Source organism: Dendropsophus ebraccatus, chromosome 9 (assembly GCF_027789765.1).
Source record: "Dendropsophus ebraccatus isolate aDenEbr1 chromosome 9, aDenEbr1.pat, whole genome shotgun sequence".
NCBI lineage: Eukaryota > Metazoa > Chordata > Amphibia > Anura > Hylidae > Dendropsophus > Dendropsophus ebraccatus.
In genome coordinates, this window is record NC_091462.1 from 48,868,308 (window position 1) to 49,112,100 (window position 243,793).

General features: G+C 43.3%; 4 protein-coding genes across 15 annotated transcripts in view; 2 read left to right on the forward strand and 2 right to left on the reverse strand.

Annotated features, from left to right (window-relative positions):
• The window catches only part of ACADL (acyl-CoA dehydrogenase long chain), a 22,948-nt gene extending 6,027 nt beyond the window's left edge, over positions 1-16,921 (forward strand). The window contains exons 6-11 of the mRNA XM_069983225.1: positions 4,497-4,661; positions 10,492-10,593; positions 11,880-11,993; positions 14,894-15,021; positions 15,890-15,976; positions 16,432-16,921. Coding sequence (XP_069839326.1) covers positions 4,497-4,661; positions 10,492-10,593; positions 11,880-11,993; positions 14,894-15,021; positions 15,890-15,976; positions 16,432-16,525 — 690 coding nt within the window. The 3' untranslated portion in view covers positions 16,526-16,921. The remainder of the gene's footprint in view (positions 1-4,496; positions 4,662-10,491; positions 10,594-11,879; positions 11,994-14,893; positions 15,022-15,889; positions 15,977-16,431) is intronic.
• Positions 16,922-21,871: 4,950 nt separating this feature from the next.
• Positions 21,872-82,856, forward strand: KANSL1L (KAT8 regulatory NSL complex subunit 1 like). Of its 2 annotated transcripts, none has more exons than XM_069983222.1 (16): positions 21,872-22,000; positions 37,148-38,160; positions 56,919-57,054; positions 57,553-57,744; positions 60,754-60,866; positions 61,161-61,356; positions 63,802-63,949; positions 64,210-64,320; positions 65,352-65,444; positions 66,781-66,854; positions 67,723-67,871; positions 68,800-68,848; positions 75,097-75,218; positions 77,986-78,148; positions 79,592-79,825; positions 80,983-82,856. In XM_069983222.1, the coding sequence occupies exons 2-15, from the start codon at positions 37,181-37,183 to the stop codon at positions 79,766-79,768; spliced, it is 2,703 nt and encodes a 900-aa protein (XP_069839323.1). In that variant the 5' UTR covers positions 21,872-22,000; positions 37,148-37,180; the 3' UTR covers positions 79,769-79,825; positions 80,983-82,856. The 2 variants fall into 2 exon arrangements, with proteins under 2 accessions (XP_069839323.1, XP_069839324.1); XM_069983223.1 differs by having other exon boundaries at positions 65,355-65,444.
• A 1,399-nt stretch (positions 82,857-84,255) lies between these two features.
• Positions 84,256-98,785, reverse strand: RPE (ribulose-5-phosphate-3-epimerase). The gene is made up of 6 exons (XM_069985224.1): positions 98,618-98,785; positions 96,447-96,526; positions 87,156-87,295; positions 86,240-86,374; positions 85,693-85,779; positions 84,256-84,858 (listed from the first exon to the last, which is right to left on the reverse strand). Exons 1-6 carry the CDS (start codon positions 98,737-98,739, stop codon positions 84,736-84,738), a joined length of 687 nt encoding a protein of 228 aa, XP_069841325.1. The 5' UTR covers positions 98,740-98,785; the 3' UTR covers positions 84,256-84,735.
• An 11,294-nt stretch (positions 98,786-110,079) lies between these two features.
• UNC80 (unc-80 homolog, NALCN channel complex subunit) lies at positions 110,080-237,177 on the reverse strand. Of its 11 annotated transcripts, XM_069983237.1 has the most exons (64): positions 237,056-237,177; positions 235,384-235,432; positions 230,442-230,598; positions 230,040-230,335; positions 229,727-229,850; positions 224,497-224,570; positions 222,410-222,552; positions 222,056-222,317; positions 220,931-221,062; positions 220,627-220,843; positions 218,911-219,051; positions 218,556-218,824; positions 216,692-217,042; positions 214,117-214,248; positions 212,236-212,383; positions 211,877-212,025; positions 210,829-210,995; positions 201,687-201,785; positions 194,953-195,203; positions 194,536-194,642; positions 191,483-191,639; positions 186,673-186,845; positions 183,925-184,137; positions 183,506-183,677; positions 174,640-174,773; positions 174,210-174,375; positions 166,185-166,388; positions 165,479-165,576; positions 164,720-164,920; positions 163,545-163,652; positions 159,050-159,188; positions 158,225-158,406; positions 157,997-158,128; positions 157,498-157,684; positions 156,219-156,350; positions 155,688-155,831; positions 152,584-152,684; positions 152,391-152,477; positions 152,117-152,300; positions 151,942-152,036; positions 151,111-151,200; positions 150,750-150,851; positions 149,359-149,539; positions 148,958-149,226; positions 147,156-147,290; positions 144,636-144,777; positions 144,137-144,233; positions 142,965-143,135; positions 141,975-142,067; positions 141,496-141,714; positions 140,849-141,049; positions 136,236-136,359; positions 135,926-136,051; positions 135,448-135,571; positions 135,086-135,292; positions 133,607-133,791; positions 132,308-132,473; positions 131,699-131,878; positions 130,103-130,241; positions 128,291-128,347; positions 123,254-123,335; positions 118,388-118,550; positions 115,434-115,621; positions 110,080-110,995 (listed from the first exon to the last, which is right to left on the reverse strand). In XM_069983237.1, exons 1-64 carry the CDS (start codon positions 237,145-237,147, stop codon positions 110,729-110,731), a joined length of 10,077 nt encoding a protein of 3,358 aa, XP_069839338.1. In that variant the 5' UTR covers positions 237,148-237,177; the 3' UTR covers positions 110,080-110,728. The 11 variants fall into 11 exon arrangements, with proteins under 11 accessions (XP_069839338.1, XP_069839329.1, XP_069839330.1 ...); XM_069983228.1 differs by lacking the exons at positions 128,291-128,347; positions 201,687-201,785 and adding an exon at positions 193,320-193,379 and having other exon boundaries at positions 118,388-118,520; positions 191,543-191,666; XM_069983229.1 differs by lacking the exons at positions 128,291-128,347; positions 201,687-201,785 and adding an exon at positions 193,320-193,379 and having other exon boundaries at positions 118,388-118,520; positions 191,543-191,639; positions 212,230-212,383.
• Between the last annotated feature and the right edge of the window lie 6,616 nt (positions 237,178-243,793).

The window sequence follows — 243,793 nt, forward strand, 5'->3', positions numbered from 1 at the left end:
ACATGGCATTGTGAGACGCGTCATTGTAGGCATCCCATGGGGCCCATATATTGTGGAACTTATCCTGTAAGGCTGTCATAGACTCCATCCTCCTAACTTCTTGGATCCTATTCAGCAGCTCTATTGCTGAGGGGATCAGATTTTATTTCCAATACATAGCTAATAAGCATTTTGCAGCGGCTAACATGTAGAGAAGCAGCCTGGCTGAAAGTTTGGGCATTGTTTTAGGCGGCACATTCAGGATGTAGACCATGGGGTCTATAGGCAGAAGCCGATCCAACACAGGGGCTAAAAAAATTTTTTAACACATATTTTATGGAAAGATTATTAGTGTCATTAAATATTCATTAAATAGTAGTGCACGCTTTACTAATGTACTTTAAACTGGCCCTGTAAGCAGCTGTTGCTGACGTAAATGCAGTATACAATACTTCTTACCATCAATCATGAGATGTAACTCTTATTTTAATCCATTACTCCAGAAGTTGTGGATTATTTCAAAACAACGGCCATTGTTTTAAAATAACGGCAGTTATTTGCCATTAAATGACGGCCATCCACTAAATTTTCACAGTGTGTGAACAGAGCCCTTCTGTGTTTTCAATCCGCTCCTGGCTTTGGTTGCAAAATACTGAGCAAAAATACTGTGTGTGAACATAGCCTTAATGTGAAAATCTCCTTCAAGGAATATAGAAAATATATACAAATTCTTTATTAAGCCAATAATTTTAATACATGATACAATCATGGGATAAAACACACAGAAGTGAGCGAAATATACGTCGGGCTGTCTGTGCTGGAGAGGGGTAAGATATCAGAGTGGTAGTTGGCGTTCACCGTTTTTTCTTTTTGTCTAGTGTTTGGCTCTTTGTTCCTCCCTTTACTTTGTTTCTGGGTTTTGCAGGGCATTGGAGTGGATAGCTATCACTTCCACCACATACAGTATATACTTGTTACAATTGCCCACTAAATTGGCTTAGTTTATATAGAAGGTTATTAGCTGTAATTTATGAATTACGTGCCATACACCGGGTGACCACTTGAGGGCACTAGTAACATTGTAATAATAATAATAATTTTTAATAATTTTTTATTTATATAGCGCCAACAGATTCCGCAGCACTTTACAATTCTGGGGTTACATACATAGACAGAAATCAGACATTACAGAGATATACATATAGTTATCCATACAAGAGGAGTGAGGTCCCTGCTCGCATGCATGAGCTTACACACTATCAGGAGGGGGTGCGAGACAGTATGGCAAAGTGCATCATTGTTCTTATGGTCCGGCCATCTTTATAAATAAGGCAGTGCAAGTAAGGGTGGGTGAACCTGTCACCAGCCAATGCCTGCATGCAAAGGTCTAAGTGCTTAAATGCCTGGTGTGTGTGTGGGGGGGGGGGGGAGGGGGGGGTTAGGGTAGCAGTCAAAATTAGGGAACCTGGTAAGCCTGCTTGAACAGATGTGTTTTGAGGGCACGTTTGAAGCTTTGTGTATTGGAGGTAAGCCTGACAGTCTTGGGTAATACATTCCATAGAACTGGTGCAGCTCAGGTGAATTCCTGGAGACGGAAGTGAGAGGTGCGGATTAAGATGGATGTTAGCCTTAGGTCGTTAGAGGAGCGTAAGGCACGGGTAGAGCGGTAGACAGAGATGAGGGAGGAGATATAGGGAGGTGCAGCAGTGTGGAGGGCTTTATGGGTGAGCAGGAGGACTTTGTATTGTATCCTGTGTTTAATAGGAAGCCAGTGTAGTGACTGGCACAGGGGGGAGGCATCTGTATAGCGGCTGAACATGGAGATGAGCCTGGCCGCTGCATTGAGAATGGACTGGAGAGAGGAGAGTTTAGAGGAAGGAAGGCCGATTAGTAAGGAATTGCAGTAGTCTAGACGGGAATGAATCAGAGCGACAATGAGAGTTGTAGCGGATTCGACAGTAAGGAAGGGACAGATTTTAGAGATGTTTTTTAGATGCAGATTACAGGAACGTGAAAGAGATTTAATATGAGGAGTGAAGGACAGATCCGAGTCAAATATAACCCCAAGGCAGCGGGCTTGTTGTGTAGGGGTTATGGTGGCACCACAGACAGAGATGGAGATGTCAGGTAGGGGGTGGTTAGCAGAGGGAGGGAAGACAAGAAGCTCAGTCTTAGCAAGGTTGAGTTTTAGGAATAGGGAGGACATAGCGTTAGAGACGGCAGACAGACTGTTACCGGTGTTCTGTAGAAGAGCGGGGGTGATATCACGGGAGGAGGTATATAGATGGGTATCATCAGCATAGAGATGGTACTGAAAACCAAACTTGCTGATGATTTGTCCGATGGGTAAAGTGTAAAGTGAGAAAAGGAGAGGGCCCAGGACTGATCCCGGAGGAACCCTGACTGTAAGGGGAAGAGAAGATGAGGAGGAACCAGCAAATGATATGCTAAAGAAGTGGTCAGAGAGATAGGAGGAAAACCAGGAAAGAGCAGAGTCCTTGAGGCCAATAGAGCGGAGCGTGGAAAGGAAGAGCTGGTGGTCTACAGTGTCAAAAGCTGCAGATAGATCCAGGAGAATGAGCAGAGAATGGTCACCTTTAGATTTGGCGGAGAGGAGATCATTAGAGACTTTAGTAAGGGCAGTTTCTGTAGAGTGGTGAGGACGGAAACCGGACTGAAGGGGGTCAAGTAGAGAGTTGTCAGAGAGGTAACGGGTTAGGCGGGAATAGGCCAAACGTTCCAAGAGTTTAGAGATAAAAGGAAGATTAGAGACAGGTCGATAGTTGGCAGCACAGGATGGGTCTAGGGAGGGTTTTTTTCAGTAATGGAGTGATGGTGGAGTGTTTGAAAGTCGAGGGGAAGATGCCAGAGGAGAGGGAGAGGTTGAAGATTTTAGTAAGGTAAGTAGTGACAACAGGAGAGAGAGACTGGACAAGGTGTGAGGGAATAGGGTCACTAGGGCAGGTGGTGGGGCGAGAGGAGGAGAGGAGACTGGAGACTTCCTCCTCTGTCACTGGCTCAAAGGCTGAGAGGGAAGAGGAGGAACAGTAAGAGGGAAAAGGAATAATATTACCTGTGGAATGGGAGATGATCTCCTGGCGGATTGTGTCTATTTTGTCCTTGAAGTAGTTGGCTAAGTCTTCAGCACAGAGGTTAGTTATGGGTGTCTGAGGTTTGGGTTTGAGGAGAGAGTTCAGGGTATCAAAGAGACGTTTTGGGTTATGGGAAAGAGAAGAGATCAGAGTGGTAAAGTAGGATTGCTTAGCAGAGTGAAGAGCTGAGTAGTAGCTTCTAAGCATAAACTTGAAGTGTAGAAGGTTGGCTGTTGTCTTGGATTTCCTCCACAGATGTTCAGCACAGCTAGAACACCGTCTAAGAAAACGAGTTCTGGATGTGTGCCAGGGTTGTGGCCGTCTGTTTTGGGCTGTTTGGGGTGTAGGCGGTGCAAGTTTGTCCAGGGTGGTTTTGAGGGTGTCGTGGTATTGTTTGGCGGCCAAATTAGGACAGGAGAGGGAAGAGGTGGGGGGCAATGATGACTGTACGGTATCTAGCAGTTGTTGGGTGTCTATAGCACGTAAGTTCCTATATGTGAGTAAGGTCAAGAGGAGGACGAGAATTTGTTATGATAAAGGAGAGGAAGTTGTGGTCTGAGAGGTCAGTGGCCAAGGGAGGAAGTTAGAGAGAGAAACTGAGCGGCTGATGGGGAGATTGGGTTGTTAATTGGGATGTTAAAATCGCCCATGATTAGAACAGGAATATCAGAAGATAGAAAGTAATGAAGCCAGGTAGAGAAGTGATCAAGAAACTTAGTAGGTGAACCAGGAGGGCGGTAGAAGACTGCGACTCTCAGGGAAAATGGACGGAAAAGTCGTACAGTGAACTTCAAAAGAGGAGAATGAGAGGGAGGGCTCAGGGGGAATGACCTGGTAAGTGCAGTCTGGGGAGAGAAGTACACCCACTCCTCCGCCATGTCTGTTATCAGGTCTAGGGGTATGGGAAAGGTGTAAGCCACCATGGGTCAGAGCGGCGGGTGAGGCCGTGTAGGCACCCATATATATATATTTACCTACTACTCATTTATTTTCCATCTAATTTTTTTTAATATTATGAATTGTTATATACCTCACTGATATCTCTCCCTCTCTCTAGCTTTATCCCATGATTCTATCATGTATTAAATTTATTGGCTTGATAGGGAATTTGTATATATTTTCTCTATTTGCACATGGTTTTTGCAATATTTTTGTCTTTTTGAGTGCAAACTAATAATTTTGTGGCAGACTTTTTGGGTTCCTTCAAGGAATATCCAAATATTTGGCACTTGGGCCTCTTCTATGTGGCACAAATCACTGTAAAAGAATTTCAGTCTTTAGCCAAATCAATTTCCAGTGTGTCCTCCCACACAACACATGTTACAGTAGCGGAGCCTGCAAACAGTACTCTAGCTGACAAAGCCCTGTCCCCTGTGCAACCTGTTTTAGAATTGTATAGTTATTGTATAACATTCTAATTTGCAGGTATTTATTACAAATGGATGGCTGAGTGATGTGGTTATTGTGGTGGCAGTGACTAACCGGGAGGCTCGCACTCCAGCTCATGGTATTAGCCTCTTCCTTGTGGACAATGGCACTAAAGGTTTTGTCAAGGGAAGGAAGCTAGAGAAAATCGGTCTGAAGGCACAGGTAAATGGCGTGACACAAAGGTGCTGTCATATAAGCATTTGGACTAGAGGGTATTTCTTATCCTTAAAGAGAATCTGTCAACTGCAATTCACATTCCACACTAGGAAAAGAAGACACAGGGTACCTTGCATATATCTGTCTGTACTTCCAGAATGTAGAAAAATGCTTTATATATATATATATATATATATATATATATATTTAGGTTTTCTTGAGCTGTTGAAGTGTAGCAAGCTATAACACCTCCTCTCTCCCCCATACCTGGCCCTGCTGGGGACTCCGGCTTGTTGCAGATCAGGAACGTGGAAAATCCTTTTTTCTAAATCCTGGAAGCACAGACAATCAAACAATGTCAGCAGTTTGGGCAGCAGTTATAATAAAACATGTAAAGATATGATCAGTCCCTGACCTTCCTGTCTTCTGATTATTCATTTGGATATCATCTAGTTGCACTCTTTGGAAAGCTCAATATACCCTCTTAGAAAGCTGCGGATTCAACTTCATGTTTTGTTTGATTGGCAGTCACAGTGGGTAGACCCCCCACCAGTTACTAGATACAACTGAGAGATACATTCAGCTGAGCACTTCTCATTGCAAGAGAAGGGCTTCATAAACCTAATATAGTGTCCATCTCCCGGAACAAGACAATAGAATACACCGGCCAAGAAAAACTCTTGTCTGTCATGTCTGTGACATGCGCAAAAGTTTTTTGTTTAAATGACAGTAATACTTTAAAGACATATATAATAAACATCAAGTAGTACAGTCTAAACAGTCCCCCCAGAGCATAATGCAGTATATGTAGACGAATATTTTTGTTCCCACAACCACTTCTATGCAGAATTGTGAATATTCCCTGGTTCCCCACTTATGCCAAGCCTATTGTACTTAACCCCAAATATGTTTTCTTTATTATATATAATAATCAAACTAGCAAAAACCCTATATACCTTCTATAACCATACAGCATATAACACATATATACACAATACTTCTCCATACCACTACCTAACACCCTGACATAACAGTAACACATAAACCTACACCATACCACTATATACATACTACGGCTATGTGCAGACTTAGTAAGAGACCGGCTGTTCTGTGACCCGGCCAGTCTCAGAAAAGATCATCCCGGCCGGTACTGCAGTACTGACCGGATGATCTTAGGGCCACAGGGTTCTGATGCGGGCACATACGCAGGGCCGATTCTAGCTCTTCTGCTGCCTGAGGCGAGAACTGAAATAGTGCCCCCCCCAACTGAGATCAACATCATATAAACACCAAATAATCCCACCACATAATGACTGCATATCACCACTCCATAGTGACTAAATACTATCACCAATATTACCACTACAAGGGAAAAATTCCGCCACATCCTGAATTCACTACCCCTGCTTAATGACTGATCAATACCACCAGTACTGCTACTGAATAAAAAACACTGTATAGAGTCCAGCATTCCCCCCACACAGTGACAGTATAGTGATCAGGGTACAGTTACATCCAGTGACTCACAGGTGACGTCTTCTCTCATCAGAGTTGTTCACTTTCTCTTTTCTTCTCCATTCGGATCAGACTCCATCATGAAGACTTCTGTTAGCCATGACTTGTCCTCGCAGAATCTATTGGACAGACATTTTAGGTTCCACAATTTAGAAGATCCCTTCTGCATCTCCACACTATTATAATCCCCATTCTCCTCATGTAGTCATAATCCCCCCAGGCAGTTATAATCCCCCCATCTCTTCCTGTAGTCATAATCCCCCGTGTCCCCCATCTCCTCATAATCCTCCAATCTCATCATAATCCCCCCCCCCCACACCTGTGTCTCACCATCTCCTCATATTCCTCTTGTGCCCCCCTTAATCACCCCCTGTATCATCCATCTCCTGTGTCCCCCCCATCTCCCCACAATCACCCCCTGTATCGTCCATCTCCTGTGTCTCCCCACAATTACCCCCTGTATCATCCATCTCCTGTGTCCCCCATCTCCCCACAATCACCCCCTGTATCATCCATCTCCTGTGTCCCCCCCATCTCCCCACAATCACCCCCTGTATCATCCATCTCCTGTGTCCCCCCATGTCCCCACAATCACCCCCTGTATAATCCATCTCCTGTGTCTCCCCATCTCCCCACAATCACCCCCTGTATCATCCATCTCCTGTGTCTCCCCACAATTACCCCCTGTATCATCCATCTTCTGTGTCCCCCCATGTCCCCACAATCACCCCCTGTGTCATCCATCTCCTGTGTCCCCCCAATCACCCCCTGTATCATCCATCTCCTGTGTCTCCCCACAATTACCCCCTGTATCATCCATCTCCTGTGTCCCCCCATCTCCCCACAAAAACCCCCTGTATCATCCATCTCCTCATATTCCCCCTGTGCCCCTCATAATCCTCCCATCTCCTCATATTCCTCCTGTGTCTCCCCATAATCACCCCCTGTATCATCCATCTCCTCATATTCCTCCTGTGTCCCCCCACAATCACCCCTGTATCATCCTTCTCTTGTGTCTCCCCATAATCACCCCCTGTATCATCCTTCTCCTGTGTCTCCCCATCTCCCCACAATCACCCCCTGTATCATCCATCTCCTGTGTTCCCCCATCTTCTGTGTCCCCCCATCTCCCCACAATCACCCCCTGTATCATCCATCTCCTGTGTCCCCCCATCTCCTGTGTCCCCCCATAATCACCCCCTGTATCATCCATCTCCTGTGTCCCCCCATCTCCCCACAATCACCCCCTGTATCACCCATCTCCTGTGTCCCCCCATCTCCTGTGTCTCCCCACAATCACCCTCTGTATCATCCATCTCCTGTGTCCCCCCATCTCCCCACAATCACCCTATGTATCATCCATCTCCTGTGTCCCCCCATCTCCCCACAATCACCCCCTGAATCATCCATCTCCTGTGTCCCCCCATCTCCCCACAATTACCCCCTGTATCATCCATCTCCTGTGTCCCCCCATCTCCCTACAATCACCCCCTGTATCATCCATCTCCTGTGTCCCCCATCTCCTCACAATCACCCCCTGAATCATCCATCTCCTGTGTCCCCCCATCTCCCCACAATTACCCCCTGTATCATCCATCTCCTGTGTCCCCCATCTCCCCACAATTACCCCCTGTATCATCCATCTCCTGTGTCTCCCCACAATTACCCCCTGTATCATCCATCTCCTGTGTCCCCCCATCTCCCCACAATCACCCCCTGTATCATCCATCTCCTGTGTCCCCCCATCTCCCCACAATCACCCCCTGTATCATCCATCTCCTGTGTCCCCCCCATCTCCCCACAATCACCCCCTGTATCATCCATCTCCTGTGTCTCCCCACAATCACCCCCTGTATCTTCCATCTCCTGTGTCCCCCCATCTCCCCACAATTACCCCCTGTATCATCCATCTCATGTGTCCCCTCATCTCCCCACAATCTCCCCCTGTATCATCCATCTCCTGTGTCCCCCATCTCCCCACAATCACCCCCTGTATCATCCATCTCCTGTGTCTCCCCACAATTACCCCCTGTATCATCCATCTCCTGTGTCCCCCCATCTCCCCACAATCTCCCCCTGTATCATCCATCTCCTGTGTCCCCCCCCCATCTCCCCACAATCACCCCCTGTATCATCCATCTCCTGTGTCCCCCCCATCTCCCCACAATCACCCCCTGTATCATCCATCTCCTGTGTCTCCCCACAATTACCCCCTGTATCATCCATCTCCTGTGTCCCCCCATCTCCTGTGTCTCCCCACAATCACCCTCTGTATCATCCATCTCCTGTGTCCCCCCATCTCCCCACAATTACCCCCTGTATCATCCATCTCCTGTGTCCCCCCATCTCCCCACAATCACCCCCTGTATCATCCATCTCCTGTGTCCCCCCATCTCCCCACAATCTCCCCCTGTATCATCCATCTCCTGTGTCCCCCCATCTCCCCACAATTACCCCCTGTATCATCCATCTCATGTGTCCCCTCATCTCCCCACAATCTCCCCCTGTATCATCCATCTCCTGTGTCCCCCATCTCCCCACAATCACCCCTTGTATCATCCATCTCCTGTGTCCCCCCATCTCCCCACAATCTCCCCCTGTATCATCCATCTCCTGTGTCCCCCCCCCCATCTCCCCACAATCACCCCCTGTATCATCCATCTCCTGTGTCCCCCCCCATCTCCCCACAATCACCCCCTGTATCATCCATCTCCTGTGTCTCCCCACAATTACCCCCTGTATCACCCATCTCCTGTGTCCCCCCATCTCCTGTGTCTCCCCACAATCACCCTCTGTATCATCCATCTCCTGTGTCCCCCCATCTCCCCACAATTACCCCCTGTATCATCCATCTCCTGTGTCCCCCATCTCCCCACAATTACCCCCTGTATCATCCATCTCCTGTGTCCCCCCCATCTCCCCACAATCACCCCCTGTATCATCCATCTCCTGTGTCCCCCCCCATCTCAGCAAAGTAAAACAAAAAACAGGCCAGCAGCTACTCACCTCACCACTGGTTCCCCCGCTGTCCCTGTGGCCTCCTGGTCGCTTCCTGGTCGCTTCCTGGTCAGGCTGATCACAGATCTCATAGAGTAGCCTGACCAGGAAGACATCACTGGCTGCTCCAGATCACTTCTAGATCCCAGCACTAACACAGCCTGCCATCTAGAAGTGAATGGCACAGAGCAGAGAACTCATAGTTCCCTGCTCTGAGCCTCCTGTCAGCTGTGTGTGCCTCCTAATGGGGACACAGCTGACAGCAGAGGGTCTGTACAGTGCAGGAGCAGGGAGTCCGGCATCACACTGGAGTCCCTGCTTCTGCACGTATATTCCGTGGGTGGTACGCTATTAGCGTAGCACGCCCCGGAATACGCATACAGGCGCAGAGACATCAGTCTATGGCTGATCTCTCTGCTCCTGTAGTCAGTGAGCGATCAGGCATATAATATATAGAGCTCCATAGTGTGCACTGACAGGGTTTTCTGAGGTCGCTATTCACTGACATGTCAGTTCTTTGCAGCGGCGCTAGGGATCCTGGCCGGAGCGTATACTATGTGTATACGCTCCGGCCAGGATTCCATAGGCAGCAGTGGCACGTATATTTTTGTATAAATCATGGGCGTTGTACAACGGCCGTAGTTTTACTAAAATATACGTTGTGTAAACATAGCCTTCTACTGTATACCACTAACACCCTATGTTCTTAGGTGACTGCATTCCTATTTCATTTATTCATTGCTTTAATAAACACAATTCAGAGTAAAAAAAAAGTAAAGAGCAGGAAAAGATGAAGGCACTAAGGTGCCCTAAAGAAGCTCCTTTACCCCATCCTCATCCTAACAAGGTCCCCATTTTCCTTAGCCTATAGAGAATGTTCCCCATTACATTAGGCACAGAGTATTTTTGCAGTGTGGAGACTCAGTTCCATGGTATCTAACCACTATGTCTAGGAAGATCTGTTATATCTAGATATCAATTATTGGTTATATATGGCTTATAGACAGGATGCAGATGTTACCTACACCCTATCATTTGCCACAAGCAGCATGTGCACAATTTTATCCTTCTTATCCTATCCCATGTATTATACATTTATACTATGTAAGCTGTAATAGTACATCTAAGTAGCTATAAAACATACATAAACCAAATGTGTTTTTCTCTCGATATCCTTAACATGTTCATCTCCAGCAATTTGTACGGTGTTTTGTACAACGCAGAGCTGACTCTTCTTCTGACTACGAACCTTCTTTTGATGTTAGATTGTTTAATGTAATTCTCTTTGTTGTCATACACATAAAGGTCTCCGCTTTAATTCTAGGACACCGCAGAATTGTTCTTTGAAGATGTCAGGCTCCCTGCCGATGCGTTATTGGGAGAGGAAAATAAAGGCTTCTATTACTTGATGCAAGAACTTCCCCAGGTGGGTCTGTGTAATACATGTTCTGCTGTCAGAAGCACCAATATATAGGATCATGTGTTACAATACAGAAGGAAAGATAAATTATATGTATATACAGTGGTGCCTTGGATTACGAGCATAATTTGTTCTGGGACCGTGTTTGTAATCCAAATCCACTCTTAAACCAAAGCAACTTTTCCAATAAGAAATCATAGAAATGCAGACAATTGGTTCCACGCCCCAAAATAATTATTTATTATTCTGAATAACATTTAAAACAGATGAAACAAACATTCAGAAAATGCAGAATATGTGATATTATAAGTTACTGTACAGTAATAGAGAGGATGGGAAACACAAGGGCTGACAGAGACTGCAGGGAGCATGAAGAAATGAGCAGGGCAGATGTGGGCACATACATGCAGCACTCTCAGTCCAAGGAGAGATTACAGCTATGAAGAGATTACCTCCACAGTCCTGTCCCCTGATGCAAGCCCCAGCCTGAAGTGGATCTGCTATGATTTGGAAGGTGAGGGAGAGACTTCCTGGGTCAGAGTACAGGGCTGTAGACCCTGCAGGGCTGTATTAACAGCTGCTGCTGCCCTAGGTACTAAACCTGAAGACGCCCCATCTTCACTCCCCATCACATTGACATCTGATCAGTCTTAGGCTGCGTTCCCACATTTACTGTATGTCACCACATGCAGCAGATACCAGACACTCATGTGGTAACCAATAGGTGTATGGTCAACAATCCTGGTAACAGCACATGACTATTGGGGAAGAAATAGGAACGTGGTTTACGCCACATGTATACCCCCAACACCAAATACACCAGATTTACTGGCAAGTCTGAAGGGAAGGTGGGAGAGTAAAAAAATAAAACCCAAAAAAATTGGTAAATACGGTCCTGAGACCCTGCTAGGCAGACCATGCCCCTCCTCCCCTCGCCCTTCCACCCAGTACAGGGAGCTCTTAAACCAAAGCAATGCTCTTAAACCAAGTCACAATTTTGAAAAACTGTTAGCTCTAAAACCAAAAGCTCTTAAACCAAGGTACCACTATATACTGTATATATATATATATATATTTTAGATATAATAGAAGTAAACACGGGCAGCACATAAATCAATGGCCCTATTCACACCGGTGCACAACATTGCAGCAAGATGCCCCGCTGCCTGACAAGGGCATAATAAAATATTGACATATTGAACGACGTAGCCGTTCATCTCTATTCTCTGAAAGTGTTTACTGGCTGAATGAGAAGCCATAATATTTTTTTAAATTGTTTTGTCCCATTATAGGAGAGGCTGCTGATAGCAGACATGGCACTTGCTGGCTGTGAATTTATGTTTGAAGAAACCAGGAATTATGTCAAGCAGAGGAAAGCCTTTGGAAAAACTGTTGCACACTTACAGGTAATATGAAATCACTGCCATTGCTTCAGATTTATAACCTTCATCATTGTGTACTTTAACTTTAGCTAAGGACAATTAAAGGGGTTGTTCTCCATTTTTTTTCTTTTAGATCAACTGCTACCATAAAGAGCCAGAGATTTGTAATTGACTTCTATTAAAAAATCTCAAGTCTTTCAGTACTTATCAGCTGCTGTATGTCCCTGCAGGAAGTGATGTATTCTGTCCAGTCTGACATAGTGCTCTCTCTGCTGCCATTTCTGTCTATGTCAGGAACTGTCCAGAGCAGTAGCAAATCTCCATAAAAAAACATCTGCTGTTTTCCACACTGGAAAGAATATAACTTTCTGCAGGACATACAGCGCTTTCTGGCACCAGTTGATTTGAAATAATTTTTTTGTGAACTACCCCTTTAAAGGGGATCTGGAAATGGTGCACAAAGAGGTTGGATTGTAATACCTAGGTACAAACGTCATGTTAAAGGGGTTGTCCAGCGGAAAAACATTTTCTTTCAAATCAACTGATATCAGAAAGTTATATAGATTTGTAATTTACTTTTATTAAAAATCTCAAGTCTTCCCATACTTATAAGCTGCTAAATGTCATGCAGGAAATGTTGTTTTATTTTCAGTCTGACACAGTGCTCTCTGCTGACATCTCTATGAATCACCATAGAAAACCTCTCTGGACAATTCCTGTCTCGGTCAGAGATGTCAGCAGAGAGCACTGTGTCAGACTGAAAATAAAACAACATTTCCTGCAGGACATACTGTACAGCAGCTAATAAGTATGGGAAGACTTGAGATTTTTAATAGAAGTAAATTACAAATCTATATAACTTTCAGACACCAGTTGATTTAAAAGAAAAAGATTTTCGCTGGACAATTCCTTTAAGGAATTCTGGTTATTAGAGGGTAGTTCTCCTTTATGCTGTTATTCTGAAGCAGTGTTCCCCAACCTGTGGTCCACCAGTTGTTGCCGAACTAGAGCTCCCAGCAGCCCCAGACAGCCCAATGCCATCCCGTCATGCTTAAGAGTTGCAGTTTTGCAACAGATTGGGGAACACTGCTTTGAAGGGTCAGACTAATGCCCCTATTCCACTGGTCGTCAGAGGAGCAAACGAGCGCTCTCAGCGGTGGGGAGCTGCGGGGGGGGGGGGGGGTTGGGGGCTGCGCGGGTGATCGCTAGATCGTCCGGGCAGCCCATAGGATACAGAAGCATCTGCTGCCGACACTCCTATTCAATGGAGCGACGGCAGCAGATCGCTGCTATATCAGTCGCTTGTTTTTCAACATGTTGAAAAACAAGCGACTGCAACGATCAGCCGACATGAACGATGTCGGCTGATCGTTGCACTCTATTCCACAGGACGATTATCGTTCGTAGCGGCCGATATCGGCCGAATACGGACGATAATCGTTCCGTGGAATAGGGCCTTTATTTATGCATTTCACCAACAATGTATTGGTCTAGTGGGAACTGTGTCCTTTCCCCTGATTTGGCACTGCAAGAAAATGAGGCATTTGGCTCTGGGATTCCGCCTTCATTGTTAGAAAAACAAACAGACAGACGCCATATTATCCAATTATTGTCAGAGGACCCTTGTAACAAAAGGAATAGGCCAAATTAGAAACCCCTTTAAGGTATACATGTACAGGTTTGTAGGAACACAGGTAGGTCTATTGTGGTATCACAGGGGTCAGAGCTCAGTTCTGTTTTACATTCTTACATTGTTAGGCTATGTTCACACAATTAATTTTTTTAAATTAATCAAGGCTACAGAGCAAATTGCAACATCGGCCGTGATTAATTAAAAAAAAAATAAAACATTGAATTGAAAGTCATTGGAATCACGGCCGGAGTGTATACACATAGGGGGAGATTTTAAAACATGGTGTAAAATGAAACTGACTCAGTTGCCCCTAGCAACCAATCAGATCCCACCTTTAATTCCTCATAGACTCTTTGGAAAATGAAAGGTGGAATCTAATTGGTTGCTAGGGGCAACTGAGCCAGTTCCACTTTACACCATGTTTAATAAATCTCCCCCATAGAATACACTCCGGCCGGGATTCCACGCTGCCACAGGAAAAATTGACATGTCAGTTTTTTGTGGTGACTATTCATTAAATAGCGGCCACACAGCACTAACAGCTCACACAATAGCTGCACTTTCCATTGTGTGCTATGGTGAATTGGGATGCGGGCACACACGGATGTGCCCGCATCCCAGTTCAACAGAAATGAAGTTAATCCAGCCTGCAGTAGCGTCCGGGATGAACTTCTCTGACACCGGCTGTTCTGTGACATGGCCGGGTCACAGAGCGGCCGGTGTCTTACTGTGTGTGAACCCGGCCTTAGGGCTCATTCACACGATCCGTGCCGCGATCCTTCTCCGGCCGGACATTCCCCCCACAGGCCCGGCAACATAGCTAAATCATAGCAAATACTGTTCGAATTAGACCACAAAACCAACATTAGAAACACTGCAGTATATGCAAGTTTCCAATATGCTCTTTATTGCAAAATTGTGTATTCTGTAAGTGGAGTCTAAACAGAAAGTAGGGCGGCTGCGTGTAATACAGACTCCCCTGCAGTTTGTTAATGACTACTGTAGATTGCTGTCCTCCTATGGTTTGTTTAGTGACTTTCTTCCACTCTATAACACATCTGGCCTGTTCTCTGTTCAGTCATACTTCTACATGGAGTACTTTTAGAAACCTTTGGGAAAGGCTTTCTGCGATCGTCAGATCTGATCCCTTTCTTGGCACTGGATAGAAGACTCAGTAATACAATCTAATAATAAAGGGTATTCCCGAGTTACTGAAAACTATAATGGTGATGCCTTTGTGCACAGTAGTAGGCTGTTTCTTTCATGATGTTGTACTTTTATATTTTTTAAGACTGTGCAGCACAAGTTGGCAGAAATGAAAACCCAGATCTGTGTGGGTCGAACCTTCTTGGACAACTGCCTTCAGCTTCATGCAGACAGACGTTTGGACTCTGCAACTGCTTCCATGGCAAAATATTGGTACGCATGAGAAAGACGCTTTCCACAGAATAAAAATAGGCCCACGTGTCTAGCTTGCACTAATACACACTTGTGTTTTATTACTTGTTAGTCTTGCAGTGTACTGTGCAATGTCAACTGGTACCAGGACTCCATAAGCCGTGTTTGAAATTTTATATTCTCTTTTTTTACTTGTTGAATCTGGTTTCCCTTTATTTCTAAAGGTCTGCCCAACTCTTCTAATGCCGACTGGGTTAAACTTGTTGACTGCGGTCCCGGTCTCCATGGAGCTGTCCTTTCAGCTCTTTCACCAGTTTGGCATTTGTTTTCACTTGATCTTTTCACAGTATTGTCTGCTTAAAGGAAAGTAGGCATTAAATTGCCCTTTTACAAGCACATAAAGTACAAGGCTTTTTACACTAGAGGTATGGCAGCTGACAAATTGGTCTGCATACTGTTTCATGGGAGACACTTGATTTTTATAGCCCTCTCTTTTGACTACTTGTCTACACTCATGGTATTCACTGCCTATATACTTTTCTGACGTACGAATCGCATTGTTTTTCATGTGATAACAATAGGCCGCCTTTGCAGCCTTTTCTTCTTTATTGGATAGTTTGTTTAATGAGTTGTTTTATCGGAAGCTCTGAACATATTGTGCAGTTTTAATGGAGCTTAGACAGTCATGGGGTAACGTCTCTAAAGTATACAATGCATATGTAAAGTGAGTACGTATTGCATGGCATTATCTTACAGCAGTGGTGCAATATGCAAGAAACCTGAATGCCAATTGTGGAAAGAACTATGCATGTTCTGCTCATCTACATTCAGATAAGGCCAAAAGGTTTAAAAAATTAAGTGTTTTATAAGGATTGGTGTTGTTTTGCAGGGCATCTGACCTCCAGAATACAGTGGCTACTCAAGGTGTGCAACTCCATGGAGGATGGGGCTACATGTGGGAATACCCCATTGCAAAGTAAGTAGCTTCTTAAAATGTACCTTGTGTATCAGATATAAATTATAATCAGTGAGGACATGGTTAAAGCAGGTAATCCTCTACCAGCTTCATAAAACATACAGGGGGCATTTATCACCCTGCACAGATGTATGTAAATAGTGCCTGACGTCCACGCCCCTGAAGTATAAGCTGCTTTGCTGCTTCTATTCTGGAGATCCAGGTGGGGCACAGAGGCATAACGTTAAGCTGTTGAACCCCAAAGTAAGATCCATAACAAGCCCCCCTCCCACCTACGATGTGTCCTGTATAACTATTGGTCATCTTCTACGCTGATGACAAATCTCCTCCAGACTGAAAGCCAGGAAATAGTTTGATTGTTAGGTGACCTCATGCATAGAGGCAAACAAAGTCTAAAAAGGTACAACAAGGGTGATAACATGGACATCATTTTGCTTCTCCTCTTTTCTTTCTAGGGCCTACGTAGATTCTCGTGTTCAGCCCATCTATGGTGGCACAAATGAGATTATGAAAGAACTAATTGCAAGAGATATTGTGAAAGACAAGTGACGTTCTTCTCTAAATGACACCAAGTGCCTGTAATTGATCATATTTATTACTTAAAGACTAATATTTCATATAACACTTGGAAAAAGGAAAAAGAAAACATATTGTGAAGCATTGACCGTCTGGTTTTTAGGCAACTTTGTGAAATAAAAAGTTTAATATAAGCTCTCTGAAGACGTACACATGTGACCACATCTTTTACTGATCAGATCTTCCTTTTAAGATGAATGTACCTGCTCAGATGATCACATTAAATATTACAGATATACTGTATACAGGTTCTTTCCTCAAATGAGGTCAGGAGGAGGCCAGGGAAGTATGACGAGAGAACAATATGGCCTCGACAACGCTGTTTTTCTTTCAATGGTTTCTGATCATTAAAATAATGAGCAAATGGTTTTCCTGCAGCATATAATTATTTTTTACACATTATAGGAGTAATTATCTAATTCTAATAATTCATTGTTACATTTATTACAAGTTATGTTTGTGATATGAAAAAAAAAATAGTATAACGCATAACACACATTTGGTGAATATCAACCCAGTGTGGTCAAATCATGGTTTATTGCAACGATTTTGTTAAAGATGCAGCACTTTGCTATCATTTTGTGGTAATGACAGTGCTAAAACACAGTCTGATGGTACCATGCGACTATATCCATACACTTGAATCGGGAGCTTTTACTGATGATAGAAGTGTGAATGCATGCATTGCGCCTTATGGCTTTCACATATCCAACTGCACTGTTCACATTTTGTATAATTGTCTCTAAAATACTTTGATGTTTGAAACTGAATGCAAGACATCTATAAAAGCTGGCAATAAGCGTACACAGGCTGCCCACACCCAGGAATCTTATGCCCTTCAGTCATAGATGTGTATGCACAAGTATTTTCTGTTGAATAATGTCATGTGTAAATCTCCTATTACAGCTGCTATATTTGTTAAGAGAGTCAGTCTGCAAAATTCATCACAAAGGGATATTACATGTACATTTATACATTATATTACAGACACTGGTGCAGACCTGACTGCGGCTCTGGTGACCTGACTGCGGCTGTGATGACCTGACTGCGGCTGTAATGACCTGACTGTGGCTCTGGTGACCTGACTGCGGCTCTGGTGACCTGACTGCGGCTCTGGTGACCTGACTGCAGCTCTGGTGACCTGACTGCGGCTGTGATGACCTGACTGCGGCTGTGATGACCTGACTGTGGCTGTGATGATCTGACTGCGGCTGTGGTGACCTGACTGCGGCTCTGATGACCTGACTGCGGCTCTGATGACCTGACTGCGGCTGTGATGACCTGACTGCGGCTGTGATGACCTGACTGCGGCTGTATTTACCTGACTGCGGCTGTGGTGACCTGACTGCGGCTCTGATGACCTGACTGCGGCTCTGATGACCTGTAGATGCATAAGAATAGGGCTAGTCTTTATGAGATACTTCTTTTAATGGGACACTTATGAGAGACATTGTGGATTCAAAAAATCTGTCATGTGGCCAAACGATTTGTAATGCCATGATAAGAGTTTTTTTTTTTTATAAGACCTAATATCCGCCAAAACGTGATTTTAGGCTGAATTGAATTGACTGCAACCTTACCAGGGAAACAATGGGCACTGAGCTAGTCACTGGCTGGGCAGTCGTTTCACTCAACGTCGACATGTCTGAGGAAACAGCAGCGGGGAACAGGTACGATCATAACTGCAGTGGCAAGGGATTAAATGGGGCCAGAAAGTATACTATAACCCTTTAAAATATTGAGGTAAAATAATGATATGGTTGATAAATCTGGCATAAAAGCCTATGGTTAAATATGAAAGTAACCAAGAAGAAAAATATGACAGATGTATACTGCATATTTATTCTGCCACAAATCTCTGTGTGAAATATATATGGTTTGTTCACTCATACTGAATAAACTGTGGATACACTGGGGTTTTATACCCTTGCATTAGAGAGCCTGATGGCAACACATTTAAAAGCCATATTGGCACCCAGCTTTCCCAATCTAGATTCACAGACTATGTTTGTCTCCTTATGTCCATGGCAGGGCTTATTTCCATGCCTGACAGCCATCGGCTCTATTTCAAATGCAGATGTTTTTAAGCTCCTGAGTCTCTTTCACCTAAATTTATGTTTATAGTAATAATAATAGATGTAGACTTGAACTTGAAAATTTAATGTGAATTAATAGATGTTTTAACAAACAGTAAATAAATATTTGGGGTTTTCGAATTTCTTTTTAGATGTAAATTGGCCATCTTTGATCTGTTTCATGTTTTACAAATATAGCCCAGGAACCTGTATGTGCACATAGCCTTATGGTGAAGGAGGTGTAGCATCCACCCAGCTCATCATTTATGGGCTATGGGTGGGTTCACACTACAGAATCCTCGCTGATAAGTTCTGGCGGATTCCGTCACTCGTACCCGCTCACGGCCATGTGCATCTCCGCCCGTGCCATAGACACCATTCTATAGCCGGGCAGATTCCGCATTCTCCCAAAAGAACTGACGTGACGTGGAATCGGCCAAGCCATAGAATGGTGTCTATGGCACGGGCAGATATGCTCGCTGCTGCGAACGGGTATGAGTGACGGAATCCGCCGGAACTTATTGGCACGGATTCCATAGTGTGAACCCACCCTCAGGCTGGGTTCACACATAGTATATTTCAGTCAGTATTTTGCAACCCCAACCAGGAGTGTATTGAAAACACAGAAAGGATCTGTTCACACAATGTTGAAATTGAGTGGATGGCCGCCATATAACGGTAAATAACAGCCATTATTTCAATATAACAGCTGTTGTTTATAAATAACAGCAAATATTTGCCATTAAATGGCGGCCATCCACTCAATTTCAACATTGTGTAAACAGATCCTTTCTGTGTTTTCAATCCACTCCTGGTTTTGGTTGTAATACAAGGACCAAAATAGTGAGCAAAAATACTGTGTGTGAACCCAGCCTCATACTGTATAATCCAGGGTGACGCATGTTCTAAAGGTTGGGTTCTTCTTTGTAAGAGGAAGAAAAAACACATGCATATACCACACATAAACCAGAAGAGTTTTATGCCCAATATATACAATTCAGCAGTAAAATGTGACAAGGACTTAATGTGCTCAATGATGCAGAGTAGATGATGAAGCATAAATTGGTCCATAGAAACAGAAGGATTATTTGCATTTTTCCTCTTCATTACCGCCCCGGAGTGTTCTTGTGACTGTGCATTCAGCATGCCCATTACCGCCCAGTACTGTACATTTACTAAGCCGTCATACCGCTGTGCTTCATTAGAAACTAAATTTACAGACTTGTTCCCGACGTCAGATCCTAACCAAACAGTATATATTAAAAATGATTCCTCTATGTAAACTACCCCAGAAGCCAGATGATATTTATTTCACTCCCATTCGTATTGTGCAGTTAAACACATTTTCAGGGTACGCTATTACTTATTATTTCACGGGTGATATTATATTGATTGATATGATGCATCACAGGACAATATCTGTGCAGAAACTTTCTACACCGTGTAGATGAGATCTGTACAATCATATTCTCCCCCGGTCTGGTACTGAATTCAACTATGGAGGTTACAAATCTGCAGGGGAATTTACTCACTGCAAAATGTGGGCGCATTGTGGAGGACTGAGTGGGCGATCATGTACACTATTATATAAGTTACCGCTGATGGGATCCAACCAAATGTAATAATGCACGGATATGCACTGTTTTATTCAGCAAACACCACTGACACATATGTCCCAAATGGAAGCCAAAATTACACAATTTTTGCCTCCATCAGGTAAATTGGGGGGGGGGGGGGGGGGGGGGGGGGTATCTATGGATCTATTGAAAGCATTTGCATTAACCTCTGTTATAGGACCCTATGTATGATGGATGCGACTAAGTGTCGTCCTGCATAGATGTAAGTAAAACTTATGCATCACAAATTCCCTCTAGCTCGGACACAGTGTGAACCCAGCCTAAGGCCTAATTTACATGTCCCGCAAAGTTGCTCATAATTACAGATCACAAGCACTTTAAGGGCCCATTGATTTCTATTGTGCTATTCACATGATCTGAGTTTTCACAGATCCACAATACGTTCCATTTAAGAACAGGACACGCTCTAGAGCGGGGCCTGATCAAGGCTCAGATTCCCCATAGAAGTGTATGGGATCTGCATTTTTGACGGGTTCCACGGATGCAACGTATGTAAATACATGAGAAATGGATGTGATGTGGACTTTCAATTTTTGTGCAACTGATTTTAAATAATTTTATTTGGGTGGGTACAGATACACTGAACATTTTCTGCCACACATCATACCCTAAGGCAGGGACGGGGAACCTTTGGCCCTCCAGCTGCTGCAAAACTACAATTCCCATCATGCCTGGCCTGGACAGCCATTTACATGGGCTGATTATATACGAGTGTTCCGAGAAAGCAGTTCATGACCCACTCATCTGCTGATCACATCTTTGGTGTGGCAGTAAAATCCATTGTTATCGCCCACACATATCTCATAATCACATAGATCGGAGATGTGCGGCCAGTAACAGTGAATGTTAATGGCCCCACTAATGATACAGCCATCGTTGGTGCAGCCCGGCCTTGTAAAGGCAAACCAGCACCAATCTGGCTTTGATAGTCCAGGCATGATGGGAATCAACAGCTGGCGGGCCCACGGTTCCCAATTCCGCCCTGACACTATACATGCCTCTGCTACACCACACACCTGTGGATTCTGACTTGGGAAAATCTGCATGAAATCCGCACGGTATCTGCAATGTGTGACTATGCCCTCCCCTTCATCTGATGGGTTTGCATTAATATAATCTAAACAGATGAAATATCAATCTCTACTTAGTGCAATGGCAGATCATGTGTGACGGATAACTGAGATCAGAGACGCTTCATCTGGATGACAGGTGATCGACCAGATCCCCTGAGATGACCTATACGATCACTTTATTTCCGTGATCACTGATTACCCGTCCGCCCCATCCCTGGTACACACCGGAGCCGGGTGCTGTAAGCGCCACATGTCTCATTCATAATATTTACATCCCTGACTCCTCCGCTGTCCGCTCCCGCCCGCACCGCAGCCTCCCGTCACTTCTCCCGCCCATGCCACTTACACAGACGGAGTAACCCGCCACGTAAACACGCCCATCTCTGCCTCTATTGGATGAATGAGAATCCTCGCCTCCTTCCATTGGATCACCACTGACGTTTCTAAAGGGTTCTTTTGCATACTGCTTCCTCATTGGTCAGATATCTGGACGGTTGGCGACTGATTGGCTAAGCTGCTTATGTAGCTCGTGTTACTTTACTAGTAAGCCCGGGGCGGCAGTTTGGCACGCTCTTCTGTGAGGAGTAGAAGGTCCGGGCACAGACTGAGCGGTCAGCGCGGCACCCCGCTGCTCATCCGGCAATCACCGCGACCACGGGGCAGGTAGGGGGCGACATAAGGGGCAAACATACTCCCCGTCACATAGCAAGGGGATGGGGGATCGGTATGTAGGCGATCGGGCGAACGAGACTACGGAGCCATATGATATATGATTGGAGGAAAATTGTGCGCGGGGGCGGGGCTTAGTTGTAGCGTGATCTTGATCCGCGATGTGGCGCAGAACGTTATAGATGGTGTCTGGTGCGGTCCGCGGGGGAGAGAAGAACCGCACGCTCTGCACGGGGGCAGGCTCTGTAGTATACCGGAATATAGGAGTGATGGGCAGGCTCTGTAGTATACCGGAATATAGGAGTGATGGGCAGGCTCTGTAGTATACCGGAATATAGGAGTGATGGGCAGGCTCTGTAGTGTACCGGAATATAGGAGTGATGGGCAGGCTCTGTAGTATACCGGAATATAGGAGTGATGGGCAGGCTCTGTAGTATACCGGAATATAGGAGTGATGGGCAGGCTCTGTAGTATACCGGAATATAGGAGTGATGGGCAGGCTCTACAGTGTACCGGAATATAGGAGTGATGGGCAGGCTATGTACTGTACAGGAATATAGGAGTGATGGGCAGGCTCTGTAGTATACCGGAATATAGGAGTGATGAGCAGGCTCTGTAGTATACCGGAATATAGCAGTGATGGGCAGGCTCTGTAGTGTACCGGAATATAGGAGTGATGGGCAGGCTCTGTAGTATACCGGAATATAGGAGTGATGGGCAGGCTCTGTAGTGTGCGGGAATATAGGAGTGATGGGCAGGCTCTGTAGTGTGCGGGAATATAGGAGTGATGGGCAGGCTCTGTAGTGTGCGGGAATATAGGAGTGATGGGCAGGCTCTGTAGTATACCGGAATATAGCAGTGATGGGCAGGCTCTGTAGTGTACCGGAATATAGGAGTGATGGGCAGGCTCTGTAGTATACCGGAATATAGGAGTGATGGGCAGGCTCTGTAGTGTACCGGAATATAGCAGTGATGGGCAGGCTATGTAGTGTGCGGGAATATAGGAGTGATGGGCAGGCTCTGTAGTGTGCGGGAATATAGGAGTGATGGGCAGGCTCTGTAGTGTACCGGAATATAGGAGTGATGGGCAGGCTCTGTAGTATACCGGAATATAGGAGTGATGGGCAGGCTCTGTAGTATACCGGAATATAGGAGTGATGGGCAGGCTCTGTAGTATACCGGAATATAGGAGTGATGGGCAGGCTCTGTAGTGTACCGGAATATAGGAGTGATGGGCAGGCTCTGTAGTGTGCAGGAATATAGGAGTGATGGGCAGGCTCTGTAGTGTGGCGGGAATATAGGAGTGATGGGCAGGCTCTGTAGTGTGCGGGAATATAGGAGTGATGGGCAGGCTCTGTAGTATACCGGAATATAGGAGTGATGGGCAGGCTCTGTAGTGTGCGGGAATATAGGAGTGATGGGCAGGCTCTGTAGTATACCGGAATATAGGAGTGATGGGCAGGCTCTGTAGTATACCGGAATATAGGAGTGATGGGCAGGCTCTGTAGTGTGCGGGAATATAGGAGTGATGGGCAGGCTCTGTAGTGTACCGGAATATAGGAGTGATGGGCAGGCTCTGTAGTGTGCGGGAATATAGGAGTGATGGGCAGGCTCTGTAGTATACCGGAATATAGGAGTGATGGGCAGGCTCTGTAGTGTGCGGGAATATAGGAGTGATGGGCAGGCTCTGTAGTGTGGCAGGAATATAGGAGTGATGGGCAGGCTCTGTAGTGTACCGGAATATAGGAGTGATGGGCAGGCTCTGTAGTGTGCAGGAATATAGGAGTGATGGGCAGGCTCTGTAGTGTGGCAGGAATATAGGAGTGATGGGCAGGCTCTATAGTATACTAGAATATAGGAGTGATGGGCAGGCTCTGTAGTGTGCAGGAATATAGGAGTGATGGGCAGGCTCTGTAGTGTGCAGGAATATAGGAGTGATGGGCAGGCTCTATAGTGTACAGAAATATAGGAGTGATGGGCATGCTCTGTAGTGTACCGGAATATAGGAGTGATGGGCAGGCTCTGTAGTATACCGGAATATAGGAGTGATGGGCAGGCTCTGTAGTATACCGGAATATAGGAGTGATGGGCAGGCTCTGTAGTATACCGGAATATAGGAGTGATGGGCAGGCTCTGTAGTGTGCGGGAATATAGGAGTGATGGGCAGGCTCTGTAGTGTACCGGAATATAGGAGTGATGGCCAGGCTCTGTAGTATACCGGAATATAGGAGTGATGGGCAGGCTCTGTAGTGTGCAGGAATATAGGAGTGATGGGCAGGCTCTGTAGTGTGCAGGAATATAGGAGTGATGGGTAGGCTCTGTAGTGTACCGGAATATAGGAGTGATGGGCAGGCTCTGTAGTGTGCAGGAATATAGGAGTGATGGGCAGGCTCTGTAGTATACCGGAATATAGGAGTGATGGGCAGGCTCTGTAGTGTGCAGGAATATAGGAGTGATGGGCAGGCTCTGTAGTATACCGGAATATAGGAGTGATGGGCAGGCTCTGTAGTGCAGGAATATAGGAGTGATGGGCAGGCTCTGTAGTGTACCGGAATATAGGAGTGATGGGCAGGCTCTGTAGTATACCGGAATATAGGAGTGATGGGCAGGCTCTGTAGTATACCGGAATATAGGAGTGATGGGCAGGCTCTGTAGTATACCGGAATATAGGAGTGATGGGCAGGCTTTGTAGTGTGCAGGAATATAGCAGTGATGGGCAGGCTCTGTAGTGTGCGGGAATATAGGAGTGATGGGCAGGCTCTGTAGTGTGCGGGAATATAGGAGTGATGGGCAGGCTCTGTAGTGTGCGGGAATATAGGAGTGATGGGCAGGCTCTGTAGTGTGCGGGAATATAGGAGTGATGGGCAGGCTCTGTAGTGTGCGGGAATATAGGAGTGATGGGCAGGCTCTGTAGTGTGCGGGAATATAGGAGTGATGGGCAGGCTCTGTAGTGTGCAGGAATATAGGAGTGATGGGCAGGCTCTGTAGTGTGCGGGAATATAGGAGTGATGGGCAGGCTCTGTAGTGTACCGGAATATAGGAGTGATGGGCAGGCTCTGTAGTGTGCGGGAATATAGGAGTGATGGGCAGGCTCTGTAGTGTGGCAGGAATATAGGAGTGATGGGCAGGCTCTATAGTATACTAGAATATAGGAGTGATGGGCAGGCTCTGTAGTGTGCAGGAATATAGGAGTGATGGGCAGGCTCTGTAGTGTGGCAGGAATATAGGAGTGATGGGCAGGCTCTGTAGTGTGCGGGAATATAGAAGTGATGGGCAGGCTCTGTAGTATACCGGAATATAGGAGTGATGGGCAGGCTCTGTAGTATACCGGAATATAGGAGTGATGGGCAGGCTCTGTAGTGTACCGGAATATAGGAGTGATGGGCAGGCTCTGTAGTATACTGGAATATAGGAGTGATGGGCAGGCTCTGTAGTGTGCGGGAATATAGGAGTGATGGGCAGGCTCTGTAGTATACCGGAATATAGGAGTGATGGGCAGGCTCTGTAGTGTGCGGGAATATAGGAGTGATGGGCAGGCTCTGTAGTATACAGGAATATAGGAGTGATGGGCAGGCTCTGTAGTGTGCAGGAATATAGGAGTGATGGGCAGGCTCTGTAGTGTGCGGGAATATAGGAGTGATGGGCAGGCTCTGTAGTGTGCGGGAATATAGGAGTGATGGGCAGGCTCTGTAGTGTGCGGGAATATAGGAGTGATGGGCAGGCTCTGTAGTGTGCGGGAATATAGGAGTGATGGGCAGGCTCTGTAGTATGCGGGAATATAGGAGTGATGGGCAGGCTCTGTAGTATACCGGAATATAGGAGTGATGGGCAGGCTCTATAGTGTACAGGAATATAGGAGTGATGGGCAGGCTCTGTAGTATACCGGAATATATAGGAGTGATGGGCAGGCTCTGTAGTGTACCGGAATATAGGAGTGATGGGCAGGCTCTGTAGTATACCGGAATATAGGAGTGATGGGCAGGCTCTGTAGTGTGCGGGAATATAGGAGTGATGGGCAGGCTCTGTAGTGTACCGGAATATAGGAGTGATGGCCAGGCTCTGTAGTGTGCAGGAATATAGGAGTGATGGGCAGGCTCTGTAGTATACCGGAATATAGGAGTGATGGGCAGGCTCTGTAGTGTGCAGGAATATAGGAGTGATGGGCAGGCTCTGTAGTGTACCGGAATATAGGAGTGATGGGCAGGCTCTATAGTATACTAGAATATAGGAGTGATGGGCAGGCTCTGTAGTGTACAGGAATATAGGAGTGATGGGCAGGCTCTGTAGTGTGGCAGGAATATAGGAGTGATGGGCAGGCTCTGTAGTGTGGCAGGAATATAGGAGTGATGGGCAGGCTCTGTAGTATACCGGAATATAGGAGTGATGGGCAGGCTCTGTAGTATACCGGAATATAGGAGTGATGGGCAGGCTCTATAGTATACCGGAATATAGGAGTGATGGGCAGGCTCTGTAGTATACCGGAATATAGGAGTGATGGGCAGGCTCTGTAGTGTACCGGAATATAGGAGTGATGGGCAGGCTCTGTAGTGTGCAGGAATATAGGAGTGATGGGCAGGCTCTGTAGTGTACCGGAATATAGGAGTGATGGGCAGGCTCTGTAGTGTGCAGGAATATAGGAGTGATGGGCAGGCTCTGTAGTATACCGGAATATAGGAGTGATGGGCAGGCTCTGTAGTGTGCAGGAATATAGGAGTGATGGGCAGGCTCTATAGTATACTAGAATATAGGAGTGATGGGCAGGCTCTGTAGTGTGCAGGATTGTAGGAGTAATGGGCAGGCTCTGTAGTGTGCAGGAATATAGGAGTGATGGGCAGGCTCTGTAGTATACCGGAATATAGGAGTGATGGGCAGGCTCTGTAGTATACTAGAATATAGGAGTGATGGGCAGGCTCTATAGTATACTAGAATATAGGAGTAATGGGCAGGCTCTGTAGTGTGCAGGATTGTAGGAGTAATGGGCAGGCTCTGTATTATGTAATGCCAGGACCCACCATACCTCTCACTGACCTCAGGGCCGGGCAGTTCCTTGCCCATCCATGGCCTCTTCTCAGTACAGACAAGTGTGTGGTGTCATAGAGAGCAGTGTTCCCTAACATGTGGCTTCTTGCTGTCAGGACATGATGGGAGTTGTAGTGTTGTCTAAGGTTGGAGAGCACTGGAGGGTTTACTGCTGCTTTTTATTCACTTCAGACTTATAACTGTGAGAGTTCTTTTTGAGCCATAGTGTTATAATTTGCCACATGTATCCTCCTTCCTATATAGTGGTACCTTGGTTTAATAGTAACTTGGATTAAGAGTGTTTTGCAAGAAGAGCTCACAGTTTTTCAAAATTGTTACTTGAATTAGCATTGCTTTGGCTTAAGAGCTCCCTGTACTGTGTGGAAGGTGGAGTGGGGGAGGGGCATGGTCTGCATAGCGGGGTCTACAGCACTGTACTCTGACCCAGGAAGTCTCCCTCACCTTCCAAATCATAGCAGATCCACTTCAGGCTGGGGCTTATATCAGGGGACAGGACTGTGGAGGTAATCTCTCCATAGCTGTAACCCCTCTCTCCCCGGACAGAGAGTGCTGCTATACTGTGCCCACATCTGCCCTGTTCATTCCTTCATGCTCCATGCAGTCTCTGTCAGCCCTTGTGTTTCACATCCTCTCCATTCCTGCTATAATGTTCCTGCACTCACGCTCAGCTATACACACTGCTGCTATAATGTGCCTGCACTCACACTCAGCTATACACACTGCTGTATAGAAAAGTTTCTGTTACTGTCCTCCTGCACAGTTCTGTGATTCTCACTTCCGGATCTGCAGTTCCATCCTGTACCTACAAACTGCTGATGTGTTATCAGGTTTTTGCAGTTACCATACCATGCTGATTGCTATACTGTACAGTAACTTATAATATCACATATCCAGCTGTTTCTCATTGTTTGTTGCATCTCTTCTACAGTACATGTTATTCAGAATAAAAAAATTATTTTTGGTTTGTGGAATCAATTGTCTGCATTTCTTATGGAAAAATTTGCTTTGGTTTAAAAGTGGATTTGGATTACAAGCACAGTCCCGGAACGAATTATGCTCGTAATCCAAGGTACCACTGTATGTCCATATGTGCATCCTCCTTATATGTCCATATGCGTATCCTCCTCCCTATATGTCCATATGCGTATCCTCCTCCTTGTATGTCCATATATGCATCCTCTTCCCTATATGTCCATATGCGTATCCTCCTCCTTGTATGTCCATATGTGTATCCTCCTCCTTGTATGTCCATATGCGTATCCTCCTCCTTGTATGTCCATATATGCATCCTCCTCCCTGTATGTCCATATGCGTATCCTCCTCCCTATATGTCCATATGTGTATCCTCCTCCCTATATGTCCATATGCGTATCCTCCTCCTTGTATGTCCATATATGCATCCTCCTCCCTATATGTCCATATGCGTATCCTCCTCCTTGTATGTCCATATGTGTATCCTCCTCCTTGTATGTCCATATGCGTATCCTCCTCCTTGTATGTCCATATATGCATCCTCCTCCCTGTATGTCCATATGCGTATCCTCCTCCCTATATGTCCATATGTGTATCCTCCTCCCTATATGTCCATATGCGTATCCTCCTCCTTGTATGTCCATATATGCATCCTCCTCCCTATATGTCCATATGCGTATCCTCCTCCTTGTATGTCCATATGTGTATCCTCCTCCTTGTATGTCCATATGCGTATCCTCCTCCTTGTATGTCCATATATGCATCCTCCTCCCTGTATGTCCATATGCGTATCCTCCTCCCTATATGTCCATATGCGTATCCTCCTCCCTATATGTCCATATGCGTATCCTCCTCCCTATATGTCCATATATGCATCCTCCTCCCTATATGTCCATATGCGTATCCTCCTCATTGTATGTCCATATATGCATCCTCCTCCCTGTATGTCCATATGCGTATCCTCCTCCCTATATGTCCATATGCGTATCCTCCTCCCTATATGTCCATATGCGTATCCTCCTCCCTATATGTCCATATGCGTATCCTCCTCCCTATATGTCCATATGCGTATCCTCCTCCTTGTATGTCCATATGTCCATATGCGTATCCTCCTCCTTGTATGTCCATATATGCATCCTCCTCCCTGTATGTCCATATGCGTATCCTCCTCCCTATATGTCCATATGCGTATCCTCCTCCCTATATGTCCATATGCGTATCCTCCTCCCTATATGTCCATATGCGTATCCTCCTCCTTGTATGTCCATATATGCATCCTCCTCCCTATATGTCCATATGCGTATCCTCCTCCTTGTATGTCCATATCAGGGCTCCAGACTAAAAAATTTACCTAGGAGCCATTGGCTCCTAACCTGAAAAATTTAGGCGCCAAATAGAATATTTGGTCGCCAACATTTTAAAACATGTAAAATTAATGTTATGTTAAATGGGACTTACTGTGTGCAGAGGCCACGGCAGCCTCCTCCTCCTTTAGATTCTTTCTTTTCTTAGTTTGAAAACATTCAACATGGAAACTTGCAACTTGACAACCATATACCCCCCTGCTGCCGGTGTGTTCCCTCAGCCAGCTGCCATCTTACCGGCAATGATCTACTATATATATATATATATATATAGCCCCCGGCAGCCTATGACATATAGCCCCTGTGGCAATGTATATGGGAAGTGGTACTGTGCAGTGTATATACATACACACACTGAGGGAAGTGGTACTGTGCAGTGTATATACATACAGACACTAAAGGGAAGTGGTACTGTGCAGTGTATATACATACAGACACTGAGGGAAGTGGTACTGTGCAGTGTATATACATACAGACACTAAAGGGAAGTGGTACTGTGCAGTGTATATACATACAGACACTGAGGGAAGTGGTAGTGTGCAGTGTATATACATACAGACACTGAGGGAAGTGGTACTGTGCAGTCTATATATACAGACACTGAGGGAAGTGGTACTGTGCAGTCTATACATACAGACACTGAGGGAAGTGGTACTGTGCAGTCTATACATACACACTGAGGGAAGTGGTACCGTGCAGTCTATATATACAGACACTGAGGGAAGTGGTACTGTGCAGTCTATACATACACACTGAGGGAAGTGGTACCGTGCAGTCTATATATACAGACACTGAGGGAAGTGGTACTGTGCAGTCTATACATACACACTGAGGGAAGTGGTACTGTGCAGTCTATATATACAGACACTGAGGGAAGTGGTACTGTGCAGTCTATATATACAGACACTGAGGGAAGTAGTACTGTGCAGTCTATATATACAGACACTGAGGAAAGTGGTACTGTGCAGTCTATACATACACACTGAGGGAAGTGGTACTGTGCAGTCTATACATACAGACACTGAGGGAAGTGGTACTGTGCAGTCTATACATACACACTGAGGGAAGTGGTACTGTGCAGTCTATATATACAGACACTGAGGGAAGTGGTACTGTGCAGTCTATACATACACACTGAGGGAAGTGGTACTGTGCAGTCTATATATACACAGACACTGAGGGAAGTGGTACTGTGCAGTCTATATATACAGACACTGAGGGAAGTGGTACTGTGCAGTCTATATATACATACACTGAGGGAAGTGGTACTGTGCAGTCTATACATACACACTGAGGGAAGTGGTACTGTGCAGTCTATATATACAGACACTGAGGGAAGTGGTACTGTGCAGTCTATACATACACACTGAGGGAAGTGGTACTGTGCAGTCTATATATACAGACACTGAGGGAAGTGGTACTGTGCAGTCTATACATACACACTGAGGGAAGTGGTACTGTGCAGTCTATACATACACACTGAGGGAAGTGGTACTGTGCAGTCTATATATACAGACACTGAGGGAAGTGGTACTGTGCAGTCTATACATACACACTGAGGGAAGTGGTACTGTGCAGTCTATATATACAGACACTGAGGGAAGTGGTACTGTGCAGTCTATATATACAGACACTGAGGGAAGTGGTACTGTGCAGTCTATACATACACACTGAGGGAAGTGGTACTGTGCAGTCTATATATACAGACACTGAGGGAAGTGGTACTGTGCAGTCTATATATACAGACACTGAGGGAAGTGGTACTGTGCAGTCTATACATACACACTGAGGGAAGTGGTACTGTGCAGTCTATATATACAGACACTGAGGGAAGTGGTACTGTGCAGTCTATACATACACACTGAGGGAAGTGGTACTGTGCAGTCTATATATACAGACACTGAGGGAAGTGGTACTGTGCAGTCTATATATACAGACACTGAGGGAAGTGGTACTGTGCAGTCTATATATACAGACACTGAGGGAAGTGGTACTGTGCAGTCTATATATACAGACACTGAGGGAAGTGGTACTGTGCAGTCTATACATACACACTGAGGGAAGTGGTACTGTGCAGCCTATATATACAGACACTGAGGGAAGTGGTACTGTGCAGTCTATACATACACACTGAGGGAAGTGGTACTGTGCAGTCTATACATACAGACACTGAGGGAAGTGGTACTGTGCAGTCTATACATACACACTGAGGGAAGTGGTACTGTGCAGTCTATATATACAGACACTGAGGGAAGTGGTACTGTGCAGTCTATACATACACACTGAGGGAAGTGGTACTGTGCAGTCTATATATACAGACACTGAGGGAAGTGGTACTGTGCAGTCTATACATACACACTGAGGGAAGTGGTACTGTGCAGTCTATATATACAGACACTGAGGGAAGTGGTACTGTGCAGTCTATATATACAGACACTGAGGGAAGTGGTACTGTGCAGTCTATATATACAGACACTGAGGGAAGTGGTACTGTGCAGTCTATATATACAGACACTGAGGGAAGTGGTACTGTGCAGTCTATACATACACACTGAGGGAAGTGGTACTGTGCAGCCTATATATACAGACACTGAGGGAAGTGGTACTGTGCAGTCTATATATACAGACACTGAGGGAAGTGGTACTGTGCAGTCTATACATACCCCCCCCCCCTCGCACCCCACACGCACTGACTACCGCACCTGGCCGCCATCACAACAGACACACTACCAATCCACCGCCCAGGCCGCGGTCCCCACACACACATTACTGGCCGGCCGCCACCCCTGCCGTCCCTCCGGTTGTACTCACCCACTCACCCACAATCTAAGCTTGGTGCCGCTGGGGTGAACTTGAAGAACCCCCGGGTGAGGAGAGGAGGAAGAGAGGCGCTGGAGGAGTATGGCGCCTCTGCGGCCGTCCGTCCAATGAATGACGGATGTGCTGGATGACGTCATTGGAGAAGCGTGTCCCCAGTGTGCGGGGACACGCTTCGGTGCGGAAGGTGGTCATTGTCCTTAAAGAGACAGCGCGCCGCCGCCGGGGCCAGTCGCAAATGGCGCCCAGATTAATAAATGTCAGTCGCATTGGCGACCATTTTGGTCATCTGGAGCCCTGCATATATGCATCCTCCTCCCTATATGTCCATATGCGTAACCTCCTCCTTGTATGTCCATATGTGTATCCTCCTCCTTGTATGTCCATATGCGTATCCTCCTCCCTATATGTCCATATGCGTATCCTCCTCCCTATATGTCCATATGTGTATCCTCCTCCTTGTATGTCCATATGCGTATCCTCCTCCCTATATGTCCATATGCGCATCCTCCTCCCTGTATGTCCATATGCGTATCCTCCTCCCTATATGTCCATATGCGCATCCTCCTCCCTATATGTCCATATGCGTATCCTCCTCCCTATATTTCCATATGCGTATCCTCCTCCTTGTATGTCCATATATGCATCCTCCTCCCTATATGTCCATATGCGTATCCTCCTCCTTGTATGTCCATATGTGTATCCTCCTTCTTGTATGTCCATATGCGTATCCTCCTCCCTATATATCCATATGCGCATCCTCCTCCCTATATGTCCATATGCGCATCCTCCTCCCTGTATGTCTATATGTGCATCCTCCTCCCTATATGTCCATATGCGTATCCTCCTCCTTGTATGTCCATATATGCATCCTCCTCCCTATATGTCCATATGCTTATCCTCCTCCTTGTATGTCCATATGTGTATTCTCCTCCTTGTATGTCCATATGTGTATCCTCCTCCTTGTATGTCCATATGTGTATCCTCCTCCTTGTATGTCCATATGTGTATTATCCTCATCCTGGTCACAGCTATAACCATGGGGATGTGCACTAATCCTTCTTATAGTGCTGGTGATAAAACCTACAGTTTTGTACTTTATTTAATGCATTCCTTATGAATATGTAGCACTGTTCCCCCATGATACCCTGTACACCCGTGCTACCAGACATCTCCAATGTCCACAAGATGGCTAACCAAGCAGTCTCATATTGAAGACCCTTTAAATAGCTAAAAAAAATGCAAAATAAAAGTTCTGACCACCCTTCTTTTCCAGTTTTTTTTTAAATAAAAAATCTACTGCAATGTGTGAACACAACATTAAAGGCACTAATAGAAGCTACAGCTCACTGCACTAACAAGCCCTTGGAGAGCTCCATAGACCCGGAAACAGTTGCACGTCCTCGTATATACGGCAATGCAAAGCATAATATGTGTCCAGAGCTTAAAGGGGTTTTCCCACCTGCTGAACCTTCAGTTTGGCACCACTGTGTCCCCCCTTATTTCCTGGTTTGGCACAGAGGAGGAACCAGGACAAGGATGGAGCGAGGACGCTGAGCTGAACCACAGGCTTGCTATAAAATGAAACACATATTGAAGGAGTAATTATTTATAATCAAAGGTTTTCTTCTTTACACTTACTGAAAGATGACACAAATATTGATATCAGAATATTATAAATATTTATCGTTTTTTAAAGTCAGAGCAAAGAGAACCACAAAGAGCACAGCACTACCCAGCAGAGGCCCAGTACCTGAATCATTGTCACCAGAAGAGACCACAGGAAGGAGGGACTCACACTGTTGGGCAAAGAGTCTGATGGTAACCTCGGGCTGCCATGACAGTGGATCAGCTGTGACGCTTATACCATCCACAATGTGCCAACAAAACTGTATAAATGCCCCTGTCAGCATTCTGAAGTGCAGGGAGCCTACGAAAAGGTCAGCACGGTGGCTCAGTGGTTAGCACTGTAGTCTTGCAGCGCTGGGGTTCTGGGTTCATATCCCACCAAGGACAACATCTGCAAAGAGTTTGTATGTTCTCTCTGTGTTTGCGTTGGTTTCCTCCCAAAACATACAGATAGGTGAATTTAGATTGTGAGCCCTAATGGGGACAGCGAACAATAATTGGCAAAAACTTTGTAAAGTGCTGCGGAATCTGTGTGCGCTATACAAATAAAAGCATTATTATTATTATAAAATAGAGATCAGGGCTGGGTTATTAAAGTGACACTGTCGCCCCCTTTGTGCATTCTGACATCTCTACACAGGTGTGAAGGGTAAATTTAGCGATTTTCATACCTTATTTTATATCATACGTCATGGTGCTTGTTCAAGAAAAAAGTCATCTTTTATCAAATGCAGATTATGTTAAGTGGGCGGGGCCTCACGGCATTAGTGCCACTTAGCCCCGCCCACAACACCACCATAGGCCCCGCCCCCTCGTCAGCCATTGGAACAGGCTGGCCTAAAGGTCTAGGCCCCACCCCCCTCTAGGGCGGGGCCAATGGTGGCGTTGTGGGCGGGGCTAAGTGGCACTAATGCGAGGCCCCGCCCACTTAACATATTCTGCAGTTGATAAAAGATCACTTTTTACTTGAACAAGCACCATGGCGTATGATATAAAATAAGGTATGAAAACCTCTAAATTTTCCCTTTGCACCTGTGTTGAGATGTCAGAATGCACAAAAGGGGGTGACAATGTCACTTTAAGGGAAAATCCCAAACTTACATACTGTAGAAAATCATTTAAAGGAAAAGTCCAGCGAAAATTTTATTAAAGTATTGTATTGCCCCCCAAAAGCTATAGAAATCACCAATATGCACTTATTACGGGAAATGCGTATAAAGTGCTTTTTTCCCTGCACTTACTGCTGCATCAAGGCTTCACTTCCTGGATAACATGGTGATGTCACGACCCGACTCCCAGAGCTGTGCGGGCTGTGGCTGCTGGAGAGGATGATGGCAGGGGGATGCTCAGAGTCCCCCCAGTGCCCTGTGTCCCTCAGTGTCCCCCTGCCATCATCCTCTCCAGCAGCCACAGCCTGCACAGCTCTGGGCGTTGGGTCGTGACATCACCATTTTATCCAGGAAGTGAAGCCTTGATGCAGTAGTAAGTGTAGGGGAAAAAGTTCAATACCTAAGAATGGCACGAAGGAATTGGAGCAGTTTTGCTAGGAAAAGGGGCAGTTTTGCTAGGAAAAGGGGCAAAAATCCCAGTGTCTAGATGTGCTAAGCTAACAGAGACAGGGGCCTGTTTACATTACGTTTATGCATCCTGTTGAAACCTCTTTTGGGTGGTGGGGGCAGTTTGCTTTGGTTACCATGTAACTGCCGTTTTTAAAAACTTGACATGTCAGAAGTGCGTATCGGTCAGGGTCTGGCTGCTAAGAACCCCGGTGATCGCGCGCTGTGGTCCTTCATTTCCGCTTCAGGGAGGGGAATTCCGTAGACTGTTCGTATTAGTAGTCTATGAAATTCAGCTCCCTGTTGCTGAGATGACGGAGCACAGCGTGCGCCAGCCCCTTTGTTCTAGCAATCAGTGGGGTTCTCTCCAGCCGGACCCCGACCGATACGCTTAACATGTCAGAGGTTTTTAAAAACAGTAGTTACACTTTAAGTAGAAGTAAGTGGCAAGAGGCAATAATTGACAATGAGACTGACTTTTTTTATAACCTTGGAAGACTGACTGGACATTTCTACAGGATGCAGAAATGTCATTGAAACAAACCCAAGTGCGGGTCATGTGGTACATTGAAGGGACAGTAATAGTAAACTTTTATGGGATGTCTTCTTTTCGGAGTAATTTAGTTCAGTGTCCAGAATTTCAGGATTGTAGTACAACCATATAGTTGTATGGACTATCAATGCTCTGCATGAACTATATAGGCGTATAGACTACCAGCACTCTGCACAGACCATATAGTTGTATAGACTATCAATGCTCTGCACAGACCATATAGTTGTATAGACTATCAATGCTCTGCACAGACCATATAGTTGTATAGACTATCAATGCTCTGCACAGACCATATAGTTGTATAGACTATCAATGCTCTGCACAGACCATATAGTTGTATAGACTATCAATGCTCTGCACGGACCATATAGTTGTATAGACTATCAATGCTCTGCACAGACCATATAGTTGTATAGACTATCAATGCTCTGCACAGACCATACAGTTGTATAGACTATCAATGCTCTGCACGGACCATATAGTTGCATAGACTATCAATGCTCTGCACGGACCATATAGTTGTATAGACTATCAATGCTCTGCACGGACCATATAGTTGTATAGACTATCAATGCTCTGCACAGACCATATAGTTGTATAGACTATCAATGCTCTGCACGGACCATATAGTTGTATAGACTATCAATTCTCTGCACAGACCATATAGTTGTATAGACTATCAATGCTCTGCACGGACCATATAGTTGTATAGACTATCAATTCTCTGCACGGACCATATAGTTGTATAGACTATCAATGCTCTGCACGGACCATATAGTTGTATAGACTATCAATTCTCTGCACAGACCATATAGTTGTATAGACTATCAATGCTCTGCACGGACCATATAGTTGTATAGACTATCAATGCTCTGCATGGACCATATAGTTGCAGCTCCTGAGACCACAGCTATTTTACAGATGGACATGTTAGGACATCCAGTGCTAACGTTATTTATTAATCCTGGAGATTCCCTTTAACAATGATCTTCTGTTTCCCAGCTGTGTCTTTGGTCAGTAAATCCCTGACCTTACTCTATCGGTTGTCACACTCTTGTTACCCCAGTGATTTTGAAGGAAACATTTCAGCGATCTTTGTCTGACCATGCGGTTAATAATAAACCCTGTGGGTTACGCTGGTAAATGACTGATGATGGCTTCGGAGCATTGGCTTCTTCTGTAAATCGTTCTTGTTCTTTTTATTTCATAGAGTCACTAAAATATACTCCATCCAGACGTAAAGATGACCCCGGCTCTTACAGATACAGTACCACAAGAACCCGGAGTTCATTTCTCGCCTTGCCTTGGTATAAAGAGCCTGAGCGCAGATCTTGGTGTATGTGTGGATAATACCAAGACTGGATCCAAAGCCAGCAGCTCAAGTGTAGCCTATTGTGATCATTCTCTGTGTCTTCAAGAAGACTTCTCAAGCTTGCCGCAGAATGAATCCCTTTCTTCATCCCAGTACCAAACCCTCTTTGTATTGACGACCAGTTCTGTTATGGACGTGCAGGATAATGGTAGCTTTACATTGATGACAGAGCAGGATTCACACAGACAGAGGTTTCTTGCACAGCATGACGCCCGGCCATTGCTTCCGGAGAAAAAAGTTAAGAGAGAACTTTTTCCAGGAACCATCAGCAAAGTCCTAGCAGATGTAAACAAACTTTGGGATATATCCGTGACTGAGGATGAAGGGGTACATAGGCTGAATGGACGAATAGATGGAGAAAGCCTAGCTATTGCATTTCCTAGTATTTGTTCACTGCCTGACTTAAAGTCAATATCACCAATGAAAGATAAACTACAATCGGCGGCCAATAGGGAATCTGAGGCAAAGCTGTTACACCTAAGATGTCTAAATCGGCAACGAGTACTCCTTAGTCGTGCGCAAAGAGTCAGGAAGCGTTTGCAGTTGCTCTTGGCAAAATACGCTGCGAATCATTGTAGCCAACAGATAGGCGGCTTAGTGAAATACAAGAACTCTGCTAGCCGATCAAGTACAGGAGTACATACACATCCAGATGTGGCAGTACGGCCAACCAAAAGTGCACACATTGACTATAAAGAGGGGGCTACCCAGGCTACACCCGCAGCTATCAGGAAGTTTTCGGTCCCAGCAGCAAGAATTCTAGGTTGTATTCAGCAGGAGCTGGACTCAGATGTAACAGAAAGCAGCTCTGAGGAGGAAGGGGAGGAAAGGCCAAAAATGACTCAGGACTGGTAAGCGACAAGCACAAGCATGGTAGAAGTTATATTACTGTAAGTCTGCAATGATTGTCACACTTTTTCTGGAGTATTTGTGTCCAGTCCTTTAATTGTGAGCTCCAGACTCCTACTTCCTGTCAGCCATATTAAAGGGGTTGGCCACTTTATAGTAAAATTGCTCAGTGTACAGTATTAGTAAGTGTACTCACTGTATATACTGACAGCAGCTCCCTGTGTACCTCATTGAGCTAAAATCAGACTCCCCTCCTCCAGGCTGTGCTGTCCTGCTCTGTGGTGTTTCTGTCCATAAGATGGCTGACATGGAAGAGCATGTGACCATGCCCCGCCCCCCAGTGTCCACCACTGAGCCTGTATATGTCTATAGAGGACAAAGGGGGTGGGGCATGGTCACTCCATTTCGGCCATCTTATGGACAGAAACAAAACAGTGCAGGACAGCACAGCCCGGAGGAGGGGAGACTGATATTAGCTCCTGAGGTACACAGGGAGCTGCTGTCAGTATATACAGTGAGTACACTGAGAAATATTACTATAAAGTTGTAAAGTATAAAGGTGTAAATATACACCTGGTGTAAACTGCCCACAGCAACCAATCACAGCTCCTCTTATATTTTACCAGATCTGAAAGCTGAGCTGATATTGGTTGCTGTGGGCAGTTTACACCCTTTCATAAATCTTCCCCATAGTGTACACTCCGTCCGGGATCGCTAGCGACCACGCAAAAAACTGACATGTCAGTTTTTTTTGCAGCCGCTGTTCACTGAATAGCTGCTGCAGAGAACCTGTCAGTTCACACTCCGGCCGCACGCTCCATTTTGTGCAGCTGTGAATTCGGATGCGGGAGCACACTGATGCGCCCACATCTGAATTCAGCAAAAGTGAAGATCAGCCAGCCTGTACTGCAGTACCGCCCATGATGATCTTCAGTAACACCGGCCATTTTGTGACCCGGCCGGGTCACAGAACGACCGGTGTTATACATAGTGTGAACATGGCCTTAGGGTGCGTTCACACATACAGGATCTGCAGCAGATTTGATGGCCCAGATTAGATTCAAAGCAAATCTGCAACTTCAAATCTGCTGACAGATCTGCTGCTGTATGGGTACTATTACACCAACAGATCTGACGACAGATTATCTGCCAAAGATTTGAAGCCAAACCCAGGAGTTGATTTAAAAAGAGGAGAAATCCAGTCTTTCCTTTATGACCTGTTCTCTGTTTATAGTCCGTTGTATGTGTGTATGTTGTAGTATGTGAGAACGTACCCTTAAAGAATATATTCCATTTGAACACCACTTACAGCTAATAGATTTCAGCTCTGAAGCCAAAAGAACTGTGAATACATTATGGGAGGCATTTATTAAGTCCGGCGTTTTTTACGCCGGACGTAAAAATGCCCCCGCAGCTCCGGTGCTACGGAGATTTATGTAGAGGCGGACTGCCTCTACATAAATCCCGTGCGCGCCGTTGCGCACCGCCGAAAACCTACGCCAGCTGAGGACTGGAGTAGGTTTTCGGCGTACATTTTGGCGGAACGGATGATAAATCGCGCGGACTCTGAGTCCATGCCCTCCGTTCCGCCCACTTTCCGCCCCTTTTCCGCCCCCTGGCGTACTCGGCGGAAAGTGCCGATTTGCGAATATTTTATTCGCAAATCGGCCATTTGCGTATAAAAAAATACGCAAATCGGCACTTTCCGCCGAAAATCATCCGTTCGCCGGATGATACATGTGGCCCTATGGATATTTCTTGGATTCCCTATGTAAAGCATAAAAAAAGCATAAACATATCTGTGAATAGGGAACATTCTGCAGATGAATTCACACAGATATCATTGAATTCAGCTCATGATACTGCCTCAAGTGGTGGCCACAATCTTGGCATATAAAGAGGTTGTGCAGGTGCACCAGGAAATTTGGATAAATGTTAGACTTTTTTGTGTTCCTCTATGGGTGGTCAGGCTGAATAGCGGCGGTATACTCTGTAAATATTTAGTGTGCCTCTTCCCATGGAGAGAGCAACCATGGAAATTCTAAGGTTTATGCAGAAAGAGGAGAAAAACATCTGTGCCCTAGCTGAAAATATAGCAGATTTCCGACATACGCTGTACGCTGCATTGCTTCTGTTCACATTTTAACACGTGAAGCAAGCATTTTCATTTTCTATACTATTATTTTTATTTTATTGTTTATTGCAAGAAAGTAATGTATTTTCATGTGCCTTATGATTGTAACGCTGTCAATGTCTCCTGGAAGGTGCACAGCAATTTCTCTTTCTTTCCAAATCCGAGGGTGGGACCAGAGCTGGGCTGTTTGCTGGTAGTACACAACCAGGTTCTTTTTTCCCTGACTTCTCTAGCCAATCACAGCACAACACATTACCTTCTCTTTTATGAAAATGTACTGAACAGGCTAGTTCTGGGCTAGTCTGTCATATATACACTACTATAGACGGCATGTGGGGGCGGAAGGGGCTACTGATCTGCTGGGTTTGCAAGGTGCTATGTAAGTAAGAAGGTAGTAAACAACAGCAAACAAGCAAAAGGTACAGTTACTGCTGCTGGTATGAGAGGGAAGCATGTACACACAGTGCAGGTCCGCTGGAAGCTCACATTTGCTTCCCCGCTTTTGCACAAACACATGGTATGCCCCTTCCCTACCTGTAATTTGTCTTGTTCAGGTGGTTACTAGAGGCAGATTTCCACTAACAACAAGCAGTGGACAGCAAATTACAGGGAAGGGAGACACCTAGTGGCCAAGATTTTAGAACTGTTTTTCTGTGGGTTAGAAGTCATTTTTGGTAAATGAAATGATTTACAGAAATAGTAATAAGTAATCACATTGGCTATAACATGTTGGGAAGTTGTTTGAGATGACAGTGATCATTTCATGTTATTATTCCCTTTCCATACATTATGCAGGGACAATATAATCAAACAAAATATATACGGTATTTCTCTGTGGTCATTCCTGAAATGTATATTATGATTGAATAGAATTTCCTGATATGTGCACTTTATGCAAGGTCTGATGCTGTTAAGCAAACACATTCTGCTTGTGCCCCTGTGTCATGCAGGCCATGGTGGATCAATGACTTCATTTTGTGGGTTGCTAAGGCAGGGAAAAACATAGAAAGTGTAAGGCTAGATTCACACTGCCTTTTTGTGTATATTTACCATGTAAAATCGTATATATTAAGCGGGTGCTGTTCTGTGCCGTAAAGTAGCATCTGTTTCTCCTATAGGTTTGCAATGTTGTAAAGATATCAGTCAGTCTCTGTCTCCATCATTACATCTCCCCCATTATGAACACGTAGGGCCAATTTTTCATATAGAAAGTCAGTTACATTATGAATTTGTTATGGGAAAAGGAAAACATACACACTCCATGCAGATTTTGCCCTTGGTCAGATCTAAGAAGGATATAACCAAGTGGCATGCAAGCTGAGTTTCTTCCAATAAGATTTATTAAAACCTCATGGTCCCAATACAGCAGAATAGGACTGAATTCTGAAGGCTTCTACAAGACAACAATGCTAACCAGTTATCCGCCATGCTGCCCGAATACACAAATCCATCAGGACTAACCCTTGGGTCAAAAACAGAACTTGCAATTTGTTAATAACTTTAAAATCACTGAATGGTGAATAACAATGTCATTACTGGTTAGGGGAATGGCGTGTTATAGGCAGTAAGTGAACTGTCAGTACTTGTAGCTGATGTGTTGAAAGCAGAAAAAAAAGGATTTTGAGTATCTAAAGAGACATTTATAAAGGTCGCATTGTTATCTGTGGACGGCTGGAGTGCCCGTATAAAAGGGCAGGTTTTGTGGAGTATTCCTGGTATGTAGGATTCATTGCCTTAGAACCATGACTGGCACACAGCTGTCCTGCAGTGCAGAGTGAAAATCTAGGTGTTCTCTACTGATGCTAAATAGGATTATAAAGTGTGAATACATAGACTGCTAACAGGTTGTAATGCACAGTCTTAACAAGTTGACGGCATGTGTGAGGAGGGATGAGGTGGAGAAGGAATGAGGTATGATAAGGGGTGAGGTAGAGGAGGGATAAGGTGGAGAAGCAAAGAGGTGTAAGGAGGGATGAGGTGGAGAAGGAATGAGGTATGATAAGGGGTGAGGTAGAGGAGGGATAAGGTGGAGAAGCAAAGAGGTGTAAGGAGGGATGAGGTGGAGAAGGAATGAGGTATGATAAGGGGTGAGGTAGAGGAGGGATAAGGTGGAGAAGCAAAGAGGTGTGAGAAGGGATGAGGTGGAGAAGGAATGAGGTGTGATAAGGGGTAAGGTAGAGGAGGGATAAGGTGGAGAAGCAAAGAGGTGTGAGAAGGGATGAGGTGGAGAAGGAATGAGGTATGATAAGGGGTGAGGTAGAGGAGGGATAAGGTGGAGAAGCAAAGAGGTGTAAGGAGGGATGAGGTGGAGAAGGAATGAGGTATGATAAGGGGTGAGGTAGAGGAGGGATAAGGTGGAGAAGCAAAGAGGTGTAAGGAGGGATGAGGTGGAGAAGGAATGAGGTATGATAAGGGGTGAGGTAGAGGAGGGATAAGGTGGAGAAGCAAAGAGGTGTGAGAAGGGATGAGGTGGAGAAGGAATGAGGTGTGAGAAGGGATGAAGTGGAGAAGCAGTGAGATGTGAGGAGGGATGAGGTGGAGAAGGAATGAGGTGTGAGGAGGGGTGAGCAGGGATGAAGTGGAGAAGGGATGACGTGGAAGGAGGGGTGAGGTGGAAAAGAGATGAGGTGAAGGAGAGATGAGGAGGGTTGAAGTTGAGGAGAAATGACGTCATGAGGTGTAAGCAGGGATGAAGTAGAGGAGGGATGAGGTGTGAGCAGGGATAAGGTGTGAGCAGGGATGAAGTGGAGAAGGAATGAGGTGTGAGCAGGGATGAAGTGGAGGAGGGATGAGGTGTGAGCAGGGATGAAGTGGAGAAGGAATGAGGTGTGAGCAGGGATGAAGTGGAGGAGGGATGAGGTGTGAGCAGGGATAAGGTGTGAGCAGGGATGAAGTGGAGAAGGAATGAGGTGTGAGCAGGGATGAAGTGGAGGAGGGATGAGGTGTGAGCAGGGATGAAGTGGAGAAGGAATGAGGTGTGAGCAGGGATGAAGTGGAGGAGGGATGAGGTGTGAGCAGGGATGAAGTGGAGGAGGGATGAGGTGTGAGCAGGGATAAGGTGTGAGCAGGGATGAAGTGGAGGAGGGATGAGGTGTGAGCAGGGATGAAGTGGAGAAGGAATGAGGTGTGAGCAGGGATGAAGTGGAGGAGGGATGAGGTGTGAGCAGGGATAAGGTGTGAGCAGGGATGAAGTGGAGGAGGGATGAGGTGTGAGCAGGGATAAGGTGTGAGCAGGGATGAAGTGGAGGAGGGATGAGGTGTGAGCAGGGATGAAGTGGAGAAGGAATGAGGTGTGAGCAGGGATGAAGTGGAGGAGGGATGAGGTGTGAGCAGGGATAAGGTGTGAGCAGGGATGAAGTGGGGAAGGAATGAGGTGTGAGCAGGGATGAAGTGGAGGAGGGATGAGGTGTGAGCAGGGATAAGGTGTGAGCAGGGATGAAGTGAAGGAGGGATGAGGTGTGAGCAGGGATGAAGTGGAGGAGGGATGAGGTGTGAGCAGGGATAAGGTGTGAGCAGGGATGAAGTGGGGAAGGAATGAGGTGTGAGCAGGGATGAAGTGGAGGAGGGATGAGGTGTGAGCAGGGATGAAGTGGAGAAGGAATGAGGTGTGAGCAGGGATGAAGTGGAGGAGGGATGAGGTGTGAGCAGGGATAAGGTGTGAGCAGGGATGAAGTGGAGGAGGGATGAGGTGTGAGCAGGGATAAGGTGTGAGCAGGGATGAAGTGGAGGAGGGATGAGGTGTGAGCAGGGATAAGGTGTGAGCAGGGATGAAGTGGAGGAGGGATGAAGTGGAGAAGGAATGAGGTGTGAGCAGGGATGAAGTGGAGAAGGAATGAGGTGTGAGCAGGGATGAAGTGGAGGAGGGATGAGGTGTGAGCAGGGATAAGGTGTGAGCAGGGATGAAGTGGAGAAGGAATGAGGTGTGAGCAGGGATGAAGTGGAGGAGGGATGAGGTGTGAGCAGGGATGAAGTGGAGGAGGGATGAAGTGGAGAAGGAATGAGGTGTGAGCAGGGATGAAGTGGAGGAGAGATGAGGAGGGATGAGGTTGAGGAGGAATGAGGTGTGAGGTGGAATGAAGTGGAGGAGGGATAAGGTGTGAGCAGGGATGAAGTGGAGGAGAGATGAGGTGAAGGAGAGATGAGGAGGGATGAAGTTGAGGAGGAATGAGATGTGAGGTGGAATGAAGTGGAGGAGGGATGAAGTGGAGGAGGGATGAGGTGAAAGAGAGATGAGGTGGAGGAGGGATGAGGGGTGAGCAGGGATGGTGTGGAAGGAGAGATGAGGTGTGAGGAGAGATGAGGGATGAAGTTGAGGAGAAATAAGATGTGAGGTGGAATGAAGTGGGGGAGGGATGAGGTGTGAGCAGGGTTAAAGTGGAGGAGGGATGAGGTGTAAGTGTGGTTAGGTAGAGGTATAGGTGTTGCTGTGACAGCTCAGCCAAAGATGGAATTGTTGTGACGCCAGTGCTTGTCCTGCACACAGGTGTGATGTTGGTACCTGCTTTGTTTATATGGCTGACTATGTTCCCCAATGGTCGGTGACCTGCCGGGTTGTGATGGGTCCCTTGGGCTCTCGTCACGGTAGTCCTGAGTGGCAATTGACACACACAGTCCAGGGAAAAATAAACCAAGGTGTGCGGTTAGTGTGTATGGGTGCTGGTGTGGATGAAGGGTGACAAAGTCCTAGTGATAAAAAAAATAGAACAAGTTTACTGTATAGTCTCTCAATAGAACAATACACTTTAGCAGAATAAATAAATCTTCACAGACTTTAGTGTTGAGCTAGTTTGTGCTTGATGAGGTGCTGGAGAAGTTGAGTAGCAGACAGGTAGTTGTAGCGGTGCCTGGAGAGTTGAGAGTAGTAGTCCGAAGAGTTTGTAGAGGGAGTCCTAATCCAATGTAGCAATGTACTCAGAACTTTGCCAGAACTTTAAGAGAATACTTTGCAGAGTGAAAAGTTATTTGTACCTGTGTCTAAGTTACTTAGACCGTGTCTGACCACCTTCTGCCCAACAGTGTCTCGTCATAATAGGGTGATACAAGCCCCAGTCGTGCTTATCTGGGTGTAGCTAAGCTTCCGAGCTTTCCTGCTTACCTGCACTGTGAGATAGGATACGTAGACCTTCCTTGGTAGCTTTGTTCTATCCAGGCTAGTTCCTCTTGTGTTTCAGGATACTGCCCTGCACCTTTAAGACTGGTTCACGGTGTGGGTTAGGGTGGTCCTGGACTCTTCTCCCTTTTTATTGTTTAGCACTGCATAGTAGATATTGTAGAAGTACTGAAAGAATTGGTTGTCTCTGGCCGCATCTGAACACTTGGGTGTCTAGACTAGACTGAGCTCTTGGCCCTTGCTTGGCTACAGCAGGGACACTGTGTGTCCTCCCGCGAGAATCTGGATAAGACTGAACTGTACTTCCTCCACCAAGTAACCAACTTCCTACAGGGGCTAAGTAATCTACCCTGAGAATGGTGGGGATGAGTGTGTGCAAAAGAAAGAAAGTGATTGGTTAGAAGTAGAAAGTACCTCCTATAGGTCAGTAAGAGCACATGGTACATATAACACAGTAACCCATTACCTTCCTCAGCTTTGCAATACATAGAAATAAAAAATACCTGTAGTGGGACACCACTTAATTGGATGAGGGATGAGGTGTTGGTGAGGTCTGTTCAGTGTGAGCAGTTTTGTCCATCTGCTGCACTATGCCTTCCCCATTGCTGACCTCACTGTGAGTTTGACACCCCTGGTCTATAGAGGCTGCTGAAAAGAGACAATTGACAGTGAAAAAGTGAAGTACACTACCATGCGCTTCTTCCTGCCCCTTCTTCTGATTGGTGCAGGTCCTAGCTGGACTTGTCACAGCCTTGTTTAATGGCAGGTACGCAACAGGAACTAGAAACTGCTAGGAGTAGGACTAAATCTCAGTAACCTGCACTGATATATTTGGGCTGTTTGCCACCCCTTGTCAGGCAGGACTTGCATCACGTGGTTTGGATTTGCAGGAATGAATGATTAGTTAGTGATGAATTGATAGGGGTCGCCTTTACTGCAGAAAACAAGGGGTTACTCTTTGTGACCTGAGAACCAGGTGAAGTTTAGTGTGCAAGGACCATGTGAGTAGTAGTGACCAGTAAAATGTGCTCCGTATGCATCCCTCCCTGTCATCTGCTCCTGTATGCTAATCCTGGTGCTGTGCATACATCTCACCACCTGTTTACTCTCTCCTGGCATAATCCTGCTGGATAGAGCAGCCGAGGACAACCCGCCAGCAATGTTCTGGCTTCCAGAGTTCTGCCTTCCAGATATAAGTCTTTTGATCAGTATTTTAATGGGGTTTTCAGGGTTACTATTACAACAGTATATGTTTAATATATTGTTTAAAGAGAACTCTGGGCTAGATTGATTTTTGGCAGAGTGCTGGGGAGGATGAAAGAAGTAACATGTTCTCACCTCCCCGCTCCAGTGCTGGTGCGGTATGCCGCACCTCCTGCAGGATAATTTTCTGGGCCAGTTTGTGGAGGAGCCAACTAGAAGTGATGCCTTGTTGGATCTGGTTATTTCTAACAACGCTGAGCTGGTTGGGGATGTCACTGTCCATGAACACCTGGGTAATAGTGACCACAATATAGTGACTTTTAGCTTAAAGTGTAGAAAAGAAAAACATGTTGGGAGGGCAAAAACTCTTAATTTTAAAAGGTCCAATTTTCCTGGGTTAAGGGCAGAACTTCAGGGCATAGACTGGGAGCGGCTGCTGTCACATACGGATACAGCTAATAAATGGGAAATCTTCAAATCCACATTAAATAACTGTACTGCCAAATATATTCCTATGGGTAACAAATATAAACGGTTAAAATCCAATCCCACATGGCTTACAACCGAGGTTAGAAGGGCTATAAATGAGAAAAAAGGGGCATTCAAAAAATATAAATCAGAGGGGTCAGCTGTAGCATTTATGTAGAACAAATCAGTGTTGCACACCTCTCGCTGATAGGTGCTCAGTGGGTTATGGTTCTTCAACCATGTATCCAACAAGTAGTAAAATCCACGGCACTCAATGTTATGCAGAAGTGAAAAAGTTTATTGTACAGTGAAGAAATTATCAGTGTATACTCCGACCAATAAGAGATATTATGCAATAGAGATCATAATAGTAAGGCAAGCTTTCGGCCCTTCCCGGGCCTTCTTCAGGCTAGTGGATCTCGTATGCGATGTGCGGCTCGACTCCACCAGACCTCAGCCGCACATCGCATACGAGATCCACTAGCCTGAAGAAGGCCCGGGAAGGGCCGAAAGCTTGCCTTACTATTATGATCTCTATTGCATAATATCTCTTATTGGTCGGAGTATACACTGATAATTTCTTCACTGTACAATAAACTTTTTCACTTCTGCATAACATTGAGAGCTGTAGCATTTAAACATTACAAAGAAGTCAACAAAACCTGTAAAAATGTAATAAAAGCAGCAAAAATTCACAATGAAAGGCAGGTAGCTATAGAAAGCAAAAGAAACCCCAAAAAATTCTTCAAATATATTAATGCAAAAAAACCAAGGTCAGAGCATGTAGGACCCCTAAATAATGGCGACGGGGAATTAATAACTGGGGATCAGGAGAAAGCTGAGTTACTTAATGGGTTCTTCAGTTCTGTATATACAAAAGAGGATGGAGCTGTGGTGGGTGGGGCCAGTACTGAGGTGGGTGGGGCCAGTGCTGCTAACACATGTAATGTACTGAACTGGTTTACTATAGATATGGTCCAAGATAAATTAAACAAACTCAATGTAACCAAAGCTCCAGGGCCTGATGGATTACACCCCAGAGTTCTTAGGGAACTCAGTTCTGTAATTTCTCTACCCTTGTATGAAATATTCCGTGATTCTTTGCTTACTGGTATTGTGCCGAGGGACTGGCGTAAGGCAAATGTAATGCCGATCTTCAAAAAGGGCTCTTGAACTTCCCCAGGTAACTATAGACCCGTAAGCTTAACGTCCATTGTGGGGAAACTATTTGAGGGGCTTATAAGGGACTACATCCAGGAGTATGTAGTGGCTAATAGTATTATAAGTGATAACCAGCATGGTTTTACTAAGGACAGAAGCTGTCAAACCAACCTAATATGTTTCTATGAAGAGGTAAGTAGAAGCCTGGATGGCGGCGCGGCTGTGGATATAGTGTACCTGGACTTTGCAAAAGCGTTTGACACAGTTCCTCATGGACGTCTGATGGGTAAGTTAAAGTCTATTGGTTTGGAAAATTTAATGTGTAACTGGATTGAAAACTGGCTTAATAATCGTACCCAGAGAGTGGTGGTCAATGATTCCTACTCCGAATGGTCCCCGGTAATAAGTGGTGTACCCCAAGGGTCAGTACTGGGCCCTCTTCTGTTTAACTTGTTTATTAATGATATTGAGAATGGAATTAACAGCAATGTTTCTATCTTTGCAGATGACACCAAGCTTTGTAGTACAGTACAGTCTATGGAGGATGTGCAGATGTTACAGGATGACTTAGACACTCTGAGTGTTTGGGCGTCCACTTGGCAAATGAGGTTCAATGTGGATAAATGTAAAGTTATGCACCTGGGTACTAATAACCCGCATGCATCATATGTCCTGGGGGGAGTTAGAGTCGCTGATGGAGAAGGATCTGGGTGTACTTGTAGATAATAGACTACAGAACAGTACACAATGTCAGTCAGCTGCTTCTAAAGCCAGCAGGATATTGTCATGCATTAAAACAGGCATGGACTCTCGGGACAGGGATATAATATTACCGCTTTATAAAGCTTTGGTGCGGCCCCATCTGGAGTATGCCGTCCAGTTTTGGAACCCGATTCATAAAAAGGATGTTCTAGAGCTGGAGAGGGTACAAAGACGGGCAACTAAACTAATAAGGGGAATAGAGCATCATAGTTATGAGGAGAGATTAAAAGAATTACATTTGTTTAGTCTGGAGAAGAGACGTTTAAGGGGAGATATGATTAACTTATTTAAATATATAAATGGCCCCTACAAGAGATATGGGGAAAAGATGTTCCAGGTAAAACCCCCTCAAAGGACAAGAGGGCACTGCCTCCGCCTGGAGAAAAAAAGGTTCAATCTCCGGAGGCGACAAGCCTTCTTTACCATGAGAACTGTGAATCTGTGGAACAGTCTACCACAGGATCTGGTCACAGCAAAAACAGTAGAGGGCTTCAAAACAGGGCTAGACAAGTTCTTAGACCAAAATAATATAGATGCATATGTATAGAACATATCACCCCTCCCCCTTCCCTGTATCTATCCCCTCCTTGGTTGAACTTGATGGACATGTGTCTTTTTTCAACCGTATTAACTATGTAACTATGTAACTCTGGGCCTCCGGTCCTCTTCTGGGTCTGAATGGGGATGTGACATGCCAGGCCCACTCAGCCAGTTAGTGGTCATAGTGGGGTCCTGCCTTGGCCACTGATTGGCTGAGTAGGCCTAACATGCCGCATGCCAGGTCTCCAATTAGACCCAGAATCGCCCGGGACCGGAGCTGCGGGATACCGGCACAAGCACTGGAGCATGTTACTTCTTTCATCCTGCTCACCACTCTGCCAAAAATCAACCTAGCCCAGAGTTCTCTTTAACTGCACAATTTTTAAATGTTGCTAGTTCTGGACATTGTTCCATAAGTCACATGACTGCACCCAGCCATGACTTTTGTTTTTTTGTCACTGCTATCGGAGTTTCGTCCGCATGATAAATTACGTCAGTACATTCATCCAACCAAACTTCATCCAGACAGAATCGAGGAGTGCAGTGTAACCATTACATGTCTGCACTACTCATGCCGAAACAGGGTCCTCTACTGCGCCTGCATCCCAGCTCTGGTGACAACCAAAGCTAGATGTGCTCACAGAATTCACAAGCAGGACTTGCAGGCTGGCTGCAGGCAGGCTGTATGCCACCAGATTTTTTTTTTTAATAAATCAACAGGGGTTGCAATTACGAGCAGTTTTCTATGTTTAAATCATTGTTATGCATATTGCCAAACTATGGCCCATGCTTCCTCTGTGCTGATATATGGTCTTTTCTCTGTTCAAAATAAGGGCCAGTTGACACTGAGTAAATTTGGTGGAGTTCTGCGGCAAAGCTTTCCGGTGCATAATCCCACCTGCCTCAGTGTCAAATGGAGACTCTACGGGAGGGCTCGCGCCCTAAGAGGCCAAACACAGGAAGTCTCAGTCCTTTGTGCTCTCACACAAGGAAAGACACCTGTTCATCATGCAAGTTGTATATCAACTGAAGGCAATTATCTTAAGCTCATTATTTTATTACCTTTTTCTTATTATCAGCTATGCATGCTTACCTGGAGACAATGCTCTTTGTTATGCAACAATTCAGTCAGTATAATGTCATTGTGTGGTTACAGAGGTTTTGGTGCTGTGTGACAGGAGAGTTGACCAGACAATGCGAGCACCCCAGGATTCTCTGCTACTGAATGTGGCACATGTGCAGTGAATGTGCGCTCAGGAAGGGCTGTCTATCAAGACCAAGCCATGTCTATGAACACGCAAAGGACTGGGACATCCTGTTTGGTCTCTTTTTTTGAACAGAAAAAACCCCCAAATATCAGCACAGAGGGAGCATGGACTATAGTTTGACAGAAAGCCACCTATTGGCTATATGTATAACAATGATAAAGAGAGTATATTGCAAAACTACTTGTGGTCACAACATGACATGACCTCTTTAAATTAGTAGGGTCGGAAAACCCCTTTAGGCCAAAAATCAGGAGTGGAAGCAACATGGAGAAAAACTATAATACATTTTTTTTACCTTTTTCTGTGTTTTGGAGCCACTCCTGGTTTAGCCTAAAAATACCAGCCAGAATGTGTAACAGATACTGACCAATATACTACACATGACCCCAGGATTCTCACAGTAACCGACCTGCTCTGCAGATTTGTCACTTCAGGTTTACCTATGGAAATCCTATGGGATTTTGGCACCATGAGAACGAACCCTTAGGGAGGTTTCACAGGGGTGTTTTTCGGGGGAAAACACTGGAGAAAACACGATAGAGAACACATAGCTTCCACATGCAGATGTAAGCGGAGAGTCAGTAGTGAAGTGCAGTGTGGTTCCCATGGTGGCAGATTTTCCTTGGCACAGTAGTCGACTTGTGGAGAAGTTACCATTATATTACACTATGAGAGAATGACTTCTCCCAGCACCTACTCTTGTGTGAGTCTCTCTCACCCTCTCCTAGGTGGCCTGCACTGTGTAGAATTACCTGCTGGCAGGTCGCAGCCTGTATATAGTCACGGCTTATTAAACACAGTTCACTCAGCAAAGCTGAATCTACAAAGCAGACAGCCTCCTGCATGCCTGAGCCGCCTCCCAGGCCCAGCACTCAGATAAAGCATCTCCTATGTAATCATCTACCCGGCCACTCAGTAGGAGGCCCTGAGACCAGGAGCCAGACATCACAAATAAAACAACTGCATAGAAATTCTGAGATTATTTCTAGACCAAAACTAAGTAGAGAGAGGTTGCCTGGATGGTGCCCCGGGCACTACCCACGGTGGGTGCCCACTTATTGTAATGCACCATATAATGAAGTCATACAGTGTACAAACTAAATAACACAGCAATCAATAAGTTGGAATATGTAGCTGCGTCCTGAATATATACCCCACTTTAGGTTTGGGCATCAAGTATGGGAACAGGGATGCACTATAAGGCTATGTACAGACTGCGTAAGAGACCGGCCGTTCCCTAAAAAGATCATCCCGGCCGGATGATCTTTGCAGCCGCAGAGTTCTGATGTGCGCCCGCATCAGAACTCTCCACTGCTTACTATGGAGCGTATTGGTTGGAGTCGCTCGCTCCACAATGTGCATTGACCGGGTTTTATTCGGCCGCTATTCACTGAATAGCTGCCGCAGAAAACTAACATGTCAGTTTTCTACGGCGCCACGAGAGAAGACAAAGCAACATATCTTTTCGTTAAAAAGTACGGCCGCTGTTAGCGATTGCAACAACGGGCGTACTTTTACGAAAAGATACATTGTGTGAACATAGCCTAAAAGAGCTTGATCAGCAGCTGCAGTGTATAGCATACAGCTCACCAGATGCAGACCATTACAATGCTGCCAGCCATTTATATCAATCAGTGATGGACATATAGCTCCCTCTTATCCGCAGCAGCCTTGTGTAGTGATAGAAGGCCTACCCTTATTATATACAGTAGGGAGGACATTACCTTACTGTTATCTGTTGTATTGATCACTGACCTAAACAGGTGTAAAAAGAACAACTTTATATTGCAGATCTGAGATTCAGCCTAGATGCATGTAGACCTTAGGGGTAACATAATTGGCCTCAGAGGTCGTATTAGGTGTCTTATTCCCAGCAGTAGGTTGGCACAGTGAAGTGTTGTGCCATGGAAACATGGTGATGTCTTTCAGTGCTCGTCTAATGGTTTACTGATCCTGAGGCTTTATTAGGTTCTCCCTGCAGGTTATAGGATCTAATGGCCCAGATTGGGACCACTATATCCCTATGTCCCTAGTTTTAGAGTTCACATTATCTGTGTCAGGTCAGCACGTCCGTCTACTCCTACTCCGCCATTCAGCTCTGTGGTCTTGTAGAATGACTGTGCCATATAATAGTGATCTAAGATTTACTGTATATTGTGGGTAGAGATGTGAAGATATGATGTGATCGGTTAAAGGGGTATTCCCCCCAAAATTATTTTTGCATTAATACGCTGCCCACCCGTAGCTTTCCATCTTTCCAATATAAAGTTATTATGGATTCTGCACAGTTTTGCTGTTATCCAGCTGCATTCACCTCCACGGATTGCATAGAATCATCAGACCTCAGTCCACACTGACACGCTCCCTGTTCCTGGCCCCCACCCTCCGTGTCGGCATCACGTGTCCTCAGTCCCAGCACAGTGAAGTGACTGAGAACACTGATGCGGTGGCTGCTGTCACAGAGGGAGACAGTGATCAGCGCAGCTGTGACTGCATCCCTCTCTAACAGCAGCCACCCGGTCACCCCCAGCCCAGAGCTCACCCCTGTGTCCAGAGCCTCCCGGCAGCACTCACCCCCTGTGTCCAGAGCCTCCCGGCAGCACTCACCCGCAGCACACAGCCCCCTGGCCCACAACCAACCGCCCCCCCATCACCCGTGGCATCCCTCACTCACCCGCGGCATAGCCTCCGCACTCACCCGCGGCATAGCCTCCTCCACACTAGTGATGGGTAGTTCGTGAGTGATTAGTTCAAAATGAACTAATCTTCAGAGTGAACTAGTTCACCATCCTGACAGAGATTAGTTCATTATGAACTAAACAGAAAGTGGGAGGAGCCAGTGATCCCTCATCCAGCTCCAGGAAACAAGCTCCCTGCTCTCACACTTGCTCTATAGCTCCTGATGCTGTAAAATAAGGTAGTAAAACACTATACCGCACACATCACATACAAATATAATAGTAATAATATTAATAACATTGAAATTGCACAGTAGACAGACACAGCCCATATGCGTGTATGAGAGAGAGAGTTTCTATGTGTGGTTCATGTCCCTCACCTGTCTTTGGGATTAGATCAGCCTCCTGGAGCCTAGAAGATCAGTCTTGCTAAAATCTTTACCCCCTGGCTCCTGTTCTGTACTCAAAATGGTGGCTGCTGATCTGCTTCTCAGCTCCCTCATACACATTCATTATGAGTCAGTACTCTACACTACCACAGGGGGCAGTGCTGGGCTCAGTCATATGCATCACATTGAACTAGACTCTCCTGATTCACTCTCAAACCATTTCGTTCAGCAGTTCATCTAGTTCATTTAGTTCACAGGTCACATGATGCCTCTCTCTATCAGCTCCTCATAGGATATGGGTGGAGAATCAGCAGGCTGTTTTAGAGGAAGATTTTCTTTGCCCCCATAGCAACCAATCACAGCTCAGCTTTCTGATATTGCTCTGGCAAGTGAGAGAACTGGAGAAGGATGAAAGTTAAACATTTTTAAAAAAAAAGTAAGCTTTCCAGTACTTATCAGTTGCTGTATGCCCCACATGAAGTCATGTAATCTTCCCAGTCTGACACAGAGCTCCTTGCAACATGACATTCTGTGGGACATACAGCAGCTGATAAGTACTGGGAGGCTTGAATATTTAAAAAAGAAAAAAAAGGAAATTACTAACTTGAATAAATAACTTTTGAATTTATTTTCTCCAGAGTACCCCTTTAACAAAAGTTTGTTATATAATGATCAGATGTATTAACTATATCTGATCATTTTAACAAGACTATAACTCATCCTAGGAGCCACAGCTTCTGTGTAATGAACTAGAACTGTTCAATATCTTCTCAGCAGAATCCAGAGAAATACTGAACTAAATGAACTAATCTTTTGAACTAATCTTTTCAGTGAACTAGTTCATAGTGAACTAATCACCAAAACGAACTAGATTTCCCATCACTACTCCACACTCACCCGCGGCACCCCCCCCCCCGCGGCAAGCTCCGCCCCCGCAATCGCCGTTACAAGCCCCGCCCCCCGCAATCGCCCGCTGCAAGCTCCGCCCCTTGCAATCGCCCGCGTCACCGCCAACTCAGCTCTGCTACACCGGCATCCCCAACTCAGCTCTGCTACACCTTCCCCCCAACTCAGCTCTGCTAGACCGTCACCGCCGACTCAGCTCTGCTACACCGTCCCCCCAACTCAGCTCTGCTACACCGTCCCCCCAACTCAGCTCTGCTACACCGTCCCACCAACTTAGCTCTGCTACACAGTCCCCGCCAACTCAGCTCTGCTACACAGTCACCACCATCTCAGCTCTGCTACACCGCCCCCCCAACTCAGCTCTGATACACCGTCCCCCCAACTCAGCTCTGCTACACCGTCCCACCAACTCAGCTCTGCTACACCGTCCCCCCAACTCAGCTCTGCTACACAGTCACCCCCAACTCAGCTCTGCTACACAGTCACCACCATCTCAGCTCTGCTACACCGTCCCCCCAACTCAGCTTTGCTACACCGTCACGCCAACTCACCTCTGCTACACCGTCCCGCCAACTCAGCTCTGCTACACAGTCACCACCATCTCAGCTCTGCTACACCGTCCCCCCAACTCAGCTCTGCTACACAGTCACCCCCAACTCAGCTCTGCTACACAGTCACCGCCATCTCAGCTCCGCTACACCGTCCCCCCAACTCAGCTCTGCTACACCTTTCCCCCAACTCAGCTCTGCTACACAGTCAGCGCCAACTCAGCTCTGCTACACCTCACCCCCAACTCAGCTCTGCTACACCTTTCCCCCCATCTCAGCTCTGCTACACCGTCATCATCTCCTTCATTGTCTCAGCTCTGCTACTTCACCATCATCAGGCAGAAGCATTGCATGATGGGAAATGTAGTTTCCTATCTTGGATATAGATCGGCTTTTAGAAAAACTTGTAACTCAGGAACGGCAGCAGCTGGAAAGATGGGAGACTGCTCAAAATACTCAGGGGGACTTGGTGAGTAAGACCAGCTAGGTTTGGGAGCATTTCATTTTTTTAGCTCTTGGGGGGAATACCCCTTTAATGTTAGGGACAATCTAATGGACAATTTGAATTTATGTTACTGTAAGAAAGGAGAGAGGAGAAGGCTTATGGCAGTGTATACACTACTGCCGTGTTTCTCTGCGGCCGCAAAAAATAATTGTCATGTCTATTTTGTGCGGCTGCTATTTAGTGAACAGTGGCCTGTGCTTACGGTGTAAAGTACAGCCGCACTTTACATTGTGCTCCATGGTTAATTGGAGTGTGAGCACACCCAAATCTGCCCGCTTTCCAATTCAAATAAGGTGCCTATCGCTCATTCACTACCCATGTGTGTTGCCTGATGATGGAATAAAAGAGAAATGTATACTTTGCTACAATCGGTGAGTGCCTCCGCTATTTTCTACTAAGTGAAGATGCTGACGACACTGCCTGACTGTGTGGGGGAGCACTTCCGGTGGCAACAGGTCACAAGAGACGGAGCAGGATACACCTGTATAGGGTCAAGATTAGACCGCTGGAATTGCAGAGGTCTTTACTTTGGTACTATTCAAATAAAGTGATGTTCATCCGGCCGATACTGTAGTAATGGCCAGGTGAACATCACACACATCGGCTGTTTGACCAGGCCGGGTCAAACAACGGTTGATGTTCATACATAATGTGGACATGGCCCCAAGCTATGTTCCCACACAATTTTTTTTCTCAGTATTTTGCAACCAAAACCAGGAGTGGATTAAAAACACAGAAAGGCTATGTTCACACACTGTTGAAATTGAGTGCATGGCCGTCATTTAATGGCAAATTATTACCATTACCAATGGCCATTATTTGCCATTAAATGGAGGCCATCAAGTAAATTTCAACAGTGTGTGAACATAGCCTTTACGTGATTTCAATTGTATTGTTTTTACTGTATTTTTTATTCTTTTTATGTTCTTTACAGAATGTAGTGATCATTACGATTAATATGTTAATGATGCTGTGCAAAAGTGCTTATCTATATTTGTAATTAACCTTAAAATCAATTTAAAAAAAAGTTGTCAAAAAAAGTAACATCAGACTTTGGAAACTTTCCTCTTTTCTGTTCTTTTTCGCAGTGCGGCTGAAATAAAGTGGCTTTCAGAAAGAGCAAATGGCGGCAGTCGCTGGACCTGGCTTCAGGCTCAGATTGCAGAGCTGGAATACAAAATCCATCAGCTGGTGGATCTACATAGTCAGCTACGCATCAAGAAGGTATCCACTCTTTACTGCTGAAAATGAATCTACCTTCCTAGTATCATAGGAGATTGATGGCAGAAAAACACTGTAAGGCCTATCTAGTCTGCCTCTGTATTATCTCCTTTTTTTTTTACCGTGCAAGTAGAGTGTGAACTGATCGGAAGGTTCTTACCCGCCATTTTCTGGGTAAAAATAAGTTTGCATAGAATAATTTTTGTACTTCCAAAATAGTATAAATTTAGTTCTATCAACAATATGGTAATAAGTTCCAGTGTTTAGCTGTGACCTGTATCCCTTATCTATATAGTTATCGTCATATTTCTAGTATTGTTATGGCTTACCTAATTTGCAGCTTGCAGACATTCTGGGCCTGTGAATAATTATATTACACACTAAATTATAGCCTATCACTCCACATCCAAAAATGCCTCCGACCGTGGGTGGCCTCTTTAGGAACAATCAAGCTAAATGTTCCCCTTGCTTATCCGGGCAGGTTTTATTTCTGTATCCTAGGGAACACTGGTGTTTAAGGAATGTTCAAATTGCATTCCCGGGGAAGAGACACATCTGCCATATCCAGGCACTTCATTACAGCCTGCAGAGACGCTAGCAACACCCCCAGAGGAAACAAATCCGCCACCAGCAATGGATTTAGAAATGTCTCCAAGCAGCCCGACCTTGCTCCTGAGAAACATAGAGAAACAGGTAATAAAGTGGAGAAGCCATGGTGCTTCATTGTGCCGCATAATTGTAATGCACAGAACCGTGAAGGTATTTCATCTCACTGGAAAGCATGGAAAACTGCATTAACCTGATGAGAAATCTGTGATCTGGATTTGGAATTAACTTGATGTTGCCGCACCCACTCTAGCATCAGGTTATTTTCTGGCCTGACCACAGGTTTACAGTATGTTCTATAGTAATATATGCGCCGCGCAATACTGTTTATCCTTGTAAATGATCTGTGCTGAAGGCTTCACTTCAGTGATCCCAGAGACTGCCAGCCAGAAACTGGTGGGATCAGTTCTCAGCCACTGGCCTATCATGACATTACTGTGTCATCTTACTGGTTTTATAAGTTACTTTCTTCACCCTTATAAAATTATTTCCTTTTTAATTTAAAAAGAAAAATTCACAATTATTTATTATCAAAATGTACATAAAAAAGTTATTTATTAAAAGTTCCATAAAGTTTGTACACAGGGTTACCATGTATACATTATCTTTTACTTGTATTTCCCCATTCACCCTTAGGCTATGTTCACACCACATACCTCTTATGAAAAGAACGGCCATGGTTTTCAATTAAAACAACTGTCGTTCTTTGCATAATGCAATTATTTACATTGAAGTCAATGCAAACAATGTATTGGAACTGAGTGTCTATCTGAGTGTGTACCTGTCACACGTATAAATAGATATATAATGACACTTAAGATTGCCAAATGGATAGAATGTAATATTAGTATGTTTTAATTCAAATTAATAAAAAGCATATAGCATAATATAAAACTACGTTGCAGGGCCATTCCAAACAGTATTATTGTGCTTTTATCTGTGTACTGTAGCTTCAAGGGCTCTGGAGTGTAGATTTATATTATCCTAACTATTTTTATTAGTTTGAATGAAAAACATAGTATTATTCATCATTTTATCCATTTGGTAAACTTGAGAGTCATTCTATTGTCTTAAAGGGGTTATCCAGCGAAAACCTTTTTCTTTCAAATCAACTGGTTTCAGAAAGTTGGATAGATTTGTAGTGTACTTCTATTTAAAAATCTCAAGTCTTCCCATAGTTATCAGAGAAATAGTAGAGAAGATAGCTGATAAGTACTCAAATTACTCTTGTAATACATCTCCACAACACCTCTTTTAAAGGGCCTCACTTTTAGGTATGTCTTAGCATTCATACAACATTTACAAGTTGACTCCAGCCATGACCATACATTACAAGCAAATATATCTGCATCTAAAGCAATGACCGTGTACATTATATGATCAGCTCAGATTTAAATACTTTGGGAGAGATTTATCAAACATCATATAAAGTGAAACTGCCTCTGCCTTAGCAACCAATCAGATTCCACCTTTCATTTTCCAAAGAGTCTCTGAGAAATGAAAGACAACAGCTGTACTTTGTACGAGTGAACACACCGCATGTTCTTTTATGGGATCCCGTCCGGAGCGCATACACATTGTATACGCTCCGGCCGGGATCCCTCGCGGCGCCTCAAAGAACTGACATGTCAGTTTTTTTTTATCAGCAATAGTCTGTACAGGGTCAGTACCAGCTCCCCCCAGTCTGCTGGCTGGGAGCACAGGGTGAGCTCGTCCATCTGGCTCCTTGTGGTGTGGTGCTGTGAAGCAGCCATTATTGCTGCAGTGCGGTGTCTGTGGGGTGGTGGGGCCCAGAGCCAGGAGGCTTGGTCTCATGGCTGTGGTGTTGCTGGACCATTAGGTCGCTCCCTCCTTAGGTGCTGTTTTTGTGGCGGTGGTGGCTGCCGTGCATGTAGGTTAGGGACCCCAACAAATCAGGGACCGTGCAGTGGTGTGTAGGCTTATGCTCTTTGATCAACCTGTATACTTATTCCTAATATTCGTCTTTATTTTGCTGAGATCAGTGTATAACATATGGACTTGCAGCCATGTCTGTTTTTCTCCTCTTAAAAATAAGAGTCATATCTCCTGATTCAGGGTAAGAAGCCCTATTGTACACTGCATTTACTATAGTCAGCACAAAGCTGCTGGCAGGTCCACATTAACCCCCTCCCGCCACTGGGCAGTAAATTAACGTTGCTGCAGCCTGTGCCTGATGCTGCAGCAACGTTATTTCACGCCATAGGATGACACAGGTGCAGGAGATGCGCCTGTGTCATCCGCGGCGGGTCCCAGCTATCAGTGATAGCCGGGGACCTGCCGCAACTCTCAACACTGGAGCCGCGCTCCGTTGCTGAGAGTTAACCCTATAGATACTGTGGTCAGCACGACCGCAGCATCTATAGGGCTTCTGACAGAGAATTCTCCCTCTACAGAGGGAGAATTCTCTGTCCGCTGCCCATCGGGGTTCTGCGAAGTGATGGTAGCCTTAGGCTTCCGGTTTCCTGGCTACGGAAGCCGGCGGGGGAAGGGAGGGAAGGCCGGGTGCGTGGGGCACGCGGCCCCTCCCCTCTCTCCCCTGATGCTGTCACAAGATTGTAACAGTTGCAGGGGACAGAGGAGAGGGGGCAGACATAGGGACATCAGCTTATAGGATCATTATGATCCTATAAGCTGATGTCCTAAAACGACCTGTAATGTAAATAACTGTAATCTTACTACCCACTTCTAAGTAAAGTTCTAAAAATGGGAAGACGTTATTTCCTTTATTATAACTGTATATTATCTGTATCTAGTATACAGTCTTTATTTTACAATATCCCTAATGTTTCCCTTTTTAAAATATCCCTGTTACGGTTATTAAACCGCCTTTGTAAATATCTATCCTGTCTGCTGACATATAGGATATGTTCACACAATGTGTGTTTTTTAGCCATATCTTTGGACGGCTGTCATTTTGAGGCGAAAAATGTATTTTAAAAATACGGCTGTAATTAACAAAATATGGACATGTTTCTACCTCAGAATGACTCAGCTCAGTGATAAGTAGCTGTGGATGTTGTGCTTCATTGCAGTAACATAGGGAAGTAGATCACATTCATTTGTATTGTTTTTCAGAGCGCTCAACTGACTGAGATGGTAAGCAGCCTTATTACTGCGATCCCTATAGGTCTGTCACCTACTGATCCTGTTAAACCCTTTGGGAAGATGGCGGCAAGAGTTCCTCAAGGGTAAGGCTTAGTGATTGCAAAGATAAGGGGGGAGATTTATCAAACTGGCTCAGTTGCCCCTAGCAACCAATTAGATTCCACCTTTCATTCCTCACAGGCTCTTTGGAAAATGAAGGTAGAATCTGATTGGTTGCTAGGGGCAACTGAGCCAGTTTCACTTTACACCATGTTTGATAAATCTCTCCCAAGGTGTCCACTAAAACAAACCATATATATTGCACACATGGTCACAGGGGCAATAAGACGCCTAAGCTCTTGTTTTCAGTCATGGCTCACAGATATGCTTCCTTTTAGACCATCAAAGCTTCAAAAGGCAGGAGCTCCCACCATGAATGGATTCTGCAAAAAGCAGCCAGTAAAAAAAAGAAACCGGATCCGCGCCAAAGCCTCCACCACTTCCGCAAGCAGCTCGGCCCGCACCAGACCTCTGCTGTTGTTTCACAAGAGGAACCTCTATAGAATGTTTCCAGGCCACAAGCTGTTCCACTTGGTGAGGCTTACGCAGTTAATCTGTACACCCATAAAATAGATTCCTGATTTCATGCTATAGGTCTAAATGGTTCTTATAAAGACGTGAAAAGGAGAAGTGATTCATCCTCCGCTGGGAATTCTGGGAAGAAACATATGCAAAGTAGCTCTCTAGTGCCACCTTTTGGCACTTGCATCTCTTCATGCCAATGCTTAACTCCTTTAAAAAAAACGTACAGCATGACTGGGAATTTAGCAGTGGTTTGGCTTCTTATATTCTTAGTCTTGTTTCAGGACCTTTTCAAGGAGCAAGTGTTGACCTCCAAATGGTGACACCAGAGAGCTATTTTGCACAGCTCTCTTTCTAGTATAGGTACAAGACATTATTTGCATATTTTATTTACAGTGACTTCCTTGCTTTGGTTCATAGAAGGGGTCCCCCGTGGGATATCCCTGTCTGTGATGTGCATATACCTTAATAGGTCATATAGACTGTAGTTGTCTGGAACTGCCTGCTCAGTGACTTCTAGGAATGCACTCTCTGTGCCAGCAGTCTTGTGCTCCCTTTATTCAGTTAGACTGTGAGGCTTCTACCATTTTCCAAGCACAGTCACTAATATGAGGATTTGTAAACTTGTTCTGTGTTGTAAAATAAACTTGTTCCATGTTGTTTTTCCCCAGATGAATATTATTACCTGTATTTTCCGGCGTATAAGATGACCTTTTAACCCGAAAAATTGGGGTTAAAGTCTTTTTTCCCTGCACTTACTACTGCATCAAGGCTTCACTTCCTGGATAAAATGGTGTCACGACCCGACTCCCAGTGTTGTGCGGGCTGTGGCTGCTGGAGAGGATGATGGCAGAGGGACACTGAGGGACACAGAGCACTGGAGGGACACTGAGCATCCCCCTGCCATCATCCTTTCCAGCAGCCACAGCCCGCACAGCTCTGGGAGTCAGGTCGTGACATCACCATTTTATCCAGGAAGTGAAGGCATGATGCCGTAAGTGCAGGAAAAAAGCACTTTATAAGCATTTCCCATAATGTAAGCCCCTTTTTGGGGGCAATACAATACTTTAAGAAAAATTTTTTCTGGACTTCTCCTTTAAATTTTTTTTTCTTTTTTAATTTAGCTGCAGTTAACCCCTACCTGACTGCAGCAGGGTTGCTGTCAGGCAGGGGTTAACATTTTCTGGCGTAAAAGGCGAACCCCTGACAATCTGCTTAAGTCAGGGGTCGTCTTATACGCCCAGTCGACTTATACGCCGGAAAATACTGTATACTTAAAACTGCTTATGGTGAGGGAAAAATTAAACACTGGTACTTACTTGTTACTGATCTTCCGCCACTTACTGCTGCTGAGTTCTTCTTGCTTGTGTCTCGACGCATAAGCAATGCCTACTCATTTGGTCACTTGCGGAGGTAGGCCACTGCTTTGGCCAGGGATTGGCTGAATAGGCCTTACTTATGCATCAAGGTGCAAGCAGGAAGCACCATCAGAGTGGTGGGGATCAGCAGCAGGTGAGTACTAGTGTTTCCCCCCCACCCCACCATAACCACTTTTAAATATAAAAATATAAATCCCTTAAACTTTTATGATTTTATATCCCTAAGATATGGCGGACAGGTGTGTGGATTTATCATTTACTTCACCTGCAAAGAGTGGCAAAATTGTTTTATACAAGCCCTATTTTGCGCACAAAAATATGCAAATTCATACAAGGAATTTTGCTCAAGTTTGCCACTGTGCTCTGCAGCAGGGAATGATAAAATTCTCTCCTTAAAGAGGTTTTCCACCTTAAACTCACATGTCCTCTATCCCCTGTCCCCTACGGCAAGTGACCCACGGCTTTATTTGTTCTCTTTGGAGCCGCCGGAAAGAGCCAAGTGCTGTACTCAGCTAGGGGACAAGTTAGTTTAAGGTGGAAAAACACTTAGGGGGACATTTATCATTTGCACCTTTTTTTGTGAATATTTTTAGCACTGTGCACTGGCTTATATGTTTGCAGCCTAGTAAGGTATTTATGAACATTCACATGTTGGTTCATAAATCACCTGCTATAGCTTCCCTGGCGCTGTGCATTTTACTGCAGGTATTCATGAATTGACCCTGGTTAAAAAAGTTCCGCTACCCTGGGACTGGAGTACAGATGCGAACGAAAATGCGAAAATTTCAAAATTCTCACATGATAAATCCCGGCTGAGAATATTCTTACGGATAACCACGCCCACAAATGTCAAGAAGGCAAAAAACTGGAGTAAGCTGTCATATTCACACATACACCGAGCTACACTGTTTAGTAAATCTGACGAAGGGCTGTGCACATCACACATACGCCAAAAAATACTAAGGAGCACAAGGTACACTGCTTGATACATGTCCCCCTTAAAGTTTTCATTAATTTTTAAAATTCCGTTTTTTAGGCCTTTTAATTTTTTTTTATGCTTGTATTCTATTTCTTGCAGTCTTTGCACTCTGCTGAACCATTACATAAAAGTCATGAGTCGTGGCAAACTTTGCTCCGCTGTGACAAGCCTCAGCAGCCTGTGTTAGTAAAACGAAACGTCTGTCAACTAGACCCATGCTTCCACCCTGTCTTGTCTCTGCCTTCTGGTAAGCTTCAGTACTGATTTAGGTTATGTTCACACATAATGTTTACATCAGTTTTTTTTTTTTTAAGCCAAAACCAAGAGTGGAATCACAGGGCAAAATTATAATGGATAGATTTCCCCAGTTTCTGTGTTATCAACCCACTCCTGGTTTTGACAGAAAAAAGACTGACGGAAATAATATGTGTGAACATAGGCTTAGGTTCCAGTTACATAGACGTGATTATTTTTTCCTCTTTTTGACATTACTGATTTGTAATCTAGACCTTCAGTTACATCTGCATCTTGAGGGTTTGCTGAAGTGCAAGAGTGACAGTACAGATGCTTTGAGTAGCAGCTTTTTCCACACTAACTACGATGAAGATTTCTCTTATGGTATGTCTATACATTAGTGTTCACCTTTACAGTGTTAATGAACAAAACACTTAAATATCTCCTACTGTGATCCACATGTCTTAAAGGGATTATCCAGCACTACAAAAACATGGCCACTTTCTTCCGGAGACAGCACCACTCTTGTCTCTAGTTTGGGTGTAGGTTTGGTAACTCAGTTCCATTGAAATTAATGGAGCTTAATTGCAAACCATACCTGAACTGGAGACAAGAGTGGGGCTGTCTCTGAAAGAAAGTTGCCGTGTTTTTGTATCGCCGGATAACCCCTTTAAGTGCAGATCCCTCAAATTATCATCCACTTTCAGCATCCAGATTTAGAGGTGAACAAGAGGGAGTATACATTGTTGGTGGCATCCAGCTGGAAAAGACAGTGAGGAGGAGCAGCGTGAGCTGTTGTTTTCAGTAAAATAAACTGAGCCGATCAGCATCACAGTTGTTTCTCCCAAGTCTCTTTACCTTTAGACCCAGTGTAATACCTAAAGAGTCTGGGGGCTGTAGCCACTCACAACTTTTGCATGACAGAAGTATTTTAAGACTTTTGATGGCTTTTATACTGATAAAGTCCTAAAAATATTACGGAGATTATAAAGAACATGTTTGTGTAAAAGCAGTGTGGCATGTACTGTAAATTCTATGGGGTTATTATGTTTCCGCAACATTAGGGTATGTTTTATTGGGCTTTTTCTTCACTTATAAGTCACTGTGCTGTCACTTGGGGGTTGGGGCTTTCTCAGAGCCATGGACAGTGTGGAGGGTAAAGGACCACCAGCCCTGAAGCTCCCATTAATGTCGTTGGGATCTTCAGAGCATAAGCGTACAGAAAAGATGTGACATAGTCCATCTTTTCCATGTGGTTCCCTGTCTTTTTACTTCAAGTCAGCAGGAGAAGGGTTAAAGAATGTTAGCTGAAAGTAATTGAACCTTTCATTTAAACTTCTTGTTGGTGCAGATCATTTGATTCATTGTTAGGTCACATTGATTATATTTTCCTAATTGTTTGGTTCTGGTTTTAGTAGCTGCCAGGAGTGATACGTCCCCTGCCAGGCCACAAGTAGTACATGAAACGCCCAACCAAGAAAGAAGATACGGGAATGCAACTGAAGCTGGTAAAACTAAAATATGATTAGAGATAAGATCATCAAAACTATCACTTTAAAAAAAATTGTGACAGCTCCATAAAAGGCTGCCATAAAGGTGCATGTGGCAGCTTTATACAGAGGCATATGGAGATTTTTGGGATTCTGGATGAATATAATCATTACAGGCAGGGGTAGGGTAAATTTTTGACCCCCACTGGACTTCTACTTTAAGCATGATACATGATATATTTCTGTTGTTGGCCTTGTACTTATTGTTACTTATATCAGAACCTTAAGATATCAGAACCTCAAGATTCAGTGCCACAGAATGAAAATAAACCAACTGGCTCATGTCATCGTAGCAAAGGAAAAATGGGTCATATGCAAAAAAAGTTTTAGGCCATGCTCACATTTAGTAAAACAGCCGGGTTCTGTGAGCCAGCCGGGTCACAGAACGGCCGGTGTTACTGATGATCATCTTGGCCGGTACTGCAGTACCAGCCAGATGATCTTAACTGCTGCTGAATTCATCAGTGTGCACCCGCATCCGAATTCTCCGCTGCACACAATGGAGCGTATGGCCGGAGCCGCACGCTCCATTGTGTGCACTGAGGTTCTCTGCAGACAATATTCAATGAAGCGATCCCGGCCGGAGTGTATACTATGCGTATACACTCCAGCCGGGATTCCTGTAGCCTCCAGCACAATGTAGGTTCAGTAGTAATCATGGCCGTTGTTGAAAATCGGCAACAATGGCCGTGATTACTACTCAATTTACGTTATGTAAACATAGCCTTAGGGTAGGTTCACATGTAACTGATCCACAGTGGATTTTACACAGCAAGTTTGCAGCGAAAACCACTGCAGATCACTTAACAGTCATTCTGAATAGGATTACATCCTCGCAGTGTAATTTTCATCTCGCTGCGAGTATGTAAACCCTGCCCCCCTTAACGGCCCGGTCCACACTCTAGCTTGCTTCGGGGGCTCCCGGCATCCTGGCGTTGCGCTCATTGAATGAGCAGGACGTCAGGATGCTGGGAGCCCCCGAAGCAAGTAATGTATGCACCAGGCCGCCGTGGGTTAAGGTATACTCGCAGCGGGATGGAAATTCAGCTGTGAGTATGTAATCCTATTCATAATAACAGTTAAGGGATCTATAGCTGATTTTGCTGCGATCTCGCAGCCTGAAATCCGCTGCGGATCAGTTAGGTGCGAACCCACCCTAAATGTTCACACAACCGTATTTATTCTACAATTAAAAACATTTTAAAACATGTAATGTAATAGAAGAGAGGTGCTAACACCAGTATAACTACGAGTTACCATCCATGAAACTGACTTTCTTTCTTTTCAATTTTAGATACTCATCTGAGCCTTGTCGCCACAGCTGATGATCTCTGTGTGACCCCCACTGCTCAGAAAACCCCTGTACAGGTATTTTAAAACATATTGTCATTTCTCAGGTATGAATGTATATATTGTTGGTTCTGTATTTTTGAAATTTAGACAGGTCACTAGACGGCAGAGCTAGGCTACACCTTTCCCAGGTCATAGCAATGCCTTCCGCTTCTTAAAATACCCCAGGATAGAAGACTGCGACTCAGAGCAGAGGACCACATATAACAAGACAACATAGTCTAACAGAAGTAATCCAAGGGGAGCAGCGTCAGAATACACATTACCCAAGATGTATTAATGTATCTGCACCAGAATTCTGTCCAAAATGCGGCACACGGGACCACATTCACCACATTCATTATGCATTTAGATACTTTAGCATTGTCCGGTATAAAATATGAGCATGAAGTAAATGAGGAGTGAGGCTGTGCACCAAAAAATGTACAAAAACTGAACACAAAAGTCTGCTAAATTTCTACACACAGCAAGGGCTGCATATGTATGGTTTAGTGATGTTTGTGCAGGCCTTGATCATTACCTATTCTCCCCTGGTGTCCTGCAGCCTTCTGCCAGTGCTATTTCCTTGCCGCTGACGCTTTTGGCCCCATCTCTTTAGTTACAGGCTGCTCAGCCAATCACTGATTTACATGGGACAGTGTGGCCAGTGATTGGCTGAGTGGCCTGTCATTAAAGAGGCGGGGCCAGAAGCATCAGTGGTGGGGAGAGAACACTGGCAGAAGGCTAAAGGACATCGAAGTAGTATAGGTAAGTATAAACTATTACTTTCACATCGTCACAAGTCATCAGCATGTAAATGTATAGAATATAATATTTAGAAGGTTTATATACTGAAGGGTAAAACATGTTAATAACTTTAAAAAAAAATTGTTTGTTTAATGTACAGGTACGGGATCCTAGTATCGTGCTGAGTGCGGCAAGAAAAAGGTTGAGGAGTGAAAGCTCCAATGACATTGACAACATTGTTATTCCCATGAACCTGATTGCACCATCTAAATTAGAGAAATTACAGTACAAAGAAATTCTCACCCCAAGGTATTTGCCAGCAGACTATTTTGCTTACATTATAGCTAGTCTTGTCAAGCCGCATGTAGACCACTGAATTTGGGATCTGTGCGAATAGTGACTGATCCGGTGGCTGCCACCCAGGTATTAACTCACAGCCTCCTAAATCATGGCCACTAGATCAACTATTCTAGGGGAGAATGAGGCATGCTACATCTTATAGAATCTCATAGATTTTCTTTATCAAATCAGATTCATAGGGAGGTAGGGTAGAGGTCATGTAGACCACTGTGAAAGGCCTGATACAACTCCTAACTATTTGACCATATGCATGAGCCCTTGAAGGGGTTGATTGAGGTTAAAATATCAACTATTTCCTTTTTTTCCTTAAAGTGACTGTACCACCAGGCCCAGGCTGAAGCACTGGAGGCAGGCCGACCCACCCTTAGTGGGAGGAAACCCTAGACCCTCTATGATAGGATTCCATTGATTCTAATGGAGTCACGTCATGGAGGGGCTAGGGTTTCCTCCCACTAAGGGTGGGTCGGCCCGCCTCCAGTGCTTCAGCCTGGGCCTGGTGGTACAGTCACTTTAAAAAAAAAAGAAAAAAATATAAAAATCCTGACATTACAACATCAATAGTTATCTCTTGCTTAGTACTAAGGCTCAGCTCACATCTGTAGCGGAAGCTCCATCCTAGGCCTCAAAAAAAACAACATAGCAAGCAGTATTTTTTGTCCTGTTATGATGATGGACAGAAGTCAGAAATCTGAGGAACCCCATTCAAGTCTCTGTGCTCTCATACCTATCATGCAGTGGACAGTCCAGTTATGACTCTTGAATGCGACATACAATGGAGGCCTTGAATGGAAAAACACAGATGTGGACCTAGCCTAATAACAGAGGTAAATCTGTTTCTTATACACGGTTAATTATAAGTATTCTGATTCACTTGCAGTTGGAAAGAAGTTGCACTTGAACCACTGACGTCTCCTCAATGCGAAAAGGTTAGTTTTATCTTTTATTGTTTGACTTTTCTACAATACAGGTCATCAACACAGAGCACAAGCTTTACCTTCAAGTGTAGCTGTCGTTTATTTTTTTTGTAACTGGGTTTATTAGCTGAAAAATGCATTTTTCCCTTACGTCCCATTGGCATCACAACATATGGGGTAAATTCGCCCCTGCGAGCCCCTGGGACGAAGGAATATTTAATGAAAAAATAACAATTAAATTTTAATCCCCTCCTCCATGAGGTATAAATAGGCTCCACCTCCCCCTAGACCTCAGTCTTTTTTTACTTCGTTGCTGTTAGCCCTAGGGGACTTTGTCCCTCCTCCGTTTTTATGCTTTGTTAACCTGTTGCATTCAGGTTTTCTCTCCAGGTAATGATTGCTGGGATGCCGCTGGAGCCGGTGTCCAGGTAGTATCCTGATATTTGCTTCTGCAGGTCTTAGCTTTTAAGTTTTTCTTACCTGGTGCGTCTTGGAACGCACTCTGCGTGTCACCGAGCCGCTGGCTTTTCTTCCATTTGCGTTCGACTGTGGAACGCATCGGCGCTGCGTGCGTCTCAGCACTGCGGCATCAGCGCCATGTCACTTCCAGGGGCCGGCAGCGGCGCGCGCTCTCTGCATGCTGGATTAGCTGTGTGTTCAAGGCAGAAGGTAAGCTGTTGCTACCTCTAGGTCTGGCTGTCTTCCTCTGGAAGGATTTTCTGTGGCTCATTTGGATCTAATAGAAAACATCTGAGTGCAAAGTGCTGTGATCTCTCTTCTATATACTTAAAAGTAAGTGTTGCTGCCACCTAGTGTCTCTTTCCGATATCACTCTAGCCAGGCTAGTGGTTTATATGTATTGTAATACATTGATTATTTGCAGATGTCTGAAATGGAGACCAATCCTGCTGCTCGCAAAAGACCTTCTAAGGAAGCACTTAATGTGCCGAGTGTGAGACTTCACTACCTGACGGCTATGGATACCGTAGGAGGATCATTTTTTCCAGATAAGATTCATCCTTTCTTTCATAAAAATATTTATGAATGCCTAAAAATATTTATAATGCCTAAGTACGCTGTCCTTCATGCAGACCTAAACCTATGAGGAGCCTGATGTTCAGGAGGTAGTTGTATGGGTCAAGGACTATGTGCAAAAGACTTTAGCGGCTAATGAGATTCGCCGCCCGTGTCCTAAGTTAAAGACCAAATGGAGCATTTCTCTCTCTACTCCCAGCCTTTGAGTATATTACTTTATGGCTGTAGGATTATGGTCATTTTCAGTTTTACTGTGATTGATGAAGTTAGGTCATCATCTTCTTCTGAAACCTCTTCTACTTCTGAAGATGAGAAAGAATTATTCAGGGGGTATTTCACAGCTGATAGAATTCACAAGCTCTGCTAAGCTGTGCAAGCTGAAATACACCCTGAGGAAATAGAAGAGGATAGGATTGGTCCTCCTCAAAAAAGCCTAGGGCTTTTTCTGTGGGAGAGACTTCATTGTCTATGTTACAGGCGGAATGGAAGGAACCGGAAGAGGCTCCGGGTTTGAGCAAGAGGTTTAAGACCTTATATGTTCTCAAGGAAGAACAATGTAAGGACTGGATTGAGCCTCCAAAGGTGGACCCGGCCATAGCCAAACTGTCAAAATGTACTGTGCTGCCTGCGGAGGACGGATCCAATCTTAAGGATCCGATGGATAGAAGGGTGGAGGTAGCCCTCAAGAGATCATATACGGCAGCGGCAGCCCAAGGGGCAGTCTCCATTTCTTCTTTGAGGTTTCTAGAAGCCTAAGAAGATGGCTGACCAAGGTCCAGGAAAATTTGGAAGGTAGAGCTAGCAGGGACAAGGTCCTTCGCTCCTTAAAAAAGGTCATTATGGCCATTGACTTCCTCTGCGATGATGCATCTCAGGGAACCAGGTTAGCGTAAAAAAACTAGTACGCTCTCAACCGCTGCCTAAGGGCGCTATGGTTAAAACCCTGGGTTGGAGATGCTAACTCCAAAATTCAGCTCTGTAATATGGAGTTCCAGCCAGGTAGGCTGTTTGGCTGTAAGCTGGATAAATTAATGGAGGAATTGTCTGACAAGGAGGGGAAGTCCCTACCATTGTCCTATAAGAGCGGTGATTCCTTACGCAGAGCAAAATCTCCTCAGCGAGGCAAAGGGAGATACCAGTACAGAGGTCGAGGAAGAAACTATTCCAGAAGAGGTTCCGGGAAGCAGCAGAATAAGGACACCAACAAGAAACCAGACTTCTGACGCAGAAGCTGTCCAGTGGGAACACGTCTGAGTTTGTTTCTCCCTGCCTGGGAAGAATTAAGAAAAGATCACTGGGTGTTAAATATTATTCAAAATGGTTATGTCCTTCATTTATCATCTCTTCCTTCTCCAAGATTTCTTCTGTCAAGAAATCTTAAGCCAGAAAGACACTTAGTCCTAGAGACGGAAATTCTTTACCTCCTTTCCATTGAGGCTTTAGAGGATGTTCCTCTATCCGAGATCGGTCAGGGAGTTTACTCCCCAGTGTTACTAGTGCTGAAGCCATCCGGAAATTGGAGGCTTATTATAGATTTGCGATATCTCAACAGGTGCATCGTAAAGAAGACGTTCCACATGGAGAACATAAGATCGGTAAAATCTATCCTCCAGGAGGGAGATTTTATGGTCACCATAGATCTACCGGATGCATATCTTCATGTACCGATTCTGAAGGCTCACAGGAGAGCCTTCGCCATCCAAATCCAGGGGAAGGTAAGACACTTACAATTCAAAGTCCTTCCATCCGGAATACCTCCGCACCCTTTGTTTTCACTAAGGTAGTGTCACCATGATGGTTCGCTTCCGTTTACAGGGGATAAAGTTATCCCTTACCTGGACGATTGGTTGATTATGACTCAGACTCAGGATCTTCTGAGAGTTCAGTTGAACTATGTCCAGGACATACTTCAACAATTAGGTTGGCTTATCAACATGGAGAAATCAGACTTAATTCCTAATTCCTCCTCGTCAGGTATCCATAAGAACATAAATGCGCTTTCTAGGGCTCCTTGCCTCAGCTGCGGACGCGGTGCCATGGGCGTTATGGCACATGAGATTTCTTCAGAGAGAAGCACTAACAGTATGGAACCGAGGACTGAAGGACTTGGATGCGATGATGTTCTATCGACTCAAACAAGACATTCTCTAATGTGGTGGAGACAAGTCAAACATGGAGTTTTATTTTCAGAACCACACTGGATAACCATCACGACAGATGCTTCAGGAACAGGTTGGGGAGCTCATCTGACAGTCATCACGACTGCAGGATCTTGGAGTCAACAGGAATCCGCTCTGCCCTCCAACGTGAGGGAGCTTAGAGCGATTTACCTAGCTCTTCTTCATTTTTCTCCTCCTATTTTACAGAGAGCAGTCAGAATCCGGATGAACGACATGACCTGTGTGGCGTACCTAAACAGGGAGGTACCAGATCCCCTTCTCTCCTCAGGGAAGTAGAGAAGATTTTTCTGTTAGGCAGAAACCAGAATAACCAGACTCTCTGCGATTCATATCAGGGGTGTCGACAATATATTGGCGGATTGAGTCGAGGCCTGACATTACCGGGGAATGGTCTCTCTCAAGGAGAGTGTTCATTCAGTTAACCCAGAGGTGGGGGCTTCCTCAGAGAGACCTCATGGCATCAGCAAGCAATGCCAAACTGAGGAATTTCTGTTCCCTTTACAGGGCAGACAATCCCACGGTATTGGACTCAATGACAATACCATGGACATACCAGCTGGCGTATATCTTTCCTCCCATAGCCATGATTCCCAGAGTTTGACTAAGATCAGTCTAGATCAGTCGTCAGTAATAATAATAACTCCCTTCTGGCCGAAGGGGTCATGGTTCACCCTGCCCATGAATATGAGCAGAGGGGAATTTTGGAGATTACCTCTGCATCCGGATCTAATATTCCAGGGTCAACATCTGTGCAGAAATTTTTCCAGCCTCAGCTTGACAGCTTGGAGACTGAGAGGACCGTATTGGACTCTAGTTTTTCTGAGAAGGTATAGTATACTCTTTCTCACGCTCGTAGTAGCACTACAAATAAATCTTATGCACGTATTTGGAAGATTTTCAAGATTGGTGTGCGAGCAGGAGTATTGATGGACCTAAACCTTCTACTCCACAGTCATTGGAGTTTTTACAGGAAGGCTTCTATAAAGGATTAAAACCTAGTTCCATCAAGGTGCAGATAGCAGCCCTCTCTGCACACCTAAACTCACGTTTCTTTCAGATCTTGGAGGTAAAGAATTTTGTTAAGGCTAGACTAGGCCTAACCTGGTAAAGCAGGTAGACCCATGGGACTTATCCTTTGTGTTGAGACGCCTGTGTCTTCCTCCCTTTAAGCCTTGGGAGGAAGTAAACTTCAAGTTAACATTGAAAGTTTCTCTTTTACTAGCCATTACCTCTGCTAAGAGAGTTGGAGAACTTCAAGCCCTTGGCTCCGCACCTCCATACATGATTTTTTCCCAAGACAAAGTTATCCTTAGGTTCCTTCCAGGATTCCTGCCTATGGTGGCTTCATTTGCCAACATCAACCAGCCAATAGTATTGCCTGTATTTTCACCTACTGGATCATCTAAAGAAGACTTGGATCTTTCTTTATTAGACATATCCAGAGCTATCAAGATCTATCTACATAGAGTAGGTGATTTTCGTAAAGACAAGAATTTCTTTATCCCTTTCGCAGGAAAGAACAAGGGGAGAAAGGCTTCAAAACCTTCAATATTCAGATGGATCTGTGACTCCATTGCCTTATGTTACTCCTCTGCTGATCTGGATCCACCAGAATTTGCCAGGGCTCACTCTACTAGAGCTGTGGCCTCCACTTGGGCAGAGCGTGCCGCTGTGCCACTTGAGGACATATGCCAGGCAGCTACCTGGTCGTCTTTGACTACCTTTGTGAGATATTTCAGGCTGGATACTTCTTTTCTTGTCAAGAACAACCTTTTCAAGATCTGTTCTTAATGCGGACGTAATAAATAACCCGCCCATTGGGGATAATGCTTGCTAATTCCCCATATGTTGTGATGCCAATGGGACGTAAGGGAAGCTAAAATTATTATGTTAATTTGTTTTCCCTAAGACCCATTGGCATCACAAGACTCCCTCCCTGTGTTTTATGTTTCTTTATAATTAGACTGAGGTCTAGGGGGAGGTGGAGCCTATTTATACCTCATGGAGGAGGGGATTAAAATTTAATTGTTATTTTTTCATTAAATATTCCTTCGTCCCAGGGGCTCGCAGGGGCGAATTTACCCCATATGTTGTGATGCCAATGGGTCTTAGGGAAAACAAATTAACATAATAATTTTAGCTTATCATGAGAAAGCAGTTTGAAGCTCCCCCCGTCTTCATTGTTCTCTATGGAGAGGGGAGGGGTGGAGAGAGATAAGGCACCAAAACAGGACAACAAAGAGTTAATTTACAGCTACATCACTGGGCTATCTCCTCTTCAATCAACACTGACCTCTGAATAGAGGCTTTCAGATAGCTCCCGCTGTGTAATCCTTTGTTCTCTGCTGACGACTAATCTCCCTCCTTTCTCCGTCTCCTCCCCTCTCCATAGAACAGACAGGGGCATGTCTGATGCAACAAGACATAATTTCCTGATAATGAGCAGTGAATGGAAAAGAGGAGGGAGGGGGGGGGAGTCTTTTTGAATGCAGATAATGGCATATTTGCCTAATAAACCCAAATACAAAGTTTCTTAAAATCGCCTGCACTACATGTTTCCTACTCCTATTCTCTGTTGCTTGTTAGAAATAGGAATACTGTATATTGATGGGGCCTTCTGGGAAATTGTAATCCTTTCCATACTGCCTCCCTATGCCATAAACCATACTTACTGACCTGCTAATCATTTTCTCGCTTTATCAGCTGTGCAGTCTTCAGGTCCCAGCTGTGTTCCCATTCTGCTGGTTTCTAGTACCATTGTGCACTGTTAAGCTCTATCAGTAGCAGCGGTGTAGTATAGGCTCATTTATTATTTTATGGCACAGGAAGTCAGTAGGGAAAGTATTTTCCAAAAAACCCTGTTAACAGTGACCTCAGCACCATTTTCTAGTACTTGCGAGTTGCTTTAATAAGGCCTATATACCATTTTTTTTTTTTATAACGTTTTGCACATGTTCTATCTCACACACCCTTTTTACACACACTATAATAAAATGCCGCCCCTACAGTATGCTTTGTTTCTCACAACATTCATTGCTGTTCTAGGAAGTTTTTCAGCTCGAGGATCTATCAGACGAGGCTTTTTTAATCCGTCATCAGAAGTATGAGCAGGAAGAAAAGTCTCTCTGGTCATTTTGGGAATATCGCAAATGTCCGAAAAGGAGCAGGTTAGTGTTTAAAACCAGTGATAAAGAAAACTACACACATACTGGGAAATAATCAAACTAAACAATCATATGCTATCTTGGTTATAAATTCTAAAAAGTTCTCAAAAAGAGAGTCTTAGAAATGATCACACAACATGAGAAAATGGGTTATCATAAGGCTTGACTGGTTAATAATCAAGAAACATGACTCTGCCGATACAGTATAATGTATAAGAACATCAACATCAGTTGTATCTGACCCACCATATAAATAGTACAACGAAGAATCTCAGGATCTGATCTCTCGAAGGTTCCACAACTTTTTTTTTTTTTTTAATAATGTAGCTGTGCTTATACAATCCACTAAAACCTTTTGAGGGTACATTCACACATATTAAAGGGGGTCATCCAGGATTAGAAAAATATGTCTGCTTTCTTCCAAAAACAGCACCACCCTTCTCAGGTTAAGTGTGGTATTACAACTTGTTTCCCTTCACACTAATGGAACCGAGCTGCAGTACCAGACACAAACTGAGGACAAGGGTGGTGCTGTTCCCAGAGTAAAGCAGCTATGGTTTTCTAATCCTGGGCAACTACTATAATCTGCTGCAGATTTCATGCTGCGATTACATCAATATTTAAAACCTTCAGCATGAAACCCGCAACAGATTTAAAGCAAATGTACCATCAGGTACATTGCTGCTATTTTTTTTACCTTAATGGATTGGCCCCAAAGCAGAGATGCCGGTGGCACAGTCCCTTTTTTGAGTTGCCGCCTGGTTCCTGCACTTGGCACTGGTCTTTTCCCATGCACCGGCTCGCCCTGGAGCACTGGGGGCAGGCCCGCCGGCCCCCAGTGTGACAAAACCCCCTCCCCTCTGTGACACGTTTCTATTAGAATCAGTGGAGCCACGTCACAGAGGGGAGAGGGATATCGCCACGCTGGGGGGTGGGGGGGTGGCGGGCCTAGTGTCAGGGTGAAAACTGGTGCTGAGTGGCAATTCAAAAAAGGAACGCGCCACCAGCATCCCTGTGCGAGCGCCGGTCCATTTAAGTAAAAAAATAGCAGCAATGTACCTGATGGTACATTCGCTTTAAGGGTGCCTTCACACCTACCGACTCGCAGCGTTAATAACGCTGTGAGTCGGCTAGGTCCTGGCAGATCACTGTCCGTACATACACGCAGAGGTCTGAACAACCGCTGCGTGTATGTAAATCTGCCGGCCACTTAACCCCTTCTGATGCCGGCCGCCTCCCGCTCCGCTCTGTATACATTACCTATCCGCGCTGCATGGGGTCCCGGCGTCCTGCTCTCCCGCCCGGCCAATCAGTGGCTGCGGCAGGGCAAAACACTGATTGGCCGGGCGCGAGAGCAGGACGCTGGGACCCCGTGGAGCGAAGACAGGTAATGTATACAGAGCGGGAGGCGGCCGGCAGATTTACATACACGCAGCGGTCGTTCAGATCTCTGCGTGTATGTACTGACAGTGATCTGCCAGGACCTAGCCGACACAGCGTTATTAACGCTGCGAGTCGGTAGGTGTGAAGGCACCTTTAAGAGTATTCCTATCACCTAAACTTTCATTAGGCGATTAGAAATGCAAGAAAGCAATTTGGTAAATGCTTTGCATTAGCAAAATTGCTTTTTTTAAAGTTTGGCCCCTTTCTCTTGCTGTCATGTTGACAGTGGTTGCCTAGGTTCCCGACCACCACTCACAGCTACTGAGCTTCCTGGAACAAATGCCTTGAAATGAACCTCCACTGTGTTTCTACTAGGCCGGTGTAGCTAGTGAGCAACGCATTTAGGGACTCGAGCACTGTTCCTGCTAAACCAGGCAGGCTAGATCAGCAGTAAATAAATATTGCTGTACCTGCTGCCAAATACTTACTTAGGGTGATAATTGTGTTTGTGATCATTGGGAATTAGGACAGAAGAGGAAATACTGGCTGCAACCTTAATAGTCCAGGGCAGAAAAGTGATTCCTGTCCATATCCCTAGTGGTCTACAACAGTAAAGAGGGTAATGTCACTATTACTAGTGGTTTAGGGCAATAGAAGGGTTAATATCGGATATCCGGGGGTCCAGTGGGTTACCCACCTCTGCAGGCTCAAGAAAAAAGGACAAGGTTACAAAAACAATGCTGAGAAACAAAATGGGGTTGTGTAGGGGGTTGGGAGATTACACTGCAGCGGTATGGACATACAACAGTAGGTGAGCGGTATTTGCACAAGGGACAGCTGCCCAGAGCTTATGGAGATGAGAAGCTTTGATTTACCTTTGAGGGAAAGTGTTGAGCAGGCAGATTGGCTTAGCTTGCAGGTACCTGGTCTCTCCCTCCTGCAAACAACATGTTTTAAACCCATCCCCACTTCCTGTAATTTGTCCTACTCTGTTAAGTGAGACAGATTTCCCCTGACAACTAGCAGTAAACAGCAAATTGCAGAGAACTGAGACACCTAGTGGCCAAAACCCTTACAGTTTTCTGTAAATGAATTGGTTTGCAAATATGTCAAGAATCAAATTAGAATCAGTGTCCTTTTAAAGGGAGAGGTCATGCAGCCTGTGTAGGAGTAGACTGTGTGGCCATGCTGCAAAAAGTGAAGAGTAACTGCATCCCTCTGCCAACTGAACATGGTGGTGGGAGTTGCAACTACAAGAATCTTAATTGAGCCACTTTAATAGTCACAATAACCACTATTCTTGCAAAGAATAATTCACTGTTTTGCCATTGTGTACAGTCACCTTCTTGCTTTATAACAATTTGTAAAATGTTTTTTTCCTCTTCAGGACTTCCAGCCATAGCTCAGGTCATTATCCAGGAAATATGTTTTTATGCAATGAAGACAACTGTAGTCCAAATTCTATGTCACCGATTTCTTGGGACACACCACCCCCTAGTGGTTATGCTTCACAAAGCCTTCAGTTTACAGCTGACCACCAGCAAGGGAAGGTAAAGGTTTACATTTCAAATAGTATGACTGACTTGGTTGGTTAAATAGGCACTGTCCCTTTAAAAAAATGAAAATTTTTAACATGTCACACAGACCTTTTTACAGCAAAAGCACTTTATTAAGTCACATCTGTGACCCAGCTTGGTCTTCATCAAGTAGGAGATCTGGATGATTTTATAAAGTTTTGGAGATTTTGTGCTCTGGATGTCCTTGGATTCTCATTCTCCTTCAGCCCCACTAATCGTGCTATAGAGCTGGAAGAAAAGCTAGGCTAAGCACTGTACTCCGCTACTGTAAGTCTATGTAGCTTATCTCCTGCAGCGAGCAAGGTAGAGGAGCGCTCAGGTCTCCTAGCTGCTTCTCAAGATTAGTGGGCAGTCTGGACACCCAGACCGCCACCATTGAGAACTTTTGCCTTTTGACGTGTCTCTGGGAGATGTCAAAACTTTTTCATAGTGCCAAGGAAACCTTAAAGGGGTTATCCAGCACTACAAAAACATGGCCACTTTCCCCCCCTAATGTTGTCTCCAGGTCAGGTGCGGTTTGCAATTAAGCTCCATTTACTTCAATGAAACTGAGTTTCAAAACCCCACCCAAACTGGAGACAACAGTAGGGGGAAAGTGGCCATGTTTTTGTAGCGCTGGATAACCCCTTTAAGTATATCTATACAAGCTGTTACACACAGCTCAACTAGGATTTAGATTTTTTAAGAAAAGTATCCTTATCCTAGATAATCTATTTAAGGGTAGCTTTACACGTACTGGATTCGCAGCGGATTTCACGCTGCGAATCCATGTAGTGTGAAGTCCTATGGGGTTACATATCTGCAGCAGGATTTTCATTCCGCTGCGGATATGTAACCCGGCCCCTTTAACCCCTGCCACCCGCAGCCTCACATGCAGCTGCGGCGCCAAGCAGGTAACGTATGCTCCGGGCGCAAGCTGCAGGGGGTTAAAGGGGCCAGGTCACATACTGGCAACGGAATGAAAATTCCGCTGCGGGTATGTGACCCATTCAACTTCTCAGCGGATTTTGCGACAAACTCGCAGCATGAAATCCGTGCTGAATCTAATACATGTGAAGCTACCCTAAAGGTGGAGAAGTTCGGCTGAGCTGCAGTACTCCACTCGACTCAAATGACCAGCTGATATTTCCTAAACCTTAAAAGAAAAATCCTCTTCCTGCCTGTGCTTCTTATTTAAAGTTAAGGCGTACCATAAAGTTTTACTTCTTGGTTCTGTGTATCTAAGGTAGGGTAACAATAGTAGATTGGCAGAGATCTGAGGGGCAGGGGAGCATCTGTGAGCACTCCAGCATTGTCTGCTTCATAGCAGCCCATTTAGTTCTGCTATTTATTTACCTTGAGGATGTGAGGATATGTAAAAGGGGTTTTCTATATGTAGCAAAATGCTGACTGTCATGTCATGTTTTTGTCTTGCAGGCAGAACAATGGGAGCGAAGAGTGTTTCCTCTAACAGATGAAGCTGCCATGGCTATAATGGATACAGATAAAGTAACTCAACAGCCATCTTGCCCCTCCACAATACAGTCCACCCCAACCCATGTGGACAAAGGAGCGGAATGCCTTCATTCCAGCTGTGACAAAGAGTATAGGTGATGGAGCACTCTCCATTAACACTTAAGGGCTAGCCTGGTGCTTTGGAAGATAAACCAGGTAGATAAAACACAGATATTCTGACACCTAAAACCTTATCTTTCTTTCTCAGTGAAAACTTGTATTTCTGAAATTATTACTGATTGAAATTAGATAAAATTAGATGACAAAAGCTTCACTGTGTCTTAAGAATACACCCCAAGCTATATTAGTCAATATATTCTATGTTAAAGAATGGTGACACTTACTCCAGTACTGATAATTAAGCGTACCTTTTAATTTTCCAAATTTCTGACATGTCATAGTGACATTGGCAGAGGTCTGAGCGCCAAGACCCCAACCAATTACTAAAATGAAGGGGCTTGCTGCATGCACTGTGTCCTGGGTAATATGGCCAAAAAAACAAAATATATATATTTTTTTATTATTCTTAAATTAGGAGTAGTAGTAGTGGGAGTGGTAGTAGTAGATGAGGGGTGTAATAGCAGCAGTAGCAGTACTGGGAGTATTGGTTGTAGTCATTGGTAGGAGTTGTGGTGGAGGTGCGGGGCTAGGTACTAGGTACTCACCCACTATCTGGTGCCCTGGGTCTCTCCTGCCCCAGTGGCTCCTCAGTGCCCTACTGTTGCTCCTGGAGCTTGTTCTGGGTGCGCGGGATCCAGCAGGGGGTGCTCTGACCTGCAGGAGGAGCAGCTGCAGACCAGTCAGACTCCTTGTTTAAGTTTGAGGCCACCATCAAGCACACCACTTTAGCCTTAAGGGCCATAGCTCCCCCTGCAGGTCAGAGCACACTTTTTTCATTATTTTTTTTTTTTTTTTTTAAATCAACTTCAAAATTAAGGGGAGAATTGATTTATTAATTCGATTACTCGCCCAGCCCAAATATGTGTGAATGTATGTATGTGTGTATATATATACATACATATACACACACACACTGCAAGTCTGTATACTGTTTGCTTTGGCATCCTGAGGTGCACAGAGTCACGAAGAAGGGACACAGTGCATACAGCCAAGTGGTTCTCTCCTTTTTGTGATCCAATGACGGCTCTGAATCTCGGCAATACAAATTTCTGGCATCTCTGTGGCATGTCTGAGGTTTGATGATATGATAGGTACACTTCAATACCTTCTTAACACACCTATTCACACTGACAGTACCAGGAATCAGTGATTCTAGTTGCTGTAACTCACTGCCCTTTTCTTCTCTTTTATAGGTGCCGTTGAGGATACTGAAATCCTGCAGATGATTTGGCCAGTCAGCATTAGATTATTGCTATGGGCCCTGCTCCGGCAATGTTCAGGTTTTTTGTTCCCTCCTCAGTTAGCTGCACTCACACCACCTGAAGAGAACCCTAGCACTTGCTCAGTGTTATTGAACTGTATGATAAAAGCCAGATAAATGCTGGCAATAAAGCCAATTAAGGGGTGTTGTCACAGTTCTTAAAAACCGGCCAATGACCAGCAGACAACACAACATGAGCCTTATATGCGGTGATACCGAGCGGTTTTCATGTACTTTATAGCAGTTGTTTGATGCTATACCAATTTACTCAGTTCTTGGCCTTTGTTATACTTTGTTTACATTACATTGCCACCATTTGCTTTATCATTAATGGTTCATTAGATGTGGCTGTGATGGAGAGTGCTGGAGGCATTACATTAGACAACATAACAGCCTGTTTACCTGCATATAACTCCGTAAGGTTCTTGTCCTAAAAAACCTTTAAAGAGGATCTGTCAGCTCGCTACTCGTTTTTCTTCTATGTATTCCCTATACTAATCTCAAGCATCTTTTCTTAGGGCTCTGTATTTTGCCATTCCTATTATTCCACCTGCTAATCTATTAAAAGGGTATTCAGATTTTAAATAATATATCAATAAATGTCAGATCAAAGAGCATTCGCTGGGGCCCTGCCCTCCCCTAATCTCTAGAACAGGCTCCAAGTCTTTGTTATAAATGGAGAGAGACAAACATAGAAACTGCTGCTCCATTCGTTCTCAGTGAGAGCTCCCGCAGGTGACTGAACAATGTATGCCGCTGTCTTTGGCAGCTCCCAACAGGATTAATGGAACAGCAGTGGACATGCACCATTCACCATTGCATTTGTAACAGACTCGGGCCCTGTTCTTAAAAGGTACTCCGGAGGGAAAAAAAATTTTTTGTTGCTTATACAGTGCTTTAATAAAGTTACATTACTTTGTAATATAACTTTATTCAAAAATGTCTTTTGACTGGCAATAGTAAAGCGCAACATGACGCCCTCTACTGCCACCTACTCTGATCAAGTGCTGCTGCATAGTGCTATATAGGGCATGTACTCGCCCATGTACTGTATATTCTCTCACGTTCACCATGTCCGGCAGCCTCTGCCCAGTGACCTGTGGGTGCTATCACTGCTTATTCTGTTAGTGGTTCTAGCACAGTGGTGCCAGGGCAGCCTTTCCTCAGTTTAGATAAACAAGACACTACTCTGTATAGTGCTGTGCAGCGGCACTAGATTAGAGTAGGGGGATCAGGAACTGTAGGGCTTAGATAGCCCTGCATTTTGTGTCAGAAATATTGGTGACAGCAGAGGAGGCCATGTCCCTCCTTACTACTGCCGATCAACATAAGTGTAAATTAACAAAAACTACAACTTTATTAAAGCACTGTATTGGCAAACAAAATATTTTTTCCAAGAGTACCACTTTAGGATTGTGGGTGGTGGCAGTGGGAATGGTCAGACCACTACACTCTCTCTCCCTCTTATCATCCCCCCCCCATCCTGTAGACGGGATAGGTTATTTCAGCTCAGAATACCTCAATGTGGGTATCTGGGATTAGATAAAGCACAGCAAAAACACCACCCCTGTCCCCAGGGTGTGTATGGTAAAACAATTTTGCATCATTCACTTGGCTGCAACTGAGCTGCCAAACCATACCCAAGCTGAGGACAGGAGATGTGCCCTTTCATAACCCCAGGCCTAAATTACTATATTGAAAACTGACCAATGCTTTGCCCTTTGTTAATGGGTGGCTTTCTTACACAATATGACCCTGCCCATCAAAGGGGTACTCCGGGCCGGGGGTATTTTTAAGGATCGCCGGGGAGGGGGTGGAAATTGAAGCCGGAGGTCACTTACCTCCCCTGTTCCAGCACTGGTGCCCAGATCGCGCCGCCCAGTACTCCTGTCCCACAGGCGCTTGCTGGTCAGAGCTGCTGCATGAGACATGATGTCTTAAGGCAGCTCTGCCATTCAGCGGCCAAGGCAGGACTCCGCTACGGCCGCTGATTGGCAGAGCTGCCTTGAGACACCACGTCTTATGCAGCAGCTCTCATCAAGAAGCGTCCGCAAGACGGAAGTTCCGGGCAGCGCGATCCGGGCACCAGTGCTGGAACAGGGGAGGTAAGTGACCTCCGGCTTCAATTTCCACCCCCTTTCTGGCAATCCTCAAAAATACCTCCCAGCCCGGAGTACCCCATTAAAAGGTGTTGTCTAAGATAAACACATAATCAAAGATGCTGCCAGGGTTATGGGGAACGTGACTTACCTGTCCTGCTCTGACACAGCTGTCGGTCCCAGGCCCAACCACTCTCTGTGTTTTGACAATTTCCGCGGAGGTGCCATTTCCACCGGAAATGACCACTCAGCATAGATAGTATAGAATTTATGCTGAACTGCCATTTCTTTTAGGAGTAGGACGTCCACAGATATTGTGGAACCACTGACAGCGGCACAAAGCGGGCAGCCCAGAACAAGTAAGTATACATCATTGTTATGTCCCTGGTAGCATCCCCGATTATGGCCCAAATTTATTAAAGGGTGTAAAATATAGACTGGTGTAAACTGCCCACAGCAACCAATTACAGATCGATCCTCTTTCATTTTACCAGATCTAAAAGCAGAGCTGTGATTGGTTGCACCAGTTTACACCAGTCTATATTTTTCACCCTTTGATAAATCTTAAATCTAAACACACTTTATCCCGAACCACCCCTTCAAGTACTGACATTGTCAGCCTGCGTACGCACATCTCATTGATAAAGGCAAAGGTTTTACACCCTATGTCAATGTATTCATAGGGGAAGTTATAGAGGAACAATACAATGTGCAGTACTGGAGAAAAGATGCATCAGAATTAGTTGGAATAGATATTGGCATTCTGCATACATGGACATAGCACAAGAATTGACAGGTCCACTTTCCTATTAGTTTCTGTTCGGACACTACTGTACTTTTTTTAAAAATAAAGTTATTGCAGTAATTGGCTCAGTTGACTCTCTTCCCGGTGTTTCGTATAATGTTGGAAACAAAGGTTCTGTAATATGTTTTTTTTTCTTTTTGCTTAGATGGGAATGATGTTATCCAGAAGGGGAACTCTGGCAGCCAATATGCAGTAATCAGGGGTTACACATAGTTAAACCTCTGACATTTCGCTAAGACATGTCAGAAGTTTGTTTAAATGATAGGTACCCTTTAAAATCATATTAGCACTACACCAACTATTATTGTGCATTTTTTTTATATATTTCTTTTAAAACATCATAGTAAAAGGGAACGGAACTTCCCCCAAGTGACAATGCTGCAGGACTGATATTTATACAGTATGATGACTATGAAGAGAAGCTAGTAAAAAAAAAAAAAAAAAAGTGACCGATTCCCATAGATTGGTCATGTGGCACATACCCTGAAGAACCCAAGCCTAGTATATCTCAAGCTTTTGTTTACAGGATTAGCTCTACATTATGTTTCAGGAGGGAAGAACAGGTCTTCCAACAGAAAAAAAAAATCTTTTGCAAACTAGTCGTGATGAGTATGGAAAAGAAGGAAAAAGTGGTTTTGTTTTATATCTTGGAAAAGAAAATTGCTTCAGGGGGGCAATACTGCACCACCCCTAGTCTATGTCCCAGGCCTGCTTTCTGCATCTGGAAAGGCTTCATAATGGTCTGGTCCAAACCAGTGGATGCTTCCAGGCTTAAATAGGTTCACCGGTCCAAGGAGCGCTTTTGAGCAGCTTCACAGCAGGCGTTGCGGAGAAGATTGATTACAGAGCGGGGGTCATCACTCTTCATAATGGCACTTCCAGACACGATCATGTTAGCACCAGCCTGTAAAATCATTATAATCTACTGTTATCTAACAAAATATAGTTTACTAAAATGAATGACTAGGAGATAAGAGCAACTCAAGCATGCCTGAGCCCAGTAGTTCAGCATTTGAATACCGGTGGCTGAAGAAGTTGTTGCATGCAACACACACAGCAAGAACCTAGACCTGTAGCATACAGGCATTAGTCGGTGGCTAGTTCACCCACCTTTACCTGCACTCTCTTCTTTACAAAGATGGCTGGACCATTGTAGCAATAAAGCACTTTTGCCCCTCTGCCTTTTGTCTCCAACCGTATAGTCTGTGCGAGCATGGCCCTCACTCCTCATGTCTGACTTGATGGTTACATGTGTATCTCTGTAATGTCTGGTTTTGTCTATGTATATACCCCCAGAATCGTCAAGTGCTGCAAAATCTGTTGGCGCTATATAAATAAAAAAGACTATTATATGGCTAATCATCTAGTTACCTTAGGCTGTGACTCCCTAGTTTAAAAAGTCCCTGTCATTTGCAAAAATCTTTGAATGGTCAGTGTGTGGGTGTTAAGACTCTCTAGAAGGCCCAGGAGATGTGTACGGCTGAACACTTCTCTCTTTGCAGGAAATAAGTTCCATTGTAAGTCTACCGGGCCTGTCTCCTACAGCGAGCCAGGAAAAGAAGCAGTAGCTGCATATTCCTCCAGAGAGTGTGCGGGTCTGAAAACCCAGATGCCAAATGACAAAAACTTGACATTTCTAAAAAAAGAAAACCCCTTTAGGCACCTACCGCTAGCTCTTATGAGTACTGATCTTTCTGCTAATTCCTATATAATAAAATATTAAAAGAATAAGTCTCACCTCTGCACAACGATGAATATTATCTGGTCCAACACCCCCATCCACTTCAATGTCCAGTGATGGAAACTGTGATCTTAACCACTGTACCTACAAGTGAAGAACATACCTGTTACAGCAGGACTCAAGGGCAGCTACAAAACCCGGTATATCAGGATGTGCATGGTGCTGAGGGTTTCGTATGTTTGGATGTATGTGAAATCTCCTAATGCATGTAAGTGGTAGAAATTACAGACATGTACAGACACAAAAATCTGCCGTGGCTGTGATAGGCACCAGCACAGAGGGAGAGAAAACACATCCAAGACCTGGCTGGGCCTCCAAACAATGTAACATACTGCTTAAAACTGCACAACATAATAGGTCCTACACCGGTGCCCTGCAGTCTGTATAAACTATTACAGCACAGATCCATCTACAAGCAGCATCATCTTTGACCAAAGTTGTTCTCGTCTTTGTTATCCCTTCCAGAACTCCACGAGGACATCTTCCAGCTTAACCACAAGCTCCTCACCTATCCAGCCCCCTCCAGCACTACGCAATCATTTACCTTTGGCATCATATCTTCCATGAACTTCTGCCCTCCAAAGCCAGGCTCCACAGTCATAACCAGAGCCATATCAATTTGACTTGCCCACGGTGCTAGATACTCCACAGTAGTGTTTGGTTTAATGCCCAGACCCACCTAGAAAAAGAGGAGTATGCTAAGGACTGAAGCTGCATGCATTATATATACAGTAATACCTCGCTTTAAGAGTAACTTGGATTGAGAGCGCTTTGCAGGCCTTTTATCTTCTTAACCGACAATGACATGAACTGCCCATGAAACAGCCGATGAGTCTATTGTCTAATAACTTTGGGTCCCTTAAAAAACAGGGTATCACATGTTAAAGAGGACCTGTCACCCCCCCCCCCCCCCTCCGTGCCGGGGTGACAGGCTCCCGACCCCGTTAGATCCCCCTATACTCACGTGATCCCGCCAGGTCCCGCTTCCTGAGCCGGTCGGGTCACGGAGATATCAGCGCCCGAAGCCCGGCGCGCGCCCATAGAGAATGACGGAGAATCGGACTCCCCATTCATTCTCTATGGGCATCTGACTCTGCTGTCAGCGCGTGCGCCGGGCTTCAGGCGCTGATATCTCCGTGACCCGACCGGCTCAGGAAGCGGGACCCGGCGGGATCACGTGAGTATAGGGGGATCTAACAGGGGTCGGGAGCCTGTCACCCCGGCACGGGGGGTAACAGGTGTCCTTTAAGCAGCTGAAACTCGTAAAGCATTGATTGAATTTTAATGTAGATACCCTCAAATTAAAGTTTTTTTTTCCCCTTACATGCAGCATTCCCCAAGCATGATCAACTAGTGATAAAACTTACAGCAGCTGCAAACAATATAGTGAAGACACCCGGGGACAGATCTCCAGCACTACATCAGGTAAGTATGAGAAAACAGCTGCCTCAGGCACTCACCTTCATGCCACTTTCCCGGATCTCCTTAATCAAGGCTCCAGGGTTCTCTGTGGCTTCTAGATGGAATGTGTACTGGTTGGCACCAGCAGCTGCCATAGGTTTAACCCACTGTTCTGGTTTAGACACCATCATGTGCATATCTGTAAGGAGGGGGAAACACATATAATAAAGAAAACAAAACAGGCTATACGTTCACATAATAAAATCCAGCTTTGACTAATAGATGTCTCCAAAAAAACAAAAAGAGCTCTCTTTAAAGCAAGGTACCAGACCATAAAAGCTCCATGTGAGTTTGAAATGCAGCAGACACTGAACTCATTTGTATTGTTGGATTTTGTATTAAAGAAACTTTCAAGCTTTTAAGAAAATGGATGCTGGACCTTCTGCCTATCTTCTGAATCATTATTAGGCTACGTTCACACAGAGCAAAAGGAGCGGATTACGCAAGGAAATATTTCCGCCTGAAATCAACTGACGCTGAATTCCGAGCAGAATATAAGCAGAATCCCTGCGTATTCTGCTAGGAAAGTGTTCAGCTCGTAATCAGCTCTTGACAAATTGAGCGCGGAATACTCGAGGAATCCGCGCTGAATCCGCATGCATTCAGCGCTGAAATTCAGCGAGTATTTGGTGAGTAAACTAGACTATACCAGAACATATACTAGAATCCTCCTCCCCCCCCCCTTTTCCCCATTTCCGCGCTGATTCAGCGAGTAATTTCCGCTTGTATTCCGCGCTGAAACAGAAAATCAGAGCCCCATTGACTTGTATAGGCTTCCGCTAGCGGAAGAATGAACATGTTCATTCTTCTGGCGGAAAGCGGATTAGTTCAGTGCGGAAATTCCACTGTGTGAACTGCAGAGAAGAATTTCCATTCAACACAATGGAAATTAGCTCTGCACCTATTTTAACGGCTGAAATTTCAGCGCAGAAATTCAGCTGCTTTTGCTCAGTGGGAACGAGCCCTTAATGTGCCCCCCCACCACTGTCCATTCAAGGGAGTCACCTGTAAACCAAGCCCAACAGCACAGGGAATAGCCAGTGGCAGGGCCGGGCTGGGACTAAAATGAGCTATCCAAAAGTTTTACAAATTACCAATATACACTTATTATGGGAAATCCTTATAAACTGCTTTTACCCTGCACATACTACTGTATCAAGGCTTCACTTCCTGGATAAAATGGTGATGTCACGACCAGACTCCCAGAACTGTGCGGGCTGTGGCTGCTGGAGAGGATGATGGCAAAGGGATGCTCAGTGTCCCTCCAGTGCCCTGTGTCTCCCAGTGCCCCTCCAGTGCCCTGTGTCCCTCTGCCATCATTTCCAGCAGCCACAGCCCACACATCTCTGGGAGTATATATATTGTGTTAAATGGTGGAGTATTTAAAATCTGCTGCATAACCAACAGTAACAGCAATGTGTACAGTCCAGTCCTCTGCATAGTGTAATTCTGGGGCAGCAGTGCCAGCACAGCTCCCCAACCTGTGAATCTGGGAGTGGCAGGAGACTGGACTGAAGAGCTAGCTGCTCCTGCTTCAGGCCCTTGTACCACCCCTTCCCAGTCTCTGGTATCTGCTGCCTCAGGCGGAATACAGCACTGACCAGGAGGCAGACAAGATCAGCCCACAGAGGTGACCGGCCCTTCTGGCATTTGCCCGAAAGGCCAAATTACCAATCCAGCCCTGGCCAGGCAGTCCATTGCCGCTCCCAGCTCGTCTTTAACCCCTTAAGGACCGGGCCTGAAATGGCCTTAAGGACCGGAGCAAATTTTATGAATATGACCAGTGTCACTTTATTCATTAATAACTTCGGGATGCTTTTACCTATCTGGCTGATTCTGAGATTGTTTTCTCGTGACATATTGTACTTCACATTTCTTGTACATTGAAGTCGATACTTTTAACGAATCTTTATGAAAAAAACCAAAATAACGTGAAAAATTTTGAAAAAATGCTTTTTTCCAACTTTAAAACTTTTCTGCTTATACAGAAAATGGTTATACCACATAAATTATATATTAAATAGCATTAGCAACATGTCTACTTTATGTTGGCGGCATTTATTAAACTATATTTCATTTTTTTTAGACAATAGAAAGCGTAAAACATAAGCAGCAAATTTCCAAATTTTCAGTAAAATTTCAAAATCAGATATTTTTAGGGACCTGTTCAGGTTTAAAGTGTATTTGAGGGGCCTGTATGTTAGAAAGCCCCACAAAGCACCCCATTTCAGAAACTGCACCCCCCAAACTCTGCAAAAGCACATCCAGAAAGTTTTTTAACCCTTTAGGGGAGTCACAGAAATAAAAGCTAAGTGTGTAAGAAATTTGAAAATTTTAATTTTCTGTGCAGAGATTTTCTTGTGATCCAATATCTTTCATAATTGTAAACCTATTACCAGAGAAATGCACCCCAATATTGATTGCCCCGTTTCTGCAGTTTATAGAAATACCCCATATGTGGCCCTATTGCGCTATTTGACGCAACCACAAGCCTCAGATATAAGGGTGCGCCTAGTGAATTTGAACACCTCAGTTATATTTGGTCATTTCTGACTGTACCACTTCAGGTTGGCAGAGGCTCTGGGGTACCAAAACCTAAAAAACACCCCTAAAGGGACACCATTTAGAAAACTACACCCCTCAAGGAATGTAACAAGGGGTGCGGTGAGCATCTGGACCCCACAGGTGCTTCACAGATTTTCTGAACAATATGGCGTAAAAAAATAAAAATTATTTCTTTATACTGAAATGTTGTTCTAGCCTTCAATTTTTCATTTCCACAAAGGGATAAAAGGAAAAAAAATGCATAAAACATGTAGCGCAGTTTCTCCCGAGTACAGAAATACCCCACATGTGGCCATAAAGTGCCAAGGGGGCGCAGGACGAGCCTCCAAAGGGAAGGAGCGCCAATTGGCTTTTGGAAGCTGAATTTCACTGGAATGGATTTCAAGGGTCATGTCGCATTTACAGAGCCCTCGTGCTGCCAAAACACTGGAAACCCCCCACACGTGACCCCATTCTGGAAACTACACCCCTCAAGGAATCTAATAAGGCATGCAGTGAGCATATGGACCCCACTGGTGATGGGCACAAATGTGGAATAATGTGACGTGAAAGTGAAAAATTTCGTTTTTTCACTTTCAAGGCACAAATGTGGCCGTCATAAAGGGGTCCATATCCTCACTGCACCCCTTGTTAGATTCCTTGAGGGGTGTAGTTTCCAGAATGGGGTCACTTGTGGGGGGTTTCCACTGTTTTGGCAGCACGATGGCTCTGTAAATGCAACATGGTGTTCATCATCCATTCTGGCCAAATCCAGCCTCCAAAATCCAAATGGCGCTCCTTCCCTTCGGAGTCTTGCCCTGCACCCACATGGCGCTTTATGTCCACATGTGGGGTATTTACGGACTCGGGGGAAATTGCTCTACACATTTTGTGTGTTTTTTTCTCTTTTAACCCCTTGTGAAAATGAAAAATTCAAGGCTAGACCAACATTATAGTGTAAAAAAAAGTAATATTTCATTTTCACGCCACATTGTTCCACATTTGTGCCAGTCACCAGTGGGGTCCATATGCTCACTACACCCCTTGTTACATTCCCTGAGGGGTGCAGTTTCCATAACGGGGCCACTTGTGGGGGGTTTTACTGCCTTGGCAGCACAGGGAGTTTTTAAATGCAACATGGCCCTCGAAATCCATTCTACCCAAATCCAGCCCCAAAAAGCTAAATGGCGCTCCTTCCCTTCGGAGGCTCGTCTTGCGGCTACATAGCGCCTTAAGTCCACATGTGGGCTATTTCCATACTCGGGGGAAATTTCTCTACGTGTTTTGTTTTGTTTCTTCTCTTTTAACCCCTTGTGCAAATGAGAAACCTGAAAACTAGATCAATGATGTTGTGTAAAAATTTTATTTTTTACACTTAAACATTGGCCTAGCCGTGAATTTTTCATTTTCACAAGGGTTTAAAAGAGAAAAAAACACAAAACGTGTAGAGCAGTTTGTCCCGGGTACGGAAATACCCCACATGTGCACATAAAGCGCGATGCGGCCGCAAGACGGGCCTCCGAAGGGAAGGAGCGCTATTTTGCTTTTGGAGGCTGGATTTGGCTGGAATAGATTTCAAGGGCAATGTCGCATTTACAAAGACCCTATGCTGCCAAGACAGTGGTAAACCCCCACAAGTGACCCCATTCTGGAAACTACACCCCTCAAGGAATCTAATAAGGGGTGCAAAGAGCATATGGACCCCACTGGTGACGGGCACAAATGTGGAACAATGTGACGTGAAAGTGAAAAACTTCGTTTTTTCATTTTCACAGCACAAATGTGCCAGTCATTGAGGGGTCCATATTCTCACTGCACCCCTTATTAGATTCCTTGAGGGGTGTAGTTTCCATAATGGGGTCACTTCTGGGGGGTTTTCAATGTCTTGGCAACACAGGGCCTTTGTAAATGCGACATGGCATTCACCATCCATTCTAGCCAAATGGCGCACCTTCCCTTTGGAGGCTTACCCTGCACCCACATGGCGCTTTATGTCCACATGTGGGATATTTCCGTACTCAGGGAAAATTGTTCTACACATTTCATGTTTTTTTATCTTTTATCCCCTTGTGAAAATGAAAAAATAAAGACTAGATCAATGATTTAGTGTAAAAATTTAATTTTTTTTTACACTAAATGTTGGTCTAGCCTTGATTTTTTCATTTCCACAAGGGGTTAAAAGAGAAAATTAACACAAAACGTGTAGGGTAATTTCCCCTGAGTACGAAAATACCCCACATGTGGATATAATGTGCCATATGGGCACAGGGCAAGCCACCAAAGGGACAGAGCGGCATTTAGAGGCTGGAATGGAGGACGAAGGCCATGTCGGGTTCGCAGAGTGCCCGTGCTGCCAAAACATTGGAAACCCCCCACAAGTGACCCCATTATGGAAACTACACCCCTCAAGGAATGTAACAAGGGGTATAGTGAGCATATGGACCCCACTGGTGACAGGCACAAATGTGGAACAATGTGCTGTTAAAATGAAAAATTAAATTTTTTACACTAAAACGTTGGTGTAACTTTGAATTTTTCATGTTCACAAGGGGTTAAAAGAAAAAATAAACGCCTAATCACGTAGCGCAATTTCCCCTGATTACAAGAGTACCTTACATGGGGGCACAAAGTGCAAAGTAACCGCACGGAAAGCCTCCAAAGGGAAGGAGCGCAATTTGGATTTTGGAAGCTGGATTTGGCCAGAATGGAGGACGAAGGGCTCTCAGAGCCCCTGTGCTGCCAAAACAGAGGAAACCCCCCCCAAGTGACCCCAACGAACTCAGGAATCTGTGGTTCGTACGGGGTAGGGTCACTTGGGGGGGCTTGTGGGGCTTCCTGGGGCCTAGTCCTGGGGCAGCGCCTTGGGGGCTTGTCATCACTAAATGGTGATGACGATGAGGAAGAAGAGGAAGGAAGAGGGAACAAGGGATCTTCCTCTTCTCCCTCACTGGTTGTCTCAGTATCGGAGGCAATCCAGGCAAATGCCTCCTCTGCCGAGAACAACCTGTGGGCCATTTTGTTTTTTTTCTTTAGGATGCCTTCACACACACCGGATACGCACACTGCAGATCCAGCGTCAGTGCATCCCTATGATTGACATCCCTCTGCCTATATGTAAGTTAACGCCCGCTGGCCGGAGCATACTTTGCCTCCTCCCCGCTCCGGCTTGCTTCGGGGCTCCCGGCGTCTGCTCATCCCGCGCAGCCAATCAGTGAGCTCCGCCGCACCCACTGATTGGCTGAGCGGGATGTCCTGCTGAGAACCCCCGAAGCAAACCAGAGTGGGGAGGAGGTGATGTATGCTCCGGCCATTGGGGGGTTAACTTACATACACGCAGCGGGATGTCATTCCTGCTGCGTGTATGTATTCTCATAGTGATGCACTGGCGCTGGATCCGCAGCGGATTTTGCTGCGAATCTGCAGCGTGAAATCCCCTGCGGATCCGGTGTGTGTGAAGGCGTCCTTAGAGGGGTGTGTAAGTGTTATGCTTTTACACGTGTAAGTGTTAGCGTTTTATGTACTGTTTTTACATTTTATTCATGTGATTTTTAAGAGGGGAGGGTGGCAGCGAAAAGGGTAAGAGGAGAGGGTGGCAGGGGAGGGGAGAGGGGCGGCAGGACGGAGGGGAAAGCAGAGAGGGTAGGAGGAGAGGGTGGCAGGGGAGAGAGGGTAAGAGGGGAGAGTGGCAGCGGAGAGGGTAAGAGGAGAGAGTGGCAGGGGAGGGGAGAGGGTAGGAGGAGAGGGTGGCAGGGGAGGGGCGGCAGGACAGAGGGGAGAGGGTAAGAGTAGAGGTGCGGCAGGACAGAGGGGAGAGGGTAAGAGTAGAGGGGCAGCAGGGGAGAGAGGGTAAGAGGGGAGGGTGGCAGCAGAGAGAGTAAGAAGACAGGGTGGCAGGGGAGGGGAGAGGGGCGGCAGGACGGAGGGGAGAGCAGAGAGGGTAGGAGGAGAGGGTGGCAGGGGAGAGAGGGTAAGACAGGAGGGTGGCAGCGGAGAGGGTAAAAGGGGCAGCAGGACGGAGGAGAGAGGGTAAGAGGAAAGGGTGGCAGGGGAGAGAGGGTAAGAGGGGAGGGTGGCAGGACGGAGGGGAGAGGGTAAGAGGAGAGGGTGGGAGGAGAGTGGGGGTGGCAGAACGGAGGGGGGGTGGGCTGGCAGGACAGAGGGGGGGCTGGCAGGACGGAGGGGGGTGGCAGGACGGAAGGGGGGCTAACAGTACGGATGGGGCTGGAAGGACTGAGGGGGGCTGGCAGGACTGAGGGGGGCTGGCAGGACTGAGGGGGGCTGGCAGGATGGAGGGGGGGCTGGAAGGATGGAGGGGGGTTGCAGGATGGAGGGGGGGCTGACAGGATGGAAGGGGGTGGCAGGACTGAGGGGGGCTGGAAGGATGGAGGGGGCTGGAAGGATGGAGGGGGCTGGAAGGATGGAGGAGGCTGGAAGGATGGAGGGGGCTGGAAGGATGGAGGGGGCTGGCAGGACTGAGGGGGGGCTGGCAGGACTGAGGGAGGGCTGACAGTACGGCGGGGGTGGCAGGACTAAGGGGGGCTGGCAGGACATAGGAGGGGGTGCTGGCAGGACAGAGGAGGGGGTGCTGGCAGGACAGGGGGGGCTGGCAGGACAGGGGGGGCTGGCAGGACAGGGGGGGCTTGCAAGACAGGGGGGTGCTGGCAGGACAGGGGGGGTGCTTGCAGGACAGGGGGGTGCTGGCAGGACAGGGGGGGCTTGCAAGACAGGGGGGTGCTGGCAGGACAGGGGGGGCTTGCAGGACAGGGGGGTGCTGGCAGGACAGGGGGGGCTTGCAGGACAGGGGGGGTGCTGGCAGGACAGGGGGGGTGCTGGCAGGACAGGGGGGGCTGGCAGGACAGGGGGGGCTGGCAGGACAGGGGGGGGGGGCTGGCAGGATAGGGGGGGCTGGCTGGACAGGGGAGGGGGGGCTGGCTGGACAGGGGAGGGGGGGCTGGCAGGACAGGGGGGGGGCTGGCAGGACAGGGGTGGGGGGGGAGTCTGGAGCTGGACAGGGGGGGGGGGGGGGGAGTCTGGAGCTGGACAGGGGGGGGGGGGGGGGAGTCTGGAGCTGGACAGGGGGGGGGGGGGGGGGGGGAGTCTGGAGCTGGACAGGGGGGGGGGGGGGGGAGTCTGGAGCTGGACAGGGGGGAGCTGGCAGAGGACACTGGAGGAGGAGGTATGGGGGGGGGGGGGTTGCGGAGGGGGATTGGGGGAGGCATGCAGCACAGGGGAAGGAGGAAGCACCCGATGCGGTCCTGGAGTGTGCCGGGTGCCTCCTCCCCCCAAGCTGCCTCCTCCTCCGGTAACAGGGAGATAGATGATCATCTCCCTGTTACCGGAGGAGGAGGCAGCACGGGGGGAGGAGGCGCCCGGCACACTCCAGGACCGCATCGGGCGCCGGGCACAGGACTCACCACCCCCATCATCACCTTCTCTGCTGCACATTCTTAGCAAGCAGAGAAGGTGATGATGGGGGTAGTAGTGTGGATCGCCCGTAATTGGCCGGCTGGCGGCAGCCGGCCAATCACGGGCGATCGGGGGGCCGGATCTAAGGGCAGGTGATGCCCAGGCACTGCTGTGGTTGGTGCTGTCTCGGACAGCACCAATCACAGCTCTGTGCCGGGGTCCGGTCCCGGAAATACAGCAAATCGCTGTGATTGGCAGATGACAAGTCATCTGCCAATCACAGCGATCGTCGTCACGGGGGGCAGGGAAATTGTCCCCTATGTGACACATGAAGATGGCTGCTGATAGAATCAGCAGCCATCTTTACCGGAGCGCCCCGCGATTTCGCGCGGCGCCCGTTTAAAGGGCTGACGTACCGGTACGTCATGGGTCCTTAAGTGACAGTGATCCATGACGTGCCGGTACGTCATGGGTCCTTAAGAGGTTAAGCTATGGATTTCTGTAAAATGCCACAGCCTCTCAGCTAACTTTCATATCTCTATGTATAGTAGGTATCTGTACCAGTCCCTTTAAAAGAGAAGTCCGGCCTAACAAAAAATACACTGCAGGTAGGGTGGTGAGGAGAATATAATAAAGAATCAATACTTACCTGCCCCCGCCACAGTGCCACATCACCAGCTCCCTGTCTGCCGCTGGGCTCTAGTTTCACAAGGTTCTGATGTTGTCATGACCCAGCGGGAAGAGCCCACTTAGCCAGTCAGTGACTGCAAAGGTGTCATGTCCCAGTCATGTCATGGTCCTTCCTGAAAGGGATATCTGGCTAGTCCTGTGTTTCGAGATTCTTAAATGAGGCTCCACTGACTTTTTTTTGCATATTCATGTTTGCCAGGGGGCAATGCACCTAGGATTTCACTGCATTGAGCGCTTTAACCTGCAGCTGGCAGTGTTATCTTTGGCTGGTCTCCTTGAGATCAGCGATCTGTTCCTCTTATGTCCCAATCACTGACTGGCTGAGCGAGAATTCCTGAGCCGGGTCAGGATGAATGTTAACCAAGCATAGTGATCTAGGCTGTTATCGATATTACAGATGTGTGAATACATCCTAAGGATATGTTTATTAGCACTTGGACATTGTCGGATCCATTACTGTCTCTGGGTAGCACATTTCTCAGAAACATAGGAAGAGCACCGGGTGCAGGGATACTAGAAGTGCGATACAAGATGACTGCACATATGGAAGGCACTGCCACAGCTTACATGTAGTGCAGTCTTATTAGACCTGGAACCTACAGGAGATCTTATTACTATTATATACTATTGCTTATGATTCTACACATTACCAAAGAACGGGTCATTTCCAAGATGCTTTCTGAGGCACTCCACCACAGGATGTCCAAATGTGATATTGGGAACAAAATGCCTGTAAGGAGAAGAAGATACAAATCAGCTGACATCTATAGGGAAGCACGGCTATAAAACCACTAGGAGCAAGGCACAGGGTAGACGAGAGGCGGCCATACATAATCAACAGACTTAGTGATGCTAATAACATGTAACCAGAGGCCATACCCAGCTCTACAGCCACAGACTGCCGGAAATAAGCAGCTCAATGTGCCCAGTACTTATGTGAGGGAAACACGCTTCCTTACCAGCAATAATGGATAAGATAGGCTTATAGGAATGGTTACCATTAGAGTCACGTGTGCATTGTACTACTGATATAGGGCATGTTCACACTAAGGAATCCGTGCGGATAACCTCCGGCATATTCCGTGTGCTCCCCCCCTCCCTGCTTGAACATCTGGCCTTCCCAAAGGCTCCATAAAATGGTGCGGTGGATTCTACCGTCTGCCCAAGGAATTGATATGTCTGAATAGAATGGAGCCCATGAGACAGCCATATCTTCAAGCAAGAGTGTGGAGAGAATAGCGCACAGAATCCGCCACAGGTTATCCACTCGGATTTCGTAGTGTGAACCATAGGAGGAGGCCAGGAGTTACCAAAGCGCTGTGCTCCAATGTATTTGTACAATGTGTTTTGATGCTGGACAATACAAGGCTGCATTCACATTACATATTTGGGCAACTTGTCAAAGCAGCATGCTAACATAGGGTTCCATGGACCCATTGACTTTACTAGGCTTAAAGTTTTCTGTGACTATACAGTACATTTCCTGAATGGATGCACTGTAGGTAAAGGATGCTAAAATTAGTCGGCAATGAGTCCCACAAAGACAGTGGCTAGGTAAAGTCACAATTAGACTATATTCAGCCCATTGAAGTCTACAGGCAACATGGCAGCATTCCTTTTTACGTTTTCCCAATGTGCAGTGACAGTCCAACAGAAACAAAGAAAGTTGATGTGAATGACGCCTTGTATACAGTGAGAACACACTAAATGGTGTATGAATGATTGCACACATCTTGGCCCATACAGAACACATTGCCAGCACTAAACTAATGTAATGACCTCAGAGAAAAGGTCACAGCGCCACCTAGTGTACACCAAGAGAGCTGCATCCCCCTGACCCATGGGATTACACGGAGCCAGAGAATCACATGGAAACTAGTGAGGGCTCTATAAGGAATTATTAGGGGGAATAATAAATGTAGTTCTGGAAAACCACAACATAAAGGGCACTGCTGCAGGTGGTTATCTGCATGGAAAGTCACTGCTGCAGGTGGTTATCTGCATGGAAAGTCACTGCTGCAGGTGGTTATCTGCATGGAAAGTCACTGCTGCAGGTGGTTATCTGCATGGAAAGTCACTGCTGCAGGTGGTTATCTGCATGGAAAGTCACTGCTGCAGGTGGTTATCTGCATGGAAAGTCACTGCTGCAGGTGGTTATCTGCATGGAAAGTCACTGCTGCAGGTGGTTATCTGCATGGAAAGTCACTGCTGCAGGTGGTTATCTGCATGGAAAGTCACTGCTGCAGGTGGTTATCTGCATGGAAAGTCACTGCTGCAGGTGGTTATCTGCATGGAAAGTCACTGCTGCAGGTGGTTATCTGCATGGAAAGTCACTGCTGCAGCCGGTTATCTGCATGGAAAGTCACTGCTGCAGCCGGTTATCTGCATGGAAAGTCACTGCTGCAGGTGGTTATCTGCATGGAAAGTCAGTGCTGCAGCCGGTTATCTGCATGGAAAGTCACTGCTGCAGGTGGTTATCTGCATGGAAAGTCACTGCTGCAGGTGGTTATCTGCATGGAAAGTCACTGCTGCAGCCGGTTATCTGCATGGAAAGTCACTGCTGCAGCCGGTTATCTGCATGGAAAGTCACTGCTGCAGCCGGTTATCTGCATGGAAAGTCACTGGTTACTATGACTGCTCCAGATTATAGGATAGAATGTTACTATAGATCCTATGTCCTGAGCTCACTGACAACTAGCAGAAGGCAAGGCTCTAGTCAGACCTCTGGAGTCAGAGATTTTTAGCAGGCTTGCCAATGTCGCATGTAAAGTCGCACGTCCTCCGTTATCCCCCCCCCGACCACCCTCCGGCGCCCCCTCACCCGTCCATGACATCCAAGTGCAGGTAGTCAGCCCCGGATTGCAGCATGCGCTCGCATTCTGCAGCCAGACGCGACAAGTCGCTGTTCAGAATGGACGGACCGATCTTGCAGCCAGACGACATGATGAGAATGTGGCCACTACCGCAAGAACACGACCCCACGTGTTCCCGGTGGCCGCAAAGGATTGCGGGAGTTGTAGTTTGTTGCGTCCTGCGTCGCGTTTTCCGAGCGTGGGACCGAGAACTACATTTCCCATGATGCCAAGCTCTGCTTACGTCACTTGTAGGACATGTGTCAGAGACGAGGCGTACATTCATAAAAATGCGCGTGCTGCTGGCTGCTGCGTCTTCTCTGGTGTGAATGAATGGGGGAATGTCCCCAGTAGGCAGCAGCCTGTAATAAAGCTGTGTTATAGCATACATACATACATACTATATAAATATATATATGGAGAGTAGCTGCTGTGACTGGTCCTGATTTCCTCACCAGACTTCTTACTGCGTTTATGAGGTTGTCTATGGAGGATTCATGTCTAGTCAGTCATGGGAGCCTTGGCTTGGTAAGGGAGGGCACTAATGCAGAAAGGGTAAAGATTATGCAATGGTGCTGTGTCTCCCCCCCCCCCCCCCTTTTTAAAGGCGGTATCCTATACTAAACAGCGCCTCTACAGACCATACAAATGATGACAGTGACTAATCCAGAGAGTCACAGGAGAGGGCTTCTTTGTCATCTCCCCCAGCCTCAACTCTTATCTGCAGAATCTGCCAGAATTTATGTTCCTTGCTCTAACACCAAGTATTAGGTCCCTCTGTGCCCCCTTAGAATAGTTAGGCCTCCTCTGTGTATGCATATAGTAGTTAGGCCCCTTGGTTAGAGATCAGCCAACCTCGAGCATGGTCAAGTCCATCCAAACCCGATAGTTCAGCATTTGATTAGCAGTGGCTAGTGAAAGTTGGATAAAGCCCTAAGGCTATGTGGAAAACATGCATATAGTCATTGGCCGTATCCATGTTTTCCAGACAACCTTAGAGCTTTATCCAACTTCAGCAGCCCCTGCTAATCAAATGCTGAACGCTCGGGTTTGGATGGACTCGAGCATGCTTGAGGTTGGCTCATCTCTACCCAGGGTACATCCAAATAGTAGTTAGGCCTCCTCTGTATATCCATATGGTAGTTAGGCCCCCTTGGTACATCCAAAGAGTAGTTAGGCCTCATAAGCAAGGAAAAAATATTCAGCACAAAATAGGCTGCCCAGTTCTCTGTGGCAGTGATTTTCAACCAGTGTGGCGCGGCACATGGTCGGGTGTGCCGCGGCGAAAGTCCCCCAAACTATGGTGCCCCTGTGTTTTGTTCCCCGGCAATGCGCAGCGATCAGTGGCGGATTATAAGTATGGTGGAGAGAAGCACAGGAGAGAAGCAGGGGGGAGAAGTATGGTGGAGAGAAGCACAGGAGAAAAGCAGGGGGAGAAGTATGGTGGAGAAAAGCACAGGAGAGAAGCATGGGGGAGAGAAGCACAGGAGAGAAGCATGGGGGAGAGAAGCAGGGGGGAGAAGTATGGTGGAGAGAAGTACAGGAGAGAAGCAGGGGGGAGAAGTATGGTGGAGAGAAGTACAGGAGAGAAGCATGGGGGAGAAGTATAGTGGAGAGAAGCATGGGGGAGAGAAGCAGGGGGGAGAAGTATGGTGGAGAGAAGCACAGGAGAGAAGCATGGGGGAGAGAAGCAGGGGGGAGAAGTATGGTAGAGAGAAGCAGGGGGGAGAAGTATGGTGGAGAGAAGCACAGGAGAGAAGCATGGGGGAGAGAAGCAGGGGGGAGAAGTATGGTGAGAAAGGCATAGGAGAGAAGCATAGGGGAGAGAAGCAGGGGGAGAAGTATAGTGGAGAGAAGCACAGGAGAGAAGCATGGGGGAGAGAAGCACAGGAGAGAAGCAGGGGGGAGAAGTATGGTGGAGAGAAGCACAGGAGAAAAGCAGGGGGGAGAAGTATGGTGGAGAAAAGTACAGGAGAGAAGCATGGGGGAGAGAAGCACAGGAGAGAAGCAGGGGGGAGAAGTATGGTGGAGAGAAGTACAGGAGAGAAGCATGGGGGAGAGAAGCACAGGAGAGAAGCAGGGGGAGAAGTATAGTGGAGAGAAGCGCAGGAGAGAAGCATGGGGGAGAGAAGCATGGGGGAGAAGTATGGTGGAGAGAAGCAGGGGGGAGAAGTATGGTGGAGGGAAGCACAGGAGAGAGGCATGGGGGAGAGAAGCATAGGAGAGAAGCAGGGGGGAGAAGTATGGTGAGAAAGGCATAGGAGAGAAGCATGGGGGAGAGAAGCACAGGAGAGAAGCAGGGGAGAGAAGTATAGTGGAGAGAAGCACAGGAGAGAAGCATGGGGGAGAGAAGCACAGGAGAGAAGCATGGGGGAGAGAAGCACAGGAGAGAAGCAGGGGGAGAAGTATGGTGGAGAGAAGCACAGGAGAGAAGCATGGGGGAGAGAAGCATGGGGGAGAACTATGGTGGAGAGAAGCATGGGGGAGAGAAGCACAGGAGACAAGCATGGGGGAGAGAAGCACAGGAGAGAAGCAGGGGGGAGAAATATGGTGGAGAGAAGCACAGGGAGAAGCAGGGGGGAGAAGTATGGTGGAGAGAAGCAGGGGGGAGAAGTATGGTGGAGAGAAGCACAGGAGAGAAGCAGGGGGGAGAAGTATGGTGGAGAGAAGCACAGGAGAGAAGTAGGGGGGGGGGAGTATGGTGGAGAGAAGCACGGGAGAGAAGCACAGGGGGAAAAGAAAACAGGCCCAGCTTTCACACTGAGTGAGTATAAATACATTTAGAATCTATATTATTAATTATATGTATAATATGTACTGTTTTAGTGTCATTTTGTGCCATTTTGGTTGGTGGTGTGCCCCGGGATTTTTTAAGTATAAAAAGTGTGCTGCGGCTCAAAAAAGGTTGAAAATCACTGCTCTATGGTTATTGAATAGTCAGCCAGATGTCTAGGTATCTGTTGCTAATGGTAAGAATACCTGGTTTAATCTCCTGCTCCAATCCATCTATGTGCTGATGTCTGTACAGGAGGCTTCTTGACTGAAGGTGGATACGTTCAGATTCTCAGTGTGTCCGTCTGTGTGCCGATGTCTGTGAAGGAGATTTCTTTGCCGAAGTTGGATACGTTTAGATTCTCAGTGTTTGTCCACCATTTAATGATGCCGCATAATCCGCTCTGGAGGTGCCCCGGCCAGCGGCACTGCTCCACAGTGAACTAACCCGATAGGCCAATTCAAACTTCCTGGGAGATTCGGTGACATCACTCTCTGTAGGGTCCTCTGAGAGAGTGACGTCACTGAATCTCTCGGGAAGATTCGGCACACAGACGGTTCCGAGCAGGAGATTAAACCAGGTATCCTCACCATTAGCAACAGATAGCCATATGGCTGACTATTCACTAGCTATAGAGAACTGGGCAACCTATTTTGCGCTGAATGTTTTTTCCTTGCTTACAGTGTTTACCTAACTTTAGTGAACATACGGGTGTTCACTTTTACATTTGGCAGCAGCAACAGTGCAGTGCTGGTGAGGGGGTTGTTTAATGTTTTAGTGCAACCTCTCCACACTTTTCTAGTAGGCACTGTTCACACAATGTTGAAATTGAGTGGATGGCCGCCATTTAATGGCAAATATTTGCTGTTATTTTAAAACAACTGCTGTTGTATTGAAATAATGGCAGTTATTTAATGTTATATGGCGGCCACACAACATTGTGTGAACAGATCCTTTCTGTGTTTTTAATCCACTCCTGGTTTTGGTTGCAATATGAGGACCACAATACTGACTGAAATATACGTAGTGTGAACCCAGCCATAAACTGCATAGATGCAGCTGAGCTGGGATGAAATAGATGGCACAGCAGGAACACTGGTGAGGAGTTAGCATTATGTGGCCATTTTTAGTTTCTGTATGGTTGAAAAATAGTAAATGTAGTAATAGTAAAGGTCCATTACCAAAGGGTTACCCAAAGCTTTGTTAAAGTGTCAATGTCGTTATAACTTTCAAAGTCTAAATCATCAGATGTTACATAAAGCAAGTTTGTAATTTACATTCATTATTTATTTTTTAGTTATCATGGAAAACACGGCACTTCCTATTTTCTGACCCTTTTTTTTCTCAAAAAACAGGAAGTCCTGTGTATCCCAGGCCATCTGAGCGCTCACAGAGAGAAGTCAGTCATGTGACACATTGAGCTGTGACTCTCTGTACTGGCTGGAATTCCTGTGTTTAGTCTGTATTTCAACCAGCACGTCCGAAAATCTGTCTTCAGGAGACTGGACCTGGATTTCTGGTTAGTTCAGCTTTGTTTTACAGCATGTTAACAACAACAACAAAAAAAATAGCAAACTTGCTTTATATCACTATCTACTGTTATAACAACAGTGGCACTTTAAATAAAACTTTGAAATAAAGCAAGGGTAAGTAGCTGCATCCTTAAATAAAAAACATGGCAGTGACAGGAATGAAGTCATATCTGCATTTGTACATTTATAATGCTGCCTAGACCTGTAGCTGTATTCCTGCTTATATTTGTAATGAACATACCTTAGCCGTGCCCATAAGGAGTGGCATAGGTAAACACAGAGCCGAGGCCAAGCAGAGGTACTCCTGCAATGTGACCCATCACTCTGTATTGTGCTACTTATTTGTGAATAGAGTATGGCCATCCTCTGCTATTACTGCGGCTTGATAGAAAGTGCCCTGGTACTGTACAGCATCAGCACGTACCCACAGTATAGGTGATAAATGTATGATCGCTGGAGGTCCAACACAGGTTCCTTAGTGCCCCTTGTAAATGGAGCTAGTGTGTGTTCGAGTGACTGTCACTGCTATGGGACTTACAGAGATAGTGTTTGCATACCTCCCAACTTTTGCAAAAAGCAAAGAGGGACATGTGCGCCGCGGTCCCCATAGCCACGCCCCCATAGCAACCCTCCATAGCCATGCCTCCATAGCAACCCTCCATAGCCACTCCCCTACAGTCACCACATGCTGCTGACTGAATAGTGCCCTATACAGTATCCAATCCTCCCAAAAATGCCCTATATAGTATCCAATCCCCCATTATAGTGCCCCACATAGTAGCCTATGCCCCCATATAGTGCCCCACATAGTAGCCTATGCCCCCATATAGTGCCCCACATAGTAGCCAATCCCCATATAGTGCCCCACATAGTAGCCAATGCCCCCATATAGTGCCCCACATAGTAGCCTATGCCCCCATATAGTGCCCCACATAGTAGCCTATGCCCCCATATAGTGCCCCACATAGTAGCCAATCCCCATATAGTGCCCCACATAGTAGCCAATCCCCATATAGTGCCCCACATAGTAGCCAATCCCCATATAGTGCCCCACATAGTAGCCAATCCCCATATAGTAGCCAATCCCCCCATATAGTGCCCCACATAGTAGCCAATCCCCATATAGTGCCCCACATAGTAGTCAATCCCCATATAGTGCCCCACATAGCAGCCAATCCCCCCATATAGTGCCCCACATAGTAGCCAATGCCCCATATAGTGCCCACATAGTAGCCAATGCCCCCATATATGCCCCACAAAGTAGCCAATCCCCCATATAGTTCCCACATAGTAGCCAATGCCCCACATAGTAGCCAATGCCCCCATATAGTGACCCACGTAGTAGCCAAAGCCCCCAAATATGCCCCACATAGTAGCCAATGCCCCTCATAGTAGCCAATCCCCCATATAGTGCCCACATAGTAGCCAATGCCCCCATATATGCCCCACATAGTAGCCAATGCCCCCATATAGCGTCCCACAGAGTAGCCAATCCCCCATATAGTGCCCTACATAGTAGCCAATCCCCCATATATGCCCCACAGAGTAGCCAATCCCCCATATATGCCCCACAGAGTAGCCAATGCCCCCATATAGCGCCTCCCATAGTAGCCAATGCCCCCATATAGCGCCCCACAGAGTAGCCAATCCCCCATATATGCCCCACAGAGTAGCCAATCCCCCATATAGTGCCCCACATAGTAGCCAATCCCCCATATATGCCCTACAGAGTAGCCAATCCCCCATATATGCCCCACAGAGTAGCCAATGCCCCCATATAGCGCCTCCCATAGTAGCCAATGCCCCCATATAGCGCCCCACAGAGTAGCCAATCCCCCATATATGCCCCACATAGTAGCCAATCCCCCATATAGTGTGGCCCCAGCTAAAAAAACAATAAACCAGTAACTCACCTGTCCGCCGGCCCCAGCAGCTCCTCTCCCGGCAGAGCGCGCACTCCCGTCATCCTCCGGGGCGGGCAGCGGGGGTACAGGGACACTGACTGTGCCAGAAGTGAGTCATGACAGAGGCTGCAGGTCACTTCCGGTACAGTCAGCGTCTGTATACCCAGCTGCCCGCCCCGAAAACGGGACTGTCCCGCGGAATCCGGGACAGTTGGGAGGTATGGACTGTTTGGCTATCACTTATTCCCAAGGATTTATGAATGCCAGTGTATTATGCCTGTGCGTAAAAGCCAGCAGTTGCTGTTCCAAGTAGTTGTGGAGCCAGTGCCGCTGAGTATTACAGTGGTACTTCTCCCAGTGATTGCATAGACATATTATTAAGGCAAAGATGACCCCTGCCAGTCGGCTTGCGGCTGCCAGAGCTTGATGGGAAGCCCAAAACAGCCAGTTGAAATTTTGTAAACAATATAGCAATGGGAGCTACGCTGTTTACTCATCTCCCGTTAAAGTGGATGTTCCAGCAGCTTTTTGCTGACTAAGTTCCCTTCATACATCCATGGGTGCTTTTATGGTTAGAAAGCACTGATCAGCAAGCCTTTCAGGAGACTTCAGGAAACCATCAGTGATTTTGAGCGTAAAAACAGGGGACAGGAAAAAGAAATATACCTGCTACAGCGGTGCCCTCCCCCGGCTTCTCCCTCTTTCTTCTGGCTTTGCAAGCGCACAACTGAAATCACTCACGCACAGCAACACTGGGGGAAGAGAGCGGCCTCGTCGCTGAAGGCATAATGGCGGCTTTTTAACTGCTTGAGCGTGTACAGATGAAGGGCCAGTGTCAGCACCAGGGCTGCCAGGCAGTGCATCCAGAATTCCAGACAGTTTCCAGATGCACATATGGCATTGCCCCCATAGGGTAGCACAACAATTATAGCATTATATTTAAGGAAAAATACTGAAGGGTGTTGATGCCCCATGGAACTGGGTCAGGAACTCTTTCTGGATTTCCTGATAAGAAATACAGATAGATTTTCCTGATGTGTGCAGAGGTCTAAAGTGAACGCAGTGTCCAATAGGGAAGATATAACTCGTATTTTAGTCACATGTGGACCCCAGTGTTGGAACTTGCATCTAAGGGACATTGATGACATCCTATGGATAAGCCAGGAATGTCCCAGATGGGAATACTGCTTTAATAGTATGTGACGTTATGAGCCATGACATGGAATGACATTCCTTTTTCTTTTTGGATTACACATAAAACTACTAGTAAAGGCTTCTACAGTATATATTTTCTGACACATACAAAGGCATAGACATCTATGGGAGGCAAAGCACCGCTTCCTAGACCTCAGCGCCTGGAGTTGTAGTATGGCCATGTGCATGATCTGTAACTTTGACCAGGATTGATTCTCATAACACCAATGTTTTAAAATAAATACTTATAATTTATTCATCACATAGAACATCTTTATCTCTCCACAACATCAAGATATGATCTCAGAAATAGAATTTCATACATAATCTTCCATTCATATATCATTTTACTTCTATTGCTGCAACAGCAGACCAATACATAATATTTTATATGTTTTTATATTTCTAACATATAATAGACATCTGGTTCTCTGTATGTATTAGCAACCAAAATAATTCAAGTGATTTATATGTGCTAGTGCTCATTTACATGAAGTGATTCTTCATACCAAATGCTAAGCAAACATTTTACCAGTACTTCCAAACCAGCTAATGCAATGGTCTTCCCAGTACCCTTTCAAGTATGTAATGTATTGCACATAAACTAGAATATATAACAGACATTGTTAGGGTTGGACATGGGTCCTGTGAAATTGTAAAATGTAGAATATTCATCTTCTAGATGTACTGAATGACTACATGTCTGCTATTAGGCTATGTTCACACGGCGGAAGAGACCCGCCATTCCGTGACCTGGCCAGGCCACAAACGTCCGGTCCCTGCAAAGATCATCCCGATGATCTTTCTGGCTGCAGTGTTCTGATTTGGGCACATCAGCGCGCGCCCGCATCAGAGCTCCTCACAGCACACAATGAAGAAAGGGGCCGGAGCCGATCGCTTCATTGTGTGAACTGACATGGGTTTCTACAGCCGCAATTCAGTAAATTGACAATTGAAAAAATGACATGTCAGTTGTTTGCGGCGCCACAAGGGATCCCGGCCGGAGCGGAGCATAAAAGAAATGCGGTGCTTTCACCCGTACAAATGACGTACTTTTACGTAGTGTGAACATAGCCTTAAAGTGAAGTTCAGTTTTTGCTCACATTAACACTAGAGCAATCGGATGTAGAAAGTAACCTCTCTCTTTCATATCTACATCACCTTTTTTGTTGTTTTTACTTATATTACAGCTAATACTTATATACAACGGGGGAGATTTGGAGATTTATCAAACATGGTGTACAGTGAAACTGTCTCAGTTGACCCTAGCAACCAATCAGATTCCACCTTTCATTTTCCAGAGTCTGTGAGGAATGAAAAGTGGAATCTGATTGGCTGCTAGGGGCAACTGAGCCAGTTTCACTGTACACCATGTTTGATAAATGTCCCCCAATGTTGCTATGTGGAAACCATAAACAAGCAGGCAGTCTGCAAATGAGGAGCCTTGTTATGGTTTTATGTGTTTTGTAGCTTTAGCTGACACATGAACTTAGCCGGAAGCGGCTGGGAACCGGGCACCGGAGCGCCGCTATGCGGGACCCGCCGCTGGAACCTCCTCCTCCCCGGTCCCAGCAAAAAAGTGCCCCCCCCCCCGCTGGAGTACCCCTTTAAGCTGACAAAACAGATGAAAATTACAGGTGATGAAGATATATCAAGTGTATGATAGATCTGACATTTTAGGGATAGAGTTAAATCAATTTAAAATGGATCAGTTTATCCTGGATTTCCCAATAACCTGAATATGTTCAAATCTAAAACTTTTGGCATTCATCTTGGGTAAATTTCTCAGATGACTTTGACACCCTGCATAAATAACATAGAGCACCACAGGAAGCACTTACCCAAAGAGTACCCGCTCCTGTAGACTGAGCAGTTAGTAGGTAAGTAGACATGCTGTATGCATCACTGGCCAAACAAATGTATGCAGCCACTCAGGAAGGAAGTAGGGGTCCATGCCCTTGATAGAAGCCCCTGCTCCTGTATTGGCACTTTCCAAAATGATTTAGTTTGCCCATCTTTATGTAGGACTTTAGAGAAGTAAAGCTTTAGGGACATCTTTATATACTAAGAATTTGCACTAGACAAATCAACAATGTATCTTGTAATGTAATATGAGGATCTGCAACAATAATGCAGCACAATCATTAAAGGAGAAGTCCAGACTTTTTTTTTTTTTTTTCAAAACAGCGGGAAGGAGGTGGGTGAATATAACAACATGCCCTTACCTCCCCGGCTCCAGTGCTGTGGTCCGCTGCCATCCTCTCTGGTTCCTGTTCCCAGCCGCTTCTACGTCTGACGTGATGTGTCAGGCCAGCTCGGCCAGTCAGCGTCACATCCCAGGTCCCTACTAAGACCTAGAAGTGGCCAAGGACCGGGAACATAAAGTGGACCCCAGCTTGTAAGGTAAGTAAAAGGAAGGTAAGTGCGTGTTGTTATGTTCAGCCACCTCCTCCTCGGCTGTTTTGAAAAACAAAGTCTGAGCCCGGACTTCTCCTTTAATCAGCACGGAGCACATACATGTAGCAAAATGCCCCATTCATAGCCACTGCTGACATATTGGTTGTAAATTCTAAACAGATTTAGGTGTAATATTTCAGGTGTAATATCAGGTGTAAGGCGCTGTTAACTTCTGACAGAATCCGCAGTGTATCAACACGCTCTTATTGTTAGCATACAGTATAAATAGTTTGATAGGCGTAGAGATGGGGGGGGGAGTTCTGTAAAGTGATGTTAATGATAGGCAACTTTCCACCTTTGCACCTAAATTTGTTCCCTAATGGCGTGTACCGTATTTTTCGGACTATAAGGCGCACTTAAAATACTATGATTTTCTAAGAAATTGTAAGTGCGCCTTATAGTCCAGTGCGCCTTATATATGGACCGGGATAGCTCCGGCCTCCATGGCGCAGATAGGCTGCCGAGCTCACATCTCCCCGCCACACAGAACAGCGCAGCGCTCCCTCACCTGGACTTCCGGCCCATGGCTCCGCAGGCCTGTCCTGCTGTCCCGCTCTCCCGCTCTCAAGGTGTCCCTCTCTCTCCAGCAGTAGTAAGCTGAGTGTCAGGGATGCTCTACAGGCAAGGACTTAACAGGAGCGGAGGCAGGCAGAAATGGATGCAGAAGAGGGCCTGAGCACTGCTGTGCTGAGGAGCTGTCTGCATTCCAAAGGGGAGGGGGAGGCCGAGTGGAGGCAGAGGGGAACTGATGCTGCGGCTCTGCGGCTAAGCCCGGCAAGGGTCCGGGGGAGCCGGTATTTGCAGGCAGGCTGTTCCGATTGTTACCTCTGTCAGATGAGGGAAGAGTACGGGCTGCCATGGGCTCCCTGTGTGTCCCCGCTGATGCTGTGTGTGACGGAGCAGTCTGCCACACCGCTCCGCCGCCGGCATATGAGCAGGAGGGAGGGGGAGCTGCAGGGACTCCGGCGCCATGTTGCTTTGACCGGGCAAAGGGGAGAGAGGCTTCCAGTTTCCTCCGTGCTTCCTCCGCCAAACTTATACACTATAATGCGGTGCGCCTTATAGTCCGGTGCGCCTTATAGTCCGGTGCGCCTTATATATGAACCTAGATGGCTTAGCAGGCTAAAATTGGAGGTGCGCCTTATAGTCCGGTGCGCCTTATAGTCCGAAAAATACGGTATTTTCTTGTAGACAGTCAGTGGGGCATTTGCAGATATTTGGTATCACTTTTACATGTTAAAATTCAATGGGCCCAGTTATCTCTACCATAGTCCTGAGGCTCATCTGTGATTGCTACCTCTGCAATCACTCTAGCTACATCACTGTTAATATATAAGGCTATATAATATACTTGTATTAGGGATTTGGGCAGTCAGCCCTTACAAAAGTATCACAGTGTAAAACAGGGGTAGGGAACCTTGCCTCTCAAGCTGTTGCAAAACTACAACTCCCATCATTCCTGGGCATCTAAAGCTTTAGCTATCCAGGCATGATAGGAGTTGTAGTTTCGCAACAGCTGGAGAGCCGAGGTTCCCTACACCTGGTGTAAAATATGGCAGGAAACACTTCAGTTATCTGAAGTCTCAGCAGATTTTTTTTTAACTCCATCAAACCATGCCCTTCTCTCTCTTACCACCCCCATGGTTATATTATATAATATTGCCACTCTATAACAATTCAGTTTCTATAAAGTTAATACAACTGGAACAAAGATAAGAAAGCAGCGATAGGTTATATATGACTATGTAACATTCTATTCAGTAAGTTGCATGTAAGGCCTCTCTATCACTGTATAAGCAGCACTGGCATGGAATCTGTGGCACATACATTGGTCGAGTGTGTGCTCTGGCATTGATGGCTCACAGGTAAATCACATACAGGTGGGATAAGTGTTATTCTGCTGTATGCTTTTAGGAAAATAGAGAAACGAATACATTGACAATCCAGAGAGAGCACATAGATGCTGAGTGACTAGGGTTGCGAGTTCCTTTGCATTCTTTGGTCCTATGTGAGGCAGACCCGTCCACAGAATATTTAACTATGTTCACCCAAAAGCAAAGCAGCAAGGTCAGATAAGCAGCATATTCACATACACCCTCCAAAGCAAACACAACAGGATTACAAGGGAGGGCAAGCTTTGCACTTTGTCTACAACCATGAGTGAGAAAAAAAACACACCATAGTCAACAGGAGAAAAACGGAGCCGATAAAATCTCAAGGCTAAACATGAGACTCATCCAAATCAATGTCCGTCTCTCCAAGTTCTATATGGGTGAAATTAAAATGTCCTGAGACAAGGGGATTCTCCATCCCATTGTCCTCGGTGATGTGGAGGACAGTGTCAGTGTACTGAAGCAGGCTGCTAGTTTCTAGACCACCATAGTCTTCTGGATCAGAGAGATGAGAGGACGGGGAGCTGTGGAGAAGTGGGACTGCTGCCCCCCGACTGGACTCTGAGTCTTCCCTCCCCAGGTAGTGGGCCCTTCTCTGTAATAAGAAACAAACACATTAGCTATCAAGATACAAATGCATTCTTGTGAAAACAATATGCTATACACTAGAATTTCATTTTTAAGCTGCTGCATATAACATGCAAAATACAGCATGTGCTACATTGCTGAATATTGTGTGTATATATATATATATATATATATATATATATATATATATATATATTTGTTGATGCACCAGTTCTAAAGACTAGGCAAAAAGTATAAGCTCAAAATTCTTTATTTAGAGAAACGATAACCTGGGATTTTCAGTTTCCTTTCATCTTAAAGTTGATGCAAGGTTTGTTTGCTTGCACAGAACCACGTGCTATAGATGGCTAAGGGTCACATAACAGAGTACTGCTAATTTAGGAAACAGAGTTAATTTACTGACGCATCACAAAGAATAGATAGAAATATTTGTAGTTTTGTGCCAGAAAATAAAGAAAACCCGGAAAGTGAATCTGTTTCATTTTGTATAAAGTATGTGGGAGTCACCTGCATATCTTAAATGGGTCATTCAATATGGACAATCACACGTTAAGTGTCACGTTAAGTCTCATGGTTGAAGTCCACTTCCATTTTCCAATGGAAAAATCTTTTTGAATAAAGCACTTGGCTGCATTCACACGTTCAGTAATTTTCAAGGTCCGTGGATGAAGTACACTATCTACCTCCCTGATCCAGGAAAAAACATCTACAATTGCCTCTATTTTGCATCCGTGTCCTTGTTTTTCAAGGATCTGTTTAAGGGTATATTCACACGAACGGTCTCGCAGCGAGATTCTCGCTGTGAGCCCGGCAGGTCCTGGCAGTTCCCACAAACTATATACTCGCTGCGGTCTGAACGACCGCAGCAAGTATGTAATTCTGCCGCCCTTAACCCCTTCTGCTCCCGGCCGGGTCCGGCGTCCTGCTCTCCCGTCCGGCCAATCAGTGGCTGCGGCTGGGCAACACACTGATTGGCCGGGCGGAAGAGCAGGACGCCGGACCCGTGCAGCAAGGACAGGTAATGTATGCTTACAGCGGGGGAGCCGGCTGGGAGCAGGAGGGGTTAAGGGCGGCAGAATTACATACTTACTGCGGTCATTCAGACCGCAGCGAGTATATAGTTTGTGGGAACTGCCAGGACCTGCCGGTCTCGCAGCGAGACCGTTCGTGTGAATATACCCTAAAGCTTTTTGAATTACACTGATTACATCACATCCATGATTTAACAGACTACACAAATGTCACGGATCTCATAGACTTCTATGGGGGAATCTGTGCCGTGATCTCGTCCCAGTTATGACATGTCCTATTTTTTAACCGAAGGGATTACAGATCCATGAAAAAAAACGGAACATGTGAATAGCCCAATAGAAAGAAATGGACTATAACATTGTCCATGATCACGAATGTGCGATCACAGACAACTTCACGGAACGTGTGAATGGCGCCTTATTACTTTGGAGTGTTCGTGTTACAATACATTATATGTTCATCCTATTATGTCAATCAGTATGGTGCAATTGTTTCATTACAGGAAGACCATGATATCAGGCTTTTAATTTTTGCAAGTAAAGTTTTCTGTGCACTCTGAATAGCTGTCAGCCGACTGACTTTCCTTCTGACACCACTGGGCCCTTCTTTGTAATAAGAAACAAACACACTCAGCCTGGTTTTTATGAATGAGGGAGGAAAAAATCTTTCAGGGCCAGCTTATCTCCCACCACAGGACATGAGTGACAGTCCCAGCAGGCAGCAGCTGTAGCATCATATTTCTGTCTAAAATATGGCAAAGACCCAAGAATAGACTTGAACTTGGCTATAGAATAACTACAGTTATTTCCATCTATCACCATCTATACAGACTGCAATAAATCTTAAGCTGAGTGTTACCTTCAATAAACATACATAGTTAAAACATACCTCCCAACCATTCCATTTTTGCTGGTAATGTCCCTCAAAATAAACATCAAACTTTGTGGGCTTAATAAAATTTGCCAATGGGATGGATGAATTAGTTCTGTAGCTTCAATTCCCAGTTAGCCCTGGGGAATATTAAGTTGTAAATTGAAAATAAGGAAAATATGAAAAAAGGGCCACGTAATGCGCTGCTCCACATTAAAAAAAACATTAAGAATTTATTTAAAAAGCACAACACAACAACCTACCTACCCACCTACCTGAAGAAGGAGTCGTTCTGGCTCCGAAACAAATCTTTTTATTTGTTGTGTTGTGCTTTTTAAGTAAGTTCTTAATGGTTTTTTTTAATGTGGAGCAGCGCCTTACGCGGTCCTTTTTTTCATATTTTTCTCGTTTTCATATCGTTATCGGAGGAGTTTTCCACACCGAATCCTGACCGACGGCAGCAGCTCCCATATGGTCTTTATGCTCTGTTTCGGTGTTGTGCTCGTACACAACCCGATCAGGTGAGCACCTTTTCACCTGGTGTGCCCATCATTCACACTCGAAATGACTGCACATAGCGATTTCCCTATTGTATTTTCTAAGTTGTAAATTAACATATCCCCTTTTCACAGGTAAGGGGATATGTGTGAGATTTATGGAAGCAAACTCACATATCCCATGTTCTGTGGATAAGGGATAAGTCGGAATACCTTTTAATAGGTCTTTTATAATGATAATGGTTCCCTGTAAAAAATATCCTGCTCTAACATAAAAAATAGTATAAATATTTGAAAAACACATGCAAATTATTCTATTGGTATGTTCAATCAAATACATGAAGTCACAAAACCACAGTATAATTTCCGTGTACATGTCAAATGCTTCTTAGTGCCAAAGAGACCTGCCTCAGATGTTGCAATCGGGAGATATATTATAAAGGACCCACATCTATAGCAAAAAAAAAAGTATATATATATATATATATATATATATATATATAGTTATATTTCTGTAAAATGGCTGGGTTCAATGGGTTCAGAGGTATCACTGCCCTATAATAGCCTTCCTTTTTATGTACATGCTGTATCCCGAGCAGTCAGGCTGTACAGTCATTCCTGCACCAAGGTCAGTTCTGAGAAAAGGTTTTGCATATAAAAGTTTAGTCTTTATTAACGGCTAAACAAAAAAGTCATGTCAGTGTCACATCTATGGACCGCTTTAAACCCTGCTTAGGGTCAAACTATGTAACTTATGCAAAGTGTATGATCAGCTAAAATTAGCTACACATTATGACACTTGCTGGAGAGTGGGCCTTCCGACAATTTTTTTAAATATTTTTGGGCCATTGCCCTTCTTTGTCTGGTTGTGGAGAAGGTAACACAACGTTTTTTCAGCTCCGTTTAAATTGACGCCTGTTATTTTGAGTCTAAAATAACAGACGTCATTTAGCTGTCTGGCCTCCCCTTAGTGCAATGACTGGTGTTTGTACATTAGGGTATTTTCACACAAGATTCTCGCTGCGAGCCCGGCAGTTCCCATACACTACATACTTGCTGCGGTCTAAACGACTGCAGCGAGTATGTAATTCTGCCGCCCTTAACCCCTTCTGCTCCCACCCGGCTCCCCCGCTGTAAGCATACATTACCTGTCCTCGCTGCACGGGTCCAGCGTCCTGCTCTCCCGTCCGGCCAATTAGTGTGTTGCCCAGCCGCAGCCACTGATTGGCCGGACGGGAGAGCAGGACGCCGGACCCGTGCAGCAAGGACAGGTAAAGTATGCTTACAGCGGGGGAGCCGGCCGGGAGCAGAAGGGGTTAAGGGCGGCAGAATTACATACTCGCTGCGGTCGTTTAGACCGCAGCAAGTATGTAGTGTATGGGAACTGCCAGGACCTGCCAGGCTCGCAACGAGAATCTTGCTGCAAACCCGTTCGTGTGAATATACCCTTATTCTAGTTTGGGTTACTAATTGGACTTTGGGTGCAGCTTAATTAAAAAGTCTATTGAATTTAATAGTGAAAACGGAGAAAGAACAATGAAAAAAGAAATTCTGTGTGTGGACAACTAATGAAAAACGCCCACTGTTTGCAAAAGACGTCTGAAAATTAAGATCATGTTCATTATTTTGACGTTCGAGGCAAAAACGTCCGTTATTCAATACATTGTGTGCACTGGACGTCCGTCTTTCCATTGACTTACATGCATTGCCATTGCAGTCAATTAAATCACGGCAAACCAGACATTTTTTTTAATTTCTAAATCGGTCGCCTTTTCTCTATTTTTGACATTGTGTGAACATAGCCATAGACAGTTTTTTTGGTTATATGATACTGCTTAGAGTTGCACATTTTCACATTTATAGTATTCAGCTTGGGCAATCGTTTACTTCTCCACCAAATTCTTCAATACTTTTTTATGTTCCACATAATCCACATAAATTGGCCCAGGATCCAATTCCCAATTACAGCACCTGGCAGGCCTTTCTAGCACACTGGCCATTAGAAGGAGGTGAGATACGCATGCTCTAACCTGCTTGTGGTGTTACCTGGCTGTCAGTCTGACCATGAAGATCAGCCACAGTGATCGATGGGGACGACCTGAGAACAGGGCTCTCTTGTTTGACAGATGGTGCAGGGCTGCAGCCGGAACGTGAGGGTAAGGGAGGAACCTCAGCATGCGATGTGGAAGGCTGAGGCTGGTTCTCAGTAAAGGTTACAGATCTTTTCTGATCCGCTACATGGAGAAATGTATAGAAGAGAGAGAAGAGAGTACACATTAATGAAGGTACATGAAGGTATGTTAATCTCATTCATAGATTATTGATTCCTATTCTAATGTTGGTAGTGAAGCCCAGCTCACATTTGGTATTCCATCTCCTCCTAAAATGTGTTTGGGTACATCACTATGTGATTGGCAGGGGCGTAGCTAGGATTCATGGGGCCCCATAGCAAAAAACTGTAAGGGGGCCCCCTTTCCCTTTGCACAACACAAAGCACTATATATATATATATATATATATATATATATATATATCTCCTCGGTAATGTGGCCAGAAAATTAAATCTCTTGTGACCAGAGACAGAATCCTGCCTGCAGCTACAAGTTGCTGGCAGAGCAGAGAGCCAATGGCTGCTTGTTCTGTCAGTCCACTGTATTTAAACTATAAGAGCCTATTAGGAGCCCTTATGGTTAAATACATACTGCAGGAGCAGACTACCTTCTGCTTAACGCCTCATGTACTGCAGTGTGTGAGTGACCCAATGTTCTCTTACGTGCTGCTACACAAAAAAAAAAGATTAAAAAGGAAGACAAGGAGATCTCTGTTTCACTGCTCCTGCACTGATAACCCCTGACCTTTGGATAGAGCTCTGCACATTTTCCTACTTGATTGCAGCAACCGCAGAAAAGAGATCAGGGGTTATCAAAGCAGTGAAGCAGAGATCTCCTTGTCCTCTGCCAAGTAAGCCTTTTTTGTTTTGCACGGGTAAGTGAACACTGGGTCATCTATACACTGTAGTACATAAGGGGTTAAGCAGAAAGACACAGGACAGCTCTTATTTTCCATGTGCATCCCTGGGCCCTCCTCCCCCATGAGCCCCATAGCAGCGGCCTACCTTGCCTCTATGGTAGAAATTCAGAATGAATGCAGCACTCATGTAGCAATAGATGTGGTGCCAGGCGGTATATACCAGCGACCACCCGGTATAGGTAATATAAATCAGAAGAATACCGCAGCACTCGTGGGATAGAATTCAACCCAACATGTTTATTTCCCCAAACCGCAGCGTTTTGCTCTCCACACTGAGCGCTTTTTCATGACCACTGCTTGAAAAAGCTCTCAGTGTGGAGAGCGAAACGTCGCGGTTTGGGGAAATAAACACGCTGTGTTGAATTCTATCCCACGAGTGCTGCGGTATTCTTCTGATTTATATTGCCTCTATGGTAGCTACGCCACTGGTGATTGGTCTTTAGAGAATACTTCAACCATGTCCACTTAGTTATTCCTATTTAGACACTTTTAACATATCCATGGGGTATATTACATAACTAACCGATACATGCAGATCCAATGTTTGGGACTCTTAAGATCGAGGGCTCCCTGATGTCCTGCTAGCTTTGGCCCACCACCGGCAGTGTCTGAAGTTATAGGCCAACCAGCCGATCACCGTGACAGTGCCTCAGCTGGTCACTGACTAAGCAGCCTGCCACATCAGGAGCTGTCGAAAGCAGGACGAAACTAGCAGGATATCAGGGAGCGCGGTGAGGGATGTAGAAGTTTATTGTTTTTTTTTTTTGTTTTTTTTTAACAGATTCATCACCTGTCAGCAGCACATTGCTTTTACACATAGCAATCGTTGTTTTTATTACATGGAGCGAGGATCTGCTGAATCGCTCTTAGGTGCTGGTCCCAGGAAAGGATGCACATCCATCAAACATATATGCCATATCCAGATAGGAATACCCCTTTAATAAAATAACAGCACTCACTGATGACCAAGACAATTCTATAATGCCAGAATATGATCATCTCACTTGCTGGTAAGACATTATCCAGTGATAATGTCACAAAATAAGAGCTATCACTAAGGGGGAGATAATAACATGCCATTCTTGCCTTCTACCTGTGTGCACCTGCCCTAACCCCTGCTCGCTTTATGGGCAGCCGGGGTGTGGCAAGGCAGAGAGGAGACGTGGCCTTCTTCCACGCCTAATTTATTAAAGTTTACTCCTGTAATCCAGGCAAAAATCTACACCTGCTCCAGAGGCCTCAAATATTAAGACCAGCAATTCCCTGTATCTGTCTTGGGGGTTTGTTTTAGACCATAAATTGCTAATACATAGGGATGAGCGAATTTACAGTAGGAAGAAAGCGAAGCACTGGCATTCTGCTCATCAGGTTTCGGGGCTTTCAAGTGTGCTCCACTCCTCCCCAGGTGCTGGGAAAAGATGGATCCCATCCTCAGAAACTTCTCCCAGTTTCCCAGGACTGGATCCATATTTTTTCCAGCACCTGGGGAGGAGTGGCACAAAGCGAAGCACACTTCAAAGCCTGCAGCCTGATGAGCAGAATGCTGGTAGGGACAAAGTGCTTTGCTTCCTTCCTACCGTAAATTCACTCATCTCTACTAATACATCTCGGGGGAGATTTATCAAACATGGTGTAAAGTGAAACTGGCTCAGTTGCCCCTAGCAACCAATCAGATTCCATCTTTCATTTTTCAAAGAGTCTGTGAAGAATGAAAGGTGGAATCTGATTGGTTGCTAGGGGCAACTGAGACAGTTTCACTTTACACCATGTTTGATAAATCTCCCCCCTCAGGTATATGTCTGCATCCTGTCAAAATGGTATGCTGACTTATACAAGCACATATAGGAACTGGCCCCTTTGACTTTAATGGCCCAAACATATGTGCTTGGGCTTGGACCTAGAAGCGCACAGTTTTAACCAAAACAAAACCAAAACCAAAACACAATGTAAATGCATAAACTTATTGTTACCAGTTTTTTGATCTTCCTCACGTATTTGCCTGGCTCGGGGCTGTATACTTCTACGAGTGGTTGACAGTCTTGCCCCATGCCGACTCCTTGGTTCAGTTTGAGTTTTCTGGCGTGAAAGTAAAGGCCTTCGTAGCTGAACCAGGTGAGAAGGAGAGAAAGCCCCCTGTTACACCATAATACAGGGGAGATATTACCACTCAGGAAGATTCAGGTTCATCAGTACCATTGGGCAGAGGTGGTTCAGATAACCTTGCCGATAATGATAAGCTCCTTGCATATCTGTGTTTTTTCTCCAGGTTACAGAACTTTTGCAGCCAAATCGAGAACTATCAGATGTATGCAGGTTGACAATGAGATTAAGACAATTTTTGGGAACTCTCATTTAACCAGTCAAGAAACATCAAATATCCAAGGAACTATAGGGGCAAATTCACATGCAAGAGTTTTGTTGGAGAGATAGCATTGACAAAACTGACGCATGTGAATTCACCTAATAGAAAACTATAGTGACCACAAAATTGCCCTCTATAACCGCTACTGCCAATGACATTCACTAAAACACCGGTCAAATGGCCTATATTTAATAGAACATTGAAAAAGCCAATAACAGCCAATCAGATTTCAGCTTTCAGAACTAATATGTGGGTTCCTGGTTGCTACCCATCTGCTTATTCATTTTGCCCATTTTTAAACATAAACAGTTTTGCAAGTATTGAGGAATTATATGCATATGCACTTATCCAGGAAAGCATTAAAGGGAAACTCCTGCAAAAATCTTTTTACTTTCAAATCAGTTGGTGTTAGAAAGGTATATAGATTTGTAATTTACTTCTATTTAAAAATATCAAGTCTTCCCATACTTATCTGCTGCTGTACGTACTGCAGGAAGTGGTGTTTTCTTTTCAGTCTGACACAGTGCTCTCTGCTGCCATCTTTGTCCAAGACAGGAACTGTCCAGAGCAGGAGCAAATTCCCATTGAAACTTCTATTGATAGTTCCTGTCTTGGACAGAGATATCAGCAGAGAGCACTGTGTCAGACTGACAAGAAAACATTTCCTGCAGGACATACAGCAGCTGGTAAGGATGGGAAGACTTGAGATTTTGAAATAGAAATACATTACAAATCTATATAACTTTCTGAAACAAGTTGATTTGAAAAAAAAAAGAGTACCCCTTTAAAGCACATAGCATGACTGATCAGTGTGTTAAAAGGATTATATCATAAGGATAGTTGGGCAGTACGGTGAGCCACTCTAGCTGACCCAGCCTGCACTATCATTACCCAGCCTGCACTATCATTACATGTGATAGATAGAGTGTCCATGTGTCATGTCCAAGAGGACAGGAGACAGTTGCCATTGTAAATCTTTGGAGAATCATAGCAAGTTGGGGAGTGACAAGTAACAAGGACACTTTAAAAGGAATCAGTCAGCTGCAAATCAAGTTCCAAACTGCTGACTCTGTTAGATGCTATTAGTGCATAGAAACACATGGGATGTTTTCTTTTATATGTCTAATTTCCAGAACATAGAAAAATACTTTTATTCTCTTTTGCAAAGTATCCAAAAAGTTTTCCCAAGCCCCTGAAGTGCCAAAGGCTGTAACCCCCATACCTGCGTGATTAACAGTCAGCTGGGAGCTGAAAACTATATCTCACAAACAAAAACAATAGCTTAAATAGCATAGTATTCGATCAAATACTATTCGCTCATCACTAGTAAACATGGCTCAGTTTTATCTGTCAATCAAAGGTGGGGGATGAGGAGGTAGTCCAGCAATTCATGTGCTTGGAAACACCTGTTTGACTCTATAGACCAGAGAATAAATACATTTTAAAAGCACAGACAGATATATGTAAGGTGCCATGTGTAAGGCACCCTCCTTGCCCTAACAGTGTCAGCTTTTCGGAATTGCAGTTGACAGATTCCCTTTAAGCCTCTCTGGGGTGCTTTTAAGCCAGTAGTAGCTTTTTTTTTTGGGGGGGGGGGGCATAAGGATAGGTTGATAGACATAACTAGGAGGTCATCTATTGCTGTAAGACAGAACTATTAATCTGGATTCAGTTTGGACAGAGCACATACAAGCTGTAAAATAAAATCATGTTAGTACAGAAAAAAATTACTGATAAACTGGAATTGTAAGATTGTAACATGTGAGTATAACTGTACATAAGGTTAGAGGATAAAACATGCAAAGAATAGTTTAGTAGAGAAGCTATACCGCAAACTGGTATATGAAATTATTATTAAGTATCATTCATGATTTGCCCAGTGCAAATGAACAGTACAAAGGCCAAGACGCGTTAATGGAAATCGGTAACAAATCCATACAACTTGTATACTCTATGCCGCTTGGTTACATTTATTCGGTTGTGAATAAAATACAAATCATTCTTTTTAACTGCGAATGATACATATAATTCTTTCATATTCTGTATGAATGTAAAGGTATCTTTAGGAAGCTTTTCTATGACTGTTTGGGAGGTGTCAGTCATGTTGTTAATCACAGACAATGTGTGTGGTGAATAATCCAGATGACAGCCCTCCTGGTGTTGTACACTGTTCTCACCCAAGATCAGCATTTGTGTGGGAGATGTGTAGTATTACCAATCGGTGGAGAAAACCAACACAGCAGGAAAAGAGCCATGGGAAGGGCAATATACAGTACCATGGGCAGGAACAGGGTTGGTAAACAGAGAAGGCACTGGCTTGAAAATTGCAGGGAAGGGGCTGGCTGAAAGCAGATCTATGCAACCCTGAGTAAGTGCAGAATAGTATGGAGACAGATCCTCTCTGCTAGTAGCCAAAACAGCATGTAAAATATGATGCCACTTGGCTAATAAAAGCGATCAAACAATAGCTATATATTCATTATGAGGGATAAGCTTTCCTCATCTCTCTTCACCTTTCTTAAGGCCATATTGCACAAAGCGATTATCCCTGCTCTTACCCGCTCGCTGTCGCCGCATGTAATGTCGGGGAATGAGGAGTGAGTGAGCACTGACCTGACAAGTTACTCAACAACTACTCAATTTTTTTTTTTTTAATCCTGTTAGCCAAATGGCCCCTTTTTTGGAGAGAAGACCTGTGTCCACACTATGCAGTCCTTACATGATGACAGATCCTCTTTTATCAGGGCAGGGACATTGAGGCTTCCTCCAATGGCCCCATGTGGTAGATGCCAGTGTTAGCAATTGGGTGGGATCCGTAATAAAGATGGGGCAAGCACAAGCAGCTCAAAATTGATATCATCACAAATTCTAAGTACATTGTGATATAAGGAGATGGCATGATGTTACATTGTTAGCTATTTTATCCAACAACTATCTCATGATCAACTCTCATGAATAAAGCAAGCTAACCGAAGATTCATTATTTGTCCCATACAGTAAACTCCTAAAGATACCTTCACATCTATAGTCTTAATAGGAGATGGAAATGTTGCGCAAGCATTAAGTGCCCTGTGCTGTCCAACCACATGTGTTATCTCAATTCCCCCGTATCTTCTACCCATGTAAGACTCTGGAAAAGAACAAGACCCTGTACATGTCGTATATAATTACAGCATTAGATGTAAGTAAGAAATTGTATAGTAATGAGATAATGACAATGCTTTGTTCATTATTACCTGGATGGCAGTAGTATACTAATATATAGTATAATATAATAAAAAAAGCAACAACAAAGCATATGCTAGTAATATCTCATACTTAAGTCTCAGCTATATATTACTTCTTCACCCATGTAATGACGGGAGTCACTCAATGCTTCATCTTGATTTTGAAAGTTCATTTGTTGTGCAAATATTGGGCACATCAATGAACACTATGACATAAGGAAGTAATGATGGTCAATGTGTTACTGACACAATATACACCTAGGGGGAGATTTATCAAACATGGTGTAAAGTGAAACTGGCTCAGTTGCCCCTAGCAAACAATCAGATTCCACATTTCATTTTCCAAAGAGTCTGTGAGGAATGGAAAGTGGAATCTCCCTCAAAGTCTGTGTGTCCTATTCTTGATATACTGTTATTGCTTGTTTTATCTCTGATTGTCATGTATGTGTGCTTTATTATGGATCTACTGAAGTTGTATACACAAGACTGGCAGACCTGAAGAGAAGAGGGGGGTAAAGGACAGGAAAGCATCTACATACTTCTTTGCACCTTCTATGACTGAATGCCAAGTTACCAGGCTGCATCTTCCTGTTACCGGTAACAGTAGGAAGGACAGCTCTGGGGCACAATCTTCTGCTTCTCTATATGTATATGTTCATGAGTACATATGAGGATGGATATTCAAACTATTATTAACATCAAATCATTATAAAGATTCTAACAAAATAGATATATATGAAGCTGTGTCAGGAAAATTGGTGACGCTGCCCATGTCATTACATGTTTTCTTACATGTTGCACAATAGCCAGAATCTGATTCTGTTCATGGCGAAACAACCTACACACTGCCTTATATAAGCACCCCTCAAATAGCACAGCACATGCAGTATGTATATAGCATAAGCAAAGGAAAAGCATAGCATAGAAAGGTATAGCACTGTAGTCATCAGAGATAAGGGTATAGTAGCTGGAATTACACATTGAATTATTCTTATTATGTATCTGGAGATTTACACAATGATAGACTGAGAGAACAAATGACAGATAAGCAGATGAAATGCCAGATGGGATGCACTTGGACAGATAGGAAATGGAGTGATGCAAGAACACAGAGGTTGAAGGAGACACATCAAGCTGAACATGTTGTACAGTTTTAGCACATTGCTCCATTTACTCCACCACGGAAATGAAATCATCCAGTGAACTCCTCTTGGATGACATCATTCTCTGTGTCATGTAACACTTACCTGCCTCAGACCTCTCTTCCTTCCCAATGGTGGTTGAATGAGAAGGTTCTGGTGACCAGGTTCACTCTGCACACTGGCTACCCTGTTGAGTGTTAACAGCATTAACATATGGAATGCACACACATGAGACGGAAGTATGGTGGATGTTGACAATGAAGACAAAAAGGAATCCGAAGGGTGTAAGTAGTACAAGTCATGTACTATAGGTATAACGGTAGAGTCAGATACCCAAAAAGACAACTATAAATAAAATGTCCATGTACTTAACTACTACTAAAGATAATTATAAGGCAGTGGAGCAATTTATGTTACAAAAACATTTTTTTTTTTAAATGCTTGTATTCCACTGTCACCACCAGTGAGGGTAATTCAAGTTGCCATCAAAGTCTATAGGGAAACATTTTATTTTAATTTATTTGAATACACACATACCTTAAAAAATAGCTAGATCTACAACACCAAGGGGTCCAAATGTAACACGTAGTAAATGTTTCTACACACAACAGAATCTCTGCTTTGCCTTTAAGAAGCATTCCCAGGGTTTGGGTTTGACTGCAGTGTCATCTGTTTCATGCCAGCCCTGCAGCATCTATACATTTCATTACTGTAGCAGGGTCCCATGACAACTGATCAGCCACCATTTTGACTTTCATATTTCAAATTGCATCCTCTCAAATCTGCTATCAATCTCATGTTGTATCAGCAAAGCATCACATGGAAAGCTACAGCCAGTACCATCTGTACTTGGTGGAAGGATGGTCTAATAATCCTGATCTCTATTTATCCCTAAATAAAAATTCATGAATACTAAACTTCTATAGAATTCATTATGTGATAGAAGATGTATAATAATCATCAGTAACTCCAAGGGGAGTTTCTGTCTTCCCCACTGAGGAAGGCTTGTGTGGAACAGTCCATGTAGCTTTATCATACAAGTTCTTCCTGCTAAGATGGTGGCAGCAACACGATAGCTTCCCCCCCCTCAAGCTCTCATATATATATAGGGGGATCAGAAGAGGATTAGAGATGAGCGAACCTGGAGCATGCTCGAGTCCATCCGAATCCGATCGTTCGGCATTTGATTAGCGGTGGCTGCTGAACTTGGATAAAGCCCTAAGGCTATGTGGAAAACATGGATATAGTCATTGACTGTATCCATGTTTTCCAGACAACCTTAGAGCTTTATCCAAGTTCAGCAGCCCCAGCTAATCAAATACCTAACGTTCGGGTTCGGATGGACTCGAACCTCAACCCGGTTCGCTCATCTCTAAAGAGGATCTATTGAAGTTAATAAAGAGGATCTGAAACTAAAATTCTACAACATATTCTATAAGTAAATCAGTAAATAAACAATCTTCTTCTGGAGGATACAGCAGCTGGTACAATACAATTTTCTTTTTTTTGTAAATACCCCTTTAAATTACTGATGGGAACTGAATTTTAAATTTCCCTCATTTTGAAGCTCCGATGCTTCCCTACTAACAAGAGTTTTTAATTTTACATTACAAACCTATTTTGTTTATAATGCCCTTATATGACATGAAACATACCTCAGATCTTACATATCTCCAAACTCTATGACATCTGTCATTTCACAATGATCAAATGACCTCGAAGATTTCCTATAAGATGGTGGAATGATAATCTATACCTTTCTGCAGCAGATCGATAGTTTTTATATACCAGTTTTTAAACTTTAATCAATTGTATAGACAATGTTTAAAAATAAAATCCTAAAACCAACCAAGTGAGGGGACATCTGTACCTTGAATTGTTTTTAGTTTTAGGCATACGCTCTGTGCGGATTATAGATATTACATGCTAGAGCCCTACTCAGTGTGTAGGAAACAGTGGGATTCTTATAGTGACGTAGATAATGTTTATCAAATTAATATTGACAATTATTTTTAATTTTATAATTTCATATCTAGTTATAGACAATTCACACAATGGACCTCATATACCAAAGAGGCTTTCCCAGTAACTACAACAATACTCTATTTATTAGATATACCAATCAATTTGCTTCGGCAACCTAATCCATATGGTGAAGAAAGAATACAACACCACTCCTAACCATGTGATGTTTCAGGAAGAATCCAAAGCAAACAAGCAATATTAGGGGATATAAGGGCAACAGCTGTGTAAACAGAGGACTAGGCCAGGATTTGGCTTCTTCCTTCCTAATAACCAGATAATGGCAAGGACTAAAGTATACAGTAGAAGATATAACTGATCTGTAGAAGTATAAGAAGATATAACTGATCTGTAGAAGTATAAGAAGATATAACTGATCTGATCAACTATAAGGTGCAGGGTACTCAGATTCCTGGTTACAAGTACAACAACAACAACAACAACAACAACAGAATAATAGTGACAATAATTGAATGCAGAAGCTCACAGTGATGAAAACCATTAGCTCAAAGCCTAGCTATGATTTTACAAACCTATAGCACGGGAACTAAGCAAAGCTTTCTCCATATCCTTTACACAACAGCAGTAGAGGAAATGCTGTCTTAACAGCTCTCATAGCAACAATAAATTCTGATAATTTTGCTTTTCATGCAATAAAGGGAGAGAAAATATGGAAGCAATCAAACATATAAACAGACTTAAAATACCACTGTGTCCTATACTCTGTACTGTTGCACTAGCTGTTAATACTTGTTGTCATCTAGTGGGAAAATACTGATGACAATGTATACTCCCTTGTCTACCTTGGTATCCACTGCATGCAAAAATGATATCTTTGCTTGTGTGCATGATTTAATGTTTCGGAACTAACCAGTAATATAATTATGGCATTATGTTACTAGTGTCGCATAAATCCAGGATACAACAGTCCAAAATGTACCTCTGTCTGTGCACAGAGACACAATGAGTTATTATGGAGGTCTTTCTATTGTTTCATAAAACTCATAGGGCTCCTTCTTTACTGATATGCACTGGTACGTTACATTGAATAACTGTGTTCATGAGCCTTAAATGGACATTGTAAGTCTTTGGAGCCCATTTCCTGCAGCAAGCCAGGGAGTGAAGTGCTCGGCCAAGCACTTCTCTCTCTAATGATGGGTGGGGGTCTGAATACCAAGACCCAATCTATCAAAACGTTTGACATGTCGCTAGGACATGTCAAAATATTAGCACTTTAAGCTACATTCTGAACATATAGTTTTTGCTGTATTATGAAGGTATTCTCTTCTGCTGCAGTACATTTGGAGAAGAATATGGTGCTTAATGCTGGTTCAGCCTTCGAAATCTTATATAGGTAACACGTACATTAAGAAAGATCTTGCTGTATGTCTTCTAAACAGTGTAATTGCACATTAGTAACACTGACAATGAAGTGATGACAATGAGATACAGATTATATCCTAAGAATGATTGTGCACCAGAAGACTCAATAGCTCTATAAACAATGACTACTATCCATTATACTACCACATCTCTCTCAGCTTCTCCTTTGCATCAGGGGGAGCGGCATCTATAGTGCTGCTTGCCAATTATTCATGTTTTAATCCAAAACCTTTTAAAATTCATAACATTTTCAAGTTCTTTGTTCACGCTAGAACTTTAGTCTTTGTCCTATAAGAAAACGTTTCTGCCGGTTCTAATCGTATCTTTTTGAGGATATGTTATTTTAGCCCATGTTCATTGACCCCTGGTAAGGAACAGGTGAGAGATGAAACACTTCTATACACACAGTCACAGCTGTACTGGCTCACAATTGGGTAACGTGAAGTCTGCAGGGTTTCTCTGTGCTTTTTTTTAATTCCATGTCATATCAAGAGTAATCATCTATCTGATTATCTATAATTTTCCTTAGATGTTGAGAGTATGCTGTTTGTACAGTCTTCCTGTTTATGTGCTCTACAGAAATCTATCCTGGTGCCTCCATGCACACCCTGAGAACCATCAAGCAGCTGAACCTGCCAATTGTCTAAAGTGTATGACAGCAAGGATCAGCAATATTAGATTTTAAACTTAGGATTATTTGCCTAACCCCTATGTTTGACGAGGGACAAGCCACCTCCAGAGCTGTCTGGCGACAGCTTATACCTCTGCTTTCCCAAACATTCATGTGTATAGTGAGAGATAGCTGTCAGACAATGCAGTAAGGCCAACAGCTATTGAAAGTGTATGGCCACCCTTAGTCTGACCCCTGCTGCCAAGGAAGTGTTGGGAGGCACATACACATTAGATGGTTGGCTGATCCTGCTGAAAACAGCTGGTTTAGCCAATACATGTGTAATGTATATGGCCAGCTATAGGCTATATGTTTATACAAGCCAGGGGTGCACATTCACTGTATGTGGCGGCAGACACATGAATGGTGCATGCACTGAACAGGACCAAAACCCAACTGAGACCAAACCAGTCAGTATACCTTTCTTTCCCTGTATGGTATTATAGAATTGGCTGCATTTCTGATACCACTGACCACATCAGCCACATGCTTTTAGGGCCCATGGTGGAATACAGTAGCATATGTTGGGGCCTTATGTCTGGTGCATACATTGGCGCCTTAGATTCTCATGGGATTATTTATGTTTATATATGCTGCTATCAGCACTGAAGCCTTGGTAGTCATGAGAATTCTAGTGACCTATAAAGCTGAAAACTGGCTGTAATGCACCACAACAGTGTAATAAATACAGACCCTTTTATTAACAATACTACTGCAGTTATATATCATCAATAAATCACTTTTAGTGTCCAATAAAATCTTATAGTACTTCAATAGACTTATAAACAAATATAGTGAACCCTGCCTATAGCACAACGGCACACCATTTGGAGGTAAATCTTATCAGACAGGTATTGATTACTCATTGAGCATGGAACACCTAAATATAAGAGACTTTTACGATGACAACACAGAGAATTGCACCTTTCACGCCCAGCCAAAATGGGGCATGGAGAGAATAATGAAGAAACAGATTGAGAGGGAGGGGATGGCGTCTAGCATTTAAAGCAGACCTCCATCCTCTCTCTCCCTCCTACATCACAGAGACAGACAGGAAGCATTCATACCTAGACAGGCTGATCTCGCCATCACGCCCATGGGAGTCGTCAAGAACATTAGGTTCGCTGCAGGAGGGGGAGGGAGATGAAGCATTGAAGGGAAAGAAAAAGCAAACAAAAAACAAAAACAGAAAATCTGCATGCAAAAGTATAAAAAGTAACTAAAATATGTATACAAATGAACCAAAAAAAAGTACAAAACAACGGCAAATCGTCTACGGTTCTTGGCATTCTGGACTTTAAAAAATTACAAGAGTAGGGGCAGAGAGAGCTCAATGGGGGAAGGGAAAATGCACTGCCAAAAAATGAAATTGAGGAGAAACGGGACATACGGAAAACGAGCAGGAACTTATGGTTCATGATCTGTGGATTAAAGCAGCAGTACTAGGGGAACATTGCAGGATTTTCTGTATAAAATATAATACATAGGTGGCTAATGAAGGCTTAATCTCATTGTCAGACAGATCTTTGGGGCAAACCTGGGCACTTTGTTGTAATCAATGCACACAGAGCTAATAATCATTAACGTCTAATAAGTATAGAGTTATCTAGTTTGCAAACCCTTTTCCCAGGGAGCATTGCTTGGCAGTTTCCACATGGAAAACCACTGTTCCCCTTAGACTAAAATCTACTAGATAATATGTGACACAACCCAAAAAAATAAACCCTAGTGTTAAGTCAGCTCCAAATATGATTGTCTCTTGTTAATTGGAGGATCCTCTCCATAATAAAGAGAGAAGACATTTTGGGGGGGATTTATCAAGGCCGGTGTACTCAAACACCAGTCTTAAATTAGACCCTGCTTCGAATTACCCAGACGGATTCACTAAGAGGTACATGCCTTAGTTAATCTAGACCGATCTTCGCCTGTCCTGCGGCCGGCATGGAAATCTACACCCATTGGGCAAGCGGGGGATACGGCAGGCATATGCCAGGAAGAAGGGCCTTGTCCCTGGCATACGCCCCAGTCACAGCAATGATAAATGCCCCTTTTATATTTAGATCACTAGAGCTGACGCTTACAATCAATCATTCATTCATGAATATAATTGAAGTACTCCTAGGACTGTTAAGCACTAAGAGAAAAAGGAACGGAAAGTTTAGAAAGCTCCTGCCTAAAAATCATTCATCCATGTCTGGTGTAGGGTGTGGGTGCACTTATCTGTATTTCTGAGATGTGCCTTGTAGGATATAGGACAAAAAAGCTCTAGTTCTGCTGCTTTAATCTTATACCAGTGGAAGGTCTTAGAAATCATGACCATGTTTCGTGTAAATTCAATAGAAAGCACTAAAACAGTGTACAGTAGATCAGATCAGACACAGCCAACCATTTAAGTGCTCCCTTTGTTCCATTATACAAAAATAGTGTCGCTTTATCACATCCAAAGTGTGGTCACATTGTGACATCTGTGTTGGTGGCGTCACTTCACCTAAATATGTCATGTTTCACAATCAGCCAATTTAACAACATCTAACATTCATAGACAAAGTTAATGGAATACAGAAACAAATCTAATCAGTAGAGCAGTGATATATGTTAAGATCAGTATACAATTGTATGTAGACCATTACTGATAGTAATATCATGTATCTTTAGGATTAACCATTTATTCAAGTCCAATAAACAGAACTATCAAGAACAAAACAAAAAACCTAACCGAATGGCGATGGCCTTCTAGTGTCTCACGCTGCTACCTGTCAGCATACACTGTGATTCCTAGAACTTATAAACAGTTATTTTGTGTCTCTAAGGCATGATATGGCTAGGCTAACTTTTATGGGTTCTTGATCACCATGTGATGGATGGACAGCACAGTTTACCTTTGGCTGGGAAGCATGCCACCCTCAGCCTGGGGGACAGACATGCTGGATGTGTGACTCGAGAAACGTCTTCTACCAATGGCACTCAATAGGTACGCATCCTGTTCACTTACCACACTGGGCATGCTCACAGAGTCATCTACAATCAAACAAGTATCGTTTTAGTAGGACAGTTAGAGATAATGGCTTCACTCTCATGCCCTCACACTTAAAGGGGAAGTTCAGGCAAAATTATTTTAAGAAATGTTTTTGCCCAACAAAAGTTATGAAAATTACTAATAGACACTTATTATGGGAAATGCACCTATAGTGTATTTTTCCTGCACTTACTACAGCATGGCGTGTTCAGGTCTCTGTAAAGTTGGTGACATCACGTCACATAAACTGCCGACACCTGCTGCTCCAGTCTGTTCCACTGCTGCAGCAGGTGTCGGCAGTTGATGTGACGTGACATCACCAATTTTACAGAGACCTGAACTTGCCATGCTCTAGTATTTGCAGAGAAAATGTAATATAAGTGCATTTCCCATAATAAGTGTCTATTAGTAATTTTCATAACTTTTGTTGAGCAATAACATATCTTAAAATTAATTTACCCCAGAGTTCCCCTTTAGGTATTGTGAAACATTCACAATAGCTCCATTAAAAGATGCATAAGCTATATACTGCAATCTATGATCCAGTGTATATCCTACCTTCCACTTTCTGCCAGTCAGAATCTATGGGAAATCAGCAGCAGATGACAGTATCATATGTGGGGGATAGTTAACTGAACTCTTCCATGATGAGAAATTTTTCACACTGAGATTTACCTGCTTTGTGCATCTTTTTAATCCACATTTTGCTCATTTCCAACTCTGTCTCTCTCCCACAAGACAATTTTGACTATAACCTCCTCTACTATATGCAAAGGAGCATCCCACAAAGTGAAAGAGAGATTAAGTTGGCTAAATTCCCAGCAAAAGTGTACAGCAGGCACTGGAAGTCTGTTACAGCATGTATAGTACACTAGACAGGAAGTAGGGCAAGTTAAACGAGAGCATAAAACATAGGCAGGTAATAAACTTTCTTGTTTTTACTATTATTACTATGTTCAATTATTAGTTGAAAAAGGGTTCATCATTGGAAAACCCCTTTTATGTTGTTTTTTAATGATTTTGTGTGATTTTACTACTGTATATTTATGCAGAACTGCTGCAGTAATTCTTTCTGTGTGCATTTATCTTCCCAGTATTTAGAATTGTGGAAAACATATTTAGACTTGTTAGTTTACTTTTGCAGGATCATCCTCATTTGGAGAAGGGGAATCGCTGATACAGCAAATATATTAAGATAGCTTCCTGGTACGTAAACAAGTGATAAAGTAGTTGTGGATTTCTGAGATTTAAAAATAGTTTAAAGTGTTACTAAAGTTTTAGTCAGTTGGGGGTATGAGTACATTTTTATGGTCTGTTTTTTTTTTTGTTTGTTTTTTTTTACTTGTACACTAATGTCATATAGTATATAGGGTCCTATACAACAACTATAGTTTGGAAACACCAGGGATAACTTTTATTGCAGATGTATGTATGCATTTCACACTTATACTGTACTTACTTTCTTCTTCTTCCTCATCCGTACGACTTAATGTATCCTGAGAGGCTTGCTGCGAGTGCTCACTGTCCTGTTCCCATACAGTTCCTGTCCCTGTATTGGAGCGAGACATTGTGGCCAAACTCAAACGGTAAGCGGAGGTGGAGGTACCAACGGTGCTGATAGACGTCTTCCCTTGGTAAGCTGTAACACGCAGATACAAGTGTATTGGAAAAACAAAAACAAATTAAGCTCTGTTCCCACTACTGCTGGAGACCTGAAAAAAATTAGCAAAGCCTAATTCTTATCTGATCTGGTTACCATCTGCATGGAATTTGTATGTTCTCCCTATATTTATTGGGGTTTTCTCCTGCCGAAAAATACTGATAGGAAAAACTGAGACATGAAAAGTTAGATGGTGAGACCCTTCGGGGACAGGAAGTGATGTCAGTCAATATGATCTTTGTACCAAGCTGCAGAATATGTTTGTGCTATACAACAGCAACTAAATAGAATTATGTTTATGGGTGTATTAACAGTCTGTATTAGTTTGAGCTATCATGGACAATGCACCAAAAAATTGTCTATAGTTTACTATATGTAATATTATGAGCTGCGATTTCCATACCATACCTGATCCGCTATGTACAGCCTCCTTCAGGATCTTTAGTTCACTATTGAATTCATTGATGAGAGAGCTTTTGCACAGTGGTCGGGGAATAAAGCGTCGCTCTAGCTGGTCCGCTATGTGTTGACGCGCACTTAGCTCATCCTGATTCTCTGCTGGCTGTGCCAATAACTGTAGAGTAGGAGGTAAAAAGTACAATGGCAACAGTTTACCATTATATGAAAAACATGCCACATCAGGTACAGATTTCAATGGATTTCATTACTCGAGTCGAGGACTTGAGCATTGAAAAATTCTCCACTTGAGGAACGAGCCCTCAAGCATTTTAGTGCTAACTCAACACTACTTGGAATGCCAAAACAGGTTCCTTAGGTGTGCAATAATTATGGAGACATTTTTTAGAATCGTGGCTGCGAACTTTTACTGTATGTGGACATGAATAACAGTGGACATTTTACATGAAAGGATAAAAACTAGAATTGCATATATAGCTGGAGCTAAAGGGCTCTTCCAAAAAAATATAAAATTGTCTACTGCCTCACCATGCAGTAAAACATTGAACACATTTACCCCCTCACTCCTCAGCTACCCCTGCTGTATGATCTTCAAGACTAGGGATGGTCCGAACCCTCCGAGGTTCGGGTTGGTATGAACCCGAACGCTCGGCATCAGATTCCCGCTGTCTGCCCGCTCCACGGAGTGGGAGGACCGCCTGGAAAACTGGGATACAGCCTATGGCTGTGGCTGTATCCTAGTTTTCCAGGCGGTCCTCTCGCTGGATCCCGAACCGAATTCGGTTCGGACCATCCCTATTCAAGACCTAACTGTGCTCCGATTCTGCCAACTTCCAATGACATCCTACTCCTCACTCACAGAGATAAACAAGGGAGCGCATCCTACTCCTCACTCACGGAGTTAACCAAGGGAGCGCAATGTAAGCTGCCAGAATGGAAACACAGCCACAGACAATTGGATGCCGTCCTAAGGCTGCCCGGAAAAAATGGATACAGCCCACAGCCATGGATACCCTAGGATGGCATCCGACTTGTCCAGATGCTGGGAAATGAATGCTGAGCATTTAGGTTCAGCCATGTGGACTGAATTAAACATTACTCTTAGGTAAATCAGTCTGGACCTGCACCTACCATACGGGCGGGGGGTGCAAAAATCTACCATGATTTGTTCTGCCTTCTCCATGGCGTACACCCGGGGGCGCATTAATGATACATCTGGTTATCTTTAATGATAAATCTGGTTATCTTTATCATAAATACCATCCTTTTGTAATTGAGAAAGGAGCTAACCTTGCACTGGATAAAGGGTCTCAAGAGTACAAATATTGGGATCCTTGTTCGAACAATGAAATCCAGGAAGTCCCATAGAGCTAAACCACCAACTTTCCTGAGGGCCATCTCTTTCACCTGCAGGCTAAGCTGATACCATTCACTGCCCAGTTGCCTTTCAAAGCAGACTAGAATAACCTTCAGAGCTGGAAAGTAATGACAGAACATGAAGAGCAAATGAAATCATACAATTACACAATTCATTTTCATAGAGGACCCAGTATGGGAAAATAGGCATGAAAATAAAGTGTGTCATATTTTGTGTTCCCCAGTCACTATATACCTGACTACACCTGGACAATATATATGTGTGTATAACATTGTACTTATATGGATAGAACTATTTAGCCCCAAATTTCCTTTTAAATTATTACTTAAATGCTGTAATTTCAACAACAGTACAAGCAAATTAAAGAAATGTGATTATATATCATCAGAAAAAACCCTCATTCTCCCCTTATCAGAGTAACACCTTCTACCCCTGTCTATCAGTGTTCTTCTCATCATGGTACAGTAGGTGCTGACTTCCAGAGCTGTTTATCATTTTCAGACTATATACATCTACTGCCAGACCAAGATCTCGGCCTACCTATTCTCTTGGTGCCTTGCACCAGTGTCTTTTGGCCTGCTGGGCCAGATGCCACACAGTTCAGGACCAATGCCAGGGGAAGCAATTTAGATGCCTCCTGCAGCAATGACCTTATACTCATAAGGTCATTGCTGGAGGCCATTTGAACAATTCCTTCTGGAGGGTCCCAAAGTCAAACCGGATAGGTGGCAAAGTGGGCCCACATTCATTGTCACCAGCTGCCCATAAGTGACTAAAGAGAAGGGAGGAGGAAGGGGAAGGGGAGTGGCTGGAGAGAGGTCAAGGCAGACAGAAAGAGTACTGGAACTTATGGTGAATATTTGATTTCCCTACTTGATTCACAATTTATACTGCTCTATAGTGCTCTATAATGTCTGATAAGCTGCTACTTCTGAGGGTTTGCTATAGAGATATAGGGGAGCTGGATCTCTTCTTCTGTGTGTATCCTTTGTATGAAAGACATCATCCATAAGTTCAGCGACAGGGAAAACTGGTAAAAAAATTAAATTTTATCCTATAAAGCTACCTTTTAGATTTTATTCTGTAAAGCCAAGGGCCAAGCTTGTTCACTGCCAGTCAGCAATAAATGAGAAGTCAAACAGGTTTTGCTGAGCCATATTTAGGCATAAGATGATAAGACATCTAAGACATTGACACGTAATATTGGTTATACACCAGTAATAATTGTCAGAGATCTAGTTTTCATCTAAGTACCTAGTTCTGGCCTGTAAAGACCTCCCAGTGCTATAAGTGCACATTAGTATTGGGAACAGCTGGGGCATCAGATGCAGGAAGCCACAGTCTCCCGGGCCAGTGGTTGGGGAACACAACACTAGACACTAGAATCTCACCAAGATAAGCTGCTTGACTTGTGGAGTCGGCAAGTCCTTCTCTGCGCAGATCTTTCCCAGCATCCCCTGGGGTGGAGCAGTGAGCAGGGGAACTTTCCAACATAAAGTTCTTACTGCGGGATGTACTGATAATACGTGGCGGAAGGAGAATATTTATCACTGTCTGCAACAGCAAGAACACCTCAGGCTGCTCCAACCAAGGACTATCTGTTGGGAAACAAGTAAAGGGGAAAGAGCTGAGATGTGTAGGTGACGATGTGGACTACAGCCTGAACATATAGCATTGCATGCTACATGAGACTCATCATGCTAGAACTGATTATGCTTTGTGCTTTCTTTGCTGTATTCAATAGGGTTCAAACCTTTGCTTCCAGATCCCACTGTTAGCACAAAGGGAATGAGCAGGTTGAGTAACATCCCCTCTCTCCTCTCCAGGTTAGTGAAAGGTGAGATCACATGGCTCAGTGGGAAATCATCTTTCAATGCCTATAGGACAAGGAAAACCATTTACATAAACCAAATTATTGTGAACTGTCTGACTTTTTATGCATGCTTAAAGGGGTTATCCAGCACTACAAAAACATGGCCATTTTCTTCCAGAGACAGCCCCACTCTTGTCTCCAGCTTGGGCGGGGTTTTGCTACTCAGTTCCATTGAAGTGAATGGAGCTTAATTGCAAACCACAACTGAACTGGAGACAAGAGTGGTGTGGTCTCTGAAAGAAAGTGGCCATGTATTTGTAGCACTGGATAACCCCTTTAAATGGTTAAAAACAAGGTTCACTTTTAGGACAGGACAGACAATGTGCATATAACAATAGAAAATAAATGCTTGTCCAACCTGTATCTGCAGTGCCACCAGCCTGACAACAGCTGTGCTAAAGGGCAGAGGAGGGGAAAGATATGGGCTGAGATGGAGTAGGGGCAATCCATCTGCAACACTAGAGGGCCCCACCACACCCATAACCTGCAATGTAAACAAGTGAAGCCAGGTAAGTAATAAGATAACCTTACACAGAAGACAGCAACGGAAATACGAGACAGCACATATCTGGTAACTTCCTCACACGTGGCTCCATGTAGCATGCAGGATTGAAGCACAGACATGGAAGTCAAACAGCTACATGGCCAGAAGACCCCATCTTACTCACCAAATTGACACAAACATTGATCAGAGACCTAAGATGAGGCAGGAAGGATATGATTGGCTGCCTCTGAAGTGTCAAACAAACCCCTTCTATCAAATTGCTGGCAGGTTCCCACTCAACCTGTCGCCTGCAATACAACAGGAAGTAAGGTTAGACAAAAAAGTTACAATGAAATTATTGATTTTATTTGGTGATCCATTTCATCAGTACGTCTTCTATTTCCATGATGTATGAAAAAGCCAATGGTCTTTCCAGAAATGAAAACATCACACTTTATTCTCTTTATTAAACGTATAAAATCAGGAAAAAAAATTGCCAGTGTCAGATGACTCTTAAAGTAATTGCCATGCAGTCTGCTTAAATCATGTCTTTCAGGTTGTATGTATTCCACAACATGTACTGTATGATGATTTTTTTTCATGATTTTTTACTTTTAATGAAAGCCAATAAAATGGGATGTGAGGGGGATCAACTCAACAGAGACACCAGGAGAGGATCCAATAGCTTGTAGTAAGTGTTATACCTCTCTCCAGTGCTTCATTCATGGCTTACACTGCTCAGTACGACTCTATAATGTCCTCAATGCTGTTGTGTCAAAGGGTTTGCTTTATAAAAGCTAACAAGATCCTCTCTTCTTTGTGTACAATGTATGGGAAGATCATAGCAGCTAGTCTACAACCACTAGCTCAGGGGCAATTGAGAATTAGAAATGAAGCCTGCAGAGGGGAAAACTGGTAAAATATGCTATATACAGGATATATATCTTGTCCAGAATAGCTTATCCTATAAAAGTTACCTGAAAGTGCAAGATGGCTTTAAAACCTGTGTGTATCAAATGAATTTCAAAATTATAATAAAAATGTTAATACAACCAAGACTTAGGCTGGGCTCACACTCCGTTTTTTAACTCCGTTTTCTTAGGCTATGTTCACACTACATAAAACTATGGCCGTAGTTCTCGCCGCAGAACTACGGCCGTAGTTTTGCGGGGTGGACAATGCCTGTTGATGAATGGGATCCTGGCCGGAGCGTACATCGTATACGCTCCGGACGGGATCTGTGCGGCGCCAGAAAAAACTGACAGGTTAGTGAATTCCGGACGCAGAAAGACCTGTCAGTTCACACAGTGAAGCGAGCGGCTCCGGACGCTTGCTTCACTGTGTGCTATGGGAAGCTCTGATGCTCCGCGGCCGCGGCCGAAAGATCATCCGGCCAGTACTTAAGTACCGGCCGAGATGATCCGGCCAGAGACCGGCCGTTCCGTGACCCTTCCGGGGTCACGGAACGGCCGGTCTCATACGTAGTGTGAACATAGCCTTAATCCGTTTTTTGCAAAAAATGGATGAAAAACAGATGAAAAAAACTGAGGCATTTGTGTGCATCCGTTTTGATTCGTTTTTCCACTGACTTCCATTATAAAAAAAAGTATCAAAACTGATCCGTTGTTTTTTTTTTGACAGACACAAAAATTAGGTTGACTGTTTTTGTGTATGTTAAAAAAACATCCGTTTTTTTTTATAATGGAGGGCAATGGAAAAATGGATCAAAATGGATGCACACAAATGTATTCGTTTTTTTTTCCATCTGTTTTCCATGCATTTTTTGCAAAAAAAATGTATTGCAAAAACCTTGTGTGAACCCAGCCTTAGTGACTTCATTTGCTGCAGCTGTAACTTGTTTTGCGGAGAGCTGAGGAGAACAACATTCAAATGCTTAAAGGTGCCTTCACATGTACCGTATTACTATTACATGCTGCAAGTACTCTGTACTGTTACAGCCAATGGGCTCTACATTCTCACAGCAGATTTTCATTCCGCTATGAGAATGTAGCCACGGCCTACTTAACGCACCAGCTGTCGGGCTAACAAGTGAAAACAGGTGAATGGTCACTGCCATTCCGCTCAGCCAATCAGTGCACTATTCTGGTGCAGTCACTGATTGGCTGAGCAGAACGGCGGTAACCCAGGAGCCGGAGAAGTAAGATAGTGCATGGACAGGTGATGTCCTTGTACTTGTGTACTTGTTAGCCTGGCAGTTGCTGAGTTAAGTAGGCCGTGGCTAACAGTACAGAGTATTGCAGTGGATTTTGCTGCGGAACTCACAGCGGGAAGTCTGCTGCCATACGGCATGTGTGAAGACACCCTAAGTCTTGATCTTCCAGGTTCTCAGATCAGTGTGTGAGGCCCCAAGGACCTGACAGGTTAGATATAAGATGTGGCCGCTTGGGTGAACAGCTGATTTTGCTGGAAGAAGCCATAGACAATGGCATTGTCAGCAGGGAAAACACAGAATTATTTGGCAACCATTCAAATAAATAGGTCCTTTAGGACAGCTTTTGTTTCTGGCTTAAAGAGGGATCCTGTTTGGGGAACAATACACTGCGATGTTAAAAAGTCATAATAGTGTATACAGACAGGGGCAACTGTATCCTTTTGACAGCAATTATACAGCTGAAGACTACGCTACTCCTCCTACCATAAAATAAACAAAAACAAAATAACAAAACAAAAGGACAAACCACATAGAAGTTTGAATTAAGTTTACAGTTTTTGACAAAAGGACCAAGGACTGGGAGCATCAGCTTTGGGGGATTGGGGTTGATGAGTAGAGGTTCTTTTTTTATTTTTATCCCACCTCAATCTAATTATATATTTTATCCCTGGATAGCCCCTTTAAAGTATTTTCCAATAATACAGTAAATAATAACCACATCATGATCTAAGGCTACGTTCACATCAGCGTTTGACCATCCGGCACCATTCCGTCTACCTTTTCCGTTTTAGAGTAAGCAAAACGGAAACTGTCGGATCCGTTAAAATCCCCATAGATTCCCATGCTATTTTAGTGTGCTCCGTTTGCCCTAATTGTGCTCCGTTTGCATGCAATCCGTTCAAAATCCGTTTTTTTGAACAGAAGAAAAAATAGTGTTTGCAGTATTTTTCTTTCCGCTTAAAAAACGGATCACGAACGGAAAGTGCACTTCCGTTTTTTTTTTTACATTGTAGTCAATGAGGACGGATCTAAAACGGAAGGTATTTCCGTTCACATCCGTTTTTTTCATCCGTTTTTGCACTGAGCATGCGCAGAAGCAGCAAGAAACCAAAGAAGAAAAATAAACAGATAGAAAAACGGATGCTGACTGATGCAAACGGATGCAAACTGATGTACAAAAGTCAGTTTTTTTAAGCCAAAATACAAACGGACCATTAAAAAAGATGAACATTTTGCAATCAGTTTACATCAGTCTGCTCATCAGTTTATGCTCATCCGTTTAATTAATATGGACGGATCCGTTAGAAACAAAGAAAAACGCTAGTGTGGCCGAGCCCTAAGTGGTTGTTTCTAAATATGCACCCTGCTCCACCCACACAGGATACAGTCTATTGATCAACAAACATAATAAATAAAAGCAGATGTACTTGCTGTATAGGAGGTTTTGTTAAACATTAGTTTTCTTTTTTGGAGACTACTGCTAAATTTTTTAAAGGGAAAAAATGAGTCAAAGGTACAAGGGCAAAGATACTGGTGGCGACTGTGATCATGGACCACCACTGATGCCTAGTATTCATGACTAATACCAATGTTGATATCTTATTGCTACTACTGATTGATACTACTGATATGGGTCCTATTACTGCTTCCACCTCCTATGACTCGTGAAGGTTGTTGTGTTGAGTTTTTCAGTTGCTTTAACTTTAAGCTCCTGTGTCCCAATACAAAATCTGTAGCTGGGCCATCAATCTACCATGTGCCACTTATAAAATTAGTATTTTTCTATACAGAAGAGCTAAATAAAATGCCTCAGTGATTCCATTGTGCACTAGGAATTAAGTGGCTAGGTGAAGTCATAAAGGGGAGCTGAAGCAGGACAGAGGCTGCCGTACACCTGTGCAGCTATCTCCATTGCAGTCCATGTTGGTCAATGAAGAAGCTAAGCATGTTGGCTCTCACCTACTTCTCCTTCTCCTTGGGGCCTCCATCACCTATAGTCCAATACACAATGGTGTTCTTCTGAAAGCCCATTGTTTCTTATGTTCTATCAGACATTTATGTAATTTGTTATGTACAGACCATACATTTTCATCATCAAAATATCCTATGTAGGTCACAGTGACTTTCCCTCAAAGGTTGACGTTGGCCCTGCCATAGATTACATTGTTGGCCATTTACTTGATTAGATGCCATGGAGCACAACATTACTGACTGCAACTTCTCTGCAGCAATACCAGCTGTTCACTTTGTGTCTTAGAAGCTGGAGAGGTAGCAGTCATCTGATTTGCTGAGCCAACTTTGGAAAAGGGGTTGTTGGAGGCCTTTGTGGCTTACATCTATTCCTTGAGTAATATAGTCATACATCAAACTAACATATATCTAATAGAATAACAAAAAAATGTAAATAGTCAGTAATATAAATGTTACATTACCCTGGTGCATGTGGTTCTTTTTTACCTACCTGATTTTTATATTTTTAAACTAATTTCCTCTGCTATTGCCCAAAGAAACCACCACAACTTGGCTGCGGCCAGTAGCAGAGGAAAGTAACTTGCATTTCATGCCCTTACTTCAAGGTTTGCAACATCAGAAACTCAAGCTATGTTTCTGTCGCATCTGCTCACCTTAAAGTTGGCATTTTGTGTATTTTATTAAACATACGATCCAGTCGTTTTAGGATGAGTATAAGGGCCGGCCGCACCGCCTCCGCCGACCAGTCTGTGATGGGAAGCATCTCCATGATGTAACGCTTCAGACCTCTACTCTCCATTGTCTGTGTGTCGTAAGGCGCCAGCTTCAAGAGCGAATGGGCTATCTCGGCCAACCTATGAAAAATAAATGAGAAATATGATCATAAATTCATTGTGTAAGGCTGGGTTAAAACTATATTTTTGCTGTCCATTTAACATATCCGTTTAATGGGGAAAAAAACTGAAGATAAAACGGAGGCATTTGTGTGCATCCGTTTTTCCATTGACTTTTAATATAAAAAAATAATTTAAAAAAACTGATCAAAGCACATCTGTTTTTTTAGCGTACACAAAAAAAGTGGTCGAGTGTGTACACAAAAAAGGTTGCATTTTGATCTGTTTTTTTGATTTTTTTTTATAATGGAAATCAATGGAAAAACTGATAAGTGGATGCACACAGATGTATTAGTTTTTTTCTGCTGTTTCTTTTTTTTATCCGTTAAAAACGGACAGCTAAAAAGCAGTGTCAACCCAGCCTAGGGGGACAAACTATAGATATTTCATCCTTCAGTAACAAATACCTCATGTGTGACTTGACATCTAGGAGCTCCAGGGAGGTAACCCGGGGTTCTCCTGCCAGGTTTTGGAGAATTTTTAACCTAGGGCCACAATGTTTGTAAAACTCTGTGCAGATATTAAGCAGAGACTCCCTTGGTCTTCGGAACTCTTCCCGTGCAATTCTTTCATCCAGTTCTTCCCTTGGTAGTCCCTGACCTTCTTCCAGCAAATGAAGGTTATCTCTGTAGAATAGTAAGTTATTGAATCATTCTTTTACATAATATAAGTAAATAATATTGAGGCACTTCCCCTCTAGTGTCTTTTGCATGGAAGATGTAGTATTATATGACAGTAGTCACCCTTGTAATACACAGATAGCTTGAGTCTGCCAGAATGGGAGCCATTCATGCAAAGCAATTCTCACTAGAAAGAGATCCCAAAGTTGGGGGCCTCTCTCTGAGCAATACCCTTCATGAGACAACCCTTCTAACTATGCTCTTACCTCAAGTTAACCCCAGCAGACATTGTGTGATTGGCCGTTGTTGCACCTTTGTGCCCCTGGTCACCTCGGCTCATCTGAGGAGCAGTCATGGGCCTACAAATAAAGCAATGTAACATTTCAGTTAAGTTTCTAAACTACAAACCAATGTTTTACATCCATAATGTAATTATTTTACAGTATATAACTATTATGCACATTTTTGGTTTTTATTGGTACATTGATTGCGTGTAGATGTCTAAAAGTGCTTGAAAGTGGAAGCAAAGTTCTGATTTGCATGAAATGCTTGGAACACAAGCATATTTCTGAATCTCAGAATACACTGTGTGATCACAGTCAAAGGGTTAAAGGGAAAGTCTGGCAGAAAGTTTTATTAAAGTATTGTATTGCCCCCCCCCAAAGTTATACAAATCCCCAATATACACTTATTACGGGAAATGCACATAAAGTGCTTTTTTCCTTGCACTTACTGTTGCATCAAGGCTTCACTTCCTGGATAAAATAGTGATGTCACAACCTGACTCCTAGAGCTGTGCGGGCTGTGGCTGCTGGAGAGGATGATGGCAGGGGGACACTGAGGGACAGAGGGCACTGAGGGGACACTGAGCATCCCTCTGCCATTATCCTCTCCAGCAGCCACAGCACGCACAACCCTGGGAGTTGGGTCGTGACATCACCATTTTATCCAGGAAGTGAAGCATTTGTAAGCATTTCCCATAATAAGTGTATATTGGTAATTTGTTTAGCTTTTAAGGGGCAATACAATACTTTAATAAAAAAATTTTTTGCTAGACTTTTCCTTTAAGTGGACTCTGCTACTCAACTAGGAGAAACAAAAATGTACTTGTGGGATCACCCAAATTGGTAAGCCACAAAGTACCCCATTGTGTGGCTCCTTTTCTTTGAGTGAATTAGGAGTATACTTAACAAAGACCAAAGGAAGTGTTTGACATGTTGATACAGTCTACCAATCTAAGTAGTTCTCTATTTCACCTGGTCAGTGCCTCTACGCTGTACAAGAGGGCCTGGAGAGATGTGGCCAGAGCTGCAGTGGCAGCGATTTCCTCCCGAGCAGCTGAAACAGTTTCCAACTGGGATGTCTGACGTTTTAGCTTCTGAAGATAGCAGGGAACCAGAGCTTCCAACACCATCAACATCTGGAGGCTGAGCAATAGACATGTCAAAAACAACTGACTTTAGTTTTAGGTAAATACAAAGGTAGCATTGCTGCAAGCAGCTCTAAGGGGGCATTCACACGTTCCCTGCATGAACAATGTGCTACGGACCAGAATTCGGAACTCACTGAATTAAGCGCCAAAACAGTTTAAATCTTCGCGCTAAATGATGGTGTCGGAAGTTCCAAAGTTTGTTCCGTAGCACATTGTCTGTAATTGCAGACCATGCACAGAACACGTAAATGATCCTTAAAAGATAGTATCAGCCACTGCAGCAGATAGAGAGGTTGACAAAATAAGCAATAGGACAAGAAGCCATTGTTGCAGGTTTCTACATCTTAAGGTCCCCATACACTTAAAGGGGTTATCCAGCGCTACTTTTCCCCCTCTCTTGTCTTCGGATTGGGTGGGGTTTTAAACTAAGTTCCATTGAAGTAAATGGAGCTTAATTGCAAACCGCACCTGACCTGGAGACAAGAGAGGGGGAACAGTGGCCATGTTTTTGTAGCTCTGGATAACCCCTTTAAATCAGAAGTCAGCTGAACCTGAAAGCTTTAGCTCACTGTGTAAAGTATATGGGTCCTGACTCTTCTTCGAAAAACTATATCAGGGGAGAGAAGGATTGGACATGCTGGATTTTAACTGCCTGACCCCTTTGTTCCCTGAGGGATAAACCACTGCTGGCAGTTGACCCTTTAGAAACAGACTGTACACTAATAGACTATATTTGGTTCATTAAAGTGAATAGGCCCACTGAAGTTTTGCTCATAGAAATCTATTAACTATAAAAACCAGGTTACTCATAAAAGTTAATATTCATAATAAGAAAAAGCTGCCATAGAAGCAAAAGATTCATATGGTGAGAAAAACCGGACATGGCAAACAATTCTATTGCTATCTATCTGTTCCTTTTTATTTCTATTATCATTTATCGGTTTGACAATATTTATTGCTATTGCTAAGTAAAACCTCAAGAAAAGAAGCAGTTACCTGCGGAATGACTCTGGGGCATATGCCACCACTGTCACACATAGCTTAATGCATTCACTAATGGAGAAAGCCATATCTTCATTGCCATAGCAAAAATCTGCATGAGAAATATTATTAGGATTCTTATTAGTAACAACAACAACCAAATAATACATACAATCGCTAAGATTACCTGTCAATGTCAAAAGTTTATATCGGTGGGGTCCGAATGCTCAGACTGCAACAGGTCAGGAAAATGAGCCAGGAGAAATTGGTGTGCTGCACATTCTCTCTCCTCGCTCTGTGTCCATCCGTTCTGGATATGTATATTTACATTATGCGGCTGTCCAGGTCTCATAACACAGAGACGGGAGTGCGGATTCTCCCATCTCCTTCTCCTGATCTGTCGCGGTCTGAACACTCAGACCCCGACTGATCAAAAGTTTGTCTCTGTGGCATCTCAAAATTTTTTATTTTATTCTTATAATGACATGTATGCTTCAAGTCTAATATTACTTACCTAATGATTTAAGGGGTCGTTCAGCTTTAACCAATTCCAATATATCAAGGATGTCAGGAGTTTCACCCTCCAAGGACTGTAGAAGGTCAAACAGGCACTGGGCTGACACTCCTTTACTGGATGAGCTACTGTTTACTCCATCCTGGGGATTACAAAAAAATAATGTCACAAAAAATCACCATTGATGTATTATTGTTAGACTGGCAGCAAGCTGTGTGTTACAGGCTTATTTATTAGCTTATGTGTTGAAATTTAATCCTTCAATGAAAAACATTCATACTATATTGTCAAAGGAATGTTAGGGATGGTAGTTATTACACCATGTTCATTGGTTCACAGAAAAAAAAGACAAATTTGGTCAGCTCTCCTAGAACACCGTTCACACTAGGCAGGAGCACGTTGCTATAGCTGAAATTGTAAACACAAAAACACAGAAAAATGCAACAGCTCACCACAATGGCGAGATACAGACCCACTACAGACATGAAAATAGTTAAAAGCAGCCCCCCCCCCCAACTGCTAAAAAAATTCCCACAAAAATAATGAGGCTCTTGGTTACCATTTGCAAACAGTGTAAACCACTCCACCACCATAAGGTAGCCTCATATCTGGGCAGACCCTACACTGTACTATGGCCTCTCCATGGTGTATAATACGAATATGCTCTGGGCATGCAAGATCCGTCTTATACCTGCAAACATAATTGCACCACCTGGGTGGGATGGGTGGAGTGCACGACCAAGTAGAGGCAGCCACTCCCCCCATCTGGAACACAGGAAAAAAAGAGCTGACCAAATTTGTCTTTTTTTCTGTGTTCCAGATGGGGGAGTGGCTGCCTCTATTTGGTCGTGCACTCCACCCATCCCACCCAGGTGGTGCAATTATGTTTGCAGGTATAAAACTGATCTTGCATGCCCAGAACATCGGCGTATTATACGCTATGAAGAGGCCATAGTACAGTGTAGGGTCTGCCCCAATATGAGGCTACTAGAGACGAGCGAACCGGGTTCGGGTTCGAGTCGATCCGAACCTGAACTTTCAGTATTTGATTAGCTGGGGCTACTGAACTTGGATAAAGCTCTAAGGTTGTCTGGAAAACATGAATGCAGCCAATGACTATATCCATGTTTTCCACATAGCCTTAGGGCTTTATCCAAGTTCAGCAGCCACCGCTAATCAAATGCCGAAAGTTCGGGTTCGGATCGACTTGAGCATGATCGAGGTTCACTCATCTCTAGAGGCTACCTTATCGTTGGTGGGGTGGTTTACACTGTTTGCAAATGGTAACCAAGAGCCTCATTATTTTTGTGGGAACTTTTTTTAGCAGTTGGGGGGGCTGCTTTTAACTATTTTCATGTCTGTAGTGGGTCTGTATCTTGCCATTGCGGTGACCTATTTTCTGTTCACTGGTTGCTGTGTCAAAAATGTGAAAAAAGTGAGAAAAGACTAGGGTTTAAGTAACCTAATCGAAAGTTGAAATTCAAAGCAAACAAAGAAGCACCCCAGCAGTGTCACTGTTTCATTTCACAGCTCCCGTGCTGACAGTTAACTCTATAAATGCTGTGGTCAGCACTACCACAGCATCTATAGGGCTGCAGAGAGAGAATTCTCCTTGTACAGAGGGAAAATTCTCCCTCTGTTCACCAACAGGGCTCTGCAATGTGATCGCAGAGTGCCGATGGTAGCCATGGACACTGGGGGTCTCAGGCTGCTTACCAAGGCCAACAGGGAGAGAGGGGAAAGAGGGAAGGGGTCTCCTGGCTGCTTACAGAGGCCACAGGGAGAGAGAGGAGGGTGGGGAGAAAGGGGATTGGTGTCCTGTCTGTTTTGTCCTTTGACAAGACCGCCTACATAAAATATAAATTTTTTGTGCAAAATCAAGTGGTTGGCTTATAGAGGTTTCACTGTATACTGTATAACCTCCCTTGAGGTTGTGTTTACGCTTTGTTTTTTTGCAGCTTTTTTCTGTGTTTTAGCTGTGACTTTCCTAAAAATGTAGTAAAATGGAACTTTGGCACAGCCAGAGCACAGTAACAACTCAATGTTAGAACACAGTCTAAGTATTCAAATCTTCAGTTCAAACAGCTCAATTGTGATTATAAGTCAAATCACTTTGTCAATATGGCAATATTTCTCTAAAAAATGCAGCAGAACCACATAAAATGAGTCTCATCTGGCATAGCGCTACGAGATTAGGTCACCAGGAGATATTATTAGGGGGACTGTAGTAATGAGACTCCACCCCAACTCTCTGCAAATCCAGAGGCTTTATGGGAAATGCAGGCACTCTCAGAAAATCATTTCAGTGGGTAGATATTAATTAATATGGCTAAAAACTGTATGCTACATCAGCTAAAACAGGTAAGCACAAGGACCTTTCCATTGTTCTCTAATGATAGCCCATGCAGGACTAAATAAGCAAAAATAAATTTCAGTGAGGGCTTTATTAAGTTCATGACTATACAGTGACATTTCTGATGATATTGTCAAGTTACACAATGTCTTGAAATGAAGCCTTACAGGAAGGTCAAGCAGAGGAGCAACGCTGGCAAACAACTGGAGGACAAAGGGTTTACGGTGCAATACGTAAAATTGTCGGCAGGCAAACTCAATGGCTTGTCGAAGCTGTGGGTTGCTTTCATAGTCGGCATACACCTGAGAAAAAAAAATTAAATGAGGTTAGGTTTACATCAATCTATGTAGAAGGACAAATTAAACAGTGATGGCTCTTTGAATTGCTGCATCCTTAAGGCTGGGATCTTTGAAAAAAAAAAACGGATGAAAAACAGATTGCAAAAACGGATGCATTTGATCCATTTTTTTTTATAATGGAAGTCAATGGCAAAACGGATCCGTTTCTTTTTACGGACACAAAAACATTGCTGACACTATTTTTTTTGTCCATTAAAAAAAACGGATCCGTTAAACGTATGCTAAAAACGCAGTGTGAACCCAGCCTTATACTCAAAATTGCTTGTCCTTCTAAGATGAAGGGATTTGGGCTGCATTGCTCCATCTGACACCTGCAGAAACTGTCTAAAAACACTACATTAAATACTACACGCTATCTTAAACATACTTGTCAACTCAGTAGTAAAATATTCATTTTGTTTGACCGTATATTTAAAAATGTATTATTTTTATTTAAGCAAATTTTATTGTAAGAAAGAACATGGCTGAAAAAACTGGTAACGAGTATACATGGAGAAGACTCCACACAGGGCGCATTATAGATAGCAAGTCATGTATATGTACATATAGTATAAAAAAATAAATGGATATATAACAGAAGTTCCTTCTGGAAAGAATATGAAAAGCAGCTCTTACACCACCTTACAAGATAACTTTCTCTAAAAGTCGGTATCTCACTCCAACCAGGCCTCTTACAACACGACTGTGAAGGTATGCCAAGCCAGAGGTCTCTCCAGAATGAAATATTGCAGCTATAGACAGCTGTTTCAGGGTTTTTGCCCCTCATCAGTACAGAGCAGGATCTGGCCTATCGTTGTGGGACCAAAGGGGTTAGGTTTCTCCTGTTTTGGGCAGAAATAATATGCAAAGAAACCATCTTACCATCTTTTATGATGCTCTCAAAGCACTGGTTTGCATATCCTTTCTTCTCAGGATTTTCAGGGAAGCACGAATGACCAGTTAGTCTTCACATGTCTTTATGACACTCTGTTCAAGGAGAAATTTAACCCTTTTTGGTCCCATAAGATCACTTTAGTAGAGGAAGTTGGCACAGACACTATGGGGGAGGTTTAATAAAAGGCTAAAATGCCTTTTTTAGGAGGAGATGGGCCCGATTGGCATAAAAATATTTGCAAATGGTCTATTTGCGAATATTTCATTTGCATTGGGCCCATATCTGCCTCCTACACCAGTGGGTCAGGGAGGGGGCATTATGGCTGGTGCGGAAGCACGCAAAGGGGGGGTGTCCTCTGCGTGCGCCGCATTTATCATTTATCACTGTAGGTTTTAATTTATTTGCATACATGGGCTCCATACGCACAGGATTTATGTAGATGCAGTGCACCTCTACATAAATCCTCTGAGCTCCGGAGCTTCGGGAACATTTGTAAGCCCGGCATAAAAAACGCCCAACTTAATAAATGTCCCCCTATAAGTTAGAGGACTTTGGAGACTTGGATCAGCAGTATAAATGTATTGTTTTAAAGAAAAACATAATCGCAGGGGAAACCAGAATCACACTTTTTTAGTTCTTTTTTGCTATAAAATAAAGTCTGGTAAATAGCAATGAACTCAAATAATGTACAATATACAGTATATATATATAATATAACCACTAAATTATTCCTTACCTGCAGCATAGTTGGGAGAATCCACTGGTATCCACTGAGTGAGAAGAGATGGTTGAAATGTACAGCTGTGTTGATGACAGTAGCAGCATATTGTCTGAGGAGGGCGCTGTCCTCTGGATGAAGAATCAGAGCTCCATTAAAGACATTAAGGAAGAGCATTATTTCATCTCCCCAGGGATATTCACTCGGCATCCCCAAGAACATCTCTTCGAGAAGCTTTATCCACAGGCTCTTGTGTAGTGTATCCAAACCAAACAGCTCCTTCCCACCTAGAGGAAAGTAGACATAGTAAAAATCTGAACTTCTCGAGAATACAACATTTTTATGTTCTAAAACTCATGATGGTTTTATGGTTATTAAGTGCTGGCCTTCTTGAGGTATATAATATGCTATACACTTACCTTGAGGGTCATTAAAAAGTGAGAATTCAGCATCAATGGCACTACGCGGAAAAGATGGCAGGCGTAAGAGATCTTCTTGTAACATGGAAACATGAGACTGCTTATGTGCACTGGGAATCTTCTGAGTCAATGAGATCAGAAATAGAACTCTTCCGACTTCCTCCAGTTTTCGGGTAAACACCTTTGAAAATGGTAAATGTTCCACGTTGGTGAATATAAATAACTATTTGTGCCCTACAGGAAATCTGCACAATTCATGTCAGGTATCGAATTGTGGTATTTCGGAGACTGACACATATTCTTAATTCTTCCCTATGGGGGAAAGTTACATGACATTTGCAAGAATAAGCCATAGCCTAAAACAACAGAATTATTGTTCCTAAGTTGTTTTGTTTGATTCTTTCTGTTTGTGATTGATAACAATAAAAGAAACTGAAAAGAAAGGTTAAGTCTGATAAACATCAGAGTTTCTTTTTAACTCCCATATGTATATTTTTCAACTGTGCTGTTTGATAAGGATTGTTTATAGCGGTGAATCAGGATTCATAAATATGCTTATCACACTTTAATGTGATTGAGAAGAGGGAAGATAGGAGAAGTGACAGGGGAAAATTACTGCAGGGAACAATGACTGGAGGGGACAATGACTGCAGGGGTGTATGACTGCAGGGAACAATGACTGGAGGGGGACAGTGACTACAGGGAACAATGACTGACAGGGGACAATGACTGACAGGATGATGACTGACAGGGGACAATGACTGACAGGACTATGGCTGATGGGACAGTGATTGTACAGGATTATGACTGACAGGGGACAATGATTGCACAGTACAATGACTGACAGGGGACAACAACTGCAGGGGACGACGATAATAATAATAATAATAATAATAATTTTTATTTATATAGCGCCAACAGATTCCGCAGCACTTGCAATAACTGCAGGGGTGTATGACTGACAAGGGTCATTGTCTTGTGCAGTCACTATTGGCTGTCAGAATAGCAACTGCACAAGGCAATGACTGCAGAGGCAATGACATACAGAGTCAACGACTCATAGGGTACTATGACTGACAGAGATGATGGTTGACTGCATAATAACAGACAGGAATCTATGTTTGACAGAGCAAGATGGCTGACAGGGGTTCAAGACTAAAATTAGACTTTGATCGACTGGGAGATGACTGACAGGGGAGATGACTGATGTTGTGATGATTGACAGGATTATTTTTTTTTCCCTTCAGATCCCAAATCTTTTTTCTTAATTCAGTATCTCTGATTTTTTTCTTCCTCTGACAGTCACAATCCTGACCATCTCTGTAAGGATTGTAACAATCTATAATTTTTTAATCAAACAGAAAATAGATATGTATATATATGTAGCCTACCTGTTTCTGGATAAGCTCCTGGCCTTTCTCAGGGGACATGTGCACCAGATTAAGCTGTGGTGAAACTGATCTCCGGAATGGGTAGATGTCACGTACATAGGTCTGTAAACAGATAAAAGCCAGTTACTACACACTACAGTATAGATTATAGTACATTGTACTGCACCTTTTCATAGCACGGCCATACTGAATGATTTCTTCATTTGTTAGGAATGGAGCTCCTTGTGCAGATTTCTCATTTTATGTAGTAATGTAAAATAATTTTCAACAAAGTAATACAGAAAATTTAGTCTGATTTTCATTACTAAAATCTAACACAAAGTCATGCCAGATATAAGTTGTGTCTGAGTTTTTATCTCACCTTATTATAATGAGTCAGATTCCATCTCTTATCCATCAGAAAATAATTTGCAGCCTGTGAATCAGCTATATTGAAGAATTCCAGACATTCCTGGAAACACAGAGAACTGCAGAGTAAACTGATTTCATACAAGTTAATCTAAATTATTCCTATGCGTTAGAGTAAAGTCACACTGTGTTCAGGCTTTACGTTTGTCAGGACAGCTTCTAGCAGCTCAGCTGAATGTACTGTACAGTATAGCAGCAGTACTCCAATGGATGCCCATACAATATGTATAATGCTATAATAAAAAGCATTGTCAGGTGTGCTTTTCAGTTCAGTTGGGACTGTCTGTTTCCTGATGTATTCTGGACAAACAATAAACACCCACTTTGCATATATTTTGCCATTAAAATCTATGGGTATTTTGATGTATATATCAGGGGATCTTCCTCTATCATGCATTCAGATACAGCTCCATTGAATGCCACTGGGAACTCCATTGAATTTATGAATAAGGCGTAGTACGGAATATCGCGTGGCAGGTGAAAAGTGGCAAAAAATATTGGTCCTGCCTTGTCGCTGAAGGTGCCAGAAGTGTCATGATTGAAATGCAGTGATAAATCAGCATTTTCATTATTAGATCAAATCAAACTCTTTACAACTCTTTAAACTGAAGTCAACAGTTCCTTCGAATTGCAGTCCCCCAGAAAGGGACTTCTACTCCTATGTCCAATAAGTCAAGGATCATATGGATGCACACTTAGCAATGTGTCTTGCAATATACCTGGCATACCAATAGATATAGCAAATCAAGTGACAGTGATAATATTGTTGTTAAAGCCCACTCACCTTCAGCAGTGCTTCAAACTGAGTGTCTTCATGGACTGGCAACTGAGTAGGGATGTCACATTCATTCTGCCCGTGAACCACCAGGGTCTTTGTACCTACCAGAATTATACTATTAACATATATTGCATACGCATTATTTTAAAGTTGGCATCAATGATCTGTGAGGACTGCTCACCTGGCATGGACGCTGTCACCAATAGCTTAACCTCACATTGTTCTTTTTTCATTGTTTGCTTCAGATCTTTGAAGAATAAACCTTCCACATACCCAACCACTTCCCACAGGAAGGTTAAGGTTGCTGAAATGGCATCCATTCCCCATTCACATGGTGTACGCACAAAATACATGATCAGGCCGACCTAGAATAAAATAACACAAAACACCATAGCTCAGTAAACGCTCCAGCTACATAAGCTACAACCACAACAATGGGATCTATAACAACTCACCAGGTAGTTAAACAGAATGTGTGATGTTTGAGCAGGGAAATCTCCAATGTTTAACAGCAGCTTTCTTAACATATAGATGAGCTCATCCTAAAACATTTATCAGGACATAAGACAGGTCAGTCATATAAGGATAGCACAATATCATATGTAAACATAAGGAATTTATTCAAAGAGATGTGAAAAGTCCTGTTACCTGTCGATTACTAATAGTCAGTTTTTCCAGGAAATGTCTCAGGACTGTGGATGGATCTTCAATCAAACAATTCCAAAGCACTTGCTGAGCTACAGCACTTACTGTGGGAACAATAAAAGTCTGTGCTATTTAATAGAGGTATTCTTTAGTCACTTTATATACTATCTTACATTGTCCTTGCAGTAAAATGTATGGTTTAAGTGAAAACAATAAAGAAAAAAAAATTAGTGCTATAATACAATGGATGAATCATCTAGCACTTCCGGCTCTTGGAGAATTGCTCAGTGGTTACACCAACAGTTAATGGATCATCAACCATGTAATATCAACTTGGACAGATTAACCCCTTAAGGTCAATGGCAATTTTCGTTTTTGCGCTTTCGCTTTTTCCGCTTTATGTTTAAAAGACCATAGCGCTTGCAATTTTTCACCTAGAGACCCATATGAGCCCTTTTTTTTTGCAATACCAATTGTACTTTACAATGACAGGCTTTATTTTCCTATAAAATATGCTGCGAAACCGGAAAAAAATCATTTGCGCTGTCAAATTGAAAAGGAATTTGTTTTCATTTCAGGGATTTCGTATTTACGCCATTCGCCCTAAGGTAAAACTGACATGTTATCTATGTTCCTCAAGTTGTTACGATTACAACGATATGTAACTTGCATAACTTTTATATTATTTGATGGCTTTTAAAAAATGAAAACCTTTTTATATAAACTAAATGTGTTTAAAATCGCTCTATTCCCAGCTTATAGCGCTTTTATCCTTTGGTCTATGGGGCTTTGTGAGGTGTCATTTTTTGCGCCATGATCTGTACTTTCTATCGGTACCTTGTTTGCACATATGCGACTTTTTGATCGCTTTTTATTACATTTTTTTCTGGATTTGATGCGACCAAAAATTCGCAATTTTGCACTTTGGAATTTTTTTGCTCTTATTCCATTTACCATGTGAGATGATAATTTAATTTAATAGTTCGGGCGATTACGCACATGCTGATACCAAATATGTTTGTATATTTGTTTATTTATTTACATTTATAAAATGGGAAAAGGGAGGTGATTTGGACTTTTTATTAGGGGAGGGGATTTTTTTTTTTTTATTAATAAAAACACTTTTTTTTTTTTTACATTAACAAGAAGTCCCCCTGGGGGACTTGTATATACATAGCACTGATCTCTCATAGAGATCAATGCTGTGTATATACACAGTAATGATCATTGTAATTGGTGATACATTGCTCCGGCCTGCTGCAGGCCATAGCAATGTATTGCCGAGCCAGGATCAGCGTCATTGCGACGCTGAGGCCCGACCCGGCCAGAAGCACGGATCTCCCCCCCCGCGTTCGCATCGTGGGGGGGGGGAGATCCGTCCCACTAGACACCAGGGACATGAAGTATAAAGCATTTTAGTGCAGCTGTCAGGTTTGGAAATAATAAAAAAATGTCAGCAGGTGCTCTGCACTCGAAAACGAAAATTTGAAGTATTTGGCTGTAACAGAAGGTTTCTTGCTAATTTGGGACTGCATTTCTATAATGGAGTTGGGGGTCATTAGGGAAACATCTGTCTGGGTCCAAATTTATTCTGCAGCAGAGTAACAACCCCAAACATTCAGTCAATATCATGAAGAACAATCTACAGCATAAGCAAGAACAAGCCGTCCTGGAGGTGATAATATGACGGTCTGGAGTTAATTTTCCAAGATGTCTGGAACAACCTCCCTGTGGGGTTCCTTCGAAAACTGTCTAGAAAGGTTACCTAGAAGAACTGACCACTATTTCAACCACACCAAATATTAAAAGGGGTCAAGGTTTCTCTTCTATTCATTCAATTAGAATTTTGTTTATTAATATAAATAAACTATTAACACTTTTAAATTATTAGTATTTTTTTTACTTTGAAGCTTTTTTTCCACATCTGCCTAAACGTTTTCCACAGTACTGTACATGTCTATGGTTTTGTACCATAGTAATGCATAAATTAAGAAACATCTTGGTTTAAGATTATGTCTAATGTTATTAAAAAAATATATGTAGATTAGGTGGCCATATCTCCAATTGAAACCATTTGGGAAATAAGTATTCTGGAATACAATCCATACTTCTTTTCTATTCAGAAGCTGTTGATTCCAATCACTCCTCTGGCTGATCTGTGCACTTTCTTTATAGCTTTAAATTGGAAACCTTCTATGTTCCTGCCAGGAACTTTAATAAAGTGCTTCTGCAGCTCATACATGCTTTTCTCTATCTGAAATATGTTCTGTAAGTTTTAATCCCGCAGCCTGCTTATAATAGCTTGCATAGTAAACACGTAATGAAATATACGACATGATTCAAACCACAACTCACAAATGAATTGACATATACATTGTATTGTATTCATCCCCAAAAAGACATCACATGCATTTTAAATGAAATATCGAAACCAAGCTTAAGAAGACCTACGAAGGACTGTTGGCGCTATGTATGGGTTATTCTACCAATTCTTTGAGGATCAGTATTATAGTAAATCTTTACTGGATCAGAACTCTGTTGTTCTGTTACAAGACTCAAAATCCTCTGTTTACCTTCACACAACCATAGACGTAGATGATAAACTTCTGTTTATTTGCAGCCACCACTAGATGGAGCTAAATAGAAACCTCAATTGGAGCTCTATACCTTTGTCTACAGTAAGCATTATGTATAGTTACCCATGCTGCAGTCTCTCTCAGTCATGGATTAATGATTCATTAAAATGACTGTCCTATTATTATACTCAGTATATCAGTGAATAAAGGGTATAGTCATGCCAGACTGCTACTGTGTTCATATGGGCAACCCTCATTCTTGAGATTGTTGGGGGTCTCAGTGTTAAAGCTCTTAGCTATAAAGCATTACCCCCCCCCCCCCCCCCATTTTGTGGCTAGCAGCTAAGTAGCAAATAAATGTTGTTGGTGAGAAAGCCCCTTTAAGTTATAAGGTTTTACTATAAACAAGGAGGCTGCATATGTAAGTGTTTGTAAGTGAAATTATTTTCTTCATACTTGTTTTCCCTCAATCTTATAGGAGCTTTTGAACCTCCAGGAACTTTACACTTGCGTATTGTTTTAAAACCTGACCTGCCACCCCATCTTCCCGGACATCTCCATCTTCCATCAGATGAACAATTGGCAGCACGGCAGCACAGATGCATGCTGGAAATACAGGCTGGGGTGGTTGGGACACATGATGATTTGCAGTATGTTCTGTTGCATGCTCCTCATCTGTAAAAAATAATAATACAGAAGTTGTGCCACTAACAATATGTTCATGTACCAAAATGTAGGCTGTACTCACACCCACCCCTCAAAGTCTGTATACATTGGACCATATCAGTATGGCTGTGTTTGTTTGTTTTTTGTTCCCACTGTTGCATTTGGTATACATACGTTAAGTATACGTAAATGCAAACTTCATTATTGTGATTTGGTTTGGATACATAAATGCAATGCATCAACCTTGCTCCCTGCTTGACTGTATCTATCATTTCAAAATGCATACAATAAAGAGAAGATAGTGCGGAGTCGTTGTGTTAGACATGCCTTTCATTGTTGACTACCGATATGTAAACAGAAAGATTTAACATCGAGGCTTTATCAGACGAGGCTCACCTTCAGCGCTCACGGCAGAGCGAATTGACCACACAGACCCACGCCGGAATGAGTAATTACGGTGAGAAGTACTTGAAGTGCAGGATGGGCTCACTGACAGACGACGGGAATTCAGATTGGTGGCTTCTTCTACTAGCAAATAAGAATAGAGAGGTTAAAACCTACACTGAAAACTGGCTACTATGCAAAAGATATTTGTCCGCTGGGCATACCCATGTGCAGTTTTACCATTATGAATGACCTGTTAGATACAAGAGGCCAAGCTAAAAATATTATTGTTCTTAAGCTAATTCATAAGACTAATTTTAGTACTCTGCAACTATGGGGGACATTTATTAAGACCTTAAATTAGACCCCTGCCCCAATTACCCTACTGGATTCACTGGAGGTGCACTTTTCTTAGTGAATCCAGCAGGACCTGGGCTTGGCACAGGAACTGTGCAAAAGTTTACACTTTCTCCAGAGTAGGTGTACATTTTTGCCTGATTTACGCTTGTTTTCTGGCATAACCCTTGATATATAAGGTGCAGTAGAAGGCCACGCCTCCTCCCTGCCTTGCCATGCCACTCCTTCCCGCCCATCAGGTGAACTGGGGATACGGTTGGCATATGCTATGGAGAAGGGGCATATCTGTCCCTTTTTTGTCGCGTACACCAGGGGTCCATTTTGATAACTATCCCCCTATGTGCACAACAGGGGCTATGGAAGTTCCCAAGGGAAACAAAATCAAGACAAACAACAGACAAACAATTGGACAGCCCAAAAAAACAGACAAACAATTGGACAGCCCTATAATTTGTCAGGTTCAATTTGATGCCTATGGTATAGTTGGTTGGCTGAGGATCCTTATCATTTATTCTATATATTGAGAATATGAAAACGAAGCTGAAATTAAAGGAGTATTCCCATTTTAGCTTGTTTAGTAGGAAAAGGAAAAAACAGACCAATAAGTGGGGGTCCCAGTGGTTGCAGAGGTCCTGACCTCACAAGGAATAAAGCCCTCAGTGTGCCTGAAGGCCACCATGGCCTGTGCTCTATTAATTTTTTTTATGGGGTCCCATAAAGAAGGAATAAAGCGCAGGTTGCAGTGCCGTGCTTGGATCTCCATTCATTGCTGAGTGATTTGTTGGATTGGTGGGGTTCCCAGCAGTTAGACCCCCGCTAATCATCTTGTTATTCCCTATACTATGGATAGGGGCTAACAAGCTGAGATGAAAATACCCCGTTAATAATAATCTAAACATTTCCCAAGATTAAGACATCTGACCCCATAGCACACCTTCTTCCTCCTGTTCAGAGTTGGGGGAGCAGGTTGGCTCATAGCATGCTTCCTGAGTCACCGGTATGGCTGTGATAAGACTGGCCTCTCTGCCTAGACGCTTCTTCTCTTCTTCTTGTTGGAGATTCTTGAGAATATGCTCAGCCCGCTGGTGGGATCGTGACACAGCACGAGCAGAGAAAGATTTCTGTAGTTTGTTGTTAAAAAGAGTAAGCACAATAAAAGGCATTCCCATCTGATACCAATACTAATCATGTGTGAAAGTATGTTATGAAGATGGGTTCTCTGGTCCTAGGAATCTACACTGAGACTAGGCATTGCTTCCATTCTGTAATGGATCAAGCATTTCATTTTGTTTACAACATTTGAACACCTCGTCCAGTACAAACTGGGAGCAGCATTGGCTCTTATAGATTTACCCATAGACCCTAGCATTATATTAGACCTTTAAGTGAAAAAAAGAGAATGGTTCAGATTAGATGTCAAATCAGCTACTCACAGATTGGTCCTCACTTATCGGGTCTTGAACACTTCCACTGCTCTGAGGAACCCAAGGGGGATCAAACATTGGAACTGAAGGCATGCCCAGGATGGGAGAGGGTAATGTGAAGTTAATGCTGGGGGGAGGAATCTGAAACATTGAAATTGTCACTTTCAAAATTGGTACAGATGTGTTTTACCAACACTTACTAAATAACCTTTGGACAATCATTCTGACATATCAAACCTTATAGATTTGTTGTGCTCCTTCCTCCATTCTTGGCCAAACCTGATATCTGAACCTCCAGAGCGTGTGGAACTTCAGAATAGCATTGAGCCTCTGTCCTGCCTCTGGATGCTGGAACTCAGAGGTTAGCATCTCAGAGACTGCATCTGGTACCTTCACGGCACAAAGCAGGAACATGGCGGCTGCAAGAGTATTTGTTGATATACATCATATGAAGCTTTGATCTAACTGCACATGACATTGGTAGAAAATCACTGTCATTTCAATGGACTTTTCAGGATTTACTGTCCTGTATATGAAGAGCAGAAGTATATCTGCCCATTCTATCACTAGTTTATGCCATTTATTTCCCTTCTTACCACCCTGCTTTCACTATGCTCGGCTACAGTATGGATGCAGACCAGCCTCTGTGCTGCCACCATTTAAAACAACATCCTGCAATCCTACCTCACTGTACAAAACCTTCAGAAGTTCCCAGACCAGCTTGGAGCATTCTAACATGTGAATCTATTGTTTTCCCTGGTTAGAAAGTCTGCACATTGCACAGGCTGTCTGTCTCCTCTCCCTGCTCACTTACCCCCCCCCCCCCGGCCCCTTCCCCCATAAACTATAATAGGAGGTGCTAACCCGTCTTCACTCTGCATGGCTTTTTCTTGATAATAAACAGACAAGAAGAGGGGAGGTGGGAAAACAGCCTTGTGAGTAGAGAAGGGATCTCTATTACCTAATACAGAGTTTCTTATATTTGCTTGAGCTATTGATTTCTGCAAAGATGTTTTAAATGACAGTTACACTTTAAGATACTTAGTTTTGCAGATCTCTCACCTGCAGCACCTGCCATGTGCTCATCCACACTCAACAGGAGCTCCCATGCAGCTGGCTGTATGTCCCCATACATTTCTTCTGTCAAGATGGGGGCTGCCTTGATCAACAAAGACAGTGGGGCAGGAGACATGCTCATAACCTTAAAAAAAAAAGTTTTAAAAGAGTATGAAAAAGAACAAGGAACACAGGATACGGATATACTAAGCTAATGTGATTTTCCCATCTCACTCCGATCTCCTATGTCTTCTGTAGCCTTGTACTTTGTCTAATATGCATTTTTAGGCCTTATTCACACGTCCCATAATCTACGGATTCATATTTCCGTATTTGAGTTAGTGCATTGATGTCTACTGGGCTATTCACACAATCAGTAGATTGGACACAAAGCAATGCTGAAAAAAAGTCCTAGTGCGGACCTAGATTTTTTCTATGGATTCTCTCATAGAAATCAATGAGATCCGCTATTTATTACGGATTGTAACCTGTTTGGCATCCGTATTTCTGTAAAAAAAATATGGATGAGCTATAATTGACGTGCTGGAAGAAAAAAAAAAAAGGATTTACAGGAATACAGATGCACTACATATGCACAATCCGTAATTTTTAGCGGATTGTACAGGTGGATAGCGGGAGGAATCTACGGACTTGAAAAAAATACTGAACGTGTGCGTAAGGCCTTATCAAGAAGAAAGCCTTAGGGTCTATTTACACGTCTGTATATTTTTCCCTCCGCAAATTTGAGTCCGCAATTTTTTATCAGCAATCTCCAAATTTCTATTCTTATTGAATCCGTACTGCATCCGTATTGCATTCATCTTTTTGCAGATCCGCAAAAATGATAAAGTGTGGTTAATAATAATCTAGTCACTATTTGCAGATTGCAGATCCCTTAAGATTTTATTGGTGTGTCCGTGGAAGAATTTCAGTCTGCACTAGGGCCTGTCCTTTTTTTTTGCGGTGCGGATCACAGCCCTGTACACAACTAAGGATGTGTGAATGGGGCCATTGAAATACATTGATCCTATTTTCTGTCCGTAATCGCTGATCGGAAATTGCGGCCAGAATTACGGACGTGTGAATGAGGCCTTACTGTCATGTCTAAGATTAGATCAACCATTAGTTTATCTCACACCAAACTATGGTACCAAAGGTTTGCTGCAAGTTTTGTATCTCATTAACATGATTTTGTAAAAATGTAGTCTTCTCTTTAAATCATGGTAGGGAACCAATCAGCCCAATCGGGCTGATATGGTTCTCTAAACCAGCGTTTCCCAACCGGGGTGCCGTGGCACACTGGTGTGCCGGGAGAACCCGCCAGGGGTGCCGCGGGATCCCGGTGGGAAATGTGCGCTGTCTCTTTAAGCATCCCGAGAAGCTGCGGCCGCGCAGCTTCTCGGGATGCACGGATCACTTTGATGTTCCACCCGCACTATGAGCGGGCGAAACATTAAAGTAAGCAGAATATAGGAGCAGGAAGTGTCAGCGTCCTGCTCCTATATTCACTCCCATAGGCCGCCGGCACTTCATGCCAGCAGCCTATGGGAGGCCGGGACGTGACCTCTCCGGCAGGCGTGATGATGTGACGTCATCACGCCTGCCGGAAGTCCCGTCCCCGCGGCAAGATGGAGCCCGAAGAGGAGGAGAGCTGCTGCCTGCAGCCACAGCGCGGATTAGGTGAGTAGGATGTTTGTTTTTTTAAGGGGCAGAGCAGGGGGCATTATTAGTTCATGGGGGGCACCTCTGGGGGCATTATTAGTATATGGGGGGCACCTCTGGGGGCATTATTAGTTCATGGGGGCACCTCTGGGGGCATTATTAGTTCATGGGGGCACCTCTGGGGGCATTATTAGTATATGGGGGCACCTCAGGGGGCATTATTAGTTATGGGGGCACCTCTGGGGGCATTATTAGTTCATGGGGGCAACTCTGGGGGCATTATTAGTACATGGGGGCCACCTCTGGGGGCATTATTAGTATATGGGGGCACCTCTGGGGGCATTATTAGCTCATGGGGGCACCTCTGGGGGCATTATTAGTATATGAGGGGACCTATGGGGGCATTATTAGTTCATGGGGGCACCTCTGGGGGCATTATTAGTATATGGGGGCACCTCTGGGGGCATTATTAGTTATGGGGGCACCTCTGGGGGCATTATTAGTTATGGGGGCACCTCTGGGGGCATTATTAGTATATGGGGGCACCTCTGGGGGCATTATTAGTATATGGGGCCACCTCTGGGGGCATTATTAGTATATGGGGGCACCTCTGGGGCATTATTAGCTCATGGGGCATCTCTGGGGGCATTATTAGTATATGGGGCACCACTGGGGGCATTATTAGTATATGGGGGCACCTCTGGGGGCATTATTAGTTCATGGGGGCACTTCTGGGGGCATTATTAGTATATGGGGGCACATATGGGGGCATTATTACTTCATGGGGGCACCTCTGGGGGCATTATTAGTATATGGGGGCCACCTCTGGGGGCATTATTAGTTCATGGGGGCACCTCTGGGGGCATTATTAGTTCATGGGGGCACCTCTGGGGGCATTATTAGTTCATGGGGGCACCTCTGGGGGCATTATTAGTTCATCAGAGCAGTGGATCCTACATACAGGGGGCACACCAGGGGATCCTACATACAGGGGGCACAGCAGAGGATCCTACATACAGGGGACATCCCACATTCCTACTCGTTTTACTGCACATAACACCAAACAGCGCAGTTACTTTGGGAGCCGACAGGAGGGAGAAAGGGAAGGAAGTTGCTAGAAATGTGCGGAGCCTAAATTGTTTGTCTTGCAGGTTCTGAAGAGATGAAAAGTAGCTGAAAGAAATCATCATGGCGGATGGAGAGGAAAAGGGAAAGTGACTCCTCAGATCAAAGAAGACGTCACCTGTGAGTCACTGTATGACGGTTTTCTTATTTTGTAGAACATTATTTAGTAGGGGTGCCCCGAGGAAATTTTTTTTTCCAAGGTGTTCCCCGAGGTGGAAAAGGTTGGGAAGCACTGCTCTAAACCGCTGTATAGAGCTTCTGAGCAGCCTGCGGCACGTACCAGCCACGGCTGCAGCAGAAGCTGTATACCCAACAAAAATCACTAAAATCACCCGGGCAGCGGCGGGGAGGTAGTCATCTGGGTGGCTCCCCGCCCGTATTTAGTCACCGCGTTCTGCCTGTCAGCATGCTCTGAGGGGATGATTGACAGACAGAGAGGCCAGTAACGGACCCAAGGCCAGGTATCCATCCACAGCTGTTTTGGGGCTTTACTAGGCATTGCTCCCACCTAACCAGACTCCTGCTCCACACTGATTAGGGACAAACTTGCTTTTTCCCTTGTCATTAACTTATAGGGCCACTTAATATGGTGGTTTTGGTGGTTTCCCTACAGGAGCCAACCCTTGGCTGGGTCCTTCCCGGAGGGATATCTGGCTATTCCTGTGTTTTAAGACTCTTAAAGGAGAAGTCCAGCGAAATTTTTTATTAAAGTATTGTAGTACCCCCCAAAAGTTACACAAATCACCAATATACACTTATTATGGGAAATGCACATAAAGTGCTTTTTTCCCTGCACATACTACTGCATCAAGGCTTCACTTCCTGGATAAAATGGTGATGTCACGACCCGACTCCCAGAGCTGTGCGGGCTCTGGCTGCTGGAGAGGATGATGGCAGAGGGATGCTCAGTGTCCCTCCAGTGCCCTGTGTCCCTCAGTGTCCCCCTGCCATCATCCTCTCTAGCAGCCACAGCCCACATAGCTCTGGGAGTCGGGTCGTGACATCACCATGTTATCCAGGAAGTGAAGCCTTGATGCAGTAGTAGGTGCAGGGAAAAAAGCATTTTATGTGCATTTCCCGTAATACGTGTATATTGGTGATTTGTATAGCTTTTGGGGGGCAATACAATACTTTAATAAAAATTTTCGCTGGACTTCTCCTTTTTGCATATCAATATTTTAAGGCAGGATAGCCCCTTTATATCTTGAATTCTTCTAGGACAATATGGTGCTGCACTTCAAGTATTACATGTGCATTCTAAAGGTTGTGCTGTCTTTCTCCATTTTTATCCCACTGTGAGTCAACTATCCCCTGAGCTTTGGGGTCCAGATTATTCATCTAGACTTCTAGGTCTTGAATCTCCAGTTAGATCCACAATGTACTTTCTATGTTTAGCTTTTGTTATCCAACTTAGATGCTCATGTATTTTTTGTAATGTAGTGTATCTAACAGGTGCACTATTAATAGTTTGGTTTCTGCTATAAAAGATCGTGAAATGGTAAGAATACCATTCACATTGGTGCATGAATGGAGATGACACGTGCTTTGCCTTTGTTCCCCAGTAATAGTAAAGTCTCCTTATTTCAGTAGTTAGGTTTTCAATAACTTTGTCCACTGCACAGGAAACTGCTGAAACGTAGCACTTAATGTTGTGAATATTCACTTTATTACTAACAAGTATATAGGATACATAAGTATTAAAAGTCCAATATACCTGGTGCCTTATATACTTCAGCATCCCACTGTCCTTCTTCCCCTCCAAGTTTGCTTCTGTAACCCGCTTCTTCAGAGATGGTGTTCGAAGGCAAGATTTATCTGAGCACTAAATAAAATATATACAAAAAGCTTTGATTCATATTTCTTGAGCTTTTTTAGAGCTTCTTCCCTAGTGCATTTTAAGTTAGTACAGATAAGCAAAAAGCCTGGTTGGAAAGTTCAGGCGGGGAGGGGGTATGGGCACTGCTAGTTTGAGAGTCTTCATACAACTTTATCCTTCCTTTCTTAAAGGGAAACTATCAGCAGGATAGAAGCATCTAACCTGCTCATCTGTCCCTATAGCGTATTGTGTGCTGAGGATGAATGTAAGTTTCAATACCAAAACGCCGCATTAGCATATTAAACTGTTAATATCCTGAAAACTACCTTCATCCTCATCACCCCATGCCCTATAGGGTCATATCAGCAGGCTAGATGCTTCTAACCTGCTGACAGTTTCCTTTAACTACTGGAGATTTTGAATGTATATCTATATAAAGCAAATATAGGTGGACTATAACTTAGATGCCTTAAATTCTATCTATATCTTTAAAAAAAATCTTATCATGTCATAGAGACAAGAGGTTTTGGTCTCTGGGGATCCGAGTGCTGAGATTCAGTGCTCATTCATTTCTGATTGTCATTTCCCAGCTCTGTTCACAGAGCAGAAAAATTGGTGTACGGATTCACCAAAAGTCTGTAGACTTAGACCTTTTATGAATTTGTATACCTCTCACAATACTCTTCAAATAGAACCAAGTGAACTAAGCAAATTTGTTTTAGGGCAGTACACGGACCCCCACCAATCAAAACTTTTAACATATTCCTATGACACTTATGGTTTTTTTTTTAAAACCGTTCACACACAGTATTGAAAACAAACAATCTGTGCAAATCTTTCCATTATTATACCACTCCAGATTTTAGCGGCAAATTCTGACCAAAATACTGTTTATGAACATCTGTTTTACATATACCTGTCAACAACACTTAAAAAAATTTAGCTATTCATTGGGCTTTATCATTAAAAAAAACTAACATTTTTGGATGTTACTGGATTCTCTATTTCAAACCAAATAATATACATTCTTACTCAAACCTAAATACTGTAATAAATTGTAAAAAAAACCAAACCTCTTTCACTTTTTTGCCTCTAAGACCAGAGCCAATGCCCAAGTTGTCCTCCTTGAGTGATTCCACGGTATCTCCATAAAGCAATTTAATGGCTCTTACTAACCGAGCACATGAACGGCTGTGGTGTAGATAGCAGTGTGGATGGCAATAGTCCACATGGGTACAAATAAAGCTCTGCTGGTTGCATAAGAGGATCATAACCTGGTAATATTAAATAATAAGTACATTACATATTGGTGTAAAAATGCTGAAAAGAGCCCATATAGGGTCATGATCATTTTTAGTTCTTTGCTAAGAACCATATAAAAAAACAGTGGAGATGCTGGGAACTGTCGAGAATTAGAAAACATTTAAATTCCAAGAGGATAGTCTTAAAAACTTCCTCCTAACTGTATTATTTTGCAGATATTCATACCTACATACATAAAGCATTACTATCATTTGCAGAAAAAATTACTGATCGCACCTGGTCTCACTCCTGAGACCCACTGCGATCCAGAGAAACAGTACGCTCTACTTTCTGGCTTGAAGAACATCTGACTTGTTTACTTAATAGAATATGATGAAGTGAACAAGTTGGATTTGATTGCCTGCTGGCATTCCCCCTGGCTGTATCACAGCAGGTGTAAGGAGTGAGATCTGGTGCAATCAGTAACTTTTGATTTGTCTGAGGACAGGTCAAAAGTTACTGCAAATGACAGTAACACTTTAATATAGACTTTTTACAAACCTCATCAATACGTGTTACAGACTACTTACATGCAACCAAGACATATTACGGTGGTAGCTTTCTTCCGTGCCAATGTTGCTTCCATCTGGCTCAATACTTGGCTCACTAGTGCTCCAAGGACTCCCTTCTTCTCAAAAACAAACATTAAATATGCCATAAGCTGTTACACAACCAAAACATTTCATAAGTCTCCAGTTTTTACCTAAAGGCCCAGCCATGCACAGATGGTTTCACGACAGAGCAACACAACACATCAACCCAACTCCCACCCCCTCTGATTACTAGCTGGGGTGGCGAAGACAAGCACATCTATTGGCACATGTCCCCTTTATTCAGGGGGGTGGGACAAAAAAAATGGAGAACGAATTCCCTGCATCTCAAAGATGCTGCAAACCATACAATTGATCTGCAATAATCTATAAAGAATTGTTCTGTGTACTTAAAAAAAATCATGTAAATTTGTAGGCACTTGTTTATCTATTACTGTGTATGATTTTGGTGTAGAGAGCTCTCTCCATTTGGAAGCAAGAAAAAGTGCTTTTATCTTGTATATGTATAAGTGATTTTAATAACTGAAAATGTAGGACTTGTGTTGGCCTATGGGTCAACGATACAAAAAGGGAAATAGTAAGATGCTACTCAAAAATATCTATTCCAGTCAGTGAGGATGGGTGCTAAAACTTGCTTTGTCTCCTCTCTGAGATGTCTCCCCTTAAAATTTCTTCTCTGAGTTACCTATGTCAGTAACAGTGTCCCTGCTCTGTGACAGCTGGATGTCCTCATTCTCGGACCCTGAGTCCTGCCGTGTTAGTTTGGTGCTCTTTAGGCTGCCGGCCCGGCGAATGCTGGACAGGGAGCCCCCTTTCTTCACCCGGAAACTGCGGGTTCCTTTAATCTGGAGCAGGCGGGAGCCTCCTATCCTGATCTTCCTGCTGGGAACTGCATTGAAAGAACACAGGAGGAATTTTTTCCCTCTTCTCTGATTTGATACATCTTTTTAGATATTTTGTACTTCTTGCACACATCTATAATCTAATCTGTCTTCACTCAGATATTAGGAGAAAATGAATGGCATGGAGCAAAGAAAGTTGTGCAGAGTAATAACCACAATATGTTTTTAGGAGAGAAAAAAAATTATACCAGTACAGACATGTAGTAAATAAAGGTGAATTGTGTAATCGTGTGATGAAAGGGATGATCTACGGCCATTTGCCTCTCACTTGGGTTACTCAATGCTATGTTGAAACTCATGGATTTCTACGAAACTTTGGTTTTTTTTCCCCACATAGGATTGCTATGTAAGATTTACACTGGAATCATTGTTCCATTAGTTCCTGTTACCTCTACTAGGCAGAAGAGCCTGTGTCTTAGGAAATAAATGGGATAACTGATGGACCAATTAGAACATTGCAAATCAATCGGATTTGCCCGATTCCAAAATTGATCCACCATATCCACCATGTAAAAATGCCTGACACCCTTGTGAACAGAGCTATGTAGGACATTTTGTTCATTATATGTGTTGGCGGATATATTTAATCTGTTGGCATACAGAAATGTACAGTTCTAGGCTATGTTCACACATAGGGGGAGATTTATCAAACTGGTGTAAAGTAGAATTGTCTTAGTTGTCCCTAGCAACCAATCAGATGTTAAACGTAGTGTGAACATAACCATACTATGCAAATCTTTCCATTATAATTTTGCCCTGTCAGTTCCATTCCCGTTTTTTGTTGAAAAAAAGATGGACCAAAGGACTGATGGAAATACTATGTGTGAACATGGCCTATAATATAATAATACTATATGCTTTTGCCAGTGAGGCTATCATAGACATTGTGTAAAGCGTAGAGTTCCAGTTTAAAGGCTATTGACACCTCTTAAGGCCTTTTTTTATTCTTGCTTTCTACTTATTATGGTACAATAAAATGTTACTCTATAAAACTAATAAAATGTTGCTTCAGAAGTTTCACTTCTACAGTCTTTGCAGCTTGCTCCATAAGCTCTATTTTCCCTCTACACAGCCTCTATGATTTTCACCTGCAGATTGCCCTATATCTACTCTCCTCTCTTTCATCATCCTATGTTAGTTGTCCTCCAGGATTCTCACCTTCCTGTCAATTCCTTGCACTGGTGTGTAACTCACTCCCCATCCTATCTAATGGCAAAAGCTATTGTAAGGTTCAGTCTATGGACTGGCCAACTATCAGGAACAAGCAGTCCTAGATACGCTCATTCAGCCGATTATCAGCCCGGGTAAAAGTGGCAGGGATCAGCCAAAGAGCGGGAAAACGCTCAAACCTTGGCTGATCATAGGTTTTAGAGCTTACTATAAAATTTATCGTTATTGACTCGTTAACCAATAGCAAAAGGGAAACTGACAGCACAGATATGCATACATCTGTGCTACCAGTTTGCAGATGCCATCACATCAGCAGTGCATACTTAACATCAGCGCTGCTGTGATCCGGAATCTTCACCACCTTCCTGACAGTGTCACATGTGTCCTCCTTCCACCTTGCTCTGTGGCCGTATTTTCAGGATGCCTCCACTTCTCCAGAGTGATTGGTAGCCAGAGGAGCTGGGGCGGGTGATACAACGGCCAGAGAGAAGGACAGGAGCAGGATGCATGTATAACACTGCCAGTAAGGTGGTAAAGATGCAAGATCATAGCAATGCTGATGGTAAATATACTTTACTGATGTGACAGCATCTGGAATCTGACAACATGGATATACGTACGCATATCCATGCTGTCAGTTTCCCTTTTTTAAATGGTCGCATGAACAATACAGGCATCTGCTCGATAAATGGCTGCTCAATAATTTGTGCCTTGTAAAGACACTGCAAATGAGTGCTAATCTCATTGATCGGCGCTCGTTTGCATCCCTGCACGGTCCCATGTCGGGCTATGCATAAGGACCCTTACTCTGAGTGGTAGCTAAATTATAGGAAATTTCTAAAGAAGACTATTTAGAAAGTTGCTACATATTGGATTTAAGAAACATATCAAAAATAACAAAGCATTGCAAAGGTGTCCAAAGCCTTTAAATCCGAAAAGGTCAGTGTAATTCAAGACATGGATGTTGCTCTTTACATGTAGAGCCATGTTAACTAACATGGGTGGTGTAAATGGCCCTCACACCACTCTTCCTAGCTAAAATGATGGAGAGGTAATTGAACTGATGCCCTACCATCATGTATCTGTATAGATGGACTTTTTAGTGTATAGCTGCACTGTCTTTATTTTTACTATTGTGTACTTCCTCTTCCTGTGTGCCCTTGGGTGTTGGGAGTGGTTAGAATGGAAATGGCAGGATTAACCTTATTAATCTCCATACAACAGCTATGATGCTAAATTTTCAGGTCATAGATGGATGTGGGTGCATTCTAAAACTCCTGGCTTGGGAACAAAGATCTTGAGATACCCATGTATGTATTTTTATATTACGGTATATACTGTTTTTAGGCCTATACAAAAAAGTGAACCTAAACGTTAATGATATCACTGAAGTCATACAGTTTTGCACTATATGTACATTGGCTTTAAAGTGATTCACACATTGGTTTATGTATAAACATCATATTCCAAATTACATAGTTATATACTAAAAACTCATATGTATCAATGCTACTATTTCTTTTTCTATCATTAACTAGTAATTTCTGTTAATTTTAGTAGAGCACTTAAGCTTATAAAGTCTTATATTCTAATTCTGTAGGTCTGCATCAGATATAGCATTTGAATTGGTTCTCCTTCTTTATAAAGTATACACGCACATGTACAGTATATCACATTGCTGTTTATACCATTAATATCCTTCCACCAAACTCAGATGTAACAATATACAAGAAAATCAGTTTGTAGGAAACAAATATTTGCATGATCATAATAATTAAAGAGCATTTGTCATCAAAATGCTGTTTATGGCCACTAATTTTATGATTAAAAAAGAGGACCTGTAGCCAATCCAAAAAATAGTAAATAATTACCATTAAATAGTTCAAGGTGTCCTGGATACACAACTTTTTACAGTTTCTCGATACTCCCTCCTCATCCTGAGATATGTTGGTTTGGTTATTTATTTGTCTTAAAATTCCTTTAAAGAGAAACTGTCAGAATATAACCTGCTGATATTTCTCTCTAGCACATGGGGAGCTGAGGATGAAGGTGCCCTCCGTACCAATGTACCACAGCCGGCTCATGAATATTGGGATGGTGCTCTGCCGTGTAGTATTTTTGGCACTCCTCACTGCAGATCGTTGGATGAATATTCATTAAAAAGGATGAGCCAGTCGGGTGGATCGGTGGACTGAGGCTGGAAATCCCACCCCCCAGTGCACCTTTATCCTCAGGACCTTATAGGCCATAGGGACATATCAGCAGGTTCCCTTCAATAGCCAGATGGGTGATAAACTTAATTTTAACAACAAGAGTAATTATACAGTAAAGGGGTGTGAATGTTTTACATTCACACCCCTTTAAGTCTACACCCAACTGACTTTTAACCAGATATCAAACTATAAGCCCATATATATTGGGAACAGGAGGGCATATAAATAAACTGGTGTGTAAACAGGACACTCTAAGCTATTTAGTGGGGCTTGGCTACAGATCCTCTTTAATAAATGTTGCACTAATGCAGGGCTATATTCTTCAAAAAACTGACACTGTAATCCTCATAAATGTTAAGCTATATTTCCAAAATGGCTAAATATTTATTAAAGTTCCTTTATTATTAAATTTCTGTTATGCAGAATACATGCATGAGATACATACTAGCCCATCATAGAGATCATAGCATTAGTAGATTCCTCCAAAACTTTCTTTACCCGGTAACATACAGTAGATCTCATATCTCGTGGCTATGGAGCACATGTAACAAGTAACTATATTGCAAGTGTTAGACTTGGGTGATGGTTTTCATTTCTCTCTTGTTATAGCCCAGTAGATACAGAATCATTGTTAGGGCCCTATTACACGGAGCGATAATCGGCGGAATCAGACAATTATCACTCTGTGTAATAGAGAGAATGATCAGACGATAAAAAATCATTGGCTGATCTTTTCTTTAGGCCCTGACCTAAAATCATTGTCCACCGACTGCACATAACTACGTTTCATAGTGATGCACGGCCGACGGCTTACAATTCAAGAAACAGTTTACATTACCTGTCCACTTTCCTGGTCTCCTCCTGTGATCTGCTTCCTTCCTGGTCCTGCGCGCTGCAGCTTTAAAACGGCCTGCCCGAGCTGACAGGCTGCTCAGCCAATCACTGACCACAGTGGTTCCGGCCAGACCAGCTTTGAGCTGACAAGCCGTCCAGCCAATCACTGGCCGTGGTGGTCCCGGTCAGTGATTGGCTGAGCGGCCTGTAAGCTCAGACAGGCCTCTTTGAAGCTGCAACATGTGGGACCGGAGAGGAAGCAGAGCGCAGAAGGCGACCGGGGACGTGGAAAAGTAATGTAAACTGTTTGGGTAAAGTCTGCACAGACATCATTAATAATTCCCGTGCAGCCCTTGCTAAACGATTATCAGGCCATGTAATAGGCCCAATAAATAAGTGCCGATCTAGCAGATTGGCGCTCGTTTACAGTTTTGATCGGACCATCGGTCATTGGCCCCTGTATTTAATTCCTATATGTAATTTCCTGATCACTGAATATAATACATGGTGGCAAATGCTCTTTAATGTTTTTTTTTTTTATACAAGATTTTTTTATGGAAGAAGAATTTGGTGATATACAGAAAAAAGGGCAAACATATCAACCCTGTGGGGGATTTATAAACTCTCAATACAAGTTTCTGTGTTTCTGTCGATATATAAGGATTTTTTTGGACTGTATATTTATATATCGTACCGGTATATTTATATACCGTACTTCTAATGTATTAGCTTATATTGGGCGTATCCAATAAAACAAGTACATTGATGCAGTAGTTACAGATTGAAGGAGTTTGATGAAAGGACATGTTTCTGTGCTGTATAAACTTTACATGTAATTGTCAGCGGTTCAGTAAACTTTTTGAACCTTTTTTTTTTTTTTTTTACAAAAATTATATAAGGTTTAAAAAATTTACAGAAACAGCCTCTATCACACGTATTGCAATAAGATATACAAACATTAAAAAAAATTCCATAACAAAAAATTAGGCCTGTTGAAGACAGCACCACATAATAAAATGAAATAAAAGACACCACTCACCTAAAAATGGACAAAAAGGGGCACAATACAGATTTATATGTACTGGACGTACTCTGACCTCCGCTCACATCTCATTTATTAGCAATTGATGGTAAACACAGATTGTTTATAATGATTGACAAAACAAAACTTTAGACAATTCACTTGAAATACATTGTATTTGGAGGCCAGAGAGGTTGGCAATGATGTTAACCAATTTGACAAGCGATGGAATCTGTGAGAAGCTGTTTTTTCATAAGCTTTACACCACTCAAATAAACAGTAAAGTGAATGTGTACAACTACAGCAAAAATTTAACATAGCTAAAATACTAGTATTTTCCCTAAAAGGGTATTCCCAAAATCAAACGTTATCCCCTATCCACAGGGTAGGTGATAAAAAGCTAATCGGTGGGGGTTCAACTGCTGGGATCCCCACCAATTACAGAATGGAAGAAAATTGTATCCCGAATGAATGGAGCTCATTATGTGCACAGCCAGTACTCCATTCATTCTCTATGGGGCCTAATGGTGTTGCAGAGCTCTGCGTTCAATGTTGGGAGAAGCCTTTTAACCATTATTTTTAATACTAAAGTAGTAGAAGGAGAATCCCCAATAGGTAAACATGCTCTGAAAAAGCATTTAAAAAAAAAAAGTTGACTGACACCAGATAACCCCTCTGTGAGGGTTTAATAGTCATTGTAATTGATGTCCTGTCCTTTGTTAAGGGTCTATTCCCTGGGATAGGTCAACAGTTGAAAATATTGTAAAAATCTTTTTTTTCAATTGAATGCAGCTACAGTGAAAAGATGTGTCTGGCTTCTATGAGAAACCTTTAAAGTGACACTGTCCCCTCCTTTTTGCATTCTGTCATCTCTACACAGGTGTAAAGGGTAAATTTAGCGGTTTTCATACCTTATTTTATATCATACGTCATGGTGCTTGTTCAAGTAAAAAGTGTCCTTTTTATCAACTGCAGATTGTGTTAAGTGGGCAGGGCCTTGCGGCATTAGCGCCATTAGCCCCGCCCACAATGCCACAGTTGGCCCGCCCCCTCGTCGGGCATTGGAACAGGCTGACCGAAAGGTCTAGACCCCACCCCTTTACGTCGGCCAACCAATGGGTGTCAAGGGGGTGGGGCCAATGGTGGTGTTGTGGGCGGAGCTAAGTGGCACCAAATCCGCGAGGTCACGTCCACTTAATACAATCTGCCATTGATAAAAGGACACTTTTTACTTGAACAAGCACCATGACGTATAAAATGAAATAAGGTATGAAAAACGCTAAATTTACCCTTTACACCTGTGTAGAGATGTCAGAATGCACAAAGGGGGTGACAGTGTCACTTTAATACCTTCAGTCCATCTCCACCTCTTCACTACCTAGATTTACCCTTAATGAAAAGTTTATAAAGTATATCATTTCTAAATACCTTTCTTATTATAATGTTTTAGAGATTGTACACACTAGAAAACTAGAGTACAAGAAGTGCATATCTACACTGGTGGATATTACACTAGGATATATAGGATACACATTTTTACCTTATTTTTAGTAGATCCATTGACCTACCAGATTGTGTGCTCTACTCCTGTTTACTCTAGTATTTTACCTGGTTAGGTAAAATATTAGATGACTCATCTACCCTCCTGGAGACTAACAATTCATTCCATATATACCATTACCTTTTCTGTCTCCTTCCCTCAGCTTTGAGCTGCTGCTTTCTGCTGAAGATTTAAAAACTGTATCTGAGCTGTTCAGTCCATCTCTGCTTTCAACTCTCTCTAAGGACTTGTTAACTTTAGCCGTCTCAGAAGGGAGGGGGAAGAAGGGGGGTGACAAAGAGAACAGCTCACATGCAGATTTCTGTGCCTTTAGCAGAAAGCAGCAGCTCAAAATGTGGTAAGGAGACTGAATAGATAATGACATGTATGGAATGAATTGTAAGTGCTTTTTATATATTTATTTTTACTATAACTACCTAAAGATCTGTTCATTAAAGATTCTTTCAATGATGGAACTACAATGGTTTTACTTTACAATAATAAAAGTGTTGAAAATGATGTATTTGCCTACACTTTAGATTAGTTATCTAAGACCCGTGAGCATCTTTAGAGTCTTTTTCAAGCTTGAAAAAGACAAGGTAAAATATTGCTTGCATTTGGCGACTAAAAGTTTTTGATTCCCACTTAAGGAATGCTGATTTTGTCATTTTGGGATCTGGATATTCTGGGGGCATTGATTAGACCCCTTCAGCGTGCACTGAAACTTCATCTACACTTTGCCAGTGCTGCCCTGATCACATTTCTCAGTGTGAGCAGTAGTCAGACACATTAGCAGTCGTTATTTTTGGAAAAATATATTTGATTTACAACATGTCAGTACAAGAGTTAACAATGTAATAAACAATGACCTACTGTATGATATCACATCCTATCACATGTTACATTATATTGGTCTTCTGATCATTTTTGTTTTAAACTTAATAAAAACTTTCTCTGTCTTCAAAAATGTACCTTGACATACAAGAAGACAACACTGTACACTCAGTCATTTGGTCTTATAATTTCATACCTTTTTTCTCCTCATATCCTGTGTCTGATTTCAAGGTATGGCTGCTGCTGTGTAGGGAATCCTTAGAGTCTTCATTCTCATCCAAGATTCCAGCAAAGCTGATCTTCCTTTCGTATCGGTGACGATCCATCTCTGGATCCAGGCGTAACCGGCAGGTCTCCAGATCCTTAATGTAGCAGACAGGAAATTGTAAGTTTCCCATTCAATTATTTTCAATAGTTCTCTGTAATAATGCCTCTCATTGGATACTGTTGGGTGAGCCTTTTTTTTCTATCCATGTGTTATATCACCTATTGTAAAGGCTTATATATTGTAAAAAAAAAAACAAAAAAAAAAACGGCCAACTTGTAGCACAAAAGTATGCAACATATAACATCACATAAAATTATAATAGCAGAAGCATTATGCTAGATTTTTACATTTTACATACCACAAGAGGTTCAGCCCTAGGCCTTGGCAGACATGGAAAGGTTTCCCTTAAGAAAGTGGTGATTTCCAGAAGTAGTTGACATGCAGACATCTTCAGGGCAAAGGGACAGCCACATTTTGTTGGATTTACAGAACCTACAAATTAACATTTTTGGTAAAGTGAGCAGAGGATGCTCAGAAGTGTTACGAACCAGCTGGTGACTGACCTAACCAGACAGCCAACACCAGAGACCAGCCATCATGGGTCAAAGATGGGTCTGAGTTACAGAAATAGAGATTGTGCTCAAAAATTACTATCCAAAAAGAAAAAAAAGAAAAGAAAAAAATGATCTGTTTACAAGCTCCATATACAGTGAAACATCTCCGAGATGACCAAACAACATTGAATGAATGTAAATGGTTTACCAAGGAGTAGATTTCTTTAAGAAAAGAAACAACATACATGTAACATATGGAAACTGAAAAATGTGATTTATTAAAGGAGAGGTTTCACTATAATGTCATATAGAATGTAAACATTCATATTGGGTACCCTCTGCAGTCAAATGTAATGAGAATGTACCTATTTTCTAAAAGGTACAGTGCCTTGAAAAAGTATTTATTCCCATTGAACTTCTCCAGATTATTTTCATGTCAGAAAAATAAGTGTATTTTATTAGAATTTTATGTAATAGACCAACACAAAGGTGGCAAGTAATTGTGAAGTGTAAAGAAAATACATGGATTTAAAAAATTAAAAACAAAAATCTCATGAGGGGCATTTGGATTCAGCCCCTAGTACTCTGATCCCCTTAAATAAAATCCATCCATCAAACATTAGAAGACACCTAAATAAAGAATAGTCAGCTGTTTTTAGAGAAGTGTATGGCAGGTTATTGAAAATAAATAAATAAATCTGAACATCTTACAAAGCACTGTTAAATCCAACATCCAAAAATGAAATAAGTATGGTACAACTGCATAAGACTTAACATGCCCAGATAAGGAAATCACTAAGTAGAGAAGCAGCCAAGAGGCCCATGGTACGTCTGGAGAAGCTGCAGAGATCCACAGCTCAGGTGGGAGAATTTGTCCACAGGACAACTATAAGGTGTGTTACATACAATTGTGGCCTTTATGGAGTGAAAGAAGAAAGCCATTTCTGAAAGCAAGCCATAAGCATGCTTTGCAGTTTGCCACAAGTCATGTAGGGGACACAGCAAATATGTGAAAGAATAGGCTGTGGTCAGATGAGACAAAGTTGAACTTTATGGTCTTCACGTAAAATACTATGTGTGGCAGAAAAATAACACTGCACACCCACACTGAACACACCATCCCCACCGGGAAACATATTGGTGGCAGCATCATGCCATGGGGGCCTTTGCTTTATCAGTGACAGGAAAGCTGGTCAGAGTTGATGGAAAGATGGATCTTAAAGGACAAGTGCCATGAAAAACTTTTTCCCAGTAATTGAAGCACATTACAAAGTTATATAGCTCTGTAATATGCTTCAAACACCTATCTGCCTCCCTTCCCTGTCTTTTCCCCCCTCCACCCCCCACCAGGAAGTGTCCTGACTCACAAAGACCTAATGACTGCCGTCACCGTCACCAGGCAGCTCCTTCTTGTGAGGATGAGTCATCAGCAGGAGGGCTGCTCTAGGTCCTGTTACAGCAGCCCCCCCCTCCCCATTCCAAGTGATGGCTTGCAGTTGTTCAGCCAATGGGAGCTGAGCAAGCTGAGTCACCTGACAAGGCAGGGGAGGGGGGGGCTGCTGTAACAGGAGAGGGAGCTGAGAGAAGAGCTTGGTGACGGTGACGACAGTAATTAGGTCTGTGTGAGTTAGGACACTTCCTGGTGGGGGGTGGAGGGGGGGGGGAAAGACAGGGAAGGGAGGCAGATAGGTGATTGAAGCACATTACAGAGTTATATAACTCTGTAATGTGCTTCAATTACTGGGAAAAAAAATTTCATGGCACTTGTCCTTTAATACAGGGCAATCCTTAAGGAAAACCTGTTAGAGCTGCAAAACAGTTGAGACTGTGGTCGAGAATTACCTTCTAGTAATGACCCTAAACATACAGTCCAGCCAGAGCAACAATGACAAGGTTTACATCTAAGCACATTCATGTGTTAGAATGGCCCAGAAGTCCAGACCTAAATCTTATTGAGTATCTGTGGCAAGATTTGGAAATTGTTTTTCACAGACCCTCTCTATCCAATCTTAGCTTTAGGTATTTTGCAAAGATATCATCAGGAGTGGATTAAGGATACAATGGGCCCTGGGCTATTCAAAAATTGTGGGCCCCCTGCTAACCATGCCCCCTGTAGCCCTGGCATTTTCCCTATGTTATCCCCAGACTGTATCCTGGCATTTTCCCCATGTTGCCCTCCTGACTGAACACTGGTCGGTAGGTAGTCTCCCCCTTCCCGACATGCAGGCATCCATTTCACTGTTGTGAATAAAAAACTATTCAAATTACAACCTGGCAGCTTGCTCGTGCCCTGGCTCCTCCTCTCTGCAACAGGTGATTCCCCTGACAGAGCCCTGGCATTTTTCACATGTTGCCCCCCTGACTGACCCACCCCCTGGTCGGTAAGTAGTTAGCCACCCCCTTCCTGACGTGTAGCAATGATCTGTTCCACTGCTGTGAACAACTATTCAAATTACCATATGGCAGCTTGCTGGCTCCCCGGCCCCTCAGCTCTCAATCAAGCGATCAAGTGATGTCGGGGGGGGGGGGGGAGAGCGCATGATGTTGATGGACAAGGCACGGAGCCAATTGGTGCTGGCCATTGGATTCAGGTTGGCGTTGCATAAGCCGGCAGAGGAGTTTTTCATATGCTAGGGCCACCAGGAGTCTTTATTGCCTTGAAATAACGTTGGAAGAAATGGGTGCGCCATTAATGGGTGAGTCCAATGGCGATCCCCTTGGCAGTCTGGTGGGCAGCAGTGGCGGCATTATTATAATGGGAGCAATCTTACTGGGTCCTCTAGAGCCCTGGGCCCTGGGCGGTAGCCCAGATTGCCCTTATTTTAATCCACGTAGGGACACCATGTATCATTTTCTTTATACTTCACAACTACTTGTTACTTTTTCTTAGTCTATCACATAAAATACATTTATGTTTGTCAGAATAACATGAAAATCTTTTGAAAAGTTCAAGGGGAATAAATACTTTTTCAAAATACTGTATATTGTAATGTGGGAAATAAAGTATCTAAGCACCTGCTTCCTATTTGTTCATAATTTAAAATGCTCGGACCAATATTCCTTAAAGTTTTCTACGATACAGACCCTGCACAGCTCTATAAAACCAATGATAATTGATCGCTGGTGCGTTTTAGCCATCTGCACCGTCAGCAGTTCCTGCCCGTCTTATGAGAAGTCAATTCATAAATAAAAAGGACTTGATTTAATGCCTCCATTCATGGGCTCCGTTACATGGAGCATTAAATCAGCATCTGCTTTCGTTGATTGGGATTCACAGGGGTCTCAAACTGAAGCAACACTATGCTTTAGCTACAGACCAGACTCATGTCTGATTACACATCTTAGTAAGTTCAATATGTAGAGGATGCAGACATGAGAAAGGAAATAGAGAAACAAAAGCCAACCCAAAAGAAGAAAAGAAAGCAGGGGAATTTGGAGTGAAATTAACATTTAAAAACAAAATCATGGGCCAGTGGGAGCAAAAAGAAATGGTTTGGCAAACATTGAACAGTTACTTTATATATATTTGCTGTATATTATTTATTAGGCTTCAGGACATTTGCTGTACAATTATGGTGAGTCTTTTCATGTGGGGTTACATGGATTCATTCTTCTTTTTATTGGTGCCATAATTGAACAGTGCTTTAGTTATGTCCTGAAACTTAGCACAACACATGTTGAGAAGCTGCTTAAATGACTGTATTTGATAAGGTATAGGGCTTTTTATGGGCCCACGCAAAGAGAAATAGCCAAATGGCAATCAGGCCTACTTTGCAGGCCATACATCTTAAGCAAAGGCAAGTTTGCACTGCAATGTAATGTCATGTCATGCAATGTAGAAAATGAGTGAGTGATGCTCAACCTTACTGTCATAAGAAACCCAGGAAGATTTATGGAACTCCTGAAAAAGTCCTACTTTTATTCCTGCCTTAGGCTGGGTTCACACTACATATATTTCAGTCAGTATTGTGGTCCTCATATTGCATCCAAAACCAGGAGTGGATTAAAAAAACAGAAAGGCTCTGTTCACACAATGTTGAAATTGAGTGGATGGCCGCCATTTAATGGCAAATATTTGCTGTTATTGTAAAACAACGGCTGTTATATTGAAATAATGGCCGTTATTTACTGTTATATGGCGGCCATCCACTCAATTTCACCACTGTGTGAACAGATCCTTTCTGTGTTTTTAATCCACTCCTGGTTTTGGTTGCAATATGAGGACCACAATACTGACTGAAATATACGTAGTGTGAACCCAGCTTTAAAGTGAATCTGTTGTCTGTAATTTATGTTCTAAACTGCTGACACTGTTAGATAGCTGTTAGGTCAAGGAGACACATGGTACCTATCATATATCCATCTGGGCTTTCATAACAGAAAAATGCTTTTGTTCTTCAGTGAAAAGTGTCAGAAAGGCTTTCCCTCTGCTGATTATCTGAGGGCTATTACACTGCCTCCCCTCCCATCCCTTATCCTGCTTGGAGCTCAGCATGCGGCTGTCAATCAAACAGGGTCGGGTATAGGAAGGGAAGTTAGGAGATATTCCAGCTTGCAGCAGATCAGGAGAGGGAAAGCCTCTCTGACACTTTTCACTGGAAAATACCAACATTTTTCTGTTATGTAAGCACTGCTGGATGTATGAAAGGTATTATGTGTCTCCTTGAGCTATCCACAACCTTACAATGTCAGCCGTTTGTAACTGACAGATTCACTTTAAGATTGATGTAGGACAGCATTATATATGTATCCTGACCCAGATGTTTACTGTCAAGCATCTTTCAGCAGAATAAAATTAGTTTACATTTACTGTAAAAGTTACAGTGTGCCCTACTGATGTGTTTTGGGAAATCACTGGCCAGGTTTAGATGGTACACTTAGTTAAAGGCCCCCAAACACATCAATTAAAAGTCAGGGGAATCCATCGCTTTTTTTTGCGGTCAACAATATATTGAGGCCTCCTACAGATAAGGTTCAGATTTGTTGGATTTCAACTTTTCAACCCTTTTGTTTTTGGAAAGATAAACTGCTGCCAAAGTTTTTTGCAAATCAGTGTCACTTATCAGTTTTCATTTATGGTACACATCACTTAAGCACATTCTGGCTCATACACCTGCTAACTAAAAATTTTAAGGGAAGCAGGTCTTCTAGGAAAGTATAGTGTTTTATGGAAGATTAAAGGAGGCCTTAGGGAGTGTATAACAGGAAGTCATCATTCTGTGAGTTCTCTGAAACATGATGGACCTATACAGATTTCCAAATGAGAAACTACTCTCTGTTCATGGCTCTGTTCATTGTGTAGTGGCTGTTCCAGATTACTGCTTTTAACCTCCCATTCACTACAATGGGAGTTACCTGTTGCCACTATTAGGCCCCGTTTCCGCAAAACTAGCGGAATTCCATGGCGGAATTGTCCGCCGCGGAATGCCGTTAGCCTCCCGCTCATAATGGGAGTCTATGAGAGGTGCGCGCTCCTGCTCTGTCCGCTCTGAAGAATGAACATGTTCATTCTTCAGCACGGAAAGGGCAGGAGCGTGCGCCTCCCATAGACTCCCATTATGAGTGGGAGGCTAACGGCATTCCGTGGCGGACAATTCCGCCACGGAATTCCGCTAGTTTTGCTCAGTGGGAACGGGGCCTTACGGGATAACTGCAGATATCTGCTTGTGGCCATTAATTGCATATAAGCTGTAGCCATAGCTCTGCCAAACAGTTACTTGGTGGTGCTGAGTGTTGGGACCCTGACAATCAGACACTGATAGCCTATCCTGAGAAGAGACCATTGATTTAAGATACCTAGAAAACCCATTTAAGGTCACACATGAAGGGTGCTGCCGAGATCCTTATATAAGGATATAAGGATAATAAATCATAATGAATCCTCTTTGTAAGGGCTTTTCAACATGTTGCAGCCACCACATAGTGGTATCTCTAAGTGGGTTTTTTTTTTTGGTTTTTTTTCTCTATAACTATTCATATAAAACATTTTTTTTCCCAAATATTTGATCAGCCAGCTTCTCAACATGTTGCAAAAAAAGAACATGCACATATGAAATCATAACATGTAAATTGCATGCAGTATTCTACAGAATATATTCTGAAGAAGAAAAGCAGAGTTAATCATTCAGAAAAATGCAACCAGAATGTATACATAGAGGCTTTTGACATTCTAGGTTTGCTCTATGCATAGTTGTCTTTCTTTGTGATTTTCAAAAAATAAATTTTCAGTCTAGGTTATAGATTCTTAAATACAAGACAACAAAACATCAAACATTTCTGATGCTTCAACCTAGACAAAAAGACATAATGTATATTACAGGACTGATCTGGTTGCACATCTGACATATATTGTCACATAAACATAATAAAAACATAAAAAGCCATTACATGGACAACATAATGAGCATATATTGGTCACTTTAACTACAACAAAATGTATAGATTTGTCATGTTCTATATATATGTTTTTATTGACAGTTTTGAGGTATTTATGCAGGATCCAGATGTTTGGCTGTTTTTGTTCTACTCTAGCTTTTTATGAGTTATACTATTATATTTCTCTTTTATTATGCTAAAAATGCATCTGATATTCGTTGAATACAGGAGTGACTTGGGGGTCCTAAAAGGATTGAATAGAAGACAGCCCCATTTAGAGATGACCAAAATCTTCTGTTACTTGTGAGTAATTCACAATAACTATTAGGCTATGTTCACACAACGTATATTTTCGTAAAAGTACGGCCGTTGTTGCAATGCAGCACCAGCCGGAATGATCTTTTTAGAGACCCGGCCGGGTCACGAAATGGCCGGTCTCTTACTGTGTGTAAACATAGCCTTAGTCTTTGATGCTTTGTACCAACACACAGGTGTCAATGTCATGGCCCTCTAGCTGTTGCAAAGCTATAATATTCAGCATGCCTGGACAGCCAAAGCTAAAGCCTTAGCTGCCCAGGCATGATGGGAATTGTAGTTCTGCAACAGCTGGGGGACGCTAGTTTGACACCCCTGGTCCAACACAACCAGTAAGTGCACCACAGAGCAGCACACAACAGTACCCCTTCTACCTGCAGCCATAGTACTTAAGAATGCACGCAAACCCAGAACTCTGAAATTGAGCTAGATTTGTGTATTGCAGGATAACCCATACACAGTAAATATACCCATTTTCTGGATAGTTTTGTGTTTTTCAAAATTTTTCTGGGTATTGATAATTTTCTAGATTGGGTATATAAGATGCATTTCTACCTTTTATATCAAATGGTCATAGTCACTTAAAAAAAAAAAAAATTTTGACATGTCCTAGGGACATAGCAAAAGTTTTGATGGGTCAGGGTCTAGATGTCAAGCTCCCCAAAAAATGATTAGATAAAGCAGGGAGAAGCACCCGGCTAAGCGCTTCACTCCCTGCCATGCTGTCTGTTCTGTATCACTGCAGGAGACATAACGGGGACACTTTAAACCTATAGCACTGCCTTCATGATATAATTTGTTCGGTATAACTACATGAATGGTAAAGAATGGCTAAAACATCTGGTTCATGCATATTTGTTTTAGGATTGTGTTTTTTTGCCTTTTAAAGCCAATAAAGAATTGATTTTGTGAGTTAAAGTAAGCATACCTTGTGTTGTAACATTGCATAAGCTTTTTATTACATTCATCTAGAAATCAATGCTAACTAGAAAATGCTGACATTCAAGGCATTTTCTAGTCAGATACGTTGAACTGTTAGCACACATATGGCCAAGGCATTATGTACATTAGTTATGTTACTTTTGCTTTTTTATCATTTGGATTTTTATAATTTAGTTTGTTCATGATTTAAGTTTTGGTCAATGAGTAAAACAATTAAAAACATAATGCTTTGGAAATATATGGAGACAGACTGCACAGAAAAAAGAGCCTTAAAGACGTATAACAAAGTATTTTCCACAGAGCAATAAGGCACACAGTATAGACCCATCTGGACACAAACAGATGCTGCTCTTCAGGTTAGGGGAATGCAGAAGATATGGATAATTTACATTGCAATCTTTATTACTTTTCACATGAGAAATAAAGATCACATAAACATCGTAGAGCAATGTTATATGGCTCTCGGATAGAATTTTTGGCCATACGATCCTTTAAAGTCATCCATTGTTTTTTGCCTAGAGATTGTTGGGTGAAAAAAAAAACAATGGGGGGGAGGTGTTGTTGCTCAAAATGACGGTTCAGGACTTTGGTGTTGATGGTTATTTATAGTGGGAACTTTTTTCAGAAAACCCAACAATTTCTAGTTGCTTTTCCTAGATTATACATTAGCATAGATAAAAGAGTTTAGAAAACTTTACCTCAGTATGGTATCCAAGAATAAACTTTGGGGCCGCCTCTATTACTCTGTCTACCAAAGGCACGTGCAAAGAGTTCTGTGCATACAGCCTGTGTGTAGGATTGCCACCTGCATCTTGGTCACTCATTACAATCTAGCCACACCAGGGCCCTTATACCGGGTCAGGACTTCTTGGCTTCTAATTGCCTTTTCTTTCGTACTTCCTGACCCGGCATAAAAACGTGGCTGACTGATCGGACGTGAAATACAAGGAACAGGTGATCCACCTATCTAAAATATCCAAGCAAGAATTATCAAGTGAAATAAAGAAAATAGAGTGCTCCTAAAGCAGAGTTCCTTACAAGCAGGGTTTCTTGTAGTAAAGGGATTCTCCTTACTGTCATCTAAAAAGTCTTCTTCCTCATCCTCTTTCCTCAGTCTTCTCTTGGTTTCTTCATCATAGATAAGTCCCAGCAGATTGGCTGGACTTTCACTCTCACTGTGACATATCTCATTAAGGCGGGCGCCTATTACCTGCAAGACGATACGTGACATATATCTAAAATCTATAAAACTAGTAGCCCTAATCGTAGAACAACCAAACTGATGTTACACAGTAACTTATACATCATGGCAACTCAAACACTACCTGCATCTAAGTATTATTTTAGCCTTTGTCCGCATAGATTTTTTGGTGAACCTATCCCCAGTTATATAGTAAAGCACGTTTAAACTTACCAGAACTGGAAATAAAAAGCAGCAACTAAAAATACCAACTTACATCTCCCCATTGATAGAAGAGCTTGGCTGCATTCCATTGCAGCTTCTGGTTTCTTTTATTGCCCACAATAGGGGAACGACCTCGTGAAAGACCTTTTTTGGCAATGTTGACATGATGTCCTTTCATCCATTCTGGCCAATTTCCCCGATTACATCGGTGCACAAAGCGGGCACACTCCAGGAAGAGAGCTGCCCTGGCCACCACAGGAGCTTCCTAGCATTGGCAGAAGAACACTGAAAGATTATTAAAGCTGTAAAAACAAGCAAACATTGTAAAATGTACAGATATGTAAGTAGTTGTTTGCATTTTTTTTTCTTTTTACAGCCTATATGCTGCTGAATAACTGCTGTGCCAACTGCAGTGTTAGCAACTTTAAAGGAGAATCTAACCTGCTGGTATCTCCCAATTGTGCAAGGGGCACTGAGGATGAAGTAAAGTTTCTTACCTTCATCCTCTGCATTTCATATTTATGGAAGAGTTAAATTTTTATGCTAATTAGGTGCTTTGGTACACTGGGGTGGGACTACCGACCCCCAGTGAACCGATCTGCACCGGCCAGCCCGCATTGCTGATATTCCTTAGAAGGAGCGGGCAAGCAGGGGAGTGAATCAGTGTCCTGTCCCCACTGCACCAAAACGCCTAATTAGCATGGAGATTAAACTCCTAATAGCACAGAAATAGTAAAGAGGATGAGGGTAAATTGCCTTCATCCTCAGCCCCTTGTCCGCAATAGGGAGATATTATCAAGTCATCAGGGCAGTCACCGGTGGCTTCTGTCTGATCTGCTGGCCTTGATTAACATATATATATATATATATATATATTAGGGTGAGTATAAGATTACCCTATTACTCTTTTTCGGGTAGCATGCAAGTGATGCCAGGTTCACTTTTAGTTCTTGTCCAGTAATCCATCATGCAGTTTTGTGGATAGTAAACATTTAGGGGATATCCTTAAAGCAGAAATCCGTTTTTAAAATCTGGCAGCCGGCAGGGGCAGGGGAGAGTCTGATCAGAAGTATTAACCTCTCTTTGTGCCCGGGGTGACTGGCGGGACCGGCCTCGAGACCCACGCCAGGCTCTGGGATCTCCAACACTGACACGTCATGACCCAGGTGATGGACTGGACGCTCAGTGCTGTGACAGGCCTTTTCCCCGAGTCGTGACGTCATCACAATTTGGGGGAAAATGCCTTCCGGCAGGGGTCTCACAGCTGGTCCTGCCACTCACAGCGGGCATGGGAAGATGTAAGTTCATAGTCCTGATGAAATTTCCTTCCAGTCCTTCAGAGATGGTGGTTGTACACTGTGTAGTCTGATGTCATAGATAGGTATAAATGTATTCATATTGGTACACACACGTAAAAAAAAAGTTCGGGATCTTGCTTCCTTGTAATAACCCAATCTTACCTGATGTTTGAAGAAGAGGCAAAGAAAGATGAAGATATGAGATTATGGATAGAGATGAAATCACAGGACACAGACACAAATCACAAATGGAGAAGAATGAACCAGACGATTGAAAGCTGAAAATAACCACAAATTACTACTGTCAATGATGAACACAGGTCGAGAAATATCTGCAGTCAAAGTGGAGGGGTGTATGGGTTTAGACCTAATATTTAAGGAAGGTTAAGAAGGCAAAGATACATTTAATCTACATTCTGTTTTGCCTAGGACCTACAGTATAAAATGTTAAGGCTGGGTTCACACTACGTATATTTTAGTCAGTATTGTGGTCCTCAGATTGCAACCAAAACCAGGAGTGGATTAAAAACACAGAAAGGCTCTGTTCACACAATGTTGAAATTGAGTGGATGGCCGCCATATAACAGTAAATAACTTCTATTATTTCAATATAACAGCCGTTGTTTTAAAATAACAGCAAATATTTGCCATTAAATGGCGGCCATCCACTCAATTTCAACATTGTGTGAACAGATCCTTTCTGTGTTTTCAATCCACTCCTGGTTTTGGTTGCAATATGAGGACCACAATACTGACTGAAATATACGTAGTGTGAACCCAGCCTCAAGCGTATCTGTCACTTTTTTTAAATGTAAGCTGCTGTGTAACTTGAGGAACAACAATATATCTAGCTATTATATACCTTATAATACACATTTCCCTGTAATTCTGCTTTATAAGCTAAAGCTGTCCTTTTTAGTTCTCCTAGCGCTGGCCTGAGTTTAATGTCTATAATGTCTGTACACACAGAGAAGGAGATCCTGCACTGTCTTTGTGCCTCCCTCCTCCCTGACCCCTCCATAGAAGTGCCTTGTCTGTGTACCCAGGCTTTACCCCTCCCATCAACCTCTTGCCCCCCTCCATAGAGTTGCCTTGCATGTAACTTCCTAAGCAGGATGGTATGAAGATGATTTTTCAGAGTGGAAGACTAGTTTAGCAGGGAGGTAAGGAGAGGGAAAATGCTTGATAACAGGAGAAGGAAGCATTTTTACCTGATAAGATACATAACAATGTTTCATGGACACAGAAATAAATTCATTATTGTTTGTATGCATCAGCATACGTGTACAAGTGCAACCAACCATTAGATGGTCAAAGAGTTCACATCTGGGTATACAGGCTGTATTGCATTTTGCATATTTGAAGACTCTGACACATGTACAGACAACTGAAATACATGCAAGTACATTGAGAAGAAAAAAAAAGATTGTATGTAAAGCCTATAGATAAATAACAATTAACCACGGATCCTGGAGGTTTAGAGACTCGGAATTTTTGCTTACCAAATCTAAAGCTGCAGCCAAAATTGAGGCATCAGGTATTGTCCCAGGTTCACAACAGTTAAGTAGGAACTGAAAGCGTTTCATCCCTTGTCTTATTGCTCCCAGGTTGACTACATTTTTGCCTTTTCCAGATTCCTGGTTGGTGGCACCATGGTCATCAAAGCTGTGACATCCTGAAGAAGGCAAATGTAGGAGGAAAGAGGGGGAAGAGCACAAGATCTCACAAATAAAAGAGCCATTTGAGAACCCCATTACATTGGATTACCCCAGCGCTCTAATCTAATGTGTGGTCTGAAGCTAAGCAAACATGGTGGTATCACCCACAACACCCAGCATATTATGGGGGACATGTACAGACAATGATCTTTCAAGGTATTCCACACACCATTGCATTAGACTCATGGGTTTTGCATATTAATGGACACATGGAAGTGAATTAGATAATCATAAGTTAAGCATGTATCCGCTCAGATGATATTACAATAAAATCATTGCTAATAGCAGAAGATAATAGTCATCATTTCTTTTATATCCAGATCAGGGTGTGGAATATCTTAAGTCAATTAATACATTATTCTTACATCAGTTTGGCTTAAAATGAAGCACAGTAATATTAAACTCTCTGACGAACGTTCCCTAAAGGAAGAAACAGTGCTGGGTTTAAGTAATCTGCTCATCAACAAGACTATTGTAGAATATTTATCTTGACTAATTGACGACTTTCATGTACAAGTCTTCAATTTGCTAATTATATCTTTATGGGAAAGTAGCAGATGGTAGACTCCCGGGATACAATATGTCAAGCTAAATTGTTTTTCAGAAATCATAAATTTCAGTGTAACTAATCTTATTAACTACAATCATTGCATTATTACAATGTAAAAAAAAATTGCAACAATGGTTGGACCTGCAGCAATCAGCCAGCTACTATTTTATAGACCCTCTCTTCCCACTCTGTGTCTATGTGATCGAGACTTACATTATGCGGCCATCTACTTTTTTTTATCTCTTCATAAGAATTCTAATTAAACGCTTATGACATGTTGCCCAAGTGATCAGAGGAACCCAGTAGCAACTTTTTAATTGTCCTGCAGCACCACCTCAGGTGAAATAACACATTACATGGTGCACATTGTAATCGACAGGTCATGAATGTAATGCATGGACTTGCTAGATCCTCTAGAGAGAGGTAGACACTGTAGCTGTTCTCTTGTCCTTTTGATAGATAGAGGTCCTTAACTAGGGCCTCTAATAATACTTGGTTTTCTAAATTAACCAGCCCCTTTAAAGTTTAACAAACTAACAGTACATAATGGAAGGGGCAAAGTCTAAAGGATTTATATATTGGCGTCTTGCCATATGCTGTGTTTTGTTTTAACACTTATGGAATAAACACACCAGTTTTTTTGCACTTTACTCTGTGTGCTGCGGATATATTCTATTGAACTAGCTGCCTGTATCCTTGGTCGGGATCATCCGCTGGCACCATCTACCTTATCAAGTGTGCTGCTCAGTATTGCATTGTATATTGATAATTAGTGATAAAAAACATGGCCACTTTCTTACAGAGACAGCCCCACTCTTGTCTCCAGCTTGGGCAGGGTTTTGCTGCTCAGTTTCATTGAAGTGAATGGAGCTTAATTGCAAACCGCACCTGAACGGGAGACAAGAGTTGCATTGTCTCTGAAAGAAAGTAGCCGTGTTTTTGTAGAAATCGATAACCCCTTTAATAGCTACAATAATTTTTAATTGACTCAAGGAAAATGAGTTCAAGGATCTTAGCAATTCCAGCTTAAAAAAAAACCTCAATGCCGTTATAACTTTTAAAATCTAAATCAGCAGTAGATATGATAAAAAGCAAGTTTGCAATTTACATTCAATTTGAGCGCTCACAGAGAAGGCAGTCATGTGATTGATGGACACATTGAGCCGTGACTCTCTGTACTGGCCAGGACTTAATGAGTTTAGTCTGTTTTTTCAACCAGCAAGACTAAAAAGCCACCTTCAGAAGGCTGGAACTGGATGTCTGGTAAGTATAGCTTTGTTTTATAGCATGATTGGAAAAAAAAATAATAATAATGAATGTAAATTGCCAACTTGCTTTATATCAAATCTACTGTTAATTTAGACTTTAAAAGTTGTAATGACAGTGATACTTTAAGGCTATGTTCCCACTACAGGATTGCATTGGGAAAAGGTAATATGGACATTCCTTATCAATAGACGGACACCTTTTGCTGTTAAATTACAGCTTGTTCCCATAGTGAGAACATAGTCTTAAACTAACCTGTTTTATCGCCTCAAAACCCCAGTGAGTACAATAGTTCAAAAAACAACATGTACTTAATTAACTTTTTGTACGTTCTGAACAAATAAAAATCTACCTTCATGTACCCTAGTATGGGAAAAGTTATATGAACACTGTAAATTTAAAAACACATATCATAGAGACACTTTTGATCGGCCATTGTCTGGGTGTTTAGTGACTGATAACTAGAATAAGCCAGGACAAATGTGTGTTCTCTCCCAGCCCTGTGCCACATGGAGTCAGACTCTAAATATAAGTCTATGGGACCTCACAGAGCAGGGAAAGAACCTGAACTAACTACAGTATGTACATACTGGTCTAGGATTATTGGAAAAGGACAATATGGAGATATCATATATTCGTATTGCATAACTTACAACTCGGCTTAACACTGCATTGGAATGAGTCATCTTAAGGTTTATCTCCTTTGCACAAACATTATAGGCATGATATAGATAGAAACGGCTAATAGAACGAATGTCCAGCAGATTACGACACTTCACAAAGCACAGCACCACAAGAGCAGAGAGACAGAGATGGAATGCAGCCAAAGGCATTGTCCTGAGGTCAGCTCCATCACAACCGTCATCTGCCGAGCTCCCAGTGTCAACTACTGCTAACTGTGAATCTGTATAGCTTATGACTGTACCACCAAGAGCATGTCACTGGCAATGTACCCAGAGCTGAAGCCACAATCTATGACTGCAGACATTTTTTTTTTTTTTTATCTTGGTGTGTTCCATGATTAAACAGGGTGCACAGCAGAATGCTGAGTTCTCATCCTTTAAGCAAACTATATTTTTCTGTGTTATAGGTAAATATGTATTAAGCTACTGTCACCCAACACCACTAGTTGGTATTGAAAACATTCATCATAGAGTGATATAGGCTTTGGCGAGCCCTGTAAACCCATACAGTTCAATTAGACCTTAATAGTGCTGATGCAGAAAGGACAGTGTCTTATTTGGAAATGGTTATGCGAATGCTGATCATGCAAACACAGAAGAAAATAGATAATTGAAACAAGGTATCTGGGTGGGATTTTCATCTCATTCAATGTCTTGAAGTATTAACAAAAATATACTTCTAAAAAGATACAACTAAAAAAGAATAGTATGGATTGTGAGTCCATAATGCATGGGATTGGTTTAATAATGTCCTATTGGGAACGTGGACTCCCAAGTTTTTAAGGAAAAAAGTGCAGTTGGTACAAAGGAAGCATGCTGTGAGATGGGAAGGGGTTATGGGATGGACGTTCATAGTAACATGCTCTTTGGTAAAAATCCAATTTTTTTGATTGTTATTTCTTCCTGAAGCACGGTGGAGGCAGTCATTTTGGGGGAATGATAAATATGTATATGAATATTGGAGGATGCAATGGGGTCTTTGCACTGAATACCAGGCTGTGTTTGCCTGAACCCTGACATGAGTGCACTGTTCCCATGACAGTATTACAGCTCTGGTAGCTAATTTAACAGGCAATCTCTTCTATAGTCGCTTATTTAGACATATATAGAAATGAGGATTATTACGCTGTCCTCTCAACAAGCAGAGATGGTACTAATTGTAGTTGCCCATGTGATGTTGTGCTGATAAATTATGGGATTAGCAGTAGATTTGAAAGGGAGAATGCAATCTGTAAGTAAAAAAGGTTGATCTGAGGTCACATGACCTAGATGCAGTAAGAAAATGTGTGGATACAGCAGAGCTGGAAAGTAACAGATGACACAGCAGGAAAAGTGGTGGTTGGTGGTGTGCATTATTTGGACAAAAAAATGTGGGAGTTGTTATTAAGGTAATATATATATAGCACATATATGTAGCTGGCATTATACTGTATATAGGCAATGGAGTTATTGTATAAAGGGTGCATAGATCTGGGACTGGTATGGGGCATTTGACTGACATAGTAATAAGGTTGGCGTTGATAAGTAGGCATGCGGATGATACTATTAGAGTGCATGTGGTTGATACTATTATGGAATCTGTACTGTTAGAGATGTATGTGTCAGTACCAATGTGATTGATAATTGCTATGGCTTCAATATGAGTGTGTCCCTCTGTATAAGCATGCATGCATCTGTGTCTACTGCTTTCCTGAAAAAAGTGTTCATATGCCTTGGTCCATCGGTGTACTTATGGGTAATTTCTCATCACTTGATAAACCAGGTGACAAAATGACCACCTACACCATATGGAGGTAAATAGGGATGCTTCTCAAACAAAGCATCTAGGTTATCTTTAACTTTTATTAACAGATGAAGAATTAAAAAAAGAAGGAAAAAAGGAGAGATGAATGGAATGGATAAGTCACTGTTGAATTAGATAGGAATAATATGAAAAATAGGAATTGTTATGGGTTAAGTTTTGCTAAGTAAGGAGGTTGCAGGGAACTGTTCATGAATCCATTGCAAGTCGCCTTAGCAGCAAAAGTGTTAAAAATCAATGAAAGAAGGTAAAATAATTGCAAAGGAACAGAAAAAGAGAACCCTGATATCTAACCATCTTTTTCTTCTGTGTGATGAAGCCTGGATGTATTCCTTCTGCTTGAGCGCCATTTACCAAGACGCTTGAAAAAATTCTCTTCTTCATCTCTGCCGCCATCCATCCCTGATCCTGGGCCGGCTTCTGACAACTTTACAGCACTCGTAAATTTCACCTTCATCAATGAGAAATATGAGAATTTCTGTGTGATCATGTGAACAGAGAAATAACAGTTAAAGTGCTTAAATTTATGTGCGTTCTACAAGAGCAAATATGAGACATGCAAACACAGACAAAATACAATATAAACATAATAGTACAAGTCTGTTAATTTGGTCATATTCAATGTATTCTTGAAGGTATCTGGATCACGAGATATGTTTTCCATTCACAACCAAAAATGATCCCAAAACAACATAAATCAAGAAAGTGTTAAGCAGCCCAGGTGAAGTGTACATATAAGGGATTTATCATCCCCGTTCCCAGCCGACGTCGGCAAAAAGTTCCAGATTCTTGTCAAACCACTTAGAGGAGGGTGTGGCAAGGTGTGAAAGGGGCGCAAAGCAGGAGGAAATCATGGCGAAAATCTACAGTATGGGGGAACCACCCGGGTGTGTGTGTGTGTGTGTGTATGTATATTATATATATATATATATATATATATATATATATATATATATAGTTTTGCACATATGGGGTGTTTTTACAGTGGAGTGTTTGGTGACAGTGAGACTGGACCAGCTAATACCTTTATGCACTCATATACATTGTACAGTTAAATTTTATGTATATTGTTGTTGTTATGTTATTGTTTATTATTGTTGTAATGTTTTATATTTTTTAATAAAAGATCTACATTTTAGGAGCTTAACATACAGTATGGCAGCTAACCATCATATTGAGTGGGGCTACATTATAGGAGCTTAACATACAGTTTGGCAGCTAACTACCATATAGAGTGGGGCTACAGTAAAAGAGCCTGAGATACATATATAGGGGGAGATTTATCAAACATGATGTAAAGTGAAACTGGCCCAGTTGCCCTTAGCAACCAATCAGATTCCACCTTTAATTCCTCACAGACTCTTTGGGAAATGAAAGGTGGAATCTGATTGGTTGCTAGGGGCAACTGAGCCAGTTACACTTTACACCATGTTTGATAAATCTCCCCCATAGTAGCTAACTACCATATAGAGTGGGGCTACAGTGTACGGGCATGTCTAGTTTCAATGAAAATAAGCACTAGACCTTTTTTAGTGAAAAAATAATATAAGATCATGTAATATTTTGGAGTAACACCGTAGTGACTACATTTGGGTCATTTTCTGCATACCAGTTTTTATTCAAAAACTCAAAAATACAGCAAATCTGTAAAAAATCATATATGTGTGGGAAATGCCCCAAACAGCTATGTGTCAGAATCATTGCTATGGAGAATACCTCCAGTTTTTGTCTGTACTAATTTCTATACTCTATGCCTAGAGTATGCCTAGGTTGCTATTTTCATAAAAAAAAAAAACGCATGTTGCACGTGCCTTGACCTTGCCAATGTTTAGAAAGTGTCATGATACTCAAAAAATTATATTTACAAAACACAAAATCCACTGTAATCACTTTATAGTTAACATTAAATGTCACCACTTTGCTGCTTACAGCCCGTTTAGATATATTACACAACTCAACATGCAATAAATATAACATAACAATGACACATGTACAAATTCTTTACAATCATGACAGTCTAAGACATTGCATTGTTTAGCTTTGTACATCAATTTAGTAAATCTCTAGAAATACTGTGTATATATGATATATGCTGGGATGCTAGCTAATTTTTTTGAATGAAGCTATTTACCTTTTTATCTGTCTCCCCCATCTCCTGTGCTGGCAAGCTCTTCCTAAAGCCAGCGGCATTCTATGCAAATGAGAAGGAGGAGACAGGTTCAGAAGGCATTCTAGTTATTTTATGAAAAACGACAAATCATGTCAGTCCCCCCACCCAAAAATCTACAATACTTTCAACACGGTAAAGTTCTTAGTGATACACATAAATTGTATGGTATGGCTGAATTAATGAGTGCATAGCTGTCCAGCTGTCCTAAATTCAACTAAATCCGGATTAAACACTCAATGAACACCTAACAGGGTGAGAATAAAAGTGCAGTTCTACACTGGTATACAGTGATTGGATCAATTTAAGTGTCCTCTCTAAGTTGAGTTACAGTATTAGGCTGGGTTCACACTGCGTTTTTGCAATCCGTCTTTTTTTATCCGTTTTTTGCAAAAAACGGATGAAAAAAACGGATGCATTTGTGTGCATCCGTTTTGATCCGTTTTTCCATTGACTTCCATTGTAAAAAAACGAATCAAAAAGGATCCGTTTTTTACGGACACAAAAGTAGTGTCAGCTACGTTTTTGTGTCCGTCAAAAAAATCGGATCCGTTTTTACAATGGCAGTCAATGGAAGAACGGATCAAAACGGATGCACACAAATAAATCGGTTTTTTTCATCCATTTTTTGCAAAAAACGGATTGCAAAAACGCAGTGTGAACCCAGCCTTAGTGAACTGAACATAGTACCCAATTTATGGGCATAAAATGCCAAGAGGTTTATAAAAGATTCTGATTGGAGTTTTCTTAAGAAATGGTCTTGTCTATTAGACTTCTTAAAAGATTAAAGACTGCTGGTAGTAGAAGCTATGGCTGGATCTAACTAGACCTAGTACAGTAACTAACATAATTGTGACTGAAACTGTGCAGCCAACAAATAATAATCTCCCAATGGTCTTTTCTAACCGTTCAAGGAACATAACATAATACTTAATGAAACAAATAAATACATAAATAAACAAACAAACAATACACATAAATTATCCCAGAGACGAGATTTATCCCCCATTTGGTGTATTCTCAACCTGTTAACCTATGTAATTGAAAAACACAAATACACTACATCGGCAACCTAAAAAAAATGATGACAACAAATTATAAATAGTTGAAAGTCAGAATATACAGCCAATAAACAGTATCACACAATGAATTGCTTAGTTACTAGCACAAAAAAAATTACCTTAGAGCTCTGTCTGATAAATGACAAGCGGTCCACAGAGCTGATGTCCAGAAGATCCTCTACGCCATCCGTGAGCCCAGAGAGGGACGAGCGTTTCAACCAATTACCTGTAACAGCGATTGAGAAAGATTGGTACAGTGGTAGTATGCTCAATTGTTTGGCATTTGAATACTGGTGGTTGAAGAGTCCTGGAAAACATGGATATGGCCATAGGCTGTATCCATGTTTTCTTGGACTTCCATAGGCTGTATCCATGTTTTCCCAGACGTCTTAGGGCTGCATCCAACTTCCTCAGCCACTGGTAATCAGATGCCGAGCTATTAGACTAAAGCATGCTTGAGTTACGCTCATCTCTAATAATTTCCATTACTGTTTTACATTTTGGCAACAATATAAACGTGCATTATTATCACCCACCTAGAGGAAGTTTTAGCTTTTTGCGTAGAGATATGCGCCGGGATCTGGATCTTGAACGCTTCTCATTGGTGTTACCGGAATGAGCCGTGGTGCATTCTGAGGTGTCTGGCTCTGACTGACTACTAGTGTCGCTTGCAGCGCTCTGTGATTTGAATACCTTACGCCAGAAATCTTTACGGCCTAATCCTGCACCTTGCATTTGCTCATCACTGCGAGACAGATCAGGATGAACATTTAAATTATCGGCATTGCTGTGGGATAGAAAGACAAAGCAGATGAAGAATTATTTTGTGGACGAGCTACACTGATGGTCCAGTTATATTACATAAAACTGTTATATCAACAGAAATGAGTCAATTTTATCAGGTACAGTACGGAGAAAGTAGCACAAGGCTGCTGTGTTTAGTTAGATTAAATACTGCAGTATGAAGGTTATGGGTGGCAATGTGCAAAATGCTCAAATCAGTAACATGAAGAAGGGTCAAATAAAGAAGTCAGCATTTTCAGCTGTTAGCAAGACGAATCTGCTGTGGCCACTATGACTGACATTTTTGAGAGAACCCTAGTTATGCCCCATGCACATATCCGTGACTATTTTTACAGTTAGCAAATACAAATCAGAAGGTCTTTTAGGTAGTTTCAGGAAACCATCAGTATTACCTGACCATAAACACTAAAGAGAAAAATAAAGCAATACTCACCAGCTGCACAGCTGCAGCGCTGCTCGCACTGGGAGCACATGAGTGATGATACAATACTGGCAGTGGGGTCTTGTAGCCGGAGGCATAACGATCTTTCCATCCAGAAGATTGATTGACAGGGCAGGGAGCCAATGGCTCACTGCCCTGTCAAACACAGCATGGCATTTAACAGTGTTTGGGCTTCTGATTAGTTAGACAGTTAAACCTGAACAGTAAAAGTGCCTAGCGCTGCACTTGCTTGGACCGGGCTGGCTAGAAGCACAAACAGAATTCCTGCTAGTTTCCTGATGGGCATCTGGCGCTGTCTGGAATTCTTTATGTCTCCATAGGGTTCTATGGGGCATTCATGTCAGAATTCTGGAAAATAGGAAAGGATCTATAATTTCCTGATCTATCTTTTGGCATGGACACCCTTCAGGAAAAATCCTGATTGGATTTCTGTGCCTAATACGACTGTATGGATCCAAAAATCTTCCTGATAGGAAATCCGGATAGAATTTCCTGGCATATGCATGGGGCCTTAAAGTGTACCTGTCATAAGGGGCTGCTGTAGGATCAGTGGTGAATTCCACCCTGAGAGCAGAACTTTGGGTCTCCATGATGACAAGCATGCATAAGACCATAATATGTGCAACCTATATTCTGAACCAATGATGGTCGCACACATTATGGCCTTATGCATGTTTGTCTTCACAAAGACCTGAACTTCATATCTTTTGGCATGGACACCCTTTAGGCAAAATCCTGATGCGTTTCTGTGCCTAATAGGACTCTATGGGTCCAGAAATCTTCTGGACAGAATTTCCTGGAGTGTGCATGGGGCAGGATCAGTGGTGAATTCCACACTGAACTTTGGGTCTCCATGATGACAAACATATCTGAGACCATAATATGTGCAACCTATATTATGAACTAATGGGGGTCGCACACATTATGGGCTTAGGCTATGTTCACACTACATGAGGGACCGGCTGTTCCGTGACCTGGCAGGGTAACGGAATGGCCGGTCTCTGCAAAGATCATCCCGGTCTGTACTGCAGTTCCGGACGATGTTTCCGGCTTCAGTGTTCTAATGGGGGCGCATCAGTGCGCGCCCGCATCAGAACTTCACACAGCACACAATGAAGTTTGCAGTCGGAGCCGCTCGATTCATTGTGTGAACTGACAGGTCTTTCTGTGGCCGCAATTCACTGAATTGCGGTTGCAGAAAACTGACATGTCAGTTCTTTGCGGCACCGTATGGGATCCCGGCTGGAGCGTATACGATGTGTATATGCTCCGGCCGGGATCCCATAGCAGATAAGGCAGTGTTCCACACTGTACAAAGTACGGCCGTTGTTGCCGATGTTGCCGATGTTGCCGATGTTGTTGTGGTGATCCGGCAGCAGCCCCTCATGACAGATTCCCTTAACATTGTATGGGCACTAAGACTTGTATTACATTTTCACAAGACCTGATTTATAGTTATATATTTCAAACAGTAATTTCCAATTTCCCTAGGACTTTCTTGTATTAGCTATTATTCCCATTTACGGTATATTTTTTTTAAATATATTAAAACCTTAAATAGCACAAAAATTTCTACAAAAGATAGGTTATTCCAATTATTACCCAGAAAATAATTGAATGCACTGCTGTCCTTCTCAGTTGTGTTAGCATACTTCACCTGTTGGACAGCCTATTTGTTTTAGAGGTCACCAAAAAGGAAGGTGTTCCATGTTATTGCAGTATCCCTTATTTGGAAGGACTAACTGCTAGTATGTCTCATCCTAAGGTAATGCTAAATTACAAGACTTGGCCTGAAGACTTGAGGGAACATTTCAATTAATTATGTGCCAAGAATGTTGAAAAGAACCAGTTAGGGAATAGATACAAGATCATTTGTAAGTCACTTTGAGTGCATTTAAGTCAATCTTTATAACATGTTTGGAATGGCTCAGAAGTAAATCTGATATAACGAGGGTAGCAGTAGTAAAGAAGGCCACATAGAACAAATTGCATGAAGCCTTAGTGGCTGGGGTGGTGTGTGCATTCAACCAAAGGTGTACTGAATGGAAAAGCCTAATGAGTCTAAAATTCAATCTGCACCCACAGAGGTCCAGAAGACATTACATGGTTATATCATAACCATGGTTCAAGTGATGTGGCTACTTACAACACTCTCTTTTGCCCCTTAATGATTGTGTAGAGTGTTGACGATTTGGCTGAAAACAGGAAAAACTATGCAGCTTCAGGCTATGTTCACACTTCGTAAAAGTACGGCTGTTGTTGCCATTGGCACGTGTATGCACATTGCCTTTCCTTCTATGGGATCCCGGCCTGAGCAGATACACATCGTATACGCTGCGGCCGGGATCCCATGCGGTGCTGCAAAGAACTGACCTGTCGGCTCTGGCCGCTTGCTTCATTGTGTGCTATGAGAGTTCTGATGAGGGCGCGCATGTGCTTACAGCATGTGAACATAGCCTTACACTTACACCTGTAAAGTCCACTCAACCACTCCATGCTGGATCATTAGTGTTTATTTTCCTACTATGGTCCATGAAAGATCAGAGAAACATCGGAGAGATAACATCAGAGAAAGTTTCACTCTACATTCCCCTCAAGTCTGTTCAGTGCCCTTCCACACTCTCCACCATCACTGAAGAATGCCTCTCCAAACTACTCTCCATATCACAACACACCACTTGCGCACTTGACCCAATCCAATCCCACCTCATCCTCACCCTTAACTCAGCATTTGTCCCAGAACTAACTCATCTCTATAATCTATGGCTAACTAATGGTATCTTTCCCTCGCCATATAAACATGCAACCATAACACCCATCCTTAAAAAGCTATCCTCGACCTTGCCTCCTTGTCCAGCTACTGCCCCATCTCACTTCTACCCTTTGCCTCAAAACTCCTTAAATGACATATCTACCTTGGACTGTCCTCCCACTTCTTATCCAACCCTCTCTTTGACCTCCATTAATCTGTCTCCCTCTCTCACCACTCCACAAAAACTGTCCTCACCAAAGTGGTTAATGACCTGCTAACTTCCAAAGCCCCACACCAATACTCTTTGTTCCTTTTGCTTGACCTATCTTCTGCCTTTGACACAGTTGGCAATTCTCTCCTCCTACAAACTCTTTCATCCCTTGGTGTCACCAGATTGGCTCTCCTGGATCTCCGCTTCACTCTCTTTTAGTCTCCCACTCCCACACCACCTCCTCTTCTCTCCCTCTTTATGTCTCCCAAGGTTCTATCAGGATCGCAGAGTATTTATCAGCTTTATCTTCCTTCTTCTACTCCTGCTTTCTAAAACTCAACATGGACGAAACCGGACCTCATCTTTCCCCCATCTCACTCCACTCCTCCATCTAATCTGTCCCTGGACCCTGTCCACTTCCTGCCACCTTCACCTCAAAAACAATTCCTGAATCGGCTCTTTTCTCAACCTTGACTCAACGAAACTGCTAGTACATGCTTTCATTATCTCCAGCTTAGACTACTAAAACATCCTCCTCTCTGACTTTCCATCTAACACCCTTCAGTCTATTCTTAATGCTGCAGCCCGACTAATCCACCTCTCCCCTCGACCAGTCTCTTCACTGGCTCCACATTGCCCAACAACTTTATTTTAAATTGTTGACCATGACATACAAGGCCATCCACAATTCTTTGGGTGGAAAGCACATCCGTGGCAGAAAAAAATTCTGCTCAAAAATTCTGCCGTGTGAACAACAGAGCGGAAATTCCATTGAACACAATGGGACATTGCTCTGTATATATTTTACAGGGGGAATTTCTGCTTTAAATTCCTCGCTTGTTCCTCAGTTTGCACATACCCTGTACACATGGCAGAAATACTGTAGATTTGCCACTAAAAATCTGTAGCTTTAGTAAAAGTAATGTAGAGGAATACTAGAGAAAAATCCACTGCTGTCTGCAGGGTTGTGCAGGCTGTACAGGTGATCAGTCAGTGAACAGATGGAAGAGTAAAGCCGATTACTATAGTGCCGCATAAAGATAAATTTGAAAAGTCCTTCACTGAGACTGAACCAGAACCAGGACCGGTCTGCAGTTGCTGACACAAACATTGGCAGCAACAGAAGGTAACCCTTAAGGACTCAGGATGTATAAAAGTAGGCAACTCCTGTGGCACCATAATTTGCAATGTGGCAAGAAAATATGTATGTAAATTTTTTTAAATATTATACTCTGTTTCAGTGCTTCGAATGCTTGCCTTATATATGACATTTCAAACAATATAAGAAATTAAGTAGTAAGAAATCAAGTATAAGTTGAAGAGTATGTTCACACTGAGGAAAAGATGTGGAAATTCCGAGCGGAATCCCCGCCATGGATTCCCCTTGGAATCCCGCCTGCCTCACTGTCTTAATGTTATGTATAGGGTGCCTATGCTCAATTCTTTGAGCGGAGAGCCGCGGAGAACTGAGGCCCCCAATACATAACATTGAGACAGTGAGGCAGGGGAGATCCCAAGTAGAGTCCACAGCGGGGATTCCACTTAGAATTTCTGTAGTGACCCGGTACGGGCCCCTAAGCTTTGTTGCACCTGAGTAAGGTAACTCTCTCAGGCTCACACAAGTTGGATGAGGTGTCTGTTGTACTTAGCGTATTTTCTCACTAGGCGTCACTATTGTGTTTTATGTAACCTGTCTTTGGTACAGGTGAAGTCTTGCAGGGGTTAACTACTGTATGTCACATGTTGCCTTTTATCAACTCACATGTGCTCCCCCTCCTTTCTTCAACTTATCTCTTTCTCTCTCTTACCTGCACACACGCAACCCACCAATCACAGCCAGGCTTAGTTAGTTCCCGGAGGTTAAGACCTAGTTCCTGGTGGGTGGAGTGCAGTTTAGTTCAGTTTAGTTAGTGTGTTGGAGAAGGAGCTAGACAGACAAGTCTCTGGAGAAGCTAAGCCAGGGCCTGGCTTCGGCCAGGTCCTCTGACAGGGACAAAGCTATCAAGTTACAAATTTTCTTCTTATGAATACCAGAACCGCCATGCAGTGCTAAGCTTTCACAAGGGGAGAGAAGCCCAACAGGGAACACCTTGCCCACGCTTTGAACCTCTCTAAACTGTGCAGGGCGGTTAACGCGAAAGTGATAGGAACTGATCCCAGTGGAAAAGAAGTACGGAATGCTATGTATTCCACTGTGCAGCGTAGGACAACAGATAACAAAGCCTGGGACTGATATTACCCACCAAGGATGGGTAGCTCGCAACTAGGGGGCATAAGGCGAGAAAAGTCATCCATGAGTACGAGTATTCTTTGTTCTCTTCTACTACACACCTCTACTGTTCTGGCAGAGTACATTTCTACATTCGTCAGGGCCCTGGCAACTCCTGTCCTCTACTCTCTCTACTGCAAAGCACCTTCTTACTTCAAGCACCTGACCTCTACCTCAGCTGTAAGCACCTGAGTTATTGCAGGACTGTAATAATTGTATTGCACTGGACTTGTTGCCATCAGTATTCTTTTGTTTGCACTATGGTTACTTCCAGTAAACTGTTCTATTTTTCAGACGCACCAGACTCTGGCTTGTCTCTTATGCACCCACACACACATCACTACACTTAGGTTAATTCTCCTTTGAGTGCTGGTGAGGTGCCATGACTGGGGTGGGTCCTAAACCACTCCAGGCTACCATGGCAAGTGCCTAAGTGACCCTAGACCCACTCAGCTACCACACCACATACAAGCTAACCTGGCAGGATTTTACCCCAAACACTCCCTGTGCCTCACCGCATTACCACCTCTCTTCCTCACTGTGAACATACCCGTAGTCGAGAATTCTCTCAGTTGGTCACCTTTTCTACCTTCTAAGAAATATAATCACTATTTCTAATTTTTGAGAGAAAAAACAAAAGCTAATTTAGCATAGTTGGTGGTCCTATTATAGGTTTCAGTGGGGCCCAGGAGCTTTAGGTTACCTAACAATTAACCAGAAAATGAGAATACAGTATCTAGTAAAAGAACACACATAGAGCATGGAAAGTCATAGCAATAGTTGCCTACTTACTGCTCTGGAGTCTGTGGGGGGTGGCTAGAGATGTAACTTCGGCACTCCTCGGGCGCATAGGACACCCGGCCCTTTTCAGGAGCGCTCGCTTCTTCTGGTCTGGGGGTAAAATAGCACCAACCAGAGGGATAAAAAGTCAACCAGTGCCCCACTCCCTTTTAGCTAGCTAGAATGATCTTGGAACTGTTGTTTATACAAAATACTACAAAAGAATCTTGTGTAACCCATATACTGTATAAATGATATATATAAGCCAGGGCAAGCAGTGAAATGGAAGAGCGTGGGAGCAAAAAATCAGCCACATAGCTTTGCAATTAATAAGCGTAAACCTTGCTGTAGCACAAGCACTCAGAGAAAACATACAGTGCATTAAAGCGCCCCATTCTAATGCTGAAAGCTTAATAACCAAATAGAAAACAAATCAAAAACTGTTATAATATGAAAGGCTCAAAGCCCAGTAAAAAAACAATACAGGTCATGTTTACATATTTAGCATCTGGACCAGTCAGTAGACCACACTGACGCATCAGAAGCCTTAAATTATCTCATTAAGAACAATAGAATCAGTATTAGCATCAGATTCCCTCTAGCGTTTTACAACCTTTCCAACCCCAGAACTCCAGGCACCTCTTTTTAGAAATGCAGGGCTAAACCATATGACAAACGTTTACAACAATACCTGATAAACTCCATTACACGTTCTAAGGCTTGGTTTTGGCTGTCCATGCATGATGAAAATTGTAGTTTTGCAACAGCTGGAGAGCTCATCCTAGCGCATCCTAGCTACCACAGAGGCAGGATGGGCAGTTGCTATGGGGCACGTGCAGGAGGGGGGCCCTGGGGAGAAGGTAAGAGCGTGTGTCCTTCTGCTTAACCCCTTATGTACTGCAGTGTGTAAGTGACCCAATGTTTACTTAAATGCTGCAACACAAAAAAGGGTTAACAAGCAGAGGACAGAGATCTCTGCTTCACTGTACTGATAACCTCTGACCTCTGCTTGCCAGCGCAATCAAGTAGAAAAGGAAAATGTGCAAAGCTGTGTGCAGAGGTCAGGGGTTATCAGTGCACCAGAAGTAAAAAAAAAATAAAAAAAATTATATATATACTGCCTACAGACTGGATTGGATTTTTTTTAATTCACTTTTTTATAGACTGGATTGGATTTTTAATGTGAAAAGCTTTAGTTACAAAAAAAGTAAGAAAAACAGGCAAACGTGGTGTGAAGGGCTCACTATGATTTGGGAAGTGGGACAGAACTACTGCCAGAATGCTCCCTTCATAAATTCAGAATGCACCTAATCCAGATGTTTACTATGGTTATACAGTAGAGGCAATAAAGCTTCCTGTAATTTCTCCAATTATTTACACATTTCTGCACACAGAAACAGTACTATCAATCCCGATAGTATATATCACACTTTGACTCTTGTGAAAATGACCATTATTGCTGACATGCAAGCTAAACTGAGACTACATTGTAGAGGAAAATGGTGCTGATAATGATATCCCCTGATAGCCACTTGCTATTTTCTCAGATATTAGAAGCAGCTATTCTGCAGCGTCAGCCATCTAGGAATGGAAGCAGCAGAGATAGTCTCTCTGTTACACAGAGTAGAGAGCAGCCATTGCATCACACAGGGGAAGGTCTGTACAAAGATGAACACTGGGATGTCACCTATAAACCTTTTCAGTGCAAATGTAATTTCATTATAAACCCTTCTGGTGCTGTATCAAGAAACTAGCATTATTCACTAGATGACATACCGTATGTATCTTTTATAATATGCTAGCATGATCTATGGTCCCCAATGAATTAGGACTAGCTGAAGCTAACTGTTGCCACAGACTTTATTACATAACATATAGTCTACTAGTTACTATGTTTGTTCTGTTTTATGCTGTTTTCCTGCAAATAAAATATTTATCAATGTAAAGCAGACCAACTTAGTCAGTGGTAGACTATATGTAATCTGATATAGAAACGTAGAAGAGTGTCGGCAGAAAAAGACCACTGGGTCCATCTAGTCTGCCATTTTAGTATTTCCTTTCTTATTATCTTGGGATAGATATATATTTATCCCAGGCAGGTTTACATTCTGCTATTGTAGATTCATCTGAAAGTTAGTTCCAAGCAACTACTACTACTTTCTCATGTTGCTTCTGATCTTTTCCAAATAACTAAATATGGTGTCCCCTTGTTCTCTAGTTTAGTTTTTTTCTTTTAATTTTAAAGACTTCCCTCTTGAATCATATTTAGTGCTTTAACGTATTTAGGCTATGCTCACACTACTTAAATCTACGGCTGTAGTTCTCGCCGCAGAACTACAGCCGTAGATTTGCGGGGTGGAACATAGCATTGTTTGCTATGGGATCCCGGCCGGAGCGTTCACACATCGTATACGCTCCGGCTGGTTCCCATGTGGCGCCGCAAACAACTGACAGGTCCATTATTTGCGAACGGAATTCAATGAATTCCGTCCGCAGAAGGACCTGGCAGTTCACACAGTGAAGCGAGCGGCTCCGGCCGCTTGCTTCACTCTGTGCTATGGGAAGCTCTGATGCGGGTGTGTGCTGATGCGCCCGCATCAGAGCTCCACGGAGGAAAGATCATCCGGCCGGTACTTAAGTACCGGCCGTGATGATCCGGGCTGAGACCGTCCGTTCCGTGACCCGGCCGGAGTCACGGAACGGTCGGTCTCATCCGTAGTGTGAACATAGCCTTAAAGAGGAAGGTTAGACAACTCTAACCTGCTATTTCCCGATTGAGCAGGAGATAGGAAGGAGAGAAGGGGCGCCTTGTAGTCCAGTAATCCACGTAAAACAAAAGGAGTGAGGATAAGGAGAACAAGTGTATGCTCACCTGGATAAGTTGTGCAAACCATAGGCACAACTCTATCAATCGCTCCAATAGCACCGCTGCCAGCTCAGGGTCATTCACCGCCAAACAGAGAAATGAGGCAATTAGGAAACACAGAGAGACCCAGCAGAGGCCACCTGGGATAGGGATACCCTTCAAGTGAGCCAGGCACCGGTGTAGACATCAGGTGTAGCAATGCATAGGAGTGAACGCATTGTTGCCAATCACCTACACACTAAGCAATCACTCCTATGAATTGCTACACCTGATGTCTACACCGGTGTGTGGCTCACTTGAAGGGTATCCCTGTCCCAGAAGGCCTCTGCTGGGTCTCTCTGTGTTTCCTCTTTGTGTTTCCTCTTGTGCAGGAGGCACCAAGGATGAAGGTAAGTCTCTTACCTTCATCCTCGGCACTGTTCCCGTGCACTTAGTCGTTCAGTCCTAGGTATTGTAAGACCGTTTGGAGCACTGAGTTGCCATTAGGAGCACTGCCCTGCCCCCACAGTGCTGATCCTCCCCCAGCCGCCCCACCCCTTCTAATGATTATCAATGGAGCAGACGGGCCAGATCGTCACTAGGGGTGCATGGAAGTAACCCTAACTGTCTTACCAGACTGAGAGGTAAACGACTAAGTGCGCAAGAACAGCGCAGATCATGGTAAGAGACATACCGTCATCCTTGGTGCTTCCTGGGCAATTGGGACATATAAACAGGTTACATTTTTTTTAACCTGTTGATAGTTCCCCTTTAAAGGTTTTGATCATGTCAAAATCTATAAGCCTTGCTTCAGACGCCATTTTTGTAGCCTGTGTTTGGGCCCATTCTAATTTATCAATATCATTTTGTAGGTGAGGTCTCCAGAACTGGACACAGTTCCAGATATATTGTCACTAGAGCTCTATACAATGGAATCACAATCTCCCTCTTCCTACTGGTTATACCTCTAGCTATGGTACACAGCCCAGCACATGATTTGCTTTTTCTACTGCCTGGCTGCACTGGTGACTCATTTTAAATCTGTCAGAAATCACTACCCCTAAATACTTCTCTTCTGAAGTCTTTGCTAAAACAGGACTGCCGATATGATACTCGAGTAGAGAATGCACTATTTTACATGTGGAAAATTTTAACTGTTGGTTTCATTGTTTGGACCACTTATCTAGAGAAGCGAAATCATTTTTCATATTACTGACACCTCAATCCTATTGTACACTTTTGTGTCATCAGCAAACAGGCAAACCTTTCCTACCAAACCTTCTCCTATGTCACTTACAAACATATTAAAAAGAAAAAGGACCAAATAGCCTATGGCTATACCTTTTAATCATGTTTTAATGTATAACCATGGTGTACAGACAGAGCATGCTGTAAATGCCCCCCTGGAGGTTATGCTGGGTTTAAATCCTCTTCTCAAGGTTTCTAACCACAAATCAGAAGAGTTATATTAATACCCAGTATTATCTAGTATATCTTTCACATGTCATACACAGACAATCAAATTCATTTTAATGCACAAAAGTTCAGGTTTCCCTTTCTATGTGAGACACCAACAATAATTCAATTTCAGTCCTGTTATAACAGGCTTTGTGTCTGGGAATATTATTAGCTTTTCTAACGTTGCATTCAAAGGGTCCACAGGTCAGGTGGTATGGACGTGAGATGGACAATAGTTTGGCACCAAACTTGTTTTTCAATTAATTTTTTTTATCATACGTTATACATTTGTACTTACATCATCACTACTTAATCTATGGTACATGTACTGTATAACACAGTCTTCCATGGGCTTTGACACCTAGTGCTAGACACCTAGGTGCCACTTCTGCACAATAGCATCTGCAGCTGCAACAGCTGGTGAACATGCAGAATATCCAAAAGCCACAGGAGTTTCCAGTCCACTGGTCGAAGAACAAAGCTGAAATCTCTCGATAAACCAACACGGCAAAAAGCACCAAAATGTAATTGTGTTATTTACATTTCATTGGTCTTATTTTTCATTGCTAACCGAAGCGGAAAGCCAGCTTTGCTGAAAGGCACTTCTCTTTCTTTTATGTTTTACAAATGTTTATAGATGGTGCATAAGCAAACTTGCATAGGGTAATCTGTAAGTGAACAGGCAGTGTAGGATGCTCAGCTGAGTGGGTGGATGCAGTCAGTTAAAACTTGAGCTGATTCTATGGTATACGGTATAACAACATAGCTCCCAACCGTCCCGGATTCCGCGGGACAGTCCGGTTTTCGGGGTGCTGTCCCGCGGTCCCGGAACGGCACCCAGTGTCCCGCATTATGTGTGGTCCAACCAAAAAAACAATAAACCAGTAACTCACCTGTCCGCCGGTCCCAGCAGCTCCTCTCCCGGCAGAGCGCGCACTCCCGTCATCCTCCGGGGCGGGCAGCGGGGTATACAGACACTGACTGTGCCGGAAGTGACCTGCAGCCTCTGTCATTAATTACTTCCAGTACAGTCAGTGACTATGTACCCCGCTGCTCGCCCCGAAGGATGACGGGAGTGCGCGCTCTGCTAGGAGAGGAACTGCTGGGACCGGCAGACAGGTGAGTTACTGGTTTATTGTTTTTCTGGTCGGGCCACACAAATGGCTACTATGGCTACTATGTGGGGCGCTATATGGGGGGATTGGCTACTATATAGGGGGATTGGCTACTATGTGGGGCGCTATATGGGGGATTGGATAATATGTGGGGAACTATATGGGGGCATTGGCTACTATGTGGGGCACTATATGGGGGATTGGATAATATGTGGGGCACTATATGGGGGCATTGGCTACTATGTGGGGCACTATATGGGGGAATTGGCTACTATGTGGGGAGCTATATGGGGGATTGGCTACTATGTGGGGCAAATAAGGGGGCATTGGCTATTATGTGGAGCGCTATATGGGGGATTGGATGCTATGTGGAGAGCTATATGGGGTATTGGCTACTATGTGGGGCACTATATGGGGGATTGGCTACTATGTGGGGCGCTATATGGGGGATTGGCTACTATGTGGGGCACTATATGGGGGGATTGGATACTATGTGGGGCACTATATGGGGGATTGGATACTATGTGGGGCACTATGTGGGGGGATTGGCTACTATGTGTGGCACTATATAGGGGATTGGCTACTATGTGGGGCACTATATGGGGGATTAGCTACTATGTGGGGTATATATGGGTGCATTGGCTACTATGTGGGGCACTATATGGGGATTGGCTACTACGTGGGGCACTATATGGGGGGATTGGCTACTATGTGGGGCACTATATGGGGGCATTGGCTACTATGTGGGGCACTATATGGGGGATTGGCTACTACGTGGGGCACTATATGGGGGGATTAGCTACTATGTGTGGCACTATATGGGGGATTTGCTACTATGTGGGGCACTATATGGGGCATTGGCTACTATGTGGGACACTATATGGTGATTGGCTACTATGTGGGGCACTATATGGGGATTGGCTACTATGTGGGGCACTTTATGGGGGCATCGGCTACTATGTGGGGCACTATATGGGGGATTGGCTATTATGTGGGGCACTATATGGGGGATTGGATACTATGTGGGGCACTATATGGGGGGAGTGGATACTATGTGGGGCACTATATGGGGGCATTGGCTACTATGTGGGGCACTATATGGGGGGAGTGGATACTATGTGGGGCATATATGGGGGCATTGGCTACTATGTGGGGCACTATATGGGGGGATTGGCTACTATGTGGGGCACTATATGGGGGGATTGGCTACTATGTGGGGCACTATATGGGGATTGGCTACTATGTGGGGCACTATATGGGGGCATTGGCTACTATGTGGGGCACTATATGGGGGATTGGCTACTACGTGGGGCACTATATGGGGGATTAGCTACTATGTGTGGCACTATATGGGGGATTTGCTACTATGTGGGGCACTATATGGGGCATTGGCTACTATGTGGGGCACTATATGGTGATTGGCTACTATGTGGGGCACTATATGGGGATTGGCTACTATGTGGGGCACTTTATGGGGGCATCGGCTACTATGTGGGGCACTATATGGGGGATTGGCTATTATGTGGGGCACTATATGGGGGATTGGATACTATGTGGGGCACTATATGGGGGGAGTGGATACTATGTGGGGCACTATATGGGGGCATTGGCTACTATGTGGGGCACTATATGGGGGGATTGGCTACTATGTGGGGCATATATGGGGGCATTGGCTACTATGTGGGGCACTATATGGGGGGATTGGCTACTATGTGGGGCACTATATGGGGGGATTGGCTACTATGTGGGGCACTATATGGGGATTGGCTACTATGTGGGGCACTATATGGGGGCATTGGCTACTATGTGGGGCACTATATGGGGGATTGGCTACTACGTGGGGCACTATATGGGGGGATTAGCTACTATGTGTGGCACTATATGGGGGATTTGCTACTATGTGGGGCACTATATGGGGCATTGGCTACTATGTGGGGCACTATATGGTGATTGGCTACTATGTGGGGCACTATATGGGGATTGGCTACTATGTGGGGCACTTTATGGGGGCATCGGCTACTATGTGGGGCACTATATGGGGGATTGGCTATTATGTGGGGCACTATATGGGGGATTGGATACTATGTGGGGCACTATATGGGGGGAGTGGATACTATGTGGGGCACTATATGGGGGCATTGGCTACTATGTGGGGCACTATATGGGGGGATTGGCTACTATGTGGGGCATATATGGGGGCATTGGCTACTATGTGGGGCACTATATGGGGGGATTGGCTACTATGTGGGGCACTATATGGGGGGATTGGCTACTATGTGGGGCACTATATGGGGATTGGCTACTATGTGGGGCACTATATGGGGATTGGCTACTATGTGGGGCACTATATGGGGGCATTGGCTACTATGTGGGGCACTATATGGGGGCATTGGCTACTATGTGGGGCACTATATGGGGGCATCGGCTACTATGTGGGGCACTATATGGGGGATTGGCTATTATGTGGGGCACTATATGGGGGATTGGCTATTATGTGGGGCACTATATGGGGGGATTGGATACTATGTGTGGCACTATATGGGGGGATTGGATACTATGTGGGCCACTATATGGGGGGATTGGATACTATGTGTGGCACTATATAGGGGGTTGGATACTATGTGGGCACTATTGGGGGGATTGGATACTATGTGGGGCACTATAATGGGGGATTGGATACTATATCGGGCATTTTTGGGGGGATTGGATACTATATCGGGCACTATTCAGTCAGCAGCATGTGGTGACTGTAGGGGAGTGGCTATGGAGGGTTGCTATGGGGGTGTAGCTATGGAGGGTTGCTATGGGGGTGTAGCTATGGGGGTGTGGCTATGGAGGATCGCTATGGAGGGTAGCTATGTGGGCGTAGCTATGGGGACTGTGTCGCACATGTCCCTCTTTGTTTTTTGCAAAAGTTGGGAGGTATGCATAACAATATCATTTATATGTGTCATGGCAAACATTTAAAATGGGGCCCCCTTTAACACCGGTAAACAGCCACAATACTAGCCCTAAAGGCTTATTTGCCCATGCCCTCGTCTTCTCTCTGGGATCCAGGATTAGGAAAACATAGTTGCTTTGTTCAAAAACAGCACCCTACCTATCCTCAAAGTCTCTCCAAGAAGCAACAAGAAAAGCTTAAGAATTTAAGGCTTATTGTGCTTGTTATACAAGCAAAATACACAGTGTGAACACAGCTACAGGAGGTGAGCACAGCTGGGTGATGGTTTGTATGTGATGGTCCCTAGCCCTATATGTCAGCTCCTATGCTCCCATTGAATTGGAGGTCAAATACTTTTTTATAATTATGGACACTGTGGGGGAGATTTATTAAACATGGTGTAAAGTGAAACTGGCTCAATTGCCCCTAGCAACCAATCAGATTCCACCTTTCATTTTCTAAAGAGTCTGTGAGGAATGAAAAGTGGAATCTGATTGGTTGCTAGGGACAACTGAGCCAGTTTCACTTAAATCTCCCCTGTATCTCCAAAAAAATGTTTCATTGTGTAACTTCTAGGGAGATTCTGTAATTCAGTTACTCAGCATATGCCAAAAACTCGCTGAAGAAATGCACTGATGTTTCCGCTAGACAAGTCTGGCCCCACAACTGATGTACAAATTCCAGTATTAAGAAAAACAAACCAACCAAATAAAGCAAATTAAGCTGTCAAGCATCAAGCAAGCATAGCTGCAGCAGGTGAGCCGGGTGCTGTTGACAGCTCTGTAATACTCAAACCTTTTGATGGCTGAAGATCTTGGCTCCTGTTGTGAATCATCGGACTTTCTCCCTGGAGTTAGCTTTTCTGCACTGTCCAGCAAGGCACTGAGCGCTACTCGGCGGAATACATTTCCATGAGCCTCTTTGATAAACTGAACTAGCTGACGAATATCACAGTACAATCCCTGAGGAGAATAAACACATGACATGGCAGCATTACCCAGTGACAGGGCGAGAATATTTGCAGAAATCAATAGTACAAGCGAATATAAGAAACTCTGTAATACATTTTATTAGGCAAAAGAGCTTCTTTCTGTACTTACAAGGTTGTTTTCCACCCCCACCCCCCCTCAACTTCTTGGATATTTATTATAAAAAAAAAAAGTGTCTACATGAGCAAAAAGCAGAGTGAAGATCAGTTTGCACTGCTCGGTATAACTTATGGAGAGGGGAGGGGCTGATGAGTGAGCAAGAAGAGGAGGCAAGCAGTCTGTTCGCTGTTTAGACTTTGTGGCCACAGAAGCCGCTGGATTCCAATGTTACATTACTCAGTGCTGGTCTGGGAACATCTGAAGTTTTGCTACAGTGAGTTGGGATTGCAGGATGTTGTTTTTAGTGATTATATAGTATAGAACAGTGATGGCTAACCTTGACACTCCAGCTGTTGCAAAACTACAATTCCCATCATACTGTACCTTGGCAGCCAAAGCCATATCTTTGGTTGTTCAGGCATGATAGGAATTGTAGTTTTACAACAGCTGGAGTTTCAAGGTTAGCCATCACTGGTATAGAGGGTAGTCTGTATTCATACGGCAGCTGAGCATAGGAAAGCAGAAAGAGGGATAGAGGAAAGAACGTTGTGTGAACATAGCCATAGAGTTACCTGAAAATGATAGTTACATGTTAAAGTGACTTAAATTCATGATAAAGTAACATTCTATAAATCAAGCACCCCAACCTGTAATCTTTTACCAGAATGTAGGGGGTTCATGCTCATAGCAATTATTTCTATAAGTCTAAATACCATCTAAAATGACATGTCTTCTAAAGTGACTGAACATCTTACCAGGTTCTCAGGACTGTGCAGCTCATGTGTTGTTGAGGCGCAGCGAGTGATCAGAGACTTAAACATGGAGCTCACTATAATACCTTCCACACCTTGGGCTGTAGACTTATTGTCCATTGTTGCAAAATTATTTCCAAACCCGGCCCTATCTGTAGATACACAGAGACAAGACATTGTAATATCAGCATGAGCAACACAGTGCTGCACACACAGGAATTGTCCTAGTAGAAAACATTGACACTCATCTATATTCTCACAGGTTAAATACATTAGTCAAAGTAAACACAATAAAAATATTATTTCTAGTCAAGATAAAATTTTGTGTAGATATTAGAAATTGAATCTTGATTTACTCTTACTGTCGGTTACCGGCTCCATACAGAATCCCAGGAGTGCATGGAGGAAGTCAACTACATTATTAAGAGAATCCTTATTAACATAGTCTTTCATTGTTTGCCGGAATTGCACTTTATCCAGTTTGTATAGCTTAGTGAGACAGTTTTGTGCCTGCAAAATAAAAGCAAAGGCTGCATTTAGCTACTTCACCATGAGATGGCAGTACAGAATGTATCTGTTCTATCTGACTGCAACCTAATCCAGGCAACCTGCAGGGCACGCTCAATTTCACTGATAATGTAATGATAATGCATTCCCATCTGTACACTATCAGTGCACCTCCCCTCTCAGCTCTGAGGAATTTCTATTTTATAACCAAAGTGGGGGTGGGGGGGGGGTTGCGATGATCAGCCTACACTGAATAATACACTGCTCAAAACATAAAGGGAACACTCAGATAACACATTATAGTTCTGAATGAATGAAATATTGGCATTGTCCTCTTTGTTCTGTACAAGGTTGAATGTGCTGACAACAAAATTACACAAATCTACATGTAAATCAAGATTATTAACCAATGGAGGCCTGGATTTGGAGTCACACACAAAATTAAAGTGGAAAAACACACTCCAGGCTGATCCAGCTTTGATGTAATGTCATAATGAGGCTCAGTATTGTGTATACCTACACTGCCTGGGCATGTTCCTGAGGGATCTCCTCCCAGACCTGGACTAAAGCATCCACCAATTCCTGGACAGTCTGTGGTGCAACGTGATGTTGGTGGATGGAGGAGACATGATGTCCCAGATGTGCTCATTAGGATTCAGATCTGGGGAACGGGCGGGCCAGTCCATAGCTTCAATGCCTTCATCTTGCAGGAACTGCTGACACACTCCCACCACATGAAGTCTAGCATTAAGAGGAATCCAGGGCCAACAGCACCAGCATATGATCTCACAAAGGGTCTGAGGATCTCATCTTGGTACCTAATAGTCAAGCCACCTCTGGCGAGCACATGGAGGGCTGTTCGGCCTTCCAAAGAAATGCCACCCCACACCATTACTGACCCACTGCCAAACCAGTCATGCTGAAGGATGTTGCAGGTAACAGTTTGCTCTCCGTGGCATCTCTAGACTTTGTCACATCTGTCACATGTGCTTAGTGTGAACTTGCTTTCATCTGTGAAGAGCACAGGGCGTCCGCGGCAAATTTGCCAATCCTGGCAAATTCCCTGGCAAATGGCAAGTGTCCTGCACGGTGTTGGGCTGTGAGCACATCCCCCATCTGTGGGCGTCGAGCCCTCATACCATCCTCATGGAGTCGGTTTGTAACCGTCTGTGCAGACACATGCACATTTGTTGCCTCCTGGAGGTCATTTTGCAGCGCTCTGGCAGTGCTCCTCCTGTTCCTCCTTGTACAAAGGCGGAGGTAGCGATCCTGCTGCTGGGTTTTTGCCCTACTACGGCCTCCTCCATGTCTCCTAGTGTACTGGCCTGTTCCTGGTAGCGCCTCCAGTCTGTAGACACTATGCTGACAGGCACAGCAAACCTTCTTGCCACAGCTCGCATTGATGTGCCATCCTGGATGAGCTGCACTACCTGAGCCACTTGTGGGGGTTGTAGAGTTCGTCTCATGCTAACACGAGTGTGAAAGCATCACCAACATTCAAAAGCATACTGAGAAGTGGTCTGTGGTCCCCACCTGCAGAACCACTCCTTTATTGAGTGTGTCTTGCTAATTGCATGTTAAATGGATTGTCAATCAGTGGACAGTGGACAGTTTGATTTCACAGAAGGTTGATTCACTTGAAAGGTATATTGTGTTGTTTAAGTGTTCCTTTTATTTATTTTTTTGAGCAGTGTACATAGAAGTTACAATGCAGCCCTATTCATTCTAAGACAAACCTGATTTCTTAGACGATCTCCAGACAGCCCTCGATGACCCTCACCGCAGCCATATGCACAACCTAATGATTTCACCAGTTTGATAAGCATAGTCAGTGCCAATTTGTGGGTGGTTACTGGGATATTCTCATCCTGTAGAGAGATAAATAAATGATGAATATAGTAAAGATGTGCCGTGATCCTAACACAAATGTATGCAGGAAATGTTAAAGGACCACATGTGCGCAGGTCATGTTACTGTACACGGACATGCACCCATAATATCACCTGACTATATGTGTGCAAGTGCTGATGTTAGAGAAGGACCTGCACAGATAAAGTCACATGACCCACATGACCATATGTGTGCAGGTCCTGATGTTACAAAAGAACCTACTCAGATAAAGTCACATGACCATTTGTGCATAGGTCCTGGTGTTACACAAGAATCTGTGCAGATAAATTCACACGACCATAGGTGTGTTGGTCCTGCAACCACAGAACAGAGTAGCAAGGTTTCATAGAGGTATAATAGGTATGTACTTTTTTGGGGGCCCATACTTCTGGGGGTCTGTATTCTGAGGTCTTGTCCAAGGTTTAGTATGCATGTATTCTATGGTCTGTAGTTATTTAAAAGATTCAACAATAGTGTTACGGTTACGCTGGGTCTTTATTAGGTTTGTGTGTGTGTGTGTGCGTGTATGCTGAACACAGTTTGTGTAAGTATGCTGTATGTGTAAGTATATGTGTGTATATGGTATATATATATATATATATATATATACATATATAATGTATGTGTGTATACAATGTGTATGTGCTGTACATGTGTGTGTATATGCTATATACAGTATGTGTGTTGTAAACAGGGCCGTATTTACCACTAGACACCTGTGGCTAGGGCAGCACCAGGAAACGGGGAAAGAGACAAACTTTTTTTTTTTTTTTTTAGTCTCCCACCTCCCGTTCAGACTTGCCCATTCAGACTTGCCAAGCTGGTGTCTTTCCAGGGGGGTGGGGGGTTTGGTTGTATTGATCTAGTATGGCAGTGTTAAATGTGACGCCTGGAGCTATTACCTACCAATCTAACAATCCTGTGGTGAGAATTCCAATAGACAATATGGAGACGGCTCTAATCATTGATTCAATGTGGAAATTTGTTTATGCTTTAAGCAGTTAAAAACAATGAAAAACGCAATTTAGATGGAAACCCATGTGGCCGAGACCATGCTCCCCAAGATGGGGCGTCTTCAGGTTTAGTGCCTAGGGCAGCAGCAGCTGTTAACACGGCCCTGGTTGTATATACGTGCTGTGTGTGTATATATATATATATATATATATATATGTGTGTGTGTGTAAGTATGTTCTGTATATACCATATGTATATATACTGTATAGGTGTGGGTATATTATGCATATGAATGTATATGACATATGTGAGAATATGCTACATATTTATATATACAGTGGTACCTTGGTTTAAGAGTAACTTGGTTTAAGAGCATTTTGGTTTAAGAGCTCCCTGTACTGGGTGGGAGGAGGAGTGGAGGAGGGGCATGGTCTGCATAGCAGGGTCTACAGCACTGTACTCTGACCCAGGAAGTCTCCCTAACTTTCCAAATCGTAGCAGATCCACTTCAGGCTGGGGCTTACATCAGGGGACAGGACCAGTAGTGGATTATAATAGGGGAGTTTTGGGCGGCAGCCCGGGGCCCTGAGCTCCTGGGGGGCCCATGATCACCCAAAAAGACTTATACTCTCAGTGGTGTACTGTCTCCTGGCTACACTTCCGCCATGATTTGCAAAAAATCACTGTTTTTTATGTCAATTTTGCACAAATCAGGGCATCATGACATTATCTGTCCTGTACTATGAACGCCAGGCTAGTGCTGCCATAGTTACAGTGGGGAGGGGGGGGGGGCAGGCTTGGTGAACAGCCCGGGGCCTATGGTAAAATTAATCCGCCCCTGAACAGGACTGTGGAGGTAATCTCTTCATAGCTGTAACCCCTCTCACCCCGGAGAGAGAGCGCTGCATGTATGTGCCCACATCTGCCCTGATCATTCCTTCATGCTCCCTGCAGTCTCTGTCAGTCCTTGTGCTTCCCATCCTCTCCATAACTGTACAGTAACTTATAATATCACATATTCTGCTGTTTCTGAATTTTGTTTCTTTTACATGTTATTCAGAAAATAAATCATTATTTTTGGGGTGTGGAACCAATTGTCTGCATTTCTATAATTTCTTATGGAAAAATTTGCTTTGGTTTAAGAGTGGATTTGGATTACAAACACGGTCCCAGAACAAATTATGCTTGTAATCCAAGGCACCACTATATATATACACACACACACACACACACACACACACACACACATATATATATATATATATATATATATATATGTGTGTGTGTGTGAGGATATGCTGCACGCTTTTGCTTGTTGTGAGTGTATGTCTGTCCTTGCATGTACATACTTGTTAGTGACCATTTCCCTGTTTATGGTTGTCTGTATAGCAGGATGCCTGCACGCTCAGCCCCTGCCAACCCAATGTTTAATATTTTGCTTCTATTATTATCCAGGACCAGAATTACCTTTTCATTGTTTTTTCCATTCTTAAATTGATTGTCACCACTGCCATCATCTCCTCCGCCACCACCGCCTCCTGTTCCTCCGCTTGAGCCACCTCCGAAACCACAGCTTGACCCTCGGGAAGCCCCTTTCATCTGGAAGTTCCCTTCGCTTTGCCTCTTTTCCCCACTGACTGAAGCCGGTCCTGATAAAATAGTTGGTTCATTCTCCTTGTTTTCACTCTTTTTTCTCTTCTTCTCTACACATGGCACAACTCCAAGCTGGATCAGACAGTCTACAATATTCAGGGCCACATCACAGATTCGGGAGCTGATATCATGGTTCAGAACAAGGTATACAGCTTTAAGAACAACCTAATAGAAAGATAAACCATTCGGATATCAATATATCAATATCACTGATTAGTGTAAGAGAACATTTCTGCTAAGATGACCTGATAAATGAGAAAACACTGGGTAAACAAACAATAGGGACTGGCCACATCAAGGGGAACCGGAAGCAAGGTGAGTGCCTGTATTTTTATGCACTTTTAATGATAGAATGACACCCTGGGAATTTTTATTTGCCACATTTATCTGGAGTATTCCTTCAGGTATGGAAACCAGTGTCAGACAGCTGCTGTCGAGGCAAATAAGATCATGGAGTGCATCAAAAGGGCCCTCGATGCACATGATGAGCAATCACTAGTCAGACCACCTGCTTGTGCATATTCCAATGCAGGCAACTAAAGTAATAAATGAGTGTACTACAGTACACTTAAGGGGGACCTAACACCTATGTGTACGTATCGGAAAGATTAATACAGTGATGTCTCCCATGATTTTATATTTATATTCATGTCTATATCAATAATATGGGTCATCCTCTATTTATAGAGGAAAGATGGTTTCTGCAGCATCACAGAAAGGGATTCTTTATTGTAAGAGCAGTGAGACTAAGGAACTCTTTGCCAGAGGAAGTTGTCATGTTGAGGAGCGTAGATGCATTTCTGGGTCATAATAATATTATAGGTTATAGCCACTAGATTTGTAGAGAATGGTCATTGATTCAGGAATTTACTCTGCTATTCTTATTATTCAATTGAATTTGGACCTCTAATAGAATTTTTTGCTTGTTTTTTTCCTTCCTCTGGATCAGTGTTGATCCAGAGGAAGGGTAAAAACAAGCAAAAGAAAGAAAAAAGCAGTGTTTAACTGAATAGATTTATGTCTTTTTTTTAGCCTTACACACTATGAAAGGCTATTTCAACACAATGTCAAAAAAAGAGAAAAGGTGTCCGCTTTTGTTACTTAAAAGATTTTTGCAGAGATTTAATTGACTTTAATCCATTGAAGTCAATGGAATGACGGACATCCAATGCACACAATGTATTAAATAACGGACGTTGTCTGCGCGGACGTTAAAATAATGATCATGACAATTATTTCCGGATGTCTTTTGCAAACAGCAGACGTTTTTTATTAGTTGTTCACACAGTTTTTCTTTTTTCATCGTCTTTTCACAGTTTTTACTATTGAATTCAATGGACTTTTCAGTTAAGCAACACCCAAATTCCAATCAGTAAACCCAAACTAGAATAAGTTACCAACAGCATTGCCCTTAGGGGAGGCCAGGCTGCTAAATGACGTCCGTCATTTTAGACACAAAATGATGAGTGTCATTTTAAACGGAGCTGTGAAAATGTAGGGTGAACATATATGGCCTTACAATGTATACATGTTCTTTATTGTGATAATACTAGAAATCTCATATACATCATATCCCATGTACTTTACTTCACTTAGTAACTTCTTTAAAGCAGAGTAATGTATATGCACTATGTCTATTTCATGGCAAGGCAAGCAGTGGGTATATTAATTCCCTTACCGATAGATCCAGCATTCCATTCTTGTGGACAAAGTTGTTGGTCCCATCTATGTGGTCTGTATCCTCCAGGCTGCTGTAGTTAATGCAGGAGTCTGTTAGACTTCGCGGTAGATTGGCACAGGCAAGAGGTTCATGTGGCATTTCCGGGATGGGCACTTGATTGCAGAGCTTTCTCATGTGGTCAGCAAAGAAGTCGGCATAGCCAACGTTGAATGATGCAAGGGTAGTGTTGAATGTGGCCACAGTGATAGTAGAAATTTGAGACCTCACTGGAAAGAATTAGGGTTCCTTTGTAATTGTCTACCCTAAATAACATCATACATAACACCCATGAACATTTATACATATAGCATACCATCTTTAGATGTGTTCTCTCCATGACTGTTGGAGTGGTCAGGAAGATCGCTTAGCAATGTATGATGGGAGTGAGAATGCCTTGCACTCAAGCTCTCCATCTCAGTAGCTGTATCAGAGCTTCCACGCCGTGTAAATTTACCTATGGCAACATGAAATTTGTTAAACTCTTTACAAGCACAATCTTTACCATGCTAATGTAGTGCCAGGGTCCACACCTACAGTGCCAGGGCTCAGACCTAAAGTGCCAGGGTCCAGACCTACAGTGCCAGGGCTCAGACCTAAAGTGCCAGGGTCCAGACCTACAGTGCCAGGGCTCAGATCTAAAGTGCCAGGGTCCAGACCTACAGGGCCAAGGCTCAGAAAATGCAGTAATTTGCAATTACTATTAAAGTGACCCCCCCATCACCCCCCATTCTTATTCTATGTGCAGTTCTCCACATCATCCACAAGCTTAGATGCTGCACATTTCATATATACCTATATAAACTTGCCTGTGTCTTCTTTTTGCTCTAAAATAGTCTAAAGGGCAACTTCAGCTAAATGTTTTTTCTTTCAAATCAACTGGTGTCAGAAAGTACCAGAGATTTCCCCCGCCTAATTGACAATGTTAACTGTTGAAATGAAGTGAGAGTAAGTGGGGTTACAGTATCACTTTAAGAGTATAGCTTCTTGAATAGGCACTTTCTTGAATGTAAAACTTTTTGATCAGCTCATATCACTCCCCTGCTCTGTTAGACATCTCTGTGGCCGTTGCATGGAGATGACTGACAGAGGGGAAGTGACATGTGCTACTGTGTATTGCTGTCCTCTTGCTTTCCAAATCATCGTGGTCTTAGCAGAGACCCAGACCAATAAAAACATTTTGACATGTCCCTGTGTTTCTAAAATCAGGTAAATCTCTTTATGATGGTGTTTAAAAGTTTGTTCTTTTTATCTACTTTTAGGATATGTGTGAAAATCTGATTTTGAAAATTTTAGGTCAAATTCTTATTCTGCAAAAATTTGAAGAGTTTAAAAAACTTTTAAGCACTACTGTACATTACCTAAACTTATCTAAAATACTTAAAATAATTTATCCACTATCCACAGGCCCCCTGTGATCTCCAAAATAGGGATCTGAGCGTATGTTATGAATTGGGTGGTAAGTCACACATGATATTCCATTCATTGTCTATGGAGCTGTCACTAAAGCTTTAGATAAACCATCATCCATGTAAGACCCGGATTATCATATAAAATATGATTGTTCCTAACTCAGCAATTTGCTCTTATATCGAAAACTGTATGCCTTAAAAACTAACAAGTCTGTTATTAGTAAAAGAAGAACAGTGGGTTGAAACCATGCCAGCCAAGAGTATTTTCCATATCAACTAACCAGACATGGATTAGGTCCTGATAACCTTCCCACCCATAGTAGTATAAGGAAATAACGCCATCCTGAGCATCCTCCCCTCTTGTGGATATAGCCCCACTAACCCTACACTGGACTTGTCCTACAGTATCTCTACATAGCCAACCACTCTGAAATAGCAGACCTCCTGTAGACTAGTATAGATTCCCTCCCCTGCTCCATTCTTTCACAAATGCAGCACTGTATCTCTGAAGATGAAGTGGGCCTTGTTAATGAAAAATGTGCAAACAGTTCTAAAACACATCTTTCACAGGGCTGCCAAATGATACCTTACAATGCATCGCCTACAGCTACCAAACTCACCTAATATTGTGGTTTGCCAGCCCCCTTTCTCAATAGTGCGCCTGTCCTCTCCAATACCAGAAAAACTCCCAAAGGAAAACGTACTGCGGGTTGGGGATACATCCAAGTGGTCCTCGTGCAGTAGAAAGGGCATCCCTATCCTACGCTGCCGCTTCTTCCCTTGGTGATGATATGGTATTGATCCCTTACGTTCTCTATCATCTCTTCTGGTCCTCAGCTGTAGGAGAACAGATCATAGATGATTTGAATGCATTTGAAGATGAGCTGATAGAATGCATTGCTGGAATAAGACAATATTTCTTACCCTCTTGAAAATGTTGATTCCAATATCAGAGGAGAGATCTGGTATTGCAGATCTTCGCAGATTGGTCAGTGATACTTTGGCATATGGCTCTGTGCCCAGTGCCTTGTCCTCTTCATTACATTTGGTCATATCCTTTAAAATAAAAAAGGTTTATGAAAAAATCTTCTAAAGTATTCCACTAATGTTCATACAGAAAGCTTGATGTAACTGCCAAAAAAAAGTTCTTCTTACACATAGCAACTAACTAAAAACTCTATTGTGTTAGTAAGGACAGTAAGCTTAAGTTTTTGATACATGTTTGCAAGTCATCAGGGTGGTCGGAAGTGGCTTCTCCCTGCCCCACCAGTCTTCATAGAGATGTCCAGATCTCTGTAGGTGGAGAGCTAGTAATCTAGGTTTTCTGCTCCTGAGATGAGAGGGAAACCTTTACCTACCTTTCATGCACAGCCCAGCAAGTAAGGTGTTATACTAAGTACTGATCTACTGATGATATGAGAAGGAGCCTTGATCTAACTTTAATGGACCATGCAGATCCTCTAGAGGATGGAGGATGTTTCAGCTGGCATGTACACATCCTCTCTCCTCCTCTCCTACACACAGCATATGCTAAGCCCAACCTTCACTTCTTGTTATCCATCATTCTATCTTTGTTAGCAAAGACAGATTTGGCCTCAAAACTGGCAGTGAACAGTAGATTGCAGAGAGGGAGGCACCTAGTGGCCAAGAATTTAGAGCTATTTGTTTCTGGGATATAATTTAATTTTTAGTATATGAGTGATTTACAAATATATTACAGATCACTGGTGGCACAGTCCTTTTTCAAAACGCTGCCTGGTTTCTGTGCTCTTCACCATTTTCTGCTGGAGCATCGGCTGAAGACACTGGGGGCAGACCTGTTGCCCCCCAGTGTGACGATAAGCCCTCCCCTTGGTGACATCCTTGCTTGATTCTGGAGACATGGTCTCCTTGCTTGATGGAGACACGACACGTCACCAAGGGGAGGGGTTATTGTCACACTTGGAGGTCGAGCTGGTATGGCAAAAGAAAAAATTCTGTACTGGTGATAGTACATTTGCTTTAAGACATATACAATTTCTCATTTTTAGAAGATATTTGATTGCCGACCTGGGTTTTATGGGTGTTCACAAGGGAAGGTGCTGCTGCCACCATGGAGCTGCTGCGAGGTCTTGGGAGAGGAGGTTCCTCAGGTTCAGGAGACTTTTCTGGTTTCTCTTCCAGCATATGCCTAAGTCGATGCAGGTAATACATGAGTGACCACTGAGTTCCTTCTTCTGACCAGTGAGGCTGCAATAAGCACCTTAATACAGCCACATCAAAGTAAGTGGCATATCGGGATTTTTGGCATGGAGGAATCACTAAAGATGCTCTACAAATTATAAGAAAAAAATGAAATAGTTAAAACCTTCTATATCTATATCTACATTAACAAATGGGGACTGGAAAACAGGGCATTGTCACCTTGGAAAGGGTGGTCCTCTCTCCTGGAATGTTTGGGATGTAGTGCAGCCATCAAATGAGTTGGCTCTCTGGCAGCTGGATACAGTAGGTCTTGGAGGTGCTAGATCTTCTGGCTGAGATACTTCAGAAACCACTTCAAACCCCTTGTGCATAAAAGGAATTACATTGCAATATCATAGCATAGCTCACATTCCAATAATCATTTAACAAGTAAAATGCATTTTTGCTTTTAAATATATTGGGGCAGATCTACCAATACTGTCTTATGCTTGGGCAATATAAATGTAGACTAGACAGTCTAACAATGTGCCAAATCAATTACAGTCACTCACAATCAGGCCACGCCATCTTTGCAAAAAGCCATGCCCCCATTGGTGCACTGGTTCTGATTTCTGTTTATTTGTGATAGCAAGTCTGATGTAAGGCCTAGTTTACATAAATCCAGCGATCCGGCGGCGGTTCCCTCCGTTGCAGTAGAGAAGCACCGGAGGGAAACGCATCTCTGAACTGATCCCATTGTTTTCAATGGGACAGTTCGGATGATCCGTTCTACAAATGATGCCGCCGGGCCGCCGGACTGGCTGTATGGCAGAACACAGCATGCAGCATTCTGACGTACAGCCAGGTCAGCTATCCGGCACCGCATCCACTAAACTCGATGGGGCGTGTGCAGACGCATGCATTATGCATCCTCCGGCTTTTGCCTCCGGCGCTCCATGGAGAAGTCCCTGTCCCTGCCCCGACATTAAACTCTTGTGACCCCTGCCCCTCCAGCTCCTTTATACAGTGCAGCACCATTTAGGACAGGGGTAGGAGCCTTGCCTCTCCAGCTGTTGCACAACTACAACTCTCATCATGTCTGGGATACCCAGGCATGATAGGAGTTGTAGTTTTGCAACAGCTGGAGAGCCAAGGTTCCCTACCCCCGCTTTTGAGGACTCCAATGTAAAAGTTGTCCACAATATTTTATCTCCTGTTCTGGTGCTGCCCCCTATATAGATGGCCCCCTATATACTGTATTTGAAAAAAACTGATGACAACTAAAGGAATAAAGTGATTGCAACTGATATTAACTGATGGCAACTGATGGTTTTTCATTAAAAAATGATAGAAAACCTGATGACAACTGATGACCTTTGCCATCAGTTGTGATATCAGTTGCAGTCAGTTTTTTACAAAAAACAAAAGCGGATGGATCTTATATATATGTAAACTAGGCCTAAAAAGGGACTAACAATAAAACTGTACGGCTTTACCATAGCAGCCAATCACAGTGCTTGTTAAAATATCAAAGTTGAGCTCTGATTGGTTGCTGTGGTAAAGCTGGACAGTTTTTCTATGAGTTCATTTTTATTTATTCCCACCATTGTGTTCCAAAGCTCAAATTATTATTGAGTGACACTTCATACAATACATCTTAACATGATTCTAACTTTCTATGTAGGATACATCCAAGTGCTATCCCTAGTGCAGAATCACATTATGAGGCTGGGTTCACACTATGTACAAAACTGGCTGTGCTGTGACCTGGCCAGTGTTACTGATGATCAACTGCAGTACCGTCCGGATTATCTTCATTTTTGATGATTTCGGATGCGGGTGAACCCGTGTGCGCCCACATCCCAATTCACCGGTGCACACCATGGAGCAAGCGGCCGCAGCCAGTCAGTTTTTACTGCAGCCGGATGGAATCCCGGGCGGAGCGTATACTATGGGGGGGGGGGGGGGGGGGGGTTGCAGATTTATCAAACATGGTGTAAAGTGAAACTGGCTCAGTTGCCTGCATATACTGGACAGACAGCAGTGGCAGAAGCAGACAGCGCTACACATTGTGTAGTGGCTGTACCAGGTTACTGCAGCTCAGCTACCACTGAAGTAAATGAGAGTACAATGTCGTACAATCATAATTACAGATCCCCTACCTCCTATCTCTCTTAGGTTCCTGTTTATTTCCTGCATAGGGTAATTTTGACTGACGTTGTCTTTCCACTGTGCATTGCAGGAGTTGCCATTAATTTGTCTGGTTTATATGCCATTTGGTTACTTGCTATACTGGAGAAAATGATGACTATTGTTATGTCTCTTACCTCTGTGAGGCCAGAGCTCTGCTTGGGGGAATCCACCACCTTGTTCTGACTGTTACATGGAGAACTTCTTTTTGCTAAAATACAAAGTTGAAAGTTACAAGGCAGACATATCTTCGCCATATCATCTACAAGCTGTGAATATGTGGAATACTTAAGGTTTAGAAATAGCAAAGATATTATAGAGAATTGTATGAAAGCTTTTGTTTCTATGAAACAGACGTGATATTAATGGCACTATGGCTGGCTTTACAGTGCATTTCAGGCTCTATGTGGCCATATTCATCAGGGAAAAGACAATAAGGTATGCCAATGTACTCATGATGGACCCATTCACATTAATGGAGCCAATGAAGTCTATTGGTGACTATGTTCAGTCCATTTTCCCGAATGTCTACAGCACACAAGACTTTTGATTCCCACAAAATAGAAATTACTTTTAGACTACATTCAGTCCATTAAAGTGAATGGGTCCACTGCATGAACTGTACACCACAGTATATGTTTTTGCCTATGTCCTTACTTATACCAGGGATGTAGAATCAGAACACAGTATGAACCCAGCCTAACCTGCAAATATGTGGCTTATAAAAGTCCTGCCATTTAATATTTGAATGTTGATAAGTGGCCAATAATGCTGTTCTTTTCCGAGATCCCTAGTCATGTCATCAGTTTCAGGCTCTGTTCACACAATGTATATTTACGTAAAACCACGGCCGTTGTACAACGGATGTGATTATTACGAAAATATACATTACCTTGCCGTGTATGGGAACCCGGCCGGAGCGTATACACATAGTATACGCCCCGGCCGGGACCCCTAGCAGCACCGCGAACAACTGACATGTCAGTTTTCTGTGGCCGCTATTTATTGAATAGGGGCTGTACAAAACCATGTCAGTGCACACTATGGAGCGAGTGGCTCCGGACGCTTGCTCCATAGCGTGCAGTGGAAAGTTCTGATGCGGGAGGGCACTGATACCAGGGCGGGGACAAGGCGTTTTGGTGCCCTAGGCAGAGAAGGCAAATGGTGCCCCCCGCCCCCCTAAAAACTCGCTATTTGAAGTCTGATGGTTGGAGAAGATGGATGCATAGGCTGCATCCATCTTCTTCAGCCACTAGGATTCAAATACCAGGCATTCAGGTTCACATGAACTGTAAGTCTGTAACTCCACCAATCCCTAGCAGTGACCATAAAGAGGTAGGGATTCAGCTGTATACAAGATCTATAGGCCTTATAAGTGATTATAGTGCAGTTACATCCAGTGACTCACAGGGGACGTCTTCTCTACTTCTCTCTAAGTTACGTTTTTGCCAGTTGAAGTTGTTAGTATTTGCTTGTCTTTTTCATCTGGCTGAGATCATGAAGAGTTCTACCGCCATGAACTGTCTCCACAGAATCTGCCAGACAAACATTTTAGGCTCCTTGCTTCAGCATCATCCTCGCCTTATACAAACTCCCCATGTGTATTGCTTCACACAATAACAGTACCCCCCTGTGTCCCCATATGAGCAGTTAGGCACCATATGTGCCCCAAAATAGTAGGCCACTCTGTGTCCCCAAATAGTATTAGGCCACTCTTCTATACTCCCCTACAGTAATTATGCACCTCTGTGCCCCATATAGGAGTTAGGCCAGCTCCTGTGCTCCCATATATTAGTAAGTGTATAGTGCCTACATAGTCCTCACATAGTATAGACCCCTTAGTGTATAGCCCCCACACAGTGAATAGCCCCGACATAGTATAGACCCACATAGCACCCACATTGTTTAGTCCCACATGGTGTATAGCCCACACAGTGTACAGCCCCTCCCCCCCCAGAAGGTAGAGGAGGGTAAGGTACTCTGCATAAAGTTAGGGAGATTTTCTATAGCTGGTGGAGGAGGGAGAGATGTTCTGCAGAAGACAGAGGGGCGAGATGCTGTACCGAAGGTAAAGGAGAGTGAAATTCTCAGCAGAAAATAGAGTGAGACACTCTGTAGAAGAGAGACTTAGATGCTCTGCAGCAGGTGAGGGGGAGTGAGGTGTTCTGCAGAAGATAGAGGGGGTAAGATGCTGAGCAGTGGGTGGAAGAGGGTTAGCAGATAGAGGGGGTGAGATGCTCTGTAGTAGATAGAGGGGTGAGACACTCTACAGCACATAGAGGGGTGAGACACTCTGCAGCACATAGAGGGGGTGAGACACTCTGCAGCACATAGAGGGGGTGAGACACTCTGCAGCACATAGAGGGGGTGAGACACTCTGCAGCACATAGAGGGGGTGAGACGCTCTGCAGCAGATAGAAGGGGGTGAGACGCTCTGCAGCAGATAGAAGAGGGTGAGACACTCTGCAGCAGATAGAAGGGGTGAGATGCTCTGCAGCAGATAGAAGCGGGTGAGACGCTCTGCAGCAGATAGAAGGGGATGAGACGCTCTGCAGCAGATAAAAGGGGGTGAGACGCTTTGCAGCAGATAGAAGGGGGTGAGACGCTTTGCAGCAGATAGAAGGAGGTGAGACGCTCTGCAGCAGATAGAAGGGGGTGAGACGCTTTGCAGCAGATAGAAGGGGGTGAGACGCTTTGCAGCAGATAGAAGGGGGTGAGACGCTTTGCAGCAGATAGAAGGGGGTGAGACGCTTTGCAGCAGATAGAAGGGGGTGAGACGCTTTGCAGCAGATAGAAGGGGGTGAGACACTCTGCAGCAGATAGAAGGGGGTGAGACGCTCTGCAACAGATAGAAGGGGGTGAGACGCTTTGCAACAGATAGAATTGCCCTCTCAGTGTATAGCCTCCTGGCTGCCCCCCCCCCCTCCCCATAATGTACAGTCTCCACACACCCCTATAGCCCCCACAGTGTACATACATTATGTGGTGGCAGCCATACACCCCCATACATAGTATAGCCCCCACAGTGTACATACATTATGTGGTGGCAGCCATACACCTCCCACACATAGTATAGCCCCCACAGTGTACATACATTATGTGGTGGCAGCCATACACCCCCTTACATAGTATAGCCCCCACTGTGTACATACATTATGTGGTGGCAGCCATACACCCCCATACATAGTATAGCCCCCACAGTGTACATACATTATGTGGTGGCAGCCATACACCCCCATACATAGTATAGCCCCCACTGTGTACATACATTATGTGGTGGCAGCCATACACCCCCATACATAGTATAGCCCCCACAGTGTACATACATTATGTGGTGGCAGCCATACACCCCCATACATAGTATAGCCCCCACAGTGTACATACATTATGTGGTGGCAGCCATACACCCCCATACATAGTATAGCCCCCACAGTGTACATACATTATGTGGTGGCAGCCATACACCCCCATACATAGTATAGCCCCCACAGTGTACATACATTATGTGGTGGCAGCCATACACCTCCCACACATAGTATAGCCCCCACAGTGTACATACATTATGTGGTGGCAGCCATACACCCCCTTACATAGTATAGCCCCCACTGTGTACATACATTATGTGGTGGCAGCCATACACCCCCATACATAGTATAGCCCCCACAGTGTACATACATTATGTGGTGGCAGCCATACACCCCCATACATAGTATAGCCCCCACTGTGTACATACATTATGTGGTGGCAGCCATACACCCCCATACATAGTATAGCCCCCACAGTGTACATACATTATGTGGTGGCAGCCATACACCCCCATACATAGTATAGCCCCCACAGTGTACATACATTATGTGGTGGCAGCCATACACCCCCATACATAGTATAGCCCCCACAGTGTACATACATTATGTGGTGGCAGCCATACACCCCCATACATAGTATAGCCCCCACTGTGTACATACATTATGTGGTGGCAGCCATACACCCCCATACATAGTATAGCCCCCACTGTGTACATACATTATGTGGTGGCAGCCATACACCTCCCACACATAGTATAGCCCCCACTGTGTACATACATTATGTGGTGGCAGCCATACACCCCCTTACATAGTATAGCCCCCACAGTGTACATAGATTATGTGGTGGCAGCCATACACCCCCTAACATAGTATAGCCCCCACAGTGTACATACATTATGTGGTGGCAGCCATACACCTCCCACACATAGTATAGCCCCCACTGTGTACATACATTATGTGGTGGCAGCCATACACCTCCCACACATAGTATAGCCCCCACAGTGTACATACATTATGTGGTGGCAGCCATACACCCCCTTACATAGTATAGCCCCCACTGTGTACATACATTATGTGGTGGCAGCCATACACCCCCACACATAGTATAGCCCCCACTGTGTACATACATTATGTGGTGGCAGCCATACACCCCCATACATAGTATAGCCCCCACAGTGTACATACATTATGTGGTGGTAGCCATACACCCCCATACATAGTATAGCCCCCACTGTGTAGCAGCAGCCCCCATTACCTGATCACGAGGCAGCTTACCACATACTACTTTGCAGCACTTCTCTACTCTTCTGATTGGCTCCAGACATCATGTGACATTGGTCAGAAGGTCCGGAGCCAAGCAGGAGTGAGGAGGAGGAGCGTAGATGCCTGCCACTGCGGGACTAGAGATGGGAAGGGGGGAGGAGGAGGGGTGCTGTCGGCTCGGCTAGGAGAAATGATGCTGCTGCAGGTGAGGGGATTTGCACACTGCCTGGGAGGGGGAGAGAGTGGGAGGACATAAGGGCGCAGCGCTGGTGGTATGTGAGCGAGGAGGCAGCTACCAGGAGTACAGTAGCTAACTTTTTTTTTAAAGAAACTGAAATTGCGCCCCCGGAAATTTACCACTAGGTGGCGCCCTAGGCCATCGCCTACCCTGGCCTACCCTTTGTCCCGGCCCTGACTGATACGCCCGCATCAGAACTCTGCGGCTGCAAAGATCATCCGGCCGGTACTGCAGTACTGGCCAGGATAATCTTTTCAGAGACCGGACGTTCCATGACCTGGCGTAGTCACGTAACGGCCGGTCTCTTACATAATGTGAATATAGCCTCAGTCTGTATTAGGACACCAAACAACCTGTTTACCTGAATTACCCACAGCACCGCATCTGTATGATCACGATGTATCACAATGCAAATTTGCTAACTGGTCTACATTAAGAAATTGCTTTTTATGCCATCTATTCATATATTTGTGTAGGTAGGTCCTTCATGCAGAACAATCATATTTATCAAATATGGTAAAAAAATATATATATTCTGCTCACAAAGATGGACAATGTTACCTGTAATAATGTTCCGAATGGGTTTCACCAGCGCTGTAAAGGCGGGGACTTCAGGATGTCTGTGTTCCCACATTGGCTGCCAAATAACTAATCCACTAGCAAGGCGAAATGTCAAGTCTGATTCCTAGGAAGACAATAATTTATTAGTGAAACATATGGAAAAGTGGGATAGCATCAGTGTTGATTGTAACATTAATCATTATTAATTGTAAAAAATTAAGCATTATTAATTAATTAATTAATTTAATAAATAATAAATCCATTATTTTACATTAATTTATGTAATAAATGCTTATTTATTAGAATTGCTTACTTTAATCCTGTGAACCAGAGGAGCGAATAAGAAAACAAAGAGCTCTACTGTGGCCATAGAATTCTGTAGGAATTTCCTCCGATTGTTCTCGTCTTCTTCATTAGTGTTGCTATGTCTTGACTGTCCTGGAGACCCTTGATTCTCCTGGTGGATGAAAGCTCCGCTACCTCCTCCCCAGCTGGAGCTTCTGTCACTACCAAACCTATCATTGCTGCAATCCTGAGGAGCCTCCAGCAGCATCCAGTGAAGAGTGTGCAGAAGCTTGGTTTCTGCAACGCCGAGCTTATCCTGGTGCCCTGCGCAAATATATCAGCAAAGCATGTTTAGACAACTACTTCATTGGTGGCTTTGCATATACTGTAGGATACTGAACCCAAAGCACAGAACATCTTGACTACAAACCTAGCTTGTTCCTGTTGGAGAGCAGCGTGGCTGTGCAATGTAATACATGGGGGAGGGCAGCCTGGACTAGTTCCCATCTGGAAATACTCTGGATGGCTTCAGAAAGGGCAGGAGAGAGGCCATGCAGCTTATTCTCTACCAGAACTCTTTCAAATGACTTAAATATTGAAAACAGAAGAGAAATGAAATTGAATAACATAGAAAACAAGTGGTCAACAACTCTATAATTATTCATTTATACAAGGCACCCTATATGTTGTCTATCCATGTCTGAAAGAGAATGGTAAGATCTTGGCAATATATGCTGAAATGGGAGAACTGAACATGATAGGCCTAAAATATAAGAAGACATGTTTCTTAAAGGTTTGACCATTCAGTGCTATGGAGTGAGAAATCCATGAATAGGGACAATACTAATATACTGAAAACATGTACAATTAAGAGGCAGTTCAAGGGCAAGGATGCATATATGTGCACAAGTGCATGATCACAGTTTATAGTGAGTCAGTGCCTTCAAAACCACCAGACAAGTGCCCAGCCATAGTGTAATATAAAGGCAGCTATGTGTCCTCATATCAATGGCTGCATTAAGAACCTTCCATAATGCCAGCAACAAGCTCCATTATCCAAGAAAGTAAAAAGGCATGGACTGAGATGAACTTTGATGATTCGGAGGGAATGTAGGGACATCCTGCAATACGGTAAGCAGGGAACTAGGCCAGAAAGCGAGCACCAACTTCTAGGAAGAATGCCCAGAAACTGCTCTCAAGGCTAAGCAGCCACACAATAAGAACAGTAGCATACAACCAAAATGCACAGTTGCTTCCTAATTTTTAGTTCCAACAAAGTATTAGTTAGTCGTGGCTAAAATGTGAATTCCGTTGTAAAGAGAAATGATGGTGTACTGAAGTGAATGAGGGGCAGTATCATTTGAAGATTTTATAGCACTATCACAAGCTGAGAATGATGAATGTACAGATGAAAGCACATGTTTATACATGTTTAAACATACAGTATATAGAACACATACTGTAAGTAACTATGTAAATACATTTCACTACCTATCTGCTCCTGAGCCTTTATAATAGCCAAGCTTGCCCACACTCACCCCTAACAGCATAGTTTAGCTCTTATCATACAATAGGATAGTTCTTTTTTTCTGTACAGTGGTATAAAAACTGCTCAAACTGCCAACCAATTGGCATGGGTTGGTAACTGGTTCACCCACCTTTACCTGCATATTTATAAGATAGGGCCAGACCATATATGCCCCCCTGCCTTTTTATCTCCAACCCTCTCCTTATAGTCTGTAAGCTCTTGCAAACAGAGCCCTCACTTCTTATGTCTGACTCAATGTCAATGTCTAATTTTGTCTGTACTCCCAGAATTGAAAAGTGCTACAATAAAGAAAATCTTCATTCATCATGCCAGTTGTCCTCCATATTATATATGGAGCATAACAGGCAAGGGAAATGTGGGATTGGATAGCAGTCACCCCTAGGCTATGGTCTCTGATAAGACACAAAGCCCCCTCTACAACATTGCATTACACAGTATATAGAACAGGGTAGCCTGGGGGTTCTATTACAGATTTTGTACTGGGCCCTGAGCATAAACTGGTCTCATACAACCTCATACAAATGTTCAAAATGGCTTGGTTACATTAACCCTTCAGAGCGGTGACAAGGTGATCTTAGTGCTGTCACTGCTATTACACCCAGAGAGGTGTCCCTATGAAGCACTGCCTTTATAGAGATGTCCTTTCCCTCAGTTGTCTGTCCAATCTGAGGTTACCATCTAGTTCTCTCTGCTATGCCATGATATTGTCCTGGACCAGGCTATCTCCCTCTCTCCTGTGCTAAATTCCAGCTAAGCCCCATCCCCACTTATTGTCTTCTATTTTTCTTGTTTTTTCTGTTACTAGAGAAGGACTGAGCCTAACAATAGGCAGTGACAAGCAGACTGCAGGGAAGTGAGACGACTAGTGGCCAAGACTTTAGAGCTGTTTTTCTGGGGTAAGAAGTCATTTTTGGTAAATTAAGGGATTAAGTAAGTTAAGAGACTATCACAGGGTAGGAAGTTGTAAACAATAGTGATCATTAATAAACTAATGTTACACCAACGTAATGCAGTGAATACTAATGCTACAGCAAAATAATGGAATATATACTAATGCTACACCAACCTACTGGGACGTACACTAATGCTACACCAACTTAATGGAACGTATACTAATGCTACACCAACCTAATGGAATATATACTAATGCTACCCCAACCTAAACTAATGTATACTAATGCTACACCAACCTGATGGAATATATACTTATACTACGCCAACCTAATGGAATATATACTAATGCTACACCAATCTAATGTATTATATATTAATGCTACACCAACCTAATGGAACGTATACTAATGCTAAAACAACCTAATGGAATGTATACTAATGCTACACCAACCTAATGGAATGTATACTAATGCTACACTAACCTAATGAAAGTATACTAATGCTACACCAACCTAATGGAATATATACTAATGCTACACCAACCTAATGTAATATATACTAATACTACACCAACCTAATGTAATATATACTAATACTACACCAACCTAATGTAATATATACTAATGCTACACCAACCTAGTGGAACATATACTAATGCTACACCAAACTAATGGAACATATACTAATGCTACACCAACCTAATGGAATATATACTAATACTACACCAACCTAATGTAATATATACTAATACTACACCAACCTAATGTAATATATACTAATGCTACACCAACCTAGTGGAACATATACTAATGCTACACCAAACTAATGGAACATATACTAATGCTACACCAACCTAATGGAATATATACTAATGCTTCACCAACCTAATGGAACATATACTAATGCTACACCAACCTAATGGAATGTATACTAATGCTACACCAACCTAATGGAATGTATACTAATGCTACACCAACCTAATGGAATGTATACTAATGCTACACCAACCTAATGTAATATATACTAATGCTACACCAACCTAATGTAATATATACTAATACTACACCAACCTAATGTAATATATACTAATACTACACCAACCTAATGTAATATATACTAATGCTACACCAACCTAGTGGAACATATACTAATGCTACACCAAACTAATGGAACATATACTAATGCTACACCAACCTAATGGAATATATACTAATGCTTCACCAACCTAATGGAACATATACTAATGCTACACCAACCTAATGGAATGTATACTAATGCTACACCAACCTAATGGAATGTATACTAATGCTACACCAACCTAATGGAACGTATACTAATGCTACACCAACCTAATGGAACGTATACTAATGCTACACCAACCTAATGGAACATATACTAATTCTTCACCAACCTAATGGAACATATACTAATGCTACACCAACCTAATGAAATGTATACTAATGCTACACCAACCTAAAGGAACATACTGTATACTAATGCTACACCAACCTAATGGAATGTATACTAATGCTACACCAACCTAATGGAACGTATACTAATGCTACACCAACCTAATGGAACATATACTAATGCTTCACCAACCTAATGGAACATATACTAATGCTACACCAACCTAATGGAACGTATACTAATGCTACACCAACCTAATGGAACGTATACTAATGCTACACCAACCTAATGGAACATATACTAATGCTACACCAACCTAATGGAATGTATACTAATGCTACACTAACCTAATGAAAGTATACTAATGCTACACCAACCTAATGGAATATATACTAATACTACACCAACCTAATGGAATATATACTAATGCTACACCAACCTAATGTAATATATACTAATACTACACCAACCTAATGTAATATATACTAATACTACACCAACCTAATGTAATATATACTAATGCTACACCAACCTAGTGGAACATATACTAATGCTACACCAAACTAATGGAACATATACTAATGCTACACCAACCTAATGGAATATATACTAATGCTTCACCAACCTAATGGAACATATACTAATGCTACACCAACCTAATGGAACGTATACTAATGCTACACTAACCTAATGAAAGTATACTAATGCTACACCAACCTAATGTAATATATACTAATACTACACCAACCTAATGTAATATATACTAATGCTACACCAACCTAGTGGAACATATACTAATGCTACACCAAACTAATGGAACATATACTAATGCTACACCAACCTAATGGAATATATACTAATGCTTCACCAACCTAATGGAACATATACTAATGCTACACCAACCTAATGGAATGTATACTAATGCTACACCAACCTAATGGAACGTATACTAATGCTACACCAACCTAATGGAACGTATACTAATGCTACACCAACCTAATGGAACATATACTAATTCTTCACCAACCTAATGGAACATATACTAATGCTACACCAACCTAATGAAATGTATACTAATGCTACACCAACCTAAAGGAACATACTGTATACTAATGCTACACCAACCTAATGGAATGTATACTAATGCTACACCAACCTAATGGAACGTATACTAATGCTACACCAACCTAATGGAACGTATACTAATGCTACACCAACCTAATGGAACATATACTAATGCTTCACCAACCTAATGGAACATATACTAATGCTACACTAACCTAATGGAATGTATACTAATGCTACACCAACCTAAAGGAACATACTGTATACTAATGCTACACCAACCTAATGGAATATATAGTACTAATACTAAACCAACCTAATGGAACATATGCTAATGCTACACCAATCTAATGGAATGTATACTAATGCTACACCAACCTAACGGAACATACACTGTTGGGTATCACTACTGAAATGACTATACAGTACATAATCACATCTTTCTTATACGTACCACACAGGAGGCTTCATACTGCTTGCCAAGCTTTGGTCTTAAGAATGCACTGAAATAGAATATCACACAGATATTTGTCCATTGCAGCTACAGATGACTTATATATTCATGTATTTATATATATTAATGTACATGTCACTCTATATACCAAAATTACCTAGAAATAAAAATCCCATAGTTGATGCTTTTCTATATTCTACCCATACTTTTCTGGGTTATCGCTGTTGAACCTGTGTTGGATTTTGGCGACACTCAGTAGTGATTATTGTGCCCACAGTGGTTATGGCCACAGTTTCCACATACAGCACTGCATTCTATATCCTATTACATTACATTCTTCTCCTACCCTCCTACCCATCCATGTGTCAGTGCCTACTGCAGATTTGCATTGTAATCATCAATGATGAGGAGGGTAAACAGAACCTTTTATCCCTTTTTAGATGTTTTTCTGGCCACACTCATGGACGTATTCTGAGCCATATGTTCTCAGACCTGCACATTTACCTATACATAGATCCCAGGAACATTTTCAGGATCCTGTGTAGAATATTTTATATCTATGGGCACAACAATCTATTAACAACATGGTACAGAGGTGCTGACTATTGCTTGTGCAGCAGCACCTGTTACAGAGGACATTATCACTGGTGGACAAAGGGCACAACTGCAGCATCTACTATTACCACTTGTTGGTCTATCCCACCAATACACACTATGACCATTACTGCTGCCCACAAGAATTATACTGAATATCCGCTACTATATTTTCAATCTGTCACTTGTCCATTTTCTTATGAATATCCCTCTTGACACTAATTGTATTTACTGTAACTAAACTGTTTAGGAAAGAGATACAGCGCTTAGATACCATGTACCCCCTCCTATACATCTATGAAGTCTCATGTTACATAAGACATTAAGCATCAACAGTTCCCAGGCAAGAACATTTCCTTGGACTGTAATGGCTGAATATGTAACCGCATGAGAGGATACGATAAAGAGATAGAGGGGATATGGCAGAGACATCTGCTGGCGGAGACAGCCAAAGGAAATCATGGCAAGCAGGTGAGGATGATGAATGGTGGGTTAAAAGTGCAAAGTAGTCTATAGAGGGTATAGGAGAGGAATTACCATTCATCATGCACAGTATGGGGCATTAGAGGCGGGATGCTTTAATATATATATATATATATATATATATATATATATATATATATATATATAATTCTTTTTCTTTTTTCTTTTTTTTACTTAATATATACATACATAAACAGTATGTATATATGTATATATATATATCAGCTAAAATGAATTAATATATTTTGATTGATGGATGGATTGATTGATTTGGAGTGTGCAGCAACATATTTGGGTTTGAATATGTGAATGTTTACATATTTGTATACATCAATATACACACATATTTGGTGTATATATATATATATATATATATATATATATATACTGTATATATCACAAAATGTATAGATAATAAACAATTACATGGTATACATAATATACAGATACATAAAACTATATAACACGCACATATATATATATATATATATATATATATATATATATATATATATATAGTAGAGGACTACTCTGCATTAGTATGGATTCTATGAGAAGCCAGTGAAGAAGGACGAGGAAGAAGGGTCTATCTTACCTAGTTTGTCTCCACAGAAATATCTGTATGGGAAGAGGGATCCCCCTGAGCCTCTCCTGCTCTTGCCCCTCTGAACTCTTCCTCTTCACCATCTTGGAGGCTGCAGGAAGCCCCCTGTGCCCCCTTCTCCCCTCTCATCTACAGCTGCCCGTCTCCTGCCCGGGAAGATGTCTGCTTCTGTGATTTTCTGCTTTCAGCACCTCCCCTTGTGGACAGAGACCTGCGACTAGTGGCCAAGAGAGGAACTGCAGCTCTGCTCTAACTGATTGCTCCATTCTAATCCATGTACTGCACAGGGAGGAGATACTGTGATTATGTGACAGCAGGCATGGCTGTAAACTTCATACAGTATACTGTATCTTTACTATCTGGATTACACTCTTCCATACTACAGTATATACTTGGTTCTATACCTAGAAGAATTCTATCTCTGGAAACTATTGTGTTTATTATTACCTGTGTTTTATAATATAGCTGTAGGTATGTATGCATGTGTAGGTAATAAATTATTACTTTATTGGCTTATATCATTGTTTCCTCTATTGCTAAGTATCTGTTATAGTTATGTATATATATATATATATATATATATATATATATATATATATATATATATATATATATACTTGTATGGATTTCTGTATCTATATACAACATAAACTGTGTTTCTCCGGCTGTTACAAAGTTACAACTCTCAACCTGCCTTTGGCTGTCCGGACATGATGAGAATTGTAGTTTTGCAACACGTGGAGAAATGGGTTGGGAAATGTTGCTTCACTGTATGTGTATGTATATCCGCCATTGCAGTGTTCCTCATCCTTAGCCTTTCTAGGCATGATGGGAGTTGTAGTTTTGCAACAGATAGACAAACGTTAGGAATGTTACTCTAGTGCATGTGTATGCATAGATTCTATTGCAGTGTTCTTTATCCTTTGGCTGTATGGGCATGATGGGAGTTTTGCAACAGCTGGGGGAGCCAGAGGTTGGATTAGAATGCAACAGAGTATTTACATTCATATGCAATAAAGCAATGTTTCCCAACCGGTGGCTCTCTAAGAAAACTACAAGCCTACTATGTGAAGACCTAAGACTGGGGAACACTGCATTAGAGTATATGTGTTGCAGTGAAATGATAGAATCCAGGGATTTGATCAAATGCCAGGAAATGAAGAAATGAGCGCACGGTTCCATCATATTCCTAAAGATTTGATCAAATGCCTGACCCCTTTCAGGGAAATGATGGAATTAACGTTCGCGGAGTTGCCCGGCTCTATGTTTGGCGGCAGAGGCGGATGGGGGAGCAGAGCGGCACACCTCCCCGGCAGGCATATGGCGGCGGGCGGACGGGAACTCCTGGCAGGCATGGCAGCGGAGATGGAAGGGGGGGCAGAGTGGAACACCTCCCAGCAGGTATATGGCGGCGGGGCGGACGGGGAGCAGAGTGGCACACCTCCCGGCAGGCATATGGCGGCAGGGGCGGATGAAAACTCACGGCAGGTATGGCAGCGGAGGCAGACGGGGGAGCAGAGCGGCACATCTCCCGGCAGGCATATGGCGTTGGGGCAGACGGAGAGCAGAGCGGACAGGCTGGGGGAGCATGAGGCATCTCGCAGGGCAAGGCAGACAGGGAGCAGAGTGGCACACCTTCCGTCAGGCATATGGTGACAGGGCGGACAGAGAGCAGAGTGAACAGGCTGGCGTGTAGCAGGGGAAATGAGCGGAACGGGGAGCAGAGAGGCGTCTGAGGTGGACGGGGAGCAGAGTGGACAGGCTGGGGGGAGCAGAGAGGCGACGGAGGTGGACGGGGAGCAGAGCGGACAGGCTGGGGGGAGCAGAGAGGCGACGGAGGTGGACGGGGAGCAGAGCGGACATGCTGGGGGGAGCAGAGAGGCGTCGGAGGTGGACAGGGAGCAGAGCGGACAGGCTGGGGGGAGCAGAGAGGCGTCGGAGGTGGACGGGGAGCAGAGCGGACAGGCTGGGGGGAGCAGAGAGGCGACACAGTAAGCAAATTCTATGTCGCAGGGGGAAATGATACAGTTCATTCCATCATTTCCCTGAAAGGGGTCAGTGATTTGATCAAATCTCTAGGGAAATGATGGAACAGCGTGGTCATTTTATCGTTTCCTGGGATTTGATCCCTGATTCTATCATTTTACTTCAACATATACACAAGGCTGTCTAGGCATGATGGGAATTGTAGTTTTCCCACAACTTGACTGCTTCAGATTGGGGAACATTGCATTGTTGCAGGTGCATGCTTACTTTACTGTAAGATGTTAAGGCTTTGCTTGTATATAGATGAATACTGTGACTTAGGTGATGTGTATATACAGATGTATGACTGAGCAGCAGGAGCAGATTGAAAGTGTTCAGAAATTTTATGGGACCCCTACAAATCATTGCAGACATGATATAACCTTTGTGTGGGTCAATAGATTGCATTTAAAGAAAGCATATCACTTGTAACTGTATACAGATATGGGATCTTTGGATATCGCCTTGTATTTTTACATATAGCAAAAAAAAAATGTAACGAAGGAAAAAAAAATGTAAATCTGTTGTTTTCTTTGCACCAGTTGGCCAATTCATTTGGAGATGCAAAAACGGATACCTGAGGTCTGATCATGTGAAATCTCTGGGTCTGGAGCCTGACTACATTACTGATGTATCACCACTTCAAGTACACAAAGGCCCCATACATTGCAAGTCTAATCAGAAGACCATTGGTCATGTGATCTCAAGAAGAATCTGCACATAAACAGATGGGGACAACCTAGCAACCACAATGATTCTATTGATCTCTGACACAGCACTTGTTAAACATGTCAATGCAATTCCCTGCCCAGGATAATGCCTTAGAATGTAATAAATGGATAATAAGGCAACATAGATAGAACAGAGGTAGCATCTAAGTAATGTAATATACAGTACAGCCAACATCATATCATATAAATACATATCTGTAATCACTGGGATGGATTTTGCCTTTGCTTCTTTGCTTTGTTATTGCAGATCTTCATTCATTTTATCCTTATTACCTCTTTTTCTGCTTTGCTGCCCCTATTCCCCCACCTAACTGATTAACCCCTTCATGGCTTCATGTTTTAGGTCTAGGCAAATTTTCACCTTATTTTTTCTGTTTTTTAGGTCTACGCCCTTATTTTTTTATTTTATGTATATATTGTTTGCTGGAAACATTGGGCTTTTTAATTAATTAAAATTGGAGAAGATACCGGTTCATTTTGTGTTTCATTTTTTGGGGAAAATAGTCACCCTCCCATAGCTTTAGATGTTGGATGGGTGATAACAAGTACAGGAAATGGTTTGTAAAAGCACAAAAGCAGAGGAAATAAAAAATAAAATTAGTGGCCAGGGCTGATTATTATTATTATTATTATTATACTTTTTTGGTGTAGTATTTATTCTGCATGACAGGAACATGTTAATGCCCTTGTAAAACATATTCATGTCATGCAGGGTGTCTAAAATTGGTGCCGGTGCCATTGGAGAGGGGTGCACTTTCTTTAGGACATTTATTATTTTATTGTTTTACATTGTTCTTTATTTTGTTGTTTATTTTTCGCTACATATTTTCTATGTGTTTGCCACTCTCTGCATATACAGATCATTGATAATACTATTGTTATGGTAACAACCCATTGGATCACTGTTACCAGCAATCTTTATAGTCAGGCATAAAGAGAATGCACATCCCGTCCTCCCCTCATACTATTAGACTCACTTTGCTGAGGAGAGTCCTGTGATGTCATTATTGCCATGAGTCCCCCTTCCTTTAGTTACAAAACTGGTTGTATTAGTCAAAAAAGTCAAATAATGTCCTATTCTTATTCTTGCACTGACAGCTGGCAAGTGACATGGTGCATAGTAATGAATAATAATAGTAGCTACATCTTAAAAATAACAATCATGTGTGAAGTGCAAATAATTATCCAAGTCATTGGAGGGTGTGATATAGTCCGCCATTATATGGACTGCTAGAATACTTTGGCTCAGCACAAGTTAGTGCAACAGAAAAAAGAGAAAACAAATAGTACAATAGCCATATGTAATACTGCCATATATATGGTATCCATAACTAACTGTCCTTGTAAATCTACCACATCCAGGAGGTAAATGACCTGATGTCAGCCGCTTATTTGATTTTGGCAGATTTCTCTCTTCCTTCTTCATAAATATTAAATACTCACTCTTACTATCCCTTTTCATCTCCAGATAGTGCCACTAGATCGTGACTGCGTGCTACTTTCCTGTTACTTAGGCCCACTTGCTATTTGATCACATAAAAGCTCATGGCTATTTTTACCAGCAGGTTTCTGGGTCACATTGTGCAGGTCTGACATTACACTGCATACTGAATATGTATACTCTGGGTTCTCTTCAGAGCATGTAAATCTCTGGCCATTTTCTGATTACGTGGTTGGACCTCCATGGTGTAAAGTGGATATGCAACCAGAAGTTATCTCTTATATGTGCTGGATTATATTAAAATAAATGTACAGATGGTACAGAGAATGCAAAATACCTGTTGATAAAACAGAATGAACAGTTGTACGGTGGTCAAACATCAAAAGTCAAATTATGATGGAATAAACTGTTAGTGGACTCCATCGTGCATCTCTCCAGCTCTTGTGGAACTACAACTTCCAGAATGTTCTGAGTACAACTGCACACAGTCAAAATATAATAGGGTCACAGGTTAGTAATGACTGATATGGAAGAAAACATCCACATAACTATGTAATTCCCCTGGGATAGTAGGGATTATAGGCTATGGCCACCTTTGAAAAGCTTTTTTATTCTTGCTTTATTCTTATAGTGCAAAGACATTTTCTCTATAGGTATTTATTAAAATGTTGCTTATGTCTTCGCCTTCAGTTCTATTTACCCTAATTGCCTACATGATTCTCCTCTTCAGATGACCTTGTATCTGTTCTCCCTCTCTTTCCAGCCTGTATTAGCTTTCCTCTAGGATTTCTCTCTCCCCATCTACTATCCATGCTGGTGTGTAATCTCCCATTATTTCTAACACTGAGACAACAGAACGTCTGTCAGATACTTAGGGATTTATCTTACTGTGAGTTGCAGCTAAATGGTAGGAAATGTCTAATAAAGACATTTTTGAACATTGCTTCATTTTGCATTCATGAATAAAAATAATAATAACAACAACAACAATATTAATAAAGAATGTAAAAATGTTTTCATAGTCTTTAAAGGTTTTTCATGGCCTTTAAATTATTATATCTACCAAATACAATGCTCCAGTTGATACCAAGGCAAGCTAGATCTATCTGGATATTGAATTTTCTTGGTTAAGCAGACTTTTTCCTATACATGCAGTGGTGCCCTTTAAGGCTATGTTCACACACAGCAAAATAATAGCAAAACTCTGTCGCATTTTCAATGTAATAATGTGCTCCATTGAAGTTATTGGGAAATTGACCAGCAGTGTATGCACCATATATAAAAGTCCAAATAATAAACATGGTCATAATTTATGGCCTGATTTTGCAAAATACTGCATCTTTTTATCTGTTCACTCATTATTTTATTTTCACTCAAAATAACATGTGTATTTAGCTTTTATTTTACTGTATGAGAACCTAGCTTAAATATTACATTAAATAACAAAATATTCATGTTATGAAGACACCATTATACATCATCTTAAGCAATCACTTTTAGTGGCTTTGTGTCTATTTGCAACCACCAACATTTATGATTACTTATGGATAACCTACCCCTGATGATGCTGCACAGGTTACAAGAGAAACATGTAGGGACTTCAGCTGAAACACTACAAGATGTAAACTTTTAAACTTTTTTTTACTCACCTTATCTCTGTTGGTATTATCATATGGATGTCACATTAGGCATTCTTTATATGTACTTTGCTCATTATGTTGAGTTTGGCACATATTCAGATATGGCAGGAGTGTCAAACTCAAATACGCAGTGGGCCAACTTTAATGAAGATTTTAATTTAATGAACCAATATTTAATGAAGATTGCATGCAGCGTTTCTGGCACTGTCAGAACAGAGTGTGGTGTTCCTGGCACTGCCTATACTAAAGTAATTTTCCCAACATAAAAGTTACCCATTATATCCCTCAAGCAGTAGGTAATCCCATAATTGTGCCCCATGTAGTAGCCACTCCAAATAGTGCCCCATACTAGCCAGGCCTACTATTAGAGACCTACATAGTAGCCAGCCCTCCCTATAGTGTCCCATATAGTAACCAACCCCCAGTAGTGTCTTATATAGTAGGCAGCCCTCCCAATAGTGTCTTATATAGTAGCCAGCCCTCCCAATAGTGTCTTATATAGTAGCCAGCCCTCCCGATAGTGTCCCATATATTAACCAGGCCCCAATATTGTCATATATAGTGGCCAGTCCCTAAAATAGTGTCTTATATAGTAGCCAGCCCTCTCCAATTGCCTTATATATTAGCCAGCCATCCCCAATAGTCTCTTATATAGAAGCCAGCCCTCCCCAATAGTCTCTTATATAGAAGCAAGCCCTCCTTAATTGTGTCTTATATAGAATCCAGTCCCTAAAATAGTCTCTTATATAGTAGCCAGGCCACCCCAATAGTTTTTTTTTATAGTAATCAGCCCTCTCTAGTAGTCCTATCTAGTAGCCAGCCCTCCCCAACAGTCTCTTATGTAGAAGCCAGTCCTCAAGAATAATATCTAAAATAGAAGCCAGCCCCTACT

Bases quoted from the DNA above. Each gene is read 5' to 3' on its own strand.
- UNC80 (XM_069983237.1), bottom strand. From the start codon at position 237,147: ATGGTGAAGAGGAAGAGTTCAGAGGGGCAAGAGCAGGAGAGGCTCAGG. The intron at 150,852-151,110 runs GTGAGATAAAAA...ATCTGTTTACAG, and splicing joins ATCTGACTCATTATAATAAG to ACCTATGTACGTGACATCTA. The intron at 143,136-144,136 runs GTAACTGCTTCT...TCTATTGCTCAG, and splicing joins GCCCCAGAGTCATTCCGCAG to CCTCCAGATGTTGATGGTGT.
- RPE (XM_069985224.1), bottom strand. From the start codon at position 98,739: ATGTCGTCTGGCTGCAAGATCGGTCCGTCCATTCTGAACAGCGACTTG. The intron at 96,527-98,617 runs GTGAGGGGGCGC...TTCTCCTTACAG, and splicing joins CACTTGGATGTCATGGACGG to GCATTTTGTTCCCAATATCA. The intron at 84,859-85,692 runs GTGAGACTTATT...ATGATTTTACAG, and splicing joins ATATTCATCGTTGTGCAGAG to GCTGGTGCTAACATGATCGT.
- KANSL1L (XM_069983222.1), top strand. From the start codon at position 37,181: ATGACCCCGGCTCTTACAGATACAGTACCACAAGAACCCGGAGTTCAT. The intron at 68,849-75,096 runs GTTAGTTTTATC...TTGCTGTTCTAG, and splicing joins CGTCTCCTCAATGCGAAAAG to GAAGTTTTTCAGCTCGAGGA. The intron at 75,219-77,985 runs GTTAGTGTTTAA...TTTCCTCTTCAG, and splicing joins AAATGTCCGAAAAGGAGCAG to GACTTCCAGCCATAGCTCAG.